Source organism: Leptonotus elevatus, chromosome 12, assembly GCF_054856555.1.
Source record: "Leptonotus elevatus isolate MCC_2025b chromosome 12, RoL_Lele_1.0, whole genome shotgun sequence".
NCBI classification, from domain to species: Eukaryota; Metazoa; Chordata; class Actinopteri; order Syngnathiformes; family Syngnathidae; genus Leptonotus; species Leptonotus elevatus.
This window is the reverse complement of record NC_141250.1, coordinates 7680480-7953666: the sequence shown is the minus strand read 5'-3', so window position 1 is coordinate 7953666 and position 273187 is coordinate 7680480. Positions and strand designations below refer to the sequence as shown.

General features: G+C 39.0%; 4 protein-coding genes across 8 annotated transcripts; 1 reads left to right on the top strand and 3 right to left on the bottom strand.

The window, feature by feature from the left end:
- The first annotated feature begins 56373 nt into the window (after window positions 1-56373).
- On the top strand, window positions 56374-219437 carry dachd (dachshund d). Of its 4 annotated transcripts, none has more exons than XM_086091350.1 (11): window positions 56374-57274; window positions 141961-142076; window positions 156150-156275; window positions 181952-182124; window positions 182684-182849; window positions 182924-183055; window positions 207289-207434; window positions 208369-208516; window positions 208743-208886; window positions 211081-211149; window positions 217878-219437. In XM_086091350.1, exons 1-11 carry the CDS (start codon window positions 56682-56684, stop codon window positions 217913-217915), a joined length of 1851 nt encoding a protein of 616 aa, XP_085947476.1. In that variant the 5' UTR covers window positions 56374-56681; the 3' UTR covers window positions 217916-219437. The 4 variants fall into 4 exon arrangements, with proteins under 4 accessions (XP_085947476.1, XP_085947475.1, XP_085947472.1 ...); XM_086091349.1 differs by having other exon boundaries at window positions 156150-156305; window positions 207316-207434; XM_086091346.1 differs by having other exon boundaries at window positions 56375-57274; window positions 156150-156305.
- Window positions 219438-238521: 19084 nt separating this feature from the next.
- On the bottom strand, window positions 238522-243638 carry gpr18 (G protein-coupled receptor 18). Of its 2 annotated transcripts, XM_086091717.1 has the most exons (3): window positions 241944-242013; window positions 241794-241871; window positions 238522-240222 (listed from the first exon to the last, which is right to left on the bottom strand). In XM_086091717.1, the coding sequence occupies exon 3, from the start codon at window positions 240205-240207 to the stop codon at window positions 239236-239238; it is 972 nt and encodes a 323-aa protein (XP_085947843.1). In that variant the 5' UTR covers window positions 240208-240222; window positions 241794-241871; window positions 241944-242013; the 3' UTR covers window positions 238522-239235. The 2 variants fall into 2 exon arrangements, with proteins under 2 accessions (XP_085947843.1, XP_085947846.1); XM_086091720.1 differs by lacking the exons at window positions 241794-241871; window positions 241944-242013 and adding an exon at window positions 243626-243638.
- Window positions 243639-249854: 6216 nt separating this feature from the next.
- Window positions 249855-255645, bottom strand: gpr183a (G protein-coupled receptor 183a). Its single transcript, XM_086091433.1, has 2 exons — window positions 255529-255645; window positions 249855-251700 (listed from the first exon to the last, which is right to left on the bottom strand). Exon 2 carries the CDS (start codon window positions 251686-251688, stop codon window positions 250558-250560), a length of 1131 nt encoding a protein of 376 aa, XP_085947559.1. The 5' UTR covers window positions 251689-251700; window positions 255529-255645; the 3' UTR covers window positions 249855-250557.
- Window positions 255646-261500: 5855 nt separating this feature from the next.
- On the bottom strand, window positions 261501-266249 carry LOC147164400 (G protein-coupled receptor 183). The gene is made up of 3 exons (XM_086091624.1): window positions 265872-266249; window positions 265234-265742; window positions 261501-262858 (listed from the first exon to the last, which is right to left on the bottom strand). Exons 1-3 carry the CDS (start codon window positions 266194-266196, stop codon window positions 262691-262693), a joined length of 1002 nt encoding a protein of 333 aa, XP_085947750.1. The 5' UTR covers window positions 266197-266249; the 3' UTR covers window positions 261501-262690.
- Window positions 266250-273187: the final 6938 nt, after the last annotated feature.

Here is a 273187-nt window from a genome sequence, read left to right as displayed (position 1 = left end):
TGGTATGTAGTAGTCATATATGGAGATTATGTGGTATGATCTGAGAAAAATAATGAATATTAATTATGTCCAACAAATATATAGTTTCATTATAATATTGCTTGCGTGGCTAGCTAGCTAGCTAGCTAGTTTGGATGGCTAATTGTTAGCCTCCTAATTTTGATTTAAGCGGTGCGACCAGCCATCATCTGTTGCGTAGAAAGCTTTGTCCTCAATTGTAGATAATAGTAAATAATAATAAAGAATACATTTGATGTGTTTTTATAATAAATGAACTGTGCTGGGTCTGGTAAAATCCGTATCTGTCAATGACCCACGTAATTAAAGTTGTGGAAATTAATGTTACTGTCCAATACAAAAACATACATCACCAACCTGTATTTGTAATTATTTTGGCAAAAACATGACAAAAAGAGATTTTGTTGTTCAAACAAAAAGCATCCCACATTTTGAGACACACTCTCTTTAAAATTGTATGCAAAGCAATGAAAATTAAGGTACCGTCATATTTTATTTAATCATCTTCGAGAGTGGTTTACATGTTTACATCCATCTTTTTAGTGCCTAACTTCAAAGTGACTTAAAAAGACCTCGATGGATAACATTTTATTTAGTTAGATAGTTTATTAAAAAAAAACGTAACTTGTATAAAACAAATGTGCAGTACGTAATTTATAGAGCAAGGTTGAATGCACAATAGCAAAGTCTGTGTATTGTTAAAGACAGTGTGATGTGTGGATAACAGTACAAAGAAACGCCTTAAACTGATTAATCACTAAATCAAGTGTTGGACCCTTTCGTGTGTCCCCTGAATTTTAATTCTTTTTTCAAGACACCTTTAATAGGAGACAAGAGCGATAGAAAATCGATGGATGGCTGTTAGCAGACATTTTGGAGAATTGTATACTTTCAACTTCGTGGGAACGGTTTGGCAAAGACCATTTGCTGTTCCACATGAAAAAAGGAGAGCATGAGAGTCCTGACCTTTATCCCCATCAAACACCTTTGGGATAAACTAAACTGACATTTTGAACCAGGTCCTTTCAACAACTGCACCACAGCTGTTGTGTTGTGACAAAAAGTGAACTTGTATGCAGTTTTGGCCAAAATGAATGGTCGCTAATTCCACTGAGATTCATTTGTCAGGTGGAATGTCGGGAAAAGCTTGCACGGAGGGAAGAAAAAATGGGACAGCTCACTCGGCTCAAACTTGGCCTGGCTCCCGGGAATGCGGTTAGCAAGCTTACAATCACCGCCTATTGACGGTGGCACAGCTGCTGTGGACATATGTTTCACCACCAAAGGAGGACAACATCAACCAGCCGCACCTTGAACAGGTGAGCAGATGAATGGCGTGTTTGCGCCTTTGACTGGCTGCCCTCCATTCCTCACGATTTTTGCAGCGCTCGACAAATAAGACGCTTGACAGCATGGTGGCCTAAAAACTTTTAGAAGCTGTGACAGAACCCGGCAGGGATTTTGTCTTGAGTCGGAATGGATGACTAAATATGTGTTTGTACTAACTATAAAGCCAAACGTATCATATTGACTCACTTGCTCCCAAAAACATATAACAACGTTCTATTTTAAATATTATCATGGTCCCCAAAAAGTTTTTATTAAAAAAAAAAATATTCTAGAGCATACAGAAGGCTTTGATTCAGCCTCTGAAATGAAGAGAATGCTTGAAGCAATGGTAGTTCTTACAAAAACGGCCAGCAGGTGGCAGCAGAGTATAAGAGATCAACCAGGGCAATGTTGAAACTTAGCTATATTCCAATGATAATTGCTGAAAAAATGAAAACAGATAGAAATATAGACCTTTTTTTCTGATGAAAGAAGAGACTCTAATCTTACTTTTGGTAGGTTCCATGTTTTTATAGCAATACAACACAATATTCTGTGGGCCTTGCAAAATCAGTCAACATCCAGTAAAACAGGGGTGCTCAAGTTTGGTCCTCGAGAGCCCCTATCCAGCCTGTTTCCCATGTTTCTCTCCACTAACACACCTGATTCACGGTCAGGATCGTTATCAGGCTTCTGCAAAGCTTGATGATTAGCTGATAATTCCATTCAGCTGTGCTGCAGGAGGGAAACATGGAAAACAGGCCGGATAGGGGCTCTCGAGGACCTAACTTGAGCACCCCTGCAGTAAAACAAGACAAAATGAGCCATCTATTTCACGAGTATAATAAAAAAAAAATCCAGATTAAAACCCTGACGTATATGATCTGACACATGCATTGCACGGATAATCCATTAGAGGGCAGTATCACCCATCTGATGGCTTTTCCAGCGACCTTGCAAGATCGCATCAATTGAGAAAGAAGAGACAGCTATACTTATTAATAGTGTGAAATGTTCTTTCTGATTTTTGGAAACACTAATAAGTTTTATGTCTGTTTATTATTATATTTTATACAGTTAAAAATGCACAAATTTAAAGCATTGTGGCCGGATGTATCATATATGGCACAAATCAAAAGTCATATGTGGAAGTTGATCTTCAAAAAAATAAATAACTGTTTGTTCAAAAGGACCAAGGACAGCTGATTAAAAGACAGTATAGTATGAGGCCAATCAAAACCTGTAAAATATTACCACACTGCAAAAAAAGCTATACCAAAAATAAGGGGAAAAATCCTCAAATTTAGACAAAGCTTCTTATTTTAAGCAAAAAAACAACAAAAAACAATAGAAGTAAGCAAAATTTGCTTAGCAAGAATTCTTAAAACTGGTATATAAATCTGGCCCCTTTAAAAGAGTGGCAAAAATTAGAAAAACTTGCCAAAACATTTAGTTGAATTTGCTATGTAATGTAAGTTGTTGGTCGTCTTACTGCTAGCAACAAGCAGGGCGCGCCATGATTTCTTTCCCCACCCACTTTGGTTAATAAGCTACTTGAGTGAGCAATTTTGTGTTGTACTGATGCTACGTGTGAACTGGTTGACATTGGTCACACATTGAGAGAGTTTGAGTAGGACAATAATTCACAGGGAGCGGCATTAAGGAACCCTAACAGCACATCCGGCTTGCTGAACAAAGACTTTTCGCCCGGCACTCCAACTCGCAAATGACCAAAAATGTGAGAGAAAAAGATTACATTTATTCATAGCCGCCTTTCATCAAGCAGCTTATAACCCAAACTTGGAATGTAATGCCAAATTATATGCATATTGAGCTGACCTCTTTCACCTTTTTTTCTCTTAAAGCTATGGAGGATGTGTGATATGCAAAAAGCCTGCAGATCCTTCCGCTCGTCATTTAAACCATTTCAGCACTTTTTAGTTTCCAAGCCGTCCAAGGGTGATCACGTTGGTCAGTAATAGATAAAGAAGGGGCTCCTCCATTAGCATGGAGGTCAAACACGACCTGTTTAAAAAGAAAAAGGAAAAGAATAGAAAACCTCGCTGACATTGCGGGAAGAAAAACAATATGACTTAAAGTTCAAACTCACTGGATGTCAAACACTTGCCACCTTTTCCTCGTCCCTTTGTCACATCTTCACTTGTGACCTGCTATACATCATGACCCGTTAGCGTTAGTCAAGTGCTCAAAGGCCAAGAAACACGTGAAGGTTCCCTCCTGCCATTTGCAGGAGAGGGGCCTGAGAGCTGAGCGCCTCTCTAATGACTATCAGCTGCACTGATGGAAGCAAATGGAACATTTCCTGTGTGCATTACATTTGCTCTGCTTACCTCCATTACTCCGCTTTCAACACCAAACACTTTTGAGATCATTGTTAAAGCTGCAGTGAGAGACCATTTTCACAGTTGTTTTTTTTATTCATTCAGAAAAACTGTTTGTCATCCGATGGAATAATTCACTTTGATGTTCCCTTTTTACAAACCCCAATTCTAACTAAATTGGGACATTGTTATCGTTTCTTGCAAATATTCCATCACTTTCAATTTGATGCCAGCAACCTACAATCCCAAAAAGTGGTGACACAGGTATATTGACCTGTTTCTACATCACCTTGAAAAAATAAATTAAATTCAATAATTGTTATTGATAGCGACCAATGCAAAATTTGGAATGTAATGATAACGGCAATATTGTGATATCGCGATATTAAAACTGCCACAATATATCATTGTCGTCATGTCACGATATTAAAAAAAAGCACATCTGTTAAAAAAAAAAGTCAGGTTGATTTCCATTTGTGCAGTTCTAGCACCCTCTGGTGACTGTTTTTTTTAGTACAGGTTAATTTTCATAAGGCATGTTTTGGCCCTTCTATGTTTAAAATCCGCGCTAATGGTCAGATGAAGGGGAACGTCATATGCTTGTGAACTGAGTCCATATGTGTAGAAACTCCATTTTAAAACATCTTTATTGACAGACTCAAGTCCATTAAAATAAAATAAAAAACAATTTAATTTAAAACCAAACACACACACAAGAAGCCCAACACACTGAAATCAATGTGTGCTTGCATTAGCAAGTGCCTCAATATATATATTATATTTATAGATTTTGTATATATATAATATTTATAATACTTGTATATTTTTAATTGCTGTAATGCACAAAATTACAATATTGTGTGCGTGTGTTTTTAGTATGAGCTTTTTTTTTTTTTTTTACAATATTGTGACCTTTTTTTGTATCGCCAACCTCCCGACAATATCGTGACCTTCATATTGTGATAATATCGTATCGTGATGTTTGGATATCGTTACATCTCTATAAAAAAATATGTACTGTCGGGAAAAATGATTTCTCGATATTTTAAATTAATTTTGTATGAAACTAATCATGAAAGAAAATGTATTTCTTATCAGTATCTTTAATGATATGTTTACTGAAGTAATTTTATCCATCACCGGTCATAATTGTGAGTTCATTTGTAATAAAAGCCCATTTCTACTACTAATTGAGCTACGCCTACAACCCACAAAAGGCAGCTTCTCTGTGGTGTTACCATACGGGTGAAACAAGTCCTAGAGTAATTTATGCCTAAATAATATAAATATTAATAATGCTTAAGTTTCTCTGCTCCCGGGAACCGTTTATTTGGTGTGCACTGTCGGGAAGACAAGTCAAGACAGCCACCACAATGGTTCATTATATGCATTATGGTAACACAAAGGAATGCGCCAATGACCAGTTTTACGGAAAGAGACACTTTGTATGCACATATGCCTTTTTGCTTGCTTATTAATGTGCAAAAATGGTTCCAGCAGGTACTAGTTAGCCCCAAGGACAACATGAGTAGCCCACAAGTCTGTTTCAAAAATAGTTCACCAGTGAGGGGTCGCTGTTTATTTACTAAAACACAAGAAGAATGTTCATGTTTATTTATTTGTTGAAACTTAACGTGGTACACATTTCCTCTGTACCAAATATTCTATATTTTGCTTAAAATAAAATTGTATTCAGTAAAAAAAAAAAATGCTGCTTATAATTTTAATTCAAAGTTTATTTTAGAGCACAATAATTTTGTTCAATAAAAAAAAAAAACATGCCTAGTAACATGCTGTGAATGTACTGCCGCCACCAACCTGACCCTAACCCAAAACAAAAATTGACCAAATCATACATGGACACAATGCCTTGATAGGCCTTTATTTTGAAGTTGGCACTCGTAGCACATCGTGCAACCATAATGCATACTAAGAGCAATTATGGGGCGATTGGCTTAACTTCTCTTACCACCAACATCAACACAACAAATCACGTTCAATCGCTAAAAAAATATACGAAGAATTATGCTGTCATTGTTTATAATTGAGTGAAGTCCTGGCTGGTGTGTCAGTATTAAAGACCGCTTAAAGTAGAAGGTGATATGGGGTCATTGTGGTACTGTTGACCATATTCCAAGCCAATCTAGAATTAAAGGACTTTTTAAAGATGATGTTTTAATTCAAAGAATTACCTATAGTTGTTTTAAGCTCATTTCAACATGAAAATGCATCAAATAATCAGCAAAACGCCAGTAAATGTTACATTATACTCACCGTAACCTAAATTCAACCTCTGCTTTAATGATTTCCAAGGGAAGCTGCATTGATCTCGTACCTCAGCCCAACAATTACTGGAAACTATGTGTAAGATAAAAACACATTATGTGCCTCCCCCTTTGTAAGAGACGGCGCTAAGTCACTGGAGTATTCATTAAAGCCTTTTTTTGTGTCCCGTTTGAAACCAAGGGGTTTAGCTGTGGGGCCATCTCTATGGAAGAGATATAATGATCCTCCAATTAAACACGGAATCATGAGACCTGTTTATTAGTCCTAATTCATCTCTTCATTGTGCTGAGCATATCAAATACCGCTAGAAGAGGAGGAGGGAGAGAGAAAAAAAATCTACAATTTGCCCAGCGTAATTACAGATGTTTCTAATAGTTTCACGACAATGACGAGCACCAGCTATTCACATCATTTCCCGCTGTCAAGAACAATGTGGCATCATCGGGAGAGTGGCCATTAAAGCCTGCAGTCATGGCAGCTCACTGCCGTCTTGCATTGCGCAGATTACCCTCAGGCAAATGATACGTTTTCATTAACAAGAATGCTTTCTGTATTATTCATTGTAAACGGATTGCTATTTGTGAGGCACCTCTCCGTGTTTTGGAGCTTATCATACAACAACAGGCTTTAGTTGCGTATTTCATTAAGAACAATACAATGGTGAAAACTGCACCATGGATTGTTTTTTTTTTTTTAAGTTTAAAAATAATTAGACACCACTGTAAAATGACCATGTGGCAAACTGTACAGCGACTTGCAAGAACCATCAATCTTGCTAACAGAATAATGGCCTTGGCATGGGACAATGCACAGTAATCAGGTAAAACTCCCACTCCAACATCTTGAACACTACGCCTCAAACCTTTGATAAAGTGAAAATTATCATTCTAGGAATTTTTAACAGGATTGGTTGAAATTATGTCGAGCAGCGCACTGAGGGTACATTTCTAAGATTTCAACTAGGGATGGGTGAGTACTGATACCAGGCATCGTATCGAGCCAATACCAGCCTTATTTAACCCTATAAAGCTTGAACCATGAAATATATGAGGGAAAATTTGGATTATTTTTCAATGCTAGTTTTACCAGTACCAGTTATATGAATTCATGCCAAGCAAATTGTGCTTATGTCTATTGGTGAAAAAAAAAAAGAGCTTAAAATAAGAAAATTTGTCTAAATTTGTGGAAATTTAGCTTATTTTCAACGTGGCTTTTTTTTTTTTTTTTGCACTTAACGGGTTTCGATTGACCTCATACTGAACTGTCTTTCAATTAGCTATTTTTCTCTCCTTTTGTTTAAAAAATTACGCGTAGCCTTATAAAGCCTGAACCATAAAATATATGAGAGATATTTTTGATTATTTTCTAAATAGAGTATTTATTGGTCTTTTTGAAAAAAAAAAGAAAAGAAAATCAGCTTCAACATATGACTTTTGATTTGTGTCATATTTGATACATCCGGTCACGATGCTTTTAATTTGTACATTTATAATAATAATATTAATTAATATTATAATAAACAGACATATATTAATATATCCCCCCAAAAACTGAAAGAACATTTCCCACTATTAATAAGTATAAGTGTTTCTCCTTTCTCAATTGGGGCGGTTTTGCAAGGTCGCTAGAAAAAGCCATCAGCTGGGTGATACTGCCCTCTAAGGGATTATCCGTGCATTGCATGTGTCAGATCATATACGTCAGGGTTTTAATGGAGAAAAAAATATTATACTCATAAAATAGAGGGCTCAAAATGTCTTGTATTTAATATGATACGTTTGGCATTATAGAATTTATATTATATATTATTATATTTATTATTATATTATTTGTATTGGGTACTCAAGAAAGCGGACGATACTCGTCACCGATACAAATGTGCTGTCTTGTGGTCAGGAACTAAATGTCATGCATGGCTGACAGAACGTTTTTCTAAGTGGAATGTATCCATCTCTATCATCTCATATGCCCATTAAGATGCCATTTCTATTAGTATGTGCATGTTTACAAGGTTTATTATAATGCTTAAAGTGTATTATTAGTGTGCTGCTACCAATATTATACATTTATTTGATACTCCCTGTAACTCATTTTGGGTGGTATGATGACTTTCTCCATTACGGAATTTCATGCATGTGAGCTGTAACTTAACACTTTTACTTACTCGTATGACTTGCACAGAGTGCTTTGGATGTATTTTTTGCATTTTATCTTTGATCCATTTAACACTTCTTATTCTAATGCAGTTCAGAAATGGATGAAATAGGTAAAAAAATATATATTCATCATTATCAATTGAATACTTACATTGCGATAACATTTTCAGTCATATGGCCCAGCCTTATTTTCCAACTTCATAGAATCATGATTAACAGTTAATGGTTGAACCTGTACTATTTTGCTCTTCAGTTGTTGTCAGTTTTATTTTACACTTTTGTAAAATAATAATAATAATAATAATAATAACAAAGAAAGAAAAAGAATGAAATCATAAATTCAGAGTTTGTTTATTTATTGTAACTTAAATTATCTATTGCAAAATTACTTATTTTTTTGTAATTATCTGGCATTGGTTTAATAGAAATGTTATAAATCAAAAGTACTAGTGCTATTGGTTACTTGGTATCGATATCAGTGAGCACTCATCTTGGTATCAGTCAGAAAAAAGTGGTATCTAACATCTCTAATGTTTTTTTATACCTCAACAACTGAAAATACAATCTTATCAAAAGTAATGATAAAATATTAATTAGGATTTTGCATTATTTTTAGATAGCTTTAATTGTTTACATTGTCATTAAAAAAATATATATATATATATATATATATACATAATTATTTATTTTATACACAAAGTAATTGATGCAAATCACCATTATATAAATTAGTTTTTTAAGTTTTTAAAATTAAAGTTGCCCATACTTTATTATAAAAAAAAATGCTTGTGGTAACCAAAGGTTAATTATGTTTCCCATACTCCCAGCATACCAGCTGTAATAATATGTGATTAAACAAGAAGTAAAAATAAGTCATAGATGATTACAGTTTGCCAACAGAGGTCCTGTTGTCTTTGGATGAATCAATCTCCAACAAAGATGACTTAGATCAACTTTTGAAAAACAGAGACGAAAAGCCCATAAAATGATTACCGACGGTCGCCGGAATGACAAGTATTATCAACAAAAATTAATCAGGTGCATCTTTTCATGAACTCAATTAATAATGTGTAACAACGGGGCCTTTTTTTTCCCCCGGAATGAAAATTAATTAGCAGGGGAAGGTCACTCCGAGATGCTGACATCACTCATCAAGCCGCTGTGGCATTTCTAATTATTTGTCTTGCAGGCTTGGCTGATCAAAAATTATTGCCATACCTGAGCAACATTTAGAAGAAAAGCTTTGTTTAAAGCGCTTTTAATTAGACCTGCTATTTGATTAATGCCGCATTTGCGCTCGGGATCGGCCCTCTTATCAGCTTTTGTGACAAGTTGGCCGTGTATTGTTGTGTGAAAGACATCTCGCCGACGCTAACCGACTGTTTAGGATCCAATTCCAACTCTTTAGCCGCAATTAAAAAGCTATTTACAGCCAGGGCCGTTGTTGATATTGATATAGATGTTGCCACAATCCGCTTGGTGCCGATACTTAAAATGACATTTAAGTGATGATGAGTAAATAAACATGTATCAGACGCTTTAGCGCTAATAAAGAGCTTTGTTATGAACAAGGAGCACATGCTTTGTTGGACGCAGAGTGTCTTTCCAAAAGTCTTAAGTTAAGGACTTACTTATCCTTAAAAATTACACTCACTCATATGTTGCTCCAAGATTTCAACTACAGTCTAGTTTCTTCTGTTGTTTAAGGTTTATTCTGTGATACTTGTCCATCTTTGATTTGGTTGCCTTTCAAAACCTAATTTATTTCATGTTATCTCATGTTTTTAGTTGTTATAGTGGGCGCCAGGATAATATGGCTGTAACGTGTTGTAAACTTACCAGGCTTATATGCAACATTTTTAACCTGCGATTGGGATTGTTTAGTTAAGATCCAATTATGAACCAGAAGTGTTGACATCATCCAAATTATGCATTTTATTGTGCATTTTATTGGTTATGTTCAATTACATCAACGTAAAATTTTTTTCTATATAATCGTTGGTCTAGTAATTGCTAATTATTAAACAGGCAAAGCTTATTTTAGTTAAAACTAACAAAATAACTAAAACAAAAATTCAAAAAACATTTTCGTTAACGAAATAAAAAAAAAAGGAGCTTTTTTTTTTTTTTAACTAAAATTAACTGAAACTATATTTTACATTTACAAAACTAACTAAAACTAACTATAATCAAAGTGAAGATGTCCTTAGTTTGTCTTTGGTAGTTATTTAAACGCCTGAGCCTTTGGGGTTCATTTTAAATGTGATTTAAGTATATGTATTTCGATATTAACCGGAATAAATAGAATGTTTGAAAGTGTGTCGCACAGAAGTGATGTCATCTAGCAGCAGCCAACAGAAAAGCACCTTCAGATGACGTCGTTCCGAGTTGACAATTTTGCGCGTCTGATTTTTGGCTCGCCTTGCCTGCTTTTTCATTTAATTAAGCCGAAACAAAACACTAGGTAAAAGTGCATTGCTTTTTTCATTTTACCATGGCATTTATTAAATCTTGCACACAAGTAATACAGAACAAAAAAACTAAAAACTAACAGAGCTGCCCTGAAAACTAATTAAAACTAACTTCATGTAGAAAACCAAAACTCAAAATAAAATAAAAATGAACTATAATGAAAATTCCAAAACTATAATAAACCTGCAGGAGGCTGACTCGTGTCGCCGCCATGTTTCTGCTATTGAGATCCAAAGAAGAACTTCCTGAACCTAGTTAGCCTCTAGTGTTGCTTGCAGTTAGACCCAATGGATTGACCAGCTGGGGCCTGCAGGTGCTCGTAGTTTGAGTGATTCAGCCTCCAGCTGCTTGTCTCCCTCTGCTTTGCTTTGGCTAGTTCTTGCTAGCTTCTATTGCTAGTCGCTCCAGTGAGTTCTTGCTAGCCACACTTGCTCGCTTCTCCCGCTAGCTATTGATGTAGTGGTGAATTAGGTGGAAATCCTTTGTGGTTAGTGTCACTTAGCAAACTAGGCAGATAGGTTTGTGTTTAAATTGAACGAATAATCAGCTTCCTATTTTATGTGAAAGATAGCATTTTCTTGACATAATGCTTCTCGCCAGGACCCGTTCTCTCTTCTTCGCTGATGCACATCGACTCGTTTTGGATTAGAGGCGCTGGGAGTGATGTCTGTCATCTAGTGGTGATTTTTTTTATTACAACGTTCAACTGCTCAGCAACAGTAAACATTTTTATTTTGAAGTATAAAATCAACAACAAATGTAATACATAAAAAGTTAAATGTAACATTATTAGCTATGATAGCAAAACATTTTTGCACACATCATTAATGTTAAGTTTATTTTTTAATAAATCATATTTCCTTTAAATAAATAGTTGGGTGTAGTTCTACTATTACTAAAATTGAGATTAAATTTTTTGTCCGATACTCAACTCTGATACCACTGATACCGATACCAAATACCGATACCTTGACATAAAATTCCCCCCAAAAATGACAGAAAATTTTAAAGAAAGACCTATACATATCAATATAGCATTTTTCCTAAAAACGATTTAAATTAATGGCAATTTTCTATTTATCTTATTTCTAATTTTTGTTTGTGAATGGTAAAACCACCACAAGACAACAACCGATACTAGTATTAGCCGCTGTCACGAGTAGCCTACCGATAACTTAAAATAAGGCTGGTATTGTCACCAATACCAATACCTGGTATCGGTACTATCCCTAATTTTCTTACCATTATGCCCAGCCCTAATTTCCAGATGCACCGTCTATGAAAATAGCACCCACATAGTTAATGCTTCGATGAAAGCTGATGTCAAATATTATGATTAGGAATGTTCAATACCACTTTTTGTCAGACCGATACCAGTACGAGTACGCAAATCTTGGGTCGTCACCGATACCAAGTACTGACACCACTAGAACTTTTGATTTTAAAGAAATCCCTCCCAAAAAACAATGATGACTTCTAAGAAATCCCAATTTAGCACTTGTCCTTAAAATTGCATGAAAATAATGGCAGTTCTAATTTTCTTTTCTAATTTGTAATTTCTTGTTCCTGATCGCACGATGGCCACAAGAGGCCGTCGCGAGTACCGATGCCTTGAAATGAGGCTCTAATTATGTTTTCAACTACATAAATTGTTTGAACTTTGGGTCTTATTTTTCCTCCCATGTTTCCTGAACTCCATATTGTACAATGTATGGAGCTGTCCATTTTACGACAGGATTACTGCATATTAGCGTAGCAAGATCAGAATGGGCTGAACCATCAATAACCATTTGGTTATTTGCAGAAGGGATTGCTTTCAGGCTCACTAGCTATTAATAATGTTCACATTTTGTTGACATCAGGTTTTAAATGGAATCGAAGTGGCCTCAAAAAGGGCCTTAAAAGTCTTCAAGCTGACTTAAGCCAAAAGATACCGTGTGTAAGGGAGAGCAGGAGCCCGAAGGAAACACAATTTATTGCGCTTTTGTCAGCTATAATTAATAACAAAACACAAAGGTCATACAAAGCCTGTAAGATTAATCCCTTCTTGATAACAGATCTGGCCACTAGCGGACCTCTTAGTCAACCTGGCAAGACGGCCTGTCACCAAGCGGCGTTATGATGTCGCTTTTATCTCGCCTGCCGCCGTCCTCCTCCGCCGCTGAACCGTCTTCCAGCCCGCTCACTACATCAATTCACATTACCTGCAAATTAGCAAACTTTCAACCCCGCAGTGCGCTTGATCCAAATAGAGTCTAAATGCCATTTCTGTTCCTATTAACCTACGGAGCGGCATGGCAAACATTTTCGTGAGGTTGCCGGGGGGAAAAACACGAGGCTAATGGCCGCGTTGTGACAGCGCTACTCACCGTGATTTATGATTCTGTGTTTAAGTTGATTACTCCACTGCTGACTCGGAATACTATTTCAATTAGTGCACTGAAGGTCACTCCACCAAATCCCTCCATAATCTATTCCTATTAACACTAATGCGCCGAGTATCCATATCTGTTCACCCTTGTTGATTCAAATCATCCGCACTCCTAACGGCCGCCTTGTTTACGTGTTCACTGCTGTGGGCATATCTCGCCTTCTTGTATCTTTAATGTCTTCATAGCACTTCCTTACATTTATGGCTTTTGTTATGTCCAATTTCCTTTTACAGATCAAGTGATATTTATGCTGAATGACAATATAATAAGTGCCCGCGGGGGAATTAGGTAAGGAAGCAACAAACCCCTATTACTTGTCGCCGCCAGAAACCCAAAATAGCCTTGGCGTGATCAAAATTTCAGAGGTCGGAATTAATTTTACATCAGGTTCGTTCACTGTCCCGCTCACCCGTGCAGGGGGAGGAAATGAGCTACCTGCGTTTTAATAGAATATGTTGCCACGGTAAGCGCTGGTGGACATGATAGACTTCACTTTCACACTGAATCAAACGCAGAGGAGACAGCGCTAAGCGATGATGAACAATGAAATTCAACTTTCAGAGGGAGTGCAAAAAGACAGTTTACCGGCTTGGGTGGAGGCCGTATTTCTTTTCGGATAAAAGAGGCCACCACTCAGTGGCGTTTTCATTATGTCCAATCTGAATAATAGCATAACATTTTCATTGAATTTGTACAAGAGGTGATTTAACTTTCTGTGATGGGAAATAACTATCAGTATTGCAAACAGTCCAAAGAAAGATGTGACCAGGACTTTTGTCAATAATATAAAAAGCTGTTGTTTTTGGACTTAGCAGCCAAAGGTAACATAGCTTTTCTAAACGCATATACAAAACAAGATCCATTGCTGCTTTCAAAAACCTCAAAATCAGTTTAATTTCAATGGTTAATCTTAAGTGGGAGATTTCCATTTCTAGCATTCATCTTATTGGTGATTTTTTCCCCCCACCATATGTCAATTTGCAATATCATTCTTTACTAACAAAGTGCAATTTCTGCAGAAATTGCGTGGAAATGCTGAAAAGCTGAATGCTATTAGCTGAATGCTCAGATTTGAATGCATGTGCTTATAAAGTAAATTGAAAGATGGTCCAAGCAGGGTTTGAACCCAGAAAAAAAAGGGGTTGAACCCAGTTAGGTGGAAGGAAATTGCTCTAACCACTCAACTTACCTGACTTGTTTGAAATCAAAAGTGTCATCTGATGCTGAAAACTAGCATGCATTTAATCACTTCAGTGAAATTATAATGCATTTCTTGATATGGTATTCATGTATATCACTTAGCATAATGGCCTCGGATAGATTTGCAATGTAGAGTCAAAGGTGGGATTCGAACCCACAACTTTATGGTTACTGGACAATGCCCTTTACCAACTGTGCCACAGAGGAGGATCACACAGTTGGTAATCATGATAAGTTGTAAGTATGGAAGTGGACGTGAAATGTGGGACTTTGAAAAATTGCAATGTCTGTCCTATTGAAAATGAATGGAGAAAAGTTGACATTTAACCTTAAATTGTGTGAATACTGTAAGTAACGTGAAATCAGACTAAATATACCCAGGGAGGCATGAATTTTTGATGCAAGTTGAAATTTGAACGGTGTAAATCGGAAGTATTATGCGGGAGTTGTTACAGGGCTGAAGCATTCCCACAATGACACGGATACTTAAGCACAGGCATCCCCAAGTTAGCCTGGCCATTACCATAAAGTTATCAGCCTCCAAATAATAAGTTCATTTAGCTGAGATGTAAGTTCCATCATTGGTTGGACAATAAAAATATATTAAGCACCCAATCAGAGTTTGATAAGCACTAGTAGGCTACTGGAAACTGCAATATTAATAATAATAATATATATTTTTTAAGAGTGTCAAAATTAGTGTGTTAAATTTAAGTTAGACGCCACAAATTTGTTTTAACACCCGATTAATGACCTGTACTGGGAGAATTCCAGTCAATTTAAAAAAATGTGTAGAATTTCACAAGTTACTTAATGTTAAAGATTAGATAACAGATATATGAAAAGAAAAATGCACTGAGCTGTCACCGTCTTACAAATGTAATTATGCCATCTAGTGGCAGAAAAATGACCAACACAAATCAATATCACATTTCTTTTTACAGTATAGTACATATTTTAATATGTAACGCCACTGAGTGGTGGCCTCTTTTATTTTAATTGTAACTCAATTTCATGAATAATTATGAAATTACTGTATCAATGACTAAAAGATGCAGCCATATTTCTATTAGTTTAACTTTTTTCTCACTTTTATGTTAACAAGAGTATGACAAAAATATTGATTGCACATTTTATTGTACATTTAGAACAGATATAAGATTTGCAATTAATCGTGAGTTAACTATTGAAGTCATGCGATTAATTACGATAAAAATTTTGAATCGCCTGACACTCCTATTTTTTTTTTTATATAAAGTTTTTCAGAAGAACGCCACCATGTTTGTTGGTTGTGAGCGCATTTGACAATTGACAAACTAGCTGAAAAGCTCCAGAACTGATATCACAAAAGATGCATTTCAAACCCAAATACGAGTTTTCCCCTTCACGTGGGCAATGCGGCGCCTTTGGCAAGATTTCATTTGCCACGCCCTTACATTTGCATACACTTACAAGAGAAGTAAAATTTTTAACATTACCTGTGATAAACGAGAAAACATCACACAATTTCAAATATAAAATGGAACATTTTCTTAATTTCATGACATTATTGTCAAACAAATCAAGTGACTTGCTGTTACGAATCTGAATTGCACAAACCAAAAGGAACAACAATTCTTCTTCTTCTCTTTCTCCCATTTCAATTATTATTATTTTTTAATCTTCCATGTCTTCCGGATAGTTTTGGGCATTTTGTTTACAAAATTCTCTGGGGTCACATTAATAAATTTGCCCCTCCCCACATATAACAGAGGAGGGAGTAGTTGGTATCACCATTTGTAGTTATGTTAATTGGGCATTGCTTGATAATTTTAACATATAAATTTAGAGTTGATTTTTTTCTGACCAAATGTCTTTTTTCCAGTAAAGAGAAAATCCTCTACCGAATTTGAATCTATGTTAGCTGTTTCATGTTCACAGTTAGTTGTCAAGTTATTTTCCACTTGAAAGAGATGCATTCATCCACAGAAGAGTTGATCTGGATTTCATTCAATGACCAAGCAATGTTTTTCTTTTGCCTCTTTTTATTTCAGGATTCAGTTGTTTGATAGTTCATCAAGAAGTTGAATTCCTTACAATAGTCACTGGTAATGAGTTGCATTAAGTACAGTACATTACGAGTATTTAGATTCGTTTTAGGACAGGAAAATCATATAGAAACATCTACAAAAATTACTCAAAAATAAGTTTGTGTAAATAAGTGTAAGTACAATTAATAATAATATTACACACATTTGTAACTTAAATAGCAGACTTAGTTTTACTCGCTTTTCACTCCACATCAAACGAGGCTGTGACAGTTCTTTTAAAACCTTTTAAAGGCCACTGTATCCGTTTGGCACTAACTTCAGAATGTTTTTTAATATTACACATTTGTTTGGAAATGAACTTCAACTCATTAACTCATCAACTCATTAAAACATTTTTAATTTATTATTTTTTTTTTTTATGGGTTTTGTTGTTGTTTGTGTCCCTAATAACCAGGAAATGCAAGGATTTTTTCTTTCCAATGACAATTTCTTAGTCCGGTCATTAAAGGGTTAACTTTTTAACATTCAATAATGTATGATATGTGTTTATTTAAGTATTATACTTGTATAACTATGAGCAGGAAGCTGTTTCTATAAGATTTTCCCTTTGTCCAGTGTAGATATTGAGATGCATCATAGATGTTTTTTCCAATCATTAAGTTATTGCATAGTCGCTTCACAAATATTATTGTTATTGTTGGCAAATTCTTGCAAAATCATATTCTGCAATTTTCTGTTTCCACCACCATTAACAAGACATGAAAGTGGAGAGTCTTTGAAATTGTCCAAAAACTGAATCATTCTTATCAGCGAAAGCAGACCTGGAAGAGGGGATTTTTTTTCTTTTTTTCCTGAGAGGAGGGTAAAAGTGCTGACATTGTCACCACTTGATGGGACTCTATTGAAGGGGTAGGTGAAAACACTTGGTCGCTGTGACATCCATTTTCAAAATGATTTAACTGTGTTGGAGGGAAGAAACTTCCGAGCCCTGATTTACCTCTGATGACAGCCACGCGGCCTCCGAAACAATGTTTCCAAGGCTGCTTGCGGAATGACGAGTGGTCACGTCTGTAGAGCCGTCCCCATTGGTTTGATTTATGGCTGCGGGATCCAATAAAAATGGCAATCAAATCAACCCAGCCACTTTACAGGTAGAGAGCTGTCTGATTGAGTTGTCGAAGGCATGGCTGAGGCTCAGAATGATTATGCTAGCAAACGGAGAAGGGTCCATCTCGGCGCGTCCAACAAGGACACCATACATCTCCCCGTGCCGCTTTCCCCACTCCGCTGTGCAATGTATCCAAAATAACTGCACACCTACTGCTTGCGCGCCTCCTCTCGCTGAAGGTTATTTGTCGTCTGAAGGACTCCACCTGTCAGCACGTGATGAATACCATGTACACAGACGGGAGCGGCGGTCGGGTCCAGGATTAGCCGGAAAACTCACTGATCTGTGAATAACCTAAAAAAGAGGAGCCGAAGATTAGCAATGATGCTTTTAGGGATGATCCATCAAACTCAACTACCCCAGTCACTCAAATGAATCATCGCACTTGATTCTTTAACCTAGCTGAAGTGCAAGCCACTGCTGCGCCGCCTGCCAGGTCACGGGGATCATTTGGAGGATGTTTATTAAATCACCGCTATCAATTTTCTCTCGCTGATCATCTTTTTAGCCACGTCGTCCTTGGGGAGAAGTCAAGCACACAATGATGTTAAAGGTTGCCATATTCACCATATGGCACCTCCATTCAACCTCCTGAAGCTTTGTAATATGGAGTTAGGGGCTTTTACTGTCGCATACAAGCGGATACCAGAACTACATCTTGTCAGAATCCTCTACTGTTTCCTCAATATCACAGAGAGGCTCTTTTATGCTCCCTGAACAGGTGGGTCTTACACGGCAAATGTCTCGTTCCTGCATCAAGAAATGGGAATAAATATTCAACATTTTAACTTGAAGAGGTATTTATAATGTTCTGAAATCAAAGGCAAAATCAGGGGTCTGTCAGGCTGTGACACATCAACGGACGGTGATTATATTTTATGTTTTATTCTTTGGCTTTTAGTTCACCGTGAATTGTGTGTTCTTTTTGTGTTTTTTATTTTTATGAATATTTATTTGTATTTATTTATTTATCTTAAATTTTACATAATTGTTGTTTTTATTTATTATTATTGTATTATTTATTATTTATTTATGAATTATTATGAGTGTATAGGCCCCGACACTGCATTAAATCGCAGATCATCTCAGAATTGAAACTTAAGTCTAAAATCAGAAATTTGTTCCCATTGAGATCCTAATTGACAACAGTGGTATCGGCATCGGCAAGTACAAACAAGTAACATGCCAATACCATTATTTCCGATGCTAATATAGGACTTTGGATGCAGCTTCTTGTGTCCTGCTTGTGCACGACATTCACTGATGTGTGACGTGTTTACTGCATGCAGAGCTAAGTAAGATATATTATTGGCCCTTGAATGCTCTGAACCAATGGCAGGGCAGCTTTTTCATGTTGGAAAAAAAATAACTAGGTGTCGGTACGGTGTCGGTACGGAATCGGCAGCGGGCGATACTGCAAAACTGGGTATTGGAATCGGTATCAGGGGCCAAAAAACTGTATCGGAACAACACTATTTATTATGTTTTTTTGGGGGGGGGGGGGGGATTTATTAATTTTTTAAATTGATAATTTTTATATATATATTAAAAAAATATATTATTGATTTTTACTTTACCTATTGTATTTTAGTATTTTATTGACTGATTTTTTTTAATGGTTGGTTTCACTAGATTTTATGTGTATAACTTTGGAAACACTTGTTTATAAAATGTGCTATAGAAATAAAGTGGCTTGGACTGGAATTTTTTCAGGTGGTATTATGGTTTCTGGTGGTACTGCAACATTTGGCCCGTATCTGCCATTTGGTCTGTATGGTAAGTAGAAGCAACAAAAGGAATCTTTGTGCAAGTTAGCTCTGCAATAAATAACCAACAACAAAGTTGCTTGTGGTATTTGATTAAAAAGCAATACCCAATGAACAAGGCCAGAGCAAAGTTTAACTTTTTTACAAGTTAACCATTTTTGACTATTCTACTCCAGGACCTCAGTTCCGCTACATAACACATTTTAGATTAAATTTTTATGCTATTTAGTTTTCTATCGCCAACTCTTGGTTCTGGATTTCAAATTTGATTATATGTGCCATAACAATGACTATGCGTGACATTAAAGAAGCATTTCACATATTTTAGGATGAATACCATCATTACTAAAGCAATAAACGCAGTGACCTTTATTTTCCAAAATACAAGACCTCCAAACCGCTACACTACGCTTGAAATAAAATACCATAGCCACCAGAGATGCAGATGCAGCAGACCTCTTTTCCTTGCTTCTGCCTGTGTGTAAGTTAACTGTTCCTCTCATACATACAACTCTGTACCCCTCCAAAAAAAATCAATTAATGGGTTGAAAAAAGCCAGCCACAGAGTTAGTTGACCTAGCCTCAAAAAGTCCTGTTTTTCTTGAAAAGTGATCCTTGAAATTGACATTTTAACCATGTTTGACATCGTCCTTCTTTGTAAATCAATCTTTGGTATCCATTTTAAATTCAACCAATTAGAAATGGCTGAACCAGTCAGAGGACATGAAAATTCAGACGTCAGTTTGCTGATTTGTAAAGTTATGAATCTAAAATCTGAATGTTTAAGAAAATAAATAATGATTTCAACAGCCCACAAAAAAATAGAAACAATGCTGTCAGACAAACACTTTGAAATGATGACCAAAAAAAAAAAAAGTTGGCCCTTGACAGCACGCCACTGAGTCCGAAAACATCTTAGTATAGCTATACTGACAATGTTTTAGGCCGGGGGTTCTCAGACTTGAAACTAAAGTCTGAAATCAGAAATTTGGTTCCCATTGAGATCCTATAGTTGACAATCTAAACCTCATCATGGCGCCAGCGCCAGATGGTAGCGCCCAAGGGCCAAATGACTCACCAACGGGCCCGTTCTAAAAATATCAATTGGGACATTGTGATTTCCAAGAATTGTTGAAGAAGTCGTCATTTACATATTTAAACACTTGCAGGAATAAATTCACGAACATCATATCATATATTTAAAGTCAAAGTAACTTGAGCAAATTTGTTATTTCCGAAGCGCATAATTAGTACCCAATACATAGCTCTCAGTTTCTAAATGGTTGGTGATCCCTGCAATAGAAACTGACCTGGGACTTGTTTTAAGTCCTGATCCCAAGTTTGGAAAAGGCTGCTCCAGGTAGTCCCTTTACCAGAGCTACTGTACGGGGCAATAGGAACACCGAGCCAACAATAATCATGAGAAGCATTTTCCTTGTCTTTAATCTAATGGCATCTCAAGCAGGGTTGTTTAGAGTGCACGAGGAAGCTCACGTTCAGGAAGTGAATTGGATCAAAGTACACGCAGCTGCTTAAGCACTTATTTGCCTCGGGTAGGCCCAGTCCAAATCAACCATCATTGTTGCCGAGAGGTGACACGCTTTGGGACAGGAAAAGGAATCGGGGGCTGATAGTGCACCAGCTCCATGTGTCATGCAGGGGCCGCTGGCGAAAGGCCAGCCTGTTGAAGAACAATTGAACATGGAACTTTGGAATACTTATGGCGTTGTGGAAACATAATCACCTTTTGCGGGAGAACGGAGTGCACTTCACAACAGGTACAAGCACATCCTTTGGAATTAGCACAAAAATACAAATGACGGGTGAGGATGCGAGTGAATCAACAGAACGGGAGTCATCAAAATATACTAAGAAGAACACCTGGACACACTTGAAATAAACTCTGACTTTTCCTTCTAGATTGCTATGTACAGAAGAAGCATTGTATTTTTACAGTCATCTGCCATCTGTTTTCTATTGTTATACTTATATTCTATATCAATAGACGGTGAATATTCACTTGAGGCCTCCCTGACTTTATGTTTTTTGGATTTGTTGGGGTCTGGATGTTTCTTGGGCTGGGGAGGAGTTCTGGTGGGGGGTGTCTGGTCGGTGCTGGATTTCACCTTCCTTGGTTTTCTTCGGTCCCCTCGGGTCTCCTGGTGTTCGATTTAGGTGAACGGTATAAGATTTTTTTTTCTAATAGGTTTTCTGGTGAGCTAACAAACACACGCACGCACGCACGCACACACACATACTCACCCACACACACAAAAAAAAAAAAAAAAAAAAGTATGTATGTATGTATGTATGTATATATGTATATATGTATGTATATGTGTGTATATATATATATATATATTTAAAAAAAAAAAAAAAAAAAAAAAAGAGCAATGATGATGACATTTCCGAATGAACAATACTGAGCTCTTAAAAAAAAAAAAAAAAAAAAAAAAAAAAAAAAAAAAAAAAATCAATCAGTTAAAATCATGGTTAGTGAGTACCTCTTAAAAAAAAAAAGTGTAGCTAATCCATGTGACCGAAATCGATAACGGCCGATTTCACTCATGTATGATTGATAACGGAATCGGTAGCTTAATTAATTGGAACAATCCTAATAAAGACAGACAACCTTAATGTTGAAATTATCAAACAGCAACCTAATTAAACATTAAATGCAGTTTTAAAATCTTATTTTATTTATTAATGTGTATTATTTAGTGCTATTTAGTGGTGAACTAATAGAATGCAGCAATTTTTTTGTCCGGCGAGCAAGAACTCACTGGAGAAGCTAACAAGAGCAGCTAACAAAAGCAGCTAGCGGGAGAATCTAGCATTTTCTGGTAAAGAGCAGAATTCATGATAGCGGCATCATTGGCAGAGATGCCTCAGAGCATCATACTATAGCAATGAGTTTGAGTGTTGGTACGACGCCAGCGTCACCAGATGTAACGAGGTAAGTACCTTCTAAAAAGTTTTGTTTCATCAGTCCACGGAGTATTCTCCCAGGAATCATTCAGGATTTTTTGATTTTTTCAAAATAAGATTAGCCTTTATGCTCTCTTTTTTTGTCAGCAGTGTTTTTATTTAATTTTTATTTTTTTTAACTCGGAACTCCATTTTTACCCAGCTTATTTTTATAATTGAGTCATGAAGGGAAGCCGGCAGTTCTTTATATGTTGTCCTGGGTTCCATTGTGACCTCCTGGATGAGTCAGCGTTGTGCACAATCTACTTGGAGGGAAATTTTTGTAAGCCATGTCTATATTTTGTCTATTTGTTGGTTATGGCTTTCACCATGCTTTACACACGTACTTTTAATGCTTTCCAGACTGATAGATGATCTGTTCTTGATTTTTTTTGTAGCGTAGCATTTTGTTGTAGCTTTTTGCAATCTTTTCACTGATATCACTTTATTTAAGTGATATTTTTTGGATTGAACAGGTCGGGCCTTGGTGGGCCTGTATGGCGCCAAATATGAACCCAAATAAACAGTCAATAATTGGTACACAATATGTATTTCACATAAATGTTTTTTTTTGTCATTGTATGAGAGGAAAGTTCCACAGCGCCCCCTATGGATAAGCCAAGCTTGCACAAGTCTGTAATTATGAGCAAACACAGGCCAATTTGAGCACAAAGCCCTTGAAATCTGTTCTGTTCAAAGTGGAGCCTGACAACTGAACGTGGTCGAAAAGGACATGGTATGATATAATCCGAGGTTAAACTTTGGTGACCTGTTCTATGTGGACAGAAGAGGAAAGTTCAAGGATTTGGACGAGTTGGACTAACGTGGCATGAAACAGGAAATAGTCATTCATTGATTTTGCGCGTGTGTCCACAAAGATCAATTTTATTTTTCCTTTGTTTGGCGACTACAATGCAGCAGGCAGGATGTGTTTGCTACAAGCGAGGGCCAAATGGAGCTATAAATCAAGTGTTGGAGCAGAAACTCACCCCCCCCCCCCCCCCATAGAACACGTAGTCTGTACAGCGTTTCACATCAAACCCTCCAACAATCGGCTTTCACACTAGAAACAACCCAGCGGTATCTTACAAACCAAATGATCATAAAGGAAAGCCGAATGTTTTAAGCCAGATTTGTAGACTTTTTCTTATCCATCGAAGTAGCCGTGTAGTGTATTGAATTGCAATCCAGTGGAGTGTTTGTGTGGATGAAATCGTGGGGCGCCAGCCACTTACAATAAATAACATAGACATGTATAATTCATATAAAACTTGACAATTGATTTTGAACCAATTTTAGCTCGCTAGCAGGTGCAGCAACAGAATTGCTCAGATGCATGTCATGTGCCACTGAATCAGGTTTCAAAGTCAAAACCCTATAAAGTTTGGACATCTAAGTCAAACCAAGGAAAATAGTTCAAAAAACTGAATTGGAAGGTTTATGAGGAAGTTTCATACATGTGAATTTTGGAATGTAATCACTATCCTGTACTGATTATAAAATACATTTTGGAAATATTAATTGCTCAGATTTTTTTTCACCTGTTAAAGTCATTTGATGTAGGGCAAAGGCCAATGTGAACAATTAAAAACCTTGAAAAAAAAAGCAAGAAAAAAAACCCTGGAAAAATAAAAAAATATATATATAAAAAGACACTCATTATCACACCAAGGAAATTACTCTAAAAACACTGTTATAAAAAAACTAAACCACGTTGTATTACATATTAAATACTATTTGAAGGGGAAGTCAACATAAACATTTCTTGACAATAATATGTGTGACCTCACTAGTCTCAACGTGACATTCTGATTAATATTACATTTGTGGAACATGAGTTATGAAGCAAAATCCAGCCGTTTTTATCCATCTCAGAGGGCGGCCATTTTGCCACTTGCTGTCAACTGAAGATGACGTCAATGTTGCTCGGGGCTCAGGCAACAGCCAATCACAGCTCACCTGTTTTCTGAAGCTGAGCTGTGATTGGTTGTTACCTGAGACCTGAGCAACATTGATGAACAAGTTTTGCTGTTTAACTCATATTCCACTAACGCAATATTAACCAGAATACCATATTTACACTAGTGGGGCTGCATAGAACATATTTTTGTCAAAAAAAAGAGTGACTTCCCCTTTAAAATACCACTTGAAAGGTCCAATTGCACAGATTTTCTTCTGGCCATGTCAGCGTGATTACCCTATTATTTGTATCTCAATATGTTTAGAAATTTGTAAACTCTCACTATACGCTGTACGAGTAGTCTCACTAGTGAAGGTTGACCGCAAGACTTGATATTGTCCTTGATTGAAAAAGGGTTTGGATAAGAAATCCGCACAGTACCTAATTTAATGCGCAAATGTTGATGGTCTGTCTGATTGCGCACATGTACCGTCTGCTCTTGTGCGTCAACTGACATGTTAATTGTATCGAACGTGTGCCGTCTGGCTCTGAAGTTTACTCTCCAAAGTGGCGTCTCAAGCACATTTCCAGTGTGGGCCTATTTAAGATTCATAGAAAAGTCCATCCAGCCACAATCAATATCTCCTTGAGATTTAAGTCATGTTATGTGTCCCCTTCACAGACCTGATTTAAAACATCAGCACAAAGTATTTTTAATTTTATTGCCTGCCGCAAATGAAAATTAATGACGCTGACACCCACAATTAACAATGAAAAATGCAGATTCTTGTAATTACTTGAGCAGTAATATTGTTTCTTTAGCCCAGATTCAAGGTGCTCCTTAACACTGAAGGAAACACAAAATGGCACCTTATTTGCTATAGGAAACAAAAACAATGCTCGCGGAAATCAACCGCTCGTTTGGGGATTTGTCGACATGCATAATTAAGCAAATTTGTTTGGAATTAAGTGTGACTTTTTTTCGGTTGGCTTTTAGTGAATGCAAATCAGACATCTACATCCTGAAGATGAATTTCAGCCAAATAAAGCTTGTTGGAAAGTGTAAACGTTCAAACCAGCCAAACGCACACATTCACAATTTGTCTTGACTTGGGACCGCCAAACTTTGTTTTAGGCAAAGGCTAAAAAAAAATTCATTACTGTCAAACATTATTTTCGTCATTGTTTCAAGTTCATTTTTTGCAGCATCAGTATTATTATTTTTTACGAATGGCCCCTAGACCATAGTTTGGACGCCTATTATTTAGAAGAACAATTTCAGGTTAGCACATTTGCTAGGGCTCGTTATCGATTCTAATTTCCTCAATCAATTCAATTTTGATTCACAAGAGTTCAGTTCGATTACATTTTTTTCCCGATTCGATTCACTTTACTTCAATGCAATGTTGATTAATTATGGAACATCAAGTCTTCTTAAATATCAAGGACATGATAGAAATAAAATGTTTGCGGAGGAAGTAACTGGTTAAATGATTTAGTGTTATAATCACTCAAGTGTTATACAAACATTGGCATCAGCAAGGATGAGATGAAAATATTTTCATAATTCTAATTCAATAATATAAATTAAAAAGATTCTGAATTATCTTAAAGGTGCATTATGCTGTTTAAAAAGGTAATATTAAAGTTTTTTATTTACATCATGCATGCTCCACCAATGCCCAAATGAGTACGAAGAGCCCTGACTGTTTTACGCTGACTGCACCGAGCAGCTTTTATCTTCCCTTTATAGTAGAGTGTACGGACCCTGCACACTCCACAGTTTCTTTGGAGAGGGGCGGAGTTTTTCTTATCTCATTTGAAGTCATGTCTTCGTCTTCTCACATGCACCATAAACAAGCCTGACACAGATGCTGCAGTTACGCTTTAGGCTAGAGGAGTTGCCAGTAAAAAAGTGACAAACTGCACAAAGATCCTTTAAAGTCCAATAAGTCAGGTCTTTTATAAATGTAAGAAAATACTTTGGAACTTCATGTGAACAGTAAATGTCAAGAAAACAGTCAAATACAAAAAACCCTTGGCCTTTATAAAGATATTTTCTGATAAATTCATGGGAAAAAAGAGACAATAAAATAATCAGTTCATGGATTTATTATTCCCAGCCCTAACATTTGCTACTTCGTGTTTATTGTTTAATTGTTCGACACTCTTTTTCTAAAATGTATAATCTTTAAGGGAAAAAAAAGATTAGTTAGCTTTCATGCCACAGTCAATCAAGGACATTTAGTCAAATTCCCGTCCCTTGATATCCATCAATTCAGTTGTAAAAGGTGCTTCCTGTGTGATGCAAGGGCAAAGTTTGTCATTTTTGCTGTATTTTGACAGGCGAAAATGCGGCAATTATTCTGCATTAGTTTACCCACAATAATGTCGGCGCGCTGCGAAATCAACCTTTATCAACGTTCCGGAGCATTCCATCCATCTGACTTAAGACCCAGGAGATCTCATTGTGGTATTTTCCATGTGAAGGCATCATTGCACACCAGGCCGTTGACAAATAACACGGCAGCCAGCAATAACAAATGTCAGTGTCAGCCGCTGTCCGTGGCTCAGGTTGGGAGTCTCCTAATGACAACCTCACTCTTGCCTTCCATCTCCAATGCTCAGCCAACCTGTCGATCCGCCGGCACAGCGGCAGCGGCACTCAGTGCATCTTGATTATTTGGAGAGGCGCAAGTAAACGCTAATGATCGAGGGGCAAAGCACGCACCTTTGGGCTAATGCTAATCTGCCTGCGTAGTGGCCCCGGAGAAGCGGCGTGTACATTGATTTGATCTCTCACATCAAAAGACAAACAGTGGTGCAAGTCAGCACTTCCCCGTTCAATGTCACTCCTTGAAGTGATTCCCCACCCCCTAGCACACACACGCTTGCATCTTAATGCACATACACAGGCGGTGGCATTTATCGAAAACAAAACACTCAGAGCTCAGACCTCTGCCAAGGCCCAAGAATCCTAAATGTGTTTGCCTGACAAATCACTCCATTCCCCGCTACGTTGTTTCCACCTCCTACAGAAAGTATTCCCTAAGGCTGGGGAAAAAAAGGCCACTAAGTCTGTTGGGTGTACCACCAAAATTGGTCGAAGCAAAACTAATAATAATAATTTTTAAAAACATATTTGCAGCGCACCTGGAAGTTGCCGGAACCAATATTTCCTGTTTCCGCACAGGCACTTACTGCTGACGGACTCCAGCCGGCATTTACCACCACTAGCTAAGATGCTTCTTAGGGTTTGTTTGTGGTCTCTTTAGACTGAAAAGGGAGAAAATTAGCATCGCTACACGTCTTATGTTTGTAACAAAACAATCCAGGTCAAAATTGCTAAATAAATAAAAGAGCTCTAATGAATTTATTGGTGCCAGACACACGTAAGATGGCGGCCCTACATGCGTCAGCAACAGGAAGTCGGTATCTACTATAGCATAGAGCAAGACTAGCAAGATTTTTTTTTCTTCTCACTCCCCCAAACGAGCATGCAGGCTAGGCCATCCAGCATTTGCCATAAAGACTATTACTACGGTTTTACACCACCAAATGCGCAATAACCGAACCAACTTGACCCAGTTGGCCACAATGCACTTAACAACAGACGCGAGGGAGTTTGCAATTTGCAAACACGGACGCTGATGGTAGAAACAAACTCACTTTGTGACGTTTATGGATTTGAATGGAATGGAACTAAAGAAAAATATCAGTGTGACGGCGCGGGATCCTGGAGCATTAAGTAAGCTATTTGAAAAACCTTCCGGTGCGGTACCGTTAGTATGCTGCGTCAATGGCCATTGTAGGCTTTGACAACTCAATATGTTTGAACAAGAAAAGCGAATATGTCAGGCTTAGTAAACAAATGATGAATAAAGCGCTATTTATATAAGTGCACACCATTTGCCATTTAATATTTTTCCTCTGTTGGACTATGAAGTGATTTTCAGGAAAAGTACAATAAGTAAGTGATTCAAGTTTATTCAGGGCTAATGCTAATCGCGATTGTTAAGCCTTTAGCATAGGCTAATTTTGTTGGTGTTTGTTGTGCATATGTGTGCAGAAGATAAGGAACAATGAGCATTCATATCCTACTAAATTCAATTTACGTTCAACCTTAGTGGACTTTTTTTTTTTATTGTAAAAAAAAAATGGGGGGGGTGGAATAATCGATAGGCAACTCGATTTTTTAAAATAGTCGTTAGTGACAGCACTAGCATTCACTAATGTCACAGGATCGCAAGTCCGCCTCTCATGGTGGGTCAACTTTCCTGCGGATTCATCTGTGTTTCTATTGTGCTTAGACCGAACGTTCTTTTGTTATTGATGAATGTCACCCCCAGCCTCCTCTAACGTTACTTGTGTAAGCAAGAAGTATTATAGTTTACTTGTTTACCATCTTACAATGTGACTTACTTTAATCAAAACAGTCAGAGCACACTTTGGGAGACTTTGTCGGTTGAAAATCCTTTCGATTCATCTTTGCAACTCCGTACACTTCTTTATCCTTCTTTTATCATTCGACACTCCATGGATCTGTGAATGGCGCACAATGTGGGGCACATGACATCATGTGACTACTATCTATAGGCGAAAGCGCCATCTACTGAATCGGCTTGGTGACTACACTTGAAAAAAAAATTAAATTCAAGTGGACTGTAACAAAAAAGAAAATACATTCTAATATCTTATATACGAACCCTCCGCAAAGTATTTTTGCGTAGAGCTGCTGACAAAAATCAGTCAAAACAATACATCTATGCTACTTTGCTGAATTTCTCTAATATTCTTTTTGTTTTGAATTCCAGTTTCGTTTTTTAAAGGTGATCCAAATGGAAAAAAGACAAAGCCAGCAAAGCGCTTTCTGTATTCAACTACAAGCCCGAGTCAGCTCTTAAGAGGCTTGATGCATTTGCATTGAATTCATTCCTTTGTCCCTACCTGTTACGGATCTTTCATTAATGTTGTCTTTTAACGCAGAGTCTCCTGCAGAGCCGGGGAATAAAGTTGACAGTGCTCAGAACTCTGGAACTGCTGAAAAAAAAAATGTTCAAAGCGCCACGCGGACCCCTTTATGTGTTCCCTTAATCATTCAAAAGCCCGTGGTGGTATGCCACTTGCGTAGCTCCTCCATATGACGAGGAGAATTAATGTTTGGCCCCTCTGATGCACTCTTTTTGAGGGAATAAAAGGCATGTGAAGGAGGGGGGAGAGAGCATTATCTATTCAAGGAGCGCCGGGAATACGCCGACTGTGCCTCGTCTCTGTTGTAGCTGCTGCGTCTCATTTTGTCTATGGCAGATCACAGAGCTTCAGACCGCGATCTTTGCGACGGGGGATACGCCGAGTCGGAAATGGCGCTGTTTTATTAGAACCCTGTGGGAGAGTTTTGTAGAGGCGGGCGCGACGTTGAGCCCATTTGAATCCTGCTAGTGCTGAATAGATATGATAATATTAGGATTCTTTTGGAAATCATTGCTACATAGTAAGAGGTTACTTTTGATGTTGTCATAGTGAGATCCTCTGGTAGATGGATCTCTAAATACACACTGTGTTTTATGTAAACACTACTATTGAAATTGCTCTGTTTCTTTTGTCATTATTATCTAAATAAATCACCATCTTGTTCCCTCACTAAAACGTCAAATTTTACAACAATACAGATATTTTCATCTTGGTATGACCCTCAAAAACTGCTGCATTGTAAAATCTTTTAATTTTTTAATTTTAGCCACTTAAATTAGTTCCAGATAAATCATTGGACCCACAAAAACACCCAAAAAGCCATTCCTGAAAACTGAAAACATTTTATTATGTTTCCGGGCATCCTTCAAGAACAAACTTGTTCTAAATATATATATATATATATATATATATATATATATATATATATATATATATATATATATATATATATATATATATATATATATATATATATATATATATATATATATATATTTTTTTTTTTTTTTCAATTAGGGCCAAATATGAACCACACATGCTCATCAGATATATATATATTTTTTTTTTAAGCATGTCGGCAGAGAATCGCAGCAATTTTTTTATGAACTGGTCTCTGTCACTAGCTGCTAATATTTGTACTGATGCTAATATCAACTAACTAACTGTAGAAGTGAATGCATTAATCGACAAGTAACAATTATCAAATTAAGCGATAACTATTTTAACAATTGAGTAATGGTTTGGAGCCATTTTTTTACTGAAAATTGTCCAAATCCTCAGATTTCAGCATATCAACAGTAATTGATTCATGTAGTCCTTCATGGAAGAAGACTGATTATCTTCTGTGTTAAATCAAAATAAGACATTTACAAGCATCTGTTTTTACTTTGGAATACAATGACCCAACCGATAACATAGTACAACATCAATCCCCCTTCTTTTTTAAATCACTATACAAATATAAGTACAAAATAAACACCTATCACTGGTTAATGTACCGTAATCAGGGGGAAAATGCTTTTGTAATGCACTTTAACGCTAATTTAAAATGAATCCAATTAGTCGATTAATCGATTGAATAATCATCAGATTAATCGATACTAGAAATATTCAATAGTGACATCACGTTGTAAGTCCAGACCATTGTAAACCGAGGACCCCCGTATAAAAATGCAACAAATTCTCAGTCTGACACACATGCCAACGTTTGCACACCCTAGGCAGGGTAGGTGTGACCCTGTTCATCGCTTCTCACAGCTTTAATTATTAATATTTATATTATTTATATTATTTATATTTGCGAGTTCCCATTGTGTTGCCTTTGGATTTCTCATTTCACTCAACAAGGCCTCACTCCCGGCGAGTTGACATTATGCTTGCTTTATGCAACGGCGACTACACGTTCAAGTTCGCCAGAGCACACTGCAACACCTTTAAAGGCATTAATGTGAAACTGCAGTGAAACATTTGTAGTTGAATGCCCCAATGGTGGCTTCATTTGGAGTTCAACCAACATTTTATTTTATTTTTTTCATTTCAAAAGGCGAACAGAACTTGGAGTTCAGACCTATTAAATCTTAGCTTCAGTGAGAATCTGAAGGGTAAAGTGTTTTTTGTTTTTGTTTTTTAGTGAAGCCACCACTGAAGTGCATAATTACTGTATCAAAATTACTAGCAAGTAGACGGTAAGCTAAATGTAAGCTAAACACCTTCCTATTGCTATTTCTTCCACATGGCAGTAGTTGTACTTGACTTACATTTCTACAACAGCGTAATAGGGCCACGTATAAAAAAAAATTATTCTAGAGGGTGGGGCAATATTCAGAGAAAAAAAACTCGCAAATTTGCGACTTTAAGTGTCAGATGTGAGAAAAAAAAACTCAGAAACTTATGAGAAATACACATAGCGTAGCTATAGTCTAATCATGTGAGCATTTGTTTTTTGTTTAATGGGGACACTGATTATAAAATGAAAAGGCAGGATGGAGACTAAATCATTTTTAATTTAAACTTTACCCGTCATACACGGCAGCTGGAGCGACAACACTTCCTGATCCCCTATCAACTGACTAACATTAACCAATCAGAAGCTAGCATACTATAGGTATAAATGCAAGTGAATGACAGAGAGCAGCAGATTCGTCACAACAACTTAGATACGTATACAAACGCTTCAAAGAGCGAATGCATTAATGCATCGAGTTTTTTACCCTCGGAAATCTGCCACTTTATAAACTCGCAAATTTACGAGTTTTTTTTCCTCAAATTTGCCGCCGCCCTCTAAAAACTCCGTCATACATTTCTTCCACGTGACTTTTGTTTTTTTAACTTTAATGTGTAATTATTTGACAATTAAGGATGTTTAATGTTACTTAAAATATATTTCTGTGAGCTAAAGTTTTCTAATGCAGTTCAACCCTGAAACATATATTTGGAGCACGTGGAAACGTATTTGAGTCTGTGTGGAGGTGGGTGAAAAGATGTAGCGGGGAGATCGAGAGCTCAAGGGACAAGCAGGAGGACAATGGCGTCTCATGGGAGAATTTTATGCTGCTGAAGTTAATTTGAATACATAAAGAAAGACTCAAGTAGGAAAGAAATGGGGCTACAACATTCGCTGTGTTTTCCTGTTCCCTTGAGGGAAAGAAAAAAAGGCAGATTAGCCCATGTTTTCTTTTTTTCTCAACAACGTGGCCCTATTTGCTATTACTAATGATGAGCAATTGAGCCAGAAATGGAATTAGCACGCCACTGTAGCTCAATTCACATACTTTGAACAGTTGCAATGCAATACTTCTGGTCAAGAATAGATTCAACTAATATCTAATGAAATCATTCATGTATGTTTTCGTGTTAGTCCACGTTTTCATGCGTAATTAGACACACATTTTAATGTAATGCAACATAAAAAGGAGTAATGTTACATAACATGGCTATCATTAGAATCTCTTTACATTAACTGTAAAATGACCCTATACTTAGATAAAAAGTCATGACATATGGTGATGCAGCAGTCTTACAGTCGAGGAGTGAGCTTGGAAAAATTGTTGCCAAAAAAGAAAAAGAAAAGAAAGACAAATCTAAACACTTTGAAGGAGGTTCAGACTATGACCCTAGCGGCATACGTGTGGATTCAGAGCTTTCACTGGTCAACAATGATAACCTCAACGGCATGTAACAAACTAAGCGCAGAAAGGCTGTTTTTTCCCCCCCCACCAGTGCAAGGGTATTGTGTTATGACTAAAGCTACACGCGCACACATGCATGTGTACCCACGCAAAACAATACAAAATGGTACAAACCAAGAAAGTGTAGACAATATTCATATCAGCACATTTTCCTGCTCAGGCAGGCAACGCCCCGCATATTCCGCTTTGTACTTTTCCTGTTTGGTCTGCCCTCTTTACTTTGTCTCTTATCTGAGCATCATTCATTCCTCCTCAATGATCCTGATTTCTTTTCTGCATGCCTCTTGCCCCCTCCTCTCTACTAAAACAAGAGCTACAAAGAGGCGTTAGCATAACTTCTACAGTCAGTTTTGTTGAACGAATAACACTCTAAAGATGTCAATCAAAATTGAGCCTCTTTGTAAAGCGCTTGGGAAGCTAGCAAATGTTGATTTCTCATCAGGATTTGTTCAAGTTTGCAATGTTCGCCAAGCATTCGCTAACGTTATTCTTGCAGCAGGGACATTTTGAACATGTTGAAAACACTTGGCAAATATTTGCAAACTTTTTATATCATAAACATTTTTGTTTTGTTTTTACAAATAATCACATTTGTTTTTAATTTGATGACTTTAAATTTAAATGAATTAATCTTTGGAGTAATGAATAGAATCACTTCATGAACTGATTTAGTTGAGCTCATGCAGTTCGTGAGAAACTACCCCAAAAACACCCACTATATGGCAATGGTGCATGTTTTAATTAGGAAAAAGAAATTAATTTTTTTTTTAAATTATTATCAGTCTAAAATAAAATAACATATTTACAGCATTCAAGTAAATGTGTCCATATTTGTCTATATATTTAACCCTACAAAGCCTGAACCATGAAATATATGAGAGAAAATTCAGATTCTTTGTAAATAGAGTATTTATTGGTCCTTTTGAAAAAAAAATTGGGGGGGGGGTGAACTATGACTTTTGAGTTGTGTCATATTTGATACATTCGGTCACAATGCTTTAAATTGTACATTTGTAACGGTCAAAAATATAATAATAAACAGACATATCAAACATGTTAGTATTACCTAATCTTGTAGCTGGTGAGTGAACTAAAAAGTTTTCCTTTTGAGAAAATACAGTCCATGCAGTAAAACTCGGACATAATTTTTTTTTTAAAAAAATAGTGCGTAGTGCATTTGCACAATTGTACTTGTATCATAATTACTGCAGTAATGGTCACATTACATTGTGTGATGTTGATTCTCTGCAACATTTGTAGACATCTCATTGTATCATGATTATCAAAATACTTTTACATTGTTTGATGACTCTGCATCATTTTCACAGCTGGCATTCTTAGCCAATGCAGTAATGCAGTAAATTCTGTAGCGTAAAGTTTAAACTGAGTCTATTTGTAAAATTGTCAAATTTACACTTGGAAGAGAGTAAAATTTTCAGAGTAAATTTTACTCAAAGTATTTTTAGTGTGTATGCGATAATTTGCCTATCACGTGAAAAAAAATAATAATAATAAATTCACTCAGAAATTCTAAGAGGGAATTTGACAAAATTTTACACAAACTCATGACCTTCAGATTGGGAGACTGCCACTCTACCACCCGAGCTATGCCACTCCTACTATTTGCTTATACCCAAGATTCAGAAGCTGCGTGGTTCAGGAAGTAGATTGTCTGTCTCCCAACCTTAAATGTAACTCTCCTCCAAGTGTAAATTTTACTCTATTTAAAGTGGGACCAAATAGACTGAGTTTAGAGTAAAATTTACTCTACAGAATTTACTGTTATCTTTACTTTGCTCGATGACTCATATGTGCATCCTAAATGTTCATCTTGTTATTTAATGCTGGAATATTAGAGAGACTCCTCACATGCAGTACTTGGCCAATAAAGAGGATTCTGATTCAGAAAATTTCTGGTGTGTGACCTGGACAAATACACGTTAAGTCTGCTCTAGATTTTTCTAATGTGGTCCTGAAGAGGTCGCTGTCGTGCGCTGTCCCTTCTTTACAGCAAGTTGTGTGACATTGCAGGCACGAGAAGGGATTACAAAGTTAATTTTGTTTGCCAAGCCGTAATGTCTAGAACAAACAATCATTTGTCTTTCTTTTTTTCAAATAGAAAAGTTTGTTGGTGTTTAATCTGCACTGTGATGATCTGTCATTATTGTCCATGCTAGACGTTAATCACATTGCAGTGGTGGTAAGTTGAGCAAATGAAGAGCCTTGTGTACATATGTCTCAAGGCATTTTAGAACAGCGGGATTATTATTATTTTTCCCTCCTCTGGAAAAAAAGACATTATGTTAATTGCCAAATCCCCCAATATTTATGTATCTGGGAGATGATTGTAGTGTGCAGTGATGAGTGGGCTTTATTACCACCAACACAAATGAGAGCGTCTGAATGAGTTCATCCTCAGCATTTGTATGTGCCATTTAGCTCCAGAAGACGGTGTTTATTAATCCGCAGTTGTGCGTATGAATCAAGCGCTTGGCATTAATCACGGAGTACAAGGGCCCAGATGGTACAGTCGTCGCCAAGCTTGAATTAATACAAAAGGTTGAATCGGGAGATCTTTCTCAAGGACCTTTGAAGAATGACATGACTAATTATTGTTGCTGGATGCGCACTTTATTAAAAGTCGTCATAGCGAATGACTGCCAAGCTTTATTACAGCCTCGACGCTAAAAGTGAACTTGTAGCCTGAGCTCGTAATGCGAAATTCATATCGCATCATATCACAAACCGTCACTGCCGTGATGGATACATACACTATAAACGCGATTAGTCTCTTAGATTAAAAATCAATCTGCATGCATTTTGATGTGCGCCGGCCTAAAGTGAATTAAGGCTCCGAGAACACGTCCTGTTATTACTGAGGGGAAAACAAAAGAGGAAACTTAAGACAAAGGGTGCAGGTGTACTCTATCTGCTCCAGTGCAGGTGACAGATGCCCTCCAGCCACTCTAGTAATTATGACCGCAGGAAAAGGAGTAAATGAGATTAGACGTGAATAATAAAGGCAGAAAGTTCAACAGCAGAGGAAGTTAGTTGGAGTGGTGGGCGTATCCAAAAAAGGCATACTTCAAGAAGACGGACAATAGTTAATCTTTTTTTCCAACCCACAATGCATTATATTCACCGTGTAAAAGTATTGTGTAATAAAGCACTGTATCATATGGAAAATCCATTGTTGCATAATGAATCATGCGGAAATGCATGACCCTGCAAAAGACAGGTCGTATATTATAAATAGACGGAACTTTTTGTTGTCATGTGCACTGTGTGTTCTACATTACATTTTAACCTAAAATGTATTATAATGTGATGCAATGGATTTTAATATAATGTCACCCTACCTTACTTAATGTACAGTGCCTGAAACCTCTGTAATAGGACTGAGAGTAATAGCGTATACTGTGTCCAAACATGCACTGTAACGAATTGACTGTAGAATTTACAAGAAATAGCTGGCAAAAAAAGTTACCAGGTAATTCTTGTAAAATCTCATTTAAATATTGAAAAAATCTATTACAGTATATTACTGTATTTTTTTACAAGTATTTACTGCATATAAATTACAGTTACTGTATTTACTTCTTCTTTTTTTTTTTTGAAAAACAGCAATTCACGGTAAACTAGTTTACAACTTTACAACTAGGGTTGCCAGTAAATTCCTCTAAATGAATGTATGTCGTAAAATCCATCCATCCATTTTCTTAACCTCAAAAGGGTTACAGGGGTGCTGGAGCCTATCCCAGATGGCTTCGGGCAGTAGTTGGTTGTCAGCCAATCACAGGGCACACAGAGACTAACAGCCATCACCGAGGGACAATTTAGAGTGTTCAATTAACCTGCCATGCATGTCTTTGGAATGTGGGAGGAGACCAGAGCACCCGGAGAAAACCCACGCAGGCACGGGGAGAAAATGCAAACCCCACCCAGGAAGGCCGAAGCCCGGACTCAATCTAACGCCCTCAGTACTGGGAGGCTCTTCATTCTGCAGCCGAGTGCATGAATGTTAGCTGTTAGCTATTTGCTTCTTCTCCTATACAGATAACCGCCAAAATCCAACAATCTTTACAGTATTTACCTGTAAGCCACATAAATACTTGCCAAAACCTAGTTGCTGTAAAATTTACAGTATTTGACTGCTAATTATATAGTAAATTACTGTACTTTGTTTTTCCCATAATGCAGTGCTGTATACAGTTAAATACTGTAAAATTTTAAAAACAAGGTAATGTTGTAATTTTTTACTGTAGATACAGAAATTTGTTACATTGTGGTACGTTAAAAAAAAGAAATCATAACAAAGATAATTTTCCCACGGAACTAACGAGCTAACGATCTGCTAATTTCGCTGATGCACATTTCCCTCCCTAAGTGGACAAAAATAATACTTGCGTTTCACATGCATATTTTGTACTGATATTGTTGTTAAAGAGTGCAAAAACAGTTTTTATGCAATCACCCAAACAGTGGGGATGATAATGGGATAATCGATAGAATGATGAATATTCGGTAGGGGCAGCAAGCAAGCAAGATTTGAATGTAGCCTCACTTCACTAGTCCCTCCCCTCCTCGAGTCTCGGACCAAGTGGCAGTTGGTTGCCTCGGCTACAACGTTGGCAGTAGGACTTAAATAAATTGTTGCTATAACACCAAATTTTATTTTATTTTAAGATATTTTTGGGAATGTAAGTTTAAAGCAATAAAAAATCTGAAAGTGGTGATAAATTTACCCATCAAACAGAAATGTTGCTCATTCTGCATCAGTTCTGAATCCTCTCAGCTCTTTCACCACTGAACGGCGGCTTTAATGTTGACCGTTGTTTTGTTTGAGGGTCTGTGCAGTTCTTTCTTTTTAACTTTTGCTGCTAACCGGAGGTGGACATTCAGACATTTCAGCAAAGCTGGGGGGTGTACCAATCTCTGATTGGTTGTTTTTCGTCAGATGCGGTTGTAAACCCCAACTACTCAAGAATAACATTATTAAGTTATTTTTAGATATGGTGCTTTTAAATAAAAAAACATATTCCAGGCACAATGTGTTTTTTTCCACAAATCATTTGAAAAATTCTCATATTTTTACTCACAGTTTTAATAATATTAAAATGTGTTGTGTATTGTATCACATTTTTCCATGCATTGTAAAACTGTAAAATGCATGCAATAATAAAATGCAACTATTATAAAATACTTGAGTTGTCTTGTATCACAAAATAATGCACCGAGACACCATAACATGTTTAATATTATAGTCTATCATGTAATAATTGCACTGCAACATGCTATTATTGCCATTTTGACATTTTGTAATGCATTGTGTAACGTAACTTACTTAATTGTATTGTATTAGCCACCTTTTGTAATGGAGTCGTAATATTGCTGTAACACAGTTCGACACCCCTGCAAACTGAAAGCATAGCAGTAATACAATAATGTTGAATTAATACATGCAGCTCTCGTATTGTATATCATTAGATGTACCTAATGAAGTGTCCAGTGATAGGTGGAGCATCACATTGTAGTGGTTGCGATAAAAGTCGATAATGTTCTCATTTGGCGAATTGATAACATCAGCGCATGCTGTATTGGATCAGTGCCTTTAGCGAGATAAAAAGTAGGCCGAGGGAGAGTTCATAAAGTTCTTACTTTATTAAGCACTTCCCAAATCTATTAGCATTTGAACTAATTGTTATATCTTGAGCTGAAACAATTAGCTGACCAATTAGAGGACAGATTCTTGTCGAAAATTGTCCGAAATAGAAGATGTACTTGGACTGAAATCGTCTCTCTTTTGGGTTTGTTCAGTACTAAGTTATAGCTATTCTTTGTAAAACGAAGGATGTTGTGAACAATAAATCATTATATACGATTTATAACTCACTATCACTTCCATATGTGACATATAGTATTGAGTTTTGGGGAAATAGATACAGTATGAGATAATTACTTCCTATTTTTAAAGTTACAGAAAAGAGCTATAAGAATCATTAATCGAGCTAAATACATGGAACTAACAAATCTTTTTTTGTCAGCCAACATATTATTCTACTAACATCACATTCTTTATTTGTATTTATTATTGTTTTTGTCATAGAGTCAATGTTACTTATTCTGATCTTGTGGTATTACATTTTGTCCCATTTTAACATTGTAACTTTTTCTCTCAAAATTATGTATTTATTCTTGGGATAACATAATTTTATTACTTTTAATATCACAACTCGATTCTCAATGAAATACAGCTTTATGGTCATAACATTCAAACCCATGTTATTTCTGTAACATGACAAGATCTTTCTTTCTTACACCAATTTTCTTGAAAAATACAGGTTATACTCTAATCATAAGATTGACTTTTTCCTCCTCATATTTATTTATTCTTGTAACATGACTTTTTCATGTATAACAACGAGGGATGCACCGAAATGAAAATGAAAATGTTTGGCCAAAACTGAAAATTAAAAATGCTTGGCCGAAAACCGAAACGCAGAAAAAAAATTATGCCAATTTTTAGTATCATTGCATTTATTATAATTAATTAAAATTATAATATTATTATAAAATATTTATTTAGCACTGATATTTTAACAAAGCACAATATAAACTGAAATGCGCACACAACGCAGACATGTTGGCTAACGGTACATTAAACACCAAACGAGGGTTGAGCATTTTCTGGCGGTGCGATTGCACTTTATAGTCAATGTAGTTCGCACAGGCGGGCACGGATGCGCACTTAAAATCCGCACATTCAGATATTCACCAACGTTTAAAAATAAATAAATACATTTGTTCGCACCCGCTAATCGGCTTCGGGAACGGACTGCAAAGTCACACACAGCGTCCTGTACAGGTCTGTCGCCACCCGGAGATAGCGGTAAGTGTTTCCGTGTTTAAAACTGTTGATAGCAATAGTGCTAACATTAGCTAAAGTATTTAGCACGGCCACCGCGTTTGGGGGGGCTCTTATAAAAACGAAAAGGGAAGGCGCTGCGGGAGAAAGAGTGGCTCACTTGTACTGCAGTATACGGCAGTTCTGTCTTTTTTCGATCCGCTAGAATGTACACCAAGCGACGCCACTCTCCTCTGGTGTGCGCGATGACCCCGGGAGCTGCTGCTGCCGACCGGTGCAAACTCACTCGGTAGAAAAGCCAGCGTTTAATTCAAACAGACGCTTGCTTGCAACGTTTCTTGTTGGGTTTTTTTGCTTGCGTCACCACAACTTCCTATTTCGGCCATATTCTTTCGGCTTTAATTTTGTTCCGCCTTTTTGCCATTTTCGGCCGAATATTTTCAGTGGCTGAATATTCGGTGCATCACTAATAACAACCTTAGTCTCGTAAATTACAACTTTTTTTTCTTGAGACATCCCTCTTGGTATCACTGAGTCAACATGGTTATTGTAACAATGCAACTTTATTATGTTCATATAAAAAAATAAAAAATAAAGTCTTGTTTCATTACAACTTTTTTCTCATTCAAAATTTTTTTTTCTTTATTCTTAACATAATATAACTTTGTTCTTACTGATCACTTTTTTACTTGAAAAAAAATACGACATTCCAAATAATATTGTTTATTTCTTCTCACATCAAAAAACAACGTTTAGGGCTCTATTTTCGTAGACAGATTCTAATTAAAACAGGTGCATGTTCATTTCCGTGGCAAATCCAGTCTACCGTGTCTAGAAATTTGTCAGACCATGTTGCGCCTCGCTGGGCCTTCTGGTGGACCAAGGGTGTTTTGTTTTTAACACCCGAGCGCAGCTGACAATTAGGTGACAGAAAGTAGACCAGGTAAAAACAGGTCTAAGTTGTAATGCAGGTGGTAACGCAATTTTGATTAATTTGATCAAGGCGCAGGCAGACAGATTCTGCGCTCCGTTGACTTATGTGGCTACAGTATGCGTCGAACCCCCTGAATCCTTGTAGTAATCAATTCATTGAATGCACGGTATTATTCTGATCTTATCATCATCTTTATTATATTTTTCAAAACACCCCATTGGGCCACGGTACAGGTATGTGAGGGGCTGGGGTAAAGTAATGACCACGAACAACTGGAGTTGAAACCGGTCTCACAGCGCTGATTTGTGATAGCTCAACTTTACATAATCCATAATGGGAGTTCTATTTTTATTTAATTTTTTCTTCTTGAGAGAGCTCAGTATTGTTCATTCGGTAATGTTACCGATTCGACATGTCATCATCATTGCTCTCTCTCTCTTTTTTTTTACATTTATTTTTTTATTTGTATTTTTATTTTGTATGTGCATGTGGGTGAGTATGTGCGTGTGTATGTGTGCGTGCGTGTGAGTGTGTAATGGGAGTTCTGTTTGCAATTGCTTATAAGCGATCTTCTGCATAGACTCCAGCTCCTGCGTTTACTTTAAAAGGGAGTGGTTGAGCCCCTTTCGTTGGCTGTGTTCACTCCCACAACAATGCAGACGCCTCTTTATAACTGTGCCAGCATATGAAAATAGCAAAAAGCTCAGTAGACTAAACTTTGCGCTAGACTTACACTTGAAAAAATATATGTTTATACAACATTGAGTTTTTTCTTCTAATGTCAAATTGTTAATGTTGTAACAATATGACATTATCCCCCTAATATTACATCTTTTAAAAGTAAAAATATCAGATTTATTCTCGTAGAATTTATTCGAAAGGCCCAACTTTAGTTCTGGTAACATTGCATGATTTTATTATTATTATTATTATTATTTTCTTTCTTGACAGTGTGGCCCTTCAATTGACTCCATTGAACAATTGAAAGATGAACTTTCAAATGCATCCTCTGCATTTAGCCGATGTATGCTCCTATAATCTCATCTGTACTCATGAATAATTCAGTGTATCCTTTATCAGCGTCTTCCAATAAAGAGGAGAGCGGGATACAGTCGACAAGCACGAAGGATGCTGTCAAACGACGACATTGTTACAACTTTAGTGCAATTAAATGACATGTGATCATGCAGCAAAAAAAAAAGAAGCACTCTCAATAATTTCAGTTTATTAAACGGATACATATTCTGTCTTTACGTGGCAGTGACAATGCATCACATGATTTAATTTGTTTTGTTTTTTCCAAGTGTGGCACTTTAATGTATTCCAGCTTCTCCTCCTCATTCTAAAGGACATTGCATCTCATTTCTTGTCACTTGTCGTCTAAAATTCCTAAAGGTACAATTAGCATTTTGTCTGACAAAATGTTGAAAGGTTCATAGATTGATATTTGCAGAGAAAAAAATGTAGCAAGGGTGGATTTTTCCCCTCCTTGTCTTTCTGCAAATGCAAATTCTGACATTTATTAACTTTTATTGCAGATACTCTGTTTATGGATTGTAAAAAGCGGGCATTGGTTTAATGTGAATGAGGCAAAATTACAATGTTTAAACAGAATCTGTGTGTAATTTAGTGTTGTGTGGCAATGAAATGTTTTACGGGGTTGATTTATGATGTATGCCAGGCCATCATTGTTGTGCACGCGTCTCTTCCAGGAAACTGCATTTACGACGCCTCTCTCACTTTTTCTTAAGATTTTGTTTTGTTTTTCGCCATATCAGCATTTTGCCACCTTCAAATTCCTTGTGTTTCCTCGATCTAATAACAATTCTAATTATTTTATTTTATTTATAATTGACTGTCATCACCTACAACAAAAATATGGCTTTACTGTATTCTTGGATTAATAATGTGTTAATACTTTTCCATAATATTAATATTTAATTCTTGAAAAAGTACCTGTTTCTTTTAACATTCCCCCGTTTATTCTTAAAATTACTCTTTTTTTTTATTGTTATAGTGCAACTTTTTTTTTTTAAATATATATGGGACATCATTCTAGTCACAGACTGTTTTTTCTTATAATATGATGACCTTTCCCTGAGGGTTGTAATGTTTTTTCTCAAAAAAATATGGCTTCATTCCTTTTCATTATGACTAAATTGCACACAGATTTGAATGTAAGTATCAATGGTTGTTTATACAATATTGGCGACCTGTCCAGGGTGTGCTCCTGCTTAACCAAAGTCAACTGGGATAGGCTCCTTCACACCCGGGATACTAATAAGGACAAGTTTACAGAAGAAAAATCTCATTGTACACCATCAAACAGAAATGTCACAAAAAGTTTGAACAGTGAAATAATTGTAATCTGATTACAATTTACTCACATATTGACATAGTGTGAAGTCTGAATTGAGTCTGAATTGAACACAGAGCTGTAATATTTGTGTGTGAAAAAATTACAACTTTATCATTTTATTTTATTTTATATTTTATTTTATTTTTTAAATATGATGACAAATTTTCCTGAAAGAAAAACTTGGCTTGTAATGTAATGACACTTTTCTGGTAGTACAACAATTTTATCCCTAAAAAATTTTGGTATTGCTAATATTGAGATATTTTTCTTCCAATTCTTTTGTGTATCCCTCTGGGAAATAATGTCAGCACTTTCCCACCTTCAAGTCCTTTTGTTTCCCAGATCCCTCTTAACAATTCTAATTGTACAGGAGCACTTGTTAAGTATGGCTGGTAAATAAAACAGGAAACGCATTATTTCCTTTTAGTGCAGATTAAAGGTGCAGCTCTGAACACAGTAATGAGCTTTTAAATAAAAATGCTGGCAGGGAATTTACACTACCGACTACTTTTAACTGCACTTGATTTTTTTCCCCCCTCTCCTTGATGTTAAACATTATTTCACCCACTAATGAAAAATACATCTTTCCACCCGCCTATCTGTTAATTAACATGTTTGTTTTGGGGGATTTTCAAAAAGCGATACGATTGCTCTGGATCTGATTAAAAGCGAGCGTTACGTAATAGGCTGCTTGTTTTCCTTTGCGCCCGTCCTGTTAATTGAATAGGCTCGGAATGTCTTTCCTAGCCACAACAAGTTTGCCCCCCTGCTCAGGATGTGCTATCTTAATTACGCATCGTTCTGCCAAATGCGGTTCAATTTCCTGGTCCGGACAGTTTCTGTTAACTGCTATTTTTTAAGGGCAACTGCCGCGTCAACGATGATGAAAGCAATTAAAGTTTCCCTTTGTTTCCCAGATAGGCCGCGCCACTGTTTGTAGAGCGTTTATTAAACATTTGCCAAATGGAATTGAATCTGTCATCGATGAAGTTTTTACAGACAATTACCTTTTAGCTTAGCAAACAACGCCCCTCCCTCGCTACCACGCTCGCGCTGACGTCTCGCCGCTGGCCGTTTGATTTCATCACGCCAAATCCTCCAGCAGAGCGAGAGAGATTGAGGGAGAGAAAGAGAGAGGGAGACAAGCTTTGAATATAATTTTAACATCGGAATTTCCCAATTAGCATAGCACATTTTCTCCGTTAGATAAACTGCCTTAAGAGAGCAGCCCGGTTTAATCTGTTTAATGTCCGTGTAAACTATAATCTCCCGATTCTAAAAAGAAAATCCCTTAAGGACATCATTGGCATGCACTCTTCATAAGAAGACTTTTTGAAAGACGCCGTCGAGTGCGGCTTTTAAAGAGGAACTGTAAAACATTTTTATGCCTATCAATGCCTTTTCTTGCTAAAGACGCAGCAAGTCGTTAGCGTGTGTTTCGCTAATCATCAGCTTTTCTGGCTGGATTTCACAAATTTGTCCTTTCTTGACTCACAGAACTGTGCAACTTGTAAGAATAACTCGTCAAGTGATTGGACCACTCCAGATTGTCCGATGTTCCTCAATTCAAACGGCATGTTGCTGAATACCTATTTTTCTAAATATACAGCTCTTTGTTAGCATGTTTTGCTGCTCACCATCTATCTAGTGGGTGAGTGTTTTGACTGTTTTGGCGCATATTCTGATTGTTCTCTTATTGGCAATTAAAAAATAAAGATGTGTTCACAGTCCGCAGTGTGTGCTCCTTTATCCTGCCACATTGGTGACCCCGACATGATCTAATAGGGAGCATATTTGCCGACGAGGATGTGCGGACGTCGAACGATATTCACCGAATCATATTCGCTGATGGGGGGCCTTAAAACTCCTGAGGGCTGGAGGAAACTGTGGAGTGTGTTGAGTGATTGGACGATTGGTCTCTAAAATTGGTCCATTGGTTGTCACAGTATGTCACTGTATGTCTCGTAAACTGATACATTACGTATTACGCCCTCAATTTATTTCTTGCAAGATAATATAGGGGCTTGGTGGGTTGTGCCCTGGCTGAGAGGCTTTGCTTGCCTTGTCGGGCCGAGGTCGATGGCTCCCCTCTTTGGTGGAGGTTCTCATGCCCGATCCACCACACCAGCATCTACTGAAATTCAAACAGAATTTGCTTCTCCCACTGGCTGGTGTTTGTGGGTCTCACTCTGCTTCGTCTATCCTTCCTTCCTTCCTTCCTTTAGTCTTTCCTCTGAGGTCTAGCTAATTTGTTGGAATTCAGAGGTTTCTGGGGTTGGTGAAAGGTTTCTGGTTTTGTAACTCTGTGGTTAGTAGGTGGTGTCTGGTTGGTGCAGGATTTCACTCTGTTTCATCTTTCTTTTCTTTGATCCTTCCTCTGGTCTCCTGCCAACTTCACAACTCTGGCGGGACTCTGAAGTATCCGGTTATGGTGAAGGTTATGGGATTATTAACTGGTTTCAGGTGAATTAATGAGTACAAACTCACACGCACGCACATACGCACACGCACACACACACATGCGCACACACATACGCACACACACACACACAAAGAGAGAGCAATGATGATGACATGTTGACTCGGTAAGACTGCCAAATGAACAATACTGTGCTCTCAAAAAAAAAAGGTAAGAAAATCTTTTTATTCTATTGTAAAAAAAAAAAAAAAGTGGTGTGGTTAGCACATCTGCCTCACATTTCTGATGTTCTGGGTTTGAATCTTGGCTCTGGCCTTCATCTGTAGAGTTTCTGTTGTCCTCAAGCTTGCATGGATTTACTATGGGTACTCCTGCTATGTCTCACATTCCAAAAACATGCATGTTAGGTTAAGTGAAGTCTCTAAATTGTCTGTAGGTGTGATTTTGAGGCCCCTATTTTCATACACAGGCGTCCATGCGCTCGGTGTAAAAACGTCCACATCTTCATTTTTGTGCCCATGCAAGTCTTGTTTACTGTGTTTGGCAGACCGTGTTGCACCTTGCTGGGCATTCCGGTGGGCTGAGGGCGTTTTTGTATTACACGCCCCCTGCACAGGGCCCTTTTTTGGTAGCCAGGCAAACATGCACTCAACATAAAAACAAATCTTCGTGCCAAGGCAAGTCTAGTTTAGCGTGTTTGTGAATTTGGTAGATGTCTCAGTAGGCATTCCGGTGTATTCTTTTGACATCTCTAGTGCATCTGGCAATTTGGTGACTAAAAGTAGTCTAAAGTTTAGGCAAGCTAAAAGCAGGTCTAAATTGTGGTGCAGGTGGTGTAATGAGATTTTGGTGGATTTGATCACAGCGCAGGCAGACAGATTGCGATCTTCGCGGATGTGTATGGTGCATGTCATCGGATTTCATTCATTGTGGGACAATCCCTCTCATCATTTTGAAAATCAATCAATTGAACAAATTGTTATTATCATCTTAAAAATATTTTTAATACTGTCCCCCGAGTGGTATGTGGGAGCCTTCCGCCCAATGGTAACTGGTACAGGTTCCAGCTCACCTACGACCCTAATGAGGACAGGTGCTAAAAAAAAAAGTGGAGGAATAAATTGCATGGCAGGACAGATCAAATTCCTCTTGCATGCCGTATATATGTCCTATAGGTTCTCTGTCCACGGTCTGAAGATGTAAACCAATGCTAAGTGTTTGGCTATTAGCGCACGGAAAGAGGGGTTTCTTGTTTTCCCATCAACAAAAGAGTGCCCACATCCACATGATTGTCTTCCATCAAATATAAATTAGACGGCTTGCAAACACGAGCTGCATCCCCGTGCATCACGGCGAGATTCACTCCATTGATTAGCTTGCAGGAAATGGCTCATGCATTTGGTGTACATTATAACAAATGTTCTCTTTGCATTACAATTGAATTGTGATTGTTATGTCCAATCAATCGCAAAGGTCATGGGATCGGCGCCGCCAGCGCTTTAATGGAGAAGTCGATGAGGATTCATTTTAATCACTGCGGCTGTTGCCAGAACGAGCACAGCGCAGCGCCACGATGCCGTCAATGGGCCGGTAATTACAGCTGTTTATACAGGTTGGTGCACTGGCAATTTAGAGATCTACAAATCTCTCGCTTCTTCTCGCGCTTGTGTTTTGCGAACGGTGTGGCGTCAAATGAAGTGCGACTGCAAATGATGTCGGCTTCATTTTGAGCGGCCGCATTCATCAGGGTAGCTGTTAGTTGACGTACTTTAGTGTGCGGCAGCGTGTTATTAAAGTGTTGTATGTTAACACTCGCCTCAAGTGCTGGCAGAGAATGCTCTTAAATTAGTCTTATTTGTAACACTAACACTCGATAAATGTGCCTTTTAAATGTAAAAACACAGTAGAAGTAAATGATCTCTTTGGGTAATTGAATTGTTAGCAGAGAAATAAGACAATTAACTATACAAAGTACTGCATTTTCTATAATTCACCTTGGGCACAACCCGCAGTAACTCACTGGACTCACTTTCAGGTGAAATTTCTACAAATATGCTCTGTGATAAATTATAAGATAGTAATAAATATATTTTTGTGAAAATACACAAAAAAGATAATAAATTATGTGGCGATCACGTCAGAATGTACTGGAAAGATAATTGTTAAAGACTTTTTCAACACAAACCAAAGATCATCTTTCATATAGTGACAGACCGATATGCCTTTTCTAGTGCCCGTGCCGATTATTTAGCAATCAAGGAGGGTGATAACCGATATTTGGATCCAATATTTATTTGCCGTAAAATTGAAAATATTAGTGTAAAAAACTAAACTAAAAACGTTAGCATGTTTGTTAAAAGGTAAAAGTGTATTATTTTAAACATATAACGAATAGACAACTCTGTTTTAAATTTCTCACATTCACTTATTTTTACTTAAATCCATCCATTTTCTGAACCGCTTATTTCGAGAAAAAAAAACATGCAGGGAGTTCCCGTTTCAGCAGCATCTCTTATAAAATGAAAATTTTAATAAATACATAAATAAAAAGTTCCCTGAAGTTCACCCAGTTTCAAATTGATCTCTTAACTCATTCACTCCCAGCCATTTTCACTGAAGCAACCCCCTTCGCTCCTGGCTGTTTTATTGGATTTTTACAGATTTTGCAAGGCCCACAGAATATTGTGTTCTATTGCTATAAAAACATGGAACCTGCCATAAGAAAGATTAGAGTCTCTTCTTTCATCAGGAAAAAAAAGCATATTTCTATCTGTTTCTGTATTCCGTCTAGCAGCAATTAGCATTAGAATATAGCTAAGTTTTCATCATTATTCACAAATCTATTTAGAACTGAGGGGAATTCAGCTTTTGTTTGCAATCTGGCCCTGGTTTATCTCTTATACTCTGCTGCCACCTGCTGGCCGGTTTAGTAATTACTACCATTGCTTCACCTGTTCTCTGCAGTTCAGAGGCTACATCAAAGCCTTCTGTATGTTCTAGCATAAAAAAAAACATAAAACGTATAAATACGTCTTTGGGACACATAAAACATAAAAAAAATAGAATGTATGTGACGAAGGACGTAGCCCGTCTTGACCTTACCGCGTGATTGACAGTCGCTTTGACCAATCAGAAGTTGGCTGGGCTGGGCTTGGTTGAGAGCGCATCGCTTGTTAAGTTATGCAAGTTGGGTCAGTATGCGCCATAGATAGAGTGTGCGTCACAAAAGAGTAAGTATTATGTTTAAAGCTCAATATAATGGTTAATGCATGATTCGTCTAGTTTAGTAGAAGAGTGTTGTTAATATCTGTGGGCCGTTTACCATTGTTTCATATACTAATAATCGCTAATCGCTGGCATGCGGATGGCCCAGTCATACTGAGTTCATTTATATTTTTACAAGCTATTCTCGACGGAGGCATTTTTGTTATTTGTTTACATTACAAAATAATTGTGTACTGATATGTCTTTATTTTTATTTGTGTTATAGAAACACACACACACATTCACACACATAGCCACACACCAACAGTTTTCCTGGCGACCACAAACTTTAAGGAACCATCACATTAGCTCTCCCCAAAACAACGTATTTATACGTTTTTGGGAGCAAATGAGTTTTAAGCTGCTATCTCACCGAGTGAAAAACGCTTGCTAATTTAGCAAATTGTGTGTTTTTGTCAGGGTTCATAAAAGGTTTCTACAGATGTTCGCAGCAAGATTTCTGACGAAAACCCCAAATTTGCTATATGTTCGTATGCATTCATCGCTCAGTGAGACAGCAGCTTTATCGGCCTTCTGGTTTGTTAAAAATGTAAAATGCCAAATATCGGCACAGACCAATAATCAGTCCAGCTCTACTTTTATACTACTCAGGGAACATTCAATAAGTCTCCACGTGAGACACTATGGTCGGTACTGCTGTTGGTTAGCAATGGAGTTTTAATGTTTGAATGGAGAATGATTTAACCAGAATATGATATATCCCAATACCACACATCGATATTGGGCCGATACCAGCCCTTGTTTCTAGTTTGCGTGATGTATAGGTCTTTCTTTTAAATTAACTGTCATTATTTATTTATTTTTATTTTTATTTTTATTATCAAAAGTTCTAGTGGTATCTGTACTTCATATTGTTATCTGAAAAAAGTGGTATCGAATATAGTTTAATCAGTAGTGATTAATTTAGTTTTCGTAAAAAAAAATCACAATTCTCTTAACCAAATACAACTTGTTTCCCATAAAACACATCTGTTCCAGTGTTTTGTCCCCTTCACCTTTGGCGTGGCATGTTTGTGTTGGATGCTGCCCGAGAATAGATGAGTTCAAGGCGTTGTGACCTTGAAGCAAACAAATATTCATGATCAATAGTCACTTTATTCCGAGCATCTCAATGAACGCTCCCCTCTTTTCTAGCGAGATTTATTCGAGGCAAGAGGACGTTTGGAACGAGTGCGCCGTATCGCCGCCGCTTTGAAATGTCATGTAATCGTAGGTTAAAGGAGAGCTAAGTGATGCCGCAGATTATGAATTAGCCATGAAACATAATACAATTCTTTGTTGCGAGCACAGTACAGCTGCACAATTAAAGTTATTTATCTCTCTCGTTTCTTTCTTCTCCCCCCGCAAGTTCATCAATTATATTGTGCTACACTTAATGTCCATAAGAGGATGATGCATGATTGCTCTAATTATTTCTTATTCACCATGCTTTCTAAAGCATATCAATTTTGTTAATACCATGTAATTAAAACACGTCAGCACGCTACAAGTCGCCCAGCCCGTATTAATGACTATGAAAATTATTTTAATTAAATAGCCAATTATAGAAAAGTCTTAAGCATGAGAATTGACATTTAAATGAATTCCATTTAAATTGCTTTTCAACATTGTTTTATCAAAGTGTGGCGGCCTGAATAAATTATCGCAAGAAACAATATACTGTGCCATTGATCATACGACACGTACATTTTCAAACGCCTGCCCGACGCCATACATCATACACGCTGATTACGTTTTTGACAAAGTCATTTGTTTCACACAACCTCTGCCACGTCGGCGCACTTCTTTAAAAAGTATTTAAAGGAATAGTTTGTTTGTTTTCCATCACATACAATTTGGAATTTCATCAAAGTTTTCTCTAAATCTACATCTCAAAAGGATTAACTCCACAAGTATGTTTTGCTTTGTTTGTCTTTGCCTTTGATGATAAAGGAATGTGGTGAATAATAATGTAAAAACGTTGTCCTCACTGCTCAGTATACTGACAATTAATTTAATATAAATTGCAGAAACAGCTTAGTTTGACCAAGCTCATCCCAGAATTAAAATCAAGCTGCTAATGAGAAGCAAGTTTATAAGGAAAAAAATGTTTATTTTTCTTGATTTTTTAAAATGGAATTTTTCTATTACTATGCATTTTTTAATTGTTATATTAGTTTTTTTAAATCAATTAAATTGAATTGCATATATAGCCTACCGACAATAGCCCTATGTGGGTAAATGCTGCCTGACGACAGCGTGGGTTTTTACTTCTAGCAATTGCTATAATGCACCACAGGGTGATGACAATCTTGTGTTTACACACGTACAATTTACTTTCACATGTTTCTCAACTAGATTTTTGACTCATTTAAACTACTTTAGCAACAATTGTAGTGGATATCAAGGTTTGAAATAAATGGTTTCACATCGAAGTTTACGTGTCAAAATGTTTATTTTGCGCCACATTAAAACACATTGAATAACAAAACTTAAGATCACAGACATTTTTTTTTAACTGCAGAGACTTTCACAAAAAGCTTTGCTAGGCTGAAAGCACACAAGTTGATGTTGCCGCAGTGTGCATACGTCACCTACGCATAGGACGTAGGCAGTTGACCATCAAGGCGAGCTCTGTGCTACTTACGCCACAACCAGCTAGCTTGCAATAAGCTTGCTGGCTATTGCTTCGACTAAACATGTTGTGGACTCGCTCCTAAGTCAGTAATCATCACGGCAAATAAGCTACACATCCGACAAGTATTGTTCTCACAAAGCAATGACAAGGAAAGACAGAGAAGCTTCAAGCCATGCTAATTGCTAAGCTAACCTAAGACTGACAAATAGTCCGTTTCCACAAACATCTGGCTGGAATCACGTTAAAGCGGAGAATATCCAACTTTGAACAACAAAATAGCAGGTTCATTAATAAGTGTTTGGATTCTGGAGAGAAAGTCTACTAAACAGAACCAGAAACGGAAATGAATTATGCTACGCTACACCGTAAGTCAGCCAGGAGCGGTTGCCGATAAGCTTAAAAATATATTAATAAGCAACCAGAAGAGGCACTGTTGTTTTTTTCTCTCTTCTTACAAACTATCAGTGAGCATAATGATTGATTATTTTATCATTAAGAATTAATCAAGTGTGTGGAACTAATTAATCATGTCTAAGAGCAAACAAGGCTAAATGAAATGCACTATTTGGTTGCAACCAGCAGAGGTGCTGTTTATTTACTCTCAATTAATTTGTGAGATTGTGCCACATTTTGTTTTATTCAGTGTGAATGAAGAGAGTTGTAGCAGGGCGACTTCTGGCTGCTTCACCATGACAACACGCCTGCTCACATTGCCCTGAGCATCCAAAAGTTCCTGGCCAGGAAGAACTGGGGCAACCTTACCACTCACCCAACATGCCTCTGTGTATATATGTATATATATATATATATATTATTTTTTACCTCTTTTATCCACCTTTTTTGAGGAGGTGGATGGCCCGGACGAGCAGCGGAGGATCCAGGAAGAAGGCATGGAAGAGAAGGCTGGGAAAGTACAGTATCTTAAGTCAAAATTTTCTCAAACTGAACCCCCTTAACCAGGCAAAGAAAACTCAAAACCCCAAATAGGGAAAAGGGAAGAAATCTTACAAAAGGTCAACTGAAAACTTCTGACATACCTCATCAGAAATGCAAAAAAATAATAAAAACATTTCTCCCCCTGTCATTAAAGTGTGGTGGTGGTGATGACTTACTTCATGCTTATATGACAGTCAAGAATTTTTAAATGTTATTTCCCAAAAGAAACTTAATGAGTTCTACACAGGAACTGATTTTATTTTGATTTTTTTTTTCAAGCTCTGTAGTGTAGATGCATTTTTTTTTCCCTCTGTTGTCATAAGTGGGGTCATACACGTCCAGCCCGCCCACTTTGTTGAAAGACAACAATGGCTGAAACATTCAGTTGTTTAATACCTACTTACTTACCCCTCCACCCATATACAAGGCTCATATATTATCCCACATGATTCCCATAAAATGCAAAAAAATAAAAAAATAAAAAAATACCTCTGACAAGTAGTGCGTTGCCGTTAACCCGTGCAAACAATACTCGCAAATTGTTGTGACATTCATTGTATATAATGAAATCTTAATATGGTGCATATTTAAGTGAAAGGTTAGCAACATAAAGGGCAAATGGATTGCCACAGCAATGAATTTTAAGCAGCTATTGATTTTTACACTACAGGCCGCCTCTTTTCTTGAATGATAATTTTGAAATGACACAACCGCATCTCCTTAAAGCCCTCTGATACAAGAGTATCGGAGCGTCCGTATTGTTTTGGATGGGAACACACTCTTTCCTCCCACTGGGAATACTAACGTGCAAGCACTCTCCAAAAGTCCATTAAAAAAAAGGAAATTTAAGATATGTGCTTTGAAGAATGTGATAAGCGGTTTAAACTTGGCACATGGGGTGGCGTTTTACTGTCCTAATAATAAAAGTGAATTTATAATCATGACTACTATAGCACCCGGTACAGCCCATGCAGGAGAAGTTGACAAAACTGTGTTTTCTGGGTTTAGTCATGTGATGTTCACAAGCGGAACCCAAAATGGCCACCCCCTGAGATGGATAAAAAAAAACGGTTGGAATTTGCTGCATTCCGGTAATTCATATTCCACAAACGCCATATTAATCAGAATACTGTGTTTAGATTAGTGGGTCTACATAGAACATATTATTGTAAAGAAATTCATGGACTTGACTTCCCCTTTAAAAGACAACATAATGTCAATATAAACAGCAAGCTTATCTCAGTAAATCTATCTATCAAACCATTTCTAGATCACTTATCCTCATTATTGTTGCGGGTGAGCTCAAGTTTTTACCAGCTGTTCAATAATTTTAATGTAAGGCACTTAGAAGATGGTGTAAAATGACAGGATTGTATACATTTTTTGAATGTATGTTTTAAATTATTTTTTATTTGTGTTCATGGATATTGACAAGGGATGTTCGATACACTTTTTTTCCCAGGCTCTTATCCAGTCCGAGTACTCCACTCTTGAGTAGTCACCGATAACAAATACCAACACCACTAGTACTTTTGATATTTAAAATTTCCCCTCAAAAAAAGCAATGACAGATAATTTTAAAGAAAGACCTATATACCCCGATAGAGAATTGTTTCTTAAAATTGCATGAAATGAATGGCTATTTTCTTAATTCCTAGTTCCTGATTTTAAAGCAGCCACAAGAGGGCAGCCAATACTGGTATTGGCCGCCGTCGCGAGTATACCTTGAAAACTGGTCGATCACTAATAATGACATTAAGATTCGATGGACTGGGATATATCATTTGCAATTTTGGGCAGGTCAAGTTGTTTAATAACCCCTAGGCGGTATTGTGACCCGTTTTGGGCATTTTGATGGTTCTGACCAAGCCATTTCATTGCCAATGCCAAAAGTAGAACATAAATCCATCCAACAAAAGGGAAAAATTGTCATCTGACGTATTTATGTTGGTCTGCTTGCATGTTTTATGGTGGTCATTTTGGTAGTACATGTATGAACAAAGGAAATGCATAGACCAATTGCATGCATTGTAACTCCTCTCAGCCAATCAAATGGTATATTCCAACTCCAACAATAACGACCATAATGGTCGTTTTACCATGCAACAAAATACGATAACGCTCATCTTTGGCCCAGACGGACCGGGTTCAAATCTTGCTTTTGGATTTTTGCGCCATTTAACATGACCGATAGAGTTCGCTAAACTAAAATACGTAACATTCGGCACCTTTTCAAAACGACCAATGTGGTCGTATTTATTGTAGGACTGTCTCGTATATTCAGAGAAGCTTTGCAAGAGGGTGCGTGCGGGCAGGCAAGCGGTGAGGAAGAAGGCCGAGACAAATCATATGACACTTAAAAATATGATAAGAGCGGAAAAAAGGCAGGTTAAAGCTCATTGGCTCTGATTTTTTAAATGCATTTATTGTATTTACTTTATGTTGTTATCACTTTGTAATTGTTGGCAGTTTAGGATACCTTGTTCAAAAGCACTGTTTAAAAAAATAAAAATACATCATTTGTGGTTCCAGTTAATCTATTTTTCATTTGACTGTCTTTTGGTGACATTACAATATTTGGAATTGAATTATGATGTGCACACTATACATTATGATGTTTTGAACCTCATCTTGAAGACTTTACCCTTTCATCCTTTATTGGATGGCACACGCTGTCAGCTTTACAAGCATGCAAAAAATGAGTAAAAGGTTGTTGTGGCTTCAATAGAAACTGCAGTGGTTCTGGTGGTTTGGACTCAATAGAAACATTAAGCAAACGTTACATGCACTTGTTTAACCAAATAGTCAACTCATAATAAGAGCGGACATGCATTGTGCGTGTGTGTGTGTGTGTGTAAAAGTGTGTTTAAAGTGTATGTAGGTGTCATTTGGTGACAACCCACTGACATATGATGCCCTGGACCTCCATTTGAAGATTTTCTTGTTTTAAAATTTTAAGTGCTGACTCTTGATCAAAGCTATATGTGTGCAAAGTGAGTAAAAACGGTTGTTGCGGCTTGTGGTTTTGAAGGTTTCACATGAAGGAAACATCAAGGAAATTTTTCATCCACTAGTTTGTATTTATAATGGAAGTGGGCATGCATCTTTGAGCGTGTGTGTGTGTGTGCGTGTGCATCTAATTGAACTGTAATCCAGGCTGTACATTATGATTTGAATACTGTTTTGATTTTTTGATTTTAAATCTAGGAACCCCGCTCTAGTCTATAGCAGGGCAAAAATACTGTTGGTAAAAAAATAAAATAGTTGTGGCTTTAACAGGAAACACTGTGGTTCTGGTGATTTGGATACATTAAGCAAATATTCCATGCATTTTGGTTGAAACGGGCCAAAGTGTGTGTTTGCATAACGTGTTAATTGAACTATAGTTATATTAAGAGCGAGCATGTAGTGTAAAAGTGTAAAAGTGTAAAAGCGGTTGTGGGTTTGATTCCTAGCCATTGCGACCATGTCAAAGTGTTCTTGAGCGAGATACTGAAACCCCAGTTGCACCTGATCAAAATGATGAAACAGTGTTAAAGCACTTTTGTTTCCTACATTCACATTTTTATTTTATTTAGCCTACTCTATGTTTTAAGGTATTTTTTATTTATATTAGTCATTACATTAAGTCTCTTAAATGTATACATAACAAGAAAGGTCAAAAGATTTTGGAAATATATTCTAATTTGTTTTTATTTACTTAGTATCATCATCATATCATGTAATTTTGGATTATGATGATGTAACATTGAACTGGAATATCTGAAAGTTTGTATATGTGTATATGTGGCTATTTCTGTTCTTGGTTTTCGTTTGTTGTTATATTGACAAATGATTGATTGTGTGTCTGTGTGTGTGCGCGCGCGCGCACGCGTGCGAAGTGTGTTTGAGTGTTGAGAACGAATGTAACAGTAACTACAGTATAATCCCTGTTTTGCATGTCACTTGAAAACTTGTTTCTTTCTACTTTTAATTGATGAATCGCGTCTCCGCTAAGCTTTCAAAAAAATGATGAGAATTCCCAAGAAACCAGAGTGGTTCGAGTGATTTGTAAACAATCGTTTTATGCACTGTTAAAAGAAACATATTCATGATAGGTGCGTACATGCGTTGCGTTTGTCCTGTCCGTGTGTGTGTTCTCTTCGAAAGGCTTTTTGTTGCACTGTCCCCAGGCTCCGCCCCCTCGCGCACCGTGTGACAACAACAAGTCATCCAGCGAGCCGAGCTTCACTTTTCAGCTCATTTTCCTCCTGTCATTCCTCCTCCTATCTTTGATCATTGTCCTGCCCCCTCCTCCTCCACCTCCTCCTCCTCCTTTCTACCCCCATCACGCACTACTCACGCCTCTCTCTTCTTCTTCTTCTTCTTGTTCTTCTTCTTTTTTGGTGCCCCAACTTCCCCGCAACTTATCTGAGGAGCTCCAAACACAACAAAACGAAACTCCAGTGGATTCTTTTATTTGGCCAGGCTGGCTCGCACACTTTGAACTTCGGCGACTCTTCCGTAACCCCCCCTCCCTTCGAAGCGTTGTAAGGTGACCATGGCCGCCGTTCCGGCTGCTCTCCTCCCGCCGACTTCCCTGGTCCCTCCGCCGCCTCCTCCTCCGCCGCCCCCGACCATGATCTCCGGCGGCACCGGCATCAGCGCGTCTCCGCCGTCAGCCACCTCCTCTCCGTCTCCGTCCTCCTCCTCCTCGCTGCCTCCCCTGCCGGCCGCGGTCGGAGCCGCGCAGGCGCTCTTTCGCTCCGAGCTGCTGGCCGCCGGCAGCCCGGCGGGCATCGCGGGGGGCGGCAAGCCCGTTTACTCCACGCCGTCGCCCGTGGAGAACATCCCGCAGAACAACGAGTGTAAGATGGTGGAGCTGCGCGGGGCCAAGGTGGCCTCGTTCACCGTGGACGGCTGCGAGCTCATCTGCCTTCCCCAAGCGTTCGACCTGTTCCTCAAGCACCTGGTGGGGGGCCTGCACACCGTCTACACCAAGCTCAAGAGGCTGGAGATCACGCCGGTGGTGTGCAACGTGGAGCAGGTCCGAATCCTGCGCGGGCTCGGCGCCATCCAGCCCGGCGTCAACCGATGCAAGCTCATCTCTAGGAGGGACTTCGAGACGCTCTACAACGACTGCACCAACGCCAGGTGAGTGAAAAAGTGGGGCGGTTGTGATGGGGGTGTCCGCTGTGGTCCGCGCTTCTTGAGCGTAACGCGCGCCGGATTGTGCTTTGGTGCGTGTTGTGGGTGCAAAAGTGTGTTTGAAAGTTTTGACTTTCAGGGAGAGTCAGAAAAAAGTTGAGGTGAAAGTTGTGTCCTGACCAAAAGGTTACTTCATTGATTAATTAAATTGCATTTAATCTATCACACTGATTCTAATCCCTCAATGGGAAATTCAAATTACATTTTGATGTTTATATATTTAGTTTAGCACACTACACACAGAACCAAATAACACACATGGAAGCAGAAAAGGAGATATGTCAGAATGAAAGGGGCACATAAACAGTGCTGGGGTTGTGGGGATGAAGCCTTGCTCAAGTGCACTTCTAGAAGCCAGGAAGCAGGCCAGCAACCCCCCAACAACTAGTTGCCAGTTTTACATTTTGTCCACAGCGGGACTACAAAGTCCTTATACATGAACTACTGCGGCCCAAAATTAATTGTCAAATTATTCCACCCGTGCATTCAATTGTGGTAAATAGTAAATCATTTTTTCCCCAGTGGCACACATTTTTCACAATTAATTTTAAAAGAAAAAATATAACAGTATTTTTTATTGACTGCCAGTCCACTCCATAATTATGATTACAAATGTACGAAGTGCACATGCCAGGAATTATGATAGGAGATTAACGATCCTCAATTAAACAGCCTCCATTTGTTGAAAAGCTCACCACAGATACATAATGACATACACACACTCACTCACACACACACTCGGGAGGGAATTAATACATCACTCCATATTAGCAATCGGAATATTTTGGACCCCCATATGTTTTAATATGACGTGATTAAAAGCCCCAGATCAATAGTTGATTATTCCTGTCCCTCACACATGCTGGTCAGACTGACCGTCTCACCTGTCACTGTGATTGATTCCATATCGACCCCCTCACCTCCCCCCCAACCGTTTCCACAGAGACAAGCAGGAAATGCAAATATGATGGGAAGGTGGCGGAATAGTCGTAAACACTCAGAGACACCTTAAAAGATGCTCATGTTATCACGTGTTTTATGTCAACTACATTTTTTTTGATAGGATATAATGTAAGGTTGGAGAGCCTTTTCAAAGTTAATAAATGTACAGAATTATATGACAGTCAAGCATGTTGCATATATGTTGATTATTGTTTTGGGTTTTTTGATTTTTTTTCTTTTACACACTCATTCAAAATTTGCAGATACATATTTTTCATTAGATAACGGCGGTAATATGCAATGTCCTAAACATTTGGCAGGAAGCCCCGTGGTCGTCTACCAGCGTTCAATTCTAGTTTAAATTAGGCCTTCAAAGCTATTACTGTATATGATCCGAGGGGCTTTTGGTTGCCAAAGTTATTCCCCTCACACACTTATTAGATATTAGTCAACTATGTAAAGCTAAAATGGGCAAATGGTGACACGCATGCGTCGCCAACTTCCCGTGTGGTGACAAATTCGGACTCCTCTTCATGTCAATGGGTAGGTGTGTGTTTGTGTGTGTCGTTTTGGTGGATTGGTGGTGGGGTTAAAGGATAATGCAGTGCCTCGCGCCGCTTTAATGACGCTAAAGTGCCGAGCTATTACGGGGCACACGGACACAGCACTGTAATTGTCTGTGAAAGCCGCCAGGTCCTGCGGGTCGGTGCTGGGCTCCAAATCAATCAGTCAAGAAGAGGCCTGCCCGCCCGAGCGAGCGAGCGAGCGTCCGTCCGGCCGCTCGTCCCATTTGGAGAATTACATCACGTGCGAGAGGCATCTGCTGGATAAAAGGCTTCTGTTGCTTACAATGATTTTATTTGCTGGGGATGTGTGTGTGTGCGTGGGTGTGTTAGTGTGTGATTGAACTGCCGCTGACAAGACGGTCAGTTTGTGTAAACAGGTTTGCCCGCCCCCATCCCTTTTTTCCCACCCGTCAGATAAAAAAGTATCCTCTGGAAATGGTCTCGCCCCCCCATCAGTTGCTGCTCTTCTTTATTGACGCAACAATGAGGTGAATAATACTTGTGTATCGTGTACAATGGGGTTGCACTATTTCACATGCAGCTATTAAGCCCCCCTTCTGTTCACCCCCGCTTGTCTATTGTGCTAAAACAACACAGTTCAACATTGTGCCATCACTGGATGTTGCCTCTTTTAGAAAGAATTTGGATTTATACAACTCACAATGTTGAGAATGTTGCAGCTATTTTGGGCATTAGCAAGAATGCACTTCCTATCCACGTCATTCGCTTGTAACGCTTAACACACAAAAAAAAAAGTGTCAAAAAAAGGGCGACTAAAAAAAGGGTAAATGCTTTTCATTGGACAGCGATGTTTAATCTTGCCATCAGGATAGCACTAAAGCTACTGAATTGGTTGCGGTTACATAACGAGCCAGTGTGAGTTTTAACGACACAATTGAGAAACCGCATACGTTAGTCTTAATTTAACACCGTCCTTCAATAATTGTATGCACAGTAAATAAATGTCACGCCTTAAATATATGTAATTTCCCCCTTCCAACCAATAATTTTTTGGGGGGCTGTAATGAACTGTACGTACTATGAGTGATGCCACCATGTGTTGAGGTAAACGCCGCTACCGCTGCAAACGTGGCATCGTACAGCTGACAAGCTTTGGTGGATTTCACAGAAAATAGAAACACATTGTTAAACATTTATATGAATCAATATTCTTTACTGCAACACACACTGCCTGCACTCCTTACATGGTGCATTGTAAAGCTAATGTTGAGTTATAAAATACAGTTAAATATTAAACAATAATTCTGTATACTGTATACAGTTAATCAAATTCAGATCACCATTGCAGAAGGCAATTTTCAACTTGCAAATGCTGCAATTTTGAAAAATAAAATAAAATAATACTACCGGTACTTTATTTCGATCAGTCGTAGGCTTTAATTTTAGTGATAAAGTCACAGGTTTGTTTGCATTATTGTTGTAATCAGGTTTATGACTTACTGACTTATGTTTACACCACACTTGAAGAGGTAGAATTTTGTTAAAGTTGACATGGTGAAGGCTTAAAAGACTGCAAGTCAAAGTTTTTAGTAAGTTAGCAACTCTAACTGAAGTCGATAAATTAACTGCCTTTCATATTAATTCATGGTTCATTTGACTTTATTTGAGTCTAAACCTAAAACCTATAAAACCAAATGATCATTTGTGTATAGTAAATCTGATGTTGTTTATGGTAATATTGATTAATTTATTGCTCGCAAAATTGTTCAGCCACATTATACTGACCCCACTAGTACATATCTTACCGCAAATAAACACCCGGTACTCTTCACTCACCCTCGGGACAAACAAATTATAGATGACAATAGACAATATTATTTAAAACTTATACCAGCAGGTGGCGCCGTAGACATCCTCACTGTGAGCGGATGTGGTATCTGTAAAGCTGATGTTTAATATTGAGTCCAAACAGACATTTTGAAATATAACAAAAATCATGTACTTACTTAGACGTTTTAGAACCCTGCCTTCCAACTTACCCGTTCTTTTCTGCAGTGTTGTAAATAAATGCTCACAGCCACGATATGAGCAAATAGGGTTTGCATCTATGCAATTCAATGCTGGTTCAGAATTTGGCAATTTTTTCGCATTGGTGGAGATGAATTATAGTTTCTTTTTTGTGATGACTTTGATGTGCTTAACAACATGTGCTTTTTAGGGGCGCACTGTGTTTTTCTGCTTTGTAATTATTGTTAATCTTTAGGAATATATTCATTGTTGACCCCTTCATTTTCTTAAGGGCTCTCCTGTGCCTCCTCACCTTTCCTTACCACACAAACACACACACACACACACACGCACACACAGATCTACGTTCAGTAATCTCCCTTACATTACGAGTGCCCCTCCAGGAGCCCCTCTGTTCCAGCTACTTGTTTTCCTTTTCATTTTCCCCGCGGTGGGATGGAAAAAAGGTTCTTATTGCTGTGTGACACTTGAACTCTCTGAAAGGTTATTATAACATAGGAGGTGGCGGCGGTGGGGAGGCGAGTTGTTTGGTGGGCCGAAAGATATCGCGTATCTCTCATTGGTCTGCTGTTGCTGAGAAAGGCGCAACAATGTTGCAGTTAATTGACAATCGTGGTCCCGCCTCACTCACCCTGATAGTTAAGCACCCCAGACAGCGTCATGCGACTGGGGAAGGAGGCCCTCCTTAAATACACTCCTAAACGCCGCAAGTCACCCACTGTATTATAAAAAATAAATAAAAATAACATTATTACTATTAGTATTATTATATCAATAGTAATATTTTTATCCTGATGCAGTTTATTATAACTTTACACTTTTTCCCCTCATAATATTACAACTTTATTTTTAAGAAATTCTCACATTTGTTTTGAATTTATTCTTGAAATACTATCATGATTTTATTATATATTTACAATTAACAGTATTTTTCATAACTTTACTGGCCAAATTATTAGCTCTAATATTGTTTTGTTATTCTCATCTCACAGTATCAAGAGTTTCTTCTCCAATTATGACAATTTCTTGTTATGTTACAGCCTTATTTAAAAAAAACAAATATGTCCCGCGTTGCAAATTTTTTCCCCTTTTGATTGTTACTTTTGTAGTATATAACAGAGGGGTTAGTATACAACCCTTTTGAATGTGGGAGCTACTTCCTGAGTACGGATAATTTGAAGGGCTACACACTTCTGAAATATCACATTTGCTCAAATAACTGCTCAGATAACCTGTAATTATATATTAATTTATGATATTTATCTATGTGAAGACACTGATCATGTTTATGAGGAAGCAGATGAATATTATTTTGAAACACTATTTCTATAAATCTGTGCAGGGGTTTTTATTTTCAAATGAGCACTTCTATAAATTTCTTAGGAAATCATAATGTCCCATCACTGAGCTATTTTTAGAACTGGCCTTTGGGCTACCCATGTTATCCTTGGCGGCTACCTGTTGCCCGTTGGGTCCATCTTGGTGACCCCTGATCTAACGTACAGATTAAGTGTCAAGGGGTGCTGGCACTTCATGAATGCACTTTTTTTCCCCTTAGCCAGACCCTTTTCAACAAATAAACCTCTATGAGACTTATTGCCTGGTAGCCAATTTTAGCAGGCGGAGTCACCCCATTTGTTACAAGTTTTGTCTCAGCATTTTTACGTTAAGCACTTCATCTGTTTCTCATATTACAGATTTATTTTAACCTGAAACCTTTTTTGCATTATAAATTACTTGTCAAAAAATACTATGTTCTTATATTGTTACAACTAGGGGTGTGCATCTCTCCACAAAAGGTAATTCAATACGAATTTCGATATGTGGGGTGCGAAACGATTCGAGGACGGTTCTATTTGAAAGTGGAACGATTCGATTCGGTTCGACTGCGTGAGATCACGATCCAATTCAATTTGTTGTCGATTTACATACATTATCTTTCTATCTATCTATCTATCTATCTATCTATCTATCTATCTATCTATCTATCTATCTATCTATCTATCTATCTATCTATCTATCTATCTATCTATCTATCTATCTATCTATCTATCTATCTATCTATCTATCTATCTATCTTTTTCAGTTTGTTTTTTCGATTTGTTTGTACGTAACTTATAAAATGTATTACATTACGATTATTAAAAATACCTTCCTTCGAACAAAAGCACATACTGTGCAATTGTGCACTTTTTGCATAGCAGCCCGTTATCCTGGCTCGTTTGTGCACCTTTCAAGCTTGTTTAAGCATACGCACACACACACACACACGCTCACACATCTGGAAATGACGGTAATTGTTTTGCATAGCACTCAGTGTGATCTGCCACTGAGGGTGCCAGTATCCTCTACCACCAAGAACCCGCAACCCCCCCTCCTTCTCCCTCTCCTCCACCGTCAAGCTCTCTTATAATATATTTGTTTTCTTACAAGGCGCCAATGTGTTTACAGGTACTCAGGGGAGATTTCTGGATTCTGTTTAAATGCTTCTACCCGGTTAGAGTGGGTGCTGAGATACCCGTCACCCGGCAACCGCATCCAAGAGGGAGCTCGGGCGATAATAACTTCAAAAACAAGAGTGACAGATGCCTGATTAGACAGGGTGGAGGGGGTGGTGGTGGTGGTGTGATAATGGTACACAAAGCTGTTTCAAATCCAAATCTATTCAAGCACTTCCTTGAAAGTCAAATTGCGCCTTGTTTTTTTGCGACTGTTTAAACAGGACTGGGGTATATTTATTTTCCTTAATCCTTCAGTGGAGCTCTGCTAAATTTGATTAGGTACAGTACATGTGCTCAAGTCAACTGTGCAGGTAGCAGATGGTGGCAAGGTGCGCCCCCACCCCACGTCCCCTTTGCAAATACTCTCCTTGAAAAATCAGAAGGGCTTTATTAACTTGACATTCATCCAGTTGGAACAAGTGCAGAGGAACGTTCCCCAAAAAATCCCAACATGGTTTTGAGTGAAGAGGCTGCAGATTTGACTTGTTAAGAGAGGCTTTGTTTGCCGCGTCTTAACGACGTTTGTGGCTTTGGAGGCTATTTGCATGGCTAAGACGTGCGTTTGCTTCATTTGCCTGCTCCAGCTCCCGCTCTTATTTGGATGAAGAGAAACACTTTGAAAAAGAAAAAAAAAATACTACGAGCATTTTTTCCCCATATTTTTCTTAAAACGGTAGTTGAGAACTTTAGTCTTGTAAATGTTTCAGCTTTACTGTCTTAACATTACTATTTTTTTCTTTTGTCACATTTTCTAAATCTGCGTCTTTTTCCTCCCCATTGTATACAACTTGTTCCTACAAAAATGATCACTGTTGTCATATTCCTCCAAGTTTATTTATGAGCTTTCAAAAAGTTCCAACATTTTCATAATGTTACGAATTCTCATTTTTCTTCCCTCTATATACTGATTTTTCTCACCTATTCATGTTTATTTCAGGGCTAGACCAATTATCAGCCAGGCTGATTATCAGCACCAATATTCCGCATTTTGATGAATACCGACATTTTCCTTTTTCAAAAACCATACGGCCATTAATAGATCAATTTAAAACTGTTAACTTCAGGGAACAATTTATTTTATTATTTTTTAGTTAACTTCACAAGAGATGCTGCTGACCCTGCACAGCAAAAAAGTTGTGTATTAAAATGACTCCCACAGAGTAAATTTCAAGACTTTCCGGGTGTATATAGCTCCACAAGCTACAGAGTTGAATAAACACTTTCTAAATAGTTATCCATTTTAACACTGTGTCAGAGTTACTTAACTTAGTTAAGTTACTTAGCTTCCTTTGATTAACTCTCTGCAGAGTTTATTTAACACTAAAAAATCAACTCTGTTAAATAACTCCATCACTGACCTCCATTGAAATCAAACATATAAAATACAATTATATTAAATATCCACTATGGGGCTTGAAATCAACTGAAATATTTAGCACCAAAATTTTAACACTCCAATTTTTGCTGTGCGGTAACTCTGTGTACCTTCTATTTTTGTTTGATATTAAAACTAAGATTAGTAAAACTTTTGGTCCTTAAAAAATCTCTACTTTTTTCTTGTAATGTTCAAACTTGAGCAAGGATAAATCTGACAAAGTAATACAATAGATTTTTTTAGGCACATAGCCCAAAACATAAGATGATTATTAATTAACAGCAGTCATTGAATCACATAAAAGTCACACAAGTTTCACATCAAGTCTCTCCTCCTTCCGCATCCTCCTCCTCACGATGCACCACATTTAGCGAGCGTCCCGTCCCCGATGCGAGGACGCTAAATGCTACTGACAAGTTGGAGGCTGGAGATGAGATTTCCTGATTGGAGGAAAGGGAAGAGGAACACGGGCCATGAGTCGGCACCGTCTAATATGGTCACATGAAGAAATTGATTTTCCTCTGAAATTAATTAATTTTTCATATAGCCTAAAGCTGAAGTAGAGTATTTTCCCTTTTTGGAAAAGTATTGCCTAATCATATTAATGCTTTTTTTTTTGCCCCAAGGATGAAAAGATAATTGTACAAATGCATTTGGAAATATGTATCACTGAGTATTTATGATTAAATTATGCAAATAAGCCGCTTCCCATCCTTGGCGGGGCCCAGATTGTCTAATTAGGATTGATATGGCGAGGAGATGTTGGGGAGTCTGAATACAAGCATGTCCAAAAGAGCAGAAAATTGAAAATGACAAGGATGGAATCCTTAAAAAGTGTCTCGTTTGCTCGCACACAACCCCCCCTCCTTTCTGTCTAATTCAGCGTGGCCGTATCAGGAGTTAATTTTCCCCGACTTCATTTCTCGTCTGAGCTGACAGGAAAAGGAATCCATCAGGGAGACCATCTCAGATGGGATTCCACAAATTTCCTCCACTTGTTTTTTTTCTTTCACGGCCGCTATCGGGGATGAATCTTCTCCTGCATAAACACACAGATGTTGTTCCTCAAGCGTTACTCTTTCTTCAGCTCTCTACTCCAAACAAGCAGCTCAGTTTTAATAATGTCATCTTATTACAGCAAGAATCCCACAAAACCGAATCCAAGATTTGGGAATTTGAAGGAGCTGCTCCTTCGCATCATACCAATGTAGTCTATCAAAATTTAAAATATGTAAGTTGAAACTGATCACAGGACGGACCCCTGCATTACGCAAAATGAAACAAACGAGTTATAAAGTATTTTTTTTTCTTTTTTCGGTAAACACATTCATACATGAAGTAGTTTTCCTTGTTTTGTTTTAACGACTCAAAACACTGTTGTAGCCCCCAAAACAATATATATATATATATATATATATATATATATATATATATATATATATATATATATATATATATATATATATATATATATATATAGAAGAGAGAGAGAGAGAGAGAGAGAGAAAGAGAGAGAGAGAGCGAGCACATTGACAACAGCCTGCAGTCGGGTATGATTTTTGATTTTGTTAAATATCACAGTTAAGTTTAGCTCTGACACGCTTTTCCTGCTGTGTCTTCTTCCTCAGTTGAAGAGAACAACACAGGATCTTTTATTGAAAAAAAAAGACCTGATTGTTATCTAATCTTTACCTGGCGCTAGCTGAGGAAAGCCCCCCGAGCTAATGACACTCGAGACTAGTGGCTCATTCTTCACGCTGCTTCAAAAGCTTTCGCCCTCAGTCAATACCTTGTGATGACCAACCAAAGAAAAATGACCTTAACTCTGTTTGACGGGAAGTCTGAAGCAGACAAACACTCGATGCTGTGTGTGTGTGGGTGTGTGTGCGTGTGTATGTTTGTGTGCGAGTGTGTGTGTTGGATTAAATCTCACATTGCAGAGTTGAGTCAGCAGATGAGACATCACTGTGTTTTTCAACACGGGCATTGTACTGTTTAAGGTTTTAATGAAAAGCGCAACCCTGGTATTTAAACCTTTGAGGGAATAACTTTGGAATGTGGATAAACTTTAGGCATCACATTGCATTTGAAAAGTTTCATGTCTCAGATTGTATCGATCAAACTCATTCATCAAGAGATGATTTAAAACAATTCCATTTATGGGTCATATCAAGCTGGCTGGTACCTCCAGATGTGGCCGCTAATCAGCAGATTGTACCCGTTCTGTCATTCAAACATCAGGTCAGGTCCCCCGGAACTTTTTGTTATGGGACTAAAATTGGCAATAGTATATTTAAATGTTGAAATGAAACAAACTCTACTAGTTTAATGCTAAAATAATGTGAAACACCATTGGAGGCCTAACACAGTAGATGTTGTGGCTGTTACCTTAACACACACGGAGAAGTAACACATACAAACAGAGCATTTATGAACACTTGAGGAGTGGTTCTTAATCTGTGTTCGACCAAACCCCAGGATTAGTAATCACAATGAATTTCAGATCCATGACAGTGATCAGCTGTGACCGTGTTTACTTGATCAGACGCAGTGGAAATGTGCGTGATGATCCAATCAGAGTTGACCTTTCCCACCTCTAGTTTTGTTTGCAAGTAAAATAAATAAACAGAAACTAAACGGGCTGAGGGCAGCAAAACGGATCAGTCATGACTTAGTGTTGTTCTCCGATCCAATCGAGAGAATTTAATCACCGTCTTTAAACCATAACGACTGTGTGTAAAGGACCCTCGAATGAGAGGCGTGCCTCAATACTTCCAATCATACATTGTAGCGATAGCCGGCGGAATGTAGCATCAAAGCATATTAGGTTCAACAGAGGTCTGCCCCTCGCGATCCCATTGGCCCGACAGCACTTTGGTTTGACGCAGCGCTCATCTCCGAAGACACCGCGTGTCACTCTTTAAGAAGAAGGTAATAATAGCCGGGCGCCGCAGCAAAGTGGCGGCGCGGGCGATTTTGAGGAAACGTCAGGGAGATGCTGACATTTGAGTCGGCGTAGGGGACAAACAAGAGCGCTGTGGCCAATAAAACGACTCCCACGGTTAATCCGGCTGGACAGAAGACAGAAGACGCAGAAAGAAGAAGGCTGGGAGTGTCAGTGTTGGATGAAAATGTGTTGACCCGCTGTTATTGATAGCGGACTCATAACCTTCGCAGGTGTCAAGGAGCAACTGTGCTTTGGGACGACTGCCAGGAGTGCAGAGGAAAGTCTGCCTCATTCTCTTTAAAGTGGTGACTTTTAAAGCAACAGCATGGAACAATGTGATGCCAAAATAAGAGTTTTTAAACCATTTTGGTTGGATGTAAACTTTTGAAAACTGTCAATGCAAATCACCTACTTCCAGTGGCAAAGTCATCAGTACTCAGTTTTGGCAATTTATCTAAACTGCAATTTTACAATTTCCTCATCCATCCATCCTCTATCCATCCATCCATCCATCCATCCATCCATCCATCCATCCATCCACCCTCTGTCCGTCCTTCCATCCATCCATCCATCCATCCAGCCACCATCCAGCCACCATCCAGCCATCCATCAAGCCATCATCACCTGTCCGTACATCCGCCCATTTGTCCATCCATCCATCCGTCCATCCATCATCCACCCATCTGTCCGTCAATCATCCAACATCCATCCATCCATCTGTCCATCTATCCATCATAGACCTGTCCGTCTATTAACTCATTCACTGCCATAAACGTCAAAAATTCATTTGAAATATTTCTATTAGTTCAGCATTTTTTTCCCACTTTTGTTAACAAGAGTACGATAACCTAGATTTTTTTTTAATAATCTTTTTTTTTTAAAGAAAATATAAAAAAATTAGGGGCGTCAGGCGATTAAAAATTTTCATTATAATTAATCGCATGAATTCAATAGTTAACTCACGATTAATCACACATTTTATATGTTCTAAATGTACAATCATTTTTTTTCTAGGTTTTCATACTCTAGAAAAAAATGTTTAACTAATATGAATAGTTTTAATGATTTTTTTACATCTATAGCCGTCAATGGCAGTGAATGAGTTAATCCATCCATCCATCCACCCACCGTCCATCCATCCATCCATCCATCCATCCACTGGCCGTCCGTCCACCCATCCATCCTCTATCCATCCATCCATCCACCCTCTGTCCGTCCTTCCATCCATCCATCCATCCATCCATCCATCCACCCTACGTCCATCCGTCCCTCTGTCCGTCCATCCATCCATCCATTTGCTGTGCCCTTCATCCTCAACTCAACTGTTCCCAGTGCGCAAATCAAGGTCTGTAAAAAGCCTGCTTGGATGAATTTGGCATGCAAGAATGTTTGTACCTTCCTAAATTCAAAATGAGCATGCATTCTAATACTTTTGTTGACCTTATAATGCAATTAAATTAAAACAGTTAAGTGCATCTCATCTTCAAATCAGTAAGTTGCGTCCACGTGGCTGCTTGCAAAGCCTCGAGCGGTAGAAAAGTAAGTTTTTGTGGTTACCCCATAGTGTCGAGCCAAATAATATGGTGCGACGCCTCCTCTATGGAAATAAACACGGCTCGTGGTAATAAAGTGGCCCTGGGCTGGGACGACGCGTCCACATACATTAACCCCGGCGCGGCTCACACATTTGCAGCGCGAGAGCGGGTGAGGTAGTGTGAAGGAGAGATGGAGAGAAGTTCACATGTGAATGGTCTTGTGTGAAAAGCAGGATGAATTGAGTCAAGCTGACATAGCATGCCAATACGCTTTGTCTCATTCCCAATGCTGTATTCATTTGTGGTGCTCACACATTTATTGCATGATTGACAATTATGAGAGGCTGACCTACTTCTTTGTGTGGCTTTTTCATTGCTTGCCTTTGCTTTCTTTCTTGTGTGCCTTGTAGGCCTATAGTGTGTGTGTGCGTGTGTGTGATGTTTAGTCCGAGGGATATGCTCCACATGGACTGTACTGAATTTTTTTTTTCTAGTAATGGCGTCATATATTTTGCATCGAAACATCATCTGCTATGTGTTGAGAAAAAAATGAATTTTCTACTCCATTAAGCAATTTGAAATATCCACATGGATCACGACTAAGTGGCATTTTTTACGAATGAAAAAAATGAAGGGAAAAAAAGGAAAAACAGCAGAACCTTTCACTTGAACCATTCCACTTTATTTACATTTTCCCTTTAAAAATGAGAGAAATAGAAAAAAAAACAGTAAAACCGTTAAAATACTTTTTTTGTACAGACAAATGTAAATAACTCAACCTTTGTATAAGCCCTAAAATATGGACTCACATTTTGAAGTGTGAAGTGGGGAAGGACAGCGGACCGTATGGCTAATTTGCATAAGATAGTGGCTAGTTCTGTTTTATGCAAATTCTTATTTTGATAGGTATATGTAGTGTTCCCCTGGTGTTCATCATTCTTTTTTAAAATGTTGCACCGAATCACCTATGCTATTTATTTTTTTACAAAGCATTTAATGTTTGCTTGTTGAATTGAAGGTGTTTGAAAACCTTTTCTTGGTAAATTTTACCATCTACAAATTAATAAAATACAAATAGTGATAATTGACTGTCAATTATTAGGGTAACTTTATCACATTCACATTGAAGATTGTGGTCATTTTAAAGTTGTTCTCCTCTTTGTCGTCATTAGCACACTCCTTTATGGCATTACAAAAAAAAAATATATATATCTAAAGCAAACACTTTATATTTTCATATTCAATAAATATTTTTAAACTTTTAGGGAACCTTCTGGATTAATGATCATTCAAATTCTGTTGATTTTGTTAAATTGATTGTTGATTGTCATGAAGCAATTGAGACAGAAAGAGTGCACTATTTGGCAGCAACCAGCAGAGGCACTGTAGATTCACTCTTAACTTGTGTGCTGTCTAAAAAAAGAGCAATGTGACAAGTGGATAAAACACATATAAAATCAGAGGAATTTATAAATTGATTACAAATTTTCTTTGCAATCCAAAAATTGCATTCAATTAAATAAAGTCAAATTCTCATTACTTTTGGGTTCCATACAGCTTTTGTTTGGTGTTCCACTGTAATTTCCTTTGATCTGTGGACATAATTCATTATAGAATCATTGTTTTTGCTTGGATCACCCAAATCACAAATAAATAAAAAAAATCCGCAGTGGTGGCTTGTCAGAGAAAGACTTAATTTAAATCTGCCATTGCCTCATTCCTTTATCCTTTTATGGTTCATTCTACCTGTGTATTCTGCCCAGTCGAGCTTGGATCGCTTACGAGTGTCGAGGAGAGCAAGATACCTCCTGGGAACGCCGCTTGACTGGGCCCGGCAAATGATACAAGGCGGGCTTTAGCCGGGAGTTAATATCCTGCAAAATTGTCCCACGCAGTCTTGGTGGCAGAACGCCGATGATTAAATGACACAAGCATATCAAAAACATTTTTCGCAGGCTAGTGGGTCTTAAGTGTCTCCCAAGGTTACTGTCAGGAAAATAAAGCTGAAGTTGTGGTGATCATAATTGGAAAAAATGAATAGCAATATATGTAGCATATGATCTCATACATTATCAATACAACTGGATCAAAATGAATATTGTCGCTGTCTGATGTCACACTTCATGACAGTTTTGACAGCTTTGACTTTATTTATATAATGTTTTTTATAAACATAACATTTCATTTTGTGAGACTCAATTATATACATTATTATTATTATTATTATTATTATTTAAATCCTCATTTAATGTTTTCCCTTTGACAGACATGTGGGAAAATATTGATATATTGTATTATATTGTTAATCCTTTATGATACTTTATTGGTACAATTGGGTCAGGTATTGATATTGTCACTGTTCAATGTCACACTTCATGACAATTTAGATCTTTTCCCCCATGAGTTTTTAAATATGCTTATGTAAATTATTAAATTGGTTAACAACCAAATTTCATTATTATCATTATGGTAAAATTCTGACTTCCTCAAATCGTTACTCTAAGGGGGACAACATATTGATAACATGCTAATTAAAGCACATTGTTTTCTCTTCTGATATGTGATCATTTCAGGTGGGCCGAATATCAATATTGTTGACTGATTTTACGCATCATGGTATATAGAGGCACAATATTCAATCGACAACTAATCAAAAATCATTAATCTTTTTTTTGTGCTAGTTGATGAATCATTTGAATACCTTTTTTTAATTAAAAAATTATCAAATGCTCGGAATTTCACCTTCTTAACAGCAAATGTGATATGTGATATCTTTGTGTTGAATCAAAATAAAACAATTACTTAACCAAACCAGCAACTGAATCATAATGAATTTATGTCAGTTTGAAATAATGTCATGTTTTTGAATAAAAACATCAAAATTAAAACATGTTTAAAAAAAAAAGCCTGACTCATTGATTGATCAACAAATTGACAGATTAGGCTTAATCGTTTCTTATAATAACATTTAGTTGCAGCCCTATTAATATATTAAAATGTTAAAAATAAAATAGACATTTTATGTTTATCTGACTCTTTTTGTTCAATTTTAATGTATTCTCTTTTATTAACATGTTTTTCCTTTGTCAGTTCCATAAATAACGTTGTGTTGTACATGAGAGGAAAAAAAATCAATATCTTGATGAATTGTCACAATCATAATCCTGCCTTACTTGATTCCCATCCTTAACGTATCCAGCATGATTTTCTTCCATTAGACCAAATCTCCCACCATCATTTTATCAGGATATTCTCCATATTGTTGGAAAATAGTGCAATATCATATCATGAATTACTGTTATTTAGTAATAGTGCAATTTTCCTCCAAAATAGGATATTGATTATCATGCAATCGCTTTATCATGATACCATCTGTTTAATTGGTCAAATATTATGATAGTGATTCCCACCTGTATCATATATGTGATGTTTTCTAATATAATGATTATAGTGCTGTATTGGAGACTATCGATGTCATTGGAAAAGTATCGCAATATTGTGTGCGTTACTTTGCAATTTTTACTTGAACTTAATGTCGCATGCCTCAAACCAACACTCCCTCTTAAGGATGCCTGCTCATTGACCTTGCTTTGAAGCTCGTTTTAATGAAGCTGGAGGTGATCAATTACTTTTGTAAGAGCATGCATTGCTTTGTTTTAAAGCACATGAAAGACGACGTAATAAAAGCCAAAAGGTCCTTCTGTAGTTATCAAATGGCCTTTTTTCCTCTCCCCCCCTGCTGACCTTTCAAGAAGCCACGCTAGGAAGTGGAGACAATGCAAAGAAATACAGATCGCATTTCGGACATCAAACCCTTCTTTGTGGTATTTATTTGCTCTGGGAAGAAAAAAAACGACCCATCATTTGAACACAGGAACAATAAAAAGAATGAACCGCTCACATCAAACAAAGTTTATGTTACGCAGTGGCGGATACAGTCCGTTTTTTTATTATTTCTTCCCTTATCTGATGCTCACAGCAGCGGTGGAGTCAGTACGAATGCACTTGTGTGTATCCATTGCTAAGCTCTCCAGTGTGTTTCAGCGTCTGTAAACATTCAACTATTTGTGTTGACATCGACAGCTGTGCCATTTCCTGTTCCTGTTGTTGCAGGCTACATACAGTAGGTTCTTCAACAAAACTGAAATAGTAGCAGGATCAAGACAAGCTGTGGAAAGTGACAATCACTTATTTATTTACATTTTACTCATTAGAATTGAAGTAAATTAGTCATGCTTTGTTTGATGGGAGCGGTTCATTTTTTTAAATATTGTTCCTGTGTTCATCAGTTGTGTTGGATTAACAAATATATAGATATACCTGAAGCTAAACTGCCGTTGTGGGCGTGAACACAGCCGACTTGATTCACAGCCAACCGAAAGTGCTCCTCTCATTCCCTTTACGTACGTGTGCGGTGTGATGATCGTCTTTGACAGGGTGGAAGAAGACACTAATTTGCTCGAGTCCTGCAGCAGGTTGCGGCATGCAAAGTGCATTTATAAGGAACTGTAAGCAGACGTCCACTGCCGAGGGAAGTCACAGATCTGTGAAGTGGGTACTTGCAGACCACCTTCCACACTCCACAGAGCTCAAAATCTGTCTGCCTGCACCTCGATTAAATTAACCAAAAATCATGTTACACTACCAATACTTAGACGTGGTTCCAGCAACCGCAAAGTTTAGTCATCTTTCAGCCAACAAATTATCAGGTGTGCCGGGCGCATGTCAAAGAAAAAACCCTTGGTACGCCGGAACACCCAGCATGATGCAGACAAATGGACCAACATCCCAAACAAGCGCATTGAGGCTTGTGTCAGCACGAAAGTCAGAACACGCCCGTTTTTAGGCTTGAGAATAATAGAAGCGCAATATTTCAAGTGAAGATGACCTACAATAATTGGACAACTTGTTAAAATTGTGAATTGAAAAAAATGGCGCAAATCAACTCTTAATCTTCCCTAGTAATTTATAGTTTATAATTAATCTGTTGGTGTAAGACCCCAAGATGTCTGGTATTATAAGCCATCAATGAGAATCCGGGCCTTGTGAGATGTTGCTTGCAATGCATTTTAAATTTCCACCCAGAAGTTGTTTATGAATCCTCCCTTTCGTAATTCACCATATAAAACAACTACAGACGTACCTTATGAGTTGATACTGTTCTGTAACCTAGTTCAAAACTTAGTTTACTTGTACTGTATATAAATGTCATTTTTGGAGGTACAAGAATTCCACCTGATGCCAGCCGTACAGTAGTGTAGTACTTCAGTTGCGGAGTGAGTTAGTCGGGTTATGGGAGTGGTGACCATTCTGGCTCCGTCAGCTCAGTGGGTGTATTTGTGTATTGAACAGCTGAAAGTGCATCGACAACTGTGGCTCTCCTTGCCCACATTTGACTGCATTACAGTAACGTAATTGCTCTTTTTTTTTTCTCACTTCACTCAGGTGAGGGCATATCAGATATGCTTGAAAAATGCCTAAAATTTCAACTGGTTTGTCCAACATCTCTGTCGTAATTAATGGCATACACTAAACTATTTGTGGATGTAAGACATCTAGACAATTGGTTGATGATGACATTCTAAGGTTGCTCGGATGCCCAGCAATGCCATCCATGGACTGAATATCTGCAGTGGGAAAGCAATCACGTTCTTGATTGCGGAATGTTATCAGGATGCGTGATGGCACCCTGCATTCCTGCCAATCTTCACCGCATTCCGCAGGAGAACGTTGGAGTGTCAGTGCCTGCGGAACCTCGAGAGGCCCAGTCGTAGTCCCTGCTGGGGCCCAGCCTGTTGACAGTTCCCTGGCACTGTTGGCTCAGCAGGAAGACATCAGTCGCAGGAACGGTGATGGCTGTGGATGACAGCCGTCTGGTCAGCGGGGAAGGACACAGTCAGAAGAGATTAGGCTTCACCCGCAGGTCGCAGTGTTCCCAGAGCAAATAATTATATATATGTGTATTAGGGATGTTCAATACCATGTTTTTACAGACCGATACTCAAATTTTGACCTATACAATACCAAATACCGATATCACTAGTGCTTAAAATTCCCCCCCAAATAACACGACAGATGATTTTAAAATAAGACCTATGTAACCACTATATATAATAAATAATAATAACAAATATATATATTTTTTGGGACATATATTATAAAAAAATGCTTTGGTTAATTGTATTTAAAGTGGTGCTATAATAAAAAAGCTTAGCCATAAGGACTATCATGGATAAGGCTCAAAGAACGGATAAATAATGTATTAACACAGGTTAATGTTTCCAAATGTTGAGTGTTAACAAATGTATACCGCTCTGCTGGTAAAATTGCCAACAGTCTATGACAAAAATGCTGTTAGCATTGGCAAAGAAAATGTACTTTTTCGGACATCTGCTTGTAACATTCATTTCCGAAGGTGGTCGATACTTCACGTGTTTGGTATCTGCTCTTCATCCAAAAAAAAGGCAATGTTAAAAACACAACATATAGATGATAATTGCCGTATCTGAACTGAACTTTACTGTAGATAATAATGCATTTTATTGTGATATCTTTTTGACTCACCTCTACTATTAAACAAGCTGCACTTTCTCAAATACCTGACAGTGCGTTCTCCTAACTACCATGTTGGGGCAACATCAGGGGAGGTCGTCCATCTCCTGACGAGAGCGCAGTTAATTGAAAACAATATTACTCGTTAAAAGCAATCTTCTTCATAACACTGGGGCTGCCGTCTCATTGTTATATTAGTTTTACGGCGGCGGGCCTCTCGCTCTGTCTCTCTCGTCTGTGCTCCTGTGCTGCGCTGCCTGAGGTTTGCTCTGACAGATCCGACTAGCGCTGAACAAATCCTCACATTTATACCCCCGCCGGTATTAAACGCTCATGTAGCGCATTTGTAAGGTCGTCGGAGACCCGACGCGCTCTCATAAGTCTCCTTTAGCGGCGCTGATGGCTGGTGTCAAGCATGTCTGCTGACTGAAAGGAAACACGGGCAGATAGCGTTTGATCCGTGATGGAGATGGCTCCGCATCGGAGTCGAGCTCTGGTGATTAATAACGCAGCCCAAAAAAAGAAAAAAGAAGGATGTCATCCCTTGGACGCCCTAATGAAAGCTCTTGAATGTATCTGGGAGAGGCGATATGTTGACAGTGGTTGATGCAAATGAGGCTAAATGTGTATGTGGGGGGAACCTGAAATGAATCACCTCACTGTCTCTGTAGCGTTTGTGTAAGCAGGGCCACCGTTTACGCTGCGCAAAGCTGGCCGTGACACTCTCCCGCCTTTTGTCTCAAAGTACTAACTGTATTTAATTTCACATCTTATCGGTGCCAGGCTTTGTCTGTCGCCGAGTGTCTGCGCGGCAGAGGCGACCCCCGGAGATAAACTCTGTCAGGCTCTGGGGTGATTTATTAAATTCTGATTTCTGTGAAGGACTTTAATGTCGAGGGGGGAGGGGGACTGGATGGCGAAGAAGAGGAGGGGACAAGGAGGAGGAGGTGTGCGAGAGAAAATATGTCGCAGGTGTCTTTGCCAGCTCCGGGCTACAGTTCTCTCTCCATTAGAGAGTGTTGTTGGCGATAGAGAGGCTTGAAAGAACGACTGAAGTAGAAAACTATAGCTCTTTCTTTTCTTCACTGCCTTCAAAGCTTTTTATACACTGTTCTGTGTGTAACGTATCAACACAGAATGGGGGATTAAAATCAACCACCGAATGGGGGATTAAAATCAACCTGCAAATTTCATGATTTCCGAGGTAGTATCACAAACATAACATAAGCAAGGTGGCGTGAAAGGGACTGACACTGAATGGGGACCTTAGATTCTGAGGTTGTATCAAAGGCGGGACGGTGGGTGTTTGTATAAACGCGGAATTTTACAAACTTCCTAGCTTGGTATTATAACTGTACTATAGGTAGAACTCCATTTGTATGAAGGGTCCGACCCAGAAAGGCAGATCTGATCTCAATCCACTTATGTCCCATATTCTGTGGTAGTATCAGAGACGCAAGAGGTGGGATCTCAAAGGTACAAGGAAGATAGGGCACGGAACGCCGATTGAAATCGACTTAGAGTCAAGATAATGGCATTGTGTAAAGTAACAACACAGAATGGGAGGTTGGATTTTTTGGATTCTGAGGTAGTATCGCAGGCAAGGCAGGAGCTGTGTGAAAAATACTGACATACTAATAGGGGGGTTCAAGTTGACCGATGAATCTCCTGGCTTCCAAGGTAGTATCAAAGTAACATCGAGGTGCCAACATGGAATTGGGGGCATTGAAGTCGACCGACAATTCTCCTGGATTCTGAGATACTAACAGGTGGGTAGTGGTTGGTTTGAACCTGCACATTTTCCCAGAAGAAGAATAGCGGTAAGCCAGGGCAAGGCTATGAAGTTTAGTTTTGCTCCCCTGTTGTGTTGAAAGCAATTGTCTGACAAGTATTTTAGATGTCACACAAGAAGATACTAAAAAGACACAGGTGAATAAATCCAACTGTTAAGTGTCTGGAATGCCAATGTTGCGGAAACAATGTGAGCAGGGTTTATGCTGAACTTCCCGTCTTTGTTGTGGCACTGACCTTGAACGCAACCCCCATCAATTCCACTCCAACCTTGCTCCCGCCTGGGACAGCAGTATCAGGTCTCCTCTTTTTGGACTGCAGACAGCCACTTGAGTGCGGCTCACTTTCAAAGGGGTCTCGACACAGCTCAGGTTGATATTTTAATGCTAATCTTCCTCGCGACACCTGCACGGAGCGCTAACCAAATCGATTAGGTAAATCCTTTGACCCTCTTGGCCTCGCGTGCTATTTGAATAAAACCCGATGTTCAGGCAGGACAGTATTCTGTAAGACCAGCAGATTTTATGGGAAAGACCTGAACTACATGGATGGGCTCTTTCATATCACCATTTGTCAAAACACAATCACAGTCAAAGGTGCTTCTGTTTCTTCATTCACAAAGACTCTTCTTGTTGTGATGCTTCGATTCTTTGAACCAAGCTGTAACGGTTCGGTTTGAAAAGTGATGGACTGACAGTGACGGAAAAGTGCCCAGGGCACAGACAAATGGCGGACCAGCAACATTTTGTAAAATTTGAAGCACAATAACAATTTGCAAATTCTTCAGGACACTTTGTTTAGAGATGTAGCTCGCCGTTGTGTGTAAGACAGTTCTTGTTGTAACTTCACCAGTCATTCTTGAAAAAACACACACATCTAAATACAATAAAATGGAAATGTATTAGCTTGACTCTTGTATATGAAGTTTGTTTGACGTACCAAGCAAACCCTGGTTAGTGCGGCCAGCTCCTCTGATACCTTCACATCAGTCCTCTCCATTGTTCTCAGCGACTCAGCATCTTTTGTCTTTACCACTGATTTGTCTTTTGATCTGTGTTAGTGATTTATCTGCATGGGATCCTTTTTGTTTTCTTTCCCGCCCTCAGGAAATTCGGAATGAGACTGACCTAACCTTGCCAGGGTAAAACAAAATGCCCTAGAGATGATCTCATTTATTTTGATGCTGAGGGGAAAAGCATCCTGATCTTACCTCTAACATAATTTCCATTCGGAAGAGGCGCATTATCCAAACTAAAAATTATCCAAAGCCAGCTAGTGGATTTAACAGGACACCGACTGCAACGGCCGTTGCCTCTTTTGCAAAACACCAGAGTTTGGGGTGATAGAGATTGGTTCCAAGAAGGGGTGCCTCCGGAGTTTGACAACCCTGAGGGGATTGGAGGTGTTTACCTTGTGCGATGTTTTTCCACCCTCGTAGGCAGCTGTTGAAGCCGCCTCCCTCCCTCCACCAGCTGCTGGAGACACAAAGTTAAGAGAGGGGAAGCATGAGGGGATGGATTGCATTAAGGGACGGGGGGCACTCAACACCTGCCACCCAGAAAAGGTGCGCAAGATGAGAATGGGTGACACGGGCACAAAAGGTAGATAATTTGTTAAATGTGGTTGTTGGGATTGTGGATGAAAGCAAAACAGGTGGTGGTGGTTCCAGGGCGACCATGCAGGTAGGCTACAGTATCACACTAAAAAGCTTTTGGTATTCACTCAGTGTGGCTATCTTAAGTGCACATCTCAGCATTGATTATAAATAGCTCTGGCCATGTTTGTTTCCGGAAAAAAACTGTGTTTCCTTCTTTCTTTGTGGCGCCAGATGTTTCTGCGCTTTGATCAACATTGTTTTGGGGTTGAGGCCCGTTTATCTGAGATGACTGAAAAAGACAGGAAACCTTTTCCCCAGCAGCGCTAATTATTTTTCCATCACAGCTCTGAGAACACACTCAAGTCCAACCACCAGTTCCAAACAAACATAAATACTGACTGTTGTTTAGTATTGTACAAACGTCTCTATTGTGCGACCACTAGTTGTTTGCTTTGCCTTTAGTTTGAAGTCCACAGTGACTGGCAGGGTCGCAATGTTCTGAGACATTATTTTAAAAGAACTGGCTGATATTTACTGTCTGTTCTATCCCAGTAAAATTTAAATGTCTCTAACATGGTCTCTAACAACGACTTCCCTCTTTCCAAAATAAAACACCCTTTCTCCACACACCTGCTACTGAAATACAGACAAAAGATCTGTGCTTGCATCCCTTAAAAGAAAGACAGTAGTCAGGTTTCCATCCAATTGTTTCAAACTTTTTAAGCAAATTTACTGAAAATGCGCAACAGACATGCATGCGACTTTTGCCCATTTCCATCTGTTCTTCTTTTGCGAATATTGAGAGGGGACTCCGCTGCTATAGGTGGCGGTATACACCATAGATATGTAATCCCCCAGTAATTTAAAAGAAGAAGACCAGGAAGCGACTGCACCCTGCAATGACGTCGTATGAGTTTGTTTGAGTTTTTTATAATCCTTGATAAACCGTAGCGTTTCTTTGGTGTTTTCCATCTACAATAGCATTAATATTCGCTTCTTTAATTTTGTCGTCCCCCCCAAACATACCTTACTTTATCGTCTGACATTGCTTTGGGCCTACAAAGCAACTGACAACTGAAATCAATGAGATCTGTGAACTGTTTGGCTAGTTGGCCATTTTGATCATTTCTTCCTCATTGTGGTTATTAAATATAAATTTAATTAATTAACCAAAGACCCTCTGCTTAACCACAACCACAATACAGCTCTGAACTCCAGTAAAGAGGGAATAAAATCACAGCGTACTTGTCATTATTTGTTAGCTTGCTTAGTTCAGGGGCTGCTATTTGGTTTCTTGGGTGTGGATTTTTCCTTTGATGCCATATTGATGTTAAACAACTCATTCAATCATTTTTTTTACACCTTTATCCAGATTCTCATAACCCAGATTCTCATAATTTGGAGCTTGTCTCACGGTCCACGGATTGCTCATATGGTTCTGCCTTGTTTATGTTCTTAGTACTGTAAGTTATCAATTTGTGCTTGACAGCTTGCTCTGTCTGCTGAAAGTTGCACACTAATATGTTTGAAACCTGTCCAATATATATGTATATATATAATAAACTCACTGTTAGATAAAATGGAATATGCAATCTTTCTCATCAACCACTTTCTTTGTATCTCAAATGTGCCTCCACACACCTCCTTTTCACTCTCCCTAGTTTCCTTCTTGTTCGGCTTGGGACTGAATTCTCAATTGGCTGACATTATCTAAACAAGAAATATTAAAACTAATTAAAGGAATGTCTGTAATATCTTGATAAGGCTGAGGTTATGTTTTTTTCTTCTTCTTCTTCCTCTCTAACTTTGCTCTGCCAGCAGACTTGCCCTAGGCTTGTCTGAGCGGAAGTTATGAAACCTCCGCCGCTGTCGTCGTCGCAGTTGTCATCATATCATTTGCACAAGGAAGTTTGGAGCGCTCTCCCGCGGCTCTGTTGACCGGAGTCTATAAAACAGCTTTATTAAAAATGACACCATTCCGCTCCGTATTTGCTCGGCGGCGGCTCATCTCGATGAGGTCACATGTCGCAGGGGGAAGTGTGGCCAACAATAGGCCGAGTTTATGACAGATAGAAGCTGTCTGGGCGCTGGCTGTGTTGTGATAACATATTGTGCGGCGCGCAGCGTGCATCTCCAAATCTGCTGCCTGATAATCTGCTTCACTGTTCAACAGTAAACGGCCTCGGCCCACAATTCAAAGGCAAGTCAGCGCTGTTCCAATTTCCTGTGACCAAACCGTGCTCGATAGTAAATCATGAAGGCGACGATGGTGCATGTTCTGTTGATGCAACGGCTGCTTGCTGTTGCACAAGTTGAGCTAGCGAGTGAGGAAATCACCACGTTTCTCAATGAGCACACTCTTATCTTAATAGAAACCTTGTACAGTAGTTGGTGGTTTTGTTTATCTTATTAATAATGATTTTGTGTTTGATTTTTTTCTGGCTTACAGAGTCATCCAACAAACTGCAAACTTTTGAATCGACGTACTTGTACTTGAAGGGCTAGGGGCGGGCATAGCTATTAGCCACGGTATAACAATAAATCATGTCTTAAAGCAATAGAGGCAAAATTGTATGCACTGCTTGGCTGCAGCCAGCAGAGGTGCTGTTGGGCCACTAACTTAATTTCCAGTGTAAAGAAGATTGTGATGTCAGTTATGGCCTACATTCACAATATAATACAATAGAGATGGTGACTTTTTATTATTAAAGCTGCTGGATGCAGAAAATTCTATTTTTAATCGCTACTGCCATCTGTGGCCGAAAAATGAAACTGCACATACAGTTATTCACATACACAATGCGCACGACGAAATTCAAATACAAATGCACTCTGCAAACTATTGGCCAGAGGCTTGCTGGAGTACCCATTGTGAACAGCTTAAGTGTTAATCTACTCATTAGAAGACGTTTCAGTCTTAAATGATTAAATTAAAAGGATATCGTAAAGATATTTTTGGGAAAATTGTTAAAAGAGCAGCTTTAGTCTAAATGAATAGGACTTTTTTGTGACATTTTCAAAAAATATGACAGGATTGAACATTTCTAATGTATTATCATATGATGACTTTTTCTCTAAAAAAATAAAAAATACAATACAACTTTGTTCTTGCAGTAACAACAGAGAGCAGGACATGGAAGAAAACTAAGCATTCTGACGTGTCATTCAATGGTTCATTCATGGTCAACTCCTATGACCATGCTCAATTTTATATGACAGAATAAAGGCCTATATGTCAAAATAATAGTGACAACATCAAGGGCCCAAATCCACTAACAACAGATTTTCCTTTTCTTTAATTACAACTTTTCTCATTAAATCAGTACTTTATTCTTGTAACTTGTTTTTTTCCATGATATTATTATTCTCCTGATTTTATAACATTCGTCGTCAAACAAAACTGCTGCTAAATAGCAGAGGCGCTATTGATTTACTGTCAACTATGTCGTTTTCTGTATATGGCAACTCCTGCAAGCAACATTTTTCAGTTTACTATGATACAGGCATGCAAACAGTTAAGCACAGTTTATCTATACTTGATATTATGCTGGCTATGGATTTCTTCTCAGTTTCAGAATATTTGATGAAGTGGTCAGTTGGTATTCGTAGCTGTCCAAAAACCCTGATGGATCTACAATACAAAGCATGGGAAAGCTTTGAGCATTTTTTTTCTTCATGTTTAGTTTTTTTTTCTTTCTCCCAGAGCCCCCCGGGCAACTGGAAGGCATCAAGGACACCTGGGTGCGACTTTATTAAAGTATGAAATGAGAGGTCAGCGACGCCGCCGTCCTACACATGACATCCCGCTGCTGGCCCCTTTCTTCCCTCGCACCCCCCTCCTGCCGAGAGGGGCTCTGATGGCTCCTGTATAAAAGTCTGTTTCATGAATCCCCCTGAGGGAGCCCTCAACTGCTCTCTGTGGCACTGATAGCAATTTAATTCCTGATTTTTTGGGAGGGGGAGTATTTTTTATTTTTTTATTATAAGATCGAAGCCGTGTCTGTCAAGGCTTTTAATTAACGCCACACCGTGCCTATGCATATTGCTGTGTTTATCGGGAAATTCATGACCAGGGCTGCAAGGATTGTTTAAAGATGGCTTGTTTTTTTTCCCTTTTGTGGCAGAAATGTGAATTTTAATTAGAGGTGCTTGTTACACCAAGGGCATCGTAAAAGTGTGTTTATTCTTCTTTATTAATGCCGCAGTTTTTTAAACAGCCAGACAATGTGCCCAATCGGCTCAGGAAACATCGTACAAAAGCACAGCGGACTAAATTCTTTGGGCTTCACTGTAAATCCACATAGTGACAATGGCTTGGCGCGACAACTGTTTGTATTGGCCAGCTATTTGAGGCCTAATAGCTGCACAGGATCATTGTTAGCCTCTTATCGTGGCCGCCATAGCGCTTTCTGACACCTCAGTACTGTGTATCTGTGTCTGCCTCTGCGCTCTATATTTATATGCTTGTGTACCGCTCCATGTAGATTTCCGCGCCATCAAAGTCATTGCGGTGTGGAAACGCATTGCAGAGAATGATCTTGACCTCTCTGCAGTGAACACACTTTCATTGCGGGGGATGCATTCCAGACCCGCCTGCAATAGGTGAAAACCTGCAATTTTTAAACCCATTGTAATCATATTTTAACTCATTCACTCCCAGCCATTTTCACTGAAACAACACCCTACGCTCCCGGCTGTTTTACTGGATTTTGACTGATTTTGCAAGGCCCACAGAATATTGTGTTGTATTGCTATAAAAACATGGAACAGACCAAAAGACAGATGAGTCTTTTCTTTAAGTATATTTCTATCCATTTCCGTTTTGCAGCAATTAGCATTAGAATATAGCTAAGGTTCATCATTATTCACAAATCTATTTAGAACTGTGAGTAAATTAGCTTTTTTTTCAACATGGCCCTGGTTGATCTATTTTGCTCTGCTGCCACCTGCTGGCCGTTTGTGTAATAACTAGCATTTCTTCAACTGTTCTTTGCAGTTGAGAGGCCGCATCAAATCAAAGCCTTCTGTTTGCTCTAGCATAAAACAAAACATTTATAAATACGTCTTTGAGTCACTTAAAACATTTAAAATAGAACATCTTTATATGTTTTTGGGAGCAAATGAGTTAAAAGCACCGAAACAATGACTCTCTAAATTTAGTCACAATCTAGCACACTTCACATTTGAATGAATTTAATTTATAAGTGAGTTATTTAATGTATAGCATGTGTTAGCATAGCTATGCTATCTTAAGTTTTTTGTGCTTAATTCAATGATGTGTAAGGATATAGCATACCTAAAACAACACATTCTTTACAATAATAATTTTCCTTTAGCTGCCACTATTAGTGAGAGCCTGACGTATCAAAAAAAGAATATTTCTATCTGTTTCCATTTTACAGCAATTAGCATTAGAATACAGCTAAGTTTCATCATTATTCACAAATCTGTTTAAAACAGTGGGGAAAAGAGCTTTTTGCAACATGGCCCTGGTTGATCTCTTATACTCTGCTGCCACCTGTTGTCCTTTTTTTGTAATAACTACCATTGCTTCAAGCATTCTCTACAGTTCAGAGGCTGCATCAAAGCCTTCTGTATGCGCTAGCATAAAAAAAAACAAAAAAACATAAAACGTATAAATACGTCTTTGGGAACACGGTAATATTTAAAATGGATAAATAAAATATGTTTTTGGGAACAAATGAGTTAAACAAAAAACAAAACAAAAAAAAAAATATATATATATATATATATATATATATATATATATATATATATATATATATATAATAAATGAGACCAGGATAAATTATTTAAAAAAATCCTTTACACTATTAATGTGGCATGAACTGTACAACTCAATTGAGATGGAAAACAAAATCTTTTTGATAAGGAAGTCAAAATAAAACACTGAAATAATGTTTTCTTGTAAACTGAAGAAGTGACTGTGTTCAGAATGAACCAATTACATTCAAAACCATATTACATGGGGCTAAGCGTACACCCACACACACACCCACACACACGCACACGCACGCACCCCCTCCCCCCCACACACACACCACCACTTTTTAAGGTGCGCCTCTGATTAAACCCAGTTGAATTTCAATTGTTCTAGTAGGCTTTTCCTGACTGCTATTTCAAACTGTTCAGAAGTGCTTCCACGCTGAAGAAAAACAATCCCAAAGAATGATACTGCCACCACCATGCTTCACTGCAGGTAGGCTATGGTGTTCGTTTCGTGATAAGTAATGTTGCGTTTGCGGCAAACTTATTTTGGGATATGGCCATAATGTTCAACCTTGGTTTCATTGGCTGATAACAGATTTTCCTACATGTGTTAGGGAGATTTTTACATCAAATGCTCATTCCCACGGTAGCAATATTGTCAATATCAATTTGCACCTTGTATTTTTGCTCTCAACATAATTGACTCTATACATTTTGGAACCATTATCAATCATTTAAACACATTATATTTGTTTGTGATGTTATCATCACATTATTCCGTCTGTAAGCAAGTTGAGAATCGACAGCATTTCTGCTGTTGCAGCCAAGTAGTGCACTGCATTTTTCCATCTCCTCTTTCTTTAAGCTAGGATTTATCAATAATCAGTTCTACACAATCGACAGGATTCTTAACGATCATTTAAGTTATGGGGCCATAACTCATTTTGAAGCAGGGCTGGTAAGGTTGACAGAAATGTGCATGGTGTCATTTGTCTACCCTCCCTTGCATAATTGTGAGGATTTTATCATTTTGGCAATTAAAATCTTCCCTTATTGCTCTGAGGAATGATGGAAAAAAGACTTTGATGTGCTTTAATCAGCCAAGATATATTGTTTTTTTTTTGAAGCGGCAGAATTTTTTTTTTTCAGACTTTTGAAGATGAGCGTTTTATAAGCACTTTACGCCATCTTTCTGGGGCATAGATCATTATCACCTTTTTTTTTTTCAATGTGGCCAAACAGGATTAGGAAGATGCACTTGTTTTTTAGGAAGCGCTTCACAATGATTCACCGGAGCTTGACTAAAAAGATCTGAGTCAAGCTGTTCTTTTTTCACCTGGGAGACAAGCGTTTTCCACGTCCTTTCCAAGACACGCTGAGCTGATCAAAAGGCCGTTCATATTTTAAAAAAGCAGTCTTTCACAAATATTGCTCAGTTCCATCCCACTGTTAGCTGGATACAGCTGAATGCAGATTACAACTGCTCACTGATGCTCTTGGTTTCTCCTGAACTTTGGGTAATTACAAAGTGAAGTCATTTTAGTACAACTGCCTCAACATTTTATACATGTCAAATATGTTTGTAATCTCTAAACTGTATTCGGTATGCTTCTGGTGTTGAACTCGCAAATTGAGTGTAGCCTAGCAACTAGCTACCTCCTAGCATTTCTAAAGATTACATACATCAAATATTGTGCAGTAAGTATAGTCGGCCTTACATCCTTACAACACAAAACAGAAGTAAGACTGCTCCTTGTTCTGAGCTAGCTAACTTAGCTTAGCCTATCTCATAGCTTGTTACAATCTTACTTTATTTACATTTACTTAAACAATACTAAAGTGATAATTATTAATAATATAAGTGTTTTACGAACCACCAATGGCCCCCAGGTGGCCTGGGCAATTAATCGAAATTTAGTCATGAGTTTGATTTTTGGCTTCTCATAATACAAAAAAAAAAGAAGAACTATTCATGTGCTGTGGTGTGTGTTTTCAAGTTCCTATATTTTGAAAGCACCCTGAATGCACCTTGTTGCTTGTGCAGGAAGCTGTGATGAATGTCATTGTGCTCTCCCTGAGCCTGCTTTAAGCTGTTTCATGACACCCAATTTGGAGTTTACTGTAAAACTCAACAACAAGAATTACATGTTTTATATTTAAATACAATTTTTAGAAACATCACCAGTAAATAGTAAAAGAAAAAAACCTTGTTGACCAATTACTATAAATAACTAATTATTCGAGGAACAGTAAAAAAATATACTTCATATTATTTAGACATACAATTTTTTTCTCCCCACAATTTCCCAAGTGTTAATGGCATTCTTCTGCCAAAAAACACACAAGATAATGAATTACAGCATTTAGTTTCTGCTTGTCACACAAACAAGTTAGTTATTGGGTCCAGTACATCTTCTGTTACAACCCGGAGGAGTCATGTGACAAATCGAGCGGTTTTTTGATCTTGCAAATTTAGCGACTTTTTTCCTAAATTTACAAAACTTTACAAACATTTTCAAATCCGTCTCACAATTTTTTTGCAAAGCCACGAGCGACATATTTAATAATTAATAATAATAATTAATAATAACAATAAAAAAAATGTTTTTCATAAAATGCTATTTGGGGATGATCCCTCCCTGTCCTGACTGTAAATGAAAGTCCCCTGCACGAAAGACACCACTGGCTAATTTAACCACATCCCCCATACATTTTCCAAATGTCTCTTTTACTATGCAATCTTTCTATTGCGTCACGTGATCGTTAGAAACAAAATTTCCTGTTTCTGTAGTCATGTTGCACCAACTTGCCATCTAATAATAGACGTTTTCCCCAGTGCTCATCTACACAACTTATCCTATGTATCAGGCCACATACATACAGCGTTGTGGAAAAGTCACACTCACTTTATTTTCCAGTTAATGTTTTGACATTTTGAAACAATAAGAGTTTAATTCTTAATTGAGGCTGCAATCATTTTAAGTGTCAAAAGTCCATACAAACCTTAGTTGAAATACTTCACTGAAGGACACAGAAGCCACCCCCCCCCCCCCCTCCCACGTCCTTGTTATTTCTCGCATCCAAAATGGACTAACTTGTGGGCTATGATAGAACAGAGAACAGGGTGGACATTCCTCAAAATACTCAAGATCTAGGACGCGTGCCAGTGACATGTGGCTGGTGCTGTGTTACTAGGACGTTAATCTGAGGACGGAGCGAAAATAAATAAAGATTCATGGTCGGCGAACGACCGCAAGGCTTGAAAGTGATGAACTGCACAGCTTATTCTTATCCAGATTGAAAAAAAAAAAGTTGGCGGTCAGGGCATGTGAAGTGGCTCACTGGCTGGGAATGAAAATGTGTTTAGCGGCATTCTAAAGAGGAGTTGATTAGGGCTGGAGGAATCTCCCGGAACACGGCACAGTGAGGCCAGGTAGTTAATAGGGGTCAGAGCTGGGGCTCAAGTGTAAATTGGCAGGGGTGCATCAATTAGAGGGTGGCAGAGGCTACGATAAAGAGTGGAGACAAGCATATAATCTTTAGCACCGCTAGTGAGATTTAGCGTCGGTCAGGACTGAAGCTGGAAAAGACGTGCAAAAACATAACTGTTTGCTCAAAAACGAGATTGGACGATATAGTGGATTGTTAGAGTCACTCACAAACATATTACAGTACAGTGATTACAGTAGTTTGCCCGTGATAACTAAAATATGACTATCGTATTAATGCATGATGTACAGAGTAAATGTTTATTGTGGTGAGAAACCACCCCACAACTGAGCCATACGAGACAGGCAAGAGCCAGATTCGAACTGCTGATCTTTGGTTACCAGATGACTTGCTCTACCAACTGAGCCCTAGCCACCCCGGAAAGTAGGCTGAAGGAAAGGCTTTGGTATTACACATAATGGACCAAATATGGCCGACCACAGTGCCAATTTGCACTTATGTTCTTTCATGTATATGGTGCATTTTTTTCAGCAGCAATTATAACTCAGTGGAATTGTGTTGATGATATACAATAGGTAAAATCCCTAAGTCACTTTTGTATATGAATAAAGAAACGGTGTTGCGGCGTAAACTGAAGGTTCCGTGCCTTCGGTTTACAAAGGACTTCTATTCTTTCGACAGAGACGTAACCCGTTTTTTGACTTACATTATGTTTACTACGCTGTATACAAGAATTTATTCTATGTTTGTATGTATTCAATATGTTACTTCTGGGTCATAGATATAAAATAATCAAATGAATAACAGCAACAAAAAAAACAACAGTTTTCCTAAATTTACTCCTGACTCCTTATTCAAAGTAACATTGCCAACTACTGGCATGGCATGCATGCTAACCTAATTTTAAAAATTGTATTGTTTTTTTTTCAGATTTGAAAAGAGATCAACATTGTCATTTGTTTGTAAATATATTCCTAAACCCAATTAAAGAACATACTTGTAGATCATTTTGGTGTAGACCTCATACAGTGGAACCTGGGATAAGGGATGTCCTCCTTCATTAACAATGGTATATGAACAATGAAAAATACCGCTTTATTTTTAAATTGGGGTTCAACCTACGTGCACCGCTACTCATGAATGAGACTTGGTTCTTAGGCTAGAACATATTATTTATATCCTGTGTATTTTATTGGAAAAAGTTGCTTCGGTTCTCGAACATTTTGCTTTGTGAACAAAATCTTGGAACAAATGATGCTACACCTACGACCAAATACATTTTCTTGTACCAGGTCACTGCTGGTCACTCACTGGATGAGCAGATTCACGATCACATATTAGAAAAGCTTCCACTGTTTCTGGATTCTGCTGAATTATGAGAAGTCATTTGACACCACTGGTGTTGTTTGTTGGAGTGTCTCATTCTGACTGATGTGTTCATACGGCATAGTTTTCGTTTAAGAATTCGAAGTATAAACCGACTGCAACAATACAAACCGAGTAGACCGTAGTAAACCCAGTTGCTTATAGTGGGAAAGTGTTTTTAGTCAGTTGAATCAGGGACTTACATGTTTGCATGGAAAGAATAGAAGCTCAGCACTTGTGGAAGGAGAAGAGCCACTTAAACATGCAGCGTGTAGAAACCAGGAATAAAGAACTCAAGTGGGCTCTTTCTCCTGTGTGCGATGTACCTGAATGCAACGCAGTGTATTCCCTGAATATGCATGCCCTTGTGAGCGGCTTAGTCTAACGCTTGGATATTTGATTACATGGCGCTCGCCTCTCCACGCCAATCGGAACATTGAACTTGGGAAGGCTGCCGTGAAGCTTTACACTCGCAATCTTGCAGTTTAAGTGTATATTGAAAGAAAGACAATCTCACCTATTGAACATGTTCACCCTGGATGGCAGATCGCGACACTAATGAACACCACTCTCACTCAAGTCCTTTTATCCTGCTGGAGTGCAGGATGGAGAAAAATATATACAGTAGAGGTAAAAGTAGGCGCGTCAAACATGGATTTCAATCCAAAATCTGCAGGGCAGATGAATTATGAATGCAATTAAGGGAAAAACTCAATTTGAGCACACGCTGACCATCTGTCACGCTGAAACAAAAGCCGAACAGCCTCAAGCGAGATATTTTTGTTGGTTGCAGGAAATGCCAAGGTGGCTCACGGGAAGTACGCCGTCTTTTCAAAAGAGCCTCGAGATACGGTCAAACCTCCATCTGGATTTAAGGCTTTTTAATCGAGTTCATTGTCTGATTTTTCTCCACTTATTATATATTATAATGCATATTGCTTGTGGAAAGGTGCGGAAGCGGATACACATGCTGTATTATGCACACTTTTGTTGGATTACATAAAAATAGGCTTAGAGTGGTTAGTCTGCACTTTATATGTGATGACCTTTTCCATGTTACATGCCAATCACAATTGTGATATATCATAAGAAGTCTCAATATACCACTGGCTTTTCTGTTTTTATGACATGTTTCACATTCTAAAGACAAAAAATGCAGTAGCTCCACTAAAGTTTAAATTTAGTCAATAATGTTAGAAAATTATTCTAAGGTTCCATGAAATTTAGAAGCTTAAAGTCATGTAATTTCATTATCCATGCTACAATGTGTGTACAATTGTAATATAGACAGTTGACCGGCAAGGTCAATTCCTTTTTTTTTCTAGACTAAAGACATTTAGGTTTGAGATGAATCTAAGACAAACGTTCAAAATTCCAGCTTTTATTTACATCCAGATGTGTTCAAAGCCAACCACTTTTCAAGTTAGCAAAGGTATTGGGACATACATTAGTAAATTAACTTAAAGTGAAGGATATTTAAAATTTGGTGGCATAACCTTGCAATAATTCCAAACTATTGCCTGCACCAGACTATTGCATTCATCATTTCAAATGATTTTCCAGGCCTTTACTGCAGCCTCTTTCAGTTCCATTTTGTTTCTGAAGGTTTTTCCCTTCAGTCCTCTCTTTAGGAGTTAAAATGCATACACTGGGTTAAGGGCTGGTGATTGACTTGGCCAGTCCAAGACCTTCCACTTTTTCACTCCTAATAAAGTCCTTTGTTGTGTTGGAAGTGTGTTTTGGGTCATTATTAGGGGTGCAACGGTTTCAGATTTTGGTGTACGATTATAGTCTGAGAAGAAAAATGCATTTTTTACAGTTATTCTTGTAGACATAAAAAAAATCACATCAGCATTTTTATTTATTTTTTAATTTTTAACAATAAATAACTGAAAATACATTTTTAAAAAAGTTGCTGCCTTTTAAAACAAATACAGCAGATTAGACAGTTTATAACAAGTGGACGGTATGTACCCAGCTTTTTTTCTTTCATCTTAAAAAATATTATTTTTTTCTTTCATCTTTCAATTTCTTTCCATTTCAACCATACTAACAGGTGAAATGTTTGCCCACAGCCTTTAAACTTGCAATTTACCGCTGCACATGTAGGCATTTTGCAGCATAATGCGTAAGCCGAGATACGTTTCTTGGGAGTCCCAAGATGGCGGCCCCGCGGCTTAAAAAGTTTCGGCCTATGGCCTCTCCAGCAGATGGATGGGGGGTCTCGCGGGAGCCCCCTGCCCGGCATGGAGCCCCCGGCGGCCTCTGCCTCTCCTTTTCCCACATCCACTCAACCTGGTCCAGGCCAGGCCGCGCTGGCACCGGCGGAGGGCGTCCCGCCTCGGAACCCTACACACAGCCGTCGGGTATGTAACTCTCCCCAGGCGGCGTTCAAAGCTGAGCCCTGTGCTGTTGTGCTCCCGCTAAATAGGCTGTGTGGAAACAGAAGAGCTATGAACTATGCCGCATGGCACATTTGGCGCCGCACGTTAGCGGAAATAACCGGTGTTGTTGAACGGCTGTGGTTAAATAATCCTGATGTTTAAAAACCGCGGTTAATCGTAAAACCGGTGAATTGCTGCACCCCTAGTCATTATCTTGATGAAGCTTTTCCAGATTAGTTTGGATGGATTTTCTGTAAATTGCCAGACAAAATGCATCATTCAGTCAGAATTCATTCTGCTGTGACCATGCGAAAAATACACAATTGCGTAAGTAAAACTTTAGTTTACCGTCATTTATAACGTGTTATTTTCCATGTTACCTTGTTAATAAAGATTGTGAAATATTGTTAAAACAAAAAAAAAATCTATTTTGGCCACCACTAGCTTTGTTGCGTGATTTACATTATGATATAAAAAAAAAGATTCGCAATGATTCAAATGCGAGTTCAGAATTCTGCCAACATTTTCTGAGATAATATGATTTTAAAATGAAGTGTCACAAATATTTAGGATGTGCTGTAATATATGCCATTTGTCTTGACACATTAGATTGTAAGTCTTCAGACACTTTTAGCCTTATTTGTTTAAATCAAATTTCCACATTTTAATATAAAAAAATGGTGAGTACAAATATATGTCATATGAGATCAGTTCAGCAAGCATTAAAGGATACCTTTTTAGCTTTTTTGGTTGGTTTTTGTTCCCCTTTCCTAATTACAAAATAAAAGAAGTGAGCAGATTCACCTTGAAATGTCCCCATACTTGTTACGTATGAACTTTCACAACTTGTTTATGTTCTCATTACGCTTGTATGAAAATTGTGAATAAACAAACAAATAAACAAACAAACAAATAAATAAATAAATACATAAACAAACAAATAAATAAATAAATACATAAATAAATAAATACATAAATAAATAAAAAATAATAATTTGCAACCCATTATGTTCAATCTTAGTAGTTACAACAAATCCAATAGGAACCATTACTGACTTAAGCACACTAGTATATATTTAAACAGCATACTGTTTGGATGTAGACATCTAAGTGGAATGAGCCACAAGGTTACGTGTTTAGCTTCAGTCCTCGTATGTGTTGCCGGGTAATGAAGTAGCGAATCATTCTGTGTGTTCTCCATTAAAAGTAATCACAAAGTCGCTGAAGCGTGAGAAATGAAATTAGTTCCTTCCGATGCAGAACACACAGCAAACGTATTAATTATACAACAATGCCACGCAAGGAGGAATCGTACCATATTTCTAAATGCTATTCTGCGTCTTCCTGTGATACCCGACAGCTTTTTTCCGGCGTTAGCCAGCGCTCTGCGGGCGAATTGTTTTGGTGACCCGTGGAATGTTAGAGGAAATGCTTCTTTTTCATTGGAGCTCCCTGGAGTGGAGGAGGCCGTGGCCCCTGTCATTGGCACCGCTGCACACACACACGAGTGAAGGACCCGGCCACTGTGTGTTTTTATCCCGCCACACACTTTTTCCTGACCTTTTTGAGCATGTGTGTGCACTTTTAAAATCCAGTAAACAGACCCCAGACACTGGCCGTATTCTGCTGAAGTTAAAAAGTAATCACGGAAGGCTCCCAATCCGGACAGTCAAATATGCTCCGCAGATCAATTAAGTGTTTACAGCCTGCACAATAGCCGAGCTGTTTCTCGCAGACCCCCGAGACTGACATAGCCATGTTTCATTAAGAGCACCGCCCGCCTGCCCCCCCCATAAACACACATTAATTAAAGCACACAGAAATGCAAGTCTCTGAGCTTGCACTATGGTAATGATGATATGACCCCAAAAGGAGAGGTGCGCACCGGGGGTCAGCGTATAAAAGCGGCGAGCGTTTAACACCGACTTAACTGGTCCCATTCAAATTAGTGCCGAGATTTGCTTAACCGGCTAATTTGGATGTGCATGAATGTTGCTTCATTTCCTGCCCGGACGAAGCAATGATGAGGGTCAAGTTTGCTCTTTGTCAGCACTTCATGCCCCATAGTGAAATTTATACTTGTTCGGAAACGAGTAAACAAAATAGGGAAAAGACATACACAAAAATGACAAAATATGTCAATAAATACTAATTTCACACAAGCTTTTTTTTAGTAGTATATGCTGAAACTGTACTTTTCACTAAGCATAAACATGAAATATAACATGACTTATTTCGCAGTGCTGACCAATGACATCATTGATCGATTGGGCAAATTCAGATATTACAGACGATTGCTAGTTTTGCATGAATGGTAAAATATTGTCCGATCCCGATTGAGCAGCTCAGATCGGTCTAGTCTAAAAGATAAAAAAATAAATAAAATAAGGGCTTTTAAGTAAAATTTCATTTTCACTTGTAAAATTTTATTTTCACATGAATTTATGGGAAAAAGACATATCAAAAGGATCAATTTATGTTTTATGGATCAATATGGGCTTGCTATGCAAAGGAAAATTGATCAGACTAATAAATTTTTTAAACCTAACCGGACTTCAAAATCTGAAGATAATGAATACTGTACACACAAACTCCAATTGTTCTTATTTGTGGTAATCCACTTGGAAACTAACACATTTCCCCAGCCTTTTCTTTCTGCACACCGGATCCTTTCTTTCTTGATGCTCCATAGCACTGTTGTCTTAACCATCTTGATACCGTCCTGAATCTCCAAAGCGGATTCCCTTGATGATCTCTTTGAACTTGGGAAAGAGAAACACGAATCACGTGGAGCTCGGTCTGGTGAGTCGGGACATTATGCCAGCACAGTGATGTTCTTCTCGGCCAGGAACTGTCAGATGCTCAGGGCATTTCCAGCAGCCACGAGTTGTCCTGCCACAACTCTCACCTCTTCCCACACATTGAACAAAGCAAACAGGAGGATTTCTTTGTAGACGAGCAAGAACTCGAAGTGAACGATTGCCTTCACATCAAAGAATACGGTCAAGATAACTTTGACTTTGGACTTTGACTGTCCTGCTTTCTGAGGGCTCTGGTGTTCTGTCTCCAGATCGAAGATCCATGACTCATCACCGATGATGACTGATCTCGTGGGTCTTAACATCAATCACTCTGCTCATTGCTTGACGAAGAGGATATGCATATAAAAACGTACTGTATGTGTGAGTTGAGTTTGAAATGTCTTTTTGGATACCAGTCCTGGGACTTTTCTGACACACTTGGAATCTCTATTTTGGATATACATGCTTTTCGTTAGCCAGAGGCCATATCTGACATGTTGTAAGTATGAGTGTTCTGAGCAAAAGATGTGAACTCAATCCACTGGGGTCACGCTGCTAGTGGTTAGGAAGAGAACATCTAAAGATCATAAGCAATGTTTTAACCTAAATTGCGGTTTTCCCCGACTCTTCCCTCCGAAAAAGGCCAGGAGTGTGATGGAAAAGCGGTGTCTGGTCCATTCTTATTCAGTGGGGGTAGAGAGTGGCTGAGGCGGCCAGATGGTTGGAGTCTTTTGATTCTCCAGATGGCTCTTGTGTGTGCTGCGCAGTGACACGGGCTAGACTCATTGACATGCTGCCTCCCTCGTCTTCCTCCTCCTCTTCCTCATCCTCCGACTGCGTTACGAAGATGGATACGCGCCCCTCCTCGGCCTCTAGCAGCTCTAACGGTACATCTTTCAAGCATGTGATGGGACTTCGCTGAGCCCAAGCACAAGAGAATGTCAATGATGGGGATTGTGTTGATGACAGCCATTTGCCGCTGTCAGATGTGAGCATGTTGTCAGTGGGAGGCAGCTGCTATGATAACTTTGATCATTTGTAGTTTGCGTGAGGCTTTAAATTGGAGTTTTTAGTAGCCTTCAGTTGTACTGGAAGACACCATCAAATCTAAATGCCATTTTCTGTTCACAACTCGTATACTTATATATCATACTGTTTCTTGATAGGGTCCAAGCCCACGTAAATTTTTTTATAATTTAAAAACACTACCTAAAGCCATGCTATAAAAAAAAATGTAATTGATTGATGCACCCCAAGAAAAGATTTGCACCATCGTCCTTATTTAGAGGCCTACGCACAACTGACGTACAGTATTTACTAGTGATATGTTATTTTTCCAACGCTGATACTGATACCGATTATTAGTAGTCAAAGAGGCAGATAACCAATATTTATAAGAGAAAATACAAAAAAAAAAACTTAACTTTGCTAATATGCCACTAATTTAAGCATTGTTGTTAATACAACTTTTCAAATTTTCAACATGTTGCAGTTTTTTCTTTTAATTTTAAAAATATAGAGAAGAGACAGCTTTGTTTTAAAATTGTAACAAAAAGTGCAGGGAACTTCCGGGGTCAGCAGCATCTCTTATACATTTAGATGACAATTTTTAATAAATTCATACACAAACGAATGCTTGTGAGCATAGCAAATTTGAGGTTTTTGATAGGTTCCGTAAAAAGTTCCAAAATATATTCGCAGACTGTGAAAAACATGTCTTTCCAACAAGAAAACTGTTTGCGGCAAGTAAAAACCGTCGTAAACATACTGGTGAATTAACTCTTTGACTGCCAGACGTTTTCAGAAAAGGGATGCCGCCAGTGCCAGCCGATTTAAGCATTTTGACTGATTTTCAAGGTCCACAGAAAATGTTCTGTTTGGACTATGGAAACACACGTACTACCAAATGAAAGATTGGACTTTCATCTTTCATCAGAAAAAAAGAGTTTGTTTCTACCTTATTCCGTTCTTTAGTAATCAACAATAGAAAATGGTTAGTTTGACCCAATTTCGCCTGTGTTGGACCAAAATACGGAGAAATCAAGCTTTTAGTGAAACAATATTATTTCATGCATTCTAGTGAATTTGACACTTCTTTTTGTCCATGAATGATGCCACAAACACCTAAATAGTGCTTTACTTCTATAAAACACTACCACCAAGAATGAAAAAGTGTTTTTTGATAGCAAAATACGTTTATTTACATTCAACAGTGTAACAATTTGACAACAATTTGGCAAACTATTTACAAATGTGTGCAACTGTGGTGCTATTTACAAATATGTGGATGTTTCAACGACAGTTTTTCTTTTTGTAACACTCTCCTGCGTGCAAAGAGACGCAACAGCATTTGCACAAGATTGCCTCTTCGCGTGCGCCACTTTCTTGCAGGCCGTTTTTTTCCGGGGAATAGCAAGTATATACTGCAGTGTGTCATCAAGTCTAATATCAGGATCATGCTACGGTTACGTTACGGTTTCGTTACGTCTCGCTTCCCCGTGTCCTTCGGTTGCTATACCGGGTGGTGGGAGATGTTCTGATCCATTTTATCCACTCCATTCATGGTGGCATCGTAGTACAGAAACAGTGTCTTCTCCGTGATCAGACTGTACCCGCTCCTCCGATGAATATGCATTGGACTCGGGGTACTCTTCATTGTCCGATCGAATGTCCGCTTGTGCAGCTCCGCGTTTTCCGGCCTTAGCAGCGCTAGCCGGTGAGGCTTACTACGTGATCGTAAACACGTCCAGGCTTCCAACTTTGGCGTCAAACTCGCAGTCATCATCATCATCATCATCAATCTGCATTGGTCGATGCCAACTCTCCATCGCCCGATCGAATGTCCGCTTGTGCAGAAGTACCCGGCCGGCTATTGTGCGCGTTTTCCGGCCTTAGCAGCGCTAGCCGCGCTAAGCCGGTGAGGCTTACTACGTGTTCATAACAGTCACGTTGGCGTAGAGCTCGGAGTCATCTTCATCATCATCATCAATCTGCATTGGTCGATGCCAACTCTCCATCGCCCGATCGAATGTCCGATTGTGTAGAAGTACCCGGCCGGCTATTGTGCGCGTTTTCCGGCCTTAGCAGCGCTAGCCGCGCTAGCCGCGCTTAGCCGTGAGGCTTACTACGTGTTCATAACAGTCACGCCAAAGCTTCCAACTTTGGCGTAGAGCTCGTTGTCATCATCATCGTTGACATCAATGCGCTTTTTAGTATTGATTGATGCTTTCCGTCTTTGAAAAAAATGCTCAAGCTGAGCTGCTTGTAACCGGTTGCTTGGTCAAGCCATTGTGGCTTGGATCAGCCATTGTCTCCTCAACACTCTAGCTCCGCCTCACGTCTTCTACTGACGCCCACGGTGGGCGGCCCATCCAACCTTGTGCAAAGAGAGTCATCGCTGCCCTCTAGGGGCCAAAACGAGTCTTTGACTAATCATATCTGCCTGATACTTTCAGCACAGCTGCCCAAGGCTTTCCTGCACCCGTTTTTGAAAAAAAAAAAAAAAAAACATAGGGGACGTCTTTTAACGTCCTCGGCGCCCTTCCCTAGGTTTATGCTAAACGTTTTATAACGTTTATGGCAGTCAAAGAGTTAATAAATAATTAATTTAAAAAATCCACTATAAATTTCAATAATATGCCCAAAAAAAAAGTTCTATCACATCAAAGTAATAATAAAAAAATATATATATCGGACGTCTAGTAATTGCTAATTATATGACATAGGTTACACCATACATTGCAGGAGGCTGACATGTTTCACTACCATCTTTCTGCTAAGGAGAAGAACTTTGCGAATGTCGTTAGACTCTGGTGGTGCTTGCAGCTAATGTCAGACCCAATGGGTCGACCTTCCACAGCTGGAGCCTGTAGGTGGTCGTTACTGAGTCCCGTGATTCGGGCACCTGCCACTTGTCTCCCTCTGCTTTGCTCTTGTTAGCCACTCCAGCTAGTTCTTACTAGCCGCTCTTGTTAGCCGCTCCAGCGAATTCCTGCTAGCCACTTTTGCTTGTCGTTGGCCTGCTCGCTCGCTCCGAGTCGCTCGGTCACTCCAAATAATAATTGCTCGTAATTGGTGGTAGCCTTGCAGACTGTGGTATCTCGGAGGCTCCGTAGTGTGTCTACTTCAAAATTGTTGCATTCTATTAGTTTACCATTAGATGGCACCAAATGATGCACACTGTCTCTTCAATGGCATATGCTTTTACTGATGTTTTGAGTGCCGTACTTTGACAAGCTCAAGCTGATGGTCTAGATCCGATCTGTGCGTTCAGAATGATATCATCATTTTTCTCCACATTTGGAAGAGGCTTGATTCTTATCTTCATGTGTTTTTTCTTTTGACGCTGTCATGGAATTATGAAAACTCGAACCATTTTGCGTACATCTGTGGCAGCAAACTGTGGTCAGAGACCGGAAAGTCATCAGTCGTATTCGGAAATGCCATTTTTCCGTCTTGCTGAAGTACTTTTGTTTCAAGTCTTTTTGATGGAGAGGTGCCCTGATCGCCACGAGCTGTTGTAGCCCCCCCCTCCCGCAACTCTTCACAGCACCACCTCCTCCCTTTAGTTGGACAGAAATCTCCTGACGCTGTAAAATGGGCAATGATGACATATGTGGATGCAGGCCTGTTCATATCTTTGTGGGGGCCTTTAGGGAAATAAATATCTGAGAACATTCAGTGAAATGAAGCTCACTCAATAAATCACCATGACACAATAAACACTTCTGGCACATGAGCACCACCACCACCGCCACCCCAACTCTACCCACCCTGCTCCCCTGGTGCCCAGCCCCCCTCATACACACACACACAAACACTGTCAGACACCACCTACATCCTCCCGCCTCTTCTTGCGCTACCAAATGGTGCCTCCCCACAGGCCACTAAATCAAATCCCAGCACAAATACAGTGGGAATTTATTTGGAATGGGCTTTTGTTCACGTCGCCACCTGATTGTTAGTCAGTTGAGGTCACGTGATACATTTTGTGAGGGGCGGTTTCTGTGGCAGTGCCCGCTGTCAATCAAATGGGGCCTCATAAAGTATACTCACTACAGGAAGATAACAGCCAAACTGATGTGGCAACATCCAATTATTTGGGATTATTTACATAAGCACCACTGGCTCTTTGTGCGTCAATTTATATACAATGTCACAGGCCACGTTTTTTCCCCCCCTGGATGAAAGTAGCCTGAGGTATTGGTTTACACTGCTAATAACCAGTAAAGGGTCACTAATATGGTACCCAGGAGCACAGGGGGCTGTTCTAAAAATAGCTCACCAGTGGTGCGACATTGTCATTTCCTAGGAATTTTGTTGAGTGGTGACTTGAAAATGTAAACACTTTTAAAGATTTATGAAGTGTTGCATATTTGTTTCCTACCTTGTCAACTTATTAACATGATCAGTCATCTAGAAGACATTAATTCATTATTAATAAGTAAAGGTAATTTGAGCACATTTAAATCATCAACATCAGTACCCGAGAAGTAGCTGTCTGTTTTAAAATATTGGGGAAGATAAAGTCTCAGAATTTGTGTCCTAACCCAATCTGTGGGACCCTGTTCCTGTGCATGCCCTTATATTTTAACTGCCTCCTCAGTTTATGGCTTACTGATCAATTAGGTTCAGGCCCAAGGAAGAGGGAATTAGTTGCAATAAAGATGGTCGTCACTTTGGGTTCAATTTATTGTTAATGTGCTGTTGACCGCTGCAGGAACAGGAATCCAAGTGTGCTCTCCTCCCCTAACTTATTCTTTAAATGGCCTGATTAATATAAGTTTACAGTTGTGCACTCCCCAGAGAGCTTTTTTTCTGTCATCGGGCCAAAACCGCTTAAGTCACAATTTGGGAAATGTAATATTTTTTCAAAAATCTATACTTTTGGAAACCGTGTGGGTGTCATTTTGATGAATTATTAACCAATCTAAAGTGTTGAAAATGGCTTGCTCTCTTTGATTATTCAATGTTAATAGTTGAATAAATGGTCTTCTGAAAAGTAACTGTATATAGTTAACTAACTACACTATAGTCTTTTAATGACAGTTGTTGTGTTCACCCTTGGAGGTTCTGCAGTGTTTTATTCCTGACAACAGAATTCATTCCATAACCTTCTTGTTGGTAGTTCAAAACCCCCCAGCAACAATCAAGTAATCAATTGGTAGTGAAAATAAATAGAGTGCTTGTTAGAGTGTATCCTGGTTGCTGGCCAATGTCAATGATGATGTTTGGCGGCCGCAGTCAAAATACAACAGTCTAATTGTCTTATCAGTGTTTGCTATGGCGACCCGTGTGGAAACGACCTCTTTGACAGTTATATTTTTAAACGTCTGCTCGTTTGACTTTATCTTACAACATGGTGCTGGGTATTGATGATGGTCCTAAACGGTGCGGCGTTTAGCGGAGGCCGGTGTGTTTACACGCGAATGTGAATGTGTCCAGTGTAAGTTAATCTGCAGCAATAAGCTCCGTTTGTTTGCTTTAGCTTTTACACAGGAAGGGAGAGGGAACAAAAAAAAATCTCATTTCAAATCCTCGCCAGCGTCTTATCTCTATTTGTTCAGTTGTTTTTAATGCCACATAGTGAAAGAATTTCAATGGCTGTTTTGCCATGAAGTCATTTGTTATCGTTCAGCGGGCTTTCGTCTCCACCATTGTGTGACAGCCCAGTTTTGCAATCCTCCAGATGGAGCAGGTCAGACGCGCACACCCACAAGAAAACACCCTTATTTTGAAAATATCTGCTTGCCGTGTGGCATATATGGAAATGATAATGTCATTCTTGGCATTTCGTCTCCAAGCTACCGCCACCTCCCTCCCGCCATCAAGTCAGCTTCTTTCTCGTCGGAAATATGGCCGCAAAGAGCGCCTGGCAAGCGTTCAGCTCGTGTCATGTTTGCAAACAGTCCAAATGAAAACGTCTCACAATCTAATGCTGCACATATTGTCCGTCGATCTGTTCATTTTTTTTCTCTCATATTTTCTTTGTTTATGGACGCCTGACAGAATGTCTTCCTTGGCAATGTGTACCTAAAAGAAAAAACATGCAAATCTCTTTGTTCTGCAGATAAATCGCATTATGTTTCCTTCTCAAAAAGCAAAGTCATAGACTTTGAAAAAAAAAAACACTTTGCTTTTATCGCTGTCCTAATGTACTCTCTCTTTTGTTTCTTTTTTGCATGTGCTGTTGCTGTTCCTGTCTCGTCTGATGTGCAGGTGAGTTGTTGTTTCACTTCTTAGCATTTTTAGAACTATTTGTACATTTCTTAAGTTGCAACCCAATATTGTAAGCGATGACCCAGGTATCAGTCTCACTGGTACTGATTGCAAGAATGTAAAAACTAGACAAGACTGCACATGTGCCATTAACAAAATCTTTTCATGTGTCAGATTTTTTATTTATTTATTTACTACTTTTACTACTCCCATTTTAAAAATGACTTTAGGAAGTTTTAAAAAAGTTAGTAAAGAGGCTACGTTTGAATGGATAATCAAACAAACATTGGAGGTGGTGCTAATGTAAGCATCCTAATAATGGTAAGAACCAGATTTGCACCTGTTTTCGTATTCCTAAAATGTATGAGTTGTATTGACACAAATTTGGCAGGATTAACATATTTCTCAATCTGCACATTTTATTCTCGTCTGCATCAAAATTTATACAAATTCTTCTTTGCCCTGCATCACAACCCTGCTCAGAGTTTTATTGAGAAATATGTTTTATTTTATTTTAATTTTTTTAAATTTAAGTAATTGTACAACAATCATTGGGTGATAGGACATGGACACTTACATGAAAAAAAAGAAAAACGATTCAACAACTCCATAAAATGAAAAAAAGTCCCTGGAATTCACAATGTGAATTGTGACATTGACAACATTCTGGATTTGCAACCTTATTGGGAGGATTACAAAAATATTGGAAAATGGCAAAAATGACAAATGACAAAAACAATCACGTAATAACAAGTTTTTCGGATTTACTTCACAACAGCTTCTTACTGTTCTTGCTTTGAGTAATTCCCTTACCCATTCACAACCTTTAGTGGATAGCTTTTTAGTAGGTTCTTGAATACATGTTAAAAAAAAAACTTTTTTTAGATAGGGAAAAATAATCACTACATTGATAGTTAAAAATGGTATTGACTGCGGAATTGATTGTTGATTAATCGTGAGACAATTACAGCAAAATAGAGTGCACTGGTTGGCTGTGACCAGCAGAGGTGCTGCTGATTCACTCTCAATGCGTTTTGGCATCTAAAGAAGTAGAATTGCTGTCAGGTCCTATGGGAAGTTGAGCTGCATCCATGCGAACACTGGCTTGACATTCAGAGATGCTGAAAATATATATTTTTTCATTGTTTTAATTGATTGTCCATTTTCCCCTTAATCTTCCGAACAGTTTTTAGTCAAATACCCTTCCATAATCTCCACTGCAGCATATGATAGATTTAGATTATGCTGCTATCCTCTTCAGAAAGTACATGCATTTTCCCTGGAGTCCAAAGACATTTTTGTTCTTAGTACTTGGCATTCCTTAAAGTTTATAGGTTCCAATCAGGTAAGTTCAGCGCAGACTCAAATCCCATTTGAACCGAGACTTCTCAAAAACTACTGCTTGGTGCTTTTAATTACTGGAATTCAAAGTTTCAAATTGGATATGTTAAGATACAACACTGGACATCTTACATTTCCTCCTAAACTTCCAGGAATTATATATTTTTTTGTTTTTGTTGTTGCTGGAAGTAAAATGTTTCAGTCTAATTAGTTCAGCACTACAAACCCCAACCTATTGTTTCTAGGGGATATTAAAGAAGGATACTACCCTACTGGAAGTATCTTCTAATGGCGTTAAAGTAAAGTTAGGTTCTTGGCACTTGTCGTTCAGGGAAATCAAAGGTCTAATATATTTTCAGTCCCAAACCTAATGGTTCCTGGACCTTAGCAGAGTCTTCAATTGGCCCTGATCAATTACCTACAGAGTCATTTCTAAATAAAGTTCCAAGAAATTTTAGGTCTTGGTACTTGAAGTTCTTGGACGGACGTAATATGTTCCAGTTGGCTGGTTTCAGCTAGGAAGACCAAACCTCAATGCTTCTGGAATATGGTCTTCTATTGGCTCCGATACATTACACAAAAAGTACGGGTACACATGCTCATATTTAACATCCTGACAGATTTACTGTATGAATATTTGAGAGTTACACATCCAAAAATTGGCCTTTTGAAGGCTTTGATGGCCACAGAGGGAAAATGCCAGTTGGCCTGATTGTATGTGTTTCAGGAATGTTATGTCCTTACTACCTATGGTTCATGGAACGCAAAGGTTTGAATTAGTTATGTTCAGACACTGCTGAAATGGTTCTTGAACCACTCAAAAATAGTCCCAACTTTGCAGGGTCTTCCAAAGTACTCGGTGAAAGCTCACATAAGCACAGGAAGAACATGTAAACTTCACACAGGAAGTCTGTGAGGTGGGCTCACTAACCACTAGACCACCACGTGGTGTGTCTCCCTGAAACAAAATTTAGACAAATACCGTTTCTGCTATTCCACAATATTCAACAGCGTGTTTCTCAAGAGCAACAGGTGCTCTTGTGCTTGCCGTTAATTATGCTAAGAGCGGGTTCTATAACATCTGCAACTTAAATAATCACCATCGCCCGAGTGATTTGATTGACTCACACTGAACGGAGTCAAAGTATATAATTCAGCTGAGTGCTGATTGACAGCTCCTAGTTCTATCCAGACGTACATTAGAGTCGGATTAGAGCAAAGGTGCGTATTAAAGAAAATGTTCCACTGGTCCTTGCATGACAAGTTCAGCGGCATGAAGAAGTGTTTAACGGCGCAGCAACTTGCCCTTGCGGAGGACGGCGGATGATCCTCGCGGCGCATCAAATATGAAATGTAGCCCGCCGTAACTCGGCATCAAAATGCCTCTGCGTATTTCACGTGCTTTGGCATGTTTAAGAGGACAGCGCGAGTTGTTCCTGCGGCGGCGATACCAGCTTATTGTAGCGCGGCGGCCGTTGTAAATAGTCGTAAATCTTTTAGTGTTGCATGACACCGAAGCCTCCCACTTGGAATGATTAAATGCAACTTATTTGATTCTGCTTCCTTTCATTTTGCGAAGGGGATTATATGCGAGGAGTGCGCTGGGGAAGACAATGAGCAAGCAAAAAAAGATTGTTTTAACAGCTGCACGTCTTTGATTGCGCTCGTCTTTGAAGCATCACTTTAGCTCGCCCTCTGCACTTGGACACACATCACAAGTGAGCTGGTGGAGCTGCGTTTTGATGTAAGAGGAGGGGATTTCACTCTTCATAAACTGCGCCCAACGAACTCTTTAGAAGGGAGCGATGTTGATTTAAAAAAAAAAGAGAGACAGAAGACAGGGGAGAAACACTGCTTTTATTCATCAGAAGAGTTCCTAGATCGAGTCTTGGCTGAAGCGCCGCATTGGCTGGATGAATAATAAGCCGTCTTTAATGTGACTTTAATTGATGCCTCTTGTAAAAGAGTTGCACATGTAGAAGAGTTACATTGTTATAACAAATCAGCTACTTATTTTGCTAGAATCTTTTGTGGTTCAGTTTGAATTACATGTTTTGAATTACAACCTCCTTATTTTTAAATTAACTAATATTCATACACATGTAAAAATAGCTTAACCACTGTTTTAACTTATTCACTCCCAGCCATTTTCACTGAAGCAACCCCCTTCACTCTTTTACTGGATTTTGATTGATTTTGCAAGGCCCACAGAATATTGTGCTCTATTGCTATAAAAACATGGAACCTACCAAAAGAAAGTCTTTTTTTTCATCAGGAAAAACAGTAAAGTATATTTCTATCCATTTCCGTTTTGCAGCAATTAGCATTAGAATATAGCTAAGTTTAATCATTATTCACAAATCTATGTAGAACTGTGAGTAAATTAGCTTTTTTTCATCATGGCCCTGGTTGATCTATTTTGCTCTGCTGCCACCTGATGGCCGTTTGTTTAATAACTAGCATTTCTTCAAATGTTCTTTGCAGTTGAGAGGCTGCATCAAAGCCTTCTGTTTGCTCTAGCATAAAATAAAAAAATAAATAAAACGTATACATACGTCTTTGGGTCACTTAAACCATTTCAAATAGAACATATTTATATGTTTTGGGGAGCAAATGAGTTAAAAGCACCGAAACAATGATTCTCTTAGTCTAAATTTAGTCACAATCTAGCACACTTCACATTTGAATGAATTTAATTTATAAGTGAGTTATTTAATGTATAGCATGTGTTAGCATAGCTATGCTAGCTTGTGTTTTTTGTGCTTAATTCAATGATGTGTAAGGATATAGCATACCTAAAACAACACATTCTTTACAATAATAATTTTCCTTTAGCTGCCACTATTAGTGAGAGCCTGTAGTATCAACTGACATTTTTTTGTGCACAAAACACAGGTCATAGTCACGTAAAAAAAAGAAGGTCTATATCACATAGTTTTAACCCTATAAAACCTGAACCATGAAATATGAGAGAAAATTGTGATTCTTTGTAAACAGAGTATTTATTGGTCCTTTTGAACAAACACATTTTTTTTTTTAAATTTGCAACATATAACTTGATTTGTGTCATATTTGATACATACAGTCACAATGCTTTAAATTCGTACATTTATAACTGTCACAAATATAATAATAAAAAAAACATATCAAACATATTAGCATTTCCACAAATGTGTCTCTCTTTTCTATTGGTACAATCTTGCAAGGCTGTTGGAAAAGCCATCAGCTGGGTGATATTGCCCTCTAATGGATTGTCCATGCAATGCATGTGTCAGATCATATACGTCAGGGTTTTACTGGGAAAAAAATATACTTATGAAATAGAGGGCTCAAAATGTCTTGTATTTAATATGATACATTTGGCGTTATAGGGGTGCATGCTAAAAGAAAACAAAACACTGATACAGCAATATATCGTTGCAGGCTTCTTTAGAATCGATATTGCACATTCATTCCTAAAATGCTGTGGTCTTTTTCTGAAAGTAAACTGGAAGCACTGCTGACATTTGAAGAAGAAAACTTTTTTGCTATTCAGCATAATAAAAATATAATTTGGGTACATATATGACTGTTTTGCATTATATCGTGAGGTAGTTGGTCAATACCCAGCCCTAGTATTAATTGCGCTTCGAAATAAATCGATGGAGAATGTTCCTAAACTGTTAAATCAAAACACATGATAAATTCCAGCATATACAGTATGATGGCATACTGTATATAATGTGGTCCTCTATGACAGAACATTATAGTTTGATATGTTCTGAATTCAATAAAGAAAATGGTCTACCGAATTGTTCCTTGTGATTTTCGCTACCGTCAATATCAACATTTGAGGTCCTCTTGTTGTTTTGTACCAAACTCCGCAATTCTATTAAAGGCTTAAGCCATTGAACACTAATCTAAAAGACTTGAGGTTTCTTTTTTTTTGCTAATGCTTTTAATCTTGGCAACATGTTTAAAAAAAAAGGCGGCAAGGGGAAAAGCAGATTAGTTCAATTTCGCATATTTTCAGAGGTTGTCGTAGCGCTGGCTGGCTTAGATGGATTACTGTTAAATGGTGGAAATGAAATGTAATGACTGAAAATGCCTTTATTTGCACTGACACGGCAAATAAACAGCAAATCGGGGGGAATTAAGGCGCTCGTCAAAAGTCATGCTTGTTAAACAGTGTTGAGTTCTCATTTGATTCAAGAACAAACTCACATTGGGGGCGCACATTTTGCAACTATAATACACTATCAGCTTTAGGCCATGTTTTTTTTTTTTTATCATATCCAAATTAATCATGCACCAGATCCACTGGCATTGTTCAACAACAGTAACAATAAAGACACAAAAGTTGAAGAAATGGCTCGCCCTACATCTGTCATTGTCACTGAGCGGCCGGCCATAATACTTTATTTATATTCTGCTCTGGTGATGGGAGGTTTATGTTGCAAATGATCATTGATTCAAGGGCGTACAAATACTCCCCTCCCACCAACACCACCCCACTCCAATACCCCGCATGACCCACATACAGCATTATGTGAAGCGCTGCATTCATTAAAATAACCCCGTATTCTACATTTTGTTACCCTTCAAATGCCGTCCACGCCGCTCATCCTTTTCTTTGATGGAAATAGACAATTTAAAAAAAAAAGGGAAGGAGAAATTTTGATATTTTTAAATGATGTCCTACATTTTGTCAGCTAAAATCAGGATATTGCCCGAGCGTGTTCTTCACTTGTCAAAAGGCAGTAAGTAATGATTAAAATAGCAGTGTGAAACGCGGGGAGATTAAAGTGATGCTAATGATAAGTGAGAGAAGAAAAGGGCAAGCTATATTTTAATTCCTGGGAGAATGGTTAATGACTTCTATTGCCTGAGATTAAACTAAACCTGTCTCATCAGCTTTTTCTGCTCACAGAGGGGAAAAGGGGGGTTGAGGGGAGCCCCCCTGCACTTTAATTTATTAAACTCTTTTAAGGATTGATCTACATAGGTTAAACTTTCTGAATTTGGGAACAAAAAAAAAGAGATGCCCCATAAAGCTGTCATGCAGGCAAAGCTGGCGACTTGCTCCAGGCGCACTATAAAGAATTCATTATTTCCAAACTGCCACATTTAATCAGAAACTATCAATTATTTAAAATGGGAGCTTTGCTCTTGTTTAGAGTGTCACATTGTTCTGACACACAAGATTATGAGTTTTATTTATCTTTTATTTTATTTTTTATTTTTTTCCTAATATTTATATTTTTATTCATATTTAATAAATTGTACTTGTTTAAAGTGTTAGCTCGCTGGATTACATAAATATGTTGTATATATTTATGTAATTTTTTTGTATTATTTATTTATTTATATTTTAAAATATATTGTTTTTATGTTTTGTATTTTAATTATTTCCCATGTTTAAAGTGATGCCGGATGAGATTTTCCTAGAATGTGTGTATATTTGTTTTATTATTTATTTCTTTGTTATTATATTTTCTGCATTCGTTCTTTATTAGTATTTTTTATTAGATATAATCTTTTTTCCTATTTATTTTTTATTTCAGACTTTAATTTTGAAGATGGAATTCACACCCATGACACTATATTTTTAGACAGCACCTACATCTTCGGCGATGTGCAATTGCTGGCAGATCGTTTTCCAATTTGGTGGCAGAAATTTGATCTTAACTAGAGCTAGCTCAAAGCAGGGTAGACAGCTGGTCTAATGTGATGTATTCATAATAATAATAATAATAATAATAATAATAATAGCATTATTATTATTAATAATAATAATAATAATAATATTAACAATAATAATAATATTAATAATATTAATAATAATAATAATAATAATAATAATTATTATTATTATTGTTATAATTGTTATTATTATTCATCCATCCACAGAACCGCTTATCCTCACGAGAATTGCGGGCGTGCTGCAGCCTATCCCAGCTGTCTTTGGGCAGTAGGCGGGGTACACCCTGCACTGGATGCCAGCCAATCGCAGGGCACCGAGGGACAAACAGCCATTCACACTCACAATCACACATAGGGACAATTCAGAGTGTTCAATTAATCTACCATGCATGTTGGGGGTGGGGGGTACGTGACCGATCAAGGGTGGGGGCAGTCACCAAGTGCCCACTCCTCGGTACAGATGTGCGCTCTGCCATGTCGAGACTCAAGTGTGTGACCACTGACCAGTGCACCACAAAGCGAATAAGTGGAGCCGCTTTGATTGGCCATGATTGAAGTCGGCTGTGACCACTCCGACAGTGGTGCAGCTCTCCCTCTCTCGATCCGCCGACCTGCACCCGTTTGTGACTAGGGATGTATCGATACAAATGTTGCGATACGATATTATCACAATATGAACCTCACATTACGATAATTATCACGATATTGTGGGGAAGATGGCGGTAATAAAAAAAGGTCACGGTATTGTAAAAACAAAAAAGAGCTCATATTAAAAAAAGCACAATATTGTGCATTTGTCAATGACAGCAATGCACATAAGGAACCTACAATCTCTAATAACACTTAATATTGAGACACTTGCTAATGCACGCATACACTGAATTCCTCCACATATTGACTCGATTCATAAGCATATTACATTCCCTTTCATCTGACAATTAGCGTGGATTTTGAACATAGAGGGGCCAAAACATGCCATATAAATTAAACTGCTCTAAAAAGCTAAACTGCACTAAAAAGCTAACCACCATAGGGTGCTAGAACTGCACAAACTTTTAATATCGTGACGTGACGATGACAATATATTGTGGCAGTTTTAGTATTGCGATATCACGGTACTGCCGTTATCGTTACATCTCTATTTGTGACATAACGCAGGTCTTACAGAGTTAGTGAAGGATTTAAATTTTTCACAAAAATAGAGCACCCTGAGTTAAAATATGACCTGGGGTTTTAAAAATGAAAATTGTTGTGCATTTTGCACAAATTGACTTCTATTAAATAAATAAATAAATACAAATCATTCTTGGTTTAATGTGGCCCTACTGGCATAACCAGCTACTACCAGGTACCGTTTGTAGTAGCGGGGTCCCAAGCGTGAGGATAACATATGGCTAAACCACCGTTTTTTGCTCATTGCCGAAGCAGATTTCTCATGATACCTGACGAGAAATGCCATAAATCAACACACATGCTGGCATTAGCTGTCACTGTTGCTGTCCTTTAGCTCTGGATGCTACTATATTGCTGCGGGAGATTCAGTGTCGGTGTGTCTTGACCCCAAATATTCCACCAAAAAATGGTTCAAGTATTAAAAAAAAAAAAGATAACTAATCTCCTCAATCTTTACATTTTACATTATTGGTTCCTCAGAACGTGAATAAGATTGGTGACCCGCTACACTCTCTTCTCCTGGGTACTTTGCATACGCCTCACCATGTCTAGTTGATTACTTGGGCACCACAACTTGCATGTGTGCACTGTACATTCAAGACATGTGTCTCAGTCCGTTTTTTTTCCTCGAAACTGGCCGTTCTCGTCACTAACCTTTCATGTCAGAGCAGGTTTGGGAAAAGACATGACTGGGACTCACTGTCATGAGCTGTGGTAGCCCATAAGGGATTAAACACACACACACACTCAGACAATGCCCAGGGCAACACTAACATTAAACTTTTATGTCAAGTAGGGGGCAGGTCACAAATGGCCCCCAGGCCATGGGTTTGAGACCTTATTCCTGTGATGTAACACACCAGACCATGTGAGAACCTCTGGTGAATTGCATTTTCAATTCATTAGTGTTTTTCCTTACTGTATATTCCGATGTGACTGACTATACTGTGAGTGAATTTCACCACATGGCATTAACGCAGGACGGCAGCATTGCTGACTGACCTCCATAATGAAATATGGCCCTGCATTACAACCATTCAACACTCTTCATTAATCCTTGTGTTGTTTTGTTTTTTTAATGCAGCAGAACGCCAAGAATCGTGAGACTGGCCGCATAGCTCCGACAGCAATTAGCATGCATTCCGATCCACTGAAACGCAGCCCACCCTCCCCTCCTCGCGTAGCGGGTCTTTTATCGCGCTGCGGGTGATAGGAGTCGCTGAACATTCCGTTGACAGCAGATTATTTTTGTTTTTGTACGGATGTCAAGCTTGAGTAGGTGGTGTTTTCCACTCCGGAACGGTTCGAGTCCCAATTTATCGGAGCCTCTCGTCCAGTCCTTCCAGATCCTCAAATAGGTCTGATATTTAAAGCAGCCTCCAGAGTGGCCGTCATTCCTTTTGAGGACAAATAACAACACAGTGCGCAGCGTGTAATTCCCCGTGGATCTCTTAGCAGGAAGCAAGCACGCCATTAATAAGCCCTTCATCTCCAAATAGCGCTGTTATGCCAAATGGAACATTCGTCGCAATATAAAAGGAGCGCGTTTTCAAAGTCTCGATCGATATCATCAACGGCTTAATTGGATCCAGGAAGTCTTGGGCACAATGTAATCTCTCGCTTTTACCAATCAGGCGACAACGTGTTGAATCAACCTTTCAAATTCTCCAAACAGGATTCCCAGCTTTGACCGTTCTCACATCTGTCACTCGGAATGTTAATGATTAGAAATCTCCAGACTTCGCCCCGCAGTCACGAGGAAATAATGGCGTTAATAATGCACATATTTTTGTCACATATTTATAACTCATCCCCCCCAGACGTTCCACATGTCACACTTGTTGTGAGATATCCCCCCTTGGTTTGGACTGACAGTGGTGCTGAGGCCGTAAAAATAGCCAATTAAAAGTGGAGCAGGCTCTTCACACGCGTGTTCAGGCTGATTAGATTAACCTTGAACATCAGTCGGGGTTGAAAGAAATGGAAAAATGAAAATGATGAAACGTATATTAATAACTAGTTGATGCTGCGCTCTAACCTTGCTTTGCATCATTTGAGTGTCTGTGTCATCACTTATTTTATCTCTTGTTCAAGGTGTTACCTCCACACAGGACATTATCATATTATCATTTGTTTGTTTGGTAATTAGCTGCATTATGCAAAAAAAAAGCCAATTTTGACGTTAATATTGCAAGATCAGGCGTTTCTCTTAATAACTTAACTCTTAATGTAGTTTTGAGGAGGGGGTCATTTCAGTTTGTTGTGAAAATCTGCATTAGGGATGTTTGATAACACTTAGGCCAATACCAATATGAGTGCTTAACTCTTGAGTAGTCACTGATACTGATACCAAGTACTAATACCACTAGTACTTTTGATTAAAAATAATCATAATAATAATAAAATCTCCCCAAAACAATGACAGGTCATTTTAAAGGAAGACATACTGTATATATCCTAATAAAGCATTTCCTTAAAATTCCATCAAATTAATGGCAATTTTGTATTCCTCTCATTTCTAGTTCCTGATCGTAAAACAGCCACAAGACCTTGAAATAAAGCCTAGTATCGGCCTGATACCGATACCTGGTATTGATACTCACCCATTCCTAATCTGCATTCAGTTGCAAATTGAGGAACGGCTTAACCTTAACAAATTGTACGCATTTTAATGACATCATTTGGCATAAGTGGGAGGCCATTGCAAAGTCCACGTCTATGTTGTTTTAAAAAATGCATAACGTTTCAAGTTATACACAATGCCATTTGGATCCGCACTGAAATCCATCTGCAGGCTTTCAAGTGCTATTTATTTTCATCAATGTGTTAGTAGGGGCAGGGAATTAGGGAAAAGCCTTGCAACGGATTTTCACCAAACTTTTTTTGTAAAGCCGAAAAATAAGTCATTATCTGGATTTTCTTACCACTGCATTTATAATACAAATCTTTTTTGTTTAATTGATGAAATGTGTTTTATCTTAATGATAAAATGTGAACATATGAAGAAGGTGGGTGTCTAATGTGTCTAATTTCACAAGAAGGGTATTTTAAAAAGGCATACATCACTATTTTTATACACAAAGCGGTTTTAACAAGGGTTCTGTCCACATGAAAATGCATTTGCTTTATAGTAGCGAATAATTGTACTGCATACATTGTACAATACATTGTATTTTCGGCTTTTTAGTAATAACGTATTTGCCTTCATTTCAAAATTAATTCAATTAATTCATTCGATGATACAATGATGTAAATGATATAAAATGAATGATAAAAAATATATATAAAAACACTTAATTGTGACATCACTTAAAGAGGACAAAAAAAATAAAAAATCCCTCAAAAGTCCAAAAACAATTTTCATGTGGTGGAAAGGCCAAAATGCTGGGGAAAAGATTTTTTTATAAATATGCCCTCCTTCCTCAAGCCTGTAAGGGTGTACAATTTGGTGCTGATCCAAATTTGGATTTTTGGGCCTTGGCGGAGGTCCTCCTACTCAGTGCTATTCTAGGTATTCTTTCTGACATCTTCCTGACATTCCCACGTTAGCTCTGTTGTACACACATACGCACACACACTCACACTTATTTCTCACCACGATGCCACTGGAAATCCCGACCAAGCACGCTAAAAATACACCTGACGCTAAAGTTGCACCCCCGTGCCGTTTCCCGCACGGTCTTCCCAGAGGCCGGCCTGGTGTGAAAGCATCTTTGTCATTCTTTTAATAACTTGTGTAAACGAATAAGGAGGGGTAAGGCAAAGCCTGTCAGTGTTTATCGGGCTTGGCCAGCGGAGCGCAGCAGCTGATACCTCCTCCAGGGCCAGGAAGTGTCGGATCCACCCAACAGTCCGTGAAGCTGATTAATTTCACTCTTCATTAAGAAGGTGTTGTGGTGACCGGAGAGTTTATCTCCGACGCTTGGTCATCACGCTGCTCTCGCGTTCTTTCTTTTCTCTTTCTCTTTTTTTTTTTTTTAACCCAGACAGCTTTTAGCGGCCGCCCTCCTCTTCTTTCTCCGCCGCTTCCTCCTCCTCTCTTTGCGCCCTTGGCAAATGAAAGGTCAAAGACGCTGCAGTGATTAATGAGCAGTAGACTCTGGGATCTCTCTGTCAACCCCCCACCAGTCCTTTTTGCCTCCCGCCGCCACCTCCCTCCCCTCTCGCCTGCTCCGCGCATTATTTTATCACACAACGCCGCTTAAGTTAGCATGTCGCGGGGGAAGAGCGCACCGATAGAGCTGCGTTTTCAAGCAGAAAGTGCTCAAGTTGTTAGTGCTAATGAGTGGTCACATTTGTTGCTGAAATAAATACGCCTGAGTGGAGTACAGAGATCCCCGACAAGGCCAAACCATCCAAATTTTGATCAACATCAAATCTTATTCACAGCCTTGGCCAACTTTACATCATCCGCTCGTGGAGGTCTGCTTGCAGTTACTTTATAATTGTACTTCGTGTGCTTTGACATCCTGCATGGGCTCAAGCAAATCAGTTTCTTTTTCTGACATGTCAAGGACTGCGCCTCTCACGCTCCATCTTAAAATGGAATAAGAGGAGCCACTTCCATTGCCGCAAATCAAGTCGGTTGTGTTCACGCCCACAATGGCGCAAGCTTCCCATTTTTAACTGCAATAAGAGGCATGCGTCTGTGAAAATCCCCAAAACCAGTCTCGAACACCCATACAAAAACAAACCTCCTTTTAATGCTTTAAAAAAAAATAACGTTAAGTACTTTTACATACAGTACCTGCCAATAAAATGTATCAGTCTAGAAGAAAAGGCTGTAAATTGTAAACATTTTGAAAAAAACACTTCATTGATAGCAAAATCCTGGATTTAATGGTTTCTTTTTTTCAGTCACGGCAATTGATTATTATTATATTTTTAATTGGTAATTTGACAACAAAGTCAAAATGGGAGAAATAAAAACAAGTTGAATCTGTACAAAATCATCAAATTTTACAAGAATGAAGTTGTGGTATTTGGAGAAAAAGTTATACATTTCCAAGAATAAAATTGACATTTTCGGAGAACAAAAATGTAATAAATGTGTCATTGTATAAGAATATCATTGTGTTAGAAGAACAAAATCACAATAAAAGTTATAATTTTACAGATCTTTAACACAGTTGGGTCAAATCACTTTGTGGGTCAATTTGACCCAAAGTTGGATCAAATTGACCCAAGTAGAGGATCGGTCCATTTTTGACCCATAGTTGGGTTATTTTTGACCCAACTGTTTTTAGAGTGAAAGTTGTGTTATTCTGAGAGAGAGAGAGAAAATGTAATTTAACAAGAATAAAGTTGCAGTATTTGGAGCAACAGTCAAATTTTTACAAGTTGTAATTTCACATTAAACTCATAATTTTACAAAAACAACTTCAAGAGTTGACTGGAACTGAAATAGTCTGCATTAAAGCACATCATGAAGCCATATTTTCTCTTTCTTGTTTGTAGGAGAGCGGGTAAAGTTAATTTTGTTAGTAATTGTTAATCTCCAAAACATTGTCATCCAAAATGTTGTTTTTGTTCTTTACATCCAAGAAGCGCACTTTTGTAAAAATAGATTCAACTTGTTTCCCGGAATTTGGTTTACACAGAGCCACAAACAAGCAATGAGTGAAAAACTGGAGCCACTTGTCAGCAGCACCTTCGCTAGGATAGATGACACTTGAGGGGCTCCTCAGAGCAAGTGTTTATTTGGAAAAGGTAATGAAATATTTACCCTCCCGTCGCAGATTAGCGGCAGTAATTGACTGAGGCGTATGTGCGCGAGTATGCGGCCAGATAGCGAGCGATAGATCCAAGGAGGGGGCGGCAGTGGAGGCAGGGAGAGCCAGTTTGGAGGGGGCCCCGACGTGTTTGAATGCACATCTTGGCGCTTTACAATAGGCCCAGCTCACGAGGCTGTCACTTTCTCTCGGTGTGTTGCTTTTTTGTGAGGTAAGTGGGGCCTAATGCTGAACAAATAGTGGAAATCAGAAGCCACTGAGAATCATTTGCCTCTGCTTTTCCCATGGCTCCCCAACAGACACCCAGACGGACGGAGGGAACAGAGACACCGCAAAAGAGGGAGGGAGAGAAAAGAGGGAGGGGTGAGGGAGGAAAAAAAGAATAAAAAACACACACACAATGAGCAAAACAATTTTGTCAGCACAAGCACATCCAATTGAAGAGGATGGCGAAGAGCGCTGAAAAGATCCAAGCAGGGCAAATTGGCATCAGGTGTGGGCGCTCGCCCCCCCGGTACCCCCCTCTCCATCCCGGTGATGGGCTCCAACATTGTGGTGGGCAGACATTTGGCCATTTTCAAATATAATGGCAGAAATGAATGCAAATGAGCGAGTGGACTGAAATGTATTTAAATGCAGATTGAATGGGTTCGGGTGGTGGGGGCTGCGCCTGATAACAAGTTGCTTCAGGAGAAGGGCCACATTGTGTTGAATCATCCCCACCGCCCCCACCGTCACCCCCTGCCCACACCAGCGGTCCCGTCCAGGCTGCCTCTGTTGCATTTGTCTCATAAGGGGGGCATTGTTCACAGGCTAAACTCTCTCCAAACTATTTACATTGCCCGTGGATTTGCATTTCAAATATTTTGGGTCGTCTTTTTCTCCGCCGTACATGCAGCCACATCGCCGACGGCCAACCAGTACAACTTTAATTGGGAGGGTGGTGAAAACGGAAGCAAAATCCACCAACCGGTCGCTAATGATTATGTCGCTTATGTCCATACAGCCTCATTAAGAACTAGCATGTGTTCCCCCCCCCACCTCCCCCCACCCCAACCCCAATGCCCACTAAATTTCCGGGCGGCCCACTAGCCCACGGCCATCCATCTCCTCAAACATCCCCTTCTAATATTTAAGTAGCCCTTGATTTTTTTTTTAACAACCTTTCCCACACATATATAGCAACAAATTTACGGCAAAAGTAGGTGAGCCTAATCGCCGGGAATGCGGCAGTTTCAAGCAGGAATGTGGGAATTAGGGCAACAGAGAAAAGAAAAGCGCCGCTTGTTGCTTTGTTAATTGAATTTCACATGAATCCTTCAGGGCAGTTCCTGCCAGTTTGTTCCTTTCCACATAAACCCTTTTTTTATTTACATGTGAATCAATATGCTTGATATATTGTGATTAGGGATGTTCAATACCACTCTGTTCATACCAATACCAGTATGAGTACTCGACTCTTGAGGTGTCAGTGATACCGTTACCAAGTAGTGATACCACTAGTATTTTTGATACATTAAATTTCCCCCCAAAAACCAATAACAAATAATTTTAAAGACTTGTATATCCCAATGTAGCATTTTTCTTAAAAATTGCATCAAATTAATGGCAATTTTGTATTTTTCTAATTTCTACTTCCTTATCATAAAACGGCCACAAGAAGCGGCCAATAGTGGTATTGGCTACCGTCACGAGTATTGATATAAGGCCATGTACCCACCCATCCCTAAGTTGTAATTGTACAAACATTGACCTATTCCAAGGAAAAAGTTGTAATTGAGAAGAACCCTAACATGATGAAAATAAAAGTTGGATCAATGAGAATTTGAGATCTAAAAAATAATAATAATAATAATCAAAAAACAAACTTAAATTTTTTTTTTGTAGAAGTTGTACTTTTAGGAGAATTTTATCCGAATATTTGGAAGGAAAATTTGTATTTTACACAAATAAAGCCAATTAGTAATATCATATTTTTTTAAGGGAATTATATTTTTAGTATTTTGAGTAAAGAAAAAAACTGTAAGTATAAATAACATAAGAAAATAAAGCCAAAAATAAAAAATAAAAATAAAGGACTATCTAATGTGCTTTTGAGAACCATATAAATATATATATAGAGAGAGAGAGAGAGAGAGAGAGAGAGAGAGAGAGAGAGAGAGAGAGAGAGAGAGTGCTCATTTTAACAGACATAACAACAAAAATCAAGTAATATTTGAGTGGAAAAAAAGTTATTTACACTGATAGTTATTTTACACAAATACATTTTACAACACAATTGTAGATTTTACTTGAGTAAAGTACAATTTTTGGGAGAAAATGATTATTATGTTATGAGAATAGGAGAAGTGTCAGTTTGGGGAGAAACCCCCCGCAACTGTGCTATTATGAAACAATAATGTAGTAATATTTGGAGAAAAGTAATTTTTGGAGAGTTAAAACATTTTTGGACAATGAAAAATAATTTCAACACATTCATTATTTTATGACAATAAAATCATTTTATGAGAGGGAAAACAAATAATTTTACGAGAATAATGTTGACATCTCAAATACTGTTTTTTACGCTCCAAGTTTCATCATCTGACCAAAATTGCGAGCCAGGTTCTGTGTACAAAATCTCTCTGTTGATATCTCGCACATGATTAACCAATCTATGCTATATTTAAAGTTGGCCCCTGCTAGTCGAAAGATGAGGAGGGGCACGGGGGCCGCAGAAATGTTTCAGTGTCCAGAAGTTTCCATGGCGTGATTAATAGGAAGGGTAATGTAGTGGGGAAATGAGTAAACACTCCCTTGCTCCTGGCTTTGTGCTTGAGCGGCTTGATGACAAGGGCAGAGCAAGGTGAGAATTAAACAGACCTGCAGAAAGAGAGAAAAGGGAAAGAATAGAGAGCAAAAAAAAACGGGTGGGAGGAAGGGAGGGAGGAGTGGAGCGTGACATGCCTGGCTGGCCGGCGAGTGGGAGTGGAAAAGGGCGAGAGCAGGAAGAAAGACAAAAGTTTCTCCGGAAGAGAACGAAGAAGAATAATTAAAAGCGCTGGAGGGAGGGCAGTTTTAATTTGGCGTGTAAAGGGCTAAAGATTTCATTTAAAGGCCAGGCCGGTGGCGAGGAGGTTAATAGGACGAACAAAGCGACCAATGTGAGAACATACAGTGCGAGAGAGCGCGTTGGACTTTCACCTGACACGTTTTTAATTATCGGACCTGTGATATTTCCCACTGCTTGAAGAGAATGCGTACAAAAGAAAGAAAAAAATGATTAACTTGATTAACGGTCACGGTCAGCAATTAGTAACTCGCGGGAAGACGTCGATGTAACTTGACCGCTTTTCTTCAAAGCTAACCGTTGCTCCCAGCGCCATATTTGAAGAGCGCTGCCTACTGGGAAGGAGACCAGGACGTATCGCGGAGCGTCTGCTTTCAACATTGGAAGATGTGCTCTTGATCAGCACAATCTCGCTCCATTAGTGGCATGTGAAGTTGATGGATCCCAATTATCATAATAAGATTGTCTCGGCCGCGTACTCTACGGGAATCCAAACTACTCTCAAACTGCAGCCAAATGATCAAAAGGACTTTGTGAACTCGACCCACAGTCCCAGCTGTGGGTCTGTTTCTTCTATAGTGCCGGGAAATAACTTTAATTGAATATGGCGCATTTCTTTTCTTGTACATTCGGGCCCCAACTGCTGTAAGTGAACAATAGACGGTCCAAAGCTAGACGTCGACCCCGGCAAACTTTTCTTTACATCTAATGAAGGTTGCCGTGTTCAACATGTTTTGGCATTTGTTACGCTGCTTCTTGTAATTTGGTCGTATGGTGATGGCGGCGGGAAAATGCTAGCAGTAACCCATCTTAATTCAGTTTTAACGACATAAGATGTAGAAGTCTTAATTTTTACTCACTGTGTGTTCTAATTGCTATATACATTTAGAAACTATTACTGGATGGCCTTTTCTTACATCAACAATAAAGGCAAGAAACTATGGGGACTATATTTTGATTTCCAAAAAAGAAGACACTTGTTTGGATCGAAACCCACAACCATGTATTTCCTTTGTAAGCCCAGAGTGCTAACAATGAGCTACAATTCTACATCAGCTACAGGCAAGGTGTGTCAGAAAGGTTCCAGGACTGGTGTCACTAAGTTATATTTCGGAGCATGAGGTTTGCTTCGTTCAGCGCATGAGAAGAAGTGAGAGTTTGTCTGGTGAATTTAGGAAAATATTAAATAGGCTGGGAAAGTGTTAGACTCCATGGGGATTACTTTGATGGGGAAAACTCATTTTCCCCATATGACACAGGTGTACTGTAACCTGAAGAAAATTCAACAGAAGGCAACATTAGAAGACTCAAAACAAAACAACATACATTCAAAAAATGCATCCCGAATTGATGGGAACTACACTTTCGAATGTAATCATGTTCCTGTCTGTTTTTTTGTTATCAATCGAAAACAATGCATCTCAAACTTTTGTGACTTTACTTGTTTTGATTCCTTACATAAACACTAGTTTTCAGATTAAATGATATGCATTATCTCCAAACAATAAAAGTGTTTTTTTTTCATGAACAATTAAATGTGTCTTAGTTTTTACATGACGAATAAGCCAAGATGTGAAAACTATACTGCCAGCTAGTGGCCTGGCATGAAAAAACAGCCTTTGCTGTTTGCTTTGTCGGTCTTTCTGTTACTGTAAGAGTAAACATTTTCACTTTTATGCCCACTTAGATCAGTGGTCCCCAACCACCGGGCTGCGGACCAGTACCTGGCTGTGGGCCACTTTGGACCCGGCCACGGCGGGCCACACAGTTGAAAGAATAAATAAAACTTACTATACTTCCGGTTAATTAATTAGCTTAAAAGGAGGCTTCAAAATATTTTATTTTGAAAAGTGACCGGAATCTCTCCGTCTACGATTCTTGATCTTTCTCTCAGTATGCTAATCGACAAGTCAGTGATGAGACAACATAGGAGCCTATGACCAAGAAGAAAAAGAAAGGTGCATGAATTTACGGCTACAGGTGATTCCCACGCATGATGGGCTCTGCGACAAGCGGCTCTTAATTTAGCGTTATGGTGAGTGAGTTACTCAAGGACTTAAGATTTGTTCTGTGGTGCCTTGTTATGTTTTCGCATTTAACTCTTTGACTGCCATAAACGTTATAAAACGTTTAGCATAAACCTAGGGAAGGGCGCCGAGGACGTTAAAAGACGTCCCCTATGTTTTTTTTTTTTTTTTTTCAAAAACGGGTGCAGGAAAGCCTTGGGCAGCTGTGCTGAAAGAATCAGGCTGATCTGATTAGTCAAAGACTCGTTTTGGCCCCTAGAGGGCAGCGATGACTCTCTTTGCACAAGGTTGGATGGGCCGCCCACCGTGGGCGTCAGTAGAAGACGTGAGGCGGAGCTAGAGTGTTGAGGAGACAATGGCTGATCCAAGCCACAATGGCTTGACCAAGCAACCGGTTACAAGCAGCTCAGCTTGAGCATTTTTTTCAAAGACGGAAAGCATCAATCAATACTAAAAAGCGCATTGATGTCAACGATGATGATGACAACGAGCTCTACGCCAAAGTTGGAAGCTTTGGCCTGTTACTATCACGTAGTAAGCCTCACCGGCTACGCGCGGCTAGCGCGGCTAGCGCTGCTAAGGCCGGAAAACGCGCACAATAGCCGGCCGGGTACTTCTGCACAAGCGGACATTCGATCGGGCGATGGAGAGTTGGCATCGACCAATGCAGATTGATGATGATGATGATGATGACTGCGAGTTTGACGCCAAAGTTGGAAGCCTGGACGTGTTTACGATCACGTAGTAAGCCTCACCGGCTACGCGCGGCTAGCGCGGCTAGCGCTGCTAAGGCCGGAAAACGCGCACAATAGCCGGCCGGGTACTTCTGCACAAGCGGACATTCGATCGGGCGATGGAGAGTAGTCGAAAAGCATCGACCAATGCACATTGATGATGATGATGATGGTCAACCTCGCCGGAGTTGGAAGCTATACGCGGCCGTTATTCTCTCGTCATAAAGCCTCACCGGCTAGCGCTGCTAACGCCGGAAAACGCGGAGCTGCACAAGCGGACATTCGATCGGACAATGAAGAGTACCCCGAGTCCAATGCATATTCATCGGAGGAGCGGGTACAGTCTGATCACGGAGAAGACACTGTTTCTGGACTACGATGCCACCATGAATGGAGTGGATAAAATGGATCATGCAAATGCTGTTGCGTCTTCTTGCACGCAGGAGAGTGTTACACAAAGAAAAACTGTCGTTGAAACATCCACATATTTGTAAATAGCACCACAGTTGCACACATTTGTAAATAGTTTGCCAAATTGTTGTCAAATTGTTACACTGTTGAATGTAAATAAACGTATTTTGCTATCAAAAAACACTTTTTCATTCTTGGTGGTAGTGTTTTATAGAAGTAAAGCACTATTTAGGTGTTTGTGGCATCATTCATGGACAAAAAGAAGTGTCAAATTCACTAGAATGCATGAAATAATATCGTTTCACTAAAAGCTTGATTTCTCCGTATTTTGGTCCAACACAGGCGAAATTGGGTCAAACTAACCATTTTCTATTGTTGATTACTAAAGAACGGAATAAGGTAGAAACAAACTCTTTTTTTCTGATGAAAGATGAAAGTCCAATCTTTCATTTGGTAGTACGTGTGTTTCCATAGTCCAAACAGAACATTTTCTGTGGACCTTGAAAATCAGTCAAAATGCTTAAATCGGCTGGCACTGGCGGCATCCCTTTTCTGAAAACGTCTGGCAGTCAAAGAGTTAAGAAGGGCGCTGCTGGTATAGTTAAAGAAAAATGTGGCTTCACATTTATTGTTATATCTACAAAATACTCAATTTTTTTGTTGCTCGTATCATTCATAAGCATTACCATAGTGACTAGTGATGCACTGAATATTCTGCCACCGAAAAATTTCGGCCAAAATTGCTCTTTTTTGCCATTTTCGGCCGAAATAAAATTAAACCCGAAAGAATATGGCCGAAATAGGTTGCGGTGACGCAAGAAAAAAAACGCTGCAAGTAAGCGTCTGTTTGAATTAAACAGCAAACGCGAGGGTGAGTGTCCGCCTTTTCTTCTTGCTGGCTTTTCACTGCATAAGTTTGCACCGATCAGCAGCAGCAGCTCCCGGGGTCATCGCGCACACCAGAGGAGAGGGGCGTCGCTTGGTGTACATTTAAGTGGGTCGAAAAGACAGAACTGCCGTGTACTGCAGTACAGGTGAGCCACTCTTTCGACCGTAGGGCCTTCCGTTTTTTTTTTAAATAAGAGCCCCTCGAACGCTTCCACTTTTTCACCGGCATCCCGGTGGCCGTGCTAAATACTTTAGCTAATGCTAGCTCTATTGCTATCAACAGTTTTAAACACGGAAACACTTACCGCTATCTCCTGGTGGCGGCAGACATGTACAGGACGCTGTGTGTGACTTTGCAGTCCGTTCCCGAAGCCGATTAGCGGTTGCGAACTAATGTATTTATTTATTTTTAAATGTTGGTGAATATCTGAATGTGCCGATTTTAAGTGCGCCGCACCTTGTTCCGCCACACGCATCTGTCCCCGACTGTGCAAACTACATTGACTATAAGGTGCAATCGCACTGCCAGAAAATGCTCAACCCTCGTTTGGTGTTTAATGTACTATTAGCTAACATGTCTGCAGTGTGGGCACATTGTGCTTGGTTAAAATGACAATGCTAAATAAATATTTTATAATAATATTATAATTGTAATTAATTATAATAAATGCAATGATACTAAAAATTGGCATAATTTTTTTCCGGGAGTTTCAGTTTTCGGTTTTCGGCCAAGCATTTTTAATTTTCGGTTTCGGACGACCATTTTCATTTCGGTGCATCCCTAATAGTGACCTCACCATATTAAATCGTTGTTGTTACCTTTGTTATGGTGTTTGTGCTACTAGTACAGGCACACAAAAATACATAGTGGATTTCCGTTTGTTGTTGTAGTCTTTTATTAATCAGCCGCCGAACAGCCAAGCACCTCCAACCCACTGGGTTGCCTGTCCGCGAAAGTTGTGGACTTGTATGAACTGGTCCATGGTGGAAAAAAGGTTGGGGACCACTGTCTTAGAATACATACTTACTTACAATACAAAACTTACAAAAGCCAGAGGAGACCACAGGATGGGTTGTATAGCACTTCAAATAACTGCCCACCCCCTCCTTTCCACACACACATAGTGTTTGACACGTGCGTATTATATGTTTATCAACCTCTAATGAAACACTGACAAGTTCCCCTGCACAAGGGATTCTGTGTTCCATTAATAGTCCTTAACGAACCTTGAGCACTCACCAAAAGAACCGATTGCAGCTGACAGCAAAGGGGCCCACAGCCACGGCCCCCCCGGAGAGAAAGGGCCTATATTAAGCATTTTAGTGACGTCTGGACTTGTGAGTCTCTTCGTCATCGGCCCATTGGAAGGTGTCGCCTTGCATTTCCTGAGACTCACATTACTTGACCGCCGCGTTGGACAAAGAGAAACGTGTCGGTTCATTTGTCGGCGAGAGTTTGTGATTGATTTATTCATCCGAGGCTCAATAAATGTTTGTGATGGATCCCCGGCGCTGCAATTTGCTCCAAATTAAACTCGGACCTCTAATGACACCTGCATGCAGATATTTGCATACCGCTTATGATAACTAGTTGAAACACGTCTCATTCATCAAGCTAACAAACGGGCACACGAGTCAGTTGAAACAGATTTGACGGTTCAATATGTGACTAAATATACACAATTAATTCTCATATTTATCTCGATTTGCCTTGAGATATGTTGCGTGAGTGATTTTTCCATCACGTTGCACCTCGGGACTCCTACAAATGTATGAGAAAAGTGCAGTCAAGGGAATCAGACGACCTCTGTAAATATAAGAAAGTGTTAACATAATGTAATGCATTTACATTTTTTATATTCAAAGTATAGCGATTGGACATTTTAAAAACAAGTAGCCAACAAACCCGTAGGTAACAAATTGAAAGATGCTGTTTGTTAAGGCGAAAGCAAAATAATGTAATGGTGATTAATGCATCAGAGCAAACCAGTATTGTGATAGGGTTAGCATATTGTTGTTTCTCCCCCTACAGTCAGTGGTGGAAATGTAATAATAATAATAACAGTAATGCACCATATTTATTTTCTGGATACTCAAAGTAGTTGTAAGTTCTCGTCGTAAATTATGGTGGTCAGCATTGATTTGTAAGTGACAACAAAAACGTTCGAAACTGACCTGGAAGTTAACATTGTATGATATAAGCACGTTACGTTACGCTATTATCTTCCTATATCGTCAATATTTCAATCTTTCGTGTAAACGTAATTGCTTACATGCATATTGGTCAAAAAGGTACTATAAATTAAATGCAATTTAAAAATATTACTGACTTGAGATGTGCGCATGCTAAGTAGAGCTAGGGAGCTCAATTTGACAGACAATGGATGTTCAAAACCCATTGACACGCCCACCTCTGCATTTGAGCCATCATTATGGTCATCTACTATCGTGCATACCCAGTCAACAATATATATTCTATCATGTTTGCAGATTGCAAATTATTCTCAAAGTACTTGTCCTGTCTCTTGTTAAAAACAATAATAACCACTAAAATAAAGTAAACATATCTTCGGTCCAATGAAAAGAATGAAATAAGTACATTATTATAAATAAAGTGTACCAAACTAACAGGATGCCTCATAGGATATGTTGTCATTGATAATCATTTCTATCAGTTACATTTTAAAATAAAATATTGCTGCCTACCAGAGTTTGAATATGCCTAATCGCCAGTCAACACAAATGCCAAGTTGTCCATTTAAAGTTTCTCTATGTACCTCTAAGACATTTCTAATAAACAAGAGCAGTGACATTTCAAATCCACGTTAACGTTTCGGTTGCATAGGAACATCTGCCTCAAAGCGACGTCTTTTATTAGAACGTGACAAAACATTTTGTTCTCACTAGGAATAATCGTCTGTATCCTCCACGCTTGCGATTTTCGGTTTATTTTCAAGTCCATTCCCACGTTGAATGCGCTTATGGCTGCGTCTCACACGCACACACGCACGAACACACACATATGGATAATTCTTAAACAGATGCTCTCGTGCTATGATTAGTTTGCGAGTGTGTAAAGCGCCGGTCGACACGGATGAAATATAGCGCAGGTTCATTGGGAGTGCAGGGGAAGGAGAAATGTAGCCCATCTGTAATACACTTTGTGCACTAATATCAGCTCCTTTTCTCTGATATTGCAGAGAGAGATATCGATCTGGTAAAATTGTCCCATATTGGAGCTGTCTGTTGTGATATTCATCATGCTGTCACCTCGCAGAAGCACCTACGCGTTATTAGAAACCCGGCTTTGAAGAGGTTGAAGGGTTTTAGTCTGCGAGATGTAGCAAACAATTCATCACGAGGAATTCTGGAGAGGTGACGCTCGCCGGGGGGGAGGGGAAGATTTATGTGTCGTCGGGGTGTACATTAAGAATTATATCGTCACGTAAGAGGACACTGGCAGGCTGCGCTTCGGCAGTGCTGAGTAGGCCTATTTGCTCCTCTGCTATTTTTAAATTAAGTTTTTTTTTCCCGTGAAGAGAATTCCTGAAGTCTTTCTTGAGGAATGCAGTAGATCACCCCAATGGAGTTATTTGCGCTAGGTGTGACAGGCTAGTCGATAACAATTGTCACACACGTGGGGATTTTTGGGAATCTGATATTTGCACAGCTAAGCGATCCAGTACGTCAGGAGGGATGGCGAAAGCTGCGTCAGCTCTGGGAACGCCATAACATCATAGCAACGCAATAAAGTGCAACTCTTACATAAAGGGAGATGAAGTAACAATGCACTCGTGCCCCACTCTCAATTTGTATAAAGTTGCTGTCAGAATGTCCAACTTTTTAATGAGTTTGTTTTCATGCAATGAAAAAAAAATGCAATGAAATTTATGTTTTGAGTTTTTGCTTGTATCCAAAAAACAAACAAAAATAGGGATGGGCGAGTATCATTACCAGGTATCGGCATCCGGCTGATACCAGGCCTTATTTCAAAGTATCAATTTGCCACCCTCTTGTGGGACGCTTTACGATCAGGAACCGATGACTACCAAGTCTGACAAGATGTATAACCACTTATTTTGATTGGGATTATTAGATAGGAGGGATTTGTATTATTAGTTTCATTTATTTATTTATTAAAAAATATTGTATTGTGTGTTCTATACAAAATATGTATTTTACAAGATAATAGAAAATTGCCATTCAATTCTCACATACACAAGGTATACTGCTATATATGGGATACATTAAAATTACCTGTCATTGTTTTGTTGTTTAAAAAAAAGAAAGGAAGAAATATGTATCAAAATTACTGGTGGTGTCGGTACTTAGTGTCAGTATTGGTGATACTGGTATCGAACATCCCTAAACAAAAATTTCAGTGTAGTTGTCTCCATTTTTTTGTGATTTAATTTTTTTTGTTTTTTTTTTGTAAAATAAAATAACTATTTATTTGGAGAATAAAAACAAAGACAAGTGTATCCACCTATTTGTGGATTTTTTTACAATATTTGTTAACTAACATTTTGTATTATTATTTTTTTTTATTTTTTATTATATTATATTTATTTATTTATTTTTGAAGTTTTGGGGTTCAAACGCAGCACCGCTCATAACCAAAAGAACACTATACTTATAGTAAAGCATGTTGGTAGCACTTGGCAGCATTATGCTTTGGGGCTGGGTTTTTTTCTCCTCAGCTGAAGCTTAGGCCAGGGTCAAGGTGAAGAGAATTATGAACAATTAAAAATAGCAGTTAGTACTTAGCGCAAAATCTTCAGGCGTTGCTTGAAAGAAACATAATGTCCGGAAAAGCCTACTAGAACATTTATTTATTTGGTGATAATCAGAGGCACTTTCAATGGTGGCTGGTGTGTACTGACTTCCATTTAATATGAGTTTTTTTTACAAAAACCTTGCATTTCAACAATAGACTTTTGCTATCTGACATTGGCTTTATATCCATAAAGTAAGGTAACAATGACAATAAGACGCTAAACGTACAGTACGTACTGACACTAATAAGCAGTCAGTGTTAGACTGACAACTTCTAGCCTGGAAAGTATACCACAGCAATATTTATACGTACACTGTTGATATTGAGACCTGTTAGTAAAGAGAATTCTGAAGTCTGGAGCAATGCGGTAGCTCTCCCGAATAGAGTTATTTGTGTGACAGCCAGTCGATAACAGTTTTAGTGAATCCGACATTAAAAGTTCAGCTCAACGCCACCCCTCCAGTCGGGATTTGGAGCGCCTGTTATTTCCTGTTCTTTGCTCAAGCAGTCTTCCGCAAAAAAGATCACACACATGTACACAGACGGAATCCAAGTCTTCCGTGTCTTGCGGAGGAGGCGCTTTGATTTGTCTTTAACTGGGTACAAATGCTCGTCTGGGAATGCACAGGCTTTGAACTAAAAGGGAGGAAGGAGGAGTGGAGGGGCTCCTCTCAGAAGTTCCCTCTCCTTCCATGCATGCCGCTTCCAGGCTCTTATTGTTGTATTTAAAGCACAGCTGGCCAAATTGATCAGTACTACCATCGGAGTATAAACACTCCCCCAGCAATGAGGGACGGTGAGGGGGTCGTACATTTAGAAACAGACCCGATCCCTTAACCTTTTTGCATGTATACAAACTGAGAGAACACTCAAGTTTGTGTAAACATTTATTTTCCTTCGCCCAGATCGCTTTTGGACTCCTCCTCCGTATTTACTTTTCATTAATTATTGGGGAAATCAGAGAGAGAGCGAGGGGGGGAAAAAACGGGAATAAACAGAAGATAATTTTTGTTGACTATTTCACACAAGATCTCAATCCTCAGTGCAATTAATGCTAATCACTATGCCCTTCCTGTTTAGCTTCAACTTGAGCTTGTGTGTGGCTGTCGCTGCTTTCTCAAAACCTCTTGAGCAAATATTGAGAAGGGAATTTTGGAAGAATTTGTTGAATTGCTACCATTTTATGCTCATGACTGTACTGTCAATAAGATTTGTATTTGTTAATATTACAAAATTCCATGAACACAGAACTTACATTAAGTACTACTACACGTACCACTACTAATAGAAGTACTACAACTACTACAAGTACTGAAGTACTGCTGCTGCTGCTACTACTACTATTACATGCACCTCTACAAGTACTACGAGTAGTCCACCTAGCAAGAAGCAACAGTCCAATTCAAAATTTCCGTGGGTATTTTGCAGCTATACTAATTGTAATAATATATTTAGTTTTGTGCAACATCATACTAAATTCTCAAGTCAATATGTTGCTTGTTTTGTCTGTGTGTTTTTTTAACTGATCTTTCACATAGTTTAGTCAGAGAAATACATTTCAATTATTGCTTTAATGATTCAACCATATTTTGAGTACCATATTTTGAGTACCTTGTCAAAACAGGAACGTTTTCCATTCATTTATTCATTTTTAATACCTCTTGCCTTGTTCAGGGTGTCACGTGAGCAGAGGCCTATCCCAGGCTGGCTGGTTGTCTGTCAATCGCAGGGTTAGAGTTAGGGTTGCATAGCACGAGCAATTCATCTTTAATAAACCTAAAAAACCCACCCAAAACAGGGAAAACATTTCAAGCCCAGAAATGACGTATGTTATCCAGGGAGGATGGTTGGATTTTGTTTTTCTTTGTCACATTTCCAAAATGTGAATGTTGAGCCATCTTGCTTTAAAATGACCTCTCATTGTGTTTTGGGGTAGACATTTTATGTATCAAAAGTGGTATCGGTACTTGGTTTCGGTCTACTTTTTCTAAGCACATCCGGTTTTTGAGATATATCCATTTTTTTTATGTTTGATCAATAAAGGCTTGCACAACATGGATTTGTATCTTGCGTTGTAATTTATAGCTATGACGTTTCGGGAAAAAACCTACCTAACATTATTAAGTATTTTATTATTATTATTATTATTATTATTGTGAAAACCTAGCGTGCTAGAGAATAAAAGGGCATATTTGGAACCATCGCAAAAAAAAAAACATCTAGAAAATTTACTTGCATCACTGATAAGAAAAATGTAATAAACGCTTGTAATGTGAGGCCCAGTTATACAGCATCCAAGAGTCATAGCTACATCTCAAAACTTCATTTCTTAATAACTATTAACAGTTCATCAGGAATTTAGAGCCCTCAGACGCTCAAGTCCCGCCACTTTTGTGGTTCTTCGGCGTTTGTTAACCATCACCCCACTGCCAGAATTAAAAGCAAAAGCCTTTAACTGTTGACTCCGTCTGAAGTCACTCTCCACGACAATTTCAAACAATAATGACGGGGGAGCATGAATAAAAATGCAGCTTGATTTCTGTTCTCCTAAGCTTCTTGCTACGGGGAACCAATTAACTACCCTTCAGGATGACTTTCACTCCTAACTGCCGGTCTGCTCCGCTGCCAGAAAGCGGGATTAATTCTCAATTAATCCCCGCAGCAGAACAACTCCGCCTTTGTCTGCCGGGGAGGACATGAGCATACAACAGTGAGGTGACTCCGAGAGACGCCCCCCCAAAACACCCCCCTTAAAGATTGATACGCCCTGTAGACTCGCTCTTCTCAAGCTGAAAATAAGAGCCATTAAAAGGAAATGCTTGACAATGATTTTTGTTTTAGGATTTCCAGCTTTATTAGCCATGCATATTAATGAGTCAATTAATTCCATTCGTCCTGGCGAGTGGCCTGTTTGTTGTTTGCGCCTGACCTTTTATCTTAGATTCGTTCACGCTCGGCTCGCTTTAAGCACCCGCTCCTCGCTGCGATTCCCATAGCCTCGCATCCAAATAAGGACTTTTTTATGTGTTTAGCACTAAGATGCTCCCCCGCGCTTTTGTTTCGCTGCTCCATCTCTCAGAATGGAACCTTTAGGAGTGCTCGGCTCCCAAGATCAACGTCAAAGAAGCTGTACATTCAGTTTTTTAACATTTTTTCATCAGTTTTCTTACTTCTGATAATGAAATACGCTGTTCACAAATTGTACCCCGCCTACTGCCTGAAGCCAGCTGGGATAGGCTCCAGCGCCCCCCGCGACCCTTGTGAGGACAAGCGGTTAAGAAAATGGATGGATGGACAAATTGATACCATGTTTTTGAAAGCGGGTATTTTAAAAATATTTCTGCTTTATTTGGCCTGTCAGTAATATGTCAGTATAAGTAGCAAACTGAGTCAGGTTGCTGTGATGATCTATTTAAATTTAGCACTTTATAACATTTCTTAAACTTCCGACAACTTGATTGAATAATTTCTTGAACAACCAAGGAAATTGTCGTTTGTTCCGCCTTCTGATGGGCTTTCACGATATGCATTTTTTAGCTACATGAGGACTTTGTGTAATTGAACCTGCTTTAACCCTATAAAGCCTGAACCATGAAATATATGAGAGAAAATTCTGATTGTTTGTACATAGAGTATTTAGAGGTCCTTTTTAACAAATGAAAAATGTTGTTGTTTTTTTAAATCAACTTCCACATGACTTTTGATTTGTGTCATATTTGATGCATCTGGTCACAATGCTTTAAATGTGTACATTTATAACTGCCAAAAATATAATAATAAACAGGCATATCAAACATATTAGTATTTCCAGAAATCAGAAAGAACATTTCCCATTATTAATAAGTACAGGCGTCTCTCCTTTCTCAACTGGGGCATCTTGCAAGGTCGCTGGAAAAGCCATCAGCTGGGTGATACTGCCCTCTAATGGATTATCCGTGCAATGCATGTGTCAGATGATATACGTCAGGGTTTTAATGGAAAAAAATTATACTCATGAAATAGAGGGCTCAAAATGTCTTGTATATGATATGTTTGGCTTTATGGGGTTAACCCATCGAAAACTCGATTAAATTAAGTGAAAGTTTCAAATTCAACCTTGGTAGTCAGATGCTGCCTGAGCGTACTTCGAACCACTTACCTCTTATATCCTCCCACTCCCTGCACCTGCTATCGTCTTTGTTTGTTGCCTGCCGGATGCATCCTACCCCTCTGAAACATGACGGGAAATATGCTGTTATGGCACATGGAATATTTGCCTGATGGGATTTGTAATAAAATTACGACATTTCCTCTCCATCAGCCTCTCGCTCTCTAATTTATGATTACGCTGGCAAAAAGGACATGTTTTATACATAAAGACACAAGTAGCCTCCAGTCTGCATGAGTAGCCCGTGTCCTGCTTTCAGAGTTCCTCAGAGAGGACAGGAGAAATAATTGAAAAAGTTGAAAAGTGTAGCTGCGCTGTGTACGTATCTTGTAAGGGATGCTCAGGAAATGAGATTAATCAGCGCGGCAGACATTGTGCGGAGAAAAAAAAAGTTTGCCGTGAATGCCTGACAGTCGTGCTCTTTCTCTCATTTCAAATGTTGGCAGGCTAGCAGGCAGCTCCAAGGGAAATACGCTCCTTTCATACTTGAGTAATTGATGAATTGTATGCAATATGCAAATGAGAATCCATAAATCTTATGAATGACAGCTTAATTTATGTGAGCCTTAATGAATGCAGGATTAGATTTTAATTAAATATCCTCAAAGGCACCCTGACTGGGTAAGTTTTTAAAGCCTTGTTTTGAAGACTTGTTTCATATGCATCACAGTTCATGAAAAAAAAGAGACATTTCTTCGTAGTTTGAAGATAAAACCTGGTCTGTTTTGTTAACCAAAGGCGCTTAATAAATACTGGAGCCAATCATATCAACCCATCTCATTTGGGGCTTTTCTTGGAACTGTGCACTCGCGTACATTTGATTAACTGCATTTACTTTAAGCGCTATCTGATTCCCAACATTTGCTACAGTATCTTTTTAATTAAGAGAATCATCCATTAGGCATGGAAAAGTCAACCAATTAGGCATTCCTCGTCAGTTGCCGTGATGTGGGAAGTCTGCTTACTCATTATCGCGGCCTGTTGATGTGATACTAAACACTCTTACTCGTAGTTACGGCAGCGGTGGCGGCAATTATGAAATCTTCTTTTTTGCTATTAATGAAGCGCGCCTTATAATCAGCAATTTATGGCGTTTTAGATGTTTTGTAGATTGAATTTCACAGCTGAGAGGCTTCAAACCGCTCTAATGGAATGCGATTATGAGAAAGTCTCCTCCCAAAAGATTGGAGGAGTACGATCGGCTGTCGATGTAATAACTTTTCTGTGAGTTTGAACAATAGTTCCACATGGAGGCTGTAAAAAAATATTGTTACTAGTTTTTGTGCACTACATTTCTGTCAAGCTGTACAGTTCAGTTCACATCACCAGGGTACGATTCAGAGTGCAGGTGGGGTGCCTGAGTTTGACATCATAGCAAAATGTCGCTAGTAAAAAAACAACACCATAAACACTGTATTATCTCTATTATAATCAGATCAGTGAAGAAAAGCTAGTTTTTAGGGGTGTCAGATGATTATAATTTTGCATGACTTGAGTAGTTAACTCACGATTAATTACAATTTGTTTTATCTGTTCTAAATGTAAAATCCTATGTACATTTTTTCTAAATGTTTTAAGTGGGAACAAATGTAAAACTAAGAAATATGGCTGCATATTTTAGTCATTGATACAGTAATTTCATAATAATTCATACAATTGAGTTAAAATTAAAAAGGATGTACTGTAAAAATACGAGTGTGATATTGATTTGTGTTGAAGTCATTTTTCTACCACTAGATGGCATAATTGTATTTGTAAGACGTTTGTGACAGCTCAGTGCAGTTTTCTTTTCATATTAAGAGCTATCTAATCTTGAACATGCAGTAACTTGGAAAATTAAATTGTAAAATACAACTTAACCCCAGCCTCCACAAATATATGCATTACTATTAAACTTATTACTGCTTTTTTTATATATATATAAAAAATATATTAAAAAATATATATTAAAAAAAAACAAAAAAAAAACTTATTACTGCTAAATTTTGACGTGTACGTGTCTGCTGCATTGCAACTGGAATTCCCCAAGTCATTAATCGCGCATAAAAAAAAAGAAGAAAAAGCGCGGCCTATCATTACTACAATTTTTATTGTAAATGTCTTTTTTGCCAGTAGATTTTTGCCAGAGTAGTTATCCCGTCATGAAGCAAGAGCTTTGTATGATAGATGGCTTTAACAGTTGATTTAAAGTTTGCCTATACATTCCCATGAGGCTCCCCTTGTACCGCTCTTGGGCGGATAACGGCCCTGATCCAATCTGATGTTGACAGATATTAGGCACTATTTTACGTAAAAATGCGCTTCACTGACTGGAGGTTAGCCGCCGACACTTGAGCTGACAGTTCCAATCAAGCCGTAGAAAAGCACTGGGAAGTGACCAGTCCCTTAGCGACTCCTGATCCCAAGCCGTCGCCCACACAGGGATCAGGCACCAGACGGGAGTTTAAGAGGGGTTTTAGTGGGGACTGAACGGCTGCTAGCCCTATCCACCCCCGCCTCGGTTGGGTTGGTTCCTCACTATTTGATCTGCCATATATTGTTGTGCAACAAAAGGTTCAGAGTTTGCAAGGCGGATGCAGCTGTTCGGTCCCATCCCTAATAAATAAAAACTGTTCCCCGCCCTCACCAACTCGCCCACAATCTTGATAAGATAAGGTCCATGCGGCTACCTGCGCCGGGCGTCTGTTTGACAGGTGCAAGGGGAAGCTGATGGAGATAATCCAAGAATAAGTTGAATGCGAGTGCAGATACAAGATGAGGCGCAGGGATAGATGGCTGCATGAAAAAGATGGATGAGCGAATATATTCCCATGTATCATGGTGTGACTGTGAGATTACGATCATCACAAGCAATAGACTGCCAAGGTCAGCAGGAAATATAAATCATCCCATTTTTTTCTTCTCTGTATGTTGAAGGAAATATTTAATGCATACCTATTGCCTTTTTTATTTAACAGTTTGCTACAATTTACTGATTTTGTCTCACAAGGGTGATTAAAAACTCAAGATATTGAATCAGTTGTGATGATCCAAACAAAAACGTCAAAAGTTGCGTGAAAGATGATGGACCCCTTTAACTATTTAACACTTTTGTGTCTTCATCTTTTAAAGCACTGATACGTTTGGAAGAGGAAATGGTCTCAATTTGTAAATGATTTACAAAACGCTCGTCTGTTCCTGGTATGTTCGTTTGCATGGGCGCCCGATGTTATCTGTACTCTCGTGTTTGCGAACAAGATTGTATCCGCTGCGCAGAACTTGCAGTCTCACCTATAGCTACACTTTAGTCTTAAGGATAGCGTGACACTTTAGTGGATCATTTGGAGTCTAATTTAAGTAAAAATAATAATGACACAAAATAAGAATCATGTAAGATAAATAACTGCTTAATTTTGATGACAGTAACACCCCACAGTTAGTGCACAAGCACCATACAACAGTGAACTCTGAGGCTCACTGTAAATCACAGAGCATGAAGTCTTCCTGAGACTTTTGAATGTCATTGAAATCCCTGTGAAAAATAAAGCGCACATTAAGAATATAATACAATCAAAAGGAATTCCATGAGTTCCATCTTGATGATAATCTCCAAGGAGAGAATGACAAGGCATTTTCAAAAATGGTGTCTCTTTGCCACATCCAATATGGCTGTGACGTCCACGTACAACGCTCAAGGCAGGACCTGTGTATATGTATTGTAAATGTTTTCTATGATAATACATGCTGGCGGGTATGGCAAAGGGAACCATTCAAGAGTATTGACTGTGTGTGGCAGCACTGTGTGAAAAGAGTACAGTATTATATCATTAAAAAATATGGAGCAACGAGAAGTAAGTAGTAAGCACTGTCTGTTGAGTAATAGTAATAGTAATAGTAACCCCCCCACACCCACCCATTGCATGTGACCTCCTTTAGACTGAGGTCTGGCGACGGGTCTGGCAGAGTTTCTGACTCATAAATGTACCTTTATCCAGTAACTTTGTAATGCTTACCTACCGTCATTGAAACATTTTATTCTTCATACATCCCCGTGTGAAAAATGCTGCCTGTGTTTTAAGTTTAACTTTACTGTAACTTTATATTGCCGTCTAATAATGAAACTGCTTGATATTTCCCAAATCATCCATATCCTGTTAAATTGTTTTCTCTAAAAATATAAATGCCAGCTTGCATTTAATATTTAATTTAGAGTTGATTTATTCTGTCTAACAATACACTATTGAATTTTCTATTGATAGTAAGTCCTTCAAGCAGCGGTTAACCCCCCAGGGGATTTTTTAAACTGTTTGACCTGACCAAATACATAAAAAATAAATAAATATAAAAGCTCATCAAGTCAGCATATTCCGGTCCCTGACGGTCCGAAGCGTCTGTGTTTCTGCCTGACCCGGCACTTTGAAAAAAAAGGTAAGGAGGCGCTTTGTTTTATCAATAAGACCTTGTTTTCACGGCTGGTCACCACCCCGGCGAACCAATCAATGGGTGCACGCTCCGCTATCGCTGATGGAGAAATGAAAAATAAACCCCAGATAATCCTTCAGTTAAAAGGTTACTCGGGGCGATAAAAGCTATTTTGTTAATTTATTTACTCTCTGTGGCGGAGAGATAAAGAAAAGGAACAATTAGGGGAATTCTAGGTGAGAGATTTTCAAAGGGCAATGACATTGGGTTAATATTTTATAAGGTCTGATTGGCGGAGACCTGCAGAGGCCTTTTGTTTACACACGGAATGATTCACTCGTTTGTTTGTCGGCCGAGCGAGCAGCGGAAATGGAATAAATATCTTCATGCCTACCTTTTAGGCACGTCAAACAAAAGCCCAGATAAAAGGTTAATGGCTCAATCAGAACCGCCGGAAAATAATATTACCATCTCTGTTGACATAATCGGGTTGGATTCCGAAAGACGGGAGGGCGGCAGATGTGTGTAACAAAATCCACTAAAGGCGGCACGCTCACTTGGGCTCAACAATATCGATTGATTTATAACCGATCGTAATCACTGCATTAGCGGCGTTGCGCGTAATGAGATCCCAGTCGCCGTTTCCGTCCCCTTTTGCGTTATTCTACGCCTATCACTTCCTGTAAACGGGGGTGAGAACGTGAATGCAATTATCGGGGCTTTTATTGCGTCTCTGCGTTGAAATTGGACTCGTGTTGGGCCCCGTGTAATCCGATTGCCCGCTGCGGCGTAGTGTGTTGGCGAGTATCGGGTTCCCGGCGACTCTGCTGGGTCAACATGAGGCCGCGCCATTAAAGGGGGTCCGGTTCAGGGAAAGTTCATCGTTATTTTCTTTTAGTGACGGCAGCAAATATGTGATGTATCTATTTCTCTGTTTTGCCTATTTGACTTGCTTAATTGAAGCCAGCAGACATGTGAGGCCCTCAAATATCCTTAGCAGCTCAAATGTAAATAAAGCCTGGAATCATTTGTTTCACAAGTGACCTCCCAATTTTAAATATTGTCTCTATTTCCGCACACAATTTATACCAGACGAAAATGATAAAGCAGCTGTAAAAATAAAGTGAAAGATTGAGCTTGTTTCCTGATCAGTCCTGCAGCAAGCTCAATAGAAAGTGAGAGCAAAACTACGTAAGGCCACATCACACGTCACCCAAAATGTCAACGCTGCAGATCTTAAAACAATGGTTCCACTCCCAACTTAGTTCTAATGCCAATTGCTGCAAAACGGAAACAGATAGAAATATCCTGATGAAAGAAGAGACTCTAATCTTTCTTTTGGTAGGTTCCATGTTTTTATAGCAATAGAACACAATATTCTGTGGGCCTTGCAAAATTTGTCAAAATCCAGTAAAACAGCCAGGAGCGAAGGGGGTTGCTTCAGTGAAAATGGCTGAGAGTGAATGAGTTAAGGATCTGTAAATGACAAAATGTAATGTATCCAAAAACAAACATCAAATTATTTTGTGAGTCTTTTTGTGTCATATAAAAACAACAGTACAGGGAGAGGCTGTTTATTGGACAGCGACAATAAACATACAATTGATGCAATGCAAGCGTGCCATCTTTAGGTTAACATCATCTGTGAATGGATGAACATTTAACTGGTCTCGATATAAAAAGAGAAACTTCTTAATTGAGACTAAAGAACATGAAAAAGGGGTTACAAACGTATTTACATGACAGTGTCATGTGACCGCATTTCTGATCTAAGTCGCTAATATTCAGGTTGAGTCTTATTCTTAGAAAAATAAAAAATGTATGCCAACCATGCATGCATTCAGTTGTTCTGTGATAATGGCCTAGTTTGGGGCCTTTTTCTGTGCCAGGCTATTTAGGGAAGTCAACATCTGCTGCTTGATAAATAGCCTGGCGCTTTTATTGTTGGAGGCCATGTTGAGTTCCTCTGCGGACGCACTGTGTTAGTTAGCTTGACCGTCACAGATATGCGGATGCTATGTTACCAAGTACATTTGTGCTACTTTCACTAGCAGCTTGTATAAACACAAGCTGACAAACCACTTTCACCTAACAATTTTTTTTACATGCTAGAGTCCGCATCCTTTAACATCACTTTTTTTTGTCCATTTGAGAAGCTTTTTTTGCTTTTTGTATTGTTGGCAAAAAGCCTTTTAGCCGTCACGTAGCTTCCATTGAGGTCTTTCATAAATAATTCAGCCAGAGTACGAGTGAAAGTGATGACAGCAAAACTGTCCGCGCTTGCTCCTTCTCCTCCGATCAAAGAGGCATATAGAAATAAGAATTACATTTCCAGACATTCCCAGGTTGAGCGGGCACTTGTTCCCCCCACTCGCTCGCTCACTTGCTGCCCTCCTCTCACTTTCGCTCCCTCGCCACTTCGCTCGCTTGTATATTTTTTCCCGCCCCCTTCAAAGGGTTTGACGAGGGTCGGCTTTTAGTCCTCTCGAGCCACGGCGTGAGAGTCAGCACATTCAGACAGACAGAGCGAGCGAGCGAGCGCACTCTATTAGCAAGCAGCGAGGTAAGTAAACCTCACAAGACACGGCTGAATAAACTCCACTATTAAGGCCGTTTGCTGCGGATGCTGCCTGTGGGAAATGCAATGAGATGGGCTGTAAGGCAAACGACCACAATGGCTGATGAGGGCGCTGGATTCAGCCACAAGTGTTTAATAAAAAAAAAATGCACATCGTCACTTACAGTAAACAGATTTAATGGAAAAGGCTGATTCCTGCTCAGTCTTTTTTTGTGTGCAACACACTAAACACAGTTTATGGCAATTAGTGTTCAAATTCAGTGTGTTTGTAAAACTAACTTCAGTTCTCAACATCATTTTCGTGAACATTGGTTTTGACAAAGCTCTTGCTTAAAGGCACTTTCACACCTAGCATTGATTATCAGTGGTTCAAATAAGTTGATCTTCTTTGCAAACCTACGCACCGGTTTGGTTTATTTTTGTAAAAAAAAAAATCCAAGTTTAACTCATCTAATGTGTTCACCAAATGCACTTAAAGGCACCATTCTGATGCCACTTTTTCAAAACGAGTATGAGTACAAGCATTTGCAATTGAATACCATTTGCAGTGTTTATTTTAATTAGTGGTGTCAAAATTGGTGCATTGTGAGTTAACTTAAAGCTCCTTTTATGACACAATTTTTTTAAACGCACGATTAATGACCACCCCCTTACTTGGAAAGCCTGTACTGGGGGAATTCCAATCGCAACGCAGCAGTCACGCCCACGTCAAACTTTAGCAGTAATAAATGTAACAATAATTCATATATTTGTGGAGACTGGGGTCAAGTTGTATTTTACCATTTTAAAAATGTGCTGAATTTCACAACTTACTTCATGTTGAAGACTAGATAACGCTTAATATGAAAATAAAATACACTGAACTGTCACCAATGTCTTACAAATGCAATTATGCCATCTAGTGGCAAAAAAAATGACCCCAACACAATCTATATCACACTCGTTTTTTTTTTTTACTCAATGTTAGGAATTATGAAATTACTGTATCAATGACTAAAAGATGCAGCCATATTTCTATTAGTTTAACTTTTTTCAACGTTTATGTTAACAAGAGTATGAAAACTTAGAAAAAAATGTATTGTACATTTTATTGTACATTTAGAACAGATCTAAAATTTGCGATTAATCGTGAGTTAATTATTGAAGTCATGCGATTCAAAATTTGAATCGCCTGACTGTATTTGTGAAATTTTACGAGTACCAATACTGTATTGGTATCTAATATCGGTGCATCCCAACTACAGGTATGTCACCATTAACAATGACAGCTATGTTGTTAAAGGTCAATTATCTTATTTTCAATTTCTTACAAAACCTCAAAAAATAATAATAATGCAGTGCAGTCATTTGTATTATATAAGAAATGGGTCTTGCATCCTCTTGTATTTTGTAGGTCCTCATCTTTATCTTTTTATTTGCTGTCTTGCCCTCAGAAATATGAAATTCAGCAGTGACGAAAATTGCTAATTTGTAGTTTAGCATTCTCATCCAACAACTAAACCAACTGGGAGACCTTTTTTAATCCCCACCCGAGTTGAATTGCACCAAGTTCATGTACGGTGAACTAATGAAATGTTGATAACTGAACCCCCCCCCCCCCCCCACATTGGCCCATTTTATACCACAACACAAAAGTCTGAGCTTACAGTCAAATATTTGGTTGGATCGCCCTTCCTATCTTGCTGTCTTCTAATTTTCTCATTAGCACAAGAACAAACATTTATCTCTCAGCGGAGAATGTAATTGTGGTTTCTAGTGGAACACAATACATCACATTTGACTGTTGCAGTCTTATTAACCGAAAAATTATTCATTTGAATGGAAGGTGCTGCGAGGGGGGGGCGGACAGCGTCGGCCAACACCATTCGACAATTTGATTTCTGGCCTTGTTTTGTCTTTGTGAAATGCGTGCCATGTTGTTCCGGTTTTGACTGATCTTTGAAAGATTTTAAACAAGAACCCCATCTCACTTTGGAAAGGATTTAGTAGCCTGATAACTCTCAGACTATTGTATGCCCAATAATTTATGACGCCAATATGTCAGCGGTGTCAAGTCAGCCATAATTCATCTTCAGTAGAGACACCAGAGTATACCTTTATGGACTCTTTGCCCCCTTATAATATGTTTTTGTCACCCTGTAGGCTTCTCTTTGTAAGTATAAGCCAGCAAAGTAGGTATTGATTGCAACTCGGAGCTGTATTAACACGCCAATGAGTGAGACGTGTGGAAAGTCGGCGTAGTATCTGCTTCCAAGGCCTTTTTTCCCCTCCTCAGTCATGTGACTGGGTCATTTATCACGGCTGGATCTGTGCCCCTCGCTCGCTGTAATAAAACTCCCCCCCATCGGAGTGGTCCAACAGGTCTGAATCACTCTGTCACACCACCTTCCAGCGATGGCATGCATTAAATCAAGCAAGCGGAACATTTCCTAAGGCAGCCATTGCCTTTTAATTTCCTGAAGAAGCTTAAAATATCATTCATTACTGCAACTACACATATTTGGTTTTTAAAAGTCTCATAAATCAATAGTGGCCTGACTGCAATAATTATAACAAGTTAATGTGTAATTTCCAGACTGACGCGGGCTGAGGATTTTAGCATATGCAAACGAGGCAATTCAAATAGTGCGGGGGATATTAATGCGCAGAAACAGGTAACGAGGTACGGGCTATGAATTATGCATCAAAAAGTGGTTGATCTTCAATAAAAGGAAATGAATTCAGCGTGTAATCTAATTAGTTATGGAAGTCTATTATGTTGAGCTGCAGAAAGCAACTGTCCTTGAAAGGGAATTTATTTACAGTGCGTGTTAGCTCGTTGTGGAACGCTCCAAATGTTAACACCAGCCGTCGCTGTCGCCCCCCTCCACCACCACCGCCGCCGCCACCGCTGCCACCGCTGCCACCCCCGCACTCTCTCATCCGTCTGCCTCTCGTCTTTCCTTTCAGCTCTAGACCCGGTCGGCCCCCGAAGAGGAGCCAGAGTGTGACTTCGCCCGACAACCCTCACATCATGCCCCACACGGTCCCTGGTCTCATGTCCCCTGGCATGATCCCACCCACAGGTAGGCTTGCATTCCCACTTTGTTTTGGACAAGCAAAATAAACCATTTACATAAATTATATTTGGACTAATTCGTTCTAAGTGTCACATTGTAAAACCCTCCTTGAACACTCTTTACTTGAATAATCCATCGAGGAGTCATTTCATTTCATAAAAATGAATTGTCACATCAGTATAAAATAAAACCAACCACAAATGTAACACATACATTTTAATCACAAGTGACACGCATATCCTCCATCTTGTCAAAGAGCACAAACAGATGGACTCAAATGCACTTCACCACTTTTGTACGGTAGTACAATTTTAAATGTGACTAAAATGCCTCTACATTTGCAAATTACCACAATGTACTTTGCAAGGCCGAAGTTTATTTTGGGGGGGTTGTTACAATTATTCCAGAAGAGGGAGCAGCCTCATAAGGGATGTAAAGAGAAAAAGTTAGTGATAAGAAAAAAATTAGAAGGAAACGTTTTTCACTTGTTATCAAAGTTACCGTAAGTGTTTTGTACGGGAGCATGGAACTGCCAATGTGGAGTAAACAGTTTTGGCTGGATTATGTTGCTACATGCTGCAAAGTCAAATTTGAACGTCTTGGTGAAGTCATTCAAACGTATTGCTAAAGTAGTTCAAAAGTATAGGTAAAATATAGGCTAAATGCTAAAAACATTACACTTTTTCCCATAATCCCAAAGGGAAGTGACTTGATTGTGCATGTGAAATTGTGGCATTGCCTCGTGGCATTATGGGGAAAATGTTTTTAGCATAACATTCAAATGGTTTGAACGGCTTTATCAAAACGTTCAAACGACATAGTCCAGTCAAAACTGTTCACTCCACATTGGAAGTTCCACATTATAGCCTAATTCTTGTGAAAACTAAAATGTCATGCGGGAATCATGAAACTCAAATCTACATCTTCTCTCAGAGCAACAGCATAGATGGACTCAAATGCTCAACACCGCTCACATTTCAGCGTTTGACGAAAATGTATGGCTTTTAAATTGCATGCTCAGCGTACATCACAAGACCTCAGCTTTTTCTTTGGGTTGTCTTGAAATTTAATCTAACAGAAGAAGCATCCTCAAAAAGGGGTGACGATAGAAGAACATAGAAAGGCAGAAAAATATAGCAAATAGCTTATTGTTGCACTTCTGAGAAAGTTAAGAACAAATTAACACGTGATGTATGAATCACTCTACCTTCTGATCCCGAGCGATGGGGGCTAGCCAATAGGTCCAAATCAAAGTAGTACAAAACTTTTTGGCAACTGAAACACATATGACAGCTACTAGCCAGTCTGTGTCCAGCTTGGAAGTCTGCAACTTTACTCACTGCTCCTTTCTGTCAAGTAGTACAAACAGCTGGACTTCAACATCACCAGTTCCTATCAGGACAGGGTTAGCTTGATGTTAGTCTTTTTCTCTTAATGTCCCACATGAACAAGGTAATCCTTGGATGCGAGCTGACACGAGGCCTCGGGTGTTTTGCGGCGATATGACGATGTTTCAAACTCACAAATTTTCGGAACTTTAGGCCATATTGTTCTCCCAAATGTGGGTCAAATTCCAGATATGTATGTCCTTCCGGGTGTTGGAATTTGGAGGTACCACTGTATTCCCTGCTCGAGGGCTCCCTGGAGCTCATCCTCCAAATGGCAATGGGTCCGAAGTGACACATGAAGCCCCCTGCCACCAGACACCCGCCGCTCACTCGTTCACCAAAAACAGATCGTCTATGTAAGCCCCTGTGGAAAAAAACAACAACAAAGGGAAGGTTGAATAAATTGGAGTGGAGATCTTTTCTCTCAGATTATTCCGGTAGATGTTGCATTTGTTGCCTGGAGTGCATTCTAATTAGCGCGATTAAATCCACTCCACTGCAATATGTACATAGGCGCTGGTTGACGCTAAAGCAAGCTTATCGCCACAAGAATCAACAGCAAGCGTTCAGGCCCTGACGCCCCCTCAGGCCGAGTCTTATTGCGACGAACGCTTTTGTTCTATTTGTGGCGGGCTTCATTGTGACTACTTTGATGTTGGTGGCTTTAAGTGCTTTCATTTGCATATTGTTGTGCTCTGCTTCTTGACACGTCTAACGAAGTTACACCGTTTTCAGCGTTCACTCGGTGTAAATGATATTTACTGAAGTGCTCCATACATAATACACATAAAACAACACTGCTAGTTTTCTACGATAATGTCTGTTAGCTCCCGGCGTCTCAATTTACATTTAAGTGTACTGCCAAAATATAAGGTCACACTCAATCTGGTCCAGAGAAAAAAAATCAACTGTATAGCTATAAACCACTGTAGAAGATAAAAACAATAAACTAATTCCTCAACCTTTAGAACAAGTCTTTTAGTTTCCGTCAAAGAAAAAGCAACAGATCTAGTAGCTGTGGTAACTGTTAGGGGTGGGAATTTTTGAATGTCTCACAATTCAATTCAATTCAATTCCGATTTTTGGGCCTGCAATTCGATTCCGATTTTTGGGCCTGCAATTCGATTCAGAATCGATTTTCGATTGATAAAGATTTTTTTTATTCAAAATGATTTGATTGACAATTATTTTTGCTTCAAGCTATAGATATGCAAATAATTGTAATGATCTGCTCCAGTCTGACTCGCTAATGCTAATTTGTGCGCTACTCGTGGCACTTTTATCACTCAAAAGAACGGTTCCACGCTGAAAAAAAAAAGTTTTATTGGAATAACTTGATTGTGACTTTTTCCTTCTACTCTCTAATGTGGCTACAACTTAACAGTGTATTAGACCGCGTGGAACCACACTGCCCCTCAGTGGTTAAACCGGGTACAACATGAACAGCGCTCCCAATAAATGCACACACAGATAAAGGCAAGACAGTATAAAATAATTTAAATAAAATCGATTTTGGGACATTTAAAATCGATTCTGAATCGTACTAAATGAGAATTGCGATTCTTATGAGAATCAATTTTTGGGCACACCCCTAGTAACTGTACTGGCAACTGGACTGTTCTGTTTACCTTGTTACATGTCCTGATAAAGCCTACACGGATGAGGAGAGAGAGAGAGAGAGAGAGAGAGAGAGAGAGAGAGAGAGAGAGAGAGAGAGAGAGAGAGAGAGAAACTTCTAAGACAAAGTTTTTTGTTGTAACTTGTGGGCATGCACATTTTTGCTCTACGTGTATATTCTCTAGTCCAGAGCAGTGCCCCCCTGCCCAACCTTGCTCTCATGTACCAGACAAGTCATTTCATCATGTAGACATATTTTGACGACCAGCATAATGAATAAAATACAATTCACCATTGTTTCCATTACGATGACGTTGTTGTGTAATAGTGGGAGTGTTGTACTCCCGGCCACCTCGCATGCTTCTCACATTCTCCTAACAGAAGAAGTCCACTGGCGCCAATAATTTTCACAAATTGATATCAGGACTAAAGTGCTGTAACAACCGACTCACTGCTTCTCTTTTACCAGCTCAATAAAATATCTATTTTTCAGTGGCTCTACATACTATACATTTGATAGCTGTCTGGAAGTCGCTTCCAATGTGTTGTGTTAAATGTTGTAATCCAATCCAAACTTCAAGTGCTGTATGATTGTTCACCGTCATGGGGCACTGTACTTATTACAGCCTCTGGAGTGCATACGAGGAAAGAATCCAGGCAGCCAGAAAAGCCTGCAACTGTTTGTTTGTTTGTTTGTCTGTTTGTACTTAAGCACATGGGAGAACATGGTCCAAAATGCCAAATGAGACAAATCTTACATAGATGTAACATCTTCTTTGAAAATTTAGCTAATTTGCTATGCTAGTAATGCCAACCTAATGTCTCACTTTATTATCTTCACAATGTTGTAGTCTTCCTTTTTTTAATTTCTTATTGCAGAAATATATGTTTTTATCTGAATATAAACCCTAACTGAAGACATCACAAAGTAATACTTTTCATTTGACAGCAAAGATCTATTTTATATATAAAAAAAAAAAGTTGTCCTTTTTTAAGTTGCCCTTTTTTATCTGAGATAGTTTATGTGGTTCTTCTGATAATAATTGGATTTTATTATATCCTGTGTCACCGTCGTGCAATAAATGCCATATTTCACAAAATGGTGTCATTATTATTTATTGTAATTATTCTAAAATAAAAATAATAATAATAAAAAAACAGCACCCAAAATGTTAATTGTGTTGCAAAAAAAGAAAAAGAAAAGAAAAGTACTTTCATCAGTTTTCTGGGGTAAGTCATTAGTTTTTGTTTTAGGTTTTTTGGGGGGTTGGAGGTGGGGGGAGGGTATTTTTTTTGTTTAACTTTACTTTTACTTTGTGTTAAAAAAATAAATACATTTCAGGTGAATGTTTTATTTGCTTTTGATGGCATACCAACATTTTGTGATCACTTTTTTTTAATTGCTTGGGAGGAGTCAGGTAGTTTTACTGGTATTGTTATTCTTCTGGTTTTGTTATTTTTTTCACTTGTATCCTAATTATATTGGGCACCTAAAATCAAGGATCTCCAAATTTTGTGCTACTTATTCTTTGTATTTTTTAGTTAGTTAGCTTTTTTTACTCAAAAGCGCCAAAAAAAAAACATTTTGGATTTGTGCGCTTTTTATTAGACAGTGGATTTAAAAAAATAAATACATATTTTTTGAATCATTTGGGAGGAATCTGCTGGTTCACTCTAAACACCAGCTAAACTTCTCAAATATGATGCCTTGTATAACAAAGGATTTCAGATTAAATTACAACACATTGTTGCTTTAATAGACTCTTCTTTGCTGTAACATTATACCAAAAGTGTTGTCTTTTTTGTCCTGGAGGCAAGAAAGAATTGTCTGTGAGGTGTTTGAAACCTAATATGGTGCACATTCACCGCAATCACTTGCTTTGAATGCATAGGGCGAGGTCTGTAGCTATCTGTAGAAAGCACAACTTAAAGGCCGACATGAGCGCGGAGGAAGACAATGATGAAAAAGAGTCGTGTTATTTAGTAGAACAGAGAAGCAACAGAGAAGCCTTTTGATAACGTCCCCTTTAAAGAGCTGAGGAACGCTCTGATCTTGACATTTAGTCGGGGTATTCAGAGGCCACTGATAAAGTAATTGAGGTTTCTGCTGTTCTCGTAACTGTCAGGCAGCCATCGCTAAATGCAACTTTTCCTATCTGTCGCTGGCTGCTTTTATAATTGAACAGTTTTGATGATAGCATTAGGCGTTAAATGTCAGGGGAAGTTACCGATTTTGACAGTCTCCTAATTGGATATAATTGACCACACATAAGTTACCATCTAAGCAGGCGGCTAATTGATGTCGCTGTCACGTCCAGAGAGCGCTGATGGATGGTAAAATGGCGGCACTGGGAAAGTGTCTCAAATAGTTATCATGTCACATCGTATTACTTCACTTTTCACTTGAGCTAACGCCCCCACGCGTGTTTCTAGCATGCCAGGAACTTCACCAAAGATGTGATTAATTTAACGCAAAATTTCCAAGGAAAGTGTTTTTTTAATAGACATGTAGCAAAGTTTAATGAGCACAAGTAACATTGTTCAGCTCCAATCGGACCATTAAAAAAAAAAAATGCTAGCTAGTTGTCGAAATGCTACGTCCAATAAGGCATTGTCGCTAATCCAAAAAGAATGATCTACGACAGCATTAATCTGCCCATGCTAAGCAACATAGCTAGTTAGCTAAACTACTGCCGCTCTTATCAATTTACAATCCATCCAGCCTCTCTAAGTGTGTCACTATGCCAAGCAACATTTGCTTGTTGGCTTGTACTAGTAGTCAACTGTTCCATCAGGTGAGACATGGTCACTAAATAATGATATTTAACTTACTTCAAAGCTTAAATAGATGCGAGCAGTATTAGCTTAACAATAATGTGCCTGAATTTTGTGTTGAATTTAGTGTTGCAAGAAAGTGTGTTGTTTGTTTTTCAATTGTGATATAACATTATGCATGGAGAGAGTTTGGTTGAAGTTTACCATTAGTAAACAAACCCTGCTAGCCTATAACAAGGCAGAGTGATTGTGAAAACAGCATAAATGGCTTGAATGGTAATTTTAGCCTTCTTCTCAACTACCCTAGATTGTTGTTATAGTCGAAACGATGTTATGTGAGGTGAATTGCTTCCAAGGGAGGTGGCTCATCGGCCATAATTTACATTCCAACAGGTAAGTTGTTTGAAAAATAGATGTGGTGGGGGGAAAAAAATATTGTTAACATGATCATTGAGGGACTGGCTAATTAACTTTTCTGTGGTTCGGATTAATGGCACAGAAGAGCCTTTTTGAAGGTAAAATGGATTACGTGCTGTTTGACTTTAGCTCTCATGCTAGCCGTTATGTTTTGCTAAATACCTCAAAGGCAACCCAACCAATCATTTTAGCGTTAGTCAATCACTGCTCTGCCACCTGCAAATATTCTGGCGCCAATGTTTTACAAAAATTATGAAGTGGTCTGTATGACCTTAATGTCTCAAATGTTAGAAACATTTAATTTAGTTTTATGAAGCCTGTTCAAGCAGCATTTTACTAAGTAAGTATTATTTGAAATGTCACCATGGTACGCTAATGGCCAGTCGTACCTAAATCACAATTTGTCAAATCCATTTTACTTTCTCCCAAACAAGCCCCAATCCACTGTGGTGTTTATGACTCATTCATCTGCAAATGTTGTATTTTTGCTGCCGCTAAATGCGCAAATCACACCGGATTAAAATCAACGCCTACACTGTTGTGCTAGTTTTCTTCACACGCTAACAAGAGCAGCAATGTGAGTGTTGGAACACATTGTTAACATATGTATGTGTGCCCTTGACACAGCTTCCATTTAGAAAAGAGGACATCTTAATATGCTTAGCTTCCCATTTATGGAAATACTCTGTATATGTACATACTTGTGTGTGTGTGTGTGTGTGTGTGTGTGTGTGTGTGTGTGTGTGTGTGTGTGTGTGTGTGTGTGTGTGTGTGTGTGTGTGTGTGTGTGTGTGTGTGTGTGTGTGTGTGTTAGCGTATGGACATGCCCGAGGGAGTTTTTCAGGTGGCTGATGCATTACAGGCAGATTGCCCCCCCCCCCCACCCCCCAACCCCAACCCAACATTCCCAACCTTCCAAATGGGATTATTTGGCGTGGATTGACACCATACGGAGATGACATCTCCTTTAAAGTGGAGAGAGGATCTCCACTCACACTATGACCACGACTTGAGCTGCAGAAGTGTCAGTGTAATTCATTTATGTGCCGGAGGATCTGAGTTTACCATTAGAGAAATGAATGCAACATACAGTATACATCCTACCTGCAGACATCCACTTCTTCACTGATAAAATAAGGCAGTAGAATCTTGATGCCCAAATTGAAACCCCAAAAGTGGTCCTCCATCATTAAAAATACTGCAGACAAAAATTCAATTGGCCTTTGTAAATCTTAGCAAAGTTCTTGACAAATTTGTAGTGACTAAACTTTAGATTCTGTGATATAATACAGACTCCATTTCACTCAGTCATTATGGTCACATTTAGAGAAGGAGAGGTCTTAAAATTGATGGAAGTTGCCTTAAAATTTTTAATGGGGCTTCCTTAAACCTGCAGATGCCCTGTCTTAAAATCTTTATTATCAGAACAGGCAATGCCCTAAGTAACAATTTAGCATTTGTAACCGTCATCCAAGTGTTAAAGTCTGTAAAACAATAACACACTCAGCCTTGAATTTGATGACAATAAGGTGTCACAGAAGTTTTTCTTGTTACATTGTTATGTTGTCACGTAGCAGTAAAACTAATTAAACCTTAGAGCATGTGTGTTATCTAATCCAGGATGGTTGACCTCCAGAATGTTTCCCAAAGGAAAAGATAGAAATATAAAAAAAAAAATTCACCGTCATAAAACTTTAGTGACTGGTTGGTTATTTGAGTAGCAATCGTTTCTCAATTTCACAAGTGACCGTGTCTTGGTCACTGGTTTTCAGGGATTACAAAATAGAATCACAGTTGCACAAGGTGATGACCTTGCAAATTAAAGCCAATCAAAATGTAAAGAATCTTTCACACGGACAAAAAATCAATTTCCGGGTTTCCACAAGAAAGTCACAGCTGCCCACCGACAAGCCCTAAAAATACAGTATATCCAGTACATAGTGTTTTACAACAATACTTAACCATATTTACAGTTTCCTATGTACCGGTACCTTTGAAGTCAAGTTTGTGGTAAAAATGTACACAAGTGTTGCGAACCTACTTTTAAAGGGACTTATGTTGCATTCAAGGATGGTCGGAAGTCGGATTTATCCGAGTTGTGTTTTCCCAGTTCCAACCTGAAAGCAAAAAGTAAACAACCAAAATGGCGGATAGTTATTATATAAAACTTATTTTGACCTCCAGCAAACTTGCCTACTCGCTATTTAGCTTCATTTGTTGTTTTTATCTTATATCATAAGCATTTCATACTGTTCAGTAGTTCACCGTTTAATTTCATGCAGGGAGATCCACCCATTAAATCGTCCAATAATTGGGAGTGAGCAGCCAACTGTCATGTTTGCAATGGTCGAGTTCTAATAAAGGTCCACCCAACAGGGTCAGTCTGGTTGGTGTCCGAGACACAAAACATAGGGAGCTCATTGGGCCGTTGATATCGACGCCAGGGCGATAGGGTTCCTTGAAGTCCAGGCGAACGACATTGCAGGGACCACACAGGGACCACACAACGATGCAATGGCGGCCACAGCGCGTACGCCGCTGTAGCAGAGTCGTGTGGCGGCCGCACGAAGTGGCATACTTTCTGAAAATTGCGTTTGATTGTTTGCTTTTGATCACCGGTGCAATCATCTTTTATTTCACAATCACATTTGGCTCATGCAGCCTGTGCGGTTGTACGGTCATTGGGATATGTATTCCCTTTTGACGTATAATTAGCATGTGAACGACAGCGAGAGCAGCTCTCCCTAGCCTGCCACCACTTCAAGCTGCTTTTAAAATAGATCCACCTAGCATTTTAGCATTTGCTTGTGCTGCTTGCTGTACCGTCTCGCTCCTCTTCCTCTTAGATGGCAGCTTGACATAAGGCTAGCAAGCACTGTAACTGATCTTAAATTTATCATGATGCGATGTAGCACAGTTTAAGTGGGCGCAGTACACCTAAGATGAAGAAGATTTGTGTCCTTATCGTGTTGCCACATGCGTGCGTAACCTGTTTAAGTGTCTTAATTTGCGCCCGTGGTGCACTCTTTAACAAAGCCAAAACTTTAATTTTGTTAAAAAGACAAAACCGTCTCTTGTGCAGTGGTGCGGAGATAATTTGATTTTAATTCAATTATGTGAGTTAGTTGCGGAGGGCACAGGCATCGTGGTGTTTGTCGTAAGAATGTTCTGACATTGGCGCAGGTATGGGGCAGCTAGCATGTTAATTAATGATGAAGATCCTGACAATATGCGGAGGCATGACAGCGTTAAGCCAGTCGGCTGCTGCTTCCTTTGCATATTAATAGATCCTTCATTATTATTTAATATGACAGCTGCTCCAAGGGCTACCGTCAGACCTTGTCTCTGTTATTTGCTGTTTGGTGCTCCCCGTGTGACACCGCCACGCTAGTCTCCATTAATTCTTTGACGGGTTCTGCTTTTTTTTGTTTGCTTTTGTGCTCCCAATGATTCGTACCTGTGTCTATACCAGCGTCTGAATCTAAAGGTGACTTTGGGAGACTATACGAGGCGGGATTGTTTTGTTTGCATGGTAATGAATGCAGATTAGCAACCGAGTGGAATGTTGACGTTTCAGACTTCCTGCGGCTTAATGGACTTCCCTGTCTTCCTCATTACGCCTGCCGCGTCAGCCCGCCGGTTCTGAAGATATGACAATTGATCTGTTGGAATGAAACAATTAGCAGAAGAAAGATTTTAGATTTATGCAGCGAATCGTTTAGCCAAAGACAAAGTGGTGGGCGGAGTCTCATTGATAGCTTTGCCCGCCAATCAAAAACATCTGATTCGTAGCTTCTTTTGCAGGGATTTATTTGCATTTCCAGTGTTGTTTTTTTCAGATTAATGCATTGATCAATAAGCAGCAAGGAAGTCAAGTTTCAATGTTAACTACAAAAAGTCCACACAACATTTTTGATTAGTGTAAACTATAGACAGAGGAGAGAAGTGTCCAAATTAAATTATTGATCGACAACTAATCAATCATTAAATTAATCGACAACTATTTAAAAATATTTATTAATCATTTACAGTTGTAAAAATTGTCTTATTTCAGCCTCTCAACAGTATTCTCTGATTTGTGTAGTCCTTCATAAAACCAGAACAATTATCGTTTGTGTTTAATCAAAATAAGACATTTGCAAACATCTGTGTTTTCTGACATATTTATTATGACAGGAAACACGAAACATCTCAGGAACATGTGTCCGAAAATACATAAAAAGCTATTGTTGTTTGATTTTATATCGTGTTGGCCATTGCAGACCTATTACAAAACACAAATTTCTGCGAGGCAATTTTTCAGAATAATACCAATTATGAATTGTAAATACCGAACAGACAGACAATGCCAAATTGCAGATTTAGAGTTTATTATAGCATATTGGTGGCACATGGCAACAAAGTTTGCTTAGCTAAAGATGATAATAAAGTTTGTACTGTAATTAGTCATATGTCCATTGAATTGAATTAAATTGCCATTTTTAGCTTATTTCTCTCTCTCTCTCTCTCTCTCTCTCTCTCTCTCTCTCTCTCTCTCTCTCTCTCTATATATATATATATATATATATATATATATATATATATACAGAGCTGTGTTGGCAGCCCAGAATTTTAGCTCACGGTAGCGCGCTCCCAAACCGGCGGGCGTGGGTTAGATCTCCAAGCAGCCACAGATATTAGACAGATGGACAAGGTTAAATTTAGCATATTCTGAGTTTTCATCATGGTGTTTAGGAGGAGCATTCCAACAAAGATTGTCTCTTTCAGTTTTGTACATTAAAATGCCCATTCAAGTAGTTCAGATCTCCCCGAAAATGTCTTATGGTTATCCCAGCTTGCAACTGACTGTTAACATTCGTTAAAGTACGCTACGAAAATGTATATAGTATATTTCTTAAACTTCACTTCTTTCATGCGCTTTGATGGGCATAGGTGAGAAAATGTTTGTTGTCGCTTGCTGTCTTACTAAACCAAACAAACACTAAACAAATAGCAATTAAAATATCCCAGGAAGTACTCACAAATGTTAAGGATGCACGGGCTGTGGTACAATAAAAAACATCCAAAGCGGTGAGAGGGGGCAAGGCGAGGTGTTCTCTGCACCTGATTTGTGTGGTGAATTTATCACACAAACAGCCCCGGAGGTGATTTCAATATTTACTCTGCAGTCTGTTCTGCATACGTCTCATTTGGGAAACAGTTGACTCTTGGCCATTATACACAAATGAAGGCTGACCTTCAGGCCAGGCAGAGGCTACATTCATTATGTGCACAAGTATCACCTTCTTATGGGCCTGTGACTTTTTTTCGTCTGACGCCTTTTGCATATGGAACAGCCGTCGGCAAACGAGAGGGCCATCGCTGACATGATGTATACAGTGCGTCAATATGGTCCTGGTGTATTTTAAGATGCAAACAAGCCTCTAAATTATATGCGCAAAATGACTCTCACCATCTGTCTATCAGCTGGGAAGAAGAGCGTCTTCTGCTGGGCACACACGTTGATTCCCACATCTTTCCATGCTTGCTAAAAGCCTCTCCTGAGTGTGACAGCGCAGCGGTGAAAAATGCAAAGACAAAGCTGCATATCAAGTATAAGCAATTAAAGGGCAGGTGATATACTCGATGGTAGATCTGAGCGATTTCACTAATAGGCGCTTTCTTTTGTATTTCTTTTCTTTTTTTGCCTTTTCCCAACTGTGCATCTTTGATGTTGTTGGCGAGGAGAATCCAGGGAATCTCTCGGGGACGCACGTACAGTACACGCAGGCCCGGAAGAGCTTTAGCGCTATTTGTCCCTATTGCTGGAGACAGAGACCTCATGAATAAAGATTTCAAGTCACGTTTGATTCAACCAGAAGCCCCGAAAGTGCCGCAATGACAAACACGATGCTTTATGGTCTCTGCAGTGCACACGCCATATGTGTGTCTATTATCCGCACATACTAGATCATACCAAGTCCATTTTGTTTGAGGTTCTGGACATGTTCCTCATCTGTGTTCAAAAATTGGAAGAAGAGTTTTAGGAAAATCCATATTTAGGCCCACAAAATTATCTAGTTCACTGTAGTAACTGTAGATGTTGTCTACCTCCATATTGTTTATATTTCAATTTTTTTCCCCCGATGAGTACTAATTGACATTAAATTTGTTGCAAAACCTTTATTAACTGTAATATCTTCTCACAGTGTGAAAACAATAACCACTTATTTGAAAGCAATATATTTTATCATCGACTGAGGAGGGCATCGTAAAGGCTTCATTGTTGTAAACAATTTCATACGTAAATTGTAGTGGTGCAATGGATCCCAAAAGTCACGGATCTGATCGTTTTTCGGATCAAAACTGAGACAGTCGTTGGTCATGCTAACAGGTAGCCGCTAGCCTCTTACGTCGGAGGGTTCTGCCGTGTCATACAATGACAGCGTAATTAATTAGCGATTTCTTAGCGTCCTAAATTAGCGATTGAATATGTGTTCGGGATAGCGTTGTGTTTATGTTGGTCGCAAATACAATGTCAATGAAATAAACTTCTAAGAGAAGTCAAGCTAGTGATCACGCCACGACGTGGGCGAACTTCAAAGTAATAGTGTATAAGGCTATTTGCTACGCCATCAATGTATTTGGTTTTTGGTCAACTTTATTGTGAAGTTGTGAATGCGCACTTTGTTTTTGTTTTGTTTTGTTTTTTCCCCCACCAATCAATCCGCGGGTCGGGCGTGATCCAAACTGTGGGGCCCGATCCAAACCGATTACGGATCAATGATAATCCGTTGCACCACTAGTAAAAGGATTTTTTTAATCTATCAAATTTGAGTGAACAAGAAGGTGGAGGAGTCTAAGTATTTAGGGCCAACAGTCCAGAGCAATGGAAAGTGTGGAAAATAAGTGAAAAAGCGTGTGCAGGCAGGCTAGAATGGGTGGAGAAAAGTGTCAGGTGTGATGTGTGATAGAAAAGTTTCAGCTGCACGGTGGAGCACTGATTAGCACGTCCGCCTCACAATTCTGGGGTACAGGGTTCGATTCTAGCTCCGACTTTGTAGTTTGCATGTTCTCCCCATTCCTGGGTGGGTTTATCCGGGTACTCCCACATTCCATTCATGCATGGTAGGCCACTCCAAATTGTCCGTAAGAGTGATTGTGGGTGCAAATAGTTGTTCGTCTATGTGTGCCTTGCGATTAGTTCATGGTGTACCCTGCTTCCCACCCATTGACAGCTGGGATAAGCTCCAGCATGCCCCCAAACCTCGTAAAGATAAGTGGTTTGGATTTTCGAATTTCTAGTGCTAGGACTCTAGCTCCTCCATTGAAAAAGACTCTTCTTCCATAATAACATGGTGAAATTCTGACTAGTGTTTTTTTTCCCCATTATGTCTGTTTCTTTTCTAATTGATTGGTTGATTTTGCATCTGCCCACCATGCAGATACCCATTGGCCAGTCCACCCCTGATGATTGGACATCTGAGAGTGTAATATCAAAGCACAACTCATACATTGTACACTGAAAAACCAACAATCAAACAAACAAATGCTTACATCGTATGTAGTTATTACAACTGCATCCCTTTCCCTTGAAGGCACAAATATTTCAATATGGAGGGTGAGGCACCATGGGGTGGGTGTAGCCTTAATCACAATCATATGATACCATCATCATGACAGCCTGCTGTGAAGATATCCTCTGTCACCACATGAAAAAGCACATGCCTATTCCCCGTGGGGTATAAAATTATTCATTCTTCTACTCTTTCAAAAGTCCTCCTTTTGTCATTCATTTGCTCAAGCAGGTTTTTTACATCCCCTGGCAGACTTGTGGCACTATGGCTAAACAGTCTGTACGCTTCCTGTCCCCCCTATCCCCCCCCCCCCCCCCCCCTTCAAGGTCTGACGGCGGCAGCGGCGGCGGCTGCCAATGCGGCCATCGCAGAAGCCATGAAGGTCAAGAAGATCAAGTTGGAGGCTATGGGCGGCTACCATACCAACGCCAACCACCACCACGGGGCCGATGGTGAGAATGGAGACCTCAGCTCCGGCGTCGGTGAGGACGCATATACTGCTGTTATAAGCACAGTAATTATCAGAAAAAAAGATTGCGATATATTTCACGAACATAACGTAAAATTATTGTATTTTCAACATGTAATATTGCATTTGGCTTGCTAGCTAGCTAACATACTAACGAACACGTTACACGATAATTAACTCTTGCGGGCTGACATTGATAACTCGCTAGCTACAATATGTAACTAACAACAGCATTAGCTGTATGCACAAGTAGTAATGGGCTAACATTGGTTTCCATTGGATATTTTTGTGGGCTCTGTCTTTAACAAGCTAACTATGTGGTTAGCTACATTGCACAGAGCTAGCTGATGACAGTTTTGATTGGACATTGTTGTGGCTTGCATCATCTTACAGGTTTCCCAACTTACAAGCTGTCATTTGATTGATTTTTTTTTTATATTGTCGAGTCTGTGTTAATAGTTCGTGAACTAACTAATTGCATTTTTTATGCATATTTTTGAGAGGCTGTCATTCATAGATAGATAAATAACAACAAACTAAGGACAGTTTTAACTGCATTTTTCTTTGTTTTTGTTTGTTTGTTTTTGGGGGTTTTTTTTGGGGGGGGTTGTCTGATTTTCTTCTAAATCCTAAAATCCATTGAAAACATATACAATTTTAGAATTATTTTATTTTATTTTATTAGTAGTAGTGAAATACTAATGTTGGCTAATTTGAACTAGCTGCAAAGCTTTTTCAGGATCGGTCTTGTTTTCCTCACCTGACATAGGAGATTGTTGTGTTGAAAGTGAGAAAAAAAAACACAACACTCTTGAAGGCTAAGTGAATCTGTGAACACAATTTCCCAAAGCTATCAGCCTTTTAACAAGGCCTAATTGAATTGCTGTGAGAGCTTTGGGTTTTTTTCTTTTTTCTTCTTCACTCCTCTCGCTATGCGCCATTCCAATTAATTATTAGCCCTAAAATGCAGAAGGATTTTCATGATATCACACAGAAGCACTTAGTGTATTAAAGAGAACGATAATAGAGCAGATCCACGAGCCCGTTTCGAATTATAAACCAAATGTATTCCCTGTAGCTTTGGCTGCTAAATGGAAGCTTTTGGATTCACTTACTGCAACTCCTGAATACATTTCACCGGTAACACTTGACACCACACACGAAAACAGGATGTGTTCCCGAAGCTGATTTTAACAATGCGGAATGCATAAAGCGTGAGGTCATCGCTCCGAGAGAATGGAGTGTGTAAAAAAAGAAAGACGGAAGAGAATAGGAGCGCGCGAGGTCACGGAAATAAAGATAAATGTGAGCACCAACAGCAAGGCTGCGGCAATGGAGCTAATAAGAAACTCTTTTATCTTTTTACAATTTAAATGGTAACCTTGAGCCCGGCCACGACGCGCTAGAATCGTAATTCTAGCCGGCGAAGGGCGGGAGCGGCTCTCAGGTGCGTCCAGCATTAGCTTGTGAGTGAAATATATGGTGGCGGCGCCTCTCGGCCCCATCCACAATCAATTGGATTCTTTTTCCTTTAATATTTACCCGCCGCAATGAGACCATGCTCGTCTGCATGGTGATGAACAGTCTGCCAGTGGCGTTTGAAGGTGACCTGTCAGTGAGTATGGACAAATCTCTCGCTCGCAGAAATGTAGAAAATAAATCATTAGCTCGACAGGGCCACTCTACAACCCCCCAGCGCACAACTCCTCCTCATCTCGCCCCTGCTCTCACTCACTCTCGGCGGATTTAAATCAGCTCAGATTTATGATTTGAATTAATGCTTCGTTTGGTCAAAGGAATGGTCTCGGAGACAAATGATGTTTGGTACTGAAAACCATCCTCATATTGATTACCGGGTGTTGCAGCAATCTCGTGTTTATATCAAGCACTCGCCTGTGACAGGGGTGGCCAGCAGGAGTCATCCTGATAATATGCTGCAGAGTTATTGCTTCGTTTCTTCATCCCTCCCCACCTTTGGATTCTATTTAATACCAGTAAAGACACCAAAATATCAACTTGTGTGATAACGATTCAGCAACTATTTGAAAATGTCTAATTAACCTTTTCCACTACATGCTCTTGATACAGCTTTGCTCACCACTGATATACGTACAAAACCCGACTCTACTACAGTATGTACCTGGATAATTTGTCTACCTGGATATCATACTCTTGCCTTACCTACCTACCCTACTATATAATGTCCTAGTTCCTAATTGCAAGTTCATATTTTTGGACAAATCTACACCAGGGTTTCCCCTAGTGCTTTATAGGCCTGATGGTCCGCCAAGCTTTTCTTGCCAGGCTAGTCGTCAGGCCGCAACTGTTTTTTACAAATATGCCGTCTTTGGGGGTCTACCTCCCAACTCCTCCTACCTACCTACCCACCCACCCCTCCCTCCATTCTCTACCTACCTACCCTGTCCTTAACTTCTGACCTATCTACCTACCTTCATACCTTCCTCCTTACGTGCAATTCACACTGACTGCGGAAGGAATAGAAAGCATTTGAGTCTGCGTGTCAATTCACACCAGCTGCAGTGCCAGACTCCACATATGGATTTTCATGAAGCTGAAAAAAGTACACAAGCCACACAGGAAGTCAGGTGTCGGCATCAAGGTAGATCCGGTATATTTCTAAATAAAGCTGCTTTTTAATTGTTTTTTTGGAAGGGAAGCTAGCTAACTACATAGCTTGACGTGAATCGGACATTTAAAAGACAAAAAACAAGCTCAGAATGAATTAAACGTGAAAAAATAACATTTAAACACAAAATGTGCTTACCTATGGCAGGAGAGCCATGGTAGAAGTCCCAGAAATTTACCAAAAGCATATCGATGTGACAACAGGCAAGTGTGGCTATTGTTTACCAGTAGCGCTCTATATAACGGTTGTTATCGCGTGAACTCAACTCTCCAACGTGAACCCCCGTGATTTTGTGGTCTGGCGGGTGCAGATTTCCGGACACGTACAGCTCATGCAACTGTTTCAGTGTGAATTGCAGTCCGTGTGGATGCCGTACAAAAACCCCTCCGCAGTCGGTGTGAATCGGGCGTTAGCCTGCCATCTCCCATACCTACCTACCTACCAAACTTCTTACTCTACCCTACTAACCTACATACCTCTAACCTCTTTACGCTACTTAACTACCAACTCTATCCACCATCTTATCTATCTCGTTGGATTACCTTAAGTGCCTTTAAAAGTACCTAACGTTATCCCAGTTACCTAACAACCAATTCTACCCTACTGTACATACCCAACCTATGTACCTTCTCCACCTTTATCCCTTATATACCTACCGAGCGACCAAGCTTTACCTTACCTAGCTCCCACTCTACCTTCAAAATGTTTAAAACAGGATATATGTACGGTATATGTGACCAGCCATGACACTGATATAATTGGACTGCATGGTTCTATTAAATCCCAAACCTCTTAGCTACAGGTGCCTCCTCTGAGTGTTTGTGTGCGGCGGCTGAAAGCTGAGCCAGCCTGTGAAGGACACTCTGTTCCGTTTGTAGAGTTGGATCGGCCGTCGCTGTCTTTGTGTTGATGTAAATTGAACAGCCTAATGTTTCTCCCTTGCATTAAATATTCATCTCAATTAGAGTTTCCTGTTTGCATCAATGTTATTAATTATAAGAAAAGGAAAAACAGCCGGTTCCACTCTTAAACCAAACTAGGCGAACATCCTGAGCGAGAGGGGAAATAGTTTTGAATGTTGGGAAAATGTGATGAGAGACAAAGAAATGAAATTTGTTTTATGGGGTTGCCTGTTAAGAGCACCCCCCCCCCTCCCAGAGCAAACTGTGGATTGTTCCTGCGCCTCTCAGGAAATGCCACAATTACAGATCACAGACCAAGCAAAACACGTGTGGCGCTGGGCCTTGAGGGGGATAAACAGCCCCCGCCACCCACTACCCCCCCCCCCCCCCCCCATCCCTCCTCTGCGCACTGACCCCAGCCACAACCTTCATTACTGGGAGAGAAAATACTGTCCGCTGCCCACTAACAAACACCTGCCAATTTCATGAGAAGGAATTGTTTTTTTTTCTTTCTTCTCTAGCGTGGAAGGAAAATAAAGTGTTTCACAGTAAGAGGAGTGGGAGGTAAAGATAACAATGTTCAACCTCTCCTCCTTTATTATTTTACCAAAATCTATCCATCCGTCTTTCAACCCCCCCAACTGCGCTCCCCACTCCCAGCCATCTCTTCGGCCACTGGGTGCTTGCCACGCCACTCGTCCGACTCGTCACCACGCAGCTCTAATGGAGCTGAAATCCCGCTCATAATTAGATATGGGAATTCTGACTGTCATCAGCCAGATGATGCCACCAAGCAAAGAAACACAAGTGGGGAGAAGACTGCTGAAATGCACCGCTTCCTAATCTACTTCTGAGCAGTGGAGACTCAGTCGGCGTCCATACTTATTTTACAAAACAATTTAATTGCACACGCCAGGCTCAAACAAACATCCCTCCACAACAGTGGAATTTCAAGAAAAATCTCAAACCACATCAAAACATATTTGCAGCTTCTTGGTGGCGCTATAAGCCTTTTTTCACACAGAGCTCCTGCAAAATATCTACACCAGAGCTGACATAGAAGATGGACCATTAGCTTTTTAAATAGAACTCAGCGAAGAGGGATATAAATGCATCTGTGTGACATGGCATCCAGCAATCATATATTTACATTAGATGGCATCAATGCCATTGTTGTTATGAACACATATTGTCAAACAGTGGCAATTATTTTCAACACAACTGAGCTGGAGAACAGACTGCTGGGTGTTAATCTTCACACCCCTGACGTAGTGTGCTATATCATGAGTCCATGTCATACCCAAAAGTGACCTGGGAAAAAAGGCAGAAAAATGATGGCCAATCAGAAACTAAAGAAAGTAATTTGTGGAAAAGTCTGGGTCAAAAGCAGGAATTTGATGAGTGATATTGTGGTGGCTCACAAAATGAGATGATTTAATTTGGTAATTTAATTGTCTTGAAGTAATATGTTTTGGAATCTGTCCATTTGCTGTAAAACTTGCCGATACCAAAGAGGGAAGGAGTGGCACTATTGCGGAGTAAAATCAACACAAGTCTCTGACATCACTGTACAGTTTGACCCAAAGGTGAATTCACTCATTGTTCATTATTTCCTAATGGAAAAATTGGTGTTTAATTGGACCAGTGTCCTAAAACCGATTTGTTCGACCACAGCGGTTCCGCTGCGGTGTCGACATGGTAGCCTACTTGGAAATCCGAAATCACCGCCTGCTCGGTTGGCGTTGTCCACGTACCTGGAGCGCTGCCTTCATGCAATTTGAGGGTAAAAAGGCAAGACAAGGAGGAAGCATCATTCTCTCCGTTCCAGGGTCATCAGGCAAATTTCTGGCAGCCCCACCCTCATGCTTGCATGCTAGCACATTTGTGTGTGTGTGTCTGTGTGCATGAGAAAAGGGGGGCTCTGGCCCCTGAGAGCGCTCTGTGAGGAGACCACAGCTGTACACTCCCAGCAGCTAATTGGTCCTTATCTAGCTGTCCCATTCATCTTCATTTTTTACCAATTACTGAGCATTATCTGTGTTCTCTGTTGGGTTTGGGACTTAATCCTTTTTGGTTAAGCTGACGCTACAGCTTGCAAATTTCAAATAGAAAGGATGAAGACGGAGCATAAAGGAATGGAGGGCTGCTGGGGAGGGCAGAAGTCACGCTAAATCTAAACTAGAAAGTTCCCATTATCTTCGGTCGGTCGATAAAGAATGGCATCGCATGAAGGAGAAATGGAAGAGATCAATTATCGGCGTTTATAATTCAAGTTTGCAAACACTGCAGCCGCATTGATTAGGTTATTCTCGTTGCCGTCGCCGTTATTGACTTGTTAAAACCATATTTTCTCATCATCATCATGTCTGCGGTCACAGATAAAACAGCGCTTTAAGGGGAATCATTAATTATTTAAGGTGCACGGCGAGGCCTGAGTCATTGTCTTTGGCCCGCAAACAGCACGTAGCCTAGCGCGCGCCGCTCGTCCAGAAGGTACATCAAGACACGGCAATCTGGGGCAGTTAGCCTTAATTTTGCGAGATCAATGCATAACCGGGCCCCTCCCGATATGGGGTCCGTGCTTGGTGACGCCGCAAAGATGCCCAGAGCGCGCGTAGAGAGAAAGCGCTAATTACCTGAATGTTTACCGCTCTGCTGGAAAGCACTTTGGATCATATCAGCCAGTCAATTTGCAGCCGAATGCTAAATAAGATACAAGGCTAGCAGTGTTTATGAATGAACATGCGTGTAAATGACTTTGTTATCCGTTGAAAACCTTTCCCAACCTTAGAGCAGCGCTTATTTTACATGACAAAAAGATCTGATGGCATGTCACCCAACAAAAAAGTAGATACATAGGATAATTATGTACCTTATGTCATCTAGAGGGATCATTTAATTGTTCCTTGATTGATCATTGCTGGCCTAGAATGCAAATTTCCGTGTTCTCTGTGTTTTATTGTCATACATTAACAAGTATTTCCATTGGCTTCCCAGAAGTGTCCACAAACGCTTACTTCAGTGACAGCTTGTGCCGCCATTTTATTGTGCAGAAGGATGCAAACTCACAAATGACCTAATCACTTTATGATAAACTGAGTGCTGACAACCAAGATTCATATTCTCAGTTGCTAATCATCAATAAAGGACCAATATCATGAGCCTGTTTGATTCCCACATGTCATAATCGAGTAACTAAATAAGCCATTAGCCAATGAATTATGATAAATTTGTTGTCAGTGATTCTCAGTGCGTTATGTGTACCTCTAGTGGTACAAGACACGTGAAAGAATCTGATTTTTTTTAAATAACACAAAGCAAATTAAATATGTTTAAATAGAACCAATGAAAATATCCGATCAACCAATGGATAGAAAATGAAAGGAGATACAAATTAAGTTAAAACGGAATATGTTTGCAAAAGCCTTCTGGGTAACTGCGCATTTAAACGTTATACACCATAGCAGGCTGTGACGGCAAGACGTAGAGGTGACAAAACTAAACCATCAAGAGCTCTATCAAACTATCTTAGCTCTGGTGTGCAAAGAAAAGTGGGGATCAGACAGAGCACTGGGAGACTCTCATAGAATCGGACAGTGATTCATTGTTGCCTCCTGGGCGCCAAAGTAGTACGACAAGCATCTTGTTTTCGTGACAATTCTTCAAGAGATGTGCAAAACCAAAAAGTCTGGTCAGTGTTTTAATTATAGCCAATAAAATTGGTTTTGATTTCAATGGAAAATAGTGCTGCACTTGTTAAATTAACACAAAGGTTCTGCAGTGCATGTGCTCTTGTAAGTACGTTTAAACACTTTTAAACAACATACAATAGCCTCTATGGATGCATACACTTTTCAGAAATATGGCCAAATATTCGTCATCTGTATTGTTTTCATGAGATAGCAAGTTAAGGCTTTTTTTTTAAGTATATTTTCTTACAACGTCAAGCATATAGCATCAAGTGTGTAGCACCAAACTTTATATTTGCAAGCTACAGCTTCATTATAAGTAACAAGTTTCAGCCAAATCTATTTTAGGAACTACGACAAATAGCATTACTAGTGAAAGCGCATAATTCTATGACATAGCCCCTGTTAGCATTGCCACTAATCCCATTTTATGATTGTATATATATTTCCAATTACATTATGAATTCATATAAAAATTTGAATATCTTAGCTTCATTACTGTATTTTCATTCTTAGATTTTTTTTGTTAATGTATGCTAATTAGGGCATTTATATTAGCAGATTCATGAGAAAACATTTCTAAATCAAATTCAGCATGGCCAAGTAAATTAATGTGTGATTTATTAATTTATTTTTTGGTAGAAATATGTTGAGAAAGGCCATTTTTTTCCCGCACAAAAAGCTAACTTTTCCAGAACCCTTCACCAGCCGAGCCACAATGAATACAGTTTTAATTAACCATAGCATCTCATGTGTTGGATTTATTGACATTTTAGTTGGACATTACAGTTTTATTTTAATAATGAAAATGTTTTTTTCAATTTCATTCATTTTCGTTAACTCTAATAACCTTGGCTGACAAACAAGATTTTCTTTTGCAGGCCACATAAATTATGCAGTGGGCCCAATCTGGTCCCCGGGCCTTGAGTTTGTCGCATGTGATCTAAATAAATGGTAAACAATGTAAAAACGGGGAATTATTCAAATAAAAGAAACAAAAAGAAAATAGTAAAAAAAAGAAAAACGTTTTTAAAAGTACAGGGTGCTTTAAAATGTTTAATTTAAATGACAAGACAAAACAAAAAATATCGAAATAATAATAATGCACTGTACATGAAAATACATTGGAATATGAATAATAGTTATTCTAAAGGAAAATTGTTTTAAATCTGGATTTAAACAAAGATAATAATAAATTGAGTGAAATTTCAGGCACTCACGTGGTGGCACTGCTTGGTGTTGTGCCTGTCCACAGACGAGGCCACATGCAGCGATGCCGCGCCCGCACACTTGACAGCAATCGGTTTGGTCACACTCTCTGCGCCAGCTGTCAGCCTCGGCTCCACTACTGCGATTTAATTAGTCTGTTTATGTCCTTTCTAATAATAACGCTCTCCGGGTGGAAGGACACATCCGAAGCGGCTCCAACCTGCTCGCTGCTGCAGGAAACTGGTGGCTGCTCTGTGAATGTGGGCCACCACGTGGATGGAGGATGGTGGCAACGGCGAGTGCTTCCTTGTTGTTCCTGCTAGACAGAACCATGGCCCTCAGGCTAAGATCTGCTATCTACCCCCATCTCGACTCTATCGTAACCTTAACCATTAGGGGATAAAGCGTATGCTGACCTGATATGAGTGTCTGGGGGCAACTTCATCCATCTTCGTGTGTAGCGCTCTTGTGGGAGCCTTTTGTCGCGGGGAAGCTCTCGAGAGCGACGCGTTTTTTAGCCATGGGCTGAATGAAATTCGTTTCATGAACAAGAGCTCGTTCGCGGAGTGCTGGTAGGGTGCGGGGGGCGACATTATTGTCTGATTTATGCATTACAACGCTGTTTTGTGTTGTGGCGGCGGGAGAAGCCATTTAAAATGTTCAGGAACAGAAGGTTGGCAAGGTGTTGTCAAGTGAAGACAACAAGACGAGCGAAGAGCTTGATAGCTCTGTCTTTAGCTCGCTTTCTCTCTCTCTCTCTTGGGTTGAGGCCCTCGCCATCTCTCCATTAGGCTGGCGAGCCTCGTGGGAGCCAGGTGACAGATAAGTCGCACGTTTTAATAGACATTTCAACAGATAAATCTGATAATCATTTCTCCTGTTTAATGAAGTTTAATGTCCTCGTTCCAATTCCTCCAGCGTCCGCCATCGTTGAATATGCATGACAGGGAAAAGGGGAATCACCCGCAAAAAACACAAACGCTGCGACAACTGCAGAAATAGATTACAATAACGCGGGGGATTGATTAAATGTTATTTCCGGAATAATGCATATCGAGTTGGAGGGGTGGTGGCAAAAAGTCGACCATTTGTTTAAGGAATGGATTCACACGAAACATGTACAGATTATTCTATACCACATTCCACTCAAATAAAATCTGAGATCTTTAAAACGCCGCTAAAGTCTATTCCTGTCATAATGTTAAAAGGAAACCCGACTGTAATGACAAGTTTGCTCTATATTATTTATTTAGTTGTTACTAACAGTACTATAGGATACATTTTTCAAAAATCCTTTCCAGTTTCATACATTTTGTAGGAACATTGTTCTCTGCCGAGCAATGTGAAAAGCCTATAAAGAAAGCAAGGTAAGCCACGTAGCGTTCCTAAAGAAACAACATGCGATCAGGAGAGTCACCCTCCCCCACGGCGTGCTCTCATGATTCACCTGACACATGCAAGAGTTTTGATCGTCCCTTTAGGAACGTTACGGAGGCTGACCTTGCTTTCTTTATAGGCGTTTCACATTGCTCGGCAGGACCCTACCGCAATTCTACGTCACTACGCACTGAATGCGTTGCAACGTAAATAACAATGGCGCCGTGCGTCCAAATAAAGTTTCTACAAAATGTATACCCCTAGGCCGTATTGTGACCCGTTTTGGGCTTTTTGATGGTTCTGACCAAACCATTTCAAAATAAAATACTGCCCGCGGGTTTTAAACTGAAAATGATTTTTGAAAAATGAATCTAACAACCAAATAAATAATATAGAGAAAACCTGTGATGTCAATCTGGGTTCCTTTTAATAAGCATGACAAAAAGCTTGTACAAGGGGTTTCCTTAGTTATCAACATTACCAACAATAAGGTCTGCATGAAGTTTTTTGTGTGTGTGTGTGTGTTTAAATTAACTAGCTCATGCAGCAGAGTAAGAAAAAGAGGCAAAAGAAGGTGGTATGCTCAGTTACTTCCTGTATTTACCTTTTCATTGGATCGTTTCATAGGCATAACCTAGAAGTGTTTCCTTTATTTACTTTAATGATGACTTTAATACTGTTATAGGTTAGTGATAGACTACCGGCATAAACCAAGGAAACCCATTAACACGTTGTTAATGATGCATAATGAGCCGTGTTGAAACGATCTTTGCAACTAAAATATCCTACCACAAGAATATTGGTTGAAACTAACAGTATGTAATATTCAGCGCCATCAAGTGGTGAATTCGTTCAATTTAAAAACTCATTATTGATTTCAATAAAATGCAAAAACATGTATTGTATCGCATCAACGTACATTTGTTTTATCACTAATTATATTACATGGCTGTAGTCTCACCTTACAAGAGGCTGCCATGTTTCGCCGCCATCTTCCTGCTACGGATGCCCAAAGGACAACTGCGAACAGAGCCCTGGTGGTGCTTCCATTTAATGTTGGATCCAATGGGTCGACCGTCGCGTACCTTCCACAGCTGGGGCCTGCAAGTGGTCGTCTCTGAGTCCCGTGATTCGGGCTCCCATCGCTTGTCACCTTCTGCTTTGCTCTTGCGAGCTTTTTTTTTATTTTATTTTTTTTATTTTTTTACTAGCTTCTCCCACTAGCCGCGCTTGTATATCCAGCTTGCTCGGTCTTTGGGTGTCGCTCACCAGGCTTAACACCGGCTGCCAAGTCATTGTCGCTTGCCGAGATGCTCGTGCGCTCGCACAAAATAAGAATTGGTGGCAGGCTTGCCAAGTGTGGTCTCTCTGAAAAAGTGTTGTTATTTTTTTATTAACATACAAAATTACAGTTGTGTATGGGTGGTTTTCTCACTTTTGGTATTTTGCTTGACTATTGCAAATAGATTAGGGCATTTTTCCCCATTGTGCGCTAATGTGGGATGGAACGCAGCCGACTCCCAGCCAATCGAAGCGGCTTCCCTCATTACCATCATAATCCTGGTGGTGGAAACACATTTCAGAAGGACTCGCTGGGGTCAGTGCATGAAATTAGCGCACGCTTTTGTCATATTTCTGAATGGAATAAAATGACATTCAACACACACATCCACCGAGCTCAGAGTCTGTAAATAAGGTTATTTAACATATGTTGGTGTTGTGGCGGTATTTAATATACTGTGGGAAATTTGGGGCTCAGAAAGAAAGTATCATTTTTAGTTTGGTTGTATTATGCAAAACGTTTGGGAATTACTGTAATTTGATGGGAATTTATAAAATGCATGCAAGATTGTAAAACTTCCCATCACGTGGGAATGTAGCACAAGTGCTTCCATATTGTTATTATGTAGAATTACTGACAGTTTGGGTGACCAATTGAGTTTTTTTTCTCCAAAGCAATCACCGTAGAAAAGAGGTCGTATTCTTGCTGTAATTGCTGTATCGTCATTCACACTCACATGCGGTGTAACGTTACGGCAGCGTGCTAATGGTCCCTACTAAGCATGATCGCGTCCATCATGTCGTAGCGCAAATGTGTCGCCATATTTACTGCGTAAACTGCTTTACATCGCCACGCAATCACACTCTGCATTATAGCCTGGAAACCTGTGAATCGCCGCCGAAAGGTTGAATGTCGTTTATTGCGCGTATCACATTTACACCAAGTGACATTGTCTTTTCAGATTGTGTTGATCTCTTCACTTCGCAAAGGTCAGCCCCTTGCGCCGCTAAATTCGAGCTGACAGAGAAGAAGAGTGAGGAGGGGCGGGGAGGGGTTGGACAGTGGAGCAGACGCATCGCCCCCGCATCCTGGCGCTCCAAATTAATCTATCCAATTAATGAAGAATGAGCTTTAATGTTGATGATGGGTGACAACTCGACTGGTCAGTTTTTTTTATTTATTATTTGTGCACGTCAACTAACTGCAAGAGACAATCAGGCTGCATTTACACTGCAAGTCCCCAGTTGCAATTAAGTGCCTATATTGACTATTACATGATCCGATATTACTGTTTACATCTACTGAAGTGTCAACATTGACAAATTTGACACTAATCAATCCTAAAAACAAAAAAACACAACGCCATTTAGTTGTACAGTACCATGTATACATCATATTTAATGGTCTATACATTTTCTGTAGTCACACGGTTAGCTTTTTGGTTTGGGAAGACGTGCGGGATTATACTCCACTGGTCATCTTATTTTGATCATGTTAGGCTCAATGTATACTGTATACAGGCAGATATCCAATTCAATGTCTGATTTTCATTTTGGTTCCATGCAGGGGATTTGTGTCCCTATGTTACTATGGGTATTATCGTAATTGGGCCACATGAGAGAAAAAAATAAAAATTTGAGTAATACCGTAATTAGTGTCAAGCCAAATTTGTAAGTAACCTACCCTACACTAATGTGGCAGTGAACTCAAAATGACATTAAATATTTGAATGAGTAACACTTCTCGACCAAAAATATTAGATAGCAAACTGTAAAAACAGCAGTAACCGTGCAAGCCTTCTTGTGTCGTACGTCGACATATTCTTATGATGCGCCGCAAGCTTGTGCATTGGGCACCATTCATAACCTAGAAACATTGAATTTCGGCCCGGCATGCACTAAGGATCCTCTGCATCTCAGTAGTTCTTTATTTTTAGGAAGGAAAAAAAACAAAACAAAACAAAATTGTTCAAAAAAATGCTGATAAACATGAAGTATAACATGTAATGTCTTATTTCGTGAAGCCAATCAGTGATGCCATTGATTGATTGGGCAAATTAAGATTTTACAGCTGATCACCGATTTTGCATAAAATTCTGAATATCTTCCGATTCCACTCCAACCGATCAGATTGGTGTAAAATCTAAAACTATGAAGTGCTTGAATGCAGACTGTTTCAATTTCAGTGATTTCGCCATTTTAACACTCTTTTTACGCTAACTTCTTCTTTTTTTTTACCCAAAACCTAAACAAATACCCAGTATGGAATAAAACCAACAAAAACAAAACCCAAATTTGAAGGTATGCACTTTTAATTGTCAGATGCTATGAAACATTTAACTGCTGGCAGTTTGCTTTGGTTGCGTTGGCACTGTAAAGCCTATACCACATCATTCACTCATGAACCGTGTAGTCGTAATGGTAATTTGTGTAATTAAAAACGTGCTATCCACGTGATGACCATGTGAAACCCTAACCGCCATCACCCCTCAGCGTCCATTTTCCTGCCTGCGCGATATGACAGCGGAGTGGGCCGTGATTGATAACGCTCGTCGATATATTTCATTTGGGGAGCCTTAGTCAAATGACAACGGCTTGTCATTGACTGAAAGCAATCTTTTTAAAAGGGGGGAGCCTTTGCTAAGTATCAGATGAAAATGATTCCTCTGTCTGCTTGGGTGTCACTGTCTGCTGGAGCTTTATTGATTGGCCTTGAATATATTGCAGCCGCTGCAGTAACAGCTGCTGCTAATATCTGCGCCCAGCTTACACTCTGCACTCCTGTCCACGGCACTTTTCACGCCATTGTCGCTTATCGCTGCCCCCCCCCCCCCCCCAATGCGGCAAATTTATCAGGAGTGACGTGACACAAATATAAAAAATGGGCCCAAATTAGAGGAGCTGTTCCTCCCGGGAACCCGTTTTGCTGTCCAAGCGTGAAGACGCTAACCAGAGCCGCCATTGTCTTCTGTGCTCTGCGTTATCAAGCGCTGGGATGTTGGCATTGCCTGGTAAAGGTCATTTACTGTAATGAGATTTGCCACATGCAAGCATATGGCATGATTATGGAGCCCTGTTCGTTAACATTTGCAGCAAAGAGACAGACATGATGATTTAAAAGCGCTTCAAGGCAGGTGAAAACGTGTTTTGCACGCTTTTTCTCTGTCTTGCAGCCTATGAATTCATTTGTTTGTTTGTTTCTTTTTCCCAGAACATGAATGAACAGAAACACAAGAGATAATCCACAGAATTGGGGGGGTGGGGGAGTCCAGTATAATGAATACTCCTCTAAGCAAATTATTCCTTACACAGAGAACAATAGAAATAAACAAAATAATGAGCAATAATCCAGAATCAGAAAAATCGACGAAACGCTCGGTTACGCATGGTTGAATGTGCAGCCACTCAATTGAAACCTGTTATTCAATTACTGCAATGTCCTGGTATATTAATGATAATTATATTAATGATAACGGCCAGATGTGGGCTTTAGAGATGACTTGACTTCCATCTTTTGTCTCGTCATTGACGGATGACCACCTTTTCGAGGAGTGCCCATGTTTTAGGTAAATGCTTTATGACGCAAAGCCTCAAAAAAAATATACAGACTGAGAAGGACCGTCTATACCAGTGTTGTCCAAACTATAGCCCGGGGGCCATTTGTAGTTCGCCGTCCGTTTTTAAGCGGCACAAAAAAACGGCATTTACTGCTAATAAATGTGTTTTATATAGATATAAAGCTTTTCTAAATATGAAAATGAACTGTTTTCAAGTAACTTGTTACAAATTTATTTTCATAACACAGCGATGAATACAAATGATTAATATTTACAAGCAAAAACGGTGTCAAGGTCCAAAAGGTGAACATATAATATGAATGAATCCCAAGTAAATGCTTTTAACTTACGACAGATTTCTCCTGTTTTGGTTCTTAATGTAAAGCTGGGATTCAGCTGCTGTTCAGTGGGCTTATATTTTTGGGTGGGTTCCAGGGTCTAGACCACCACAAAATCTGATAAATTCCTAAACTATTCTCCTTATACAAGTAGATGCTGTTCCATAGCGGTTTAAAAAAAAACACTGTAATATATTAACAATATGCAATTGCTTGAGTGACTAATTTTCAACGTGTCCCTTGAATCTTTCAATTTTTCTGTATGTGGCTTTTGGACACCCCTGGTCTATACTGACCTGGATCAATTGACAAAAACCTGCTTCAGTCAATGCTCTCTGTGCCTTTTAGGCCCTGTTCACACGGAAGCAAAGCCGGCTTTGTTCCTCAAAAGAATCTTGTACAGACAGAAAATGTTTCAAGACATGCGAGTGTCCAAAAGAAGACGCTGAGGAAGACGTTTAATAGCTGTAATATATATGCCAAGTCTGGAGTGGCGGTGTAGCGCAGCCACAAGGAGCCGAGAAACGTTTCTTTGGAGGAGTAATACGGCGGCCTCGCCGCTTTAAAAGTCTTGGCCTATTGGCTATCCAGTAATATATACAGATCAGTGAGACAAATACAGGAGAAGTGACAATGGCGGGTGATTCAAGTACAACATCACACTAATTATTTTGCTGTAAAATCATAAGCAAGCTAAGGAGGTTGCACAAAACGACTACGACACGGCTGTTGACAGACTGGCGGTTCGCGGGCATACACGCGAGAATTGGAGCATACGTCATCAAACTACGACAATGCATCGTCATCGACCTGCGACCACTACGTCATCACTGGAGGAGTATCCCGCATATGGTGGGGGGGCGTTTTGGAATCTTTCCACTCGGTCAATCTTTCGAAACGATGCCGCCGTGTGGACGAACTGCCCAACGGTAAGAAACTTTTGCGGATACTTTGAAACGGGCTTTTGTGTGGACGGGGCCTTAGATTGATTGCTCAAACATTAGATAGTGCTTATGTTTGGCTTTGGGTTTCACTCGTGAAAACTGAATTTGCTAGTACGCAAACATAACTACAACAACAACAAAATAATTGACCATGCTGTTTCCGTACTTTTGGAGGGGACTGTATACTGTATCAACAGACTATTCACTCTCATGTTCACTCCATCCCGGAGTACAAATTGAGCCCACATTGCCTGCACTGAATTCAGGCTAGCAAACCACTACACCGTCGGTTAGATCAACATTTTCACCTCAAAAAAGATTATGGTCAATAAATGTCCGTTAACATTTCCAGCAAGGAGCCAGATAGACAGCTCAAGCACGTGGCTTGCGCAGGAAGGCCAAAACGTGTTTTGCATTTCCTACTCAAAGATAGGAAGAACTTTTTTTCCCTCTGTCACATGGATGATGGATCTTTCCATTTCCCCTTTAAAGAATGCATGCCATTAGAGTGCCGGGATTTTAAATGATCCCATAAAAGTTAGCCCGATACACTTAAAGGACAAACACCTCAGTCTGGCTGATAATTTCGACCACATGTTACACTCCGCCGCCTCTCCGAGGAAAGCAATTATGCTATAGCTCGTCAAATCTGAGATGTTTTCTTTCTTATCGCGGCTCGGCTAACGTTGCTGCATTCAAACGAGTGCTTGAAAATACTTGAAGTTTAATTGGTTGAACCTGGGATGGGCATTTGACTGATCAACGAATGACCAATTAACTGCTTTTTAAGTATTATTTTTAATGGGATGGGAGAATATCTCTGAAATGTTCTGAACTTCTGTGTCCATGTCAATGTCATGCGCAGAACTTAGCTTTTCATTGCAGATGTCGTTCTTTTGACAGCAAACTAGTAGGCAGTGCTGATGCATTAAATTTAGTCTAAACTGAGTATAAAATTTTGAGATAGACCGATATGTTTTTTTCAGGGCAGATACCGATGCCACTTATAAGTAGTCAAGGAGGCCGATAACCGATATTTGGAGCCGATATTCATTTTCAGTAAAAAAGTTTGGCAGGGGGGGGTGGGGGATATTGGCGTAATTTTTTCTTGACTTTGTTGTAATGTCTTAAAGCATGTTTATTGAACAAAGTATTTTTTTTTTAACTTAGACGATAGACATCCTTTAAAATTTTTAACTAAATGTTCAGGGAGCTCCCAATTATCATACCATAGCGCTCTAGATTTCTACAGTAAATCTTTTTTTCAAAAATTGAACAGTGGAACGCCGCCACGGTTAACTCCCGCCCCACGTCCACTCAACCTGGTCCTGGAGAAGTTGCCGCATTTGCGTTTAAGGCGCCATGAATGGAGCGAACTATATGATACATGAATATGTGTATATGTTAATCAATGGAGAAGTGTCTATGCACAGCCTCCAATGGGCAGGTGCTGGTGAGCAGCAGGAGCTCGGAGCTCGTGTATGACAACCAAAAAAAAGAATCCCCCGCACACTGACAGAACTTTACTCAATGAGTTTATTTGAGGGAAACAACAAGAAAAGTTTGAGGAGAACCTGATGACGCCCAACACGAATCCCTCAAATAAACTCATTGAGTGAAGTTCTGTCAGTGTGCGGGGGATTATTTTTTCTGGTCGTTATGTTGTATATGTTATTTTAGCGTGATGTGAAGGCTGCCACGTTACGTTTCAACTGGCTCCCGATTTAAGATGTGGCCTTTAGGGCAGTACTCCAGTAGCTAATGTGTTCCGTGTCTGCAAATTCATCATAAGCTACATTCATCACAAGCTTCTTCTTATGATAATAATAATAATAATAATAACCTGTAATGCCTTATTAGGCCTACTGGTCAACTGCTCCAAATTCATAAATGCACAATCACTACTCTGGTAAGTGTACAATTTGAAAAAATAAACTGTTGATTCATTTTTTTTATTTTAAGTACTATCCAAGCAAAAATATATTTAATCGAGTACTTCAGTACTCAATAGAATTTTCAGTCGAGTATTCAAATACTAAAATACTCTATAGTTGCAGCCTTACTGCATTCCTTAAGAGTAAGTTGTACAACCAAATTCTTTGATTGGGACTTATTTTCCTGGCCACTGGATTATTTGTTTCATTTTATTTATCTGTTTTTTAAAATTAATTTTATTGTGTGCTCTATGCAAAATAACTTTTATGAGCAAATTGAAAGAATATAATTGCCATTGTCAAGCAATTGTAAGGACATTTGCTATAATTGATATATATATAGGTCTTTTTTTTTAGTTGTCTGTTTTTTGGGGGGTGTAAATTTTATGTATCGAAAGTACTAATGGTATCGCCACTTGGTATCGGTATCGTGAGTACTGAAGATTTGAGTATCAGTATCAGTCTCAAAAAAAGTGGTATCGAACATCCCTAATATATATATCAGCCAGGCCTATGACGATCTATAAATCTATCTATCTATCTATCTATCTATCTATAAGGTATATCCCTAATATATATATATATATATGTTGATGTTGATACAAGTTTCAGCATTTTACTACCAGGTCATAGTGCTGGTCATAGTGCTGCCCATATTGCTAAAGTTTTTAATACAATTGTGCAACTAAAGACGCTGAAATGGCTTGAAATATGCATCGCCATTTTAGCAGGAAACATCATCCAGAATCTTTCAGCTTGTTGACGCACCTCAGTTTGATTTGTCTCCATCTGGCCTGTGGAATGTAAAGCATATTGTTTGCATGTGTTTCATGTCGGGTCGGCTCTGCGTGCACCTATAGCGCGTTATTATCTGAGGCTCCATGTTTATGTCGTCTTGGCGGCATCCGTTCCCTCGTGCGTGCGCGTAGGACATGTTTAACAAAGGCAACATGTTTGCTTTATGATCAACATTAAGTGCGTCAACACAAAAGGTTTTCTTCCGCGGTGCATTCAATGACATCGTGAGGCTGTGGGTGGCTACATCAAAGCCGAATACCTTCCTCCCACTTTAATGAGAACCAGGACTCGCCTGCCTGGACTCGACCTGCCATCTGCGTCTGTGCGTAATGCAAGCGTTGTAAGTGGTAGCACAACTTCAGACAACACAACACATTTATGGAGGTTCTCGTCGTTTGATGTCGTGTCCGCCAGGCTTCCAAAAACGATAGCTCCGGTAATTTTTTTCAGCGTCATGAACAGTTCTAATAAAGATGAAGAGCTGATTAGTGCTACAGACCGCCAAACGTCTCGCTATTCATTTCCTCTTTTGGGCCGCGCAAATGACCACAACAAAGGCTGTCCATACCTCACCTTTGTTGCCGGAATACGACATGGGGCCATTTTATAAGCTCACTTAAATGAGGACTGCCTTGTTTACACCCTTCAGGAGAGAGTGTGAAAGGGCTTCTGGGAAATTTGCCTGCCAGCAGCTCTGAACTTGTGACTCTGTGATGTCTCAACTTTGCCTGTTGAAAATCATACTGTGCTATATAAAATAGTCCCGTCTGACAACTACTGTAAAATTATTTCAATCAAATCTATTGTATACAAATATAAATGGTACCAAATTGAAAGTGGGTATTATACGGGGCTTAATAAAAAATGACAAATATAGACATTTACCAGTACCTAGGCAGTACTTTGTGGGGTGATAACAAAAAAATAATATCATTGGTTAATGGCTTATTTCATACACAGCTTAAGTAGGCTACATTAAAGAGATTTAAAAGCAAATTAAAGAAATAAAAAAGCAGCATATTAAAATTACTTGAATAGCGTACAGTGCAAGAACAAGATTTTCAAAAACATGATAAAAATATATTGAAAGACCTTAACCATAGCTATGAGAAAACAGCATAGTTTTTGACCTGGATTTAAAAGTATTTACAGTTTATTGGGATATTTTGAATTCATATGATTTACTAAATTATACCAGCAAAGTACAAGTATGGAGGGAAAAATGTGTTTTAGGTGTGATGTTGGAGGTGCGTGTTTTTTGTGCATTTGGTAATTATTTCAGGGCCTTTTTCGTACAGTCACATGATATATCAAGGAAGAATGCTCCAAGTCAATTATTTTCCATAAAATGGTCTATAAATGATGACGCGTTAATACTATATTTTGTAATTATTTCAAAGCAGTTAAGTGAGTGCAGTGTCATTACTAAGGTATACAATGTTGAGTCAAATTGTTTTCATCATTATTATTATTATTTGCAGTCAAATAGATCACTAGGAACTTGTATTCCAAATTATTACATTACTGTACTCAGAAGAAAGCCTAAAATGCCTAAAAATAATACATTTTGCGTGATTTTATTTATTTTTAAAGATAGTAATGTATATGGCCACTGGATATTTTTCTTCTGAACTAACTTTGCCGTAGAAATTGCTTTCATTTTAGATCACAGACAGGGCAGCGTCATTTCCGCTCTCAGTGATGGTGGGATGTGAGTGAAAGGCTGTGTGTCAATATGTTAGCAGTCCAGTCCAGGCTGTCATTTGCATTTCCCCAAAATCAGCAAGCTGGGATAGACATCATCTTACCCGTGACCCTCAACAGGAATTTGTGTATGGATGGTTGGGAATTAATTTTTACTTAACTGTCATTAAGATATATATTTTTTCCTGCTGAAAACATATTAACTCATTCACTGCCATAAATTCATTAAAAAAAAAAAGATTATAAAAAATTAGAGGCGACAGGAAATTATTTTTTTAAATTGTAATTAATCGTATGACTTCAATAGTTAACTCACGATTAATCGCAAATTTGATATCTGTTCTGAATTTACAATGAAAAAAATTCTAGGTTTTCATACTCTCGTTAACAAAAGTGGAAAAAAAAAGTTAAACTAATAGAAATAGTTCAAATGAATTTTCGACGTTTATAGCCGTTAATTGCAGTGAATGAATAAAAAGAAAAGATTATTAAAAGTTAAGGGCATCAGGTGATTAAAATTTAAATCGTAATTAATCGCATGACTTCACTAGTTAACTCACGATTAATCACAAACTTCATATCTGTTCTAAATGGACAATAAAAAAAATTTCTAGCTTTTCATACTCTTGTTAACAAAAGAGGAAAAAAATGTTAAACTAATAGAAATAGTTCAAATGAATTTTCGACGTTTATAGCCGTCAATTGCAGTGAATGAATAAAAAGAAAAGATTATTAAAAGTTAAGGGCATCAGGTGATTAAAATTTAAATCGTAATTAATCGCATGACTTCACTAGTTAACTCACGATTAATCACAAACTTCATATCTGTTCTAAATGGACAATAAAAAAAAATTCTAGCTTTTCATACTCTTGTTAACAAAAGAGGAAAAAAATGTTAAACTAATAGAAATAGTTTTTAGCCGTCAATGACGGGAATGAGTTAATATATCATGAAAATGTCAGGTCTATAAACAATTAATCCAACTCCACTACTTCCATCCATCCATTTTCTATAGTGCTTGTCTTTGTGAGAGTCGTTAATTTCTGGACTGTTTACCAGCCAATGGCAGGGCAGAAATAGACAACCATTCAGACCTATAGATAGTTTAATGAGCATGATTTGCCAAAAACAGCATATTTGTAATCATGGTGTTGATATGACTACGACAAAAAAAAGGTTGTTGGTGTGCACCGATGTCTCCCTGATTTTGCAAGAATACAACTATGCTGTGCTCAATTAAAGGCAGACTGGGATTGAATTGCGTATCGAGCGGCGAGTTGGTCCATTTAGCCAGCATAGTGGAATGTTCCTATTGAGTTTGACAGGATCAGAGAGACGGAAGAAGCGTCTCAACACGAAACAACCAAAAGGCTTAGCTGGTCCAACACGTCTCGGACGTTTCGTCTCGTCCAATTGAAATCAAACTCAAAGGATAACCACCAGGAATGTTTGTCTCGGATGCATTGTTCTGACGCTCCAAACAAAGACAGATAGGCTTTAAACAAGGCATTTAATTAGCGCCAGATCCCGAGCTCGGGCGGCGCCAACCAATTAGACATTCCTCAGGCGTGTGCAGGTCCTATTTCACAGATCCTCTCCGGCGCTGTCTCTTACAGTACATCTCCTGCCGTCCAGTTAAGAGAAGGTAAATAGCCCAAGACAGACAGCTTCATTAGCCAGCGTCTGAAAAGCGTCAGGGCAGATTGTCGCTTAAATAGTGCGCCGTTACTGTGGGCCCAGCCGGCGACCTCTGATCAATTACAGCTGACATTATTGTTTGTCGGGAACCTTTTTTCCCCTTTTATTCCTCGGAAAACGAGATCAGGCTTGAGCTCTGGCTGGAAATGTAATCTCCCCCTTTTCTCTTTGTGCTTCCTTGGCTCCACAAACAATAAATCATTCCATTGAAGAGATAATAAAGTGCCAAGTAGGATCTAGTTTAATTTTTGTCAAGGGAAATCTGCCTGCAACAAAGTTAAAACAGTAAGAGGCTTCCGCTTTCCTTGTTCTCTTATATTCTTCTGCAGAAAGGCAGACTTCCTGTTTAAATGAAGATTGATGGTGGCGGGTTATCATTTCTGTCCTCCACCAGCTCTTTTTAATCATTTTAAAATGTTCTATCTTTCGTTCGCATTTTTTCGACAACATGAGATTTGAGTTTGCCATAACAAGCCCTTTACAGTAATTGCACTCTCACTGAGGGCTGTTTTAATTCACTCTGTTCGTCCCCGCCGATTCCGATCTTTGCTTAGCCAGGCGTGGCCATAATAGCTGAGCTGTTTATGTCGGTATTAAGTGATTTGTTGTTTTAATGACAGCTAATCGGAGTTCACCTTTGCGGCTCCCTCAGGCTCACTTCCGGTAAATGATTCCAAACGCTTTGTTTACGCACAGCGGGAAATCGCTTCTTCATCACTTCTAAACTTTTGTGTTGGAAATTGCAAAAAATAATAATTTAGTAGGAGAGTGTAGGAATATACAGCTGGCAAAACGATATTAAATACAATTTGTGAAGAGATTAAAGTTAAAGCATTTTTTTTATGCTTTAAGATTAAAGTTGAAGCTGCAGTATGCAGGGTTTTTTTTTTTGTATACGTTCCACGCACAGCCATGATAGGTGAGTAGAGGTTGTTAAGACAAAAAAGTTTTTGGGGGGTGGGTTTCGTATCTACTGAGCCATAACGAACCCACCACACAGTTCCCACCCTTCTAAATATTTGTTAACTTAGTAAATTCAATAAGAAAAATTGCTGTACTGTACGGTACTCTAGTTGTATTGCCTTTAAGGCTTTTTCTATATGAATAAGTTCATGGCCTTAAAAAATAAGGTAAATATATTTCTTTATCATTAAAAAAGGTTTACTAATTGTTTGGCTGGATAATTACTCATTTTATTTATGTTTAAACGAAAAGTATTATCACTAAACATACTTCCGGTTTCCGCCGATGTACTTCCGACTTGCGAGCGTTCAAGATGAAAACATGCCAACAAATAACTCATATCTCAAACTTTAATTAAGTATTCAGGCAATTACTGACAGACTGCAGCTGCTGTAAATAGAGAGCGTAAGGGTAAGTAAAATTGCTAATGGCTAGTTAATAAATTGGCCCTAGAAGTTTACAGTGGTGGTCCATTTGGGCCAGCATTAGTTAACTTAAGGTGGGCCGACACAGTCACGTTAATGTCGACCCCTGTTGTAACCACGCAAATAAGTGGTTCTGATAGTTCTTGGCTCTTGTTATCTAGTCTGACAGAAATATATGGCTTTTAGAACTTGATTTAAAAAAAAAAATATATATATATATATATATTGCTGTTTAATGAGAACGAAATTTTGCTTTAAAAATGTGTTTCGAGACTCTTGTCAACCTGCAATTTGAAGCTAAATACCGAGTAATGGAAATAGAATACCTTCAATAATAGTTAATGATAAAATGTAAAAATATGTTCTTATTTTGATCGTACCATGCCGAACTGACCTGACCCATACTGCTTGGTGGAAATTAGTCTTTCTATAATGCTTCACATCTAATTTGTTCTCGATGTGATAAATGTAGTTTTAACCTTGTTACAAGTTTTCAAGTCCTTTCTCGTTGACAAATTTTGGCAAATACGTCACTTTGCTGGAACAAACCAGTATACCAATCACCTGGACCCTTTCAGCCTCCAACAAAATGAAGTTGGCAAATCCTTGTTGGCCTGTGGCACATTGCCCTTCCCTCCTTTCAATGCTCTTCAAGCAGGGGTGGCCACTTTGGAGCAAGGCGGCCATGATAGGTGCTGGGCAGCCGCTGAAAGCGACAGTAATGCCCTGAACAGGGGTGCAGTGTTTCGCCTCAAGGACAAGTGGTGGCGAGTTCTCCATATTTCTGGAAAGGGAGGACGCATTTGGCCCTGAGTGTAATGCATGCCACCTGAGAGGCCCTTGAGGAGCCTTGAATGGCTGATGGGTTGCCAAGACCCTCTCCATGATGTCCTACATTAAGCACCTCCGCAATCAGACCCTCGTTTTTTGTTGTTGTTGGTGATGTTTTTTTTTATTGAGCTTTGCCTGCTGGGCCATAATTGATTCAGTCCGAGTGCTGATACAAAGTGCCTGCTTTAATCCTTTATATTGTTTGGGAATACTCTCCGCTGAGGCATCTTTCTTATGGAAATCAATGCTTGCTTTTGGAAAAAGGAGCCCTTTCATTTCCAACCAATGTCCTTCTCTTTAGAGTTTTCGCCATGCAGATCTCCTTGCCCTTTAGCGACTGATGTTTTGTCTGAGTTGTTTTTTTTCTTTCTTTTTTGCAGATCAGCTTTTTTTTTATTACCTTGAACCGGTCTGCCAAGTGAGAGAGAAAGAGAAAAAAGAAATCAACAACAAAAAAAGTTCAATCAGTATCTGAGTGTCTATGAGGTTGTCTTTAAAGTGAATGGCGCAGGAACGAGACCAAACTGTTCACAGTCACGTTTGATCCTCAGCCGTTCAAAGTCCCCGTCAAGCCGAGTGGGGAAGGACGATAGGGAAGGGTGGGGAGGGTGCGCAGACACCTAACTGTGACCTTCTAAAAGTTGCCCGGTTTTCATGAAAGAAGCACAGCGCGGTGCTAACTACGAACCCCCCGCGGTATCTTTATTATCCCGCTCCCTTAGCCGTTTAAACGTCTTCAATTTCCCCCAATTAGATCGTCCATCGGCGGACTGCAATTGAATAATTTAAAAGATACGTCTGATGCCGGAATGGAATAGTGTGTGCGTGTATATATATGAAAGGGAGTGAAATTCCTTCATTATGCCGACTGATAGGCTGATATAATTAACCTTAGTCACGTTTGTCATTAGCGTGCTTAACTAGTCATGGCGGCTTTCAAGATTGCCTTTGTTTTTACTGTCGTTTTTATATTTAAATATTGAGCCAATTTCCATAATATTCCCATATTTTTTATTCATCAGACAATAATTGATTCCCTTTTATTGCTGTGTAAACTTTGGTGTGTGAACTACTGTGTGGATAGTTTTTATCCTCCGTTTTTCTTTATTATTATTGCGTTCCTTCTCTATTATTAACGCGTAGTAAAACATTGATGCCTATTATGTTAACATGGAGAATTATTCAATTGCTTCAGCTAAAATATTATTGGACTTCTTAAGTGGTATTTCAAGGGTGGGAATTGCAGAATTAACAGCATCGGGAAATATCATTCAGTGAACTCTGGACGTTTCCCCCCCGTGAATATTTTGGCCGTAATACGCATCGTTGAGTAACCAACGACCTCTTCTTCATCATCGCAGGTCTGGAACTGCCCTTCATGATGATGCCTCACCCGCTCATCCCCGTCAGTTTGCCGCCGGCTTCCGTCACCATGGCCATGAGCCAGATGAACCACCTCAGCACCATCGCCAACATGGCCGCCGCGGCACAGGCCCAGAGCCTGCCTTCGAGAATGGTCACCTCTGTCATTAAGGTAACTTTTTAGTCATTTACATTTATTTAATATTTAAATTGGAAATCAATGCAAAAAATGTATTTAGAACGTTTTCAGCAGTAAAAAGTTAATATTTTGTCCAGAATGAATTTGATAACTTCGTTATTTTTCATGTACAATTAATACTTTAAAAAACAAATTTTTCGTCTTTTATCAGGAAAAAATTTATATTTTTATCGGTTTCCGTTTTGCAGCAATTAGCATTAGAATATAGCTAAGTTTCATCATTGTTCACAAACCTGTTGAAAACACTGGGAAAAAGAACTTGTTGCAACATGGCCCTGGTTGATCTCTTATACGCTGCTGCCACCTGCAGGCCGTTTTTTTGTAATAACTACCATTGCTTTGAGCTCTTCAGGTCAGAAGCTGCATCAAAGCCTTGTGTATGCTCTAGCATAAAAAAACATTTTAAAAAAAACTAAGAAAAACGTATAGATAAATTTTGGGGAGTGGAGACAAAGTATTAAAAATGTATACGTGTTTTGGGATTGAATGAGTTTCTACATGAAGGCTAATGAATAAACTGTATTTATTTTAGGGCTGTGTGTTGTCACTGCAGGGTTTGCAGGAGCGCATCCAGGACAGTCCCTCCCCTGCCCCGTCCTTAGAAGACCACCGAAGGCCCGGCAGTCACCCATCGTCTCACCGCAGCAGCAGCGTGTCCAGCTCGCCCGCCCACACGGAAAGCTCTTCAGATAGGATACGTACGTTTCATCGTCAACTCGTGAACTCACGATTACGTTTTTAAAACACGTCCCTCCAACCTTATTACCCACAGCGCCACACCACAACGGCCTGTCCATGAACCAAGTCCTGTTCGGCTTGTCCCCCAATATTCCACCTGGGCCTAAAGAGGGAGACCTGGCCCATGACATGATCCACGAAATGAAGAGGATGCATGCAGAAAAAGGTGAGTCTGGTTTTACTACTGTGCAGGAAAGTCTCCACCACTTAATTTTCTCGGTGCTGCTGTTTTGGTTTGCAACATAGTTTAAATAGTTTCAAAGTTGTGTAAATAACTATGTCAATGAAAGTCACTATATATTTTTTAATATTTTGGAGCCACTTATTGCTGTGAAAGAATTGAGAAACTGTCTAGTATAGTAGGGGCCACTATTTGAGGAAATACACGAAAGTACCGCCTGAAGCTAATTGCTGGACTGCAAGGTGTGAAAGGTCAAAATTGTGTCCGATAATAGAGCTTGTTAAATAAAAATTAAAGGTCAGAAAATGAATCTGAAAATTGATCAAAAAAAAAAAAGTGAAAGGTGATATGAAAAAGGTGTTAATCTCCAAGTCATTATGAAAACATTAAATGCTGCAAGGTAGTTTTTTTATCTTTTTATTAACATTTTCAGTGTGTTTTTTCTGTACACCCCAAAGAGTGGCTCCTACTTTAATTGATACGGTGTCTCAATTAGTTGACGGGTGCATCATCAACTCACAACAAATGAAATCCTCCCTTTTTCTCATCATGAAAAAAATGGGGTAGTAACTGTAATTATCTCGGTTTATAGACGTGATGGTTTAAGGCTTGACTTCTAATGGCTTAACTGCTAAGCCTATTTGAACTCCATTGCTAACCAAAACAGGAAGAATGGAGCAATCTCTCAGTTGCATTTAAGTGCGGAAACTTGCCTCCTGCGAGTTATAAAGCTGATGCTTAATTTATGTTACGTGGGAATGGCATTTTTTTGTTTGTTTTAAACTCCACTTGTGGTAAATGTTAACATACTGGTAACATTTTGTTTTAATTTTTAATTGCATTTGTGTGTTAGTGCTTTTCCTTACAGTTGCAGTTGAGTATGTAAACACTCCAGCCACTAATTGCCTAAATACAGCAACCTTTATTCAACTTTTCAAAAGTGTGATTAAAGACTAGATAATGGTGCAAAAGGTGAATTTGTCACTGAATAATGTATCAAGCTTGAGTTTAAAATTCAAGTTTAAGCAGGATGTGAGTATCTATGAAGGTGTGCCATTTATGTCGCAGATCTAAATTAGGAGGCGGAGGTCTTTCATTCCGTTGCTAAAGTCAATTTAATTGATATTACCATAAGTTCTCATTCCCATTTGCTTCACACATGGGAGGGGATATGTTCAAGAGATGTACCCCGGTCATACCATACAGGCTTAAATAGTTGCATTAATTGCGGCAACAATTTTCATTATGAAATGGAAAAAAAGGAAAATAATCTGTAGTCATAGAATGTGAAGCAAATAATAGATTTGTAGTATTCTCCTTTGGTTTAAAGGGAGCAGTGTAGGTTGTTATGTCGTGCTGTGGGTGACGCAGGGTGGGGCGAGGTGATAATGATACGAGAACCACTGTGGAAATCATCACCGGGATCCATTTTGCTCCCTGTTGGATAGTCTGACATGGAAATCACTATTAGCCCTTCACTCGCAGCCTGTCAAGCAGTGCATCGGAATAATTAGCAGGATCATGAACACAATTTATGGGTCACCAAAAGTGTGTGCAATGTGTGTGTGTGTGTGTATTTTGAACAGATTCTCCTTATAGTGCAGTGGTATAAATCTTGGCTGACACCACGGATGACATGCTATTACTTTTTTTTTTTTATGTCCGACTACTGGCCAACACCAGTTAAAAGAAATATGTATGTGCAGCTTTCTTAATCACATATGTAATATTGTATTTCATATAAGATATTATTACATTTTTAAACACATATATGAATGATATATCGTTTTTTGGGGGATTTTAAACTTTTTGTGTTGCTACATTTTGCAGCACTTTTCATTGGACCATTTAAACATAATTAAAAACTTTTATTTTATATAATAGAATAACAAAAGTTATGGAACAAATTCCATACTATATTGTATAATATGTATTGCATATAAAAAAGTATCAAATATATCAGATTTCTTTATTTGGCTGCAAAGATAATTACATTTCAAACATATATTGTTTTTAATATATAAATCGTAAAACATTTTTAAACTGCCACCTGGTGCAACAATTTTTGGGGGTATACTACTACTATTAATATGAATATTAATAAGAGTAATAATAATAATAAGAAGAAGAAGAATAGCTAGAAACACTAATCTAAAATTTTATAATGGTGTATTTTGATTGGTTGTGGGCTTGTAAAAAATAAAATATTCAGTGAAAAAAATAAAAACAGTACATCAATAAATTATATTGTGTGGACTTACATCGGTTTAAATTATTGTTCAAAATATAAAGAAATATAAAAAAAATTAAATTAAGTTCCGCTGTGTGGAAGAATATGGATATAGCTTTTGATGAGAGATCACAAATGAAAAGCATTAAGTAATTGTAAAATAAAACATGCTGCAGTATTTCGGATTTGTAAAGGCTTTGGTAAACAGATTGATAAGAAAAATACTAATTATGTGTAAGCAAATTAAGTATTTTAATCATACATTCTCAGCTTCTTGCTTTTGTTCAGACTCAATACAACAAGCCTCTATTGAGTTGTGAGGTAAAAATGTTGTCCAAGTATGGACTCGGGTCAAGGTTATAGTCAAAGTTACCACACTTTAGTTTGGATATGGTCAGAAAATGGACACAAGGGATCCATAAAAGACGGACCAATGGGATCTAACATCCAGGAGCAATTCCAACCAGATGACCCTCACGCATTTTACACACTCGGTCTTGTCAATTCCTGATATGTCGCCAGACTTTATTAGGATTCTGCTCTCTTCTGAGGTCTTGCACTGTGGGAAATAAATATTTATTTATTTTTAGTTTTTCATAAAACAACCCATTAATGCAGAGGAGTGCAACCAAATTAGTTAGCAATTTGCTGAGCATGAATTAATGAAGAGAGCTCCTCGCCGCTCGCACAGTTGTAATTTTCATAATAACCCCGGAACCTTTTATTTGGCAGCTTGTTTAGTTTTTTCGTTTGAAGGTTTTCATTAGTCTAATGAGGACTACGCAAGGGCGAGCAGTCAGCACAATTTACATGAGGAAGCTATCATAATAAATGAGGCAATTTGAATAACATGCACAGGTTTATGCAGCGAGATAAGAGAGATGGTTGCCACCGCCGTCCGATACATTAAGAACTAACTAATAACAAAAGTAATTCCAATAAAAGCTTTAAGTGAAGGAAATAAAATTAATGATAGATATAGCCAACTGTAATGATATTACACGATGCGATAGATGAATAAAATAAACCATTGTTCAGGAGTCTTTGTTTATGGCCCGCTTTTTAATTAGGGCCCCGTTCGTCACGTCAGTTTGTTTAGAGATAGCATTCCGATGGTTTAATGATATCGCCCCCACTTGTTTGATCTTTACGATCTTGGCCGAGCATTCAATTAATCTCGTGCGCAGCGGGAACGCCGGAGAAGGGACTCTATTTAAATAGGATTCCCGAAAAGACGCTGCAATGTCATCTACACGGTGGCGGGACAAAGGCTGTTTGTTGTCAAGCCTTTTTCCGAAGTTGTGTCACCTGGTGCAGACGAGCCAGATGGTCCGAGGCTGTTGTTGTTGTTTTTTCTGTCATTCCTCCCCCCAAAAAATGCCTGGATGAGAAAAAAAAAACGAGGAGAGTGAGATTAGATGGCGTTTAAAGTATAAAGCTATCTCACATGTGACTAATTGAACAGCTTCAAACGAGAAAAAAAAAGTCTTCCTACAAGCCTCTGTCTCGTGAAAACAGCAGGTAGCCTTGACAAACAAGGGGGGGGGGAGACATTTGAAAGCCTTTGGCTGTAAAATTCACTCCGGACATCAAACGGCTTGACATCGTTTCATTTCTTTGACAGAGAGTGTTTGAAATGCCAGCCATATGCATGGACATCGAACCATACGTGTAAATACCATGTGTTGGGGGCAATGTTTGGCCATCTTCGAGTCGCTCAAACGCCAGAAAGGTTTAGTCGCCGTGGTTCGTATTAGGGCAAGGCTAGATTAATGAGCTAAAAACAGCATACCATTATTTTGTTTTTGCTTAATATGAGTGCATTTCTTACCTTTGGAGCAGATAAAGGTGTGACTGATGGTTTTTGAGAGACAAAACTGGCTGTGTGATTATTGCATGGTATTATCCAGATAAATATATGCATTATATTTTGGTTTTAAAGCTAATACTAAATAACTGAGAAGCACTGCTTTAAATAACTTAACGTAATTTCCTATCCCTAAAATATCGTGATAACAAAATATGTCACAGCTAGGCACGTTTTTGTTGTAAGTTTGTTGAAAGGACTTGCAAGTAATAAATAAATAAATACTGTGAACATCAAATTGAAAAAACATTTATTGATAGCTTTAATATTTATCTGGACAATGTATCAAATAATCTATCACCACCCAACCGCAGTGTAAAGAGGACATGCTGCTAACTGCATAGACACAAAAACCAAAGATGTGTCAACAACCTATAATCTGTTGCGTGACACCTGTAATTTCATCACTATCATCATTTCAGAAGAAGACAGAAGGTATAGTGAAACTGATTATCCACCTGTTGCAATTCTTACAACATAATTGCCGCTGACTGAACCGCTCCAAAGTAGAAAACAATCTAAGGGTGTGACAATTAGTGAGTTAATTTTAACTTAATTTAAAGTTCTTTTAACGCCATTATTTTTATTTTATTTTTAATGCGTGATTAATGACCGCCCCTTATTGGAAAGTCTGTACTGGGGGAATTCCAGTCGCAAAAGCAGACATGTCCACGTCAAAATGTAGCAGTAATAGATCTAATAATAATAATGCATATATTTGTGGAGACTGGGGTCAAGTTGTATTTTACAATTTTAAAGATGTGTAGAATTTCACAAGTTACTTCATGTTAATATATGAAAAGAAAAACACACTGAGCTGTCACCAACATGTTGCAGATGCAATTGTGCCATCTATTGGCAGAAAAATAACCTCAACACAAATAAATATCACACTCATTTTTTACAGTACAGTTCATGATTTAAATTTTAACTAAATTTTATGAATTATTATGAAATTATTATATAAATTACTAAAAGATGCAGCAATATTTCATTTTTTTCACCTTTTATGTTAACAGGAGTATGAAAACATTGTACATTTGATTGTACATTTAGAACAGATATAAAATATGCGAGTTAACTATTGAAGTCATGCGATTAATTCATTCAAACCCAAAAACGTGTAAATATGTTTTTTAATGCTTTGTCTTTCACTCCCAAATAACATATTTATTTAGTATTTAGTATTTAATTATTATTATTTTTCTATACAGAAGGCTTTGATGCCGTTTCTGACATGAAGAGGTGGCTTAAAGCAAAGGTAGTGGTTACAAAAAACGGCCAGCGGGTGGCAGCAGAGTATAAGAGATCAGCCAGGGCCATGTTGCAACAAGCTCTTTTTGCCAGTTTTGTTGCAAAAAGGCTATTTTCTCCAGTGTTTTCAACAGGAATGTGAATAATGATGAAACTTAGCTATATTCTACTGCTAATTGCTGCAAAACGGAAACAGAAACAAATATACCTTTTTCCTGAAGAAAGTGCAATCCAATGTTGATTAAGTCCACACAATTATAGTATCCAGCATCGAAGATAAAAGTACAGTTTTACTCAATTAAACCCCAAAATCTATAAATACGTTTTTTAATACTTTGTCCTTCACTACCAAAAACGTATTTATGCATAGCATACAGAAGGCTTTGATACAGCTTCTGTAACGAAGTTGCTTAAAGCAATGGTAGTTATTACAAAAAACGGCATAGAGTATAAGATATCCAGGGCCATGTTGCAACAAGCTCTTTTTGCCAGTATTTTCAACAGGTTTGTAAATAATGTAGTGCTGTCAAAGAGGAGGATGAGCGTGTGCTGTGGATCCAAAAATGTTGAAGACGTCCTCATAACATTAATTCTCAAAAGAATTAACACATAACCGGTGCTCTTCACATTTGGCGGGGGAAAAATGTTGATTAAAAAAGCCTTTTTTAATTAAGCGATAAATCGTGATTTATCAAAATTCTAAGATGTGATTAATCTGATTTAAAAATGTAATCGTTTAACAGCTCTAGAATAATGATGAAACTTTTTTTTCCTGATGAAAGAAGAGACTAATCTTTCTTTTGGAAGGTTCCATGTTTTTATAGCAATAGAACACTGGGACTTTCAAAATCCAGTAAAACAGGCGGAAGCGAAGGGGGTTGCTTCAGTAAAAATGGCTGGGAGTGAATTAGTAAATTACGATAAAAAAATGTAATTGCCTGACACCCCTAAAAAAAACAACTAATGCCTGCTAGTATGAAAGAATATAATATATCTAAAAACAAATCTAAAACATGCCCCATGTAAAAAGTGGCTTGAGATAACTTCAGTTGTGCAAACAAAACTTCATTTCAAATTTCGGCGCTTGATCATTCATCTCCGCAGCCACCAATGACTCCTTTGATTGCTGACCTGTTTTTCCTGACGCTCCATATTTAGCGAGGCCTCCGCGCACTGCCTCGTGTGCATATCTGCACTGGCTGAGTAAAGCACTTGTTCATTTGCACTGAAGGGTAACATGAAACAGGCCCAAGCCTCCTGATGGACAGGCAGATTTCACCTTCGCCAGTGAATGATAATGCATTATTAAATTTGCTTCTCTGCTCACTAGATACACTTAGCTGACCACAGCATATTTATCTCCCCATCCGATGCTCTCCGTCTTGGCAGGAGAGAGCATTCTGTCACTTTTGAGGCATTTCAAAGATTAAAAAGAACCTCTCTCTTTTCAACATCCCTAAAAGCATCCCCCCACCACCACCACCCACCTGAGTGAAATGTGATTAGCGGGGAGATGGTGTCACGCGATGGAACATTCATGAGCGGAGAACAAATATCCAAATGAACTCCCGCGTCCCCACTCTTGCACCATCAGCATTCCTGCTCACATGGTGCAAGAAGAAATTTGATTGATCCTCTATTGAATTATTTTTTTCTGCACTCTTTCATTTCAACGGCACGCACTGACAAGTTGTTTGATCACAAAGCATTATTGTCTGCCAAGTCACATTTCAGGGGCTCTGATGGCTAATGATCTCGCCTCCTCCGACCGAAAAAAATAATAAAAGTCAGGTAGTCAGCACACCGTTTGAAGCTGCGAGTGCCAAGGACACTGGGAGGACCCAACACAACACACAGCATTAAAGTTAGCATAGATGAAGTGAAGGAGCTGAACACGTCAAACTTTTAATGATAGGCATAGCGTCAATGTCAGGAAAAACACGACTACAAATTTCAAAAATAATTACAGAACACATTCAGAATAAAATTTTGATTCATGATGTTTAAATTTTTTTATATGGGATCACATTAGATTGTGCAGGTGGATCTTAGATTATGGGTGCACAGACTCAAAATGTGTTTTGATATCAGCAAAAAACACACTAAATGCATCAGTCGGAATGTTGGGATCTCCTGGACTTACTTTGGCATGTTATATGAGGGCCTGGATTGGCTGGCAACCAGTTTGGGGTGTACCCCGCCTACTGCCCGAAGACAGCTCGGATAGGCTCCAGCAACCCCGCGACCCTTGTGAGGAATAAGTGGATAAGAAAATGGATGGATGGATGTTATATGATGAGACTGAGTTGTGACTGGGTTGGGTCATGGGGTCATTGAATTGTTATGGTCTTGTATGTTGTCCCTTAAAATGAGGAGGTATTTGGTCAAATTTATAAATTTCATTTATATAGCGCTTTTGCACCTTATAAGGCCCTCAAAGAATTTTGACTACTCATTCATCTGCTGATGACACAGTATCAGGAGAAACTGGGGGTTCAGTAGCTTTCTCAAGGATACTTCAATGTGGTCTCAAATTTGATCTGGGATTGAACCCACAACCTCAGTGTTGCGATGTGACCACTCTACCACCAGTCATGCTGCCCCAGTCAGTCTTATTTTCTAAGTCATTTTTATTTTGTAGTTGCTATTCTGTTGCTATGGCCCTTATTATGATAATATTTGACGGTGATGTATTAGTTTGTCTAGTCTTATGCAAATGTGAGGAGAAGGTTGTCAGTTGCTATGCGATTACTCACTATTAGTTTGTCTAGGCACTCTTATTTTATCATAGGCCTTTATTCTGTCATAGAAGTGTGCATTGCCCTAGCGAGAGTTACTAAATGACATTTTTGCCAATTCATCGAGGTTTCTTAGCAGAGGTTTTCTCTGCATCTAGCCAGCTAAAGATTTAGTAGTCAAGGTTTCTCTGTCAAGTGTTTTCTTTTAAGGCCATCGGCATCCTGCCCTACTCTCTGTTGTTACTTTTTTCTATAACCTCTGTTTCCCAACTCTGAATTGGGTGCTAACTCCGCGCCTCACCTGACTATTAGCCTCATTGACATTGGGACGAGTAGCGGGTTACATTTGAAACTGGCTAGTCAAACGACAAATAACCATCTAACATATTTGGAAAAGTGAGATTACCTTAGCCAAGATTCAAACCCGAGACCTCTTGACGGTGATGCAGACGCTAACCACTTTCTCACTGTGCTGCCTTTTTTCAAAGTGCACGACTAATGAGTGATCTTATTTTACCATTGGGAAAGTCATTCCCCATATAGTAGTTGGCAGAACTAACAAATTGGAGCCACAAAATATAGTTCTCACAAAAATATGTTTTTTGTAACATTAATACATTTTAAAACTGTTGTTGTGTGAGAGTGCCACATAATTTTCAATCCAAACAATAATCATTTTTATTTTTCTGAATGAAGCATAAAGACACCTGTGGTAAAGTTTCATAGTATCTGGTGGAACTGTGTATTATGTATGCATTTACAGTGGAACCGCGGAGTTTGAACGTCTCGGAACTCGTACAAACCAGACTTCAAGCACAAAATCTGAGTAAAAAATGGCTCGGAGTTTGAACTCATTATCGGAGTTTGAACACCCAAGCAAAGCAAGCTAAGCCGAACGTACCTTGAACGGGTAGCCGAGTGAAGCCGAGCAATGCCAAATGCTTACGTTGCGGTAGTTGAGGCGATGCGCTGCTCATTTCCAGTCAGAGTGTGAATACTCCCGGAGGTGCGCCATACATTTGCGAGTGCATTTAGATTTTTCCACGACAATTTTCTTCGCCATGGGCTCAAAGAAACACAAGAGTGCCAGTGGCAGCAAAGAAAAACGTATAGTGCTACGAACCACAGTGGATTTAGGAAGGAGATTATGGCATCAACTACTTCCGTAAATACTGGCACGAGGACCCCCCTTAGCTGTTCAACAACGGGCCTGAAGTTAAACAGTGCACGCAAGGACCCCTTAGTAGTCTTAACAATATGCCCAATGTAAAATACACAAACTCAGCACTGAACTAAAGCATGCATTAACATAGCATTTTTCATCCACTGATGCCATCACACCACAACAAAAAGGTAAGGTATTTTTATTGTTTAAAATACTGTACAGGGTGTAAATTTTCAAAAATATAAATAGACATTAAAATTGAAATTTTCTGTTTTTTGATCTTGGGAACGGATTAATTGCACTGACATTATTTCTTATGGTAAAAAATGTTTCGGAGGTTGAACAATTCGGACTTTGAACACAGGAACGAATTATGTTCAAACTCCTATTTATCTAGATTCTAGTCGGCGCTCGTGTAGCATCTCTCAACAACAGGTTTTTAACAACCTTTTTTTAAATTATTATTCTTATTGTTATCCTTGCTCCCTGAGAGCACACAAGGTGAGTTTTACATATCTGAGCATCTGCTGTTATGCAGATCGCGGCAGCACATTCCCATCCCGACGCCCTTGGACAACAGCATTAAGCAATTATGAAGATTATGTACAATGCCGGAAAATTTGCGATTCAAAACAATACATATCTTGGCGGCGACTGTTGCGGACAGATAAGGTTGACCCTGAATATGTATTTCTGTACTTTTGGAGATGTTCTTGCAGGGGTGGGGGTCTTTTTTGTATAATTTAATATTTGCATGTAAACAGTAATTAAGGGATGCCGCCGACATGCTGAGGCCAGGGCTTGCCAAGGTAAACAGCGAGCGGCCCTGCTCGTACGCAGCGCTCCCGTCCTGTTTACAGACTGGCGAGTGGCGCTCCTCGTTGGCAGCGCTCGTAAAAAACACCGGCGATGCGATGCCGGGAGCGCAGCGCGGCCTCTCTTATCGTCTGGCAGTCTGCTCGATAGCCGACTTGAGGACATTGTGAGTCAAACCTCTAAATTTTCACTCTGCGATAATTACGTGGCTATACTCGAGCTTTTATATCCTTCCACCACGAAAGTAAATCATTCCTAATAAAGAAAGGAAGAATAGGGGGCGGGTGCTAGAAAAGTGCTTCAGGACTAATTTTCTTCACTCCCTCCCTTCCTGCTCTCTATTCTGATTTTTTTTTTATGAAAGCCTTTTTCCTCAGTATTCCAGTCACCTTGACTTTGCAGCTGCCGCCTTATAGAGTATGTTGCTTATCCAGTCTAACCCCAGTCTGTCAATTAGGTGTTTGAAAATTAATCTCTTTAGCTGCAAATACCGTGCCAGCTTTTCTTGAGCGTCTGCAAATGAAGTGTTATTAATTCGCACGAGAAAAGCCGGTGTTATGAATAATGTTATCAAAACAGATTTCCGCACGTTTAACACGTCGCCACGATTATAAGGGCCCCTTAAGTATTTTTATAACTGTGAAACGACTAATGGATTTGCATCCGTCTTTGCAAAGTGTTGTTTTAAGCCAGTCCTTTTCAAGTCCCCGCTTCTTCTTTTTCTGCTTCTTTTTCTTTGTGTCTTCATCATCGTCGTTAAAAAGCAAGCCAAGTAGAGTACAAGTATGGATTAGTGCCAGCAGAGCTGCTCCCAGTGGATTCCGGAACCAGGCAAAAGCATGTCGTAGCAAAGACAGTTACTGTGAGGCTATCTGTCCACTGCTAATACTTATACAAAAAAAAAAGAAGATAATTATGAGGGATTTGCTTCTCTTGTTCACAAGTTGATAAAAATATGCCTATTACATTACCGTACCCAAATTTGTCATGGGTGCATGTGACATGTAGGAGGTGGATATGAAGGTACGCTCCCCTTAGGTCATAGTGCATCAAATGAAACCAAATCAAATCATTACACTTACAAAAATGTACTGTCCTTGAATCATATCGCATCGCACGTATCAAGATATATATCCAATCGTCTTTTATTTAGCAGACTCATATTTAAATTATATTGCTGAAACCTGACGATGAAGGGGTTTTCATGCAATTTGAAAGTCTAGTTCGGAAGTCATAGAATTATATATATATATATATATATATATATATATATATATATATATATATATATATATGTCTAAATTACTGCATTAATATTGCGTTAACTAAAAGTTCACGGCAGTAATTTTTTAACGCTTGATTAACAACCCCCCCTTATTTGGAAAGCCTCTCTTAATTATTCATATGCAGCAGAAATGTACCTGATAGAAATGCACTGTACTGCACTGGACCTGAAATGCACGATGTTTAAGGGGTAGAATGTTTGAGTGGAGGAGCCATTTGGACTGTGTAGCACTACCACCGGCTCCCTGCTTTGACAGAACGCACTCGGTAGCGCCGGTGTTAGCGATTAGCATCGAGCGAGGCTGATACAGCTCTCCAAGAGGAATCCATGGGCAGTCCCAACACCCTGTGAGAGCCAAGAGCCAAATAGATGCCGTATTGTTACTTGGAGTGACTCCAAGCCACTTGATCTTTTGATGTGAGGCGTATTTTATTCAGTAACTCCAGAAAATAGAAGATAGTAACACATCTAGATCGTCTTTTGCTTGCAGTAAAGCTGCATCACTTTAAAATGCACATCCGAGAATGTAACAAAATAAAAATTAACGTTGTGTAAAGGAGTCACTATAACACAATTTAGCAGTAATAAATTAAATAATAATACATACAATTGTTGGGACTGGCGTCAAGTTGTATTTTAATATTTAAAAAATGTGCAGAAGTTCGCAGGTTACTTCATGTTTAAATTATAACATTAGACAGTACATATTTCGCGTTTTAAAATAATTTTATGAAGTGTTGTGAAATTACTATATCAATGACTAAAAAATGTTGGCATTTGCGACAACAAAGGTTTACGGAAATTATGTGACATTCAAAGCATACCATTAAGGCTAAATGTCCGTAAAAAACAACAACTGACAATTACAGAAGATTTCCTCTCTTATTTGTTTGTTTGTTTGTCCCGTATGATTCATTATTATTATCAATGTGTAATTGCCGCTTGTGTTGCTCGTATTTCGGCGGCGCTATCAGGTACATACAGGACTCCCCAGTCACCTTCCGCGTTAAGCCGCACGAGGAGGCGCTCTAATGAATTCATAAATGCCAAACAAAAGGCAAAGTAAACAAAGAGTGAGGAATAAATGGCTGGATGATTAGTGGGTCACGCAGAGATTAGCGGCGTATACAGTACAAATGATCCCCTTCGGAAATGGGAATGAGTCAGGCAAAATGGCCAATCAATTTTAATCTCTCGGATTCTTGTGTCAATAAACGGTCGGCCGCAATCTAAATCACTGCTTCAATAAACAGTAAAATGTTGTTGTTAGCTCGACCTCACATGTTCCACTGTAATTCTTCTTTCCTTTTGTAGTGTTATCTTGCAGGCAGTTACAGATCACAGTTAAAGCCTTTTCGCTAACTTCTTGCCACAAAAAGGCCACCTTTTATCGGGGCTCTCTTTAAGAGCTCGTCGGAAAAGGCGGAAACAAAAAAAGTCCCGCACGCTTTTATGCAGTCATCACAGTCGGCCAAGCCTGTAATCCTCGTAGGTCCGATAATGACACAGCCCCCTGCATTTATTACACGGCGGATAGGAGGGAGGCAAAATGCTGACTTTGAACAAATGAACACTCTGACCTTTATGCAATAAATATGACACGGGCCGCATAAAAAGACAAGATATCTTCCTCCCAGTTGGAAGTCAACGCCGATCCCTCGTTACCTTCCCTCTTTTGCTCTCTCGCACGTCTTTGCTGTTTAGTTCTGACTGAGCGAATGATGAAACACGCTTGTATCCTCCGCCTTTAAACGCACGCTACTAAAGTTCAATTTGTAGTTCATAATCTGCTCTTATTAGTAGCGCCACACCTCATATACACGGCGGAACACAAGGGTGGATCGTTGTCTGTACGGCGCTGTTCATGCATGATTAGATTCTTTAAGTTGATTCTAATTGGGCCTTCTCCCGCCACTTAACGCAATAATGTGCTTTATGCATGCATGCAAATTAACATTGTCAACTATTGAGTGCATATCTTTTGATGATGATGCCATATCTACGCCTGTATTGTTAGTATATGAACACATTCATTGGCTTGGATATAATTTTGCCAAAATTGTGGCATATGAATTTACAAACTTACTAAGCCTGGTGGTTAGGGAAGGACTGGGAACAAAATTTGCCCTGGGAAAATATTTGTCAACGGGACAGTGAGCATGGGATGGTGGCTGGAGTAGCCATTTCAAGTACATATATACATGTAGGTCACGAAGTTGACCGGTAGGTGTCACCATTGTATCTATTTATTTGTTCACAAAGCTATTTAAAGTGGAAGTCAACCTTAAAAATGTATTGACAATAATATTTTATATGTGACCTCACTAGTTTAAACATGTAATTCTGATTAATACTGCATTTGTGGAATATGAGTTATGAAGCAAAATCCATGACATCAATGTTGTTCATGTCTCAGGGAACAACCAATCACAGTTCAGCTTCAGAAAACAGGTGCGCTGTGATTGGTCGTTGCTTTAGCCCTGAGCAACTGTGATGTCATCTTCAGTCGACTACTCTTCAGTCCACTAACACAATAGCAACCAGAATACCATATTTAGATGCATAGAACATATTATTGTCAAAAAAAAAATTGGGGGGTTGACTTCCCCTATAAGAAAAAAGTACTCATCAGTTTTCAGGTTTGTAAGTAGACAGGGGAGCGATAAAGTTTTTTGACTGCGACGTTATGTGTTATTAGTTTGAAAGGTTTGAACATGTTTTTTTTGTAGAATTTGTTTTTGGAAGATTGTTAACATATAAACGTGCTAAATCCTCTTCGTAGATTTCGGGGCGGACGATGAATAACATGCGTAGATGGGGGCGATGGGGGGGAAGGGAGTGCACAAGCCGGCTAGTGACTTGCAGCGATTTAATCGGGATGGGTTAACGTTGGTGTGCTTAGCCTGGCATGGGTGCCAGGCTTATAAAGCACGGGGGGGAAACATTATCGACGTTCCCTGAAAAAGTGTACTTAGTGTGACATGTTAACTGTTGAAAGTGTGACGCTAAGCAATCGTTGAAAACATATTTTATAATGTAATTTAAGACGCCACACAAGAAGACAGAGTCATGGTTTGGACGATGAAATTAAGAACTCTATGGCACACTGTGCTGGCTGTCTACAAGCAAACTGCAAAAAGTATTATCAAAGTTTTTGGCTAGTTTTCAAAAAACCTGTGTGTGTATGGACAGCTTCCTGTTAGCGTCTTTTGTCACGTCCCTGACACCGAAAGATTTATTGTTATGTCCATCTGTGACTCTTTCTTCATGCGGCCTTGAGGATACGATTCAATTTATTATTAAGGCAAAAGCAATGGAGTCGTCACTTTCAGGTTGTGGCGAGACAGAGAGTGGGGGGGAGATGGAGGGAGGCAACAGACGGAATGGGTTATTAATGGAAAGGCACGGCCATAGGGCAGTTGAGATTTAATGATATCCAACGAGAAAAATATGAGGGTGTCACTCTCCAAAAAGTCACGCTAAATGTCAACATTTTAAGGTAGGCCGCCACTAATTTAATGCCTGTGCACAGTTTTGGAGTGCATTTAGGAAAACACGGCCCAGTGGCCAGCCTGATTATCCCGCTCACCTTCTCTCCTCCCTCTCTCTAAATGGCTTTGTGCACCAAGCGATTTCATCTCTAAGCGATAGGAGGGGGGAGGTGGGAAACAAAAAAACACTGCGTTTTGATTTTCACGCTGCGATAAGAGAGTGAGTGCCAAATGTTACCTGTTAATCGAGCCCAATCCCGACTGGGGGCCCTTGACTTTGTCCCCCAGCAGGGATCAGGCAAACTCTCATTTTCCTCTCTCCGTGATGAAAAGGAAATTAGTTTCAATGTGATGAGGCCACATTAGTGTGTGAGTGTGTGTGTGTGTGCGTGTGCCTGTGTGTGTTTAATGACTGTGTGTTTGCGTTGCTTTTCGCATACATTCATCAGTGTGTTTACTTTGTTCATTTTGCAAGTGAAGCAGAACTTTTTCAGCTGAAGGACCAATCCTAAAATTGGGTTCCTTTCAGGCACCCATACATACTAAAATACAACAAATTATAAATGTACAGTCAACCCCCGCAATTCGCCGGGGAGAGGCATGAGGCTCATCAATAGTATTAGCTAGCATAGCATAATAAACACGCTAATGCAACTTGATGGACACAAGCGGTATTATGTCATTAAACTTAACCTTTTGGCAAATACACACACAAATAAATACTGCATAATACAGGAAAATTGTAACAGCAAAGTGGACTACACAAACTATTAGTCGCTGCTTCGAGAGAGAAGCAGAAACATACTTTCAGTTAATGTCCATAAGAGGCATTCAACACGCCAGCAAAACGGGAAATCTCAAAGCGCCATCATTTTGTTACGTCTAACAAAAACACCAAGATACCACCGGATGGCGCTAAATTAACTTTTGCTCTTGGCCAAAAACAGCGGACAGACGATATTTTCAGTGATTAGGTTCCCCCCCAAAAATTTAAAAATATGTTTGCAAATGGCAAACAACAAATATGTGTGAGTTTGCTGTGTTCATTTAGAATAAATGAATAATAAAGCAATAAACAATCCATGTGCTAAGAAAGTTAGCATTTATTTTCTTATTCTCGTTTGCTGCTATTTGTGTGCTGTGTGTATAACAATATGCCTTTGAAAACAGCCGATAGTGTTGTTTTCTGCTGTGTTTTTATCTTCTCAAATAGTGCTCTCTGCTCTAACACATGCTCAGAAAAAAATGCCCTAAATACAAGAAAATGGAGGGCTGCAGTAAAGAAAAGACTGTGGCGTTAGCTAAACTTAGCGTCTGTGTTCATTGTCATCATTTCTCGCTTTGTATCCTCGATTGTTATAATGGTTAAAGTGCTGGACCAATGAAAGGTCAGCAGTGCTTATGTCACCCATATGGCATTGACTCATGACATGACATGACATGACATGATAGTACTGGTTGTACTGGACTTTTGAGTAAGCAAGCAAGTGTTTATTTTTGTCATTTTTAGCCATTTATTCTCAAATTTAAAAACGGTATTGACAATTCAGTGCTTTCATCGCAAGTCAAAATTTGTATCCCACTCGGAGTGTCCCAGTTCTGCCCTCAAAGCGTTTGAGGCAAACGTAAACAACAAAGATGGCTGATTCCGATAAATTATTTGTTTTGCTGATTAATGCAGTTATTCCAAATCATGTTGTGTCATGTGAACATAGTATTTGCCTCAAACGCTTTGAGGATGGAACTGACACAATCCAGGTGGGATAAATCCGATTTCCTACTTTCCTCGAATGCAGCATTTATCTTCGGTGACGCCCTTTGCTCATTGAAAAGCATTGGACATTGGATTGTTGTAATTTTATTTGTGAGGATTATTTTGATTTGAAAATGTGATCATATGTTTTACTACTATGCCTGGTTTGGTATGTCACAGGCAAAAGCAATAGAATATGGAAATCAATCATTGTATTGTGGAAATATCGTAAATGCCCGAATATTTGTCAATAGCGAGTAGAGCCAAGTATGCGTGGTGCTAATGTGGGACAGTGCTACTCGGTTTGACATTTGATTAGCATTGTTGCTTATATCCATCCATTTAGACGGGTCATCCAGTTGAGTCTACTTAGCCTGAAAGACGCTTTCAAGTGCAGACAGCAATTGCAAGATAAGCAAGCCTCATGTTTTTTTAAGTGCTCAAATTGCATGCAACTTCTCTTTCCTGCCTGCATCGCTTGCACTTGCAACGGCAGACACATGATTCCCCTCGACAAGATTTTCCAAATCCATTGCTTTTAAGTGCAGGTGGAATCAGTGCCACGTTAGCCGCTAATGGCTGTCCAAGAGGTCATAACAGGTCCATTTGAAGGAGGAGGTTCTGGGGCTAGGCAAATCCAATGTAATTGTGCAGTGAGGAGTCGGTGCTGACAAGCTGCTGCTTTTTTTAAGCTTCCCCTGCTGGGAGGAGCGGCGCTCACAAGGACAAAAGCTTCACCTGTCAATATATCATTCTGACTGGCCCGGCCCAGTGTACCTTTGCCCTGTCTCTCTCTCTTGCTCTTGTCACTATTTCAATCATTCCGTTCTTGTGCCGTCGCCATCTATGCATCCATCTCCTCGCTGCCTTTTTAACTATCCTCCTCCACCTCTTCTTTTTCCCTCTCTTTCTTTGTCTGTCTTTCCTCCTCACCTCCCTCTCCCCGCTTCAACAATGTCCTGAGGGAGTCGCTTTCAAACACAGGAACCAGAAACATATGGCACATTTTCAACTCCCAAGGTCAATTACAGCTATTTATCCCGAGATTGCGGCTAAATTTCCCAAGGTTTTCCTCCTCTGGCTCCGCTGCAGATTGCGATGTGTGTCTGTCAGGATGAAAAGAAAAGAAAAAGGCCTCTTTAATGCATATTACTGTATTATTGTTTATTTATTTTTATTTCCAAGTGTTTGTATTGTTCCAAGAGTATGGATATATTATTTTATTTAGTTTTCTTTTAACAATGTAAATTCCAATTGCAGAAAATATTTTATATTGCTCAACTTCATTTTCTTCCCTTTTTTTATATACATTTCGATTATTATTTTTTTATTGTTAGAAATGTAAGATTGAAGGTCAACTTCCAACACATATTTACTAATCAGTATGCACAACTTAACATACTTACACAAATTTACTTTGTTTTTTGTTTGGTTTTTTTGCTTTTTATATACTGTATATATTTTTATATTTATTTTGTTAACATGTACGGATCCTTACACATATTTTATGCATTATATAATTAAATTTATTTTTTTTAAATGAGAGGCCCACTGTTTTCATTTATTATTATTGTTATTATTATTATTATTATTATTATTATCGCTCTCTTTTTTGGGCAGGATTCGTGTGCGGTGCAATTTTAATAACCTATACATTGGCCCCACATCCGAATTAAATATATGATATATATTAAATGTAGTCACAGTTTTTATTTTTTTATTTTATCTTTTATTTATTTATTATCATTTACTTATTTATCTCAACAAAAATGTAAACAACATATAAATACATAAACACAACTTAACATATATGATTTTGTATATAGTTTTACAAACATAAATGTAATAGGATGTAATTCAAAGGGTTTCTGTGTTTCATTATAATATTGTTTTAATTTATGGTCCAAGATCCTACTTGCAGCACAAATATAATCACATGTAAATTGGACACAAACCCCTTCAAGTGATTCACATTTATAAATTTATGATATATATTTTTTGTATTTTTTTATAGTCAAGTCAATGCCTGGCCTGGTGTTTTAGCAGCACAACAGTGGAGGAGTGAGAAAATTAACTGGATAGGTAATTCATCACTGCGTGCGCGCTGTCAAGGACTCCCTCTGCAGCTATTCAAAGCAGGAAGATGGAGAAAGGAGGGAGTTATGGAGGCTGCGCTGAAGGTGTTTAAATTACGGCGTTTCATTCACAATGCATTGTATTTACAGCGTCCCCGTTTTTATTTGTGGCTCCTATTATCCGGCGAAACAGTTGTGCGTGAAATGTTATTGGTGACAGGAAAGGAGAGGAGGAGTGGGGGGAGCGCCGGGGTGACCTGCCCGTTTTTGCAGGCGGTATTTCACAGCGTCGGGCCGACGCCACCATCACAGCTGCTGTTGGCAGCCTCACCAGCCCCGCAGAAATATCACCTGGAAGCAGAGCGCTCTGTTCCAGCGGGCTCGCTGTAATTAAGTTGAAGACTGCGCTCGTGAAGCGATTGTGAAGAATAAACACGCCAGCGCTTGCCAGAGTTTACATCCAAAAAGTGTGTGCTGAATGGAAGACGATGTGGATCTGCTGGGTTATACATTCAACTTCCATTAAGACGTTTCATCACATTTTATTTGCCTGATTTTTTTTTTCCGTCTCGTGGTGGAAATATTATCTGACAAGAGGCGCTTGTACGCTCGTCGGAGTCTGTCGAACAAAACGCGCTGTTTGCTTTTCCCACGGCGTGACAGGTTGTTTCCCCGTCGCAACAAAGCCATCAAATATTCTGTGTGATCCAACATTGTGTCGAGCTGGGGGTGCCGGCGGAAGCCTGACGCCGGAGTTTGTTAAAGCAATGATTTATGATTAATGCCAGCTCGGAATAAGGACGACAAAGTGCCACTGGTACGAATCAATTACTAAGCTCGCTCTCCCAGAGGTCCGCTAACGTCCCTCGTTGACATGGTGATTTTAACGGGGGTGGGCGACGGCTATAGCAACCTGAGCGCCAGCCAACTCGCGGCGTTTTGATCTTTCATTAGGTGTTTTATGGAGATGAAATGGGGCTTTCATCTTACTCTAAGAGACGTTTATTTCGCACACAGCACAAGGTGGATATCATTGCTGAGGGGCACCAAACATCCTCACTTTAACAGACATTTCCACTTTTTGGAACCCAAAACAGTTTCCAGTTGGGATTAGATCCAAAGTCAACTCTATATGTGCCCTGTGACTGATTGAGTCCAGAGTTTTGTCTGCATCTACGTAGTTTGGCTTTGCAGTCACTGTTCTTGCAATCATTCGGCAGTCTATTTGTCAATCACTTAAGTAGAAGCAGTAAGGGATTGCGATTCCGTAAGGGAGAAATCATCGCAAGACCAGATGTCTTCTCCTTCCAGGACTGTTTGTGCGATTGGCCCGACCGGACTCATTATATGACACAGCGCCATAGATTGATCATTGTCATGGATTAGCTACTGTAAATGCTTACAGATTTCCAGATTTAGATTGTATCTGGCTCAGTCAACCAACCTAACCAACCTTGAAGGGGCAATGTGTACCCCCTCACTGTGTATTGTACAAATCCCACCTAGTAAAGTGCCACCTTCCAACAGTTATTGGCCGGATTTATTTGAACTCTGTCTCTTCAAAGGAAAGTATAGTTGGAAAGGACATTCAACCCAATAATTCAAATTCTTCTTTTTTAGACTGGCCCAGTAAATTGGCAGCGGCGCCCGTTTTTGCGAAAATCTGACAAGTTTGACTGGCCGTATCTCCCAATTAGTGCGATGTCCGTAAAATTTTGGATTTGGTGTTGTAAGATCATAAAGTCCGTCTCGAGGAGAGTCCGTTGGGAAGTCGAATCTCGGATTCAGGAGGGCATGCTTCGGGAGTACGGAGTACTGAGCCCTCTCATACGGGCAGTTCGGTCCCTGTACGACTGGTGTCAGAGTTTGGTCCGCATTGTCGGCAGAAGGTGGGATTCATTTTCAATGAGGTTTGGACTCCGCCAAGGTTGCCCTTTGTCACCGGTTCTGTTCATAACTTTTATGGACAGAATTTCTAGGCGAGGCTGAGGCGTTGAGGGGGTCCAGTTTGGTGGCCTCAACATTGCATCTCTGCTTTTTGCAGATGATGTGGTGCTGTTGGCTTCTTCAACCTGTGATCTCTAACTCTCGCTAGAGCGATTCGCAGCCGAGTGTGAAGCGGTTGGGATGAAGATCAGCACCTCCAAATATGGGACTATGGTCCTCAGTCGGAAAAGGGTGGAGTGCCCTGTCCTGGTCGGGGATGAGATCCTGCCCCAAGTGGAGGAGTTCAAGTATCTAGGTTATTTTTCACGAGTGAGGGTTGGATGGAGCGGGAGATCGGCAGGCGGATCGGTGTGGCGCAGTGATGCAGACTCTTTATCGGTCCATTATAGTAAAGAAGGAGCTGAGTGGAAAGGTGAAGCTCTCAATTTACCGGTCGATCTACGTTCCTACCCTCACCTATGGTCACGAGCTGTGGGTCGTGACTGAAAGAACAAGATCCCAGATTCAAGCGGCCGAAATGATTTTCCTCCGCAGGATGTCCGGTCTCTCACTTAGAGATGGGGTGAGAAGCTCGGTCATCCGCAGGGGACTCAGAGTCGAGCCGCTGCTCCTCCGCGTTGAGAGGAACCAGTTGAGTTGGCTCGGGCATCTGGCTCGGATGCCTCCTGGACGCCTCCCTGGAGAGGTGTTCCGGGCATGTCCCGCCGGCGGGAAGCCCCGGGGACGACCCAGGACACGCTGGAGAGACTATGTTTCTCGGCTGGCCAGGGAACGCCTTTGGATTCCGCCAGAGGACCTGGTTGAAGTGGCTGGGGAGAGGGAAGTCTAATGGATGGATGGATGGATCATAATGTACAGATATACCAAGTTTTATCCAATTCTGAAATGGTCTGGTTAAAATTTGGAGTGGCGATTTCAAGAAGAATGACCATAAGTTTTATTTTGAAAATTAGGTGCGCCTTTGTCAGAATGCTCATCTCAGTCATATAATGCAAGAAAAATGGAATCCAACAAGAGAGAAACATTTAAAAATGTTTTTTTTTGTGGGAGGAGCGCTTCATTGTAAAGGAGAACAGGGCAAATATTGATACATACATGAACCTACATCTTCTAAGAAAGAATGCATATCAGCTGTATTTCACAGACAATATTGGTAGTCATACTTATGGTAATGGTTTATAGCTAGTTGACTCGCATGCACCAAATCGGCTCTGCTTAATATGTCACTATAGGCTCGTAAATGGCGCATTGAAGCCATCAAAGCTGCTCCAGCGCATGAGTCCAAACTCCCTGCATTTAAAAAAATTATATGGAAGAAAAACAATATTACCCCAAGATGAGTCCGGCTAGTTAAAAAGAAGCAGGTGCAGGACTCCCGCTAATAACAATAACTACCTTAGCATAATGACATAAAGTCGTATATTTCTTTTTTTTTCTTTCCTGGTCTGTCAAAATATGTTGAACCGCACACGTCTTCGTGCAAACCCTATGCTGTTTATGGGTGCACATATAATCACACCCAGTTAGTAAATGTTGTTTGTTTTTGGAGGATGTTGAGTCAAAAAAGGGAGGTATTCATCTTCTGGAAGATTGCCCAATGTGTTTTGATGACCAAAATATGGTTGCCCTGTCACTTAAGCAAGACAAAGCAGATTTCTATTTCAAAGTGGAAACTTCATTATTCCTACAAAGTCGCATTATGAACACATTTTAATCTATCCATTCTAATTATTCACACATAGTGAACTTCTTCCCCTCGAATAAAAACGGAAAGGTTGTTTATTTCCTCCACGGACTTTCACCGCCTTCTCCACACGAAAGGTGGACTCAAAATCCAAATTACAAGCCTAAACTGTGAATCCTTGCGCTCCATTTTTTGGCGCCCGACATGTTTCCAGGGCATTTTGCAGATGCTCGAAATAATCTCCAATGTTTTTGCTCAATCTGCTCTGAGGATGGGCGAAATAAATACTTTAAACTAATTAATGTAGCACCAGCTGTTCCCGGCTCTTGGCTGGCATCGCTTGAATGTTGATGGGGGGCTGGTGAAGAGGGAGGGGAGGGAGGGAGGGAAGGCGGGTGCTGTTTGTGCACCGTTCCTCTGTCGCCACACAATCACAAACCAACACTGAAGTCCATATTTTAATCTAGAATGGCACTCATTGAGACTCATTGAGATTTTTTTGTTGTTTTTTTCCCCTGTCAGAAGACCATTTCCGCCAGTGAGGGGGGGAAACAGTTTTTTTTCCCACTGTCAGAAGCCTATTTACGCCAGTGGGGAACATTTATAGATAGATAGATAGATAGATAGATAGATAGATAGATAGATAGATAGATAGATAGATAGATAGATAGATAGATAGATAGATAGAGAGATAGAGAGATAGATAGATAGATAGATAGATAGATAGATAGATAGATAGATAGATAGATAGATAGATCTAAAATATTTATTTAGTTAGTAATGATAGCATTAATATATTTATGAAATATTTAAAAATACAAAAAATAATGAAAAATTAATTCTATAAAAATGAGGCAAGAAGACAATCGTTTTTATGTAAACCCATTTGTTCATTATCCAGTAAATACAATAAAATGGTGTAAACAATAATAATAATAATAATAATAATAGTAAACAAATAGAAAATGAAATAAAAAGCTTTTATTTTTATGCAGTCCACTAACAAAAATGCAAACAAAACAAACTATTACAGACATATAATAAATGATCATAATAATTTTCATAATGCTACTTTACAATATCCTATTATACGAAACAAGTATAGGAAAAAATATATATACATTTATTTGAAAAAAACTATTTTTGTCATTTTATATTAGCTATAAAACATTGTACTTATTATTCCTCTGTGATTGTTCAGATCATTTCAACAAAAAATTTTGGACGTATTCCCAAATGCAAACAACTCCCCTCAAAATATTTTTAAAATAACAATAATCATGCATTGTCAAACTTAATAATGATTTAAAAAAATAATCCCCTTCATTTGCACTGATTTAGCTATTAAACAGTGCCTTCAAAAAGAAGTGTCTCTTTCCAAGGTGGACAAATATAACACGTCCGATGTGTGAGCTGTCTTTGCCTCCCGCCCTCTTCGTCCTCCTCCGAGGCTGGACGGCAGATGGCGGGGTTCTAGCCCCGCGTTTGGCGATGAGAGGAGGATGATGTCATTAGCGGTTTGACAGACAGTCGCTCGCGCGCGTGCGAGCACAAAGGAAGCGCGAGCCTCACGGGGGTCGAGGCGGGCGGGCCTATTCGTGATTTTGTTGTACGCATGACATCTCTTAAATGGGGGAAGCTGGGATTTATGTCCATCTTGATAGTGTTTAGCCCCCACTTTGGAATGCTGAGGAAAAGCAATACAAAGGAATCTCACAGGAGCCACTGCAAGTGTATTTATTAGAGTCCAGGTGACAAGAGAAGAAGAAGAGACTTCTATTAGGGCAGTGGAACCAAACACAATCTGACCACCTCAGGAGCTTTCCTCTTTAGAGATTCCGCTGTATTTGCTTTTTTACTAGTGAGGATAAGCAGTACAGAAAATACTTAATCCGTTTTGACTGTATTTGCAGACGATAACCTGATATGTACGCCAACAGCGAGAGACAGCTACGAGCGCTTGTCGCTTGTTGGACCCACTCTGCCTCCCGGCTTCCCCTCGCCCTTCCTCTTCCCGGATGGCCTGTCGTCAATAGAGACTCTCCTCACCAACATACAGGTACAATCCATTCATTTCTATAGCTCCTGTCCTGAGCAATTCGGAGAATTCAAATCGGCATAGCACTGTATTGCTTCATTTTAGTCAATCAGTAGGTTTTATTTTATACACTTAATAGAGATGAATTATTTCTGGTACAAAGTATGATTAGTGGTATACATTTCTTGCACCGTGTTCTATTTCTGGCATTCCAGTTACCAGGTAATATTTATAGTACCAGGCACGCTGTCAAGTACTAGGTACTGTTTTGAGCCCTATATTGGTACTAGGTAGCATTTCCGCTATAAGTCTACTACCTGGTACATAGTAAATTATGTAGCGTACATTTTGAATACATTTGACTCTATTTAGAGTGGGACCAAATAGACTCAGTTTTAGACTAATATTTACACTTGGAAGAGAGTAAAATAAATAATTGAAAAACAATAAATGTCACTCAAGGAATGATGAACGAAATCACGACCTTCAGCTTGGGAGACTGCCACACTCCCACCTGAGCTTTATTTTTGGGTCTTGGAGTTAGGAAGATTCCACCTGACCTGAGCGATATACTAACACACAGCAGGAGTTACGTGTCTTAGGGAGAAGATCGGCTGTTATTTAACCCTTGAGTGACTTTTATTTATTTATTTTTCCAATTCTTAATTTTACTCTCTTCCAAGTGTACATCGTACTCTAAAACTCAAAACTCAAGTCTATTTGGTCCCACTCTAAATTGAGTCAAATTTACTCTATTGAATTTACTTAGACGTCTTGTCTATCATTGGTTGATCAGATTCGTCATTTTTCTATTCGTTAACTCAGTATTACACTCCACATTCTTCACTACTGCGGCAGCTATCAGTCTCCGCTTGCAAAATATTAGTATCCTTACAATGTGATGACAAGTAAATAGCTGGGTATTTATTGTCATATATAATGTGCGTGTTTGCAGGGCCTGCTGAAGGTGGCCATTGACAACGCGCGTGCTCAAGAGAAGCAGGTTCAGCTGGAGAAGACGGAGCTGAAGATGGAGCTGTTCCGAGAGCGGGAACTCCGGGAGACTCTGGAAAAGCAGCTGGCTATTGAGCAGAAGAACAGAGGTAACTGAATCTGTGTGTGCGTGCGTGTTTTTGTGTGTGTCTGAAGGCACCATTCTTCCTCTAGTGGTCAGAAATGGAAATACACTTTATTTTAATATGCCTTCCACTTGATTTCATCTTTGCATGAATGCGTTTATAGATGAAAAGGATTTCATTGATATTATACAATATTTCCAAGAACGTATTTAAGGTCTGTGCATTTCCCCACATTGTTTTCCCTCATTAGCGATCATCCAGAAGCGTCTGAAGAAAGAGAAGAAGGCCAGGAGGAAACTGCAAGAAGCTCTGGAGTACGAATCCAAGAGGAGAGAGCAGGCGGAGCAGACCCTCAAGCAGCCCTCGCCCGCCGACAGCATGCGCTCACTCAACGGTCAGTGTTTTTATTTTCACATTTTTTACATATTTGTTATTTATTATTAAATGATTTAATTATAATTTTAATTGATTGTTTCTGATGTGTATTATTTTATTTAACATTGTACCATTTACAACCCACCAATGTGAGTCTGCCTAACACTCACTATACAGTCAAGCTAATTGAGGAAGCTAACATGCTAGGTGGCCTCCAAAAGCAGAACTCCTCTCTCTGGTTAGATACAGGATGATTTTTCAAACAATAAACCTTTTTTTTTTTTTTGCATTTTAAGCAATTTTGTTGATTGCCGTGTTCGCTTTTGAAGCAGTTCTTTGAACTAGCAGTACAAAACAGGATGAGGCTAGTAGTTAGTTGGCATATCCTAGCCATAAATTTACTTTAAAGTGGAAGTCAAACTTAAATATTTTTTAACAGTATTATATGTGACCTCACTGGTCTAAACTTGACATTCTGATTATTATTATATTTGTGGAATTTGAGTTATGAAGCAAAATCCAGCCATTTTTGTCCTTCTCAGTGGTCGGCCATTTTGCCACTTGCTGTCAACGGAAGATGACATCACAGTTGCTTAGGCAACGACCAATTACAGCTCACACCCCCTGAGATGAACAAAAACGACCTGGATTTTGCTGCTTAACTCAAATTCCACAAATGTAATATTATGAGACAACCAATCACAGCTCAGTTTCAGAAAACAGGTGAGCTGTGATTTATCATTGCCTGAGCCCTGAGCAACTGTGATGTCATCTTCAGTGAGATGGACAAAAATGGCTGGATTTTGCTTCATAACTCATATTCCACTAATGCAATATTAATCAGAATGTCATGCTTAGATGAGTGAGGTCACATGTAACATTGTCAAGATTTTTTTTGGGGGGGGGGCCTGGGGGGTATCTTCCCCTTTAAGGTTTGTGCAGTGTATTGTGTTATCTCAGGTGCTTTTGGAAATTCACACTGATGCCTTATCAGCACTCTAAGAGTGTGTTTGTTCTGAGAGGCAGGGCGTGCTCCCCTCCCATTAATTCCCGAACACAGCCTATGCGATAAACCAATTAGCAGCTTGTGCTTGAACTGTTTCCATCTGTACTGCCTGACGCATTGAGTGCACCTTGTCCACAGCCTTTTTTGAGGCGCTCTGAAAAATACTGAGTTTTCCGAACGGTCAGAGTGAAGCAGTGCACGCTGGAAGCGTACGTCCAAACGCACCCCTCAGCACGGCTACCATTTTAGCCACAAGCTAACTCTGCTAGCGATAGCCTGAAGCGGTGGCGTCACTAGAAAATGTTCGCTCAAAGATGCTCACAACACTCATAGCCTAAACATTGTGTGTATGTTTTTTTTTTTTAAGGTTTGTACAGGTGAACTGGGAACTGACAAGTTTGCACCTACGCCAGCACAAGCACAACATGAGAGAGGTCTCAATGACTGATCAATAAATTCTACAGACCGCTATCAGTAGGGCACTGTATAGTAAAGTGGCAGGAGGTGTCTAGGTGTCTTTTTCAAAATAATATTTAACTCATTCACTCCCAGCCATTTTCATTGAAGCTCTCTTATACTCTGCTACCACCTGCTGGCCGTTTTTTTGTAATAACTACCATTGCTTTAAGTGACTTATGTCAGAAGCTGTATCAAAGCCTTCTGTATGCTCTAGCATAAAAAACAAACAAAAAAACATTAAAAACGTATAAATACAGGACAAAGTATTAAAAAACGTATTTTATACATTTTGGGCTTGAATGAGTTAACAACGTTTGTGGTATGTTACAATTTATGAGGACTTAAAAGCAAGGAAATAGTATTATGGAGTTAAGCAACAATAGAAGAAACAAATAAATCGGCAGAGTGTAAACAAAAACACACTCAACATTTTGAAGCAACCACATTAGAGAATGTTAATTGTCATTAAAGAAACCATCTCCACATACATTAAAAACTACCATGACAAAAAAAAGGGAAATTCTGTGAATACTTTTCGGATGCACTGTAAATGGTTTTGAAGCTGTCGTTTTAAGGTAGAGTGACTCCAAGCAACAGATTATTATAGATAAAGTATGTCTCGCATTCGCCCGCGAGGCTCCGAGGCGCCGCTGCTCGTTCCGAGTGAACGATGCGACGGCACTGCTGACATTGCGCCGGCCGGACGCCGGGAGGATGTTTAACGGCGTTGATCTCTTTTCTGCCGCAGACGCTCTGACCCCTGAGATGGAGAGCGACCGCAGCAGCGGAAGAACAGATGCTGAAAGGACAATACAAGGTACAAGGGCTCAGATGAGACTATAAATCTCTTTCTTTTTCCTCTTCTGCCTCTTTTACACACACACACATTTAGTGTGCCCGCCATTGGGCCATCGCTGTTCACCATCTGGGCCACCGTACTGGGTCAAGATCATCGCTTCTCTTTAGAGACATTGTAATGCTTTCAGGGAGAAAAAAACAAACAATAGCCCTTAATAGAACTGAACCAAACATTTTTCTATTCTGTAGCTGGTGTAATGTTCCCTGTACACCACAGCGATGAACTATAATAGCGCAAAGCTGACTTTGTCAAAATGTAAACAAACATTGCGGCAAAAGATTAACACATCGTATTTCTGTCCCGCTAACAGCCAGCTAACTTTAAATGTCTTAAATCGCAACATAGATTGAATTATAGCTCAAGGCTTACTAAAGCAAACTTTTTTTTTTAAAGAAATTTACATTTTACAGATTGCACTCAGTTTAAAATTTGATTGCCTTTGAATTTCCTTAAAGAATCCTGGGACTGTATTTTACCTTATGAAAATTTTAACCAATGTACTGACAAGCAAACTAAACAAAAATGTGTTAAACAGATTATGATGCAAGATGATTGGACTGTACTATTTGCCTTCTGAGCCGAGTGTAAGATTTCCATTATGAGTTAAATGGCAAAACATGTTGGAAAATTCTGTTTATATGTCCGTGCTAGTAGCTATGTGGCTAATTTTTGGTTCATGGATGATAAAGTTAGCACAAAGGAGATGGGTCTGTACCACTTGAATTCACCATTTTTGTTTGCTTATATGTTAGCTAGCAGGTTACTCCCTTATTCATGGAGAATAATTTTAGTACCAGATGGACAGGTCTCTACCATTTTTATTCAGTGGTGGTGTGGGGCTGTTGTATTATAACTTAAATGGTGAAAACAGGAAAAAAAAATCCTTCAAAGAATATGTCAATATTTTAGCTAGGCCACTGGTTGGCGGAAAATGACGTAAAGACTTTAAATGAGTTTCATTGTAGAACATTTCCATCATTCAAATGAAAAACAGAAACTAAACTAAAAAGTTGTTTTTGTATTTGTTTCCCTATGTTAGCTAGCACACCACTTTCTATTGAACACATCAAGTGTATAGACATTACCAATTTTATTTTGCAGTGGGTTTAGCACTTTTGTAGCTCTTTTTAGTTGGTTTGTTAGTTACCAGGCTAATTTCTGGTTCATGGGACTCATCACCATTTGAACTAGTGCAATTTCAGCATAATCGTTCTACCCAACAAACAAACCAACAGAGCTACGCCTACACCTCGGGTCTTCCTGTCTTGTGCTAAAATGTTGCTAACTGTCGCTATCAGGATTTGCTATGCTTGGAACAAACAAAACCAGATAGCGACAAACATCTCCATGCAGTCAAAAGCAGCAAACGGCGCGCATGTGTGTGTTAGCTTTCTTTGCACAAGCAGACGCGTTTGTTTACCGCTCAGGAAATACTAATGAGTCATAAAACCACCAAAAGCTTCGGAATCTCCCCTTTGGTAGCAATAAAAGAGGCCAAATCAATCCATTTTATGAATAAGCCTTGTGCATTTTTAATGCTTTGTTTGTTTGTTCGCCTCCGGGGCCGGGGGGAGTGTCGGGCGCGCTTTTTTGGGGAAGGGCGCACACCGGCGATAACCTCAGTGGGCCGTCTGCTATCTGTGTTTACGCACACACAAGACACCGCGCTAAAACATCCTCAATTATCACGCCGAAGACGTGTCGCTTTAAGACGCCTCGGGGCGCGAGGTGCACCTTTAATCGGAATTTGACGTGGAAATTGTTCGCCTCCACAGAACAAAAAGTTACATTTGTGAAAAAGGCAAACACAATGGAAAGAAACCGTGACTACTCTTTTAATTAAATGTAATTCACTCACTATTTGGTGTCACGTTAAATGCAAAGGTAACACACACATCCAAAAGTCATCACGGTGCCTTATTTAATAGAAAATTTGAATACCGTCTGCTGTAACACTGTTGAGTGAGTCTGATTTCCAAGTTGTCATTTCAAAGCAGTTTTTACCTTTAAAAAAATTATCTCAAGTAAATTTTTTACATACTCAGTATATGGAAGTCCATTTCCGCCAGCAGAAAAAAAAGGAGTTGTTTTTCTTTCTTTATATATATATTTTTTTTTTTCAATGTCAGAAGCACATTTCTGCCAGTGGACTTTAATAAAAAAAAATGTTAAAAAATATTTTTTTTTTCACTGACGTAAATATAATCTGGCAATAGTGTAATAATTGTGATTCACTCAAGGGAGTTCTCCACAATTTCAATCTGGGACTGCTCCGCGGTGATTTGCTCGGGTTCTGTACAATACTTCGAGCTGATTCGACGATGCGGCATTGGCACGTTTGTTTTGACCAATCACAGCCACGGATGAAAATGTTGTCTTCGTTCTCGTCGAGGGGGGGAGAATATCTTTACCAGCTAAAAATGCACAAAGCGCCTCTCGCTATTCAACATTCAACAATTAATTCTGCAGAGAAGAAGAACAGAAATAATTGCAGCGTCCATTCGTCCATGTTAGGTTTGTTTGTTTGTGTGCTCCGGCGGCGGCGCTGACTTCCTGGTTTCGTCACAGCTGCATATCACGCCCCAAACACAATGTCGCTCTGTGATTGTTCCGATGGGTGGAAATCAACGGGCTCGGTACAAGATGTATTCTCCGGAGTTTGTGAACTCACAAATACAAATACCGCGAGAATTCAAGGTTAGCGTAAATAGGCTTCTGAGTCCAAAAAAAAGTAAAAAAAAAAACTTTTTTTTCCCCACTGGCGGAAATGGGCCTCTGACAAGTGAAAGTTTTTTTTTTTACTGCTGGCAATGGGCTTCCATATAGTACAGATAAGTGTTCAACACTATATAATAAAACCTAAATAAACCAAAACTATTAAAAATGTTGCCATTTGTTGTTAAGGATTCCACATTAGTCATTAGCTATTATGCTTGCAGCTCCATGCTATTTACGTTAATTTCATTTATTTTTAACTAATTGTGTTGCTCATACTGCACTGGCAACCAGATGATAGCACCAAGCCTTGCCGTATAAGCGATGCCTCTCCAAAAGGTTTATAATTTTTTATATTAATAGTTTAAATCATTTATGCCAAACAATGATCCCACAATAGTTAAATCGAATTAGGTTTTACACAATCAAGATTTTGGAGCCGATCGGCAATCAGTGAGTTAAAAAAAAAAAAGATAACCAATCACTGATCCGATCAAATGTTGGATCGATCCAATGTATTGAAACAACTCGTTTATTTACTGTATAGTCGACCCTCGCTATTCGCACCATTAAAACCTAAACCTTCTTCCCATTTTAACATATAGGGAAATCTTACATTCTTCTAAAAAGGGATGGCAGATGATTTGATGTTAAAATGCACTTTGTTGTTTGTTTATGCGGTGACAACTCTTTTGTTTCTACTTTCACATTTTAGGTTTAAGTTAGCTCCTCCCTAACATATAAAGCAATTAAAAAAATTTTTTTTTTTTGCAACTACCTTTCTTTTAGGGTTTGTTGCTTTTTAGGGCATTTCAGAACCAAGATAAAATGTATAGGCAAGATTTTCAGCAAATAACTGAGGATAGAAAAAAAAACGTGTATGGTGCAGTGGTACATTCCTGACTTTGGTCATCACTCGTACCCTTCTCGTGACATCATACTGAGAGAAAAAGAAACTAAGCACTAGTGTAGTAAAGCTACATTCCACTGTAAACTTATGTCAGAGAGTTTTAATATAAAACATTTTTTTTCCTTTCCCTCATAAAACCGTGAGACTTGATCACTTGGCCGCGTTGGACAAGCAAGTGAAATAAATAAATTAAGGAATGAATTCATTAAAAATACAGGCTGCATTTTTGTGCTTTTTGTTCAATTAGTGAAGCATTTGTCTGCCACCCGTGTCTCCTCCTGCGCTCTATTCTGCCAGCCTGGCTGTATAATTAACCTCCAATGGCAAACAAAAAAAAATGAGGTTGATAAATTACACAGAGGGAAATAAATAACTAAATAAAGAGGAAGGGGGAGCGCGACGTATCAGCAGAGTGAATGTGTTGGTATATTCTCCTAACTCAGGGATTCAAGGAGGTGGGGGGGTAGGGGCGGTAATGAGGGCGTAATTTTTAGCAAACTAATTATTTCTATTTGTCTTTTGTCACACTTCTCTAATTCTGCAATATGAACACAGTCGGTGTTTATTAATTGCTTTTCGCTGTGTTTTGAATGGCTTCCAAGAGGGAGCAAAGCTCTTTTGGCAGGCGGGGCACCACAACCACCACCACCATCTTGAATATCTGCTGTCTCGAACGTTCTTTTTTTTGTTGTTGCCGTCATCGTTGTTGTTGTCGTTGTTGTTGGTAGATTTAACATCAAAACAGTTCAAGTGAAATAAAAAATTTAAGGAATGAATGTCGCCGAAACAAAAGGAAAGGGATGGAAAAAAACGACTGTAATTAATGAATCCCTTAATTGTCTTCATAAAATATTTGCACGGGCATAATTTGCATAATTTACATGTATTAATTAATCTTTCAAAGGATTTTTTTTTATGCTGAGAGAGGCCGAAAAAAATCCCTTTGTTTTATTTAGCATCTAATGAAATATGTATTCTCTTTAATGAACTTTTGTTTTTCCAATCTCAATTTCAATGTAAAAATACTGAAGTTTTGATGAGGACGTTTTGTAAAAACAAAATGTCGTACTTTTTTTTTTTACGTTTAGCACGGGAATTACAGTCATAGAAAAATGGGGAAGGGAAAAATTGTTTAAATTTGTATATATATATATATATATATATATCATCACTATCCAATAACAAGCATCAATCTTCAAACATTTTAAGCATTTAATAAGAGTTGAAAGAAAAGATGAATCTTTGTTTGGAGATACGTGCTTATCATTTGATCGTAGTGATATATATGTATATTTTGCACACATTCTTCTTCTTCTTGAATTGACGTCAGCATACAATGAAAATTCCTTATCTCACTTACAAATGATTTAACCCGATTTGAAGCTCCTCAGCCACCATACAGCATGACTTGATTGCCATGTCCGCCGTCAAGTCTAACATCTCGCGCCGCTAAATGTCTTTGTATGCGTTTTGTCTTCAGCATTGAATTATTTAGCCGCCGCGCTGCCGTAGAGAGGCGGACGCCACGTTAAAGGCATTACCGTAGCGCTCCTCTGGCAGAGGAAAGGTAATAAACATCTGACAAGCTTCCTGACAGACGCTTTTACCGCCGCGGTGTTTCCGAGAGGAGCACGTTCTCGCAGGAAATGGACAAAGCTCGTTAGGTTAGCGCTGTCTGAAGGTAGCGCGCCGCTTCCGATAAATACGTTGAATGAAGTTTTATTTATTTTTTAATAAACCGAGTTTTGAAATCAACAGCTAATAAACATCATGTTTTTGAGCAGGTGGCTAAAAATTCAAATTAAATCCCAAAGCCCATTTCACTCGTGGAGGCAGCACTTCATCATCAAGACGCCAGGTTACACTTGTCAATGTCAGTTCGTGTGTGGTGCATGCAACGCACAACACCAAACACAAATTGCCCCCTTACAAATGCTATTATAGTTAACGAACACATGAATATAACAACTAAAATTGCTAAATATATATTTTCGTTAACAAAAATAAATAAACACGGGAATGCTTTAAAAAAAAAAGAAAAAGATAACTAGGTCTAACTATATTTTACTTTTATTAAATCAACTAAAACTAACTGGTGAAAATGTCCTTTGTTTTTATTTTTGCCATTTTTTGCGGCTGTACAGAAGAAGTAAGGTTGAAGAGCCGTTAGGTAATTTATTTTATCTAGGTAGTTTATTAGGTAGTTTATTTTTATCTAGGTTATTAGGTAATTTATTTAAATCCAGGTAATTTATTTGACACAATACTTGTGACCTTTTTTTCAAATTGTCTTTTGCACTCAAGAAATACTCCAAAAATATATTTTTACAAGGAATTAAAAACTCAAATGAATCATTTAAAGAAGAATAAAAACACACTCTACAAAAAATTTAAACGAACTGAAATTTTAAAGTCAAAACTAAATAAAGTCTGACTAAAATGGAGAAGAAGAAAACATTATTATAACCCTGCCGCCCCACCAACCCACTGCATCAACATCTCTATGCAACCAAATAGCTTATATGCCGCTTATGCTAAAGTGTATTTTTATCACCGATTTAAATGGAGGTCAGTGTTGGACTTGTTTGACAGAGTTGATTTATTTAGTGTTAATCCAACTCTGCAGAGAGTTAATCAAAGCAAGCTCCGCCCACTTGATTAGAACTGCTCTGCCGCAAAGACTTTTGGTATAGGATATAATATACATGATATCAAAATATATAATAATATTTGACATTTTCAGGCGTTATTACATTTTCAGAAATATGAAGTACCCTATAATGCTACAGGTCTACCACTACAGGCTCCCTCTTGTGGTACGTGAAAAAATTACTGTCTAAGTGCAGTTCCATTGTATTTTACTTTGTCTCCTTTTGATGAATACGCTACAGAATTCTAATATTGGTCTTGACGGTGTCACTTGAAGAACTAAGAAATTTTGTAGGTGGTACTTGGTGTAAAAAGTTTGAGAAGTGCTGTGCTAGATGTTTGGAGGATGTTAACGTCTGTGACCCATCTCGTCCTTCATCACCGGTGGCTAATTGTCGTCTTTGTGTTGCAGATGGAAGACTCTTCCTGAAAACCGCAGTGATGTACTAAAAGCGCCGACAGGAGCTACGTACATGGAGGAAACCTGGTGGGAAAAGGGAAGAAAAAAAAAAGACAGAAACAAAGGATGGAAAAGATTCTCCAGAGTCCATTTCCAGGGTGATTTGGTTTTTGGGACGACGTGGAGCTGCTGCTGAAAGAAAATGCTGGAGGGAGGTGTGTCTGAATGTAGAATAAGAGCAAGTTTTTCTCTCCCCGGGATTTCAGATAGTTCGGACCGGAAAAAAAGCCGCTTCGGGTCGTACATGCTGAGCACAGTCAAACGTTGGTACCGACTCATCCAACCGCAGCAGATTTGTTTCTAATACCAGTGACATGAATTTGCCCATTTTTATATTTCAAATTTGAATTTTGAGACACAAACAGAAAACATGGAAAAATGGTTTTGAAAAATGTTGAGATGAAAATGTTTTTTCTTAGATGACAATACAATCAAGTTTCCTTTCTACCATTGTTGTACATACAATGCTAACAGTGATAACTGGAGCAGATTGATATATGTGTATATATAATGTCATGCAGTAGAACTACTAGGCATACAATACCACCGTTTCTATAAACTTCTTTTATTTTTTGGGTTTGTTTTCTGTTGTATTCCTGAGCCATCATTCTCTCCGATAGCTGCCACTTTGTTGAGAAAGCATGCAGGCATGATGTAAATGTTTGTCCTGGAATTATGATATTTAATAAATCCTATATTGTGATGAACACGTAAAGGGTTTTACTCACCAACACATAAAAAAAAGTTTCAAATTGAAGACTTTTTCCTCTTGTACGCTCGTACTGTAAACTTTGTAACAGAGACCATATTTCTTGGAATTTTGCTGTACATTTTGGATGATTTTGAGCCCTCAAAATCTGCACATTCTTTTTCTTTTTTAAAAAGAGAAACAAGAAACTCGATCTGATATTGTTTGTGCAACACGTTTTCCCGGAAAATAGCTTCTTTTTTTCCCCATGACTTTTCCTGCAATCCCATTGGATAAAAAGTGAACTTTTGTCCCTCAAAGACTTTTCAACGTGCGTGTATATTCTTATAGAAATAACCCGATGTCACTTTTGAGCCTATGTGTTCCAATCAGAAGAAGAAGAAGAGGCCTACCTTGTGTGTTTTATCACTGATAACTTATATAACTTCTTGTTTTTCCCTCTCAAAATCATCTCTTCATTGTACTTCCAATAATGTTGACAATAAAACCATGTGAGCGTGAGAAAGGGGGTGCGCCCTCACTTTTTTCCATATATGTAAGGGGTGGGGAGGGGGTTACCCCAAAAAAAAAAAAATGCAAGTATGCTGTACTGTTGAAAATGACTGAGCATATTGTTCTTCTCTTTGTATAGCAGTGAAAGAAAATGTATATGAATAATCCTTTACCCTTTGGGAGTGTTTCTGGGATGGGGGTGCGCACCTTTGACTTCCATGTGTGTGTTTTTTTAGGCTAATTGGAGACCCACACGTTATGTAAATGAGGGTGTGACCAAACTGACTGTAAATAAATTATTCCCAGTGTTCTTTGAAGTGTATGACGCTAATTTGCCAAAACACACCACCGACATGTCGCAACATGTTTCATAACGCTCATCATAGATGGAATGATGTTCCATTTGGATTGGTAAAAACTTGCCAGATTTGCTGCATGGGTGCTTTACATAATAAAAAATAATTATTTCGACATTTAAAAGCAACTTAATGAAATAAGTAGCTTAATAAAATTACTAAAAGAACATACAGCACAAGAACGAGATTTCTGAAACATTGGTTTTAGAAATGCTTTAAAAAAAAATGTTTTTTACTTATGGTTGGAAAATAATTAATAATAATTTAAAATAATTTACACTTGGGGCTGACTTCAATTGTTGGCAGCTTATTCTATTTGCATGCAGCATAACAGGTAAAGGCTGATACACCATGTTTGCTTTGAACTATGGGCTCCACCAGTTGACCAGACCTCAGTTTAGTTTAGTTTAATTATTACAACACATATTTTAAGCTCTTCCACAGTTAACTAAAGGCATATAATGATTAAAGCTTACCTTTGACACCATGGCAATGTAATTTTTAATGAAATATTAGGTATTTTGCTGGCTATTTTTTCAACGCAAAAGTAAAATGACAGAATGTTTACTGATAAAGGCTACTTTTATCACTATCCTGCCAGTATGGGGATCTCAGTGAAAGTGGCCGTGTGTTTAGTCCGCATAGGCGGCGTGGGGGTGGGCCCGCACCTGGTGACATCATAGAGTGAGCAACCGCTCATTTTCTCGGGTTGGGAGGGGCTAGAGCTTGGAGAGCAGAATGACCTAGAATTTCTCATAGAGGGGTGAATGGAAGAAAACGTCACTTTGGTGATGTTTTTGGTGAGGAATTTGCATTTTTGGCTAAAACATGGCTAAAACCTCCAAAAAGTGGATTTTTCAAGTACTGTCTCTTTAAAGAACAATGTGCAATAACATTAAAAGATGGCTGCACCAGTTTTAGCACTATGCTAGTTTCCATCTGTAGCCCCAAAGGATAAAATGACAGAACAAAGTAAAAATTGCATACAAGTAACACACAAATACAGAGTACAAAATGTGAATTATGAAGTGCAACCGTTTTTAAAAATCTCCTGTATAACAAACAAAAAAAACACAATCCATTGAAGTAGTGGTCATAATAGCAGCAAGTGGAGCCATCAGACAGATTCGAGTCCCACTGAGCTAGTGTTAGCATAGCTTAATGTTAGCATACGGTCGACGTTCGTACATTAGGTTACGTTGCCATTGTAGGAAACAAAAACACAAACAGGGACCACTGGTACCCGTGCTGTTAATTGGTACCATGATTGGTACTGCACAATCAGCAGCAAGATACTATTGCTACATATGCTAATCTTTGAGTACTGCGTTACATAATATTGCATTGATCACTGTGTAATCTGTACCTGAGGTAAAAAATCTAATCTAATGCAAGACCTGTATTGAAAGTGTTGCACTGATATCACAATGTGCTGTATCGTTCTCTCTCAGGGCACAGTGTCCATATAATTAGCCTTCGCTACTAATACTGCCCCCGCTAAATATCGTCATATCAGAAGTTACCACACTGCAGTCACCCGAAGCCTTAAAAATATGATTTGATACAGGTCTCAGTTTTTCCAATACATGTTAACTGTACTGAAGCAAATCCTGTCAAACCTTGTTGCTTGGTGAAAATGACGTGCTCGTGAAAAAAAATATTTGGCCAAATGTTTGTATTTTCTTTTTACAATCTTTTTAAGTTAACATTTTGTATTCAATTATTTTACAAACACTTTCTTGTGTGTTTGTTTTCCCAACGACTATGTTTCTTGTCGTGACTAATTATTCAAAGCCCACAAGGATGGTTGTAGAGTTCCCGCTCTTAAAATGCGCACGGAATATGAAATCGACATGGAGAGACAAATTTCTCCCGTAAGCATTTCTGAGTGAAAAGTGTCGACACAGCATGCTGGGGCCCATTCCCATTTTGCATGCTTTTTAAAGCACGGCTGTAACACAGCCGCCCGAATGAATAATTGACCGATTGTTGCATAATTCAATGGCGCATTGTTCACATTCAAGGACTGCACTATTTCAAGCTTCTTATTTTTTCTTTTAAGCAAAATAAGGTTTAAGTTTCAACCAACCTTGAAAGAGCAATATGACACACGACGGGCGGTCAGTCATGAACGCCCGCAAGTCGCCCCTCAAGTGAAAGAAGTCATCCATTTAATGACTCAGCGCTTCACGTTGCTTTTTGTACTCACTTCCTGTGCGCTATGATATTATATTTATTTCTTTTTACGTGATGAATGCACTCACGGGGCCCCGCAGCTACATGTTTCATATCAGTGCACATTTTGTAATAAACCGGCTCGCTACAAATTTGACCACGAGGCACAAACACTTTAAATACCAAATGTGCATCGTTGTTGCTTTTTTTTTTTTTTAAGAACATGACGCTCATTGCATATTCAAAGCATGCAACGCATTGTTTACTTGATATTCTCATTGAGACATCATCTACATAAGGATAATTAATTTAAAAAAAAAACCTCAGCATTTGTTTCCTGTCAAGCCGACATTTTCGGGCCATTTTGACCTTTTTTAAGGATGCGTCCAAGACAGAATTGACCCACAGCTTTCATCCAATTGCTAGCAAATGTGAGCTTCACGTGCAAGACTATGCGTACCAGTCACTTCAACAGTTCTTCACAAATTTCAGTCGGGAATTTGCATCGTAGCAAGAATGTTATTAAATTTTTAGCACTCCACTGACCCTTGATTCTCAACGGAACTGTCGTCAAATACTTCACGACCTTCACTTTAGGAATTATGGTTCTGTAGTAATAACAAAAATAATATAATAAAACAGTGGGGTTTTAATCAAAAGGAAAAAATTAATCGCTAGTTAAATTTTTATGCAGTGTTCTAATAGAAAATGTATTTTATTTAATAAATATAATATTAATATAACGGAATGTAAGAAAAAAGATATGAAAAAAACAACCCCAAAAAATAATTAATATATATCTAAACAAAAATGTATTATAAATTATAACAAAAAAAACATTATATTGAAAAACGCACAATTAATGTATTATGTCAATATAAAAAATATATATTCTTAAAATATATTTTTAAAAATACGGTAAAAGTATATTTAAAAAATACCAAAAATATATTTTTTAAACTAGAGATCGAAAAGTACTAATGCTCGGTATCATATCAGGCGATAATGGCCTTATTTCAAGGTATCGTGTTTCCATGGAGGTACTTCAGGCAAAAAAAATAAAAATAAAATCTGACATTGAGTAAGTTCTCCTCTGCAGTAGTTGGTGCTACAGTGTGGCAGTTTCACACATCAGGGTCTCATCTTCTGCGTCACAAAGGAAGCTTTTTGGCATTGTGTTCATAAATTTTTATATATCAAAAGTACGACAGGTATCTGTACTCGGTATCAAACAAAAACAAAAGTCAATTTGAAAAACAAAAAACTTTTTGATTTAAAAAAAAATCAACAGAAAATAATGTTAAAAATAAGAACAATTTAATGCCATTATAAATTATTTATTTATTTAAGTGTAATTGTTTTATTTTCTTAAATTTTTACTTTATAAAAATCAATAAAGTTTTTTTTTTAAATATAAAACTTGTCTCAAAATAATTTAAGAAATTCAAGCCATTTTTACAATTTCTTTTTGTTTTCATTTCTTTCATTGTGATTTTGTGAAAGTTTTCATCGCTTGAATTTCTTATTTGTTTTAAACATATACCATAAAATCACGTGTATAACACGCCCCCCCAAATCATTCTTAAAAAGCAGTTTTTCGTGTGTACTTGCGTATAATATGGCATGGTGCCACGTGATTTTAAAGCCTAAGATGATCTTTCCGTGACTATTATAAATGCATGTTTGTTGTTTTTGAAGCTCCAAAACATCCCCGTGTTTTATTTATACTGCGAGGTTAGCCTGGCAAGATGTAATTCTCTATTCAACGATATTAACGTGGAGGCGGCGTGCTCGCACGTGCGCACATTAGGACGGTCTGATAGGCCCGCTGTCATCTAATCAGATGGACCATTATGTATTAGGCCAGCTACAAAACACTTTCATCTGACAAGGGCCGCGGCCACATTACCTAAATTAACATTTTGCAAGCATGAACATGGAGGCCCACGGAGGCGACGGGTGGGGGGAGTGGGGGTCCGTTGATGGTTGCAGCACTGTGGCCTGCGCTTAGACATTCGGCAGTAATTATTAATTTATGATTGTCTCTGGTCTTAATGAAAATGAAAGGCAGGCAAGAGAACAGGGAGGGATAATGTGGCGTGAAATTGAGTTTCATTTGTACAGGGGCCACCTTTTAACTCTGCGGAAATGGAGACGGCCGCTTCTGTCTCTCTTTCTCTCGCTCTGTCGACAGAACCGTTTTCTTTTTTCTTACTTTATCAGAGACGCTCCTCCTTTTGTGATCCGAAGCCCCTGACATCTCCATTAGGCTCTCTTGGCGGCTGATAAGTGCGTCAACAAGTGAGGGAATATTTCCACGCAATGTTCCCTTCATGTCAACAGGTTGTCAGTGAGAGGGTAAGACAGACCATTTGTGATTTGTTGTAATAAAGTTTGCAGTCAACAAACACAGACTGCACGAACGAAACTTAAATGATTAATTTACTATTTTGACTTTTGGATACACCGCTATAGATGCACTTTGGGATTATTACTGTTACGTTTATAATAACTGTATATTGTTGATTCAAGTGTGTTATGATATATTACAAAGGTTCAGTTCTGTAGTTTTTTAGGTCTTATTTGTCAAAGAGAAGTTTCTGTGTCACGCCCTTGTCCTCCACAGCGGAATGCCTCAGAGCTCAATCCTTGGGCCAATTTTATTTATGTTGTACTTGCACCCCCTAGGTTGCATTTTTAGAAAACACAGCATCTTCTTCCGCTTTTATGCAGATGATATTCAAATGGACTTGCCCTTGTAGCATTTAACAAGCTTTGGTCCGTAAATGTTACGTTTTCATGAACAATATTTTCCAACATTAATGTGGCTCTACTGAAATCAAATACATATATTCAAGAGAGAAATGACTTAGATAATTGGTTGCATAAGTGTGCACACCCTCTTATCATTTGAGATGTGTCTTTATTCAGAATTAAACAATCACTTTCAAACTCTGCTAACAACTGCCATAATTTGAAGTGCCTCTCATTAACCATCAAATAGACTTTAGCAGTTCTAGTAGACTTTTCCTGTCATTTTTGTAGTTACATTTTACAAAACAAGCCATGGTCCATCAATGAGCTTCAACAGATAAAATAATTGCCTAAGTCATTTTTCAGGTAACACAAAAATGTGAACCATTTGCATCATTAGGAGATGATTTAGGCCAAAAAATTATGAGTTTGGTGGGGGTTAAAAAAAATCAGATTTTTGAAAAATTGTCTTTCATTTTTTTTCACTGTGATTTCCTAATGAAAAAAAAATAAACATTAGACTGACTGTTTATCAGGGTTCTTAAGGATTTTGGGTAGCTTGAAATGTTCTTTCCTTTTTTTTTAACCAGTACATTTGAAGTCATTTATACGTGGTTTTATTTTATATACATTCAATTATTTTTTGAAATCAACAAAATGTAAAGATTCCAAACAAAATCTGAACTTTTTTTCATTAATATTTATTTTTTAATTAATTTATTTCATTTAATGATGGACAGTGTAGCGATTCATTGCTTGACTACTGTGCAGGCAGTTTGGGTTCACCTCTCATTCGGTGATAGCATAAATGTGAGTGTTAATGGTTGTTGCCCTTCCACTGAAGACAGCTCACCGCAATATTTAGCAGGATAGCCGCCACAGAAAAGGAATGAATGGTCACGACTTCAGCTTGTGTTCAAAATGAACAGAGAATGTGACATTGTGGTTCTACGAGACCGGCGTTTGTGTTGGTTTCGAGTTAGCATTTAGCATTAGCCACAAGGAGAAAAAGAGGAACAAATTGCTCCTCATTGCGTTCTATGGTCTATATTTAATTCCACGGAGCATCTATTGTGTCTCTTCGGCACACATAAAAGCTAAACATGTACGACTCGTCGTCGCGGTGTGGACGAATGGTTTCGCGCGGCATTCCTGACAGCTGCGCCGCTCGTTGTTGGCCCTCTCTCTTGAGTTGTTTTAATAAAGTTGTGTGGCGAGCGGGAAGATTAATGGACGCGCGGGAAGTGCGGCGGGGGCTGCGCGAGGAGATGCAGGACGAAGTGGGCCCGCCGCCATCTGTTCCCTCTCCTTTACAGCTCTCTTAATGGAGAAGCAAAAAGCAAACAACACGCACGTACACACACACACTCAACTAAACACAAAACATCACTTTATATGACAGGGATGAGAGCTGCGCTTTTGTATTCCCTCTTGTTGGAAGTGCATGTACACGCCTGCTGCTGCTGCCGTGCGCGTGGGAGTGTGCGCGCATGCTTACCTTTCAGCCATGTAAAGTTGGACGTGAGCCACCGTTTCTGAGCCCTCCACGAAAGAGGCGGCGTGCGTGGAACGCGATGAAGAAGAGACTCCTTCTCCAGGCGAAACAGCACTTGGCGTCGGCTGAGACCAAAAAAAGCGTAATCGTATTAAAGCAAAACGCCGCCATTGTTGTGAGTGAGTGAGTGAGTGAGTGTTTGTGTCGCACGTGTGAAGCGAAAACACGCAAATGTTGTGCGTGTATGTGTGTGGTCTTATTGGCGTTTTACACGCTAATGACGGCTGTGCCCAGTGATGCCCACAGCACTTTATGGAGCTGTCTGCCTTGTTCACAATATTTACTATGATGAAGCTAAATGGCTCTGGGATAGACTGTTTTGTATTATTTTCTCATCGTTTTAAGCATTGTACAAAGTCATTTACGCCTTGACTGAGTGACTCACATGCACAATCTAATAAGGGATAAAATTAGGTGTATTAAATAATAATAATAATAATAATAATAATAATAATAATAATAATAATAATAATAATGCTAAAATTTGAGGAGCAAATGTCCACAGCTATGATTGAGAAACAGAGAAAATGTGAAATAAATGTGAAAATGCGCATATGTGCTATATAATGGGGAAATGTATTTTTAATCTTTTCATAACATAAATTCATGAAAATGTCTGTTAATCTTTGCTTTTCACGGGACCAATTAGCATTTGTTGACTTTGACTGACGCTTTGGGCGCCAAATTGTACGCGGAGTGTACCGTGTTGTCCCCGCGACTGGTAGACCACGGAATGTTACCAAGTCGATCATGGGGGGGTGCAATTGGAAAAACAAAGGCAGGCTTTGTGTGTATGTTATTATTGTTATATGTTGTATTAAAAACAAGATTTTTTTTTAAAGAAAAAAGTAGATCAGCTTTTTACATGTCTTGAGTGTTCAAATACGAGCCGAGGCTAATCTTTCAGAATTTTAGTTCATTGGTAGCGTTTTGCGCTCCCAAAGCGGAGACGTGGCGCGGATTTGAGGAAATTAGGTTAGGTTGCTTAGGCCAGTGATTCTTAACCATTGGCCGCGGCCCTAGCGCCATCTAGTGGGCTGCAAAGTAATTTCAGTTTTGTAACTCCGGGCCGCGGCGGCCGCAGCATTCAATTGAGGCTTTGTACACATGTATTTTTTTAAACCAAATATTTCCTCCACTCGACGTGATTACGCAAAATAGTACGCTTGCAAAAAGCACAGCGAACCGCACCAAATGGAAAAAAAGAAAAAAGTTTGATTTGGTTCGGAACAAACAAGCGGACTTAAAGACTTTTTGGGTCTAAATACACCCATAGACGAATGGACGCTGCAATTAATTTTGTTCTCGCAGGATTGCTCACCGTTTCCTTGTTAAATGTTGAACAGCAAGAGGCGCTGTGTGCATTCTTATCTGCTAAAGATGTTTGTGGGTTGTTTTTTTTCCTAAGAAGTTGATTCCGACTTGTTGAGCATCTTATTGGGTGTCAGTGTTTACACATAAATAAAAGTAATTGATGACCACATTGTATCATGTTATTTGATAATGATTTTATAAACCTTAACTAGATTTTATTTAGTTATTAAATACGAACAATAATAAGTCAACATAAATCAAAATGTCTGAATGGGCCCCAGGCCACTTTTACAGGAAAAGTTGGGCCCCAAGGTAAAAAAGGTTAAGGTAGGGTTTAGGCTTAGGGTAAGGTCGTTATGTTTATGGCTTAGGGTTGGGGGATAGCTATAAATTTGGGGTTTAGGAGGTTACATTTAGATGAAGGAAAGTGTCTGAGAGACCATTTAAATCCATCAGTGAGTGTTGCGTCTTTCATTAGCAACAGAGTTTAGATTATAATCCTATGTTTTTTCTTTTTAGCTCAGCAGTTAACTCATCCAATTTATCAACTGAGGTTTTCTTTTTTTAAGGATGGTGAAAAAGGAGGTGTCTACTTGAGAGAGGCATTTATTTGTTCAAGTAGACGAAACACCCGGCGTCATTGAAGTCGGACATTTTTTTTTTTTAAATGTAGCGTATAGTGTGTCACATTAAATGAGAGCGCACGTCGTCTCCCTCTGTGTAGCAGTGAAGACATCTGTACGACATGATCAAGTTTCCTCTGTTAGTCTCAATTCAGTAATTGAGCTCGCGGAGCACAGACGTGATGCACACACTGAGGGAGTAAAACACACCCTACATTCGAAGTGGAAGGTGAGAAGTCAGACTTTTGGATGCGAACACCCCTTTGAATTCAAGTATGAACATATTTATATCTTTATTTATTATGACTTTAATTTAGTTGTTCAAAGTAAGTAACGTCACGTAACCCAAGGTGATTTGGACTGCTTGACTGTCTTAACGAGAACAGCAAACAATTGATCGTAATCAGCCATCTTTGTTGTTTACATTTGCCTCGAATGCTTTGAGGTTGGAAGGAGGACAATCCGAGTGGGATCAACCCGACTTCCCACCTTCCTTGAATGCAGCATTAAGCTCTCCGCTCATTGAAAAGCCCTGGACTTTTTTTATTTGTGAGGATTATTTTGGTTCCAAAATGTGATGAAATGTCATTCGATTGCTATAACAATACGTCTGGTTTGTATGCTAGTCACTGGCAAAAGAAAGCCGTTGGTTTACACCGTGTATGGTGCGGAAATTGTCAATAGCTAAGCTAGCTAGTTAGCAAGTTATACAATAAACAAATAAAAAAGGAATTTAACTGTTAATATTCCTCACGTTTGTATTCTTATTCTCATCCTCTAGCAGGCGTGTTTTTGTCATACCGCAACTAGAACTCCTTCCTGCTTCTGTGTCTAAGAATCATGGGAAATATTGTTTTACTAGCCTAATCCTGCGGTCGCCAGTCAAACTCAATGCAAGCTGAGCTTTTCTGGCATCCTATTTCCAATGTTACAATGCCGGACCGAGGTGAGGGAACACAGCCAGCTTTCAATACCTGCTGTAAAATGTTGGCGCTGTTGAACTGTCAACTAAGAGCATTTAGCATTAGCTAAAGTCATAACACAAGCACCAAACACTAGATTGGCTAGCAATAAAATTTGTTATAAGTGGTTCCTGGTGACAAATTTATTATATATTTGATTTCCAGCAAAATTGTAGTGTCACTTTGTGAAAATCTAGTCACCCTACTTAAAGACTCATTAAGGCTTGATACTGAACTGGTGGAAGACTACTAGAGCGCTACAGGTCCACAAAAAGCATCGTATGCCTTGTTTGGCTCGTTACTGACCAAAACAGATGAGAAGAACAGTGACATTGAAGGGTAAAAAAAAAAAAAGTTCACTACTGAATTGGTAAAAGACAACTTTGGTGTAATGACCAGCTCTTTTTCATTCCGCAGTGTTACAGCATCCTCAGCCTTAAAAGGTTGCATCTACGTTCTGAAACTGAAGTCTGACTGGATTAAATATTAACAAGACCTGACGTGGACCCCCACTTTCATCTCACTTGATACAATTAAATAACATCTCTTGCACATTGGAGAACATGGTGCTTTACAGACTTAAAATAAATCTTATACTAATCTATGGAGGAGAGTGACAAGTGGAGGCCAAGGTTCCTATGCAGGCACTTAGCTGAGTGGGGGGGGAAAAGCTAGAAGGGGGGTGGGCCTTACATTATTTATACCTGCTAATGGCGTTTGGCAGCGAATGTGAATGAGCAAGTGTACAATCAGATAAAATAGACACACAGCAGTAATCAAGGACGTTTGCTCCTCCTCACTAGGGTCAATTGGAGTCACTTTAGCAACGTTTGAAACTCCGCCGCTACATTATGTCCTTTTAATGGAGATGACGAAAAGCAACGGCGGCGGTGGGGAGCAGAAAGTAAAAGATTGCCCCAGCGAAGCGGCCCTGACACTTCACGCTGCGCCCCGAGATATTATTGTTTATCTAGCACACGTGGCCACAATACATCTTGCGCTTAACATCGTTTTGCCCGACAAAAGGAATCCATTAGTCTCATTGTGTAGCCCTTAAGCCCAGCATCGCGCTGAGGGCGGGGGTCCTGGCTAGCGCAAACAGGGGAAGGGGACGCCACATGTGGCTCATTTCTGATGGCGGTCCACAAGCATCCTTCAACATTGTAAAGTTTACTAGGGGAGAGCTAGAGTGTATTAAAGTACCCGGAGAGGAAAAGCTAAAGCATGTAAACGCTGGCAGCTGCTCTTGCTAAATGTTTGTACAGTACACCAAGCAAGACTCAGACGTTAGAAGACTCAGTACCCCAGTAACATTATGAGGTCGCTTTCATGTAGCCACTAATAGGAACAACATGACCGCTAATGCTAACTTCCATGCGAAACTGCAACGGGAAAAAAAACTAAAGTGGCAAGGATTTGTAGTTGTGTGTGTTTTTATGAGGTTGTAAACGCGTAAAGCCTGATTAAGGCACAGAACATTATTGATCTTCTGAGGTGACTTTTTAGGGGAGGAGCTCCAACTCGCTGCAAAACCGCGGAAAACAAGTCATCGGAAGTCACTTGATGTAAGGATTAGGTTGCTTTACATGAAGCATCCAGGTTAAAGTTTTTCTGCTAGAGTAGGGTCACATGAGAGTGGAGCCAATCACTGCTGACTTTGGGCGAGAGGCAAGGTACACCTGATATTATCACCAGCCAATCACAGGACAATTCTATTTTATTATTTATCAAAAAGTACAACATATAAATGGATGATCAAAATTGATGTTTGCTTTTATGCACCATAATGACAAAAACATACAAACCTTTGCTCTGTCAGAAAGTGGTAATGATAAGAAAATTAAAATACGTACATGAAATCCCAAGTGATTTGAGGCCCTAGGCGAATGTGGAGATTAACCCCTGCTTGATAAATAAATAAATACATAAATAAAATGTATCGATATATAATATTTAATAGCACAACACACAATAGATACCACATTCCACAGACAACTAAAAATAAAAAATAAAATAAAAAGAACACCCTGGGCCCGTTCTTCCTCCTTCTCCTGCTCATCCTTTGGCCACTTTCTTAATGCAGCACCTGAGGGTTTGGACCTTTTTATTGTAAATGTTTAAAAATATATATATATATTGTTGTTTATTTATTTATTTTTGCCCTGCAATTTGGCGTCCCCTCCACTAGGTGGTGACCGCCTAGTTCGCCCAGGGCCAGGCCTGCATGAAACGATGTATGGTAATTATCTGCAGTTGGGATTGTCTGCAGCTCACTCGTGACCCTTTTGGGGACAAGTGCAGATGTTCTGCAGAACATCTTAAAGCCCGAGTGTGTAGTCCTTAGCGCCATCTAGTGGTTGAAGAATAACATTTAGAAGCACGCAGAAACACGCACTCTACTCTTATTTTGCGTGAGCAAACAAGCATCTCGCCTGAATTGGCAGCCGTTGTGAAGCCCGGCAAGCGACGCCGAAAGACCGAGCGAGCCGGAATTAGCCGGAAGAGCTAACAAGAGCGAGTTAGTCGGAGCCATAGGCTGGAGTGGCTAATAAGAGTGACTAGCAAGAGAAGCTAGTAAAAGCTTGCAAGAGCAAAGTAGAAGGTGACAAGCGACGAAAGCCCGAATCACGGGACTCAGAGACGACCACCTGCAGGCCCCAGCTGTGGAAAGCAAGCGGCGGTCGACCCATTGGGTCCGACACTCGATGCAAGCACCACCCAGGCTAACTACATTCACAAAGTTGTCCTTTGGGCATCCGTAGCAGGAAAATGGCAGTGAAACATGGCAGCTCTAGTAAAATGAGACTACCGTCATGTAATCTAATGAGTGATTACGAGACCTACGATTATATATTAAAATATATATATGTTTATGCGATACAACATATTTTTTGCATACTATTGACATAGTATATATAGACATGTCGGGGTTTTTTTAATAATTGAATTATTAGTTCACCACTAATGGTGCTAGGGATCACTGATAGTTCCTTTAAAGAGCCTTTAAAGTGAAATCTAAAAAATAAAAATAAATCTGATCAGTAGTTATTTGGCGCAAAAGCGAATTACTTAGTTATTATGATGAGGCACGTTCATACCACTCCACATGCCACTTCAGTGCGAAGTTAGCTATATAACCATGTCTAGACCCCCTAAAAATGCATCTTCCCTGGATGTCACAATTTATGGAACAGTGACGCATTTATTTTCACTTTACAGGGACTTTAGTTTAAGGACTCCTCCCACATTACTACTCTTCATGCCTAACCAAGCACTGCTGCTTGTATGAACATGTTTAAAAAAAAAAAAAAAAAACTTTTAATGATGATACACATAAGCTATCTCCTATCTGACATTACGGAAGCAAATGCTCCGTCTACGATCATCACAGCAAACTCTATTAAGTCTTCACGTGCGCGCACACACACAAACACACAAAAACAACGATATGATTTGACAATGATTACAAATCCACTTCCCCAGCTGGCGGCCTGGAGCGTCTCCATTTGTCATCGACTATTGTCTCCAATTATATGATTAGCTTTGAACACTCCGCCACGTCGAGAGAGCTCTCGTGCGCTGATTCGCAAACAAAGTCATTACAACGCGTATTCACACATATCAAATAACAAAACAGATGGCCAAGCGCGCGCGTCGCCTGATTTGTTTTCTCCACACGAGTGGTAAGAAAGAAGAAAACATACAAGTAATACTGCCTGTTTTTTTTCTCCCCTCCTTAATGCTGACTGTTTTTAGTCGTGTACGAGAAAGAGCAGCTGGCTGTCGTGTTTGTCAGATCAGCTCTCATGAAAGACAATCTTGTTTCCATTAATTTCTCGACAACAAAGAGACTTGTTGGGGAAGATTTAGAATTACAGCGGGTAAAGCTTCCGGATAATTCATCACAGTTATTTGACAGGAAACTTAATTGTTTTAAAATGCCAGTTGCTGCAAGCTGCATGGATGTTTTAGGGACCGGAGACACGGGCCAAAGGCCTTCTTCAAATTGCTTTGTTTACATTTGTTGTTTTCTTTTGCTAAATACTCAAAAAGTTTTCAAATTTTGAAGATGCATTCATCCTGGTGAGAATCTTGGTAGGTGTTTCATATATGCTAAACAACAAATTTTGTTAGGCATGTCTACCAAAATAAACCCACAAAATAGTCTCAAAAGCCATGGCCAAAAACATCAGACAGTGTGCCATTTTGATTTAAGAATGCTCCCAATTCCTTCAAAGGCAAACTTGTCTTTGAGAATTTATCAAATTGTTTCAAATTCGAAAATTACATCTCAGTGCATATACTAGACAGATCAGTGAGGCTGTTGTGAAGAATTTTTGTTTTGGGTACGACGTGATGGAAAATTTGATGACTGACCATAATACACAAGGTTAAAGCAGAACCATTTTCCTTCAGAGTTTTAATACAATTAAAATACAGTAATGAAGAAGAAAAAAATCATCTCCCAAATCAGTATTACATGACAACATGAAATTTGGTAGACATGTCTAAAAAAGAGTAAAAGCATACAAAAAAAGTCTTGAGAAACTATGCCTAGTGAAAACAAAGAATCTTACCCTTTTTGGTTTTGAGTGGTCATTTTAGAATCATTTTCCATTTTTGCTTCTCTCCAGATGTAGCTATTAAAATAGCCTATGTAGTCTACTTTGCCATTACAATTTGCCTGTAACTCCTTAATATAGTTGTTTCTGTGCCATGGGTTCATTATTGTGTTTGCGCTAGCTAGCTTTATGGTGTTGATGCTTTATGATCCTCTCTGTTTTAAGTACGTTGGTGCCATCTTGTGGCATATATACACAATTACAAACCTTTATATGAAGTATTCTCTCAACAGACCGAAAACACACCAATTTGTGTTTATCCTAGTCATTTTAATGGACCTAAAACTCACCCGCTAAAAGTCACTCAGTTGCGCACCCTCGGAAGCTAGAAAAGTTGGTCCCCGATACTAATTTTATGGCTTGACATTAAATCTTGTAGACTGCACAAAGTGTCTGAGCGACTCATGTACATACTTGAATTGGAAGTCGGCTCCATTGAATCTTCTAAGGTGGAACATGGTGTCAAAGTTGAATGATTATTTTGAGGATTTGCCGAAAAACTGAATTATTAATCACAGCTTTCAGCTTATTTTTGGGGTGTGATGGGGTGTGTGTGATGCCTAACAGGCGGGACAGATAGACAATCCTCTTAAGTTTCATGTTACCTTTGACCACTTGGTTACAAATCTGGCAGTAAACCTATCATCACATTGCGTGACGGGCCACCTGAATTTTTTGTGTTCAAGATGGATCACTTTCAAGCTTCCTTTTTATTAAACAATGTAAATCTACCAGAGTGGACATTTTTTTATTCACTCATGCTCAACAGTGGATATCTTAATTTTTGAATTGTGTTACCCTGTATTAAACATATCAGAAATGGTCATACAGAAGAAAAAAAATCACGTACTGTATAATTGTTTATTTATGCGCTGAGCGGAAAATAAATTGATATTTTGATATGTTGGCCAGTTTGACACACACTACATTAATAACACATTTTAATAATTAAGGAGAGTCATCTAAGTGAAGATACTAATTATGTTAATGATTACTCACAATAAATAGGAAACAGATCAATATGTAACACTACTTCTATAAATCTCTGCCATTATTAACATCACTTCAACAACTTCCTTGGAAATCAAAATGGCCCATCTCTTATGAGCTATTTTTAGAACAGGCCGGCGAGCTACTCATGTAGTTCTTTGTGGCTACCTGGTGCCTACGACCACTAAAATGGTGACCTCTGATTTAAAACAATCTTTGAGCAACCAACGCGTCACAAAAAGGTTTGAAGACCCGGGTAACTTTTTGCTTTGACAGAAGCTGGCCAACATGTTTAAAAATAATTGTAACTACGCTATGATTGACTAGTCCAGGTAGTATCGCCTCTTGCCTAAAGTCAGCTTGAATAAGCTCTAGTTCACCTGTGACCCCAATGGTTCGTCAGCTAAACTTCAAAACCAAAAGTATTCTTAGATTAGATTGGTTTCTTAGATTAGATTGGCTGCAAAGAATTGGGGGGGGGGGGGCGCTGTACACTTGCTATAAAGCATTTAAAATCAATAAAATGGATGCTACATGAAAACCTGAAAATGTGTCTCGTTTGGTTGAAATGAGTATTATTATTGTTTACCTGCTTTGCGATGCAACCACTTGAGCGCAATCGATCTCACCACATACGTGGTTGACTTTCTTACAAGAAAATCGTGCAAAAGCTTTGCCGTGTTTCTCATGTCGTTGTCTTTTAGCCTCGCTGACCTCTCCTGATGATGTTACTGTAAATGCACTCGGAGTGTCTGAATCATTTAACATGCAATCAATAACATGCACGCTGCAGCGATGTTGTGATGGCCGCAGAGGTTAACAACCTCCATTTGTCGTCATAAAAAAAATATATATATACATCAAACATTCCACTTTTTCTACTTGGATATGAAAGAAGTTTTTCTCTTTGTCTTGATGTGAAAGTACAATCAGGCAGATGAGGACTCGCTGTGCCATGCTGCCATCACCTGGCCATTACATTTTCTACACCTTGCATGACGTCTTCATTTTAAGTATGGATAGATGTATTTTTGGTACTATATACTGTATATTTCAATAAGCATTCAAATGAACCAATATGCACAAATGTAAGATATTTTTTTTAAATGAGTTACAATCCGGTAGCCCAGGCCATATTCCACAAAAATATATATTTAATACAGTATATACTGTATCTCAATGGTGAGCAAGAAGAAGCCACATGTGTTTGGACAGATTCATAGCTGAGGTTAGTAAAAAAATAATAAGAATAAATAAATTAATAAAGAAAGAAAAAATTGTGTGTAAAATAGTTTAAAATAGCGTAATTTGTTAATAAGTAAATTTTAATAATAAAATATTGATAATGAAATTTTTTTCTAATCATTTATTCTAATTTTGCATTGGGTTATTTATAACTAATTTCATAATAACAAATTAAACAATAATTTCACAAACTAAATAAAGTATGTTAAATGTATTAAATAAATAGTTATTTTGTGGTTATTCTAAAATGAAGGTAATTGTCGTTAAAAAGAATATATATTTGTTCTTTTTAGCTTTTGGTTTAACACAGTGTCGTTAGCAGCTTGCATCACACATACACCATAATTTTCAACAAAAGGGAACTGAAAAAATGCAAAGTAATTCTGTTGTGGGTGTATATTTTTATTGCGGTATGTATGAAAATAAAATGACATGAATTGAAAATACAAACAAAACGTACTGGGCTTTAACGACAATCTGATCTGAGATCTGTGATTTATTAGAATTTTATCGTGACATTCCTGAAAGGCTGGATCGTTCTACAGTAGCTATATCAAAGCTGAGTCTGCAAAGCAGGAAGGGAGGAGCTCTTGGGAAGAGACTGAATTCAACGTTTTAAATGATGCATGTACTCACAAAAATATAGTATTTTTTTTTTAAATATATTTTGTGTAACAGTCTACATCTGAATTCACAGGACAACACACTTGAGGCCCAAAGAGAAGATGCCATTTGAGGTCTTGCGTTATTGACTTAAGACAGAGGAGTTGATAAAGGACTACTACTCTTAAAGAAAAACCCACACTATAAAAACAAGCAATTGAAACTACTCAATAAATTGAACTCCTATTTCTGTGGAAGGAGCTGAAACGTGATATGTGGAGATTGCACCCTTCAGACCTGAGACAACTGCAGCACTTTGCTCATGAAAACAGCTCACCTGTTTTTTGGGTTTGGTCATGTGGCATTTGCAAGCTGAATCCTTATAGGTGCTGTAATGTCATTCTCAGTCGACAGCAAGTGGCCACTGCGATGTATAAAACGAGTGGATTTTGCTGTTTATTTCATATTCCATGAACGCAATATTAATGAGAAAACTGTATTTATACTAGTCGGGGTGCATAGAACATATTATTGCAATTTTTGACTTAAATTCCCCTTCAATATTCCTAGTATTATCCTCGGTATTTTTTTTCCCAGAAAACATGAAAAACTGAACCAAACACTGATTATATTATATTTATTATAATTTCATGTCAGAGGTAGAATTCAATGAGCTGTTTAACTAAGAATCTAGCCAAATTTTACCAGATGTGGTCAACATACTGAGGAGATGTTTAATGCAGGATTTTTTTATATTTTTGTCAAAATATGACTCAGGTACCAGGTTTTCCTTTTTTTTTTTGGTTTGGCTTGGTTTTACATCTGCTTTATGATAAATAAGCTTTTTTACTGTGTCGGACTGGACTTGCAAACTAACGTTCTGGGGCCCATTTGCAAGATCTTATTTTGCGTCCTTCTAACTTAACATAACAGTTGCTCTGGGCATTGTTTTTTCATAATTCTGGAGTGACAACATGTGGGAGGAAAATATATCTTCTCACCCACAGTCATGTCTTTTTTAAAACCTGCCATGAAGAGAAAAGTTGGCAACAAAAACGGGACAATTTCAAGAAAAACAAGAGCCAGAATGTTTTTTTGTTGGGCACTCGACATGTTTTGAATGCACAAGAGAAAGTTGCGGTGCTCAAAAAATCCAATTACTCAGCTAGTCATGCTAAGGAGTAAAGCACCAGAGATGAGAAAGAGGAGAAGGTCACCAATCGTGTTCTCGTTCTGAAGAGAATTGTAAAAGACGGCAAAGATTTGATTAGTTGTACTTTTTTGTTGTTGACTAGTTGAACCCCTTTTTGTGGAATCCAAGACACCTTGACTCCAGTGGTATCCCCCAACACGGGTGTATTAGTTGGAAGCAGGACTGAAATATGTTTTCATTTTCAGCTACGGGTATTCTGTAACTGTCATAGAATGTGGATTTGCAGACACACTTACCTTGTAAACAAAACGCTGGTTCCGGTTCAAACCGGAAGTTGCGCCCATAATTCACCCAAAGGCTCATGTGGCCTAGGAATAAGTGGAAGCCACTCAAGATACAAAGATGCTCTTCATGCTAGCAGAGACAGATCCATGATTGGCCCAACAAATGGAATCTGTTTTAAATTGGAGAAGAAAATGGATATTTCTCAAATGTCACTTTTATTGGAGAAGTTTACGTATACGCCTTAAGCGAATGCTACACTCAGACTTGGATAGATACTAGCCATTAGAGGAAATACAGTGCTTATGTTTCCATCTGAATTGCAACATTACCAGAGCCAAAAAGTAGGCTACATGACCAAATATAGAAGTTTAATAGAATCAACTTAATATTGTACACCTCTGCAGTACAGCCCTTTTTTCGCCATCATTTCCGTGTTTATGTGACAACAACAAAAAAATGTGCAACAAAGAGCGCTAAGATGCTACTGCAGGCTATGTTTTAATGATTGTGAAACTTATTTTCACCTGTGTGCTAACACCTGAGTCGCACACACAAAACGCCCCAAAAATAAAAAAAATCTTGTTTTTGTGTAAAGATGCTCCGAAATCTCTTGGGTGGCTCCATCAGCACACAGATGTTTTCACCACAGTAGTAGTGTGCACACTGTGAGTGTAAATTACACATGTTGGAAGCCACTGAGCTGGATCTCAGGGGTACATCCGGAACTGGTTGGCAGCCAATCGCAGGGGAAAAACAATATTTACCCTCACATTCACACCTATGGACAATATAGAGTCTTCAATGAACCGATCATGCACTCTACAAATTATCGATCAAAAATGGACTGATCCACTTTATGGGTCAATTTGAGCCAGCCAAAGTTGGGTCAAATTGACCCAAGTAGATGATCTAACCCATCTTTCTAGGTTGTTTTATACAAATTGACACAATTTTTGACCCAAAGTTGGACCAAATTAACCCAAGTAGAGGATCTGACCAAACTTATAGGTTATTTTATACAGAATTTAAAAAAAATTGGGTCCAAAAAAAAGAAGAAAAAAACAATAAAAGGTTTATAGAAAATGACCCAATTTGTTACTCAAAGTTGGGCCAAATTGACCCAAGTAGAGGATCTGACCAAACTTTATGTGTTATTTTATACAGAATTAAATGTATTTGATCCAGAAAAAAAAAGAAAAAAACAACAAAAGGTTTATAGAAAATGACCCAATTTTTTACTCAAAGTTGGGCCAAATTGACCCAAATAGAGGATCAGTCCATTTATGACCCATAGTTGGGTTATTTTTTACCCAACAGTTTTTAGAGTGTGCATGTTTCTGAAGCGTGGAGGTTGCGGGAGTACCCAGAGAAAACTCATTGCAGAAATCCTAGAGCTGCAATTCGACCCCAAACCTAAAAAATGTGCGGCAGACCACATCTGATATATTGCATCATATTTTCATTTCGTTGTTTCAAATCACGGTTCTGGTCACGTTGCTGACGGATCGCATTATGCCCGTGCACTTGCTTTTTCTCCGGACGCTTCGCTGGTAGTTCCGGTACAGGATCACGCTAGTCACCCGATCCTGGAACTCCTTGGACACAACGTAGTAAAGAATGATGTCCAAAATGGTACTCATGTTCATGAGGAATGAAGAGAACACGGCCCATTTCCCGAACGCCTCGTCTTTGTCAAGTCCTACCAAACGGAACAGAAAAAATATGTGAAATGGCACAAAACACACCAGGACCTGCACGATGAGCGCGACGATTATGCGAATGGACTTTCGTTTCACTTTGGGTTTGAGCTTGGAGGTGCGCCCGCGGATCAGGTTGTCCACCATGACCACGTTGCAACCAATCATGACGCAGATGGGCAGCAGGAAGAAAAACACCATCCGTGTGAAATTGACGGCATCGTTGTGGCGCAGGTAGGCAAAGTCCACTATTTTGAGGCAGGTTGGGAAGTCGGCGACGCCATCGGGGTCGTCGATTGAGAAGAGCAAGGATGCGGCGCCGAGCCAGGCCCCGAGGCACGCCGCCACCGTCTTGGGGACGTTCCTCAGCTCCTTGCTGCGCTTGGGGTCCATGATGGCCATGTAGCGATCGGCGCTGATCAGAGCAAAGAGCCACAGGGCGATGCAGGGGTAGAAGATGTTGAGAGTGGCGCTGATGCGGCAGAAAATGTCACCAAAGGGCCAGAATCCCCATTGGAGGTAGATCATGCGGAAGGGGAGCATCAGGATGAGGGTGAGGTCCACTAGCGCCATGTTGATCATGTAGACAGTGACGGAGGTCCTCCTCTTGGTTGTCAGGGCAAACACCCACAAAGCCATCGTGTTGACGCCAACACCGATTATGAACACGAAGCCGTAGAAGACAAGGCTGAATGTACGGTGCTCAACTGGATGCCAAGTGTGGAGCGAGTTTGGAAGCAGCGTCATACTCGAGATCGTATTCTACAGGGAAAGAAAAAAATGACAACCCATAGTAATCCGTGCATCTCAAGTATTCCCCATTTTCAGTTGGCAATTCTAAAATAAAAAGTGGATTACTTTGTTTTTGTTTTTATGCACCACAAAAAAATAAAAATGACTGGACTTTTTTGTATTTCAATTTTAGGCTCAGATCAAAACAATGAAAAAAGTGGGTTAAAGCACTGAATTTGTTTTGAATATTTAGTATGTCGAGTTTACTGAATCCAGAAAATTGGTGATGAAATGTAGTATTATGTCACAAGTTTGAAGCAATAATGTAATATCAGATAGATCAGATGCCTCCTATTGCGATCTTGTAATTTAGATTACACTGCCTGTATAACCAATATTTTCCCGCCATTATTCTATTCTTGTTTGCCGTTCTGTATAAATGCACGGAATTGGGTAAACAAAGTTATTGTGTGTAATCTTTTTGGAGGTAGTGGCAGAGGCAAGACAGTGCTTGTGTGTAATTGATTGCCAGAAACTTGGTGTGAAATTTGACACTGACCCTCACTGACTATGTCTACATGCAGTCAATATTCAGGTTAAGGTAAAAAATCCGGTTTCTGAAACATTTGGGATAACTTGTTTACATGAGCAAGTGGACGATAGAGTTACTCGCGCATACATATTTCGATTACCATCACACTCGGACAATGTCATTATGCAAACAGACGTCATTTCTGTTTTTAATTTTCTACAGTCAGTAAAAGGCATTATATTCATGTCACTCACTAATAAAGTAGTCGGTTTCCTCCTAGCAACGTTGTGATTCTTGTTGTTGCGCCAAACTGATGGAATTATATACAGAGATGGGCACATCCGTAAATTTAGCTGGTCCATCATTCGTCAGCAGCCTAGGCACCCGTTCGTCAACATCAGATTATTTCAAGCCGAAACAAACTGTAATCGTCAATCCTTCAGTCTGTTATTGTTATTTCAATTAACAGTGCTTCCATCATTGCTTCCGTCTATACATTTCACCGGCCCGTAACCAGGGTTGGGAGGGTTACTTTTAAAATGTATTCCGTTACAGTTACAAGTTACCTGCTAAAAATTGTAGTTAGTAACGTAATCCAAGTACTATACTATTAAAGTAATGTAACTATTACTTTGGATTACTCCAATACCAAGTATGTCCAAATAAAACAAAAATGTCACCACAATTTATATTTCTATACAGTGCGCCCCTGCTATTTGCAGGTGATAGGGACCCGGGCAGCCTACCATTAGCAAAAATCCTTGTATAATTGGCAACCATTGAAATGCATGTACAGTATAGATATATTGATTGATTGACTGATTGATTGATTGAAGGCCACAGACAGACATCCAGATATCCAATGAATAGGGAGAAAAGGGACAAATTATGCTTTTAAAAGCACATTTCCACGGTCATTTCACCCAAGCGCACATGCACTAATAATGCTATGAGAATGACCATGCATGACATTACCTGCAAAATAAACTTTTTATCCCAGTCACGAGTTAAGCCATATTGTGTATGGTGAATTGGTGGGACGGATATTTGTTCAGAAGATGTAACTCACATTATGTTGTAGTGGCAGCTAGCAAGAAGTTCAGCGTACGTAGCATGCCGCAGGATCGACTCTCAGATGAAACTTTTCCTTTGTTAAAGATAAATCGGTCCTTCAGCAAGACAAGTTTGTTTCAAACCGTAAATACCGATGGCCACTTACTTCCTCCTTCCGTCCGTGAACCCTTTTAAACAGGCCGCGTGCCCGACACGACGTCAACCGTCTCTCTCTCTTTCTTGTTCGCTTGTTCACTCGCTCTCCCTCTCACTCACTATTTCTCGCACGCTCTCTCTCTGTCTTGCGCTCTCTCTTTCTCAGTCGCTCTCATTGTAGGATTTGTAATCCCTCAAAATAATCCCAATTTTTAAGAAATCTACCTGTAATCTTATTACATGTTTTTCCTGTAACTGTAAGGGAATACAGTTTTAAAAAAATAATTGTAATCTGATTATGTAACGGCAGTACATGTATTCCGTTACTCCCCAAACCTGTCCGTAACTACTGACACAATGCCCGCTTCTTCTTATATACACACTTGTACATTGTGCGGCATTTTCGCCGTAGAGAATATAACATGAAAACGCAAGCGGAGAAATCGATGTAATCAAGTTAGGCTCCCAACGGAAGCCGCACATACAAGTAATTCCTGTACTCAAAATACTTCCTTGTCGGATAGAGCATGCGCAGAATATAATCAAATGCGTCGTTTAATCGAGGTACCCCAGTTGTGTTTATATGACCAAGTATTCAGGTTAGAAAAGTGGTAACCTGCAGGGCCCTTCAAAACCCGAATAATGCCAATATTCCGGTTTTAACAGGGATATTGATTGCATGTAAATGTAGTCAAAATCCAGTATTTGCCCCTTTCCCTATAGCCTGTTTTAGATGAACCGTCCTAATCTGTTGAAAGCAATTGTCCCTAAACGACATGTATTCCATGCATTACACCAGCCACTGGTGCAGATCTCACGAAAGGACAAAATCTGATAGCGGGATGCTGTGTCAAAGTTGCAATATGCCAACTTCTCAGAGGTCTCTTGTATTAAAGAGGTTGATGTCACAACTATGCTGCCCGCAAAGCAGACATGGCAATGACAATGGTAAGGTAATGGACATTCACAGAGGAGTAAATGCGAAGTATGAAATGCGGATTTTGACATTTTTTTAATAATTTAAAAAAATTGTCAAATAAATAGCATAACATATCTTGATAAATAATAAAAATAATGGTTTGAGTATAGTCACTCCACTCTGTGAATGTGAAAGTCCACATACATTATAAAAAAGTGAAATGAAACACCACAGGAAGATTTCTTGCTCTTAAATTTCACATGAAACCGAAAGTTATTTAAATAAAAAAAAAATCTGCCACTTCATATGGAAACAGTGCATTATTAGCACTTAAATATGGAACTTGTGTATTCATCGTTATAAATTCAAAAAACGATTTTCTTGCCTGCATATTGTACTAGTTCAATAGCATAAATATCAACCAATAATCCAGTTATTGCTTCAAACGTAATTAAGTGATGCGGTGGAGCAAAATAAGGAAGCGAGATTATCATCTCTTTGAAAACCTTTGGGCTTTTACAAGAAATCATATGATCACATCAGTTTACAGTACTATTATACTGTAAACGTCTGTTCTAGTTTATTGCACTGACAAATATGAGATAACGCACCACTGCAAAGCCAAAAAATATTATCTTTGTTTAATAAAAATTGAAATTATTACAAAACACACTTACTCTAAGTTAAGCACTAGTTTAAAAACTAAAATAAAAAATGCACCACTCTCTACTCTTTCTACCTGTCACAAATTATCACAAAATGCTGCAACTTACCACAACAGTCACCCAAACGCTCTGGAGCATCCAACAGCCAAAATAAGGAAGTTGGAGTCTTGTGACATCACTTCCTGCGAGTGCAGTTTCTCCCCTTGCGGTGTTGGTCGTCGCCGTCCGCAATTACGCCCCCTTTAAAGAAAATGATGCGCCATTAGAAGCAGGGGTGCTGCGTTTGGCAGGCAGAGCGATGGCAGATTTAGGGCGAGTTATTGATTGGAAAAGTGGGGTCTGTCACAGCACATTAGCTCTCGGGGGAGTCATCCGCAGCAGGTTGTTGGCGAGAAGCATCTGCTGCAGCAGAGAAGTAATTAAAAACAGGATGTTCAGGCAGTTGCCGTATAAACAAGAAATAAGACGGCCGTAATAGACACTTCACGGTGGTGCTACAAAATGTTGTTGCTGGGTTTTTTTTTTAAACACAGTGGCAACTTAATAAAGACTGTATTAAGGTGAAAACTTCAATGTCAGCACATTGAATGCATATAAGGGCTCTAGACTGCACCCTATTTTCATGTTGGGGGACTAAAAAAAAATTATAGGTTGCACACATGCAGCTGATGGAGGGGGGGGGGGGGGGAAACATATTTACAATTTCATATGTACTAATTGAATTGAATTGCACGAACCGCTAGCTAGGTGCCATTCACTTGAATGATAGTCGCTCCCTTGGTGGTCAACTGGCCCGATGGTCGTGGCCCTCGCCTCGAGGGTAGCTGCTTCCTATCGCCGCCCGAGAGTGATGACGACCGAGCACCCCCTTCGCTCGCAGCTGTTTTACTTGATTTTGACTGATTTTGCAAGGTCCACAGAATATTCTGTTCTGTTGCTATTAAAAACATGGAACCTACCAAATGAAAGATTAGTATTTTCTTTCATCAGGAAAAAAGTATATTTGTATGTATTTCCATTTTGCAGCAATTAGCATTAGAATATAGCTAAGTTTCATCATTATTCACAAACTTGTTGAAAACACTGGCAAAAATAACTTGTTGCAACATGGCCCTGGTTGATCTCTTATACTCTGCTGTCACCTGCTAGCTGTTTTTGTTGTTGTTGTAATAACTACCATTGCTTTAAGCAACCTCTTCATGTCAGAAGCTATATCAGAGCCTTCTGTATGCTCTAGCATAAAAAAAAAAATAAAAAAAAATCTTTAAAAAACAATATATATATATATATATATATATATATATATATATATATATATACAAAGTATAAATATGTTTTTGGGAGTGAAGGACAAAGTATTGTAAATGTATTTAGACCTTTTGGTGTTTGAATGAGTTAAACTGTACTTTTACCTTCGCTTCTGGATCCTATAATTGCGTGGATTTAATCAACATTGGATTTCAGTAAAAATAGACTAGTTCTAGCGACTTTTTACACTTTCAGCATCACGGACAAGAATGTGTGATCAGCGGGATCTTTGTGGATTGTTGTCGGGTCTGGCACTGGCAGGCAGGGTAGGCAGCGGTGGGAATGTAAACTAAAGCAGGGCTGCTGAGCGCCGGGCTAATGGCTAGCCACTCATATCGGGTGCTGCCGAGCATCTCTACCTGTCCAATGCCACAAAATGACTGATCTGGAACTACCACAACAATGCTCGGGACTGTTGCATTTTATTAATCACGGAAACCTGGTGACATACTCAGATTCCCGACACTTCAGGGCAACTTCAAAGCATTAATATTAAATTTATATAAAACACTCTGCTGTGTGCAGTCCCGCTGTGATATTCCTGATGAAAATAATAATAATATGAAAAATCAAGATAAATTGCCCAGGATGTGAATTTCATGGAATAAAATTGGGTGCATCCGTGCAAAAAGTTAGTCTAGAGCTGCACATTGATGTGTATTGTTAATCGAGAAGGGTACCAAAGCCTGGTGCTAAACTGGAAACAAATGGACTGAATGATTCACCTTACCAGTCACATTTCTAACTTGCAATAAATTAAACTTAGAAATTGTCCAAATCCTTTCTATTTCAGTCTCTCAAAAGTACATGTTATCAGATTTCTTCTTGTACTGCCACTTGCTGTCAACCATAAATGACATCACAGTGTCAACGGGCTCAGCTTGTGAACGTCACATGACCAAACCCAGAAAATAGGTGAGCTACTGTGACGTCATTTTTATTTCACTTTACACCAAAACAATATTAATTAGAATACCGTGTTTACACTAGTCTGTCAAATGTTGACATGACGTCCCTTTTAAGATGCTCACTGATGTGAAGTCTCAAGAGATATGCTGTGGACTGAATGTTTGTGCTTCTCCCTAAAATGTTGGTTACATTTGGAGACAGATGTTCTACACTCGGCTTGTTTTGATGCTGCAGCTTCATTTAAATGTCTGCGTATTTTCAGCACCTTGTTATTTATACGAGAGCACCTCATTCTCATTCCTAATTATCTATCGACTTGTCCCCTCAATGAGTCTTAAAAAGGTCCCCAGCAGATGGTACTTTGTGTTCACTGCAATATGTTGTTATGACAACAGCCTGTCTGCGCCACTGTTTTTTTTTTTTTAATCCCTTTGATACTTGTCATGCAATAGTTTTAGTAAGTCCTCTACTCCACAATTCTCCATAATTAAAGTGTGTATATGTTAAAGTTAGGAAGCAGGTTTGTCAATCTATTGCCGTTTCGACTCTTCCACTATATCTAATTGAATGTGGTAGCCACGACTTGCACTGTGAAATTTCCCCCATACGCTGGTATATACTACCATCTAGAGGCTCAAAATAATTACTGCAAATCAAGCTGTAAAAACATGCTGAATTTTAAAATAATAAATAAATACATTACTGTAACCGCATTACATGAACTATATATTATGTATTCAGAATAGTATAAAATACATATTAGTAAATATTATCAGAAATTGTGGTACTTTGATAATATGATAAATTGCTAGCTATCAAAACTATCAAGTATTTGTGTACAAATGTCATGATGTTTACCTTTTAAAATAAGTTGATATTAACTATATTAATTAGTCAATATTAAGACTTGTAATTTCATTAATATGCAAACATATACTTGGAATAATTGAAATGATATCCATTAAGGCCAGTGGTTCTTTACTTTTTTGGAGGTACTGAACGCCACCATTTTCCTATGTGCATTTACCAAATGCTTTCTAACTGAAAAATAAAATATGATTTTTTTTTCAAATTATAGGGTTTACTGGTGAACAAAATGAAGAGGGGGAGTGGCCATTTCATCAAATTTGGCTCTCTTCATCTTGAATTCAAAAAGTGGTGTGTTCTTGTAATCCCCATCTGCATGCAGCTTAAGGAAGTATTCCTTCAGTTTTGCTAGATAGCTACTTGTGCTGGACCAGAATTGTTTAACTTGGCATTGCAAATCATGCAGTTAGGATGCTGACTCCCATCACTCAACTCAACTCTGCACAGTAAATTCTGTAGAGTAAATTTGACTCTATTCACTCAAAGTCACTCAAGGGTTGAGGAACGAACTCACGACCTTCAGCTCGGGAGACTGCCACACTACGACCTGAGCTATGCCCCTCCTAGTATTTGCTTATATCCAAGAGGAGACCAAAACATATTTTTTGTTCTTGGAGTTGGGAAGATTCCAGCTGACACGAGTGATATACTAACACACAGCAGGAACTGCGTGGCTCAGGGAGTAGATTGGCAGTCTCCCAAGATGAAGGTCGTGAGTTCGTTCCTCAACCCTTAAGTGACTTTTTTTCCCCAATGCTTTATTTTACACTCTTCTAAGTGTAAATATTACTCTAAAATTGAGTCTATTTGGTACCAGTCCAAATAGAGTCAAATTTACTCCACAGAGATTACTGTGTATATTTATAGTAATATATGTAACAATTTGCCCCAACAATAGCCTTTTTATTTGACCATTTATGACATTTTAGGATTAGTAGATTAACACTTTAGCTGTTCAAAATGGGTACTCCTGCAAGCCTCTGGTTTACAGTTTTCAGACTGGATTCGGGTTCAAATTTCCAGCCCTCTGTCTGTGGATGTGACAACATGTGCACATTGTGTACGTGAAAAAGGAAGTGTACAGTTTCATTTTTTCGGCCACAGGTGGCAGTAGAGAATTTAAAGTTCAATGTTTTGCGTTCAACAGCTTTAACACATCCACCACAGTTTTCTTAAGATGGAACCCAGGGGCAGCAAACACAATGAAAACAACAGAGGCCCCAAAATTGAATCCTGTGGAACGCCATGCGATCCGTGATGTGAATTTCTATTGCACATATTTTTCTGGCCATTTTCTTTTTTGTTAGTATGAAGGGATTACAATAATAAAGAAACGACGTACCATCACAACAGTCACAAGTCGACTACTGAGTGCACCAAATTCCCTGCAAGCAATGTAGGGTGATCACCTGTAGCCAATGATGGCGAAATGTGGCATATCAGTCACAAATTATTTGAGTCGGGTGAGTGTCATGACCTCCGCCGAAACCCTGGGGTTCGGTCGATTATAATAATGTAACATAATAGCATAATTCATATCTTAAAAATGTCTAGGCATGTTTTGATTGATTGAAAGTATTTCTATTCTTTTATATAGATTCAAAACAAATATTTTGACATTTTGACACATCTTAGATCCAAATTTGCTGGGATAGGCACAACCATGACCCTAATGAGGATACGTGATATAGAAGAAGACTGGCTGGGTGGATGGAAATTAAGTGTTATTATTACGTATAAAAAGCCATTTAATTTGTAGAAATGTAAGTAACGCTCTTAAAAAAAAAGTAGCATACAAACATTTGGATCTGTCTAATGTCATTGTAGTGCATAGTTAATGTAAAGTAATGACCGGAGCCAGACCATCTTGGCCCCAAAGGGGTTGGAGAGAAGCGGGGTTGTTGCTGGAAGAGTAGATCCTGTGCAGACCAACAGGAAAAAATACTGGGACGTCCCTCAGCACTCATCATGGCTTATGTGACCTTGACCGAGGCACACAACTTTTAAAAGGTTCCCCGGAGGGCCCAGCTGTGGCTTCCCAAACTCTTATTTGCATGTTTATTACTCAGGAACAACTGAAATTGTCCCATTCATGTGAGAGAAAAAGCCATGTATATTCGTAATGAAACTGTGGAATGTGTTGCTTCACATCTTTTGTTATGACGTGTTACCCAATATGCAATTTAGTCACATTGGAATGATGTAAGACGTTGACCAATATGGCATCATCATGTGACTCACTTGCCTTTTTTGTCACACACTGAGGACACTTTTAGGTCACTTTCAAAACCAAAACAACTCTTGTTGACGACAATGTGCAATTCCTTGGGGGATTGCAGATTAAAATCTGGATTTGAATCCAGAGTGCTAATTAATTCAAAAGAGCTGCTATTATTTCAATAGGGTCATTATTTGACCAAAAGAAAACAAGATCTTGGTCCTATTGTCAATCGCTCAAAAACAATTTTAACTGACACAGGATTGTCATTACTTTATTTCACATCAAAGTTGGTGGACGAATGGAATTTCAGTTCACAACAGCAAGTATACATAAAGAGAATATTTTTTTTGCTTTAGCTGTGTGCTAACACCTGCGGTGAAATTGCATCATATTGTCTATGTATTTTGAATACAAAAAAAATATCAAATCAGTGACCATATGTACATTTTACATGAGACATCAAAAACAGCAGCAACCAATGTGAATGAATGTCCATGCACACAAGATATCACAATATTCACTTCAAATGACTGAGATGACAGTGGCTCAAAACTTACAGCAATAATTTGTTCTTGAATTCTTTACAAATACAGGGCTATTATCTTGTGTACATTTTTCTACTACAGTTTTATAGAAAGTCAAATATGCCCACAATTCTGCCTTGGTCCTCTTTGTAGATGAAAACTTATCACTGTCATCTTGGTTGCCTACTCCCTTGTTGTAGCTCTGTATGATTTGTTGCATTCGTGGAAGGTGGGAAGTCGGACATACGCCACTTGGATTTTCCTAGTTCCGACCTCAAAGCGTTCAAGATGTAAACGATTAAGATGGTTATTTTAAGTTTATTTTTCTGGTGAATAAAGTTAGTCCAAATCACGTTGGGTTACGTGAAGTTACTTATTTCCAATAACTAAATTAATGTTATACTAAATAAATATGTCATTCTCAGTACGTGGGTCGCCATTGTCGAGAGACGTCGGATTGAAGCAGGTAAGGGATGTTTGGGTCCCCCCCCCCCCCCCCCCAACTTTGCAACTAAGATCTCTGAGTTCAAAGGAGCGTTCCCGTGTACACTTCCTGATATGAAGTCGGAAAAGTCCGTCTTCCCACAATTACATAAACATCTGACGCCAACAAGTTGTCTTCTTCTGCTGTTCACATTTTTTTTCTCCATTCATTTGCTGCTGTAGAGTGCACTATATGGTAGAAGCGGAAAGTCAAGTACTACTCTCAGAGATGGTAAATATGTTAGCGATGCTAATGCTAAGAAATGGGGATTTTATATTTGATCACAGTTTAATGATACATCGTGTCATCGTTGACGTTTGCTTGACAGCCTTTGGAGATTCTTAAAAACAGCAATTGGTGTTTTTCTAAAAGCACCCTATACAGGGAGTTCTCGAGTTACATTTTGAACATCTGTACATTTGAACAAAGCCAAAACCTAATTTATTATAAGTAACTTCTCAATGTTGCAGCTAAATGAAAAAAAATCTAAAGTCAAAGTTCATAATCTGAAGTTGGTTAATGTTCATATAACCTTTACAAGTTTCCCACCTTTTCACTGGAAAGTTTTTGAGAGTACAAGGTACTAAGCTCTTCTTTTAGAAACCATCTGGTCACACAGGTGCACCCAGATGTTGCCTATGATGACACCTTTGAAAAACTCCTGGTGGACATCGGACTACCATCGCCTGAAAAGTTTTTGCTTCGGTCCCTCCACCATTCTTCTTGTTTACACGTACAGCTGCGATCTCCTCCCCATCAGCCTCTCATTGGCTGAGCCCGAAGCAGGACCGCTGAGCTCGATCTTGTTGCCATCAATGATCTCCTTGGACGAGATTTCAGGCGAAATTCTGGCAACACTGGAGACGGACATGCTGAGCTCCAGCTTCAGCAGCTTCATGAGCTTCCTCTTGTAACCCTTGCAGGCAAAGAAATAGACAAAGGGGTCCAAGCAGGCATTGAGGTTCATCAGACACACTGTGATGTGCAGTGACACCTGGAAGGCAGTGAGGTCGGCGCAGTCCGGGCTGGACACCAGCTTGCGGACCATGTACTGCATGATGTTGATGTGATAGGGACTGTAGCAGACCACGAAGACCAGGGACACACAGCAGATGACGCCGATGGCCTTGCGGCTGCTTCCCGACTTTTCCGTCAGGTGGTTGGTCTTCGCTGTGGAGTGGAGTTTGGAGCAAAGGATCGAGTAGCACACCAGGATGGTGATTACGGGGATGACGTAACCGAGGAAGACCCCGCCGATGAGGATAGTGGCTATGTGGTCCACCTTCTCGAAATTAGGGTATTCCATGCAGGTGATGAAGCCGTCCGGTTCGGCGTTGGTCATTGGCATACCAAGAAGTGGGAATGTCTGCGCCAGGACAAGCAGCCACACGCCGACACAGATGTAGCGCACGTTGCTAACGTTGCGCAAGCGGGAGAAGCGCAGGGGTAGGACGACGGCGATGTAGCGGTCAATGCTCAGGCAGGTCATGAAGTTGACACCGGCGTAGGTGTTGATGTAGAAGATGAGGCCTGAGATTTTGCACAGAGCCTCACCTAAGGGCCAGTGGAAGCCTAGCGCATAGTACGTGATCCTCACGGGAAGCGAGAGCGTGAAGAGGATGTCTGAAATCACCAGGTTGAGCGAGTACAACGTAGTGGAGTTCATCTTTTTCAGGTTGGGCCGGATGACGTGCAGCGCCAGGGCATTGCCCAGCAGGCCCACCAGGAAGACCACGCAGTAGACGAGTGGCATGAAGACCCGGGCGTAGCGCCTGTGGGCATACAGGGTGTCGCAGGTGGAGGCGTTGTCAGCGGATGAATGGTCCCCGATCACGGGAGGAGGAGTAGAGCCCATCATGGTGTTCTGATTCTTTGAAAATGAAACAGAAAAAAATATGTGGTTTGAAGGTAAAAAAAAAAAAAAAAAGAAGTGTTGTTTTACCCTTTGCTTAAAACCACAAGAGCACACATGATCAGAAAAACCTTTAAAAGAGGAAGTATCAATCCATTTTCTAGACCGCTTAGAGAAACGGGTGACCTGGAGCGTATCCTGGCTAATTTTTGGCAAGAGGTGAAGTACATCCTGGGTTGGTTGCTAATCAACTGCAGGGCACGTTTAGACAACCAATCATGAACCATTCACTGCAAAAAAAAAAGAAAATTCTGTTGTTTTTACGGAAAAAAAACCTGCCAGCTGTGGTTGCCAGAGAAATTCTGTAAACTTTGCTTTGAGTTTTCTTTACAGTGAAAATGTAAACAATTTTACAGAACTTTAAGTATTTAAAGTACAATAAACAGTAACTGCTTCTAAATATTACTGGGATTCTTAGTAAATGGTACTTCATTTGTATAGCGCTTTCCTACCTTATAAGGCCCTCAAAGGGCTTTGCATTTTGACTACTCATTCATCTACTGACTAAGTTTACATGCAGGTAATAACCCTTTTAAAACCTGAATATTGGCAATATTCGGGTTTTTGTAAGGCCATGTAAACACGCACAATTACCCGAATATGCTCTTATTCGGGTTTTTCAAAACTCGAATATGACCCCTGGGTTACCTCTTTTCCAAACCCGAATACTTGCGCATATACAGGAAGTCCTCAAGTTATGGCAGAGTTCCATTCCTACGCTGGCGATGTAACCCGAATTTCGACTTAAGTCGGATTTCCCCGTTAAAATTTATATTTACATCAAAATACTTTGCATAGTAATTTTAAAAAACATATTTGCGCGACCCGGAAGATGCTGGAACCAATATTTTATGTTTCGGCACAGACATTCATTGCTGACGGACGGCAGAGCGGAGCTAATTCAAGCTTAAACACAGAAATGTGATGCGCCTGATGGACGTCCGTTGCTGGAGGTAACAACAACAACAGTACTTTAAATAACTTTAAAATGGCGTGATTACTGTGGGAAATTAACGAAAAAGACGATGCTACGAACGAGTCACAGGCGCCGTAAAGTCAATATGACGTAGATCGCGTGCGATGTAGCTCGAGGACTCCCTGTAAACACATTCAGAATACCTCGATTGAACGGCACTTTTTTTTTTCTGCTGTCGGCATGCTCTCTATTTTCTTCTTCGTCTTCTTTTCGCTTGAATACATTGATTTCTCCGTGGCGTTTTCACATTATTTTGTGTCTCTAAGGCGAAAATGCCAGTTTGTGCCTATTATACAAGTATATAAGTCCGTGCTTCTGGCGTGTAACCCACTGGAAATACTCAAGCCGGTGTCAACAAACATGACGCTCGCAGCAAAGAACCCCACTTCTGGAGCGAGGAGGAAACCGACTACTTTATTTAGCGTGGTGAGTGACATAAATGTCCTTTATTGAATGTATAGTAAGTTAAAAGCAGAAATTACGTTATTTACGTATGTATGTTGTCTGCGCATCATGGTCCGAACGGGATATTCCAATCGATCACAAATGACATGTAAACGAGAGTAACTCGGTCCGCCATGCATATAAACATGTTACCTTGATTGCTTCACAAACCGGAATTCTGACCTTAACTTGAATATTGACTGCATGTAAACTTAGACGCTGATTACACAGCATCAGGAACAACTGGAGTTCCACTATCTTGCACATGGATCTTCGACACACTCACACGCTAAGATCGAACCAACAACCTCAGGGTTGCAAGACGACCAATCTACCACTGATCCGTGCCACCCTGTTGTTGTTGTGTTATCAGTAAAGGACTGTTGAATCAAAGTTTTTTTTTTTTTTACAGAATTATTCTGGTAACCACAGCAAACCATTTTTTTCTGTCAAATATCAACAAAAACATTTTTTAAGTACTGATAAATTAATAATTAGGTCTACAGCATATCAATTTTAAATGAACATAATACATTTAGTTTAACCTTTATATTCACATGGTTTTACTGTATATATTTAATTTACAGTAATTTGTGAACTCTCAAATAAAAAGGGCTTTTTAACATTTTCTTCCTTCAAATCAACAAATTATACAATGCTACATTGTTTTTGTATTTACAGTTTTTCTACGTCACAAATTCAGGAATTCTTTGTTAATTCTACAGGATTTTTTTTACAGTGTGCAGTGGTTTTCTCAACGCAGTCCACGGGGACCCTTGTCCAGCCTGTTTTCCAACACAGGTGATTCAAACGATCAGTTGATCGGCAAACTGTGCATGAATGATCATCACCTATGTTGGCTGAGGAAGACATGGAAAACGAGGACCAGGGTTGAGAACCACTTCTATAGGCCATTTAGAGTCTTCATGTTTTTGGAGTGTGGGAGGAAGGTCGATGAAGAGATTCGAACCCCGAACTTAAGAACAGGATGCAGACATGCTAACATTTAGACCACTGTGCTGTCATTACAAATACATTACTGTGCTTAAGTCATGGACTGTCGTCAGTAGATTCTGTGTTAACTTATTTCTCTACAGTCATTTTGAGAAGAGTAAAACTCTTGAATCAAAATGGCTCTGCCCATCTGTTCGTCAACCTCCATGAACCAGGAAGTAGCCAGCAATACAATACAGTGTTCTAGGTGGAGGTCATTCTACAGATTATTGTGCTTGCGAAAAAAGAATAAATCCAATGGTGGCCTTAGAATTTAGCAGAGTGCTATTTTGTATGTAAACATTCATTCCACACTTTCAAAATTGCAAGTATAGTGTTTCCCCGGTAGATTGTGGCTTCACCTGCCATGGCCCCGCTAGATTGCAGATTGTGGAAATCCCCACTATATCGTGGAAATCTGTGGTTTATAGCAACTACTTCTTAGTTTTATAGCTTACTTACATATTGCAATCCTTTTTATGTGGTAAAGTGAGTAAAGTCAAATCATCTGTAGCTGTTTATTACACACAGGGAGAACAATAACCTCTGGAATGTGTTAAACGGGGCCCAATTCAATAAGGTTTTAATCTATCAGAAAAACAACAAAACTAGATTATGTATCTTCATTTCATATTTTATGTAATTATGTAATAAAATAACAGTTTGCTTAAATAGTTTGCTTATAGGTTTATACTTGATTTACTTTGTAACTGATTTTCCATTTTATATAATTGTGTAATAAAAATAATAGTTTGCTTATAGGTTCATCATTTATTTATGTTTGTATTGATTTCTTTGATTTAATTTAACTGAAAACAACTAATGAATTGAGGCCAGAAATGAGGTGACAAATAAACTAGTTTTAGCCATTTAATCCAATTCCGTTTTTACTTTCAGCTCACAGCAAATGTAATCCACATTGTGGTGTCAAACTGGCCCACCGGAAGCCCGCAAACAATATCGGATGACCTTCGATGTGGTGGCAGAACGTCGGTGCGGTGGCGCATCAGAGATAACATTTCCCTTGCACACGAGGAAATTGACTTGCCCTCTTGCTGTTTGCTTGCACTAGCTGGCACACACAAGTGTATGTAGTAGATGTTAAAATTAACATTTTAACAGTTTTAATTATGCCTTTGATGTTTTGAGACAAATCACATTTATTTCTCAAACATTTTAATTAATGGACAAACTTTTGTCAAACTGACATAATGGTCTTATTTTTCTTTCCTTCTTTCCCCAACAGTAATAAACAGGTTTTGTCAAACCACCTATGTTATTCTAATACGTTCCATAACTGGATATGCAACACAGACCTTTAAAATGATATTATGGGCCACTTGATTGAATCCAAGCGACAGAAGTGATCTTACCTCAAAGTTGCGTGGTGTCTTCGTTGGCTCCGCTGCACATGGCACCAAGTATCAGACCCAACCAGGCGGCTTCCCTTTCAGTTGGCCCTCCTGCAAGCCACATTCACAAAACAAGACGTGCTGATTTGCTGCCAGTGACCATGGTGACAAAATATCCTGTTGTTGTACACACACACACCCACACACACACACCCACACACAACCACCCACCACTACACACCCCACCACTTTACTACCGCCCTCCCATTCCATCCTTACATTTACTTGCCATATGATTTATCCTTAAACTTAGTGAAAAGTTATTAGCTGGTTAAAAACAATCTGTTCTTGCACTTTTGGGAAGAAGTTGTTACAGCTGCATAAAAAGCTGTGCCACACTTCCCAAATCACTTTTCAATAACCAAATTCTAAGTAATATTCAGTTTCAGATCCCCTTCAATGATGTGCAAAGGTTGAATATTGTGATTACCAAAGCCCCTCATTTTTAGCCCCTTGTCAAAAATAGCTGCAAAAACAAATTCTTAACTTTACCCCAGTAGTTGGCATACACAAGTTCATTGCACACGATCCATAACCACAAATGGGAGAGGTGTGAAACCCATAGCCCAAAGATCATGGCTGACAGCAAGTTTTTTTTTTTTTTTTAAACAAAGCAGCACATTTTCCAGTTGACCATATGGGTAAATGGGCAATTTTTTTAAACAAAAAAAACAAAACAAATGGATTCTATGGACATTTGGGCTGCTGAACACAAATCTGACAATTATTTTGAGTTATGATTACGTTTTATATTGGTTCCAGCCATTTATTTGGGGGAAAAAATGTGGGAAGTGGGAAATAGAATTTTGGCCATATGTTTTTAGTAGTGCATAAAGGTGATGTGTAATATGTATTTTTTTAATTTGTTTTTAGGGTTGCTGGGCCTCCAGGTGGTGGAGTGGTACCGTCACTTGCCTACAATGCAGGTTGGTGTGAGTTCGCTTCCCTGTCTGCGAGACAGTGTTTGTATGTATTTGTGTGTGCTTGTGTGAGTGAGTGCAAAAAAAAAAAAGGATGCTGAGTTCAAATTTTAGCATTGTTAAGACACTCAAGGTTATTGACAGGGTGATATCTGCAAAAAAAATAACAACAGTATTTTTAATGAAAATAGCCATGAAATACATGCTTTGAGTCTGAATGCAAATAATCACCATTACATAAAGTGAATTCTGGAATTAGAGTTTTACGCAAGCAAATAAATAAATAAATAAAGGATTTCCTAATTTGCAAACCAGATGCATAGACCTCAAACCCAGGTCCTCGAGGACCGTAGTCCTGCACATTTTAGAGTTTTCCTTCCTCCAACACGCCGGAATCAAATGATCAGGATCTTTATCAGGTTTCTGTAGAGCTGGCTGATGAGCAAAACATTTGAATCAGGTGTGTTGGAGGAGGGAAACCTCTAAAACCTTCTGCGGCCCTCGAGGACCGGAGTTTGAGTCCTATGGTCTAGGTCTCTATTTAACAGTTTTGTCAATGTTACTGTGGTTTTAAGTCTTGACTTTTTTGCTCCAAGTTTGCATTGTTTTTTTTTTGTACATTGTGCAGGTGTACCTAAAAAAAACTGGCCAGTGAGTGTAAACGGGTGTTGTCCTGAATAAACTTGGGTGCCATCCGGCCCAAAATCAAGATAATCTTACATGGTACCATTTAGGAATTGGGAGTGACTATTTTGTTAAGCATTTACAAATGTAGCCGTAGTATTCACTGCGTTAATGAGCTCAACCGTCGTTTGTTCAAAACAAGTCCGGCGGAGAGGCAGAGGAAGCGTTCCGACTTCCTCATGGCCGAGACGTGTGCTTGTGACTCACTGGGGGCCTCTCCGACGGTCATGCCCCTCGCTGACAGACCGCGCATGGCCCGCTGTGCCGCCTGCGCTATTTTTACACAACAATGCCCGAGGAAAAGTCGCCAACTATGTTCTCACACTGCTCCCGCCTTTCGTATTTTCAACATGCAGCAAGTTATGATGCTAGTGATGACAAAGTGAATGGGAGGACATGCCTCAGAGCATCTCATGCTCATCATTACTGTGCACATCCTGACTTGAATAAAGGAAGTTGTGAGACAGACACTTGACAAAGGAAATCCTCTGTTGAAATATGCAAATTTTAATGTATCGTCTCTGCCTCAGATGCTGTCATTCAGACATTTGCAAACTAAAAGCACTGTGGTGGGAAATATGTATTTTACCAAGGCCTTGAGTGGAGACTTACCCAACTTATCCATTGATTTCTCCTCCTATTTCCTTCTCTGAATATGTGGAATCAAGAAGTTAGTCAAGTGAAAAAGAACGCGTTTATAGAAACAAAACAAAACAAATACAGATATTGGTTTATTGACTTGTGACCCATTTTGAGCTCCCAGTCATAAATTTGGGGAATCCCTGTTCTCATTTGCAACAGTGATAATGAAAGTGAATGAACCCAAACAAGGTTTTTGGGTGATTAGCGCATGTATTTTGTAATTTTATTTTTAGGCATATTTGCATATTAATGAACTACAGTTTGCTTTTAAAATCATTAATGTTAGGTATGAATCTCTGATGTCCAAATTTGCTCAATTTAATATTTTTTCATAAACTGATCTTTATGACAAAATGTTTGACAACTCAAAAATTAATGTCTTTATTTCCTGAAAAACAGTGAAATATGTATATGTTTTAAATTAAGTCACAATACAGCCATGAATATTGAAACTGATAATATATAAACAGCTCATCAGCAAGCTCTGCATAAGCCTGATAACGATCCTGGTGATTGGAATCAGCTTGTGTTGGAAGAGGGAAGCCTCCAAAACCTGCAGGACTCCGGCCCTCAAGGACCGAGTTTGCCCACTACTGCCCTAGATTAAACTGAGCTGCATACGGTGGCCAAGACCATCCAAACATTTTGCAGAAGACCAAGCACACTGACGACTTGGATTACTGGAACTGGATGTATTGTGGTCTGATGAGACCACCAGCTCCATGATGACATCATGGAAGAGTGGAAGATGATTCCAATGGCAACCTGTTAACCTCTAGTAAACTTAGCCCAAGAGAGTTAAGACAGTGCTGGAAAATCAAGGTGGGCATTTTCACTATGGGGCATGCTCACTTTTGTTGCCAGGGGTTTTGCTATTAATTAGTGTATTTTGATAGAACAATACACAGTTATATAAGCTGTATGCTACTTTTCATTGCGTCCAAGTGGCATTTCTTCAGTGATGTTCCAGAATTATGAGGGGTGTGCTCACTTTTGTGTGTACTTTACATAGTAGCAAATGGGTCTATAGAGTCCAAAGTTAGAACTGCGTTGCAAGTTTGAAAAGTGTGTGGTTTGAGGTAGTAAATGAGATTAGTCTATCCATGTTGCCTGGAGAAAGCCAAACCCCTGCTGACCAAATATTCAACATAACAAATTAATAACATTGAGGACAAGAAATATAAAAAGGAATGAGGAATTAAAAATTAAAAATAAAACACAAGGGAATGTGTTAACACAACTGTACAAATTAGGAGCAGGGATCCTGTTGGTTTGATTTGAACCAGTTTCTAGGTGAGTTTGGAAGGTGTTAAATGTGGGTTCTTCTCGATACTGTACAAGTTATGTCATTCTATGTGTGTATTCTAATACAGTTTAAGAAAATGTGTATCTAAAAGGCATGTCATAATCATTATTATTATTATTTCACAGTTATTACTATTAACACATATCACTCTGACTGCCTGTGACGTTGGTGAGTGCAATGCACAGATAAACATGCGTGACCCAGAGCTGATTTGTTCAACATGCGGTCGAGATAAAGATTGCATTATGTGCACAGGAAACGACTGTGGTTTGCTCCTTGTTTCGAAACAAAACGACACTTTAAAACTCGCAGCAGACTGGTGGGAATTTGTATTAAGTGAATTTAAAATTGAAGAAACAAAGCAATAAGTAGCCTAACTTGAAGAGACAATTTAAAATGTTAAATAGCCAATAAAACTAGATTCATTATCATTACAATTTAATGAGCTCATGAACAAGAGCTGTATAAAAAAAACAAAAAAACTGTTACTGTAAAGGTGGCTTGATGTTTGTGAGAAAGCAGTAGAATATTTGGCAACATTTTGCTGTGGTGTGTTATTCACGCAAACACGCACACATACAAACACTGTCTCCTAAATGGGGAAGCGAACCCACGCCGACCTGTATCGTAGGTAAGTGACGGTACCACTTCGCCACCTGGAGCCCATCATTTTTTAAAAGTGTTTCTAATATTTTCCGCCATCTCACCACTTTGATCTCAAAATATTTATTACTGTAGGACATAATGGAAATACAAATAATCTTTCTGGGTTCTCATAAGTGGCCGACTGTTGACAACTAGCTTTGCTGGGATTCGCAATTTGATGAACACCTTTGCGATGTTGCAGATGTAATGGCCAATTAAAAATAGCATGTTGTACTGCATGAGCGTTCACAGTAAAACTGGTAAAAGGTACTGTGCAAAGGGGCGTTTTGAGTGAACTGGACACGATGTTCAGTCTATTGAATCCAGGGTCGGTTGGTTCCAGGTCCATTCAATTACAGTTCCACTGTATCATTATTACAGTACTGTATGTTGGCATGATCAAAAGTATGGGGAACAGTGTTCTCCCACTGTTTGCTCAGGATAGGGACCAAAAAACCCTGCCTTGAATAATGAAACTCTGCAAGTAATTGACAACTCCCAAGAGGTTTTTATTTATGGATGCCACAACATGGCAGTAAAACACTGCTTTTGTCTAAAATAAACTCTTAATTAATTTCAATTTAATTCCTTGGCACCAAGATGCCTGCCACAAGTTGTGCCAAAGCAACGTTTTGTTTGAGATTTTATAGCACAAAAACAATAATCATGTGAGTTTTTCTGAAAATAATGGAGAATATTTATTAATTCATATTTTCCAATGAGTGAATGGTGAGTCACAAAGCGCAACAAATCTGCGAATGGTAAGATAAGATAAGTGCCTATAGTAAGAATAGTGACGTTAATGAAGAGGGTCAAAGTGGTGGCCAAATCCTGATAATATACTTATTGTTTCTCCAGTATAGTGGTTGGACATGTATTTGTTTGGTTATTCAATTCTGTCTTGCATATGAAGGTCGGCAGCACAATGAATTGATTAACACGTTTGCCTCACAGTTCTGTGTTGCAGGGTTTGAATTATTCCTGTGTGAAGTTTGTATGCTATCCCTGTGCTTGTGAAGCATTCTTCAGGTAGGGGAGACTGGGGTAAGTTGTCACATTGCAATTTTCTTCTCCGCCAGAGGGCGCAACGGAAAACTGGAATACTAGTTTTCTTGGTATAAATGGTCAGGGGTTGTGTACTGTCTGAGAAGATAATAGCACTTTGTGAGCTGACATGAGTGGCAGTTGTGAGCTGACATGAGTGGCAGTTATCTGTTTTGCACCACCCAAAGTAAAATATTTCAACTTCATATATTTAGAAACAGGCGTCGCACGTAGACAAATTCTAGCAGCAAATGATTTGGATTATTATTATTTTAGAGGAGAGATTCCGACATTTTGTCATGCCTCAGTCATTGCTCTGTTTTAAGATAACTTTAAACTAGAGCAAGTATTAGCCAACATTGTAGTTTGGGGCAACTTGTCTCAGTCATTTTGGGGTTTGTTGTCACATATGCAAAGAATGGGCCAATAAAAAATACACCATGTTTGGACTAGCCAGAATTGTTCTTCAGATGATGAGTCTGAAATTAGTTTGCCAGGTTTTGTTTCATTGTTTAAAAATTGATTTTCCAGTTGTTCGAACTACAGTTTTGCTCACATGTCAGGACTGGTTTAAGTTTCATGATGAACCATCCATCCATTAAAAATTTTTTATCTATATAATTTCATCTCAAATGTCCAGTTTCAGGGAAACAAAATACGCATTTGAGCCTGAGAGCCATGACCTACATGCCAGCAATTCTTAAGGACTTTAATATATTTCATAATATTTTATGCTAAAATGTGCTCAATGACTATGGTAAATTTTCAATATTAATGATAAACAATTTCTCTTGATGTAAAAGCAGAACAAAAAACAAAAAAAGGAGAACAAGGATAATTTTGTCCTTGTTTTATTAGTTGCAAAATCAAGTGTGACATCTTACCCCATATACTGTGACAACTTACCCATTGGTAGAGCAACATGTCTCATGTTCACTCCCTGTATTTGATGGCTTATAACTGACTGACATAAAGTATGAAAATGACATGAATACAAAACATATACCTAAGACTTTGGCCTTTCATCTGATATACATTTTGTTTATATAAGATGTATTGTTTCCAAGAAATATATACATTTGTTAAAAGTGGTACAACTAGCCCCGGTCTCCCCTACTCTGGCTTCACCCAGTTTTAGAAAAATACAATTGATTGCCGACTGTGTGAATCTGATGGTTGTTTGCCTGTCTATACAGTACTTAGATTGTGTACCCTACAACTGGCTGGCGAACAGACCAAAATCATCTGGGATTGATTCCAGCACACAAATGACCCCATGAAGACAAGTGGTACAAAACATTTATGAATGAATGTATGATTGTGCGGCCCTCTTGGACTTTGAGGCAGTATTTGGGGGACCAACAGTACTATGCTCTGGTAGAAGAGAGGTGTTGCAGCTTTGCTCGAGGTTCATAGGGTCAGTGAGAGCAGCAGGCAGCTTGCAGTTACGACAAGAAGACACGGGAGGACAGCAAAATATCAAATGGCCCAGACTAAAATGTGACCAGTGCTGCATTCAAGCAGACAAAGTGTTAGTTTGACTTGCGAACAAACACACGCACGCACGCATGCCCGCACGCACGCACGCACGCGCGCACACACACACCTGTGCGTGAGCAGTACATGAGGAAGTGGCATTGGCATTCACCACAAAGCTTCCTACGCTCACGGCAACGACTCTTACTGAGATGTGTTCCTAATTCTTTGCCCTTGTGATGTAACTAAAAAAGGTAACATTTTGTCACAGATGCACTAAAAGCTTCTTTAACCAGAAAGTTATGCAAAGTATAGTCAACAAGGAAGGCACTAAAATATTAGTAAAGCATTAGAGTATACCAAACTACAATATAGAAGTGAAATTAAACCCCCTTTTTTTAATTTCTCAGCTGTTGCTACTGCTGTTTTCAGCTGTCTTGGATGAGGTAGCGTCGGAGCCAGAGCACAGGCGGTCCTTAAACAAGCTCAACATTTGTTTCTTGTACGTCTTAATGGCAAAGAAGTAGATGACCGGGTCCAAGCAGCAGTTGAAATTCATGAGTGAGACGGTAATCTGTAACAAAAGGATTATTATTACTATTATTAGTGGTGATTTTGCATCGGGGAACGGATCCTGCAGATTGCACATATGACAAAGACCTGATACTTTTTCTTAAACATGGACAGTAAACATGTACAGCGATTCACTGCCTATTTGAGGTTCAATATTCACAAATTTGCACATCTACCTTTTTTATTCCTGTGGAATCTAACCTCAGCTATTCGCTAAAAAAAACTAATAATAATTCATATATTTTAAAAACCCTCCATTGATTTCAATAATATGCACACAAAAAAAAGTTCTATCACATCAACGCAATTTTTTTAAGTATATAATCGTAGGTCTAGTGATCACTAATTATATTGCGTAGGTATCGACGGTCCTTACAGGAAACAGACACATTTCACCAACTTGTTATTGCTATGGATACCTGAAGGGCAATTTTGCAAATGTAGAATTGTTTTAGTTACCGTATTGTTTGTAATACTGGCCACCACTGATATAGATGTCACCCTGATGACAGATGCTACCTTAAATATGGTAATGTACATTTTTTTCCTGTAGAGTGGTTCATTCATTGTTTTTTAGTTCACAATTTACTAAGTAAATGAAATTGCAATTTACTAAGTAAATGAAATTGCTTTGTAGGCTATTCAAGTAGTACTAGTTGTCAGGGACAGACTGGCCATTGGGATTTTTGGGAGTTATCCAAATGGCCGGCCCATTTTCAGGGTCACACCCCCGCGTCCTTCCCCCATCAATAAATATTAATCGGCGTATGTAATGTCGGAAAGCCCAGCCCAGTCGACGTTTATGATTAACGCATGTCTGTTATCTTATCCTCCTCAATGTCCTTTCTTAAAATATTTGGGTAAATAAAACCTTCTTCTTTTTTTTTTAACACAATGTATTTAATTTTTAAACAAAATCTAGAATATTTGATACATTAACAATCATATACCATGTTAAGTTTAAATAAATAAATACATGTTTGCAATCAATGGTAAACTCTTTTTAGAACAGACCCCAGCTATGTCACGGTGGTACCGACACAGCACAGTGCAAAATGCGAAAGCTACCCATGTGTATCTTTACTCCCCCTCCGCTTCTTCTGTGAACGAGCTTGCTTGAGGAGGGAAAAAAAGTTAATTGAAGGCAATTAACTTCAAAGAGGCCGCTTGTTAAAACAGTCATAACCGTTATTGGCCCATGCCTAGGACTTGCCACTTTAGCTAGATGAGCTGCCCAATGAGTATGACTGCTCTAGAGCAGTGACTCTTAACCATTGGGCCGCGGATCGCCATCTAGTGGGCCGCAAAGTAATTTCAGTTATGTAACTTTGGGCCGCGACGGCCACAGCTTTCAATTGAGGCTTTGTACACATGTAGCAGGGTATTTTTAAAACCGAATTCACCCCCCCCCCCCCTTTCAGTGTAGAAAAAAAAAACTATCTGTAATATTGCCCGGTAGTATTGTGCTAAATTCATTTATAATCCTCCGTATTCTGTTTGGCCACGCTGCAGTTAGCATGTTGTAGGGCAGGGCACGCGGGTTACTGCACGCAATCGACGAGGGTGAAACAGCATTGCAGAACCTCCGTTCAATGTGCTGCCCTTGACGCTCACAAATATCTTGCATCTAATAATGCCAAAATATGCGGGGAAGTAATGCAGCACGTCGGAATTTTATTTAATGTTTTCTTCTATTTCTGGCTTTCGGTATGCGTTCAGTCCCTTGTCATTTTTGTCCAATGGGAGCACAGATCGACACGCGGGTCGACGTGATTACGCAATATAGTCCACTTGCAAAAAGCAGTGTGAATATAAACCACACCAAACGGAAAAAAATGTCCGCTTTTGGTCTGGACCAAACAAGCTTTTCTGGTCTGAATACACCCATAGACGAATGGACGCTGCAATTAATTTTGTTCTCGCAGATTGACGAGCAAATCAACGTGGAGCAGTCGAAGAGATTGATAATGTGAAGAACTCCCATGAGTGAATCACAATTATCAATCTGGTTATACTGCCTCGTTTGTTTAAAAAAAGAAAAATCCACATAAACTCACATAAAAACTGAGAATTCCGGCTTGTTGGACATCTTATTGGGTGTCAGTGTTTACACATAAATAAATGTGATGACCACATTGTATGTTATTTGATCATGATTTTATAAACCTTAACTATATTTAATTTAGTTATTAAATGCGGACAATAATAAGTCAACATCAATTTCTGAATGGGCCCAAGGCCACTTTTTACAGGAAAAGTTGGGCCCCAAGGTAAAAAAGATAGAGAACCCCTGCTCTAGAGGATGGTTCTGGGATGTATCCCTCACGATCAATGTACATTCACTGAATGTTTTTTTTTTTTTTTAAGATGTCCTACCTGGGAGGACACCTTAAAGCCCCTCAGCTCCTCACACGAGACCTCATGATGGATCATTCGGCACATGAACTGCATCACATTGAGGTGGTATGGGCTGAAGCACACGATGAAGGTGAGGAGGATGAGGAGAATGATGCTGTTGGCTCGTTGGTTCCTTCTCGATGCAGAATTCCGCTCGGCTGCCGCCCGCCGCAGCTTCAGGTGGACGCTGGTGTAGGAGGACAGGATGGCGGCGAACGGGCAGCAGAAGGAGACGACGCAGGCCAAGATCAAGAAGTGCGGCATCCACTTGGAACTATCGAGGTTGAAGTACTCCATGCAGGTCCGTCTGCCCTCGTGATGCTGCAGCATGCTGCGGAACAGCAGAGGAACAACCTGGGCGGACACCAGAGCCCAAACCAAACAGCAGACCCAACGGACCATCTTGACCCGCCGTAGACAGCGCAGCCGCTGAGGATGCACCACGGCCAGATAGCGGTCTAGACTGATGCAGGTCATGAAACCAATTCCTGGGAGGAAACATCAAATTACAAAACTAACTGAGCAAATAAATCAAGGAGAATGTTGTCGAGAATATTTCACTGCTAAACTGTGGTTTGAGGTTATTGCTAAAGTACGTCCATCCATCCCTTGTTTACCTGCGTACGTGTTGGCGAAGAAGAGGAGTGTGCTCATCCTACAGAGGAGGTCCCCAAAGGGCCAGTCAAAATGCAGGATGTAGTAAACGATCCTTCCCGGCAGCGTCAGCGTGAACAGGCCGTCGGACAAGGCCAGGTTAAGCAGGTATATGGCGGTGGAGTTCCACTTCTGCTTTCTCTGGCAGATCACCACCAGGACCAAAGCGTTGCCGCACACGCTGAAGATGAAGACGAGAGAGTAGAAGATTGGATAGAGGACCACGGCGGCTCGCTGGTAGACGAGCACGTCACAGCTGGTCTGGTTGGTGGCGTTGCCAGCAGCCATGGAGCTCTAGAAAATCACTGTCAGGAGCAATAAAGTTAACGATGCATTAAGCACTACGCTTAAGCGATGATTGACGGTTTATACTGAACATGTGCTCTTCCAGTTGTGGCATATAGTGTTGTAATACTTGGAAATGCATCTGTGGGCTCTCCGTTGCCACCACTGCTTTTTCATGTCACGCACACACAGCCAGGCAGGCTTTTTGGTGTACTGCAAAAACACACTCATTCACCGCTTTACATGGCAAGATGTTAGATGTTGTAGATAACTATCTATAGCTGTATATTTGTTTTCAACTTCAAAAAGTTTATTTCGCAATTTTAATCTGGAGTTTCAGCTCGGGAACCATATTCTTTTTTTTTGTGTGCGCGTGTTATACTCACAACTGTCTGGTCACATTAACACAAAATAAAAACTAACTTGAACTAACTAACCAATTCAAATAAATGGGTCCAACAAACAAATAAATTAACTCAAACGAATAACTAATTTAAACAAATAAGATAACTAATTTAACTTACAAACAAACAAACAAAAAACTCAAACATCATAAACAAATTCGAACAGTTACAGAGAGACCTTGAAACTAACACATTCAAACAAAAGCTAACCAACAACCAAACTAGCAAAAATAATTCCAAACAAACTAAACACCTAACTCTCATTACAACAAATGAGCTAGCCAGACAAACAAAGAAAAAATAATAATTTTGGATAAGCAAACACTCCAACTAACAAAAACAAACAAGCCAATTTGACAATGACTACAGCAGCATTACTGCAACGCAGTACCCGTAGTTACAACGGTGTCGGTGCATGTACACATTGTGACCCGCGTGCTTATGGAAGGTTAGCTTGAGGTTTCACATGTTCACTTAGAAGTAGCGGTATGGAGCCCCTCTGCTGCCAGGGTATGATTATTATTTTTTTGGTGCTAATCTGTACCCACAGTTTACTTATCTGTACCGATCGTTTAGCACGTCAATAACAAACAAAGAAGAACACTCGAATATATAGATACAAGTTTGATTTATTTGAAAACTGGAATAGTGTGGAGTGTGAAATGGGCGAGAAACTCCATGCCATTTTGATTTTGTGGAAATGAAAGCAGGTTATAATAAGTGTTTTTTAAGCTTCCACAAGCGTTTCGTCTGACGGCAGAAAATGGTAATTTTTTTTTTTTTTGGGGAAATGAAAATGAATGAAAAATAAAAATGGTAAATTTGATGTGAGGATTAGTTATGTATTCTACAAAAGTACAAACAATGGATAACTCAAATGAGCAGCGACGCTGAAGTAGGCGATACTGTTGCGCTCCTGTCTATTAGCCTATATTATCAAACCTAACACGCAATTGCATTTTCTGGCCTGAAGATAGCAGTGTTTTCACAGTTTTGCATTAGTGAAGACGCTGGTTTCCTCGTTGCCTTCAATTAAAAAAAAAAACACTGCTTTTAACCTGCTCTCATTTCCACAAAATCAAAATGGCATGGAGTTTCTCACATGTTTCACACTCAACACTACTCAAATAATAATAAATCAAACTTGTATCTATATATTTGAGTGTTCTTTTTTGTTTATTATTGACGTGCTAAAATGTGGGTAAAAATTAGTTAACTGTGGGTGCAGATTGCTAAATTGTGAGTACACATTGCTAAACTGTGAGTACAGATTGCTAACCTGTGGGAACAGATTACTAAACTGTGGGAACAAATTAGTAAACTGTGGGTACAGATTAGCAACCAAACAAAAAAATGTTTTCATACCCTGGCACAAGAGGCTCCATATAGATGGAACATACAGGTATTTTTTTATTTATTTTTTTAATGTTTTTTTTTTAAGAACTTCCATCTATAACTGGCATCCTGTGGTGTACCATAATTTACTCGCGACACATGCATGCGGAGTTTAACCCCAGATTTCGGAGAAAGATTCAAAAGATACAGATGTATGTTGTGGTAATGCTATGATGCTGTCATCTGATACGGCTAACCAAGATGCATTTCAGCAAAATTTAAATTAGCAGCGGTTGTTGGAAAGGAGCCAGTTCATTGCCTGATTGCTGTCGAGGTGCCCTCAAAAAAGAAACTGAACACTCTCTTGTTGTTCAGTGCACTCTTGTTTCCATAAGAGCCTATTTGTGGCAGAACAATAGAGGAGTTTGCGACCTTCTGTGACTTGAGAAAATACATTAATAAAAGTATTTAATTTGAAATTACTTTGGTTGTTTTTAAAATGTGGTTCTATATTTGAAGATTATGGTGGATTTTGTAGTAATAAAATGAAACATTGTTTTTCTTTTGTCGCTCAAACATGCGTCACAAGCGCACATGTGCAACAAGGTTTACTGAGGCATTTCCCCCCTGGCGGACAAACTATGGATAAATCCAAGAAAAGTAACATTTCTCAAATAAAACGTTTAATGCTATGTGCCTTTATTTTAAAAACAAACATCGGTCACATCTCACAACTGACAGTTTACAATCATGTGTAAGATGAAGGCAATTTCTAAAGCCCTGATGTGCAAAATAAATTAAAAATAAATAAATAATTAAATCAAAACATATTCACCCTGAATTGAACACTCGAATTGTTCTATTTGTCCTTGAATCTTATCACACCCCATGGAGATACAGTACATATGGACTTGTTTTGTATTTTATTGGAGAGATGCATACCACATAATATGCAGTGTTATTCTAACTTTAGATGTTAAAGTTTTTTTTTAGTTCCTGATGTTTTTTCTTGTTTTTGTTTTTCTTCGCCCAGTGATAGGCAGTTTTTTTTCTCAGTAATGTCGATAATGCCTTCAATAATTTTGACTAATTTTGAGTACCGGTAAATAATAACTAACTAGTAATTTAGCACGTTGCTATTCTACAGCATTACCGTAGTCTGATTAAAGTTAGTATTCAAATACTTAATGTGCAACATTTTGACAAAATAAAGTTTGCAAAATGTACAATTGTACAATGTGTATCCTCAGGGAAGACAGTAATTGCCACTAGTCTGTATATAGTACATAATAATGTTCTAGGACATATACCATTATTATAGTACCAACTAACTACACCATACAAATTGTGATAGGACATAAGCCATTAAAACAGAAATAATTAATAATACCGCAAAATCCATAAGTTGCACATCGACATAATGTGAACAAACCAACTAATTTGAGCAAACGAGTCATCTAATGTGAATAAATCTAACTTGAACATGATCCTACGTACTAACCAAATACTTAACTCAAACAAACAAACCTGCCACGGTGCCAAGCATCTAACTCAAACAAATGACAGATACTTGCTTTGAAAAAAAAACTAACTACCAGAACTAATTAACTCAAATAAACTAACTAACCACGGAAACAAATGGATTTTCTCAAGCATCCTTGTTTGGGACAAAGAAACCAGTCATCAGTTAAGTTTTCTTAAAAATAAAAAAAAATAAAAAGCTAGAGTGCTGACCTCCACCAGGGTCAGATGAGGTCAATCCAAATGATCCCCTCAGGTTTCTGTACTTTTCTCGTAACCCTGCTGACAAACAAACAAACAAGCAAACAAACAAACAAACAAACATACAAACAGACATAGCCTCGCTGAGCAAGCCAATGTGATTATTATACTACAGCTTGAATGATTAAGAGACCATAAATAGTTGGTGTGATTTATTATCACATCCAGCAAATGTCGCAGCTAGTTTAATCTAAATAGATGTCCTCCGGATCAGGAAAAGGTCACACACAATGTCAGCAGTCAGTAGTGGTTATAGCCCGACTTACTTAGGTCGCATTGGGGGCATGGTGTCATGCACAAACGTACTTGCTGCACTTCACGTGTGCATTTACACTCATTCTGCAGAGTTAAGCTTTCTCTAATATAGTATTGAGATTATGTAGGGCTAACAGTGAATTAATCCACGGTAATCAGGTCATGTGAAGCGAGTTTGTAAGTGGTTGTGGTGTATGCGGTCGGTCTTTCTAGGCTGATGATTGTGTGACGTGAAAGGTCTCAGGAAATGGAAAGTGACGACCCAGCGTGGAACAAGTATGGAAGTCACTTCTCAGAAATGTGACCTTTGTCTGCTGGCTAAATCAGGGGTGGGCTACCAGAGTGGGGGGTGAGGTCAGGAAGGTGATTTGAAGAGAATTATACAGTAATAGTCAATGGTGAAACTGTGGCCCCAGACGAACACCTCCCCAGAGGGTCTATCGTTTTAAAGACACCCTCATGGTGGAGGTGGACCAGTCTGCTGTGTTGCTGATCCAAATTGGAATTGACTTGTGGCGACCGCAACATGTGTGCAGACGCCAGCATGGTTCCACAAACGCTGCCTTGGCAAATTTGGGATGTTTTTTTTGTTTCCAGAGTACATCGCGTGCGAAGCAACCCTCACTGTTTCTGTATTTATTGTATCTGTATTTCTACACATAGTGGCTACTACAGCGTGTTGTCCACTTGAACTAATAACTCAAAGCAACTAATTCCAACAAACGAGATAACCAGCCTACTAACTCAAACAAGCAACAAATTGGAAGTTACTCATTTGAACAATCAAGCTAACCAAACTAAATTCAATAAACAAACAGGCACATTTACTTGAATGTTACTGACACTAATGTACTCTAACAAACCAAATATATCTGAACAATTAGCGTAACAACCAAAAATATGACTAACCAAATGAATAACAATCAACTGACCAGCTTACTAACTAGAACAAATAAGCTAGCAAAATAACTACGACCAACCAACTATAGCAAACTAACCTATCAATGAAATAATTTTGATCAAACTAGCTAACAACGTAATAACTCAAACAAACAAATTTAAGCAGAATAGCTTATTAAAAAACAACTCCAACAAAAAGAACTTAAGCTAATTTGATTAACAAGCTAACCCACTAACTCTAAGCTACTAATTTTGTAGAGTGACCCACTGTCCTCTTTTGGGAAGAAATTTGGGAGGACACACCATTTTCTTTTGTCCTGTTCGGGCGTCCGGGATTTGTATAAATTCATGAAAATGTCTGGTTGTCATCGCGTGACTAATAGGAGGTGAAGTACACTGTGTAACTGCGACTGGTACCACAATTTCCAGGCTGGGGAAAGTGTCCTCTTTATTTTAGAAATGGGAATATAGTCGCCCTACTAATTTGACAAAAAACAAGTGTAACCTGCTTACTGACTTGACCAAACAAGCTTGCAAAACAACTTGAACTAACCAACTAATTAAAAAAAGAAAAAAGAAAAAAGGCTAACAGCAATTTCAAAGAAGTAATTCAAACAAATGAGCTACCAATTGACAATTCCGAGTTTACGTCACAAATCAAAATGGCGGTCTAATGCTGCATTTGAGGAAAGTGGGAAGTCAGACTTTAGCACGGAATCGCCCCTTTGATCTTGTACATCCGAGTTGTAAAGTCAGAAAAAAAGCACCCTGACTTCACTGACCAGCTTCAATATTACGTCACTCGACAATGGCAAGCCGCATGGAGATACATACCGTGAATGACAAAACATATTACATTTACACGATTATAAACATATTTATCTATGTAGGCTATTTATTATAATGTTTTCATTTTATTTCATTTTTCATTTCAAAAATTTCATTCATTTGTAAAAGAAAAAAAAATGTAAAACTTCATAATTCTTCATCGTTGAAGGAAAAGGAGCACAAAAAAATTAATTTTTGTTGTTGTTGTATATGCCCCGTATCTCCCCAGAGTTCATTTACAAGGCAAAGTAATTAAAAACAACAACAACATAAACAACAACAGCAAAAAAATAATAAAAATAATATTAATTTGGTTATTTGAAAAATTTAACTGTACATAATCCAACGTGATTTTGACTGACAGTGTTAACCAGAACAACAATCTATTTTATCGGAATCAGCCATCTTTGTTTACATTCGCTACGAACGCTTTGAGGTCGGAACTGGGAGAAGTGGAATATGTCCAACTTCCCACCCTGACATCACGACTGGCTTCAATGTGACGTCACTCGGCAATTGAGACAAAGACCGTGATTGGCAATTGGCAAAACATTATTTACACAATTATAAACATATATCTCTTTATTTATTACGACATAAATGTAGTTAATCGAAGTAAGTAATGTGATTTGGACTGACTGCATTAACCAGAACAACAAACAATTTGTCGTAAACAACCAGCTTTGTTGTTTGCGTTTGCCTCGTTTAAACGCTTTGAGGTCAGAAATGGGACAATCCGAATGGGATCAGTCCGACTTCCTACGTTCTTCGAATGCAGCATTAACTCGGTAAAATAAAACTCTCCCCTCATTGAAATACACTGGACTTTGGATTGTTGTAATTTGATTTGTGTGGATTATTATTTTTTTTACCCAAACACACACACAAAAAAGAAAAAAAGTAATTTAATCAAACAAAAAGAAAAAAGCAATCAAGGTACTTGGTATCCAAAAACACAAAATTAACAAAGTACAAAACAAGATTCTAAGTAGCAAACACACAAAGGATAAGACAAGGCAAAAGTAAGCTAAGGAGGCAGCGCAAAACGACTACGACCGGTTTCAAAAGTGATCGGTTTCAAGCTCCGAAACCGCGCCATCGTGTGGACGAACGGCCTAAATGGTAAGAAACTTGAGAGGATACATTGAAACTGGCTTTCGTGTGGACGGGGCCTGAATGACACAAGGAACCAGGATGACAGGCACAGGTGGACATGATAAAACTTAATGAGACAATGACAAGTCATGGACATAAGACAACTACAATTAAAACCAAACACAGACTATGACAAAAATGTGATGAAATATGTCATTTGGCTACTATCACAATCTGCCTAGTCACAGGCAAAAGAAATTCAATATGCCGTTTGTTTGCGCTGTATGAGAAATACAGATGTTGGGAATTGTTATTTAAAAAAAAAAGTTTACAAACAAACAAACAAGCTAGCATTTCCAGTCAGTCACAGGGACATAGAGACAGATAATTATTAA

What these genes read in the sequence shown, in the direction of transcription:
- gpr18 (XM_086091720.1), bottom strand. Translation starts at nt 240,207, where the DNA reads ATGACGCTGCTTCCAAACTCGCTCCACACTTGGCATCCAGTTGAGCAC.
- LOC147164400 (XM_086091624.1), bottom strand. Translation starts at nt 266,196, where the DNA reads ATGGCTGCTGGCAACGCCACCAACCAGACCAGCTGTGACGTGCTCGTC. An exon ending in CTTCGCCAACACGTACGCAG is followed by an intron (nt 265,743 to 265,871) that starts GTAAACAAGGGA and finishes GTTTCCTCCCAG; the next exon opens with GAATTGGTTTCATGACCTGC. An exon ending in GCTTTAAGGTGTCCTCCCAG is followed by an intron (nt 262,859 to 265,233) that starts GTAGGACATCTT and finishes CTTTTGTTACAG; the next exon opens with ATTACCGTCTCACTCATGAA.
- dachd (XM_086091346.1), top strand. Translation starts at nt 56,682, where the DNA reads ATGGCCGCCGTTCCGGCTGCTCTCCTCCCGCCGACTTCCCTGGTCCCT. An exon ending in TGGTCACCTCTGTCATTAAG is followed by an intron (nt 182,125 to 182,683) that starts GTAACTTTTTAG and finishes TATTTATTTTAG; the next exon opens with GGCTGTGTGTTGTCACTGCA. An exon ending in GAGGATGCATGCAGAAAAAG is followed by an intron (nt 183,056 to 207,288) that starts GTGAGTCTGGTT and finishes CTGTATTTGCAG; the next exon opens with ACGATAACCTGATATGTACG.
- gpr183a (XM_086091433.1), bottom strand. Translation starts at nt 251,688, where the DNA reads ATGATGGGCTCTACTCCTCCTCCCGTGATCGGGGACCATTCATCCGCT.